This window comes from Narcine bancroftii, chromosome 7 (assembly GCF_036971445.1).
Source record: "Narcine bancroftii isolate sNarBan1 chromosome 7, sNarBan1.hap1, whole genome shotgun sequence".
Classification (NCBI taxonomy): domain Eukaryota; kingdom Metazoa; phylum Chordata; class Chondrichthyes; order Torpediniformes; family Narcinidae; genus Narcine; species Narcine bancroftii.
The window spans coordinates 214,943,056-215,231,413 of NC_091475.1; the positions used below are offsets into that span (position 1 = coordinate 214,943,056).

General features: G+C 46.3%; 4 protein-coding genes and 2 long non-coding RNA genes across 17 annotated transcripts in view; 3 read left to right on the plus strand and 3 right to left on the minus strand.

Moving 5' to 3' along the window:
- Positions 1 to 2,119: 2,119 nt before the first annotated feature.
- LOC138739705 (F-box/WD repeat-containing protein 7-like) lies at positions 2,120 to 151,538 on the minus strand. 9 transcript variants are annotated; one of them, XR_011342370.1, is made up of 16 exons: positions 151,184 to 151,538; positions 142,895 to 143,047; positions 104,159 to 104,371; positions 41,685 to 41,767; positions 38,153 to 38,288; positions 35,908 to 36,042; positions 30,987 to 31,110; positions 26,381 to 26,517; positions 24,219 to 24,332; positions 23,161 to 23,342; positions 16,110 to 16,335; positions 14,124 to 14,334; positions 13,119 to 13,175; positions 9,650 to 9,779; positions 7,594 to 7,931; positions 2,937 to 3,025 (listed from the first exon to the last, which is right to left on the minus strand). XR_011342370.1 is itself a non-coding variant. In XM_069892294.1 (14 exons), the coding sequence occupies exons 1-14, from the start codon at positions 151,292 to 151,294 to the stop codon at positions 2,757 to 2,759; spliced, it is 2,151 nt and encodes a 716-aa protein (XP_069748395.1). In that variant the 5' UTR covers positions 151,295 to 151,537; the 3' UTR covers positions 2,120 to 2,756. The 9 variants fall into 9 exon arrangements, 4 of the variants coding, with proteins under 4 accessions (XP_069748395.1, XP_069748398.1, XP_069748397.1 ...); XR_011342373.1 differs by lacking the exon at positions 13,119 to 13,175; XR_011342372.1 differs by lacking the exon at positions 9,650 to 9,779.
- Positions 25,222 to 81,472, plus strand: LOC138739710 (uncharacterized). The gene is made up of 3 exons (XR_011342375.1): positions 25,222 to 25,283; positions 31,013 to 31,129; positions 80,704 to 81,472. It is a non-coding gene; the product is annotated as an uncharacterized lncRNA (long non-coding RNA).
- Positions 151,539 to 153,923: 2,385 nt separating the features above from the next.
- Positions 153,924 to 168,190, minus strand: rrp8 (ribosomal RNA processing 8). Of its 3 annotated transcripts, none has more exons than XM_069892298.1 (8): positions 168,133 to 168,190; positions 165,674 to 165,780; positions 161,487 to 162,412; positions 160,523 to 160,652; positions 159,689 to 159,754; positions 157,472 to 157,578; positions 156,066 to 156,162; positions 153,924 to 155,258 (listed from the first exon to the last, which is right to left on the minus strand). In XM_069892298.1, the coding sequence occupies exons 1-8, from the start codon at positions 168,167 to 168,169 to the stop codon at positions 155,145 to 155,147; spliced, it is 1,584 nt and encodes a 527-aa protein (XP_069748399.1). In that variant the 5' UTR covers positions 168,170 to 168,190; the 3' UTR covers positions 153,924 to 155,144. The 3 variants fall into 3 exon arrangements, with proteins under 3 accessions (XP_069748399.1, XP_069748400.1, XP_069748401.1); XM_069892299.1 differs by lacking the exon at positions 168,133 to 168,190 and adding an exon at positions 167,153 to 167,633; XM_069892300.1 differs by lacking the exon at positions 159,689 to 159,754.
- Positions 168,191 to 191,172: 22,982 nt separating this feature from the next.
- On the plus strand, positions 191,173 to 261,177 carry ilk (integrin-linked kinase). The gene is made up of 13 exons (XM_069892306.1): positions 191,173 to 191,276; positions 198,834 to 199,023; positions 225,129 to 225,294; positions 227,959 to 228,054; positions 233,493 to 233,589; positions 243,425 to 243,508; positions 244,395 to 244,480; positions 246,020 to 246,129; positions 246,734 to 246,861; positions 249,521 to 249,642; positions 251,007 to 251,106; positions 258,655 to 258,785; positions 259,968 to 261,177. Exons 2-13 carry the CDS (start codon positions 198,935 to 198,937, stop codon positions 260,115 to 260,117), a joined length of 1,359 nt encoding a protein of 452 aa, XP_069748407.1. The 5' UTR covers positions 191,173 to 191,276; positions 198,834 to 198,934; the 3' UTR covers positions 260,118 to 261,177.
- A 1,244-nt stretch (positions 261,178 to 262,421) lies between these two features.
- On the minus strand, positions 262,422 to 269,469 carry LOC138739713 (uncharacterized). Its single transcript, XR_011342376.1, has 3 exons — positions 269,294 to 269,469; positions 263,697 to 263,833; positions 262,422 to 263,017 (listed from the first exon to the last, which is right to left on the minus strand). It is a non-coding gene; the product is annotated as an uncharacterized lncRNA (long non-coding RNA).
- A 773-nt stretch (positions 269,470 to 270,242) lies between these two features.
- Positions 270,243 to 288,358, plus strand: part of smpd1 (sphingomyelin phosphodiesterase 1) — a 40,994-nt gene continuing 22,878 nt past the window's right edge. Inside the window, exon 1 of one of the 2 annotated variants that reach the window (XM_069892308.1) lies at positions 270,243 to 270,476. In XM_069892308.1, the coding sequence (XP_069748409.1) occupies positions 270,282 to 270,476 (195 nt within the window). In that variant the 5' untranslated portion in view covers positions 270,243 to 270,281. The remainder of the gene's footprint in view (positions 270,477 to 288,358) is intronic. The other variant, XM_069892307.1, reaches the window with a different exon arrangement.

Sequence of the window (288,358 nt, forward strand, 5' to 3'; positions counted from 1 at the left end):
TGACAAACAATGGCCCCAGCACTAATCCCTGAGGCAACATCACTAGTCACAGGCCTCCAGTCAAAGGCTAACATCTTCCCGCAACTTTCCTTGACTCACCTTAAACAGACATCCTCTGGTTTTTGCTACTGTAAGGTAATAATAAGTAAGGTTCAGTCACTTGGGATTAATAGAGAAATAGTGAGATGGGTGGACAACTGCCTGTCAGGATGGAAGCCTGTGACAAACGGGGTGCCTCAGGTATCGGTGCTGGGTCCCTTGTTGTTTATCATTTATATTAATGATTTAGAGGAGGGTGTGGTTAACTGGGTAAGCAAATATGCGGATGATACGAAAATAGGGGGAGTGGTGGATAGTGAGGTAGATTTTCTTGGATTACAGAGGATTTGGTTTGTTTGGAAGAGTGGGCTGAAAGATGGCAGATGGAATTTAAAGTAGACAAGTGCGAGGTGCTGCATTTCGGAAAAATTAACCAAAATAGGACATATGCAGTTAAGGGGAGGGCATTGAGACACACAGAGAAGCAGAGGGACCTGGAGATTATGGTACAGAGTTCACTGAAGGTGGATTCACATGTAGACAGGGTGGTTTAGAAGGCATATGGTATGCTGGCCTTCATAAATCATAGCGTAGAGTATAGGAGGTGGGAAGTGATACTGCGGCTATTTAAGACATCGGTGAGGCCAGGTTTGGAGTACTGGGCTCAGTTCTGGTCTCCAAATTATAGGAAGGATATAGATAAGGTGGAGAGGGTGCAAAGAAGATTTACAAGGATGTTGCCTGGCTTACAGCATCTAGAGTACGGAGAAAGATTAAGGAGACTGGGACTTTATTCATTGGGACGTAGACGGCTGAGAGGGGATTTGATAGAGGTACTTAAAATTAGGGAATGACGTAAATAGACTCTTTCCCCTGAGGGCAGGGGCGGTTGGAACAAGAGGGCATAAGTTAAGAGTAAGGGGGCAAAACTTTAGGAGAAATGTTAGAGGAGAAATGTTAGAGGATGCTTCTTCACTCAGAGAGTGGTGGCAGAAGAGAATAGAGGAGATCATTGCGGCAGGGTCCTTTCTGTCATTTAAGAGATGGTTGGATGTGTACATGGATGTGAGGGGGTTGGAGGGTTGAGCTAGTGGAGTTGTCCAAGTGAATCAGCATGGACTCAAAGGGCCGACATGGCCTGTTTCCGCGCTGTAAATGGTTATATGGTAACTGTCTCACCAGGTGCTGGCTGTCCACCCTATCAATGTCCCTTATAATCGTATACATCTCCATTGTTCATCACTCCAAAGAGGAAAGCCCTGTGTGGTGCGTTCTCGAATGCAGCTCAGTACAAGCTTTTTGATTTGCTGACCTATGTAAACCAACTCCAATATAACCCTCCTCTATCTCACCCCATTACCCTCTATTATTCATACATCCATGTGCCAATCTGGTTTTAAATGTCCCTTATTTTACCAGCCTCCATCACCATCTCCAGCAAAGGATTCCAGATATCCAGCACTCTATGTGTAAAAGACTTCTCTGACATCTCCCCTAAACTTTCCTCCACTCAGTTTAAATAGATGTCCGCTGGAATTGTCCGTGTACACGTTATCTAGGTTTACATGGATCTGCATAACAGCCGGTACTGTACAGGGTTCGAGAACCAGACAACCAAACAGCACCAAACCTGCTGGCCCATCTAGTCCAGTCCCTCAGTTGATGGGGGGCTACAGCATGGTAACTGTCCTTTTTCAGCTCACAAGCCAATGCCACCCAAACACCCCCCATGCAACCAATTAACGAGCTAATCCCATTCATCTTTGAAATGGGGAAGTAACTGGAGCATTCGATGGAACACGCCAGCAGAGCAGTAACATACAAACTCCTTACAGACTTCAGGTTTGAACCTGGGTCAGTGGCAATGGCCACTAGGTTAACACTGTCACATAGGATATGGGTCAGAATTAGTTAAGCGGTCAGTGCAGACTGAGGGGGCCAAAGGGGCCGTTTCCTGGATGCGTCTTTTAATGACCATCTTTTAATGACCATCTTATACCAAGGCTGACCCTCCACGCCAGTGGCTGCCTGCACAGAGGAAAGGATGGGGGAGGCGGGGGAGGTTTGGAGCAGAAACCAGTCTACTTCAAATTGTTTTATTTTTTCCTTTCTTTTCAATAAAAGCGCACCATTTACAGCATAATGCTGTGGTTTTAATCCCAAAGTGTTATACAGGAGGGACAGGAGAGGAGAAGGGTGAGGGGGGGAGAGTGAAAATCCTTACACACCAGTACACACGCACACACACACATCCTTCAGCATCCAGCTCTCTGGAACACACAAGTTTCCCACACTAACAATATATAGACATAGTTAAGATGATTTACCTCATTCATCACATAGATACACTTTTATATAATATACAGATAGAACCATTTTATATACAAGTTTCTGATACTAACAATTTTGGCAAGTCTCTAAAGTGTCTCCAAGTGTCTGGTCATCGGCACAGATGGATGTCCTGTGATGGCTCAGTTCTAAGGTGCTTTAAATATTTCCCAAATTGTTCCCAGCTCAAGTGCTGTCAGCTTGCAAAGGCAGACCAGTTCCTCCTGCCCGAGGGGAACCACGACCCACTGATGGGTCTCTCCACATCCTGCTCTGGTTATCCCTCAAGGTCAAGTCTTCTTTGGCAGATTGGAATGGACAGCGTGGAGTTTGATGCATCTTGCTGCCCGCGACAGGGATGGTTCGAGGTGCACAGCAGCACACCAGCCTCATTTCATGTCCACATCAAAGTCCAGCACCAACAGCTTGGTCTCCTCCGTTCCATTCCGACTGCCCACTGCACAAATGAGTTTTGTCTTCGATGCACGGAGTCTCCATACAACCCCTCCACTGCCGCCACTCTCAAGTGCCACAAGATTGCGAATGAATTCACCAGTTTTAAGGTCCCATAATTTAACTGTCCCATCGTCCGAACTAGTGACAACAAACTTCTGGATGAACTGCAGGCAGGTAACAGCACTCTGGTGTTTGTTCGGACCTGTTTGGGGAAGAAGACTTGCATTTAGAAGGTGCCTTTCAGAGAAGGCTGAACACTACAGCACAGGACAAGCTCTTTGGCCCATGATGTTGTGCCAACCTATATATTCCTACCAAAAGAAAAATGTTAAACCCTCCTACCCTATAACCCTCTATTTTTCATTCATCGACGTGCCTCAGAGTCTCTTAAATGCCCCTAATGTTCCAGCCTCCACCACCATCCCTGGCGAGGCATTCCAGGCCCCCACAACTCTCTGCGACTTACCTCTGACGTTTCCCCTAAACTTCCCTCCCTTCACTTTGTACACGGGTCCTCTGGTGTTTGCTGATCCTGCCCTGTGAAACAAGTGCTGACCGTCCACCGTATCTATGTCTATCAGAATCTTGTAGAACTCTATTAGAACCATTGAACATTACAGCACAGAAACAAGTCCTTTGGTCCTTCTAGTTTGTGCCAAACTATCATTCTGCCTCGTCCCACTGACCTGCACCCGGTCCATAGTTCTCCATACCCTTCCACCTATATACCAAATTTTTCTAAATGTTGAAACTGAGCCCACATTCACTTCAGCTGGCAGCTCGTCCCACACCCCCACCATTCTCTATGTGAGGAAGTTCCCCCTAAACTCGTCCCCTTTCACCCTTAACCCACGTCCTCTGGTTTGTATCTCACCTGCCCTCAGTGGAAAAAGCCGACCTACATTTACTCTGTCTACCCCCTCATAATTTTAAATACCTCGATCAAATCTCCCCTCATTCTTCTTCGCTCCAGGAATAAATTCCTAACCTGTTTAATCTTTCCCTGTAACTCAGTTCCTGAAGTCTAAGCAACATCCTAGTAAATCTTCTCTGCATCTTTCAATCTTATTCATCTTTTGGCCTCACCAATAACCATATAACAACTACAGCATGGAAACATGCCATTTTGGGCCTTCTAGTCCACACCGAACCAGGTACTCTCCTCCAATCCCACCTACCTGCACCCTGCCCATGACCCTCCATTCCCCTCCCATCCAATTTTTCCTTAAATGTCTTATACAACGTTACCATAACATCCCAACTCCTGAAGGCCAATATGCCAAAAGTTCTCTTTACAACCCTGTCCACCTGAGACGCCACTTTCATTGAATTATGTATCTGTATTTCCAGATCCCTGTCCTACCGCACTCCTCAGTACCAGACCATTTACTGTGTGTGTCCTTTCTTGGTTTGTCCTTCCAAAATGCAACACCTCACACTTGTCTGCATTAAATCCCATCTGCCATTTTCTCAGCTGGTCCAGATCCCTCTGCAAGCTTTGAAAATCTTCCTCGCTGTCCACAACGTCTCCGTCTTTGTATCATCAGAAATCTTGCTGATCCAATTGACCACATTATCATCCAGATCATTGATATAAATGACAAAAAACAATGGTCCCAGCACCGATCCCTGAGGCACAGCACTAGTCAAAGGCCTCCAGTCTGAGAAGAATCATCCACCACGACTCTCTGGCTTCTCCCAGTTCACTCCTTCACCATGCATAAGTAACGTCTTAACCTTCCTGACTAAACTCCCATGAGGGACCTTGTCAAAGGCTTGACTAAAGTCCATGTAACATTTCCTTCATCAACTTTCCTGGTAACCTCCTCAAAAAACTCTTTGGTTAAATGCAGCTTACCATGCACAAAGCCATGCTGACTAACCTTAATCAGTTTCTGGCTATCCAAATAATTGTGTATCTGATTTCTTAGAACACCTTCCAATAATTTACCTTCCACTGATGTCAGGCTCACTGGCCTATCATTTCCAGGGTTACTTTTGGAGCCTTTTTTAAACAACGGAACAACGTGAGTTACCCTCCAATCCTCTGGCACCTCACCCATGGCCAAGGACATTTTAAATATTTCTGCCAGGGCCCCTGCAAGTTCTACATGAGCCTCCCTCAAGGTCTGAGGGAATATCTTGTCAGGCCCTAGGGATTTATCCACCCTTATTTGTTTTGAGACAGCAAGCACTTCCTCCTCTTTAATTCGTATCGGTTCCATGACCTCATTGCTTGTTTTCCTTACTTCCCAAGAGAATACTGATGATAAAAAATATATTTACGATCTCCCCCTTCTCTTTTGGTTCCATACAAAGCCGACTCCCTTACTATCCTTCTGCTCTTAATATACCTGTACAAATGTTTAGGATTTTCCTTCATATTGTCTGCCAAAGCAACCTCATGTCTTCTTTTTCTTTCCTGAGGGTTTTCTTGCAATTTTTATACTCCTCATACCACTTCTTTGAACCAGAACCCCATTTGACATTTAATATCATCACCTCTTCGCTCAAAGATAAAGTCCCAGCTCTGCTAACCTTGCCTCATAAGACTTCTAATCCAAGCAACATCCTGGTAAATCTCCTCTGCACTATCTCCACAGCTTCCACATCCTTCCTGTAATAAAGTGACCAGAACTGAACACAGTACTCTAAGTGTGTTCCAACCAGAGATTTGTAGTCAACTCTTGAACTCAATCCCTCCGTTAATGAAGCCCAGCATCCCATAGGTCTTTTTAACTATCCTATCAACCTGTGCGGTGACCTTGATGGATGGAATGGATTTGGACCCTCTGTTCATCCACACTCCTAAGTTACTGACCATTAACCCTTCTGGTTTGTCCTTCCCAAATGCATCACCTCACACTTGTCCGGATTGAACTCCATCTGCCACTTTTCCAGCCAACTCTGCATCCTGTCTATATCCTCTTGTCACCTTCGACAACCTTCAGCTCCATCCACAAACTTACTGACCCATCCTTCCGCCTCTTCATCCAGGTCATTTATAAACATCACAAAGAGCAGGGGTCCCAGAACAGATCCCTGCGACCACCCAACTAGTCACCGACCTCCAGGCTGAATACTTTCCTTCCACTACTACTCTCTGGCTACAAGCTATTTTTTAAAATATCCCCACAGCCAAGTCGAATGGATCCCATGCCACAAGATTTTCTGAAATCTCTCATGGGAGATCTTGTCAAATGCCTCATTAAAATTAATGTAGACCATATCTACCACCCTGACCCTCATCAATTTATTTTGTTACCTTCTGAAAAAACTTAATTGTACTGTGAGGCATGATCTTCCCTTCACAAAGCTCTGCTGACTATCCTTGAGTAGAATGGACTTCTCCAAATGCTCAGGTTCTAAACTTCATTTGCACACCACTGATGCAAGACTCACTGGTCTATAGTTCCCAGAATTCTCCCTATTTTTATACAACAGGATTACATTTGCCATTCTCTAATCCTTTGGGACCTCCCCTGCGGTCAAAGAGGATTCAAAGATCATAGCTACTATTTAGGACCTCCCCAACATCCTCCATCTTGAGGTACATGTTGCCTCCTTTATCCTTTAGTGGCCCCACCTTCATTCTTGTCATCCTTCTGTTCTCACATACATAGAACGCATTGGGGTTCTCCTTAATCCTACATGATAATGCCTTCTCATTCCCCTTTCAAACACTCCCAAGTCCTTTCTTAAGCTCCTTCCTGGCTACCATACATTTCTCACGAGCCCTTCCTGTTTCCTGCTATCTATATTTAATATATGCTTCCTTCTTCCTGTTAACTAGCTGCCTCACCTGTTTCATCCACCACGGTTCCCTATTGTACCTTCTTTTCCCTGTCCCATTGGACAAACCTATCCTGAACCCAGCACAAGTGGGTCCCTAATCTTCCTCCACATTAGTTCCATGCTTTCTTCTGTGAATATTTGTTTCCAATTTATTCTCTCTAAATCCTGCCTCATCCCATCGTAATTAGCCCTTCCCCAGTTAAACACTTTCCCAGTTTGTCTGCTTTTATCCTTTTCCAGAGCTACGCTAAAGCTCAGGGAGTTGTGGTAGATCTCCCCAAAATGCTCCCTCACTGAGAGGTCACCATGAGCAATACAATTAATGTAAGGTATCGAGTGGTGTAATATATTTTTTTTCTGCATCAGCTGTACCTTACTCCAAAAAAAAATTAAATACATTGAAATCTGAATTATCCAATTCATGTTTTTGATGCAGTCAAGATGTAGGGACCTTTATGCATTCGACCTGGTCGTGCTCCAAGGTGAGATCCTTCTGGGAAGATATGGGGAATCTCCTGGAACAAATTACTGGAATTCAATACCCTCAGGTGCCAGAATTGTTTTTATTGGGGAAATGAGCAGATAATGAGGCTGTTGAAATATCAGTTGAAATTTGTTAAACTTGCTTTAGCGGGGGCCAGGAAATGTATAGCCATGACTTGGAAATCTGTTTCCCAACTGAGTCTGTCCCACTGAAAGTCAGAAATGTATAGTTGTGTTCTGGAGAAGATCGCTAACAACCTCAGAAATTGTTTCATGTTTTGAAGAATATGTATTTGAGATGTACGGGGTTAACCTTTGATGACTTCCCCTCCGCTCTCAATACCACGATCTCCAGTATCCCTAGTGACGTCTATGTCAAGACATTTATCCCTTAATGGAGGAAGTAAGCTCTGGATGAATCATGTCATGTTTCATCTGTATGTAATGCTTTTGGAAAACTGATGATTTTGTCACATTATATGGGAGAATTACCTCTCCTTTTTCTCTTTTCCTTTGGGGAAGGGGGTCTTGCTCTTTTTCTGTTTTCCTACTTTTCTTTGAAGGATCGGCACGTTGTGTAATTTTGTATTTATAAACAATAGGGCAGAATTTGATATTATGTTGATTCTTCCTTCTTTGTATATTAACATGTAGTTCTGTTCTGGTATTTCATTCTATATATCTGTCATGTTTCTTTGATTTTGTGTTTTGTAACTCCATGTTGATTGAGAATCTTTAATTAAAAAAGGTTTGCCTCCTGACCAGGTTCATTCCCCAGAACCAGATGCATTATGGCCTCTCCTCTTCAACACTCCCCAGATCCCTGCTACCTAAAGAGGGAAAGGGAACAGGCAGTCAGTACAGAGTTCACCTGTGGCCATTTCCCTCAATAACAGGTATACTGTTTTGGATACTGCTGAGAGGGACAACCTACCAGTGACAAGCCACAGTGGTCAGGTGTCTGGAACAGAATCTGGCTCTTTGGCTCAGTAGGGAAGGGGCAGGGGGCGGGAGTGTGTACAGATAGATTATGTAGATGAGATCCAGTCTCCTGATAGGATGTGCCCTCCCCTCCTCCCCTGTGCCAACGTCGGGGACGTCTTGGATTAAGTCCATAGCATTCTCAAGTGGGAGGATGAGCAGCCAGATGTCATGGTCTATGGAGGAACATTGACATGGTGTAACATGAGGGCCACATTACTGATCAGACAGGACACGAGGTCAAAGGTCATATCCACCTCACCTGGGGAACTAATTGTGAGGCACGTCGATGGGTCGGACCTCAAGGGGAACCATCGTGGGTCGTCTGATCTAACTTGTAAACAGCTTCTTTGAGTGCCACACCTGTTTGCCAGGGGAGGGGTGGCTGGTATTATTTGCTTTAACCCTCTGTAGTTATAGTAACTGTAAAGTTAATGTACATGTCTTCTGTTGTGTATTTGTTTCCTGTAGGGGATATAGTTCATGGTTTACTGCAACCACGTTCCCAGAGTTGTCTCTCCTTGAACCCTCGATCTCATTCCCCATCCAAATATGGGTCAGAAGGGTGTCCAGGTCCTGCAAAGTGCGTTCAAGGAGTTAGGTGCTAGGTTTATGGAAAGTACTCCCAGGGTTGTGAATTCTGCATTATTCCTGAGCCACATGCTAAAAATAGAAAGATAATACATCTTATTCCGTGACCAATGTAATAGTGTGGGAGGGCTGCAGATGTTTGAATCAGTCCAGGGACAGTAGGACTGGAGAGAGACAAAGATCCTTGTGAGAAGGTTTGCTGGCACTGTGCCTCGGGATTTAAACAGGTGACGCAGGGAGATGGGAACTAGAGAGCCAGAGCAGAGAATGGAGTGGTTGTGGAAAAAGATGTTGTTAGGCCTGTGTGGTGATACGTACGTATGTATGTATGTGACTGTGTATGGAAATCTGGCCCGCCACTGATGACTCGCTCCCTTGTAACTCTTCCCCTGGTGACCTGGCCATAAAGGTCAACCTTCCTCCCCATCCTCCATTCGAGCACATGGAATCGGGCCAGCTACAATCTAAAGTGTATTAAAGCCTATCGTTTCCCACTCTAGTCTCTGGTGTTATTGATAGAGCGTATCAGCCTGTAGACAAAGACCAATATTGAAAGGCTAAGCACGGTGTGAATAATGTTCTGAGTGCGTCTATTACAATGCAAGGGGTATTGTGGAAAAGGCAGATCAGCACATGGAGCTATGACTCTGTAGCCATTAATAACACTTGGTTGCAGGAGGGGCAGGACTGGTAGCTCTATGTTCCAGGCTTTTAGGGATGAAAGGGGGGAAGGGTGGTGTTGTTAGCCAGGGCAGATCGAGGGTTCTTCTGCTGAGGTTATATGAGATTGTATTATGGATCTCCCCATATTCAGCGGGAGTTGAGGAGCAAATTTGTAAAGAGATAGCAAATAACTTTTAAACATTTTTAAAATTAAATTTAGACATTCAGCCCAGTAAACAGGCCTTTCCGACCCATGAGCCCGTGCCACCCAAATAAATAACCATCTGTTTTTGAATAGTGGGTTGAAACTCACGCAGACACGGGGAGAACGTACTAACTCCTTATAGACAGCGCCAGACTTGATCCCTGAGTCATCGGCGCTGTAATAGCATCTTGCTAACAGCGCTGCCTTTGCGAATCATGTCTCTTTCTGGGGAATGAAGCTGGTCGGGTAACAGAGGTATCAGTGAACAAGATATAGATGCACAGATCATTAAGAAAAGGAGGCATATATTAGATACAGGCAGACAGGTTCACAGGAATCCCTTGAGGAGTATCGTGAAGAAGAAAAAAAAAGGCTAAAAGTGGTTTTCACATGGCTTGAACTCCAGGACCACCAATTCATCTGTCTGCACCATTGAAACAACACTTTCTTTGCCATGACTGCCGTTCCACATATTGACTGAGAGTTTCATACTGTAAAAGGTTGGATGGGTTAGGGTTTATCAAATGTGTTTGGGAAACATCAATATGTAGAGGTCCCAACTAAAACTGAACCTCCTATTGTGGAACGAGACAGGGAATTGTGTGTAAGGGAACACGTTGGAGCTAATATTGTAATATTATTAATTTGAAGACAGTTAGGGAAAGGGTACTCATGTTGCCATTCTAAATTAGAGAAATGCCAGTTTAATCAGAAAAGATGTGACATGTGTGGATTGGGACAGATTGTTTTCTGGTGAAGTTTGGCTTGGTAAGTGGGAGGCCATTTTTGAGAGTACAGCAAGTCCCCGGGTTAAGAATGGACTATGAGCAGCTTCATCGGCTCGAGGAAGGAGAATGCCATCCGTCATTTTAAGTCGGATCACGTTGACGTTAACATTGTCTTGAGTGTGTAACTTTATATTTGGGTTAAAGTTTCTCTTATTTATCCTTCTAACCACGTCTCCAAAGCTAAATAAGAATCGTATGTACCTGTTCTGACTTACCTACAAATTAAACTTAAAGACAGACTTAGGAATAGGTCTCATTCGTAACCCAGGGACTGCTTCTACACAATGTACATGTTCCCGTCAGAATTAAAAGCAAGGCTAACAGGTACAAGGAATGTTTATTTTCCAGAGATACTTAGGCCTTGGTTAAGAAGGAGACTCAAAGCAGGTATATGAAAAATAGTGAAGTGATTAGCGAAATCAATCAGCAAAACCAAGGTTCTTCTGCTTAATCAGTCGAAGTAGAATTAAAAGCTGCTTCTATCATTTGAATCATCATGTTCATAAGCATTGGAAATGCATAGGAGCAAGTCAGCTCCACAATAACGACACAGACTTCACCCTCAAAGCTACAGTGGGCCTCTCTCTCAGTTTTGTGCCAGTGAACAACTTTGAAACTCACGTGGATGCACTTGACTTTTTGCCTGATCAACTCCCAGAACTCTTACATGGGTTGGGGGATAATTATATCGGATGATGAAATAGAAATAGGTATAGAAGGTGCCTCCGCTGTTTCCTCTATATTTATGGAATCTTTCTGAGAGGACCTCAAGTGGAGAGAATAAAACCAACATCCACGCAGAGGCAGCTCACAGACAAATTTACACAGAGTTAGGGATGCACCATCCAACCATTTGCAAGTTCACTGATGGCATGAGGAAAGTTAAAAAGGGAAGAGATGCTTATTATGAACTATAACTGGCCACTCCCCAGTGCAAGATGAATAATTATGTGCGGAACAAAGAATCCTGACAATAGTGTCTTCCTATGGAGAGAAAGAACCATGAGAGTATGTACGAGGCCTTGCCCATAATTTTGACTTAATCGATTAATTTTGTCAATAAACAATCTAACCTATATTTGTATAGGTTCCCCTGTTTTCCATGCAAATCAATATGGAGCCCTCTAGAAATGTCCAAGGAGGTTCAGTAGCGGGTAACATTTGATGCTGAAGTCATGAACATATTGACCTTAAGGTCATATGAAGTTCAAAAGTTTTTTAAAAATGGAATTTGTACCAGGGTCACCTCAATTAGTTACCAGGCTGTGCCTCAATGTACATTCTGAATAAAAACAAGTGGCCAAACCCAGTTCAATCTGGGCCTAAAAAAGCGAGGCCACATTGGCAGAAGCTCTTCACAAGCCGTAGAGTTAGTCAAAGCCGAAAGCAAGAGGAACATTTGTCTCGCCTCACTGTTGATGCTTCCAGACAGGCAAGGGGAAGGCAGCGGGGAACAACGTCAAGCCCAAGTGTTTTATTTCTCGGGCAACGCTGGGTATCCTGCTAGTTTTTAATAAAACAAATCAATTAACTAATTTGATCATTTTATATTCATTGTTTTGATTGGTGCCAAAATGTCCTAGGCCTCCAAAAGTCTTGTTTTGATTTGCTAAAATGTCCGACGGCCAAACATCCTTTGCCAAGATGTGGGCGTGAAACTGCAGACGCAAAAATGTCCAATTCCAGGAAGGCTTATCTACTCTTAGACCATTCAACTTTCCAAACACCTCTCGAGTGATTGGGACCACATTCATCTCTCTTCCCTGACACCTTTGAAATTCCGGTACATCGCTGATGTCTTCCATAGTGAAGATTGATGCAAAATACTTGTTCACTTCCTCTGCCATCTCCATATCTCCCATTAGTTTCTCCAATATCATTTTCTATCGGTCCTTTATTTATTCTTGTCTCTTCTTTTAATCATTAAAAAACCAGCTTTTCGTATCCTATTTCAAGAGCCTTATTTCAAAGTTCATCTTTTCCTTCCCAATGACTTTCGAAGTTGCTTTCTGTGGGCTTTTAAAAGCTTCCCAGTCCTCTACCTTCCCATTAACACTTGGTATTCATGTTGAGGTAGTGAACGCAGTTTGGCTTTATGGAGAAGCCAGAGAGTGTAGGTGGATGATTGCTTCTCAGACTGGAGGCCTGTGATGAGTGGTGGGCCTTACTGTCATCTGCAAACTTGCTGATCCAATTGACCACCTTATCATCCACATCATTGATATAGATGACAAACAACAAGGGTCCCAGCACCGATCCCTGAGCCCCACCACTCGTCACAGGCCTCCAGTCTGAGAAACAACTATCCACTACCAGCATCTGGCTACTCCTGTGTAGCCAATGTCAACATTTGACGACCTCCCCAGAATACCTAGCATTCTGAACTTTTGTGACTAACCTCCCATGAGGGACCTTGTCAAAGGCCTTACTGAAGTCCATGTAGACACCATCCACAACTTTCAATTCATCAACTTTCCTGATAACCTCCTTGAAAATCTCTTATTAGTTTAGAACAGAGTACACAGAACATTACGGCACAGTACAGGCCCTTCGGCCCTGATGTTGTGCCAAACTATATAAACCTACTCAATAATCTAAACCTTCCCTATCTTTACAGCCACAATCCTCCATTTGTCTTGCCTTCATGTGCCTGACCTTATTGTACCAGCCTACCAGTTTGGTTAGACATGACCTACCGGGCAGAAAGCCAGGATGACTAATCCTAATCAGTCCCTGCCTATCCGAGTACTTGTACATCCAATCTCCAAGAACACCTTCTAGTAACTTACCGACTACAGATGTCAGTTTCACCGGCCTATATTTTTCTGGATTATTCTTGCAGTATTCTAAAACAACAGAACAATAGTTGTGAACTTCCAATCCTCCAGCATGGCTGTGGGCTTTAAAAATACCTTTGCTGGAGCCCCTGCAATATCTGCACGAACCTCCCTCATGGCGTCTCGGTTTGCTGAAGCCACTTGTCAAAGTTACAATGTCCCACTCTCCCGGAGGGGCCGCTCCCCTCAATCTGAATCAGCAAACCCACGAAGGTGGTGCTGCCCCCAGACTAAAGCTACTGAACTGTGTGGAAAGCAGCTGTGGCTGTGGAAAGGCATCTTAGTGCCTGGGTTATTGACTGTCATTGTTTGAGGATGGAGTTGAGGATTTTTGCTTTTGATCAGACACAGGCCAGATTTGACAAGGATGAAGTGGTGCCTGGAGGTGATCCGTGCTGACTTGTGTTTTATAAACTCTGGCACCCTATGAAGTGATTCCTTCACGATGACACTTGGTAACACTGAGGAGAAGGCCGGGCAGTGGGGCTGAGTCCGAAAATGGATCAGCTCATGATTGAAAGGCAGGCAGACTCGATGGGCTGAATAACCTATTTATATTTAAATGATCACACTTACAACAGTAGCAGGTCCTTCCCACCCACAAGCTCATGTCACCCATTTACACCCAATTAACCTACAACTCCTGTAGGTTTTGAACGGTAGGAGGAAACCACAGCACCCGGAAGAAACACACGAGACTTGGGGGAGAAGGTACAAATTCCTTAGACGGTGCTGGATTCAAACCCCGGTTAGTGGCGCTGTAACAGCATTCCACTAACCGCAACGCTACTGTGCTGCTGTGTCTTAGGGTCTAAAAATCTTTACCTCCATGATGCTAGTGTTGTAGATTTAGGCAAGCCCCACCTTCAGCTAGAGGGGGAGAGCTAGAGAGCTCCCAGTACGTGCAGGGCCACCTGCTGACTGTTGATCAGCCTGTTACAATTCTCTGAAACTCACCTTGTAACGTCTGCAGACATTGACCTGTCTTGATGTCCCAGATTTTCACTGTGGAGTCAGCATTCCCAGACACGAGGATATTATCCTTCAGCTCCATCCCACTGGTCAATGACTGGTGGCCCATTAAAGTGTGCAAACAATTGCCATTTTCTGCATCCCACACTCGTATGGATGTGTCAAGAGACCCGCTGACTATATGTATGCCATCATACTGTGCAAAGTCAAGGAAAGGAATCATTAAAGACACAAGCAGATCATTTTGCATCACATTAACAGGTATTTAGCAGCACCTTTAACATGGTAACACATCCAATGGGATTCACAGAACTTATCAGCCACCCAGCAAATGAAGGCAGCTCGTGAGCAACATCTTGAGAGAGAACGTGGATATGATGGATGGTTCACCTGCATTTATTACACCACCTGCATTTGTGTGGTGTCACCAACACAAACTCTACTTTGGCCTGTTTACAAACAGCTGCTGAATGTATTGTTACTTGACAGGCGTTGTAGATTATTGTTGGGTTTGGTGTGTGCGAGGGGAAACATCCCCAATCCTTTGTCCCTCCGTTACACTGCCTACAAATGGTCAATGGAAGAGCACAGCAGGTTGTAGACATTAGAGAGCCTGTGTGTTCCTCTACCAGTTGCACAGCACAGACAGAGGCATTTCAACTCACCCTGTTCAAAAAACCCAGCAAGCCCTGTGACACTAATCCTGTATCAGTCCCAATTTATTCTCTCCATTGTCCCTCCAACTCCCCCCAGATTCCAGCTCTACTGGGGTAATTTACCATGGCCAACCTCCCTGCACTAACCTATCTTTGGGATGTGGGAAATCTACGAGGTAACAGAGAGAACACACAAACTCCACGGACAGCACTTGAAAACAGGCCTGAAGACCTCCATATCTGCAAGGCGGCTGCTCCATTGTGCCACATTGCAAATCAAACAGGGCTTCATTGGGCTGCGTGCAATCATGCTCAGCTTTCATTTTTCAATTCGGAGATGCAGTACAATAACAGGCCCTTCTGGCCCATGAGGCTGCGACATGTCCATTCACACGCGACCAATGAACCTGCAAGCCCCACAGGTCTTTGGAGTATGGGAGAAAACTGGAGCACCTGGAGGAAACATACCAACTCCTCACGGAGTTGAACCCAGGTCTCTGGCACCATCATGGGGTTGGGCGAAAAACACACACTGCGTTGCCCTTATTAATTAACAAAGTAGCTTAAAAATTCATGACATGGAGCTCCATCACATTTGTGGTGGTCAGAGAGGAGTTGCTGGTCCAATCCCATCTCCAGTGGATATGTGGCCCCACAGGTCACTGCTATTCAAGAATACACTGTGTGCAGTTTTGGCCACTCGGATATAGGAAAAACATCAGGTGGAAATGGTGCAGGAAAGATTCACGGGGTATGACTGGGGCTGGTGGGCGTGAGTACAAGTAGAGGCTAGATAGGCTGAGACTCTTCTCTCTGCTGTGTAGGGGTGAGGGATATCAAACCATGAGGGGCATAGATAAGTTGAATGGTCAATCTTCTTCCCAGGCTAGGGAAAAATCAGAGGGGATAGGGGATAGGTGTAAGGCGAGAGGCAACGGTCTCAGACAGAAAGTGGTGGGTATGTGACATGAGCTGCTTTATAAAAAATATTTGGACAGGTGAATGGATGGAAAACGTTGAGAGGGATGTGGTTGGAAGACAGACAAATCGCACAAACTGAGGGAAATAACTTGGTGGTTGGGGTGAAGGGCCTGTTTCGTACTGGAAAACTCTGGATTCAGTTTCCCCTTTAATCCAAGCGCCCAGTTATTTGAACATTTCTGGCCACTAGATTATGATTCCTTAGCTTTTAACTGTGTTCTTCTTGGCTCAGATTGCCAATGCTCTTTTTAGAGCATTTAAATACACTTTGCAGAACTGAATGCCAAAGCAATGTCTGCACCCCCCCCCCACCCCCCCACCCCCCCCACCTTACCTGAAGAGAGTAGACTCTGTTTGTATGGCCCTGCAGAGTGTGCACACAGGTTTCAGTCTGTGGATCCCACACCTTGACAGTGTAGTCATAAGCGCCACTCACTACCCTCTTCCCGTCATACTGCACACATCGCACTGCAGCCACATGCCCCAGTAAAGTATGCAAACAGCGGCCTGTATCGATGTCCCACACTCTGAGAGTCGCGTCTCTTGATCCACTCACTACCCTGCAAACAGGAAAAACAACATCAGGATTCCTTGGCTTTACCTTCAGCTTACCTTCTCCCCATCCGTGCTGCAACACAGACTTGTAACCCACTCTTCTCACCTGCCCTCAAGAATTAGAGAAAATAGATGCAGAAGGCCACTCGGCCCTTCAAGACTGCTCCATAATTCCAAACGATCTTGACTGACCACATAACCTCTGTACCCTATTCCTCCTTTAGCTCCATATCCCTTCATCCTGTAAACCATGATGGCCACATCCAACTCCTTTCAAATGATCGGCCTCGACAACTTTCTGTGGAGCAGAGTTCCATAATGTCACAGCTCTCTGAGTGAAGGAGTTTCACCTCACCTAAGTCCAGAATGGCTTCCCCCTGATCCTTAGACGGTGACCTCTTGTTCTGGACATTCCTAACACTTCCTGTATCTAACCTGTCTAGTCTAGTCCTGTCAGTTATGTTTCAAGCCTCCCCTTCTCAATTCCACAGAGTAAAATCCTGGTCAACACAGTCTTTCTTCATATGTTAGGATAGGTTGATCTTTTCTCCTCAGAATAACAGAGGATGAGGGATGACCTAATCGGGGTGTGCAAGATGATGGGACTGTGATCGTGTGATTGGATAAAGGCCTTTTCCCAGGGCTGAAATGGCTAACATGAAGGGGCATCGTTTTAAGGTGCTTGGGAATAAGTCCAGGGGAATGGAAGAACCAGAGTTTCCCACACAGAGCATGGTGCACTAATGGAATGTGCCACTGGCAATAGTGGTGGAGCAGGTATAATAGAATCTTTTAAGAGACTATTAGAAAGATGCGTGGAACTGAGAAAAATGGAAGGTTATGGAGTATGGAATTTCTAGGCAGTTGTTAAAATGGGTTATTATTCAAGGATGATGGAATGGGCAAAGCCAGCATGGTTTCCTTAAGGGAAAATCTTACTTGACAAGCCTATTGGAATTCATTGAGGAAGTGACAAGCAGGCTGGATAAGGGAGATGGAGAGATAGAACATAGAACACTACAGTACGTACAGGCCCTTTGGCCCTCGATGTTGTGCCGATCCATATAAAAGTACTAAAGCCTCTCTACCCTGTAACCTTCTATTTTTCTCCATCCATGTGCCTGACTAAGAATCTCAAACATTCCTAATGTTCCAGCCTCCACCACCATCCCTGGCAAGCCATTCCATGCCCCCACAACCCTCTGTGTAAAAATACTTAGCCCTGACATCTCCCCTAAACTTCCCTCCATTCACTTTGTACAGACGTCCTCTGGTGTTTGTTGATCCTGCCCTGGGGAACAGGTGCTAGCCATCCACCCTATCTTTGCCTCTCAGAATCGTGTAGACCTCTATAAAGTCTTCCCTCAACCTTCTACGCTCCAAAAAATCCCAGCTCTGCTAACCTTGCCTCATAAGATTTGTTTCCCAATCTAGGCAACATCCTGGTAAATCTCCTCTGCCCCCTCTCCACAGCTTCCACATCCTTCCTATAATGAGGTGACCAGAACTGAACACAATTCTCTAAGTGTGGTCTCATCAGAGATTTGTAGAGTTGCAACATGACCTCTCTACTCCTGAACTCAATCCCCCTGTTAATGAAGCCCAGCATCCCATAGGCCTTCTTAACTATCCTATCAACCTGTGCGGCGACCTTGAGGGATGTATTGATTTACCTCTGTTCATCCACAATCTTAAGTAACTGACCATTAACCCTGTACACAGTCTTCTAGTTTGTCCTTCCAATATACATCACCTCACACTTATCCAAATTGAACTCCTTCTATCACTTTTCTGCCCATCTCTGCATCCTATCAATATACTCTTACAACCTTTGACCACCTTCAGCTCCATCCACGACTCCTCCAATCTTCATATCATCCACAAACTTAATGACCCATCCATCTGCCTCTTCATCCAGGTCATTTATGAAAATCACAAAGAGCAGGGGTCCAAGAACAGATTCCTGTGGCCCCTCCACTAGTCACCGACCTCCAGGCTGAAAACTTCTCTTCCACTACTGCTCCCTGCTTTCTTCCTACAATGTTTTATTCACACGGCCAAGGTTCCACTGACCCCGTGACTTTCTGGATGAGTCTCTCGTGGGGAACCTTTTCAAATGTCTTGTTAAAATCCACGTCAACCCTCATCAATTTCTTTTGTTACCTCCTCAAAAAACTCAATTAAATTTGTGAGGCCCAACCATCCCTTCGCAAAGCCCTGCTGACTATCCTTGAGTAGACTAGACTTCTCCAAATGCTCACAGATCTTATCATTAAGACTCACTGGTCTATAATTCCCAGGATTCTCCCTGTTACCTTTTTTATACAAGGAGACTACATTTGCCATTCTCCAATACTCCGGAACCTCCCCTGCGGCCAAAGAGGATTCAAGGATTATAGCCACTGCCCCAGCTATCTCTTCCCTCACTTCCCACAGCCACCTGGGGTATATCGCATCCAGCCCCAGGGACTTATCAATCTTGATGTTTTTAAGAAGATCCAACATTTCCACTTCCTTAATCTCCACATTGTCCAGCACACAGGCCTGTTCAGTTTCAACATCACCAAGATCAAGGTCCTTTTCTCCAGTGAATACTGATGCAAAGTATTCATTTATGACCTGCCCAACCTCCAGGCATTTGTTGCCTCCCTTATCCTTTAGTGGCCCCACCTTCATTCTTGTCCTCCCTCTGCTCTTCACATGCATCAAACGCCTTGGGGGTTGTCATTAATTCTACATGCCAAGGCCTTCTCATGCCCCCTTCGAACTCTCGTAAGTACTTAAAGCTCCTTCCTGGCTACCATATACTTCTCATGAGACCTTCCTGTTTCTTGCTTCCTTAGAACCATAGAAAGGTACAGCACAGAAAACAGGCTATTTGGCCCTTCTAGTATGTACTGACCATTGTTCAGCAAGACCCAATAACCTGCTCCCATTCCAGGCTTCTCCCATCCATGTATCTATCCAATTTATTCTTAAAACTCAAGATCGAGTCCGCACCCACCACGTCAGATGGCAGCTCATTCCACACTCCCACCGGTCTCTGAGTGAAGAAGTTCCCCGAGTGTTCCCCTTAAATTTTTCCCCTTTCACCCGAAAGCCTCTCGTATTTATCTCTCCTAATCTAAGTGGAAAGAGCCAACTCTATCTATACCCCACATAATTTTGTAAACCTCTATCAAATTTATCCTTTTTCTTCATTCCAAGAAATAAAGTCCTAACTTGTTTAACCTTTCCCTGTAACGGAGTTCCTGAAGTCCAGGCAACATCCAGGTAAATCTTCTCTGCATTCTTTCTATCTTATTGATACATTTCCTGTAGTTAGGTGACCAAAACTGCACACAAAACTCCAAATTTGGCTTCACCAATGTCTTAAACAACCTCTTCCTTTTGACTTGTTCCCTGACCTGCTTTGTCAGCCACTGTTCCCTCTTCCCACCATCTTTTCCTTGTCCCATTGGGACAAACCTATCCTGAACCCAGCACAAGTGGCTCCTAAACTTCCTCCACGTTACCTCCGTGCTTTCTCCCAAGAACATCTGTTTCCAATTTACTCTCGCTAGTTCCTGCCTCATCCCTTCATAATTAGCCCTTCCCCAGTTAAGCACTTTCCAAGTTTGACTGTTTTTATCCTTTTCCACAGATATGCTAAAGCTCAGGGAGTTGAGGTCACTCTCCCCTATCGAGAGGTTCGTCACCTGACCAGGTTCATTCCCCAGAACCAGATCCAGTGTGGCCTCTCCTCTAGCCGGCCAGTCCACATACTGTGTCAGGAATCCTTCTTGAACACACCTGACAAATTCAGCCCCATCCATCCTTGCAGTCAGGAGGTGCCGGTCAATATGAGGGAAGTTGAAATCACCCAGTATTTCCCACCATTCCAAAATCTGCCTGCTGATCTGCTCCTCGGGGTCCCGAGAGCCATTTGCAGACCTATAGATGACTCCCAGCACTGTGATATTTCAATTTTCAGAAGGCCTTTGACAAGGTGTCGCACCACAGGCTACTTAACAAGAGCCCGTCTAACAGGAAACGTACCAGCATGGGAAGAGCATTGGCTGATTGGCAAGAAGCAGAGAGTTGGAATACAGGGATCACATTCATTCTGGTTGCCAGTTGCTGGTGGTGTTCACAGGGGTCAGGGTTGGGGGCCACTTCTTTTTATATTGAATATTGATGATTTAGATTATGGAATGAATGATTTTGTGGCCAAGTTTGCAGATGATAAAAGGGTAGGTGGAGGAGCAGGTCGTGTAGAGGAAACAGGGAGGCTGCAGAAGGTCAGACAGATTAGGAGATGGCAGAGAAGTTGCAAATGAAAAATAAACGGGCAGACTATTTTCAAAATGAGGAGAAAATTGAAAATCCCCAGGTGCAAAGGGCCCTGGGAGACCTCATGCAGGAGCCTGAAGGGAAACTTGCAGGTTGAGTTGGTGGTGAAGAAGGCACATGTGATGCTGGCGTTTGTTTTAAGAGGAGTAGAATATCGGAGCAGGGATGTAATGTTGAGGCTTGAAAAGGCACTGCACCCCTCAATGGCAAGAACGTCCTTCCTCTGATCAGGAGACCAAAACTGGTCACAATACTCGAGGTGTGTCCTCACCAAGGGCGTGTACACCTGCATCAGGACCTCTCTGCTTCTATAATCAAAGCCTCTCACAATAAGAGTCAATGTGCCACTTGCTGTACCTGTGTTCCACCCTTCACTGACAGATGCCCCTCGACCCCCAGGTCTCGTCGCCCCTCGACCCCATCCTCATTTCCCATCATTCAATTAAGAATCTGCCTCTTGTTACTGCCACCAAACTGGAGAACCTCACATTTATCTACATTTTGTCTAAATCTGCCATGCAGTTGTCCTTTTTAATTGGTCCAAATCACCCTGCAGCTTCTGGAATCTTCCACACAGCTTACTCTGCCACCCACTTTGGCGTCACCTGCAAACTTAAGAGATATTACTTTCAATTCCTTTGTTTTGCTGTTCAATAAGGCCACGGTGGATTTGAATGCAGCCACAATTCTGCATTCCTTCTGACAGAAATCTTTCACCCCTTGAGTAATTGTCACAGAGATGATATTTCTGCTGAGGAACTGTACCAAAGACACAACTGTTTGAACAAAATAAATCAGTTCTTTGACATAAACACGCGAGCCCTTATTTTGAGACATTAACCCCAATGTTCTAAATGTCCCACAAGTACAAACATCCTTCCCATTTACCTGGTCAAAACCCTTCCGGTCCTATTTGTTTCACATGAAAAGGTACTGTGTGGAAGTTTAAAAATTTTTTTAATTTAAAATGTAGCTATTCAAAATATACTTATTTCAGATTTTTGAGCTGTTGTATTTTGAGCTGGGTCTTTCTGATTAAAATTTTGAGGTTTGCAGTGTAACTAGTGTTTTTACATTGAACGGATGGAAAACACCATCCTATTATGAATCTTAGTCTAATTTTGTGACATGTTTGTGACAATAAATTCTGATTGTGAAAGAGGCAACAAAAATCAAGGAAAGCCTGTTTTGGTGAAATAATTGGGTTTCAGATTTGAAAAATCCCCAAGATCTGATTGGATTTTGAAGATGGTAATGGAGATGGTCTCGTTGCGTCCATAGGAGGTAAAGATAGACTACCTCACATACCTTGAGGGAAAGCTCAAGCCCGAAAAGTTGTAATAGATCTTTCCCTCCTACGTTTGTTGCAAGGTCTGCTGAGTTCCTCCAGCATTTCTGTGTTTTTACTACAATCGCAGCATGCGTTTCACTGCATGGAGATGGTGGCCGTCAATTTCTAAAATTCCATTGATTTTGTAATGTTCCCGCAGAACAAAAGGTAGCAAATGTAACCCACTGTCCTGGGATTGACAGAAGATTAGGAACTGTACGTTAATTGGCCTCAAAATTTTAGGGACATGCTCGAACGGTAACTTCAGCAAAATGTTATGGGTTATATTATATATAAATAGGTCTTAAAAATAAATAGATTATGGGGGGGGGGGGTTAGTGTCGGTCACTTCACAAAAAGAGTGTAACACTTCACAAAAGACACCTCATTCAAAGTACAAGAGCTTTGCTATGGCAAGTTGGCAGTTTGTTGAAAACCACATTTTGAAGACGGGTTGTGAATTCTGAGTTCTGCCTGTTGAAGACCCTGGTGGTCCTTACAAGAGGAAATGGATGGCTAGAGTGTTTCTCCCGAAATAAGGGAAACAGGAGAAACTCTGTGGTGACCTGGAAGTAGAGGTTATCATTTGGAAAACCCATGACGGGGCAGTTTCTGCGGCAAGACTCTGAAGTGACCGATCAGAGGAAATCAGTTTGTGTGTGTGTCCAACAAGCAACAAATTTCTCTCTGAAACCAACAAGAACCTTTCTGAGAACCATTTAACTTTAAGAGTCTGGTGGAAATTATAAATGTTAAATTCTGTGCACAGTGTAAGAATTGCCTGATACCGAGAGATGTGAGAATGGACTGTAAAATCAACTTGGATCGAGGGAAGGGAAAACAGAGTCTCAGTGATACATGGGGAACACGTATTCAAAATGTCTCCATCTTTCCCCTTTCTTCTTCCTTGAGCTGGTGGGTGAGATGCGTTCAGGTGGACTAAGGCTAAAGCGAGGTTGAAAAGTAAATCACAAGAATAATAACCAAAAAGAATAAAGGAGATGGGAGGAAATTCCAGGGAAAGGTTTCACATGCCCCAGAGGAGGCAGAATGCGGAACAGCAGATAAAAAGGGAATGTGAAGAAAAGGTCGCCAAAGGGTAAAAGATCTGTTACCCCTCTTGCAAATCTGAAATTTCTGCTTCTCAAACACAATGTAAGGGCCTTACTTGTTGCCATGGAGATGCATGCATCGTACAGTTGAGGCGTGTCCATAAAGCGTGTGGATACATTCGCCTGTTTCAACACTCCACACCTTCAGGGTACGGTCTGTTGAACCACTAATGACAACGCTTGCCCTCATCTGTGAAGACCAAACTCCACCTGTGTGTCCAACCAGAGTCTGCACACACTGCAAAACAAGACAGTAACAGAGGGCTGAAAAACCACATAGGCAAAACACAAGTACTGAATTCAAAATCAATCTTTCGTGAAAAGAGATGAGAAGTCACTGGTAAAATAAACCAAAGTTCTTCCCAGACAACTAATGGTTAAAGATGTCAACCATCCGTTTCACAGAGAAGAATTCGACAGATAATCTGGAGGTGCTTCAAAAATTAAAGAGTTTGGTGAGGGGAGGGATGCCAGCAAAGAATTCTGCTCTTCACATCTAGCAGAAGACAGATCAGTACAGCTTGCAGATGCCCATCTGCTAGCCCAAACATACAAGGCCAATCTTGAACACAAAAGGTGGGCTGCATTAAATGTCAAAACATCACTGTGTGTATCAGTGGAATGAGGTTGCAGTCAGAATTTCCCATACAACTGTAATTTACCAAATTAACCCCTTGGTCTTGATAACCACTGTCCATCTTAGCACCATGAATACAATATCCGTGAATACAGTTGGGTGTGAGGACAGAGAGAACCTAAGAAATAGGACCAGGAGTCGGCCAACTGCCCATCAAGTCTGCTTTGTGATTTATGAAGATCACGGCTGATCTGGCCATGGCCTCAGCTCCACCGACTCACCTGCTCTTAACTAATTTACATTCAAAAAAATCTATCTGCGCCTTCAATACATTTCACGAGGCTGCCTCGATTACTTTCTCGTGCAGAGAATGCCACAGATTCACTACTCTCTGCGTGAAGTTGGTCCTCCTCATCTTTGTCTTAAATCTACTCCCCTGAATCTTTAAGGGATGTCCCCTAGTTTTACAGCTGCAAATAAATGGCCAAATTTCAGCGAGAAAGATACCAACCGACAAAAGGGCAGTGGTACACATACTTCGCCTGTTATTGCAGACCATACTTTCAGTGTGTTGTCATCTGAGCCACTTAAAATACGATTTCCTGAGAATTGCAAGCAGGTAATCACATGATCATCATGTCCTTTCAACACCTGAAAAACAAGCAGACACTTATCATGAATTGTCTGGCCATATTCACCGACTGCACAAATCACTCAAAATGATTCGCCAGTTCTGTACACCCGATCCAAAGACGATTTATGAAGATAACCTCATCTGAATTCCAGATTCTTCTCCTTTCTGAAGAAAGCTGTAGGAACAGGAAGCTATATACCCAGCCAATATGTCTGCTTCCTGCTCTCTCTGTATCAAGGAGCATGAAATGGGCCATTCAGACAACTTCCAGGCCAACTGTCATCAAGTACCGATCTGTACTAACCCCATTTTCCACTTGGTCCGTAGCTTCATGTGAGATTCCCTGGGATCGCCCAAGTCAATGTGAATGATGCAGGGAATTCATTCTTCATGAATCCTTTACATTTCTGGCTTGTGTGTTTTGACCTCCCTGCCAAGGGAAATAGGTCCTTCCTGTTCACGGTACCCCAAACACATCACTTTATATTACAGATTAAATCGGCTTTTGGCCTCCTTGTGTTGTATAGCAAACCTTCCTCTCAAATCTTTCCTCAGTTACAGTGTTCTTGTTCCCATCACATTCTGACAAATAAAAATAGAACATTCTGGAAGCACTCGGGTCCAGCAGCAGCTGTCGAGGAAACTTTCCCTGGGCTTGCCCAGCAAAGGAAAAGACTTGGCAACTAACCAAGCACCATAATTAAAATAGAAGAGTCCCTCTGGAGACAGAGTGTCCGTGGATCTTGCCATCTCCTCCAATGTCACCGCCTCCCTGCAACCTTTGTTGCAACAGTTTGTTGTTCAATGGCAACCCAGGCTTGAGGCATCCTAATGACACCTCCATGACCCCTGGTTCCAAATGCCTATGCATTATGAAGTCATCAGCGCCCGAGGTATTTGGGGAAGCCTCCTTGCCATTGTACCTTCACAATTCTTGGTTCCAGAAGCTAGTCAGCCTGCCACCTTGGGTGAGGCATTTGGCCACCATGTCTCAATTTGGATCCTGCCATACCAGCCACATTTTGATGTTCAATGTCAGCTTATTATCATGTGACTAGCAGTTTGTTCTAGGACACCTGCTCTTTGTGAATTTTATAAATGGCGGACGAAGAAGTGGAGGGGCTTGTCAGTACGTTTTCAGGTGACATGAAGGTTCGAGGTTTTGTGCATAGTGGAGAAGGTTGCTGTAGGTTATAATGGGATATAGACAGGATGCAGAGTTGGGAGGAGAAATGGCAGATCAAGTTGAATCAAGAAAATGTGAAAAAATGTACATTGGAAGGTTGAACGTGAAGGTGCAGAACGTGGTTAATGGCAGGATTCACAATAGTGTGAAGGAAAAGAGTTACCTTGGGGATCCAGGTCCATAGATCCCTCAAGGTTGCCACTCAAATTGATAGGGTGATTAAAAAGGCATACAGTGTGCTGGACTATAATAGTCGGGGATAGAGTTCAAGAGCCACGAGGTCATGTTGCAGCTCCACAAATCTCTAGTTAGACTACATTTAGAGAATTGTGTTCAGTTCTGGTCACCTCATTACAGGAAGGATGTGGAAGCTGTGGAGAGGGGGCAGAGAAGATTTACCAGGATGTGGCCCAGAAGAGAACACTTCTTATGAAGTAAGGTTGATCAAGTGAAGACTTCTCTCTTTAGAGCAATGAAGGATGAGAGATGACTCAATGGAGATGTATACGATTTTGAGATGTACAGCACAGTGGACAACCTTTTCCTCAGGGCGACAACAGCAAATATCAAAGGACACCTATTGAACCTGATAACCTAGGGCACTTAAAAAATCTCTAAGAGAAGCACTGGGTTGGAAGCAAAATAGAGGGTTATGGGCTGAGGTTGGAGTTAGATTGGTGAGGTGTAGGTTTATATGGCTTTGTCGGTTGACACAACATCTGGGGCTGAAGTGCCTATGCAGTGATATTCTACATCCCCGAGAGTGTGATACATTGGGGAAATATTCTGACTGTCTACTCTAGCAATGCGTCTCACGGTTTTACAATGATGCCTGTGAAAACTTCCGACTGAAACATTGAGGAGTGTTCTAAAGCTCACCTTTGGAGGTCTGATCTCACCAGATCGCCAGTTCGTGTCTATTTTATGTTGTTGCATGAAGGCCGATTTCCAGGGACTGTACATGAAACCCGTGCTGAGCATCCGTCGGCGCCGCAGGCACAGGGGCTCTTCAATCACTGGGCAGGAAAGAAAGAGACCAGAGAACATTCCAGCATAGAAACAGCTCCCTTTGGCCCCTCTGGTCTGTGCCTAACCCCATTGACCTACACCTAGTCCATATCCCTCCACATCTCTCCCATTCACGTACACACGAAAATTAGTCTTAAATGTTGAAACTGAGCTCCATTCAGAACCTCAGGTGGCAGCTCGTCCCACTCCTCTCTGTGTGAGGAAGCTCCCCCTAAACTTTTCCCCATTCACCCTTAACCCATGTCCTCTGGTTTGTATCTCACCTGCCCTCAGAGGAAAAAGTCTATCTACATTTACTCTGTCCCCCTCAATTTTAAAAACCTCGATCAAATCTCCCCTCATTCTTCTACACTCCAGGAAATAAAGTCCTCACCTGTTTAACCTTTCCCTGTAACTCAGTTCCTGGAATCCTATCAACATCCTAGTAAATCTTCTCTGCACTCTTTCTATCTTATTGATATCTTTCCTATAGTTTGGTGATCAGAACTGGACACAATATTCCAAATTTGGCCTCATCAATGAATTATACAATTTTACCATAACATCCCACCTCCTGTCCCCAATAATTGGATTTAAGGTAAAGGTAACGGTTCCATACTGTCACTAATACTTCATTTAGAATGTATCATACATGAAATTATTTAATTCTGTCCACCATGCTCTAACTACTAAGCTATTGGAGTTATGAAGGCCAATATGCCAAAAGCTCTCTTTCCGACTCTATCCACCTGTGACACCACTTTCAGGGAATTATGACTCTGTATTCCCAGATCCCTCTGTTCTACCGCACTCCTCAGTGCCCGACCATTTACTGTGTACGTCCTTTCTTGGTTTGTCCTTCCAAAATGCAACACCTCACACTTGTCTGCATTAAATCCCATCTACCATTTTCCAGCCCATATTTCTGCCTGGTCCAGATCCCTCTGCAAGCTTTGAAAACCTTCCTCACTGTCCACCACACCTCCAATTTTAGTGTCATCTGCAAACTTGCTGATCTAATTTACCGCATTATCATCCAGATCATTGATATACATGACAAATAACAATAGTCTCAATACCAATCCCTGAGGCAACACCACTAATCACAGGCCTCCAGTCTGAGAAGCAATCATCCACCACTACTCTTGGTTTCTTCCGTCCAACCATTGTTGAAACCAGTTGACTACCTCCCTATGAATACTGAGCGACTGAAACTTCCTAACTAACTTTCCATGTGGGACCTTGCCAAAGGCCTTACTGAAGTCCATGTAGACAACATCCTCAACCTTTCCTTTGTCACTTTCCTGGTAAACTTCTCAAAAAACTCTATACGATTGGTTAAACACAACCTACCAAACACAAACCCATGTTGACCATCTCTAATCAGTTCCTGGGCATCCAAATAATTGTATATTTGATCTCTTGGAACAATTTTCAATAATTTAACAGGCCTACCAATGGCATTTTTGGAGCCTTTTTTTTAAACAACGCAACAACGTGACCTACCCTCCAATCCTCCGGCACCTCATCTGAGGCTAATGACATTTTAAATATTTCTCCCAAAGCCCCTACAGTTTCTACACTAGCCTCTCTCAAGGCCAAAGGGAATACCTTGTCAGACGCTAGGGATTCATCCACCATTATTTGCTTTAAGACAGCAAGCACCTCCTTTCTCCAATTTAGAATTTCAACCACTGGCCCAGACTGATCCTTCTCTGTAATTAACTTGAAACCAATGGCATTTGGAACACTGGACAAAAAATGTTCCCCTACACATACCAGCAGAATGAAGAGGGGGAGGAACCAGCTGCCCTCAGCAGAATGAACAGAGGGGGAGGAACCAGCTGCCCCCAGCAGAATGAGCAGAGGGGGAGGAACCAGCTGCCCCCAGCAGAATGAGCAGAGGGGGAGGATCCAGCTGCCCCCAGCAGAATGAGCAGAGGGGGAGGATCCAGCTGTCCCCAGAGGAATGAACATCGTCACTCATTTTACATATCCACACATGCTTGTTTAGCTGACGGACTCTCCCTTCCCTGTTTGCTGCCTTTTTAGACCAATTGCTGCTTTATTAATAATCAGTAGGAAGACGTGGACTAGAATTCATACCATCCTATTCCTCTTTCACACTAACAGAAAATATTTAGAACAAAGTACATGTTTACAATGTTGTGCCCACCTATATGAACTCCACGATCCATCTTACCTTTCCCCTGCACAGCCACAAACAACTGTCTCACAACCCATCTAAGGGTCTTCTAAATGTCTCTATGTTGAAGCTGTGGTGAAGGTGCAGAGAAGATTTACCAGGATGTTGCCTGGATTGGAAAATATGTCTCATGAGGCAAGATTAACAGAGCTGGGACTTTTCTCTTTGGTGTGAAGAAGGATGAGAGGTGACTTAATAGAGATCTATAAGATTTTGAGAGGCATAGATAAGGTAGAGACTCAACACCTTTTTTTCCCTGGGCAGGAACAGCAAACACCAGAGGACATGTGTACAAAGTGAAGGGAGGAGTTTTGAGGAGACGTCAGGAGTAAGTTTTTTTTTACACAGAGTTGTGGTTCCCTGGAATGTTTTGCCAGAGGTGGTGGTGGAGGCTTGGACAATAAGGACATTCAAGAGACTTTTAGACAGGCATGTGCATGAAAGAATAACAGTGGGTTACGGGGTAGGATGGGCTTCATTTTCTTTTTTGTCGGTATATACAAGGCGGCACAACATCGAGGGCTGAATGGCCTGTAATGTGGTGTAACATTCTGTCTTCTTCCTCATTAGTCAGGAAGGTGTAGCACCAACTACATTTCCAAAGGAGGTTGAAGAAGCACACGGCTACTGGCCTTGATCTGGACAACCTTTTATAGGAGCACAAATGAGAGTCCTGTCTGGCTGCATCATTGTGTGGGACAGTATTGACCAGAGGTCAATACAGAGGATCATCGAAATGGCTGAGTGGATCACTGGGGTCTCCCTTTCATCTATCGCTGATATTTACTGGGAACAGTTTAAATGAAATTTTGGAGGACCTTTCCCATCCAGAACACAGTATCTATGAGACACTGTCATCAAGGAAGTGGTACAAAATTAGGACTGCCAGGCTGGGAAATACCTTCTTACCGCAGGCTGGAAGATTGATGAACAGCATCCTGTAACCAAGTGAACCATCCCAATATTTATACAGGGCCTTCCATAATATTTGGGACAAAGACACTTTTTTCCTGCCTTACTTTCACCCAATTAACCTACAATCCCCTAGTACATTTCGAACAGTGGGAGGAAGCAGAAGCCCCTGGGGAAAACCCATGCAGACATTGGGAGAATGTATAAACTCCTTATAGACAGTGCAGGATTCGAACCCCTAATCGCTGGTGCTGTAAAGGTGTGCTTTACCAACTGTGCTGCCCCAAACTCTGCACTCTGTTGAAAACTAGATACGACAGACTCCAAAAGTGATCAAAAGCTAAGATGCACCTGTGAAGCTAAATGTCCCAAACAACATGTTGCCCAGAGTGAGGGGTCTATATATAAAAAGTTCTGAAATTTCTATCTGGTCAATCCAAAATGAGCACAAATACACTTTATTAAAATCCAGAAGGTGCACTTTAATTACATGTGAATTGTTTGATTACAAATTTAAAACTATGGAGCACAGGGGCAAATAAAGGGAAAAAAGTATCTGTCCCAAACATTGTGGAGGGCCCTGAATATTCATTTAAAATATCTTAGGACGCAAGTAGGAGCAGATGTCAGCCATCCAGTCTGCTCCACCATTCAATGTGATCTGATGATAGGCTTGTCTCCACCTTTTCCACATACAGGTACACAATCCTTTACCCGGACATCTAAAATCTGGAAAACTCCAAAATCCGGTAAGTGGGGAGAGGCATCCGGCGCTTGGGGGAAGCAGCCGAGGGACCGGTGCTTGGGGGACCCGGCTGGGCGACTGGAAGGGGGTGGGGGTGGATACGGCAACACAATTCGGGTGGGCTTTTCTAAATCCAGAAAAATCTGAAATTTGGAATACACTGTCCCCCAAGGGTTCCGGATAAAGGATCGCGTACCTGTATCTCTTCATTCTCTTGCTATGTAAAAATAAAATCTATCCTTTATATATCTTATGTCTATATGTGATTATTTTTTAGCGTATTGTGCATGTGTCTGCACCATAGTCCAGAGAAATACTGTTTCGTCAAGTTATATATGTACAGTCAGATGACAATAAACTTAAACTTAAAAAGCTATGTGGGACAATGTTTTTATTTTATTATACAGAGAGCTTTGGCACAAACATGCTAAGTCAAAGAGCCGGCTCCTGTGCTGTACTGTACATTATTGAGTCATCTGCTGTCCTTCAAACTGTACTGTAAGAGAGAACTGCAAATTCACAGATTAATAGAACTCTATACCAACAGACCAGCGAACACACATTCACGACAGTTAAGTGATTGGGAGGCTGGAAGCCATGTTCAGCAAACTCACCTTCTTCTCTGCACTTTTCTTTCCAGAGCAAGTTATCTTCAGCCAGGATGCGCCAGTATCGACAGGTTTGTGCTGCCTGCAGCAGATCCCTGGGCTCCAAAAATGACAGGACATATAGTGCAAGCTGGAAGCAGGAAATACAGGTATGGTTAACCCAGTCCAACCAATTGGGAAAATCACAGGACAGACATTTAATCAGAATTAATCTGAAAGTAAAAGATCAAAATCAGATTTGCCACTTCAAAATATTATTCCTGGCAGGAGACAAAATTCTCCTGAATCTCAATGGTGTTAATGTCGATGGCATCTTGGTAACAGATCCGGGAACAATTTGAGAATGACCTTGGCTATTGTGTGGGGTTTGTCTATTCCCCCTGAGACTGTGCAGATTTCCCCAGGCACTTGGGTGTCTCACACCATCTCCAAAGCAGACGGGTAGATTCATTGACTAGGATGAAATGTGATCACTGGAAGCAAGAAGAATTGATGGACATGCATCATAAGTAAGCCACAGGGCAAAATGGTGCTCACTTCTGGTCACCTCATTGTGGGAAGGATGTCGATGTTATGGAGAGGGTGCAGTGCAGATTTACTAGGATGTGGCTTGGATTGGAGAACTGACAGACCTGGGGCTTTTCTCTTTAGAGGACAAAGGTTGGGAGCTGACTTAATAATGGTATTGTGGCAGATCATGTCACTTAGTTCTTGAACTGTCATTCGGAGGTTCGGGCTCTCACGAGGGCGGGAGCCTGGGGCGTGATGGGGTCCAAGCAGCGGAAGGCTGGGTGTTTTTTTTCCCTCTCTCTGAGTTGGCTAGTTGGCTCACAATTTCAACTGTGGATAACAACATCTGCACCAAACTGTCAAATTATTAAACTTAATGTTTGGACCGAATGGATAAATAATTAAACTCAGTGTTTGCACAACTCGCAAACAACGACATTGGTGACCTGACTATCCAAAATGGCCTCTTTTGGATTGCAAAATGCTGGGAGGAGACAATTCAGATCTACAGAACTCAGGTTCATTCAAACTGCCCACCTTCTCGACATCACATCTGCAACAAGCTGAAGCCAAATAACTGCTGAGGCCACAAAGTACTACCACGTGGTCAGTGTGCTGGAACCATCGGGCACATCGTCGATTACCTTTACCAGCCACTCCGACAACGAGTATGAAGGGATCAAAATGCTCCTCAAGCATACATTCGGTCTCTCCAGCTGCTACAAGGTGGCAACACTGTTGCACATGGAAGGCCACACTCAAACAAAATCCTCGCCCTCGTGGATGGACACAGGACCTGCCTCCTCTTCAAACAGGTTTTCCTTGAGCAAATGCCTGAGGACATCCACCTGCTCCTCTCATGACAATTTCATTAACCCCTGATGGCTGGCAGCCCGAGCAGACATACTATGGCAAGTCAAACAACAGGTGGCAGCTGTGCTTCACCAGGTGATACAGACAGCCCCTGCCTCCATGAAAAGGGTGACAGCGACGTCAGCCTCGAATAGCGCCCGTAAAGACAAGTGGAGCTACTATCACCAAAGATGGGGCACCACGGCCCGCCAAAGCTAACCACCCTGCACGCATCTGGCCAATGCCTCAGCCGGCTGTTGATATAGTGGCAACACAGCCGGCCAAAATCTATATCTAGGATCATCATTCGGGATGACGCTTTCTCGTTGACAATGAGGTGGAAGTTAGTGTGTTGCCCCCCTCGAGCATCAACAATCATCCCGGAAAGACGGGGCCTCCCGTGACTGCTCCCAACAGCAGCAGCCTCAGATATACGGGATCCACACGATCCTGCTCAACTTCGACTCCTGCAATTTCAAGTGGACCTTTACCATCTTCAATGTCTCACATCCCCTGCTGGGCACCAACTTCCTCTGGGCACACTCCCTGTTGGTCTATTTGAAAGGACAATGCCTCGTCAATTCCACAACGTTTGAATCGATTGCCTTGCACCATGCCAAATTGACTGTACCCCACCTCGGCCTGGTGACCTTCTCTGACAACGAGTAAGCCAGGATCCAAGCCGATTCCCTGGACATCATAACTCCTCAGTTCACAGCGCCCAGCCTCAAGCATGGGGTGCACCCTATCCCCATGCTTGACTCCCACTCCATAAATGCACACGCAGGCTGCCCCCTGCAGGATGGAGAAAATGAGCAAAGTTCACCGCTCAGACAGCCTATGGGCATCCCCGCTTCACATGGTCCCCCAAATGTCTGGGGGCTGGAGACCCCCATGGGGAATACCACCATCTTAATGAGGTCATAACAGGTGACCAGTACCCTGCCCCTCACAGCCAGGACTTCACTGCAAACCTGGATGGTGTCAAGATATTTTCCAAGATCAACTTGGTATGCGGCTACCATCAGATTCGGGTCCACCCAGTCAACATTCCCAAGACGGCTCTCATCACCCTATTCAGGCTCTGAGTTCCTTCGCATGCCTTTCAGCCTCAAGAACACTGCCCAAGCTTTCCAAAGGCTTATGGTCACGGTAGGCCACAGCCTCGACTGCATGTTCATCTACCTCAACATCATCCTCATCGCCGGCCACTCTCACCAGGAACACTCTACACACCTCTGCCAGAGGCTCAATATGTATGGCCTGGCGATCAACCTTGCCAAGCGTCAGTTTAGCCTCACTTCCATCAACTTCCTCAACCACCACATCGACCAGCACAGAGCAGTCCCACTCCCATCCAAGGTCACGGCCATTCGCAAGTTTCCCAAACCCTCAACTGTGAAGGGACTCTAAAAGTTTGTCAGCATGGTCAACTTCTATCGCTGTTTCATGCCAGCACCAGGCAAGATAAAGCAACCGCTTTTCAAGGTCCTGGCCAACAAGCTGAAAGAGCTCATTTGGTACGATGCAGCCACAACTGTGTTCAACAATGCCAAGGAAGCACTGGCAAAGGCAACAATGTTGGTACATCCACGAGCCAACGCACCAACCACCTCGCTTCTGGGACAGCCGTGGGCGGAATGCTGGAGCAACTGATCAATGGTATCTGGCTGCCCCTCGCCTTTTCAGTCGTCACCCACGACTCCCATGCTCTTGGGTGCACTTTGTCCAGTCCCAATGTCCCGACACACTCCCACAACCACATACGTCCCACCCGACCGACCTCCAGGCCTGCCAGTACATTTTCCTTCACCGAGATTCCCACCGTACACCTCTGCAAAAGCCATACAAGGGCCCCTTCAGAATACTGCAAAACCACGTCACGTCATCTTTGACTCAGACAGCAGATACGAGACTGTCACCGTGGACCGTCTCAAGCCGCCACACTTGGATATTGACCAACCAGTACAGGTGGCACAACCCCACCACACAGGGCATCCACCATCCCAACTAATAATTCAATACTCCAATTCTCGGACTGTTGGTCATGTGACGGATCGTGCCACTTAGTTCTTGAACTATCGTTTGGAGGTTTGGGCTCTTGAGAGGGTGGGAGTCTGGGACGTGATGGGGTCCAAGCAGCAGACTGGCAGCATGAGGCTGGGCAGTTATCCCCCCATCTCTCTGAGTCAGCAGGTCGGCTCACGTTTTCAACTGTGGAAAACGGCATCTGAACTGAACTGTTGAATTATTAAACAATGTTTTGACCGAATTGTTAAACAATTAAACTTAGTGTTTGTACAACTCACAAACAACTACAGCATAAAAGATTATGAGGGGTTTAGTTAGGGTGGACAGCTTTTTTCCTTGGGTGGCAATGGCAAATACCAGAGGATATCTCTTTAAGGTGAGCGGAGGAAAGTTTAGGGGAGCTATCAGTGGTCATGTTATTTTATACACAGAGAGTGGTGGATGCCTGGAATGCATTGTGGGGAGTGGTTGTGGAATAGGGATATTCAAAAGGCTCTTAGATGTGCACGTAATGTAAGAAAAATTAGATTGTTGGGGAGTATGTTTACATAAGTCAGCACAACAATGTGGGCTGAAGGGCCTGAACTATGCTGCAATGGTAATACTCTATGCTCCATGAAAGGGGAATGGGAATGATGGGATTATTTTGCTGGGATAAAGCATGGGCTGAGTGGCCTACACCGGAACTGTAGCAAGTATAAAGAGCAGAGTCGTAAATGCAAATCTAATTCAAACATCACAATGTGGAGCTGGTATCTACTCGACTGTTAATATGTCTTAAAATGAGCCTTTCATTCAAAGTCGCTCCAACTAAAAAGTTTATTTACCATTTTTCGTTGGTCAGAGCTGCAGAATCATTCCACTTTAATGGCAATAATTCCTGAGTTGACCCAGCCTTTTGCTCATTATTCTCCAAAAAGAGCAAAAGTTTTTCCCTCTATCTTTTGAATCCCTGAATCATTTAAAACACCTCATGGAGATCACCTGTTGTGTTTGAGGGCATTCAAAGCCAGTCCTGACAACATGGCTCTGCAATTTAACTTTGGACAGCTGAAGGAATGTCTGGTAACCAATTACAAGCAATAAAAGACAGATTTCCAATTGTAAACATAATAGAGTAAAATCCCTGCCATCTGGAATTCAAGCACCAACCAAATAGATTGTGGAAAATAAATAGGTAAAAAAATACAGAAGTTTAAAATCGGGACGCCTCATCATTAATTCTTCAATGCTATCCCAAGCAACTGGAAAATTCACTTATCTGGGATCTACCAATCTCCATTGCACATGGTTTGGAAGTGCTAATGTCTGACAAACTAAATTCCAGATCAGTCTGAAAAGGTGAAACAGGTAAAGGCACAAATTTTACTGGAAGCTGGTAACCAGAAAAAGAAGGGGCAAAGGAGTGTTTCCCATTAAGAATGCCCCTCACGTTTTCTTTACATTTTTATAAGCAACAGAAATGAAGCCACACAGGTCGTGCCACTAGCTGGAGATTCGACGACACAAGGGCTGAACATCTCTAAACACATACCTCTTTAGGGAGGAGGGAGATAAAGTCCCGCTGGAACTGAGGCTCAATGACCTGCATCATGTACTTGATCTGAGAAGTCTCACAACGATCAATGAGTTCATCCAGCGCCAGAAGCTTCTCAGGGCCACTCCACTTCTAGCAGACAAAGCACAGGTATTATTATAGGAAGCGAGGGAGGAGATTGCTGGATCGCTCTGTCCTTCCTGGCTACGGGAGAGATTCGGGAGGATTGGAGAATGACAAATAGAGTTCCCTTGCTTAAGAAAGGTAAGAGGGAAAGTCCTGGGAATTATAGACCACTGAATTTTACATCAGTGGTGGGCAAACTAATGGAGAGGATTCTTAGGGACAGGATTATCGAGCATTTGGAGAAGTTCAGTCTTCTCAGGGATTGTGAGGGAAACCTAACAGTTAATGACCAGGTGGGATTGGTAGTGAAAAAAAGCAAATGCTATGTTGGCCTTCATATCAAGAGGAATAAAGAGGTGTTGATGAGACTCTATGGGGCACTGGTGCGGTCTCATTTGGAGTATGGTGTGCAGTTTTGGGTCCCCTCTCTTGGAGAGGATGTGATGTTGTTGGAGAGGGTGCAGAGGAGATTTATTAGGATGATTCCTGGAATTCAAGGGCTAACGTATGAGGAGCGTTTGGTAGCTCTTGGATTGTACTCATTGGAGTCTAGAAGAATGAGAGGGGATCTCATAGAGACATTTGGAATCTTGAAAGGTTTTGACAGAGTGGATGTAGATGTTTCCCTTGGTGGGTGAATCAAGGACAAGGGGGTCACAGTCTTAAAATTAGAAGTTATCAATTCAAAACCAAGATGAGGAAGAACTTCTTTAGTCTAATACAAACTCGACTTGTGATCAATGCAATACTGAGGTATCTTCATTGACTCGTATGTCTTGGTCATGTCCCGTGTTAGAAAAATTTTGGAAAGATATTTTTAAAACTCTCTCAATTATACTAGTTATTCAATTCCAACTGAACCCCTTCACTGCTCTTTTTGGGATTACAGTTGTAGGTTGTTGACCGACTTCTGCAGATCGAATAATAGTTTCTCTACACGATGAGTAAGACGAGCCATTTTACAAATGGAAAGATTCTGATTCTCCAACATTACTTCAATGGCTTCTCGTCGTCTGTCTTTCTCAAATCTAGAAAAATTCAGGTCGTACTTTAGATACAAGAAACATGGAAACCATTTATGGATGGTTCTTCATGGGATAGAAGTGGCGTTATTCTATGAATTAACTCTTCCTTTTCACAAGTAATATAATTCTTGCCTTTTTTTATAATCTGTAGGTGTTGAGCTCTGTTTTAAACTGTTTGACAGATCCTCGGGATAAGCCGCTCAGTTGGTTTGTTTTTTGTTTAATTACGTGGTTTTTTTTAGTAATTAGTTGGGGTTTCTTAATATATAATGATATAATTATTTCGAGATCTCTGTTTACTTTGTTTGGAGAATTATTTCTGATATGTCACATTTTCACTCTTTGGAATTTATATATGATGCTTATACGATGTGGACTTGGACATCCATTTTCATTGTGTTATTCCTATTCTCCTTATGCTGTGTATATTGTGAAATGTTAATAAAAAGATTGAAAAATAAAATCTTACCAATATTCATACATCATGCTCACGGAAAAATTAAGAGCAATTTTTTTCCACAGCCACCAAGTGAAATTGCTGATTGGATGCGAAACAAAAAGTTTTTGTGGTTTTCTTTTCTTGCCCCTCCCTCTGGCTTTTACTGATCACCTGCAAGCCTTCCCCCATCACCCCTTGCCCTCCTTCTTATTCAGACATTTAACCAATATTGGCATCCCGAAGAAGGGATCAAGCACAAAATGTCTTGAGTTGTTTGCTTTCTATGGATCTTGCAGGGTGACCTGAGTTCCTCCATCACCTTTGTGTATTGTTCCTTGTGCAGAGAGACAACGACAAATAAACCAACTTACTGGGACAAATTCTGATCCTCACCACCATTGCACGAACCCAACTCCCCTTCCATTGCACGAACCCAACTCCCCTCCCATTGAACGAACCCAACTCCCCCACCCCATTGCACGAACCCAACTCCCCCACCCCATTGCACGAACTCCCCCATTGCAGTAACCCAACTTTCACCTTTTCACTAACCTAACTCCCACCTGTTCCAGTCCAATAGTCATTCTTCCTTCCTCACACCCAATTCAAAAATAGCATTCCAACTATATGGTCTGCTGTATGATGCACTCACCTGGAACATGCCAAGCCATTCCTGAAGATCTGTTGGAGGTGTTACTGATGTAATACGTCGGCGATGCTGACCTGGGATGTTGCCATTCCTTATATCCCCAAACGTTGTGGTTGTATTTATGCAGGGTGAGAGAGAACTATAGGAAGAGATTTTTTTTTTAAATTAAATTCTGAGAATTCTGCAAATACCCAGAATTCTGCAAATATGAAGGGAAAAGTGGATAAAGGCTTTGCCACCTGAACAGAATAGTCAGATGAGATGCAGCTTAACTTGTATATGGTATCCAACTGTTTTCCACAAATTAGTCAGGACTACTCATGAAAAGTAGTACACATTCCATTATACATCAAATCGTGCTAAGGTGGAGAGCTTCAAGTTCTTAGGTGAACACATCACCAAAAAGCTATCCTGGTTCAACCATGTTGATTGTTACAACTCAGACAGCACACCAGCATCTCTATATTTTTAAGATCCATGAGGAAGTATGGTATGTCCTCAAGGTCTCTTACCAACTTTACAAATGCACCCCTCACTGAAAGTGTCCTGTCTGGAAGCATCACAGTTTGGAACAGATATTAGTCTGTCCAAGTCAGACAAAGTGGTGAATGAAACAAAAAGCACTGAAGCAACACTCTGTAAGCTACTCCCATTAGATACCTCCTTTTATGCTCTACAACCACACTTCTATCTAAGAGGGAGTTGAGAGGATGATAAATGCTATGGCAAGTCTGAAAGAAAGGTCAGGGAGAGTGATGGGCAAGGAGTAATATGGGTAAAACAGATGAATTTAACACTCCATCGGCGTGCAGAATTATGATGTTTTGGCCATTATGGAGACTTGAATGCAAGTGGGATAGGATTCGCTCCTCAATGTTCTTGATTCTTTCAGAAGGGATAAAGAAGGATGGAAAAGAAGTGGGGGTGTAGCATTGCTAATCAGTGAGAGTATCACAGCTGCACTTGGAAAGGATCTAATGTTTGGCTCAACAACTGAAACAGCAAGGGTACAGATCAAAAATCAGAAAGGTCCAATACTCTGATAGACTTATATTTTCAACATCCTAATAGGATGTGGAGGAACAAATATAGAAATAGATTATGGAAACTTCCAAAAGCAATAAGGTTCTCATAGTGGGAGCTTCAATTTCCCCAAGATCCTTCATGTCAGAGACTTAGATGGGGTAAAATTTGTGACGTGATTCCGTAAGGATTTCCTGAAGCAGTGTGTTTTGGTGGTGCAACAAGGAAGGGATCCATTCATCCGGATTCACTGAATATCTCTACAATTTACGGAGCTAGTTTCACATTTACAGCATCCATAGAATTTCTTAGATGGAATATGACTAATCTCCATGGTCAGGTCCTGATGGGTTCAGTGGGATTAGTATTTTAGGAATGCAGACAACTGCCAGCAAAGCATGTCCTACTATGACAGATATCATGGTTTATAGAATCCAAAGGAATGGCTCATGAAGAAAAGGAGTTAGAGAGAGTCAGGGAGAATGCAAAGATCATTGCCAACGCCCAACAATCTCTCCCCTTACTCCCTGCAGTAACCTGGAGTACATCTCCTCCAGTTCTGTGGACATATCATTCCAAATGTCTGGAAGAAGATCCAGCACTTCCTCTTTCCTAACTCAGCATGTACCAGCACATAAGCCTTTTCTGTACTGACTTCATATTGACCAAGGTTTCTATCTCTGGTAAACAGTGAAGCCTCTTGCCTCTTGGCATGTTACCTCCTCTATCCTTTTTTTTAAATTTTTTATTTTTCACACTATAAACCATATTGACCAAGATACATACAGACATTTTTTCTCTTGAATATACACAGTGTCATTTTCTCCCCCTTTTTCCCCCCTCCCTTCCCACCATTTGAGCTGATCTGTTTTCCCACTACCCGGCCTTCTCCCCATAATCTTTGATATCCTGGATAATCAAGAACCTATCAATCTCTGCCTTAAATACATGCAATGATCTGGCTTCTTCAATTGCCTGTGGAAACAAATTCCAGATTTATCACCCTCTGGCTGAAAAATCTTCTCCGCATCTTTGTTCTAAGCAGATATCCTTCAATAATTAAGTGGTGCCCTCTTTTCCTGGACTCTCCCACAACTTTCTATGTTTACTCTGTCCACACCTTTCAGCATTCAAAATGTTTCAAAGAGATTCCCCCATTTTCTAAATTCTAATGAGTACAGCCCAAGAGCTGTCAAACACCCCTTGTATGATATCCCTTTAATTCATCACATGAGGCCAATTATTGTTCTGTCATCTACAAACATGATGACACTGTTGGAGCTGGATCTGGCGATACCAATGGTTTAGTAGCGTGAACAGGAGGGGGCTGAGGAGGGGGCTGAGGAGGGGGCTGAGTACACAGCCCCATGGTGCACCTGTGCTCAGCGTGTAGGTGCTTGATGTTCTGCTATTGACCCGGACAGACTGTGGTCTTTCCGTTAGGATCCTCGACTTACTCAGCAGCAGGCCCCAATCAGTGCAAATTGGCAACATCACCTCCTCCTTGTTAATCATTAACATGGGCATCCAAGCTGAGTGCTCTATTCCCTGTACACTGAGTAGCCAAGTTTGGCTCCATCGCAAATGACAGATTTGTTGATGATGCCACTGCTGTTGACCATTCAACAGGAAATTATGGATCAAAATATAGCTTGGGAGATCCAAGTATCTCATTGGGTGGTGCCAGAACAACAATCTTTCTCTTAAGATCAATATGATTAGGGAATTTATCATGGATTTTAGGAAGGAGAGGCCAAGGGACCAGGCATTTTCCCACATTTTTGGGACAGAGGTGGAGAGGGTTAGTACCTTCAAGCTTTGGGAGTCCATATTTCAGAGAACGTTTCCAAGGGCCAGTACATGAAGAAGGCACACCAATGCCAATACTTTCTAAGAAGTCTAAAGAAATTTGGGATGTTGTGAAATACTCACACGAATTTCTGTGGAAAGTATATGGACTGGTTGGATTTCTCAAGTGGCAGAAAGCAGTAAACTTAGCCAAGTTCAACATGGCCTCCAAACTCCAATCCATCAAAGACAACTATGGCAGTGTGGCACTACCTTGAAAAGGCAGCCATCATCATCAAGGAACCCCATCTCCCTAGTCACAACTTCTTCAATAGATTACGACAAGAAGGTGGTACAGAAGCCTCAAGTCCAGCACTTTGAGGTTCAAGATCTTTTTTCTCCCCCACTGGCTCTGAGATTCTTAAACCTCCACTAACTGCCTTAATGAAACTAATCTGGCAGCGGAAAAGATCTGTCTGCTCTATTGAAGCATCTTTTGTTAAGCATGTGAATATTTTTCATCTCCTCTGTCCAGTAATTTGATGTGTACTTATTGAGGTTGTTTTTATTTTATAAATTACCTGTTTGGCTGCAGCAAGGAAGAATGTCGGTGCTCATGTACATTGTACTTATGTGTCCGACAATCAACTCATTGTCAACATGCAACTGCAACACGTCAGTACCTGGAATATCCGGACAATATTCATGGTCAATACGTCAGTACCTGGAATATTCGGAGCCTTTGCACAATTTCTTTCCTGGTGATAATGATCGCACATCAAGGCCATTCTCTGATTTTCGCTTCATCTGTGAAGAGAAAGAGAATGTTTTGTTGAGATATAATCAACTCTGGTTTCCCAGGTTCAGCAGGTCAGCCAGGAGTAACAGCAGGTAATGGGATAACAACTCCAGCTGGACGCAGAACTATCGTGAAAAGGAAAATAATCAAATAAACAGAGACAGGACTAAGAATCAATCCCTCCTATCAACCATAGATAGAAAACCACTCCCAATAACAATCCTTCCAAATTCAATGGTTTGAAACAACACTAATATAATGGCACAAGGCAAGAAATGACCAAGAGAGGCACCACAATGGAAGTCCCCATGTGGAAGCAGACATGAGCCCCCTCTTCCTCAAGTTTTCCAGAATGTCAAACACCACAGCACAACACAGTACAGTACAGCGCAGCAGAGTACAGTATAGCACAGCACAACACAACACAGTACAGTATAGCACAGCACAACACAACACAGTACAGCATAGCACAGACCCTTCAGCTCACGAGGCTGTGCCGACCGATATATTCTGACTAAAAAAAAAACTAAACCCTCCAACCCCATAACCCTCTAATTTTCTTCCATCCATTTGCCCAAGTGTCTCTTAAATGATCCAAATGTTTCCACCACCCCTGGCAAGGCATTTCAGGCCCCCACAACACAACTCTCTGTGTAAAAAAAAAATTCCTGATGTCTCCCCAAAAATTTCCTCCTTTCACTTTGTACATATCCTCTGAAGTCCTGTATACTCCCAAATACAAGAATGTGAGCAGATTAAGATCTGCAAAATCATGTTTTATCTAAAGATCAGTTTATGACATTACTGAAGAATCAAAATGGTCATGGGATGGAAGGAGGCCATCAGACTAAATTAAAAACAATCCAGTTACTCAGAATGAACCATCCTCTCTCGATAGCCTTGCATCTCGCAGCAACTTCAGATGCTCCCCTCAAGACAAAGCAACTTCAGAGGATCTTCAGACTGGCTCTCCAACACCAATTCACCTCCCCAAAATTATCTCACTGAAACTAGCCTTCAAATATTTCTAGAGCATTTGGAATGTTTCAATTTAAGACACAAAGAGTGATCCTGTCACTTTTGGTCAGATCACACCTCAAATTTGCCAATACTACAATGAGGCAGATTCTTAATACAGCTGACATTCATCCCATCAGATCTAATACATATATTATTTCATCTATATGCCAAAACCCATTCAACTGAAAGTTAGATTGCCTGTTATATGTAGATTGAAATTAGCAGTTCAAAGGATAGCAGCATTCTATGAAATGATTAGATATAGGAGCAGAATTAGGCCATTCAGCCCATCAGAACAAATGCACCATTCAATCATGCCTGATGTACAATTCCCTCTCAGCCCTATTTGCGTAAGCTTTGACACCCTCTCTAATTAAGAACCTAATAACCTCTGATATAAATATTCCCAATGACGGTCTCCACCGCTGTCTTTGGCAACTAATTCCACAGATTCACCATCCTCTAAAGCAGTGGTTTTCAAACTGCCCCCCTAAACTCACATTCCACCTTAAGCAATCCCTGTACCATAAGTGCTTTGTAATTAAAGGATTATTTAAGGTGGTATGTGAGTGGAAAGAAAAAGTTTGAAAACCACTGTGAATTGTACCTAATTGACTTGTTATGAGCATGGTTTCATAACTCCAAAGCAAATGGGCCAAATGTAGCAGGCTGAGCGATCGTGTGGTCAGACGGGCCGAATCGCTGACCCAATCGGTTGGCACAAGATGGCACGGACCCCCCTTCCCTTCTCAGCAGAAGCCTACATTTGGCAACATGCATTGCCTAGGTAATGTTGCCACTTCCTGGTCTGTTTACATCCGGTACCGCACGGATGGCAGTCTCTTCAATCTGAGGCGCCTGCAAGCTCACACCAAGACACAAGAGAAACTTGTCCGTGAACTACTCTTTGCAGACGATGCCGCTTTAGTTGCCCATTCAGAGCCAGCTCTTCAGCGCTTGACGTCCTGCTTTGCGGAAACTGCCAAAATGTTTGGCCTGGAAGTCAGCCTGAAGAAAACTGAGGTCCTCCATCAGCCAGCTCCCCACCATGATTACCAGCCCCCCCACATCTCCATCGGGCACACAAAACTCAAAACGGTCAACCAGTTTACCTATCTCGGCTGCACCATTTCATCAGATGCAAGGATCGACAATGAGATAGACAACAGACTCGCCAAGGCAAATAGCGCCTTTGGAAGACTACACAAAAGAGTCTGGAAAAACAACCAACTGAAAAACCTCACAAAGATAAGCATATACAGAGCCGTTGTCATACCCACACTCCTGTTCGGCTCCGAATCATGGGTCCTCTACCGGCACCACCTACGGCTCCTAGAACGCTTCCACCAGCGTTGTCTCCGCTCCATCCTCAACATCCATTGGAGTGCTTACATCCCTAACGTCGAAGTACTCGAGATGGCAGAGGTCGACAGCATCGAGTCCACGCTGCTGAAGATCCAGCTGCGCTGGATGGGTCACGTCTCCAGAATGGAGGACCATCGCCTTCCCAAGATCGTGTTATATGGCGAGCTCTCCACTGGCCACCGTGACAGAGGTGCACCAAAGAAAAGGTACAAGGACAGCCTAAAGAAATCTCTTGGTGCCTGCCACATTGACCACCGCCAGTGGGCTGATAACGCCTCAAACCGTGCATCTTGGCGCCTCACAGTTTGGCGGGCAGCAACCTCCTTTGAAGAAGACCGCAGAGCCCACCTCACTGACAAAAGGCAAAGGAGGAAAAACCCAACACCCAACCCCAACCAACCAATTTTCCCCTGCAACCGCTGCAATCGTGTCTGCCTATCCCGCATCGGACTTGTTAGCCACAAACGAGCCTGCAGCTGACGTGGACTTTTTACCCCCTCCATAAATCTTCGTCCGCGAAGCCAAGCCAAAGAGAGAAGAGCGCTGAGCAGGCAGTGACTGCAACGCGCAGACGCCACTCCCACAGACCAACGCGTTCCAGACAGGAAGTGTCTTGTACCCTTAAAGCAGCACATAAAATTCAAATAAAGTCAGGGTGTGTGCGTATGTGCATTTCATTTCAACAGTGTTGCTGTTAGCAGATGCTATAGTGGTGACCCCGAAGGTTCTTACGTCTTTGGCACCTACCTCGAATGCTACAAAATGAAGGATGCTGCCTCTGCTACAGTCACAACGGCTGTGGCCATGGATTTGCTGCCCTTCGGTGCCAGCCAGCCCAGGAACTGGTTACAACTGGCCGAGTCACAGTTCCAGGTCAGAGGCATTGTCTCGGAGGACACCAAGTTCTGGCACGTTGTCAGTACCCTGGACTCCGCTACCGCAGCCAAGGTAAACTCCTTCATGGAAGATCCTCCAATCGAGTGCAAGTACCAACAATTCCGGCGTTTCCTCCTCGATTCCCTAGAACTCAGCTGGCACGAGCGTGCCGTCCACATCCTGAATATGCAAAGCCTGGGTAATGGAAACCCCTCCGAGCTCATGCATGAGATGGTGGCTTTAGCTGATGGGCACACAAACTGTTTCTTGTTCAAGGAGCAGTTTCTCTCCAAGTTACCGGTGCATGTTTCTTCAGCAACATCAAATGTGGACTTCAATGCCCCACACCTGGTGGCCAAGGAAGCAGACAGGCTTTTCCACACCCCTGCAGCAGAGCTCAATACATGTGCAACAGATCTACGATGTTGGTGCCTCTGGCTCAGCTCCTGAGCCAGGGGCTTCCCCTCCGTCGTTTCCGCCAGCAATAGCCACGACCCAACCGCAATGCAACGAATGCTCAAATGGAGCGATTACTGTTTCTACCACCACAGAAGGGACTGCAATACCTGGCAGTGTGTCTCTCCATGCTTGTACCTCAATGCCAAGTCAAGCGCAGAGACGGGAAATGAACAGGCCGGCTGTCGATAGTGGCCTCAGAGGTTGGCACACATAAAGGCCTACTTTACCTGTGGAACCAGTGGACATGGAGGGATTTCCTAGTCGACACTGGCACTGGTGCAGAGATAAGGCCTCATCCCGCCTACATAGTTCAAGCTCAAGCACAATACTAAGAGCCTCCCCCTACAAGCAGCTAATAGCTCCTCCATTCCATGTTTTGGCACCCGTCACAATCCACACCACCAGAACTGTTTCCCGTTGGAAAGATATGATCGTGTCTGTTGGTCAAGCCCTACTCAAAGCCAATTTCCTCCGGGCACACGAGCTCCTGGATAGAAACTGCTTGGTCAATGCTACCACTTTCCAGTCATACCCCCTCACATAACGGCAACATTCCCTTTTGCGGTTGGGACATCACTCTCTAGACCAGGGGTGACAAAGTCAAATTCACAGAGGGCCAAAATTAAAAACTTGGAGTAAGTCGTGGGCCAAACTAAATATTGATTGAAAATTTTCAACAACATCTGCATGTTTTCTCTTCTTTCAACATATGTAATGTTAAACTTTTTCTTATTAAAATAAATGTTTAATAATTGTTTTGGTTAAACTCTTTCCAGAAGAAGCATTAACAAATGAGAAATAAAATATTCAATAAATAATATTTCTCGATAGCCTTTAAGCTCCTTTTAACTGTATTTTTTTGCACAAGCCAACAAGTCAAAAAAATAACAACTTGCTTCAATGACAAACAGGTTTGTCTTTTAAAATGATGAACATAGAGTTGGCCTCCCACCTGTCTTGAAAGGTCGTGTTTTCTGTCTTTCGTTTGGCCATTTTTCGTCAGGGGTTTATTACGTGTGAGTTGGGCGACAGGTCGCAGATGGAAATGAAAGTAAAGAGAGGAGGTGGGGGCTGATGGGCCGACGCCAATGCATTTGCAAAGCATTCTGGGGTTTGTAGTACTCGCTGTGCACGCGCTATACTGGCGCGGCGGCCAGAGGGCCAGCTCTAATACATATTTGATATGATCTTGCGGGCCAAATAGAATTATATCACGGGCCAAATTTGGCCCGCGGGCCTGAGTTTGACATGTGTGGTGTATACCTTCCAGGTGCCAGGGTCCGAGACATCTCAGGTCGAGTTCCCAGCATTCTCAAAAGATCGGGTGAGCAGCCAGATGACATGGTCCACGTAGGAACGAATGATGTGGGTAGGAAGGGCGCTGAGGTCCTGAAAAGAGGGTTCAGGGAATTAGCTGTGAAGTTGAAGGACAGGACGTCTAGGGTTGTGATCTCAGGATTACTCACGTCACGTGCTCGGGAAGTTAGAACCATAAGAATGGCGCAGCTCAAAACATGACTAAAATGATGGAGCTGAAGGGAGGGGCACAGATTTCTGGATCATTCGGCTCTCTTGCAGAGAAAGTGGGACCCATACAGCAGGAAGGTTTGCCACTGAACTGGAGATGGACTAATATCCTTGCGGGGAGGTTTTCTGGTGCTGCTTGGGGAGGGGTTAACCAAGATTTACAGGGGAACTGGAGCCTGAGTGACAGCAGATAGTGGAGTAGGGATGGAAAAAGATTATGTTAAGACTGCACATAAAGACAGAAATCAAAAGGTTGTTCATGGTGGGAAAAATGCTCTGAGGTGTGTCTGTTTCAATTAAAGAATTCAATTTGCAAGAAAGGCACATGAGTTTAGAGAGTGGATTGTCATGCGCAATTATGATATTGTGACTATTAGTGAAACTTGGTTGCAGGAGGGGCAGGACTGACAGCTCAAAGTTCCAGGGTTTCATTGATTCAGAGGTGAGAGAGGGAGAAGTGGCATTGCGAGTCAAAGAAAATGCTTCAGCAGTGCTCAGACAGGGCAGACGAGAGCACTCGTCCATTGACGCTAGATGAGTGGAGCTGAGGAATGGGAAAGTATGACCCCATTCATGGAGTTGTATTAGAGACTGCCCAATAGTCTGCAAGAATTGGACAGAAAATGTGCAGACGTAGCAGACAGCTACAGGAAACAAAGTTGTGATAGTAGGTGACTTTCACTTTCCATATATTGACTAGGCCTCCCATATTGTAAAAAGAATAGATGGGTTGGAATTTGTCAAATGTGCACAGGAAAATTTTCTAAGACAAAATATAGAGGTAACAAATTGGAGGAGTGCAATACTGGATCTCCAATTAGGGAATGAAACAGAACAGGTGACAGAAGTATCTGTAGGAAGCTTCTTTGGGTCCAGTGATCATAATGCCATTAGTTTCAAGGTAATTATGGATAAGGATAGGCCTGGTCCTTGGGTTAAATTGGAGAGAGGCCGATTTGGAGGAAATGAGAAAGGATCTAGAAAATGTGGATAGAGACAGGTTGTTTTCTCGTAAAAATGTGCGTGCTTGGTAAGTGGGAGGCCTTCAAAGGTGAAATCTTGAGAGTACACAGTCCTGTCAGGATTAAAGGCAAAGTGAACAAAAGAGAATCTCCGTTTTTTTTTTAAATTTTTTATTTTAACACCATAAACCAAATTGATCAAGATACATATATTTTCCTTTTCAAATATATACAGTGTCGTTTTCTCCCCCCCCCCCTTTTCCCATCCCACCCTCCCTACCTCCCATCCCATTCATTTAAAGTACAGAATCTAAGATACATTAAACCAGTCAAACAATGTTGTCACTCAATAAAAATAAACAAGAAATAACACTGAGTCAATTCTTTTCATTTCCTTCTCCTTCTGTCATTTTAGGTGGTAGATGTCCCCGGTAGGTTTTCTCTATTGTGTTTAATTTATGGCTCCCATATTTGATCAAATATTGCAATATTATTTCTTAAATTATATGATATTTTTTCTAATGGAATACATTTATTCATTTCTATATACCACTGTTGTATTCTCAAGTTATCTTCTAATTTCCAGGGTGACATAATACATTTTTGTGCTACGGCTAGAGCTATCCTAACAAATCTTTTTTGTGCACCATCCAAATCAAGTCCAAATTCTTTGTTTTTTATGTTACTTAGGAGGAAGATCTCTGGATTTTTTGGTATATTGCTTTCTGTAATTTTATTTAATATCTGGTTTAGATCTTCCCAAAATTTTTTCACTTTCTCACACGTCTAGATTGCATGAATTGTTGTTCCCATTTCTTTTTTACAACGAAAACATCTGTCAGATACTGTTGGGTCCCATTTATTTAACTTTTGAGGTGTAATGTATAGCCTGTGTATCCAGTTATATTGTATCATACGTAACCTCGTGTTTATTGTATTTCTCATAGTTCCAGAGCATAACTTCTCCCATGTTTCCTTCTTTATCTTTATGTTTAAATCTTGTTCCCATTTTTGTTTAGTTTTACCATTTGTTTCCTCATTCTCCTTTTCTTGCAGTTTAATATACATATTTGTTATAAATTTTTTGATTATCATTGTGTCTGTAATCACATATTCAAAATTACTTCCCTCTGGTAACCTCAGACTGCTTCCCAATTTGTCGTTCAAGTAGGATTTCAGTTGGTAGTATGCCAACACTGTATCTTGAGTTATATTATATTTATTCTTCATTTGTTCAAAGGATAGTAATTTATTTCCTGAAAAACAATTTTCTATTCATTTGATCCCTTTTATCTCCCATTCTCTAAAGGAAAGGTTATCTATTGTAAAAAGGATTAACTGATTTTGCGTCAGTAATAGTTTTGGTAATTGGTAATTTGTTTTATTCCTTTCTACATGAATCTTCTTCCAAATATTGAGCAGATGATGTAATACTGGAGAATTCCTACGTTGTACCAATTTTTCATCCCATTTATATAGTATATGTTCAGGTATCTTCTCCCCAATTTTATCTAGTTCTAATCTAGTCCAATCTGGCTTTTCCCTTGTTTGATAAAAATCTGATAGGTATCTTAATTGTGCGGCTCTATAATAATTTTTAAAGTTTGGCAGTTGTAAGCCTCCTTGTTTATACCATTCTGTTAATTTATCTAGTGCTATCCTCGGTTTCCCCCCTTTCCATAAAAATTTCCTTACTATTTTCTTTAACTCCTTGAAGAATTTCTCCGTCAAGTGTATTGGCAATGCCTGAAATAGGTATTGTATCCTTGGGAAAATGTTCATTTTAATACAGATTATCCTTCCTATTAGTGTTAGTGGTAAGTCTTTCCAATGCTCTAAGTTATCCTGCAATTTTTTCATTAGTGGATAATAATTGAGTTTATAGAGATGGCCGAGGTTTTTATTTATTTCTATACCTAGGTATCGTATTGCTTGCATTTGCCATCTAAATGGTGATTCTTTCTTAAATTTTGAGAAATCCGCAATATTCATTGGCATTGCTTCACTTTTATTTGCGTTAATCCTGTAACCCGACACTTCTCCATATTCCTTCAAATTCTTATGTAATTCTTTTATTGATAATTCTGGTTCTGTTAAGTATACTATAACGTCAGCTGCAAATAAACTGATTTTATATTCCTTGTCTTTTATTTTTATCCCTTTTATATTATTTTCTGTTCTTATCAATTCTGCTAGTGGTTCTATAGCTAACGCGAACAATAAGGGTGATAGTGGGCATCCCTGCCTTGTTGATCTGCTTAAGTTAAATTGCTTTGATATATATCCATTTACTGTCACTTTCGCCAATGGCCCCTTATATAATGCTTTAATCCAATTAATATATTTCTCTGGTAAACTGAATTTTTGTAATACTTTGAATAAATAATTCCATTCTACTCTGTCAAAGGCCTTCTCTGCATCTAAAGCAACTGCTACTGTTGGAGTTTTATTCCCTTCTACTGCATGAATTAAGTTAATAAATTTACAAATATTGTCTGTTGTCCGTCTTTTTAATAAATCCAGTTTGGTCTAGATTTACTATTTTAGGTACTTAGTCGGCTAATCTGTTTGCTTATAGTTTAGCTATTATCTTATAGTTAAGTATAGATATTGGTTTATATGACGCTGGTACGAGTGGATCTTTCCCTGTCTTTGGTATTACTGTAATTATTGCTGTTTTACATGAATCTGGTAAGCTTTGTGTTTTGTCAATCTGGTTGATTACTTCCAGGAGGGGAGGAATTAATAGATCTTTAAATGTTTTATAGAATTCTATTGGGAATCCATCCTCTCCTGGTGTTTTATTATTTGGTAGTTTTTTTATTATCTCTTGTATTTCTACTATTTCAAATGGTTCTGTTAATTTATTTTGTTCCTCTATTTGTAATTTTGGTAGTTCAATTTTAGTTAAAAATTCATCTATTTTGTCTTCTTTCCCTTCGTTTTCAGTTTGGTATAATTGTTCGTAGAATTCTCTGAAGTCTCCGTTGGATTATATGTGATTTGTTTGTCTTTTTTCCTTGATGCCAATACCATTCTCTTAGTTTGTTCTGTCTTAAGCTGCCATGTTAGAATTTTGTGCGTTTTTTCTCCTAGTTCATAATATTTCTGTTTTGTCTTCATTATGTTCTTCTCCACCTTATATGTTTGCAGTGTTTCATATTTTATTTTTTTATCTGCCAATTCTCTTCTTTTAGTTGTGTCTTCCTTCATTGCTAATTCTTTTTCTATATTTGCTATTTCCCTTTCCAACTGCTCTGTTTCCTGATTGTAGTCCTTCTTCATCTTGGTTACATAACTTATTATTTGCCCTATGATGAATGCTTTCATTGCGTCCCATAGTATAAACTTATCTTTCACTGATTCCGTATTTATTTCAAAGTACATTTTAATTTGTCTTTCAATGAATTCTCTAAAATCCTGCCTTTTAAGTAGCATCGAGTTTAATCTCCATCTATACATTCTTGGAGGGATGTCCTCTAACTCTATTGTCAATATCAAGGGTGAATGGTCCGATAATATTCTAGCTTTATATTCTGTTTTTCTTACTCTGTCTTGCATACGAGCTGATAACAAAAATAGGTCTATTCTTGAGTATCTTTTATGTCTACCCGAATAATATTAGTATTCCCTTTCCTTTGGGTGTTGTTTCCTCCATATATCCAAAAGTTGCATTTCTTGCATCGATTTAATTATAAATTTGGTTACTTTGTTCTTTCTGTTAATTTTTTTCCCAGTTTTATCCATGTTTGTATCCAAATTAAGGTTGAAATCCCCTCCTATTAGTATGTTCCCTTGCGTGTCTGCTATCTTCAAAAAGATATCTTGCATAAATTTTTGATCTTCTTCGTTAGGTGAATATACATTGAGTAAATTCCAAAACTCCGAACATATCTGACATTTTATCATTACATATCTCCCTGCTGGATCTATTATTTCCTCTTCTATTTTAATTGGTACATTTTTACTGATTAATCTAGGTACTCCTCTAGCTTTTGAATTATATGACGCTGCTGTTACATGTCTTACTCTTTAATTTCTTGTGCTCCATTTCAGTTAAATGTGTTTCTTGCACGAATGCTATATCAATTTTTTCTTTTTTCAGTAAATTTAGCAGTTTCTTCCTTTTGATTTGGTTATGTATTCCGTTAATATTTAAAGCCATATAGTTCAACGTAGCCATTTCATACTTTGTCTATCTTCCCTTTCCGTTTCCTCATCATCACCTTTCCTTCTTATCCATTTCAGCTTTCTTGTTTTGAACACTTTATAAGACAACATTTCTAAAACACCAAACATTTCCCTTATTCTCCTATCTAAAATTTCTTTAACCCCATTATCCCCTCCCCTTCCTGAGTTGCCCTTTATCCCTTGTCGGGCAACCACATCTCCCCTTTCCATTTGGATTTGCGAATTCACTCGCAAGCGTCAGCCGATTTTGCAGTGACCGTAACTCCTCCCCACCCAGCCCCCCCCCCCAGAAAAGATTTCAATTTTCATATATAACAAAGGTCACTCTTTTAATTCCCTCCTTACTTCCTCTGTTCCCTTTCATTCCCTTATTAATTCTTATCTATACTCTATATATTTTCCTCTAAATACAGATACACTCATGTACACACATATATACATACACACACACATATATATACCCATATACACACATACATATAGTTCGTGGTCATTTTTACTCTTATTACATGTCTTCATCTCTGCCTGTTTTGTAGTTGTTCTGCAAATTTTCGTGCTTCCTCCGGATCCGAGAATAGTCTGTTTTGCTGCCCTGGAATAACTATTTTAAGTACCGTTGGGTACTTTAACATAAATTTATATCCTTTTTTCCATAGGATCGTTTTTGCTGCATTAAACTCCTTCCTCTTCTTCAGGAGTTCAAAACTTATGTCTGGAAAGAAAAATTTTTTTTGACCTTTCTATTCCAGTGGCTTTTTGTCTTCTCTTATTTTCTTCATTGCTTTCTCCAATATATTTTCTCTTGTTGTATATCTTAAGAATTTTACTAAAATGGATCTTGGTTTTTGTTGTGGCTGTGGTTTCGGGGCTAATGTTCTATGTGCCCTTTCTATTTCCATTTCTTCCTGTAATTCTGGTCTTCCTAGGACCCTGGGGATCCAATCTTTTATAAATTCTCTCATATTCTTGCCTTCTTCATCTTCCTTAAGGCCCACTATCTTTATATTATTTCTTCTATTATAATTTTCCATTATATCTATCTTCTGAGCTAACAGCTCTTTTGTCTCTTTAACTTTTTTATTAGATTCTTCTAATTTCTCTTTTCTCTACTTCCATTTCTATGGCTGTTTCTCGTTCTTCCACCTTGTCCACTCTTTTTCCTCTATCTGACATGACCATCTCTATTTTATTCATTTTTTCTTCTGCACTTTTAATTCTTTTTATTTCATTAAATTCTTGTAATTGCCATTCTTTTACTGATTCCATATATTATTGAAAAAAAAATCCATTGTCTTGCCTTTCCCTTCTTCCATTTCTCTATGGTCTTCTTCTTCTTCCTCCTCTGGATTGGTCATCTGTTGTTTCCTTGTTTTCTTTACTCTCTTCTTTCTTGTTGTCGTTGTTTTCTGTGTTCTCTTCCTGTTGCTGTGTTGCGGCTGTCATCCTCAGCTGTGGAGATCGACTCCTCAGCTGTTCCCCCCTCCCGTCAGTGTGTTTTATTTCATGCGCGATTGCGCACTTTTACTTGGCTCCGCGAGCCATTTTAGTAGTCCTGAGCTCGGGACTTCGACTGACCTTAGGGAGCGGGCTTCTCTCTCCGCAGCAGGCCTCCTCGGACAGGTAAGGCCTTCACCTTCTTCTTCCGACGTTCTTTCTTCTTCTCTTCTTACCGTTGCTTTCGACTTTTCTCTCTTCGCTGCCATTTTCTTCCCACCTTTACTTTTACTTTGTTTTAATTTTTATTCTTGTACCTTTGTGTTTTGTGTATTTTTTTTCAACTTTTCTGGAGAGGGCTGGAATTCCCTGACCGGCCACTACTCCATCCCGTGACTCCTCTAGAATCTCCGGTTTTGAGGGATATTGGGGTCTGGTTAAGAAGAGAGAGGTGTATAACAGATTATGTGCAATTGGGAACAAAAGGTATTTGAGGAGAGTAAAACAAGTCAAAGAAGAAGAAAGGAATATGGAGGGCAAAGACATGAAGCTGAAGGAAAATCCGATGGACAACTACAGGTATATTAAGAACAAAAGAATAATAAAGAACAAAATTGACCCTCTTGAAGATCAGAGTGGTCAGTCTTGTAAAGAGCCAAAAGAGGTGAGAGAGATGGTAAATGTTTTTTGCATCTACTCAGGAAACTGGCATAGGGAGGGCAATCTGCTTAATTTCTCGCCTCAAGATAAGGCATTCAATAATTAGAGGAGCAGACAGGAGATTATCAGGACATGAAAGAGACAACTGGATAGTTGCTCGCCTCCCAGGTGCGAGGGTCAGGGAATTCACAGATCGGGTCCACAGCATTCTGAAAAGGGAGGGTGAACAGCCGGAAGTTATGGAATATACAAGTAGCAATGACGAGTTCCTGAAAAGAGGATGCAGGGAGCTAGGTAGCTTCTTCGTCCAAGTCATTTAACATAGAACATTACAGCCCATTAAAGCCCCTTCAGCTCTTGATGTTGTGCCAACCTATATACACCTACTCAAAACTAAACCTTCCCTACCTTACATCCAGAACTCTTTTTTCTGCATCTCTATTTTTTCTGCATCCATGTGCCTGTGTAAAAGTCTTAAATGCCTCTATTGTACCAGCCTTGATCACCACCCCAAGCCATGCATTCCAGGTGCCCACTACTCTCTGGGTAAGAAGTACTCACTGACATCTTCCCTAAATTTTCCTTCACTTGTCTTGTACACGTGCTCTCTGGTATTTGCTACTCTCACCCCATCAATGCCTCTCACCATCTTGTACATCTCTATTAAGTCACCTCTCATCCTTGTTCGCTCCAAAGAGAAAAGTCCTAACTCTGTTAATCTTGTCTCAAAAGACACATGTTCTCCAATCCAGGCAAATCTCGTCTGTCCCCTCTCCATGGCTTCACATCCTTTCGTACAAAGTTCTAAGTATTTTCCCCTTAATGCCCAAATTTCTGTGCTACACTGTCCTATGGAAGTTATTTGACACATATTTGAAATAAGACTGAATGGAGATCGAGTCCTGACAAAACAAAAATGCCAGGTAACACGTTAGAAGTAACTAGTCTTTGACTGCTGGCTGATAGCAGCACCCAGCTCCCATCAAAAGCCCATGCCCAGTATTAACAGCAAGAACCACAAACACTGGCATGATCTTTGCTCACCCAGTGAAGCACAAGTCTTTGGCAGGTAATGAATGCTTGTCTCATGGACACTCCATACATACAAACAAGCATTTGGGAAACAGCCGGATGAATGGGAATGGATTTGCCTCCTGGAGCAGGGCTCCATGCATCTTTTGTGAGGTAGGAGCGGGTCATTTCCATGTGCCTTCTCCACCACCCCCTGTTTGAGCCAAGGAGATCTGGAAGCAGACAACACTCAGTCATCTGGCAACTGCTCTTCCCACACCTGGTAAATCTCCTGTCACCACTGTTTCTGTGATCCTCTCCCATACATTTCCAACTTATGAACAGTTCTCAGCAAATACAATGCAGTGGAAGTCTTGTTCCAGATCGCTTCTTGATTGATTGATAAATAATTGCATGAAATACATCTCTGAATAACTAATAATACTCTTTTCCATTATTCACTTAATTTTCAATTAACATGGAGTTACAAAACAAAAATCAAAGAAGCATTACAGATATATACAATACCAGAACCAAACTACATGTACAAAGAAGGAAGAATCAACACACTACTGTTTATAAATACAAAATTACACACTGTGTCAATCCTTAAGAGATAAAGAAAAAGAAAGACCTCCTCCCTCAAAGGAAAAGGAAAAAAGAAAAAGAGGTAATTCTCCCATATAATGTGACAACATCATCTGTTTTCCATGTGATCAATCCAGATATTATTTCCTCCCTGAAGGGATAATGCCTTGACACAGACATCACTAAGGATATGGGAGATAGTGGTATTGGAGACCAGAGCTGGGGTCCACTGGTCCCAAGGCCACTCTTACGCCGCTGTGGCAGCTCACCATAAAGCAGGCGAACTGGCCCTGCTTGTAAGCCACACGGCGGGGCAGCTGGCCAAAATGGCGCCATCGGGGGTTTCCCTTCCTTCTAGCACAGGGCTCAGAAACCCACGCTGGGGTACCACGTGACACCCAGGTGACGTCAGCGCCCTCCAGCGCGATTCTCAGCCAGGTCCGGCCTGGGAGTATAAGTGCAGCCCAGCAGCCCGCAATAAACTAGTCTGCTCAATGAGCTCAACCTGCTGGTTGTGTGTGTTCTTTCAGAAGCAGTGCAGCCGCCGCTACAATTGGTGACCCCGACTGGTTCAAACGTCTTTGAACCCATCATGAGCGAGCCTGGGATCAGCGCTATAGCCGTAAATCTGCCTGAATTCTGGGTTCAGGAGCCGGAGACCCGGTTCGGCCACGCAGAGGCCCGGTTTCACCTCTGCCAGATTTCGTCCAACATGACCAAATTCTACCATGTGGTCGCTACCCTGGACCAGGCCACCACCAGACGCATGGTTGTTCAGCACTCACCCGCCGAGGATAAGTAAGAGACCATCAAGTGAGTGCTTACCTGGTCCCTCGGACTATCCAGACACCAGGGGGCCGCTCGGGTGCTGCACCTCGACGCCCTGGGGGACAGGTCCCCGATGGAACTGATGGACGAGATGTTCGCGCTCATGGGTGAGTTCACCAACTGCCCACTTTTCGAGCGCATCTTCCTCGAACATATACCCAGAGACATCCACCCGCTGCTGGTTCAGGAGAGCTTCACTGACCCGAGGAAGGTCGCTCAGAAGGCCGAAGAGCTATGGCTTGCACGATTCTCAGAAGGCTCAGTGGTCCAGCAGGTCACGAGGCACGGGGACGACCACGCCAAACCCGCCCCTAGTGCTGCAGTAGAGCACCCATCCCCTGAAGGGGCCCCCAAGAGCATAACCAAGGCCACAGGATCCACTTCAGGCCTCTGCTTCTACCACCAGTGCTGGGGAGCCAAGGGTTGGAAGTGTCGTCAGCCCAGCTCGTTCCAGGGAGATGACTAGGCTGGCCGCTGTTAATGGCTGCGGCAGCTGGCCAAAGACACAGCCTTCTCTACCTGCAGGACTCAGTCAGCGGCTGGTGGTTCCTCATTGACACTGGAGCCCGGATCAGCGTCATCCCGGCCACAGCCATCGAATCCAGGAACCGACCTAGTGGACCTCCCTTCCTTGCGGCCTATGCAACGGCAATCCAGAGGTATGGAGACAAGACAGTACACTTCCAGATTGGCCAACGGAATTTCGCGTGGAGGTTCACTGTCTCATCCCTCCCGACTGCCATCCTGGGTGCAGACTTCCTCCTCGCACACGGGCTTCTGGTGGACATTCGAGGTAGGCACCTGTTGGATGCCTGTACCTTCCAGCCTGTTCGCCTCGACACCTCCTGCTTGGAGCAACCGCAGATGGCCCTGATCAACACGCCCAGAGACGAGTTCCCAACACTCCTCAAGCCACAGTTCTCCATTTTCTCGCCGCGCCACGGGGTGTTCCACCACATCCCCACCCAGGGCCCACCAGTTCACGCCAAAGCACGCCAGCTCCCGCCTGACAAGCTCCAGATAGCAAAGGAGGAGTTTGTGCACCTGTTGGAGCTGGGGATCATTCGGCCGTCTGACAGCCCATGGGTCTAGCCGCTCCACCTGATCCCGAAAGCCTCCGGCGGCTAGCGTCCCTGCGGAGACTATCGACAGCTCAACTAGGCAACCGTTCAGATCGTTGCCCCATCCCTCACATCCAGGACTTTACGGCCAACCTGCACGGTGCAAGGGTCTTCTCCAAGGTTGACCTGGTGCGCGGATATCACCAGATCCCTGTGCACCCTGAGGACATACCCAAGACACCCATCATCACCCCCTTTGGCTTGTTCGAATTCCTGCGCACGCCATTCGGGCTCAAGAACGCCGCTCAGACCTTCCAGCGCCTTATGGACTCTGTGGGCAGGGACTTTGATTTCATCTTTATTTATTTGGACGACATCCTCATCGCCAGCAAGGCCCACCTAAATGCCCTTTTCTCCAGGCTGGCCGACTTCGGCCTTACCATCAACCCGGCCAAGTGCCAGTTCGGGAAAGAGTCCGTGCAGTTCCTGGGCCATACCATCATGGCCGAAGGAGCCACGCCCGCCGCTACTAAGGTCGCCGCTATCAGGGTGTTTCAACGCCTGGACAGCCGCAAGGGGCTGCAGGAGTTCGTGAGTATGGTTCACTTTTACAACCGCTTCATCCCGGGAGCTGCACACATCATGCAGCGGCTGTTCATCCTCATCGCAGCCAAGCACAAGATGCTCACTTGGAACCCAGAAGCCTACACCGCATTCGAGGCCACCAAGGATGCCCTCACGAAGGCCACCATGCTCGCCCACCCGCACACCGACCTGCATACAGCACTCTCTGTCGATGCCTCTGCCAAAGCCGTCGGTGCCTCCTGGAGCAGCAGGTGAATAGAAATTGGAAGCTGCTGGCATTCTTCAGCCGCCTGCTTCGCCCACCGGAACGCAAGTATAGTGCCTTCAACCACGAGTTACTGGGCATGTACCTCGTAGTGTGGCATTTCTGCTATTTTTTGGAAGGGAGGATTTTTACCAATTTCACAGATCACAAACCCCTCACCCAGGTGCTTGCGATGGCAAAGGATCCCTGGTCGGCCCGCCAGCAGCGTCGCCTCTCCTTCGTGTCGGAGTTTACCACCGACATTCGGCACAAGGTGGGGAAGGACCATGTGGTTGCTGATGCTCTCTCGCGACTGGTCATCTGCGCGCTGACGCCCAACCTCGACCGGCTTGCCTGGGACCAGGAAGCCGACGAGGAGACGAGGGACTTCAAGACTGCCATCACCAGCCTGCGGTTACGAGACCTCTTGACTCCGAGCGATATCTCCTTGGGCATCCCATGGCCAGTGGTTCCCCAGCAGGGGCGCAGGCAGGTCTTCTGTCACATCACGAACTTTCGCATCCGTCCATCAGGTCCACGGTCCGGATAGTGGCAGAACGCTTCATATGGCATGAGCTGCAGAAGCAGATCAAGGGCTGGGCCAGGACATGCACCCATTGCCAGACGTCCAAGTTGGACAGGCACACCAGGAGTTCGAGCACGTCTGGAAACAGTTCAGCCGCATTCACGTGCACATCGTCGGGCCCTTTCCCGTTTACTGGACCAACCATTACCTGTTTAAGGTGGTGGACCGCACCACTCGCTGACGCGAGGCGATCCCGATGCCAGACGCCTCCACTGACTCCTCCTCCCGAGCATTGTTGCATGGTTGGGTCGTCCGGTTCAGGATCCCGGCTCACCTCACCAGCGATCGGGGCGCCCAGTTCACATCGATGCTCTGGGCACAACTCGCCAACAAGTTGGGGATCCAGCTAAATCACCCACAGGCCAATGGACTGGTCAAACGTCTGCACCGCCACCTTAAGTCGGCGCTCATGTCCTGCCTCACCGGTCCCAACTGGACAGATGAACTGCCTTGGGTGCTCCTGGGCATCCGCTTCACTCCCAAGGAAGATCTGCAGGTGTCATCAGCTGAGCTGATCTAAGGTGCACTGCTGGCACTACCTGGTGAGTTGCCAATGCACCTCACAATCCCCAGCGATCACTGTACGAACTACTCCCTCACCTCAGGGCACACTTGAACTCCTTTGAACCCCCACCGCCGCCCAGGCATGGCACCCACCTGTCTCACGTTCCTGGCGAACCGCTTTCCGCGGAATACGTTTTCATTTGGCGGGGCCCAACCGTGGCACCTCTGCAACAACCGTACGAGGGGTTGTATAGTGTTCCACAGTGTTCCGGCTCGACGTTCACGCTGGACATGGGTGACAGGTGGGAGCTGTTTACCATGGACAGGCTGAAGCCAGCGCACTTTGATCCCACTGAGCCCATGGTCGTTGCCCAGCCCAAGAAGCGAGGCTACCCAGCAAAAAGGACATTGGTGCCAGTTCTGGGGGGGGGGGGCTGTGTGGCAGCTCACCATAAGGCAGGTGAAACGGCCCCGCTTGTACGCCACGCGGCGGGGAAGCCAGCCAAATTGGTGCCATCGGGTGTTTCCATTCCTTTCAGCACAGGGCTCAGAAACCCGCGCTGGGGGACCACGTGACACCCAGGTGACGTCAGCGCCCTCCAGCGCGGTTCTCAGCCAGGACCGGGCTGGGAGTATAAGTGCAGCCCAGCAGCCCGCAATAAACTAGTCTGCTCACTGAGCTCAACCCGTCTGGTTGTGTGTGTTATTGCAGGAGCAGAGGAGCTGCCGCTACACCGCTCCCTTTCGGGTTTTCATTTGATGGCGCTGGCTGTGTAGGAACTTTAATTTTTTTTTGTTCTCAGCTGCCTTGATTTCTTAGTAGTTGTTTTATCTATTTTTTTAGTTAAAAAATTCTTAATTTTAAGGTTTTAATCATTTTTTAATACTCTTCATGGAGAGTTCAATCAAAACACATTTGTCTAGATCCTTTGCAAGGCCACGACCCCAACTATTAGGTAATGATTGAAATTTTCATAAATTTAAACATTTACTGTTTTGTATAAAAAATCTCTTGGTGCCTGCCACATTGACCACCGCCAGTGGGCTGATATCGCCCAACCGTGCATCTTGGCGCCTCACAGTTCGGCGGGCAGCAACCTCCTTTGAAGAAGACCGCAGAGCCCACCTCACTGACAAAAGACAAAGGAGGAAAAACCCAACACCCAACCCCAACCCACCAATTTTCCCTTGCAACCGCTGCAACCGTGTCTGCCTGTCCCACATCGGACTTGTCAGCCACAAACGAGCCTGCAGCTGACGTGGACATTACCCCTCCATTAATCTTCGTCGGTGAAGCCAAGCCAAAGAAGAAAAACATGTATGGAAAATTTTAAAATAAAATATTCAAAAGAAAACCATCTCTAAAGAAGGCATTCACTCACCAACAAATATTACCACCTGACTCGGTACGAACACAACACCATCTACAAATTCGTTGACGATACCACGGAAGTGGGTTGTATAAAAAAGTGATAAATCAGCATACTGGATAGATATTGAAAACTTGGTGGAATGGTGCACCAACAAAAACCTTGCACTCGATGTCACCAAAACCAAGGTGCTGATTGGTGACCTCAGGAAGGGAAAAACAGTGATCACTGAATTCTATCTCTCTCTCTCTCTCTCTGAGAGAAAGCCTCCTTTACTCTCTCTGCTTGCAAAACCACATGACCCTCTTAGAACAGCAAGTTCCACTCCAGACGGTCTGCAGTTCTGACAAGTTCTTTCATCTATTGCCTTTTTGTAAACAACAATCCATTACTGAAGTCTCTTGGGCACTCTCCAAAGCTTTTTGCAAAGACTCTTGGCACCAATATGTGTAGCATTAACAGAGCTCCGGTATTTTAAATAAGATATGTTTTAAAGTATTTGTATGTGATCTAATTTATCTCCCAAAAACATATCTATATACAAGCACAACATAATCTGTCACACTTACAAAGCAAAACCTAACAACCATTTCCCTCCCACCCCCTTCACAGTATAAATCTATACACCATCAGGGCTTACTGTTGAGTTTAAAAAAAGAAAGTTACCTTTTGGGAGGACACATTTTTACAATAATAGCACTTTTAAAATTATATTTGGTCCCCTATATAGTCCAAATATGCTTGCCATATTTTTATAAATATGTCATATTTGTTCTTTAGATTATGTGATTTTTCTCCATTGTTATACAACTGTTCATCTCAGTCTTTCATCGTGCTGTCTGTAGAGGGTAGTCAGATTTCCAAGTAATTGCAATACATTTATTTGCCACAGCTAAAGCTATTTTAACAAATGAAATTTTGAATTTAGTTTATTACTTGTTTCAATAAAATTTCCCAAAGGATCAGGCTCCAGGTTGTCCACAAAGGCCACCCCTGTTATTTCAGTAAATATCCTGCCAAAATGGTCTCACCTTCATGCACGACCATGTAGCATGTACAAATGTTCATATTTCTATCCCACATCTAAAACACCTCTAATATTTCAGATTTTGACTTATGTAATTTCTGTGGTGTGAGGTACAATTGGTGTAGGAAATTATATTGTACTCATCCGTATCTTGCATTTATAATTGATTTCATGCTATCCAAACACCAATCAGACCAGCATCTTTCCATTATTGCAACTCCTAAATCCGACTCCCGTCTCTCTCTGTAAACCTGGTTTTGCACTCTCTTTTTAGAGAGAAAAGTACATTTTAGATATAAAGCCAAATCATTTGTTCCATCTCACCAATTTCAGGTGAGGCTAAGTTTGGTCCCCATCTTTCTCTCAAGAACAATCTTAACTAGAGAAAGCAGAATATCCCATTGCTACTCCATTCTTATTTCTTAATTGTTCAAAAGATCTATTTCTCTAATAGATCCCGCCATATAAACAATCAGCAAACATATTCCTTTTTCATTCCATGAATTCAATATTTTGTTACCCATAGGCATTAGTACATTTTTTACATAATGGTACTTGCTTTATTCCAAATACATTCATTTATTTCTTGCCACATTCTAATCATGTGCGTTAATATAGGATTATCTTTTTTTTGTTATTGACTTAACATTTCACTTATAAATAAAGTCCTTCATTGACTCCTCTTTGATTGAGTTCAGTCCCATTTGAATTCACAAGGGAGATTGTTTCTTCACAGAAAGATAATAGAAATCTTGCTCATGCTGATAGATAAGATCCGGGAGTCGAAGTCCCCCCAAATTAAAGTTCCACCATAACTTTTCCAGCATAATTCTTGGTACTTATTCCATAGTATTTATCTCATACAATTATGTAATAATTTTAAGAATTTTTTAGTTAGTACAATAGCCAATGATTGAAAGACATACTGTCGTCTTGGCATTAACTTCATTTTTATATAATTTACCCTATTAATGTGATCAGCAGATATTTCCATTTCTGTCGATCTTTTTCTATTTTTTCTAATAGAGGGCTATAATTAAGCTTATAAATTCTGTCAATTATTATGTCATTGCTCCTAAGTATTTAATTCCATCTTTCTTCCATTTAAATCTACTACCTTTTTGTATTTTTCAAATCAAAATTTTGCACTTTTATCCCTATCTATTTTATATCCTGACATTCTTCCATATTTTTCTTATCAGTGACTCATTTGGGTCAGACATGTATAATAGCACGTCGTCAGCAATTTTATGTTCTTCCTAATCAACTCTGAAGCCCTTAATATCCGGATCTCTTCTTATAATCTTCACCAGAGGTTCAATAGCTAGGATGAATAATAATGGTGAATCCCGAATCAACTCAAGGAAAAAAATAGATGACATTTGGTTATTAGTTATAATTTTAGCTTCTGGCTTATGATAGAGTTTTATAAATTTTCTACCTACACCAAATTTTTCCAACATTTTGTATAAGAAAGTCCATTCTAGTCGTTCGAATGCCTTTCTGCATCTAAAGAAATAGTTATGTTGAGATTCGATCTTGATTTTTCCATATAGCTCTCCACTGGCTACCGAGACAGAGGTGCACCAAAGAAGAGGTACAAGGACTGCTTAAAGAAATCTCTTGGTGCCTGCCACAATGACCACCGCCAGTGGGCTGATCTCGCCTCCAACCGTGCATCTTGGCGCCTCACAGTTCGGCGGGCAGCAACCTCCTTTGAAGAAGACCGCAGAGCCCACCTCACTGACAAAAGACAAAGGAGGAAAAACCCAACACCCAACCCCAACCCACCAATTTTCCCTTGCAACCGCTGCAACCGTGCCTGCCTGTTCCGCATCGGACTTGACAGTCACCAACGAGCCTGCAGCAGACGTGGACACACCCCTCCATAAATCTTCATCCGCGAAGCCAAGCCAAAGAAGAAGAAATATTGACCAATCTACCGAGACTATTTGAAGAACGTCTTCCTTCAACAGATTCCACCTGATCAGCATGGATTCATTTTGGTAAAACTCACCCAGTCTGCATTCAGAAGTGATATTGGTCTGTATGATGAGGTTTTTAGTGGGTCTCTACCTTTCTTCGGCAGCACTGTCAATAATAGCAGCTGAAAAAGTTTCCAGCAGGGTTTGGGTCTCTACTGCCTCATCTAACACATCCATTAACAGAGGTGTCAACAAATCTTTAAATTCTCTATAGAACTCAGGAGGGAACCCATCTTCCCCCAAGGACTTAGCTTGCAAAGTATCCAGAGCTTTCTCTATTTGTAAAAGGACCGTCTAAATCATCTTTTTCTCTCTCTCTTCTAGTTTAGGAAGTTCAACAATTGTTAAAAATTCTTCCATCTCATTTTCATTTCCTACTGATTTATACAGTTTAATTTAGTATTGTCTAAACATTATTTATTTCTTTTTGATTGTATGTTATAGTATCAGCTTCTGTTTCTATTGCATTTATCATTCTGGATGAATCCTCCCCTTTAACCTGCCAAGATAACATTGTGTGCCCGTTCGACTAGCTCAATATTTTTGTTTAGTTTTTACTATAATTTTTTCCATTCTATATGTTTGTGGTGTATTATATTGTAACTTTTTATTTTCTAATATTCTATATTATATTTGTGTTCCTGATATCTGGATTTTGTTATATCATTCTCTAAACCAGGGGTGTCAAACTCAAATTCACGGAGGGCCAAAATTAAAATCTTGGACTAAGTCGAGGGCCGAACTAAATATTTATTGAAAATTTTCAACAACATCTGCATGTTTTCTCTTCTTTCAACATATGTAATGTTAAACTTTAGGATATAACTTTAGGAGGATAATGTTACAGGTCAGGAGTAGGTAGCTCAAGTTCACCCTTTGCTTGACCTGAGGGAAACCTATTTGGTCCCTGTGGAGATGTAGTTCAGCATTCACAGGCTGTGTCCATTTTGGCCTGCATCAGGACTCAGCATTTCCTGCTCACTCCTCAGGCTCTAGGCCTCTATTCACCCTCGACCCACCATCCCTCTACCTGACCAGTCCTTTACCCAACTTCTACTCACCCCTCACTCCAATCGCTCTGCCTCTACCCACCCCATCCTATACACGCCCCTCTACTGCCTCTCCCCTCAACCTGTTCCTCCCTCTACCTGTCTCTCACCCTCTAATCACCCCTCCCCTACTCGCCCTGCCCCTCCCCTTTTACCTCTTCCCTATCCACCCCTCCTTTTACTCATCCCTCCCTCTAACTGCCCCTCACACCACCATAACTTCCCCTGCCCATTACTCTTCACCTACACCCTCTGCCCACCCCTGCTTACCCACCCACTCAGGCCCAGCGCGCTGCCGATCAGTCTTTGCGGAACAGCGGGGGCCATGCTCAGCCTGCCATGCCCGTCGCGCCGACAGGAAATCACAGGCGCTCGCCAATCCGCCGCTCCGCTCGACAGGTGGGAGAAGTGACTGGTAGTGCGGGGAGCCTTCCAACTGGCTTGCCGGCTGATGACATCGACAGACTTCTCGTGTTACAATTTTGTTTTCCCCGTTCTCAAAGTTTGCACGGTCAACCTGCAACTCTCTTGATCCCTCCGCGTCCCGTGGATCTGATGCCCGGGTGTTGTTAGGATTCCCAGCAGAAGGTTTGTGGAACTTTACCATTCTGGATTCCTTTTTGAGAATATTCTGTCCATCTTTTAAGGGGGGTGGTTTTAGGGGGGAGGGGATAGTTAAGGGGTGTGGAAGGATGTACAATGAAGGGGGAGGATGGTGGGGGTGACATTACCAAAAAACAGCATCGGCTCTCGCTGCAGGGCGGGCCACCTCTAATACATTTTTGAAATGATCTTGCGGGCCAAATATAATTATATCGCGGGCCAAAGTTTGACATGTGTGCTCTAAACCTTCTAAGTCTCTCACATACTCTCTCAAAATTTTTAGTGTAAGAAATAATTTGTCCCCTCAAATAAACTTTAAGCGAATCCCATATTAGAAAACTGTTGTCAGTGGAAGGAAGATTGTTTACACAAAATATTTCTGTCTCTTAATATAAAATTTATGAAAATCCTTCCTCTTTAATAATGTAGCATTAATATGACATTTATACATTATCGTAATAGTTACCATTAATGTCAGTTTGTAACTGGGCAGACATTAAAAAAGTGAATCATGTACCCTCAAGAAGAACGAATAGTCTCTTTCTAAGAGGCTGAGCTGCCTCGATACATCAATTAAATTTAAATCCTTCTTGATGTCGTTTTTACAGCTTTCGCCCTTACTATTCTCGCTAATTTGTCCAATACTTGATCTAAACAAAAATTGAAATCTCCTCCAATCAATATATTTTGTCTTCCCCCTGCAGTTTTTAAAAAAGATATCCTTCATAAAGACTTTATTGTCATAATTTGGGGCATAAATGTTCATAAACATCCATGATTTACAAATCTTCCAGCTTGATCAGTTAATGGCTCTTCTATTATTATTGGTATATTTTTATTAATTAAAATCGCTACACCTTTTCCTTTTGATCCAGAGGAAGACAATATTATTTGCCCCACCTATCCTCTTTTTAATTTTGCTGTAAGATGTGTTTCTTGTAAAAAGGCTATATCTGCCTTTAATTTTTTTTCAGGTATTGCAAGACCTTCACCATTCCGTTAATTCCATTAACATTGAAACTAATAAATTTCAACGTTCTATCCCTATTCTTCTTTAAATTTTTTTTAAAACAATAAAGTCCTTTTGACTCTAAATAATAAAGTGATCCTTTCCTTTAAATAAAACACACACAATGTCTTTGCCTCGACGGTAACGTATACATAGGTAAAAGCACAGGGAATCTCTCGAGGAAGAAGAACCCCTCCTTTTAGCGCCATCTTTTTTTTTTGTTACTCCTTTCCAGGCACCATTCTCCCCACTTAGACTGGAGTCTCCACTCTGCTACCACTTTTCCCAGATTTTTGTTTACTGAGCTCTCTGTAAGCATTTCTATAGTTTACTTTCAAACAATAAATACAAGATGGTTTTAACAAAAATAAAAAATACAACTTTTACTACTTTTGCTTCATTCCATAAATATTTTCACAATCTTCTCCCCCCGGCAACCTGAACCTTTTTAAAATATATATATATATTTATATTCTACACACACACAAACTTCACAGAAAGCCTTCCTCCTTGTTCTTAGTCTTGAAAGATTGCTGGTTCCCTTCCACTACTGCAACCCTCAAAGATGCAGGATATATCATTGCGTATTTCAAGTTTTTAACCACATAGTTGTTTTCACATCATCAAATTCTTTTCTTTGTTTAATCAAGGTCGGGCTAAAGTCTTGAAAAAATAGTACCTTTTCATGACCAACCTTGGGTGGGCCATTATTTTGCTTCGAGTAATTGCATGCTACTCCCAGAATTATCTCCCGATCTCAGTAATTTAAAAATCTCACCAGAACTGGTCTTGATCTCTGATATCAGCTCTTCTGGGTCCGAGTATTCAGTGAGCTCTCTCCAAATGCAGTTTTTCTCCACATTCATCTTCGCCCAACACTTGTGAGATACATTTTTGGATAAAGTTCACTGGGATCCTTCCCTTAATTCCTTCCTTTAGTCCAATAATTTGGACATTATTCCATCGACTGAAGTTCTTCATATGGTCAATTTTGTCAAGCAGTCCTTGTTTATAAGATTCCCATTCTTTGGCTTTTTTCCCCCAAAGCCTCAATTTTTTTCATGCGGTTTCATCAATTCTTATCTCTGCTCAACCCATCAGAACTTCAAGACCTATGAATCAGTTACTCAAGTTCTCAATTTTTTTCCAGGATGAAGATCAATTTTTGACCCTACTCCCCAGTTTTACCTGGTTCTGCCGGTCCTGTCACCATTTTTGCAACGCTCCCCTTTGGACTTTCACCCGATATTCCCGGTTCAATAGAAACTTCTTCAATCTTTGTTCTCAGCTGCCTTGCTTTCTTTGTGCTAGTTTTATCCATTTTTGATGAAGAAAATCTTGATTTTCAAGTTCTGGCTGTCTATTTAGTACTCTTCATTGAAAGCTCAACCAAAACATGTCTAAAACAAAGCCCCCTTATTTTTGGCTAGTTGGGGAATTAACGGTTTATGGGGATAAAGCGCGCAGGTAAAGAGGAGTCAGATCAGTCACGGAATGATTAAATGGAGCTGGCATGACAGGCCAAGATGACCTACTCCTGCCCCTATTTATTCTATTCCTATTAATTTAATTACAGTGTTATGCTAACTATGCAAGGAAATGAAAGAATTATAGCAAGATTACAGGCAAAATGGTTCATAATGCAGTTGGTTCAACGCTATTCCAGTGTCAGTGAAATAGGTTGGAATCTGTGGCAAGAAGCATAGATCACTACAGCACAGAAACAGGCTCCTTCAGCCCTTCTGGTCTGCGCCGAGCCATTTTTTGGTCTTGTTCCACTGACCTGCACCCAGTCCATCGCCCTCCATATGTCTCCCATCTATGCACCTGTCCAAATTCTTCTTAAATGTCAAAATTGACCCTGCATTCATCACCTTGGCTGGCAGTTCATTCCTCATTCCCACCACTCTCTTTGTGAATAAGTTCCCCCTTTCACCCTTAGCCCACGTCCTCTGGTTTGTATCTCACCTACCCACAGTTTTACTCTATCCTCCTCATAATTTTAAATGCCCCTACCAAATCTCCCCTCATTCTTCTACACTCCAGGGAAATTATGTTCTCACCTGTTTAGCCTATCCCTGTAACTCAGATCTTGAAGTCTGGGCAACATCCGATTAAATCTTCTCTGCACTCTTTCTATCAATATCTTTCCTGTAGTTACGTGACCAGAACTACACACAATACTCCAAATTTGGCCTCACTAATGTCTTATACGACTTTACCATATTTATGGTGAAGTAGTGAACTGGATTTGACAATGGCTGGATGGAAGAAGCCAGAGAGTAGTGGTGGATGGTTGCTTCTCAGATTGGAGGCCTGTAACTAGTGGTGGGCCTCAGGGATCAGTGCTGGGACCACTGTTGTTTGTCATCTATATCAACGATCTGGATGATAATGTGGGAAACTAAATTAGCAAGTTTGCTGATGGCACAAAGATAAGGAGGCATTATGGAAAGCAAGGAAGCTTTTCAAAGCTTTCAGAGGGATCTGGATCCACTGGGAGAATGGGCCAAAAAATGGCAGATGGAGTTTAATGCAGACAAGTGTGATGTGATACATTTTGGAAGGGCAAACCAAGGTAGGACATACAGAGTAAATGGAAGGGCATTGAGGAGTGTGGAGGAGCAAAGAGATCTGGGAATAGAGATACTTTGTTCCCTGAAGGTGGCGTTGCAGGTGGACAGGATTGTAAAGAAATCTTTTGGCATCTTAGCCTTTATAAATCAAAGTATTGAGTATAGCAGTTGGGATGTTATGATGAAGTTGTTTAAACATTGTTGAGGCCAAATTTGGAATATTATGTGCACCTCTGGTTGCCCAACCTAACTACTGGAAGGATATCAATAAGATCGAGAGTGCAAAGAAGATTTACTAGGATGTTGCTGGGGCTCCAGGAGTTGAGTTACAAGGAAAGATTAAATAGGTTAGGACTTTATTCCATGGAACGAAGAAGAATGAGGGGAGATTTGATAGAGCTTTACAAGATTATGAGAGGTATAGACAGAGTGGATGCAAGTATGCTTTTTCCACTTAGATTGGGAGACATAAATCCGAGCGGTCATAGTTTTAAGCTGAAATGGGAAAGGTTAGGGGGAACATTATGGGAAAGTTCTTCTTTCAGAGAGTGGTGGGAGTGTGGAATAGGCTGCCATCTGATGTGATGAATGTGGCCTCAATCTTCAGTTTTAAGAATAGATACCTGGAAGGGAGAGGTCTGGAGGGTTATGGAGTGGAAGTAGGTCAGTGGGACTAGCGGAATAGCGGTTGGCACAGACAAGAAAGGTCGAATGGCCTATTTTCTGTGCTATAGCATTCCATGGTTCTAATTCTGTAAGATCTGGATGGAGGTTACCTCCAATCGTGGGGGAGTCTGGAATCAGAAAAATAGTCTAGGAATATAACACCATCCCTTTAGAACAGAGATGAGGAGAAATTTATTCCCCCAGAAGGTGGTGAATCTATGGAATATGTTACCACAGACGGCTGTGGTAGTCAAGTCTTGAAAGTAAAGGTAGATAAGTTCTTGAATAGGAAGGTAATCAATGGTTATAGGGAGAAGGCCAGAGAATGGGTTAAAATGAAGAATAAATGGTAGGACAGACTCAATGAGCCAAATGGCCTAATTCAGCTCCTATGTCTAATGGTCTTATAATGACTTCAAATTTCCCTCCCATCGAGGAAGGGATACAGGAGAATCCAAGCCAGTACCACCAGGCTGAGGAACACCTTCTTTCCACAGGCAGAGAGAATGCTGAACAACCAAAGGAAATGTTCACACTAACCATCAAGACTTTCATTTGCACAAAACAATATTTATTTATTTTGATCAATGAAATACTTGTCCTGCATATGAATAGTCTGTATGTACGTGTGTTATGTCTGATTGTGTGTCTGCATGTTTGCACCGAGGACCGGAGAACACTGTTTTATCATGTTGTACTTGTACAATCAGATGATAATAAACTTGAATGTTTTAAAAATCATTTTAAAATGATGACCTCAAATTACTGACTGTCGTTTACAAGCAATTTCTGACTCTATCACACAAATGCAATATTTTTCAAAGGACCGTGAACCTTCTGTGACCTTGCACAGCTATCATGCCATTGTAGAAATAAACAAGACGGATTCTTTATCAAAGCCAAAGCTCTGACTGACAACCAGGCCTGAATGATCAAAAACATTGGATTTTTGGGAAGGTGCTCCAAGAACATTGAATGAGCAGATTCAAGTGTTGTAACAATCAAATTACTGGGCTTTGGATCACTTCAAATGATCTTGTGGTCCATCTGCCACCAATCTGCCTATTCCATTAGTCTACCTATTTTTGATGTCTATTAATATCTTCCTCACAGATCATAATGCTTTCATTATGCAGATATAACACTTGATAGATCGCCTCCTCCCTCTCCACCATTGCAGGAGATGCAACACTAGTTCCTTCTCTTCCTCCCTCATCACCATCCAAAAATTTTAACCAGTCCTTCCAGGCAAAGGAAAGATTTTTGGCATCTCCTTCAACTTCCAGAATGCATTCTGTGCTCCTCATGTGGTCTCCTCCACCAGACTGGTTTACAGAGCCCCTGTGTTCTATTTACAATGGCCATTCCTGGTTGTGCACCAATTCAATCCTCCCCTTGAAGTAATAAACCTCCCCACTCACATATTTCTGGTGCTCCTTGCTCTTCCTGCCAGAGAAAGAGAGAGAACAGGACTATTGTCCTGCACCATGGTGCCTCTGACTTACAATCTAACTCTTTACCTGTTATTCAGCCAACTGTGGTGTCAGATTATATTGGAGCCACTGCAGTTATGGCAAAGAGGGAACATTCTGAGCATACAGTCTTGATTATCAATGTGTGCATTTCAACAAAGAGGCAATGATTCCAAGTGGGGTCTAACCAAGGTCTTAAGTAGCTTCAACATGACCTCACAGCTACATTAATGTTAGACAATGTTTTCAAAAGGTTTGCTTCCTAAATAAAGATTGGTTCAGCATATCCCTTCTTTGGAAGTACCATCAATATACTGGCTCAAAAAACTCTCCTGGACACTTGAAAAATTCCATCCCCTCTGTCTTTCCCACCAAATCAATCTCAGTTATTATTGGGGATGATCACTGTTTTGAACGGCCTTGAGATATGCCCACCTATCTGCTTTAATGCTTTTTTCCTGCAATAATAAACCATCACTCTTGTAGTCATGCTGGAGCACCCCATCAGGTCTAATCTGGGATGCATTGTGGAATTCAACTCTGGAAGCAGCTTTAAGCTTCCTTCGCCAGCCAAGATACAGAGTGATATAGAGCAAAGGATAAATTTAAGGATATGGTGAAAAAAATTACTGAAACAAGTCGAACATTCTGTGACATGTTACTGACAAATACTCCAATGTTTTAATCCACACAACCATCAAAAACAGGTGAATTTGTATTCTTATAAAATCACAAAAATCTACCCATTTCAAAAATGTAGATTAAATTTCCATCATTTTCCAAAACTAAACATAACATCAAAAGTGGTGAATGATCAGGAAAACATTCTAGCTTTATACTCTGCATGCATAACTCTTCCTTGTAACTGTGCTGACATTAAAAACATATTTATTCTCAAATAAGAATCATGCCTATAAGAATAAAAAGAATAATCCTTTTCCTTCAGATTTAACCTTTGTCAAACATCTATCAAATTCAAAATCCTTTTCTCAATTTTAGTCCTAGTAACAGACTTATGTCAGATCCAGATTTAGGGATGGAGAGATGGCATGCTGAATTGTGCACTTGTATTCCTCTTGAGAAAATAACTTCTAATTTATGTAATATGTATCAATATTTTTCAAATATTGAGCCCACACTTACAACACATTGGCTTGACATTCTCCCAACTCTTTCTTTGATATATTGTGTGTGTGTGTGTGTGTGTGTGTGTGTGTGTGTGTGTTGTGTGTGTGTTATTGAATATGTATACATGGATGTGGTTTTAAAATTCTTAAATAGCTAGTGAGGGTTTTCTTTAGCTTTTTTCATCAAGCAGGCATCCTGTAAATTCCCTACACTCTCTTGTTCTATGGGAATAATTCCTGCAGTGTTGGCACAAAGGACACAGCCTCAGTAAAAAGGAAATCTGGATCATGAGACACAAAAGATACTGAGTAGCAGTCCGCGACTATTTTTGAAAATGAACACAGAACCAGAGGCTGTCAGGCAGTTGTGTTGCTGGGATATTTTGAGAAAGGAGTCTGAATGCTTTTTACCCATGCCTGAAAATGATTAGATGCATCTAACCCACCACAGTTCAACAAGGCGCATAATTCAAAGAGCTTTCATTCTCTCAAGTTTTAGCATCATTCTGTACCTCCCACTGGAACTTTAATGAGACAGTATTCACCAGGTATGCAGAAGCTGCAAGAACTCCATCCAACCATTTTTTTTATGCACCAGATATTTGATTCTGCAAGCCTATTTGGTAAACAGCACATCAGTGGGAAAGCAACACAAGGGGAGTTATTTGTTCTAATTAAAGTCTGCCTGTTCTAGACGTAACAAAATGATAACAGGCATAGGCATAAAGATCTATGGATGATATTACGGAAGGGTTGGCATGATGTTGGGCCCAATGACCTGTTGAAATGCTTTACGATTCTGTAATTCACCAACTTGTAATAAACACCCCCACCTACTTCCCCCAATATTTTTGAGTATACTTTTTTTGGAAAAAGCAAAGTTGCCAATCCATCTGTGGGATGAGCTGATAAGACATTCTAAATCGAGAACAAGCATTTTGCAAAGAAATGAGAACTGAACAGGACAATTGTAGCATAGCTTCTAATTTCCTTCCTGTGCAAGATCTTCATTGATTATCTGTCTTGACCTCAACCAGCATGTTTGCTGATCAGAAATCCAAATTTCATCTGTTTCTCTACCATCCTTGAAGTATAATGCTCTAAATGTCAACAAATCTTGAACAGTAATAGTGCAAACCAATTGGTAAAAGCAAAAAGACTGGAGTACCACAATAAGATTTTACATATTCAATAGCAAACACTGCAAAAGACTTTAATCTTTCAACCATCCAACTGATCTAAATACAGGGCCGAGTCTCAGCACCATTTACTGCAGGGCAGTCTTCAGAAATGTTTAATAAAATTCGCATACGAGGGCCACCTTAAACAAGTCAGTGAATCTGAAATTGCACCATGATCTACCGAATCAGATTTTCACTCCCACCTTACCAGATGCCTGTTTCGCAGGAACGTCAGAAGGAATTCCATCATTGCTCTTGGCAGGGAGCACTTAGGGAGGCGACAGCACCAATATGAAATAACTGCGGGAAGTTTCTCTGCAGCCTGCCGATCCACTGCAACTCATTTAATTCTTTATGACAACACACAGGCAATCCCTGCTTATCCTAACTCTTGTCACCATGGCAACAGGTCATCGAAACCGTGTACGCAACACAGCAAGGAAAACTGCTGACTACAGTCCCTGGTGATGCAAAATGTCTTTTCTGTAAATGCCATTCTCCAAGATCCTGAGCAGGTGAGACGATGCCCTTAGCTGACTGAAGCGCTTCCTGTCCCAGAGATCCAGCATAATAATGAAGGAAATACATTAAAGATGTACCAAGGTTTAACAAAAGAATCAAAGCAAGGTGTTTATTAAGAAATGTTCCCTTTGATCAAGAAGTATGGATGGTACGGATAAACTGAAAGGATGAGGAATTGCTTCTACAAATGGAAATTCAGGCAGGTCCGCCAAACAGAAGGCATCAACATTCCAAGGAATTGATTCTTCAGATGTTAAAAACAGAAAAATCTGCAGACATCAGGGTTGAAGTAAAAACACCAAGCTGGAGAAACTCGGTATATAGCAAAGATGAGGCCACATAACTAACGTTTCAGGCTTGAGCCCTTCGTCAAGGTAATTCTTCAGATTTTAGGTTCCCTTTGCTTAAAAAAAATTACATTTGAGACTAGATTTTGCAAGCTGGCTCAGCGTTGGTGGCAAGGCAGCCTCAACACATTGCAGCACAATTCCACACAGGCACCAAATGTCACAAGATTTCGGCATCTCACGTACAAAAATAGTTTTCTTTTTGACTTGCAGTAAAAGTAATTATAGTCAAGGGTGTTGCTTCCATCCTTCCGAATCTCAATTTCCAAATGGAGTCTCGATGCATAAAGGCCAATATTAATTACCAAGCCACTTCAAGCGACCTGGGATTGCACAGGTAACAGGCAGTGCTGGATTTTACAGCAAGAACTCAAAGAAAAAATGTCATGTTGCTCCAGAAATTTTACCAACAAATGCTGATATTGCTTACCAATTTAATCTATTTTTTAAAAAAAAGAGGAGCTGACTGAAATAAATGTTCCTGGCTCAGAGAGAGAATATGCTCAGGGCTCAATAATCAGTTAGGAGCCACACAGTCTCCAGAAGGAGAGAATATGAGAATCCACCAATATCAAATTCCACACAACAGAGGGCAATCCCACCAACTTTATGAATCAGACGTTAGGTCAGATGATGGAGCCCTTTTGGGGAAAGGTAGATGCAATGAGCAGGGAGTCTATGAGAAAGACAAGCAGTAGAGAGAGCATCAATTCAAGTAGTTGAATAGGTGGAAAAGTGAGTTAGTAGAGGATGAAACATCTTGTAGGGTCAACGGCCATCTCGCCAACATGTGCCGTGAAGTGCGGAAAGGGCATCCCTTGCATTGAAGCTTGGTCTGGCCATTCACTGCAACAGAACTTCCCCCAGCCATTTGGACCTCATGTTGCCACTAAATCCTGGAGGGGGATGTCAAGAGGGTGGGTCTGGACCTGTGCAACCCCCTACTCCCCTAAAATCCATTCATGCACACGTTGTTCCTTTCTCAGGCCTGGGGTATCCTCATTTCAAACCCCACAAACTGAAAAGAACCATCATCCTATGGGATGGATAGCCAGAATAAAAGATAATGAGGCATAGCAAGGGCGGAGAGCCAACACCTATTTCCTGGGTCGGCAATAACAAATACCAGAGGACATCTGCTTGAGGAGAGTAGAGAAATGTTTAGGGGAGGCTTGATTTTAGAGAGAGTGGTGGGTGCCTGGGATGCATTTCTGAAGTGGTGGTGGAGGCTGATACAATAGGGACATTCAAAAGACTCCTAGATAGGCGCTTGGATACAAGAAAACTAGGAATATCTTCGAGTTAATTTTATTTAAAATTTAGATGTACAGCACAGTAACAGGCCCTTCTGGCTCACATGCCTGTGCTGCTCTAATATTCCAATTAACACAACTCCAAAACATTTTGAAGTGTGGGAGAAAACTGAAGCACCCGGAAAAAAACCCATGCAGACATGGGGAGAACAGACAAACTCCTTGCAGTCAATGCCAGATTCAGAATCAGAAGCAGAATTTACTGTGGTGAACCGTCACAAAATTTGTTGTTTTGCGGCAGTATCACAGTGTGAACATTTATAAACCACCTTACAAAGATAACTAAAAATAGTCAAAGTGAGGCAGTGTCCGTGGTTCATTAATTATTCAGGAACCTGCTGGCAGAGGGGAAGAACCTGTCTTTGTGCCATTGAGAGCTCATCGTTAAGCTTCTTTCCCCCAATGATAGCAGAGTGAAGGGAAAAGAGTGGGTGGCGGGGTTCCTTGAGAGTAGAGGCTGTTTTCTTAAGACACCACCTCATGTAGAGGTCCTCGATGGAGTGAAGACTGGTGCTTGTGATTCGCGGGCCAAGTTAACAAGCCTTCTGGAGATTTTCCTTGTCCTGAGTGTTGGGATGTCCGTACCAGACAGTGATGCAACTGGACAGAATGCTCTCCACGGTCCACCTATACAAGTTTGAGAGTCTTCAGTCACATACAATTATCAAAGGTTTATTTTTGGCAGAGAGTTCTAGGGGTGGTGTCCAAGCCAATTCAATTGGGCCATTTAGGTCTATTAGATAGGCATGAGAAAAATGAAGGGTTATGATGTGTAAGGTTTGGAAGGGTTAGATTAATGCGGGACTGGTTTAACATCCTTATAGGAAAACCCCATGCTGTGCTGCACTGTTTAAGGCATGGCAGGTTCTTGTGCCCTTGGAGACTGGGGTATCAAAAGATTATACACGGTGATGTCCAATGGTGAACTTGGAACCCAATGCTGAGAGCAGCTACCACTAGAGTGAGCATTCGGGCTTGGGTTAGAATTAGTAAGATTTGATTAGCGCAAAGGATGTGAATTGTGAATTGAGAAGATAGCATCATTTCTCCATAACAATAGAAAATATGAAAGGGTGGGTTGGACGTTAGAAGATTGAAATAATGTGACGTGGTGCTTGATTGTACAATCTTTTAAATATTTAGACTTACAGCACAGTAATGGCCCATGAGCCCATGCCCCCCCAATACACCCAATGAACCAATAAACACATTTTTGCAGGGTGTGAGGAAACCGAAGCACCCGGAAGAAACCCATGCAGACAGTGCTGGATTCTAACCCTAACCAGTAACCCCAGTTACTGGTGCTGTAATAGCATTGTGCTAACTGCTATGCTAACCATGCCGCCCCAACACAAAATTGTTAGATTTGCCCTCGAACACTGTAGCAGTGAAACATGTCCACGCTCAACTATTATTCTGCGGAGACCCACTCACCTGCACCCGGACCACAGCCCTTCCATCCAAATTCTTCTCAAATGTCAAATCTGAGCTCGCATTCACCACTTCAGCTGGCAGCTCCTTCCACACTCTCTGCGTGAAAAAGTTTACTCTAATGTCCACTTTTAAAATTTCACCTTTCAACCTTAACCGACATCCTCTCGCTCTTGTATCGCCCAACCTCAGTGCATTTATTCTATATATACCCAGCATAATCTTAAAAACCTCTATTCCCTGGAGTGTTGACAAATGAGGGGAGATTTGATAAAGTCATAACCTGTTTAACCTTTCCCTGTAACTCAGTTCTTGAACTCCAGGCAACATCCTAGTAAACCTTCTCTGCACTCTTTTCATCTTATTGATATCTTTCCTGTAGTTTGGTGACCAAAACTGCATACAATACTCCATATTTGGTTTCACCTCCTTCTTATACAACTTGTATAAGTTCTTATACAACTTTACCATAATATCCCAACTCCTATACTCAATACTTTGATTATAAAGGCCATTATGCCTTTATACTCAATACTTTGATTATAAAGGCCATTATGCCTAAAGCTCTCTTTACAACCCTGTCCACCTGTGATGCCACTTTTAGGGAACTATGTATCTGTATTCCCAGGTCCCTCTGTTCTACCTCACTCCTCGGTGCCCAACCAGAAACGCCTCATATTTGTCCCCTCAGATTTTTTCCTTCAAAATCATATTGCTTTCAGAATATTTGATTTGCATTTATTATTGTAAATATGGCAGTTCGAGATCTGTTTGATCTGATTTCTAAATTTTACATTTTCATTTACATGAAGCTTGTTTGTTAGGCATCACAACTTGCCATTCCACCTTCTGAATTTGCACATGCCCCTCAATGCGTATTCTCATGGTCATCCTACATGCTTGATGCTATCAGGGCCAACTGTGCTGCAGTTGTTCATGGATAGCTACTTAATAAAAGAAACTTTGAGCAGTGTATTCTGTGGAATTTTTTCTGGAAATGTTAAGGATATATTCTGCAGTACAAGGGCTATCTATCTGCCTTGGATGTGCCAAAGAGGCCTGTTTCTGTGCTGTAAAAGTTCTATGGTTCTAATAATTGAAGATAAATGCTAAGGTATTTGTATCAAACACACCGAAACGCTGGAGGAACTTAGTTAGTCTTTTCAGCATTTATAGGAGACAAAAGGCCCTTTCAGGAAGACTCTCCGCCTTGAGGGTGGCGGCAGGAGTGGATCTTAACCTGCAGACTCACTTTTCAGGTTGCAGCCCTAAAAGGCTGCTTGCAGCATTGCCTGGACCACCTGAAAGGGGCTATTCATATCCCGAGGCACCTGGGAGCGCCTCCGGATCTGATGGAGGCAGGGCGATTGGCGCCACAGTGTCACCTGTCATAAATATGCAACAGCTGACTTCCCTACCCATAATCACCCACGCACGTAGAACCCCTCTGTGTTTCCCACACAGTTTCAGCTGCATGGGAGATTATGGGAAGGGAAGACCACCATTACTATGCCACATTTTGAGCCGCAGAGAGCGGCCCTGGTGCAGGAGCGGCTAGCCAGGCTGTGACAGCCCACTCCGGCTGCCCCTGCCCCGACGGCCCCCGCCAACCTCCCATCCCCAGGGCAGGGGGTGGCCACCAGGAAGTGGGGCGGGGGGGGGGGGGGCGGTTGTCAGGCAGCGGGGCATGTGTCTGTCAGGTTGTGTGGCAGGGGGATGTCAGGCAGCGGGGAGTTGGGTCACCAGCTGATAGAGTCATCAGTCCGCCCCCAGCCACTTACAGTGGCTGCACATTCAGGTGCCTCGGTGGAGCCCAGCACTCGGCCGATTATCACTGTTGATTGTCCCTCCCCAAGGAGGGTTGGGGTCAGCACCTCGGAGGCGCTTTTGGAGCATTCAGGTGAGTATGTCTTTAGCAGCATGGGTGGTGAATATGCAGCTTTATAATGGGGTGTTCAGGCCACCTGAAAGGGCCTAAAGATATATTGCCAACGTTTCAGGCCTGAATCATTCAAGGGAAAAAGGGAAAAGGCAGAAGCAGGATTTATCAGAAAGTCTCCAAATTCAACAATGGGGGAGGAATCCAGACCAACAAAAGGTGTTAATTGGATGTGATAAGAGGCTAGGTAGAATTTATTTATTTATTCTTTAAGAATTTTTATCAGTCAGAAGTTACACAAGTCTGAATTTTGGCACATCTTAGTTCAAAACAAGTTTTTTCTCCACCAGCTATCAGAGTTTTAAACCTCCCAATCCTACCCTAACTATAACACTGCTCCAAGACCACCAAATATCTGATTACATTCCTGTCAGTGCATTTTATATTTGCACTTCCAACCAGTACCAATAATATGTATTATTTTTATTATATTTTCCTCTTCTATTTACCTTTTTTCTCACTTGTTAGTGTGTTTTAAGTAACTGTCATACACACAAGTACAAAGTCTACACTTGGTTATTTATTGAATGAACAGTTTGAATTCACCAAATCTCTCATGATACCTGCTTTTAACTTCTGTTGATGCTATTGCATCAAATTAGCCTTGAATAAATTTTCTACAAAGGAAACTGTTTTCTCTCTCAATTGCAAATTCTTCTTACCATATACTTTGGTGTATAAGATGACCTTTGAAGCATGCCAAAAACAGGGGCCAGATACATAAACATAACCCTAAAATTCCACTTAAAATATCACTCAATTGGCTCCATAACCTACTCAGACCCCACCTATAACAAATTTTTACACTAAGGGTACATTAGAAATAAATTTTTGTTGTTAAAATAAAATAGCCTGTCTTTTGTAAAGGATTTTTCAGCACTCATTATCCAATTATTCCATGAGAAATTTTTGATTTTGTCATCGTACCTGATTTTTCCTGTTCGTGAAATGGCTGCACTGGCCTACTCTATTAAAATCTACTGTGTTCTGGGTTTGACTTTACCCATTTGGGTGCACATGCTCTAATTTTATTTCTTGTGACTATGTAGCAATCTATTTGAGCAACCCCTTCTGCAACATGATTTTCCATCTGTGGCCAACAAATGATCCCTCTTAGAAGAAGACAAAATGAACTGAGCCAGTGTGTAAAAGTAGAAGACACAAATTTCTTGTTTATTTTCATTTTGTGATGACATTGTTTAATGGGTTTAATGTATCATACATGTTGAACGTTGAGTGGGTGGGGTGGGGAGGGGGGGTGAAGGAGGGAGGGGGGGAAAAGGGGAGAAAATGACTGTGTATATTCAAGAGGGAAATGTTTGTGTGTATTTTGGTCAGTATGGTTCATAGTGTGAAAAATTTAAAACAACATTGCTCTTTTGGCATTTTTCTTAAAACATCTTCATTCTTTCTCCTCTCTTCTCAGTTATGTCCAATGTCCTCGGAGCAGCACAGTCGGTAGATTCCTTGGCCACTTCAATGACTTTCAACTTAAAATTTTCTTCATACTTTTGATGTTTTGCTGGAGGCTCCATGATAACACCCACCTTCTGGCCACACCCATCAGCTTAGTCAAGGTTTTTTTGGGAGGGGAGGGGGGATGTCTTCTATACCCAATATGGGATAAAACCACGGAAGTTCAGGCTGAACTTGGAGACCCGTCTTACCTGAAGGTTGACTTATACACTGAAATATACAGTAGCTATAGGAGCCACTGTGGACCCTGGTTTGGAGTGCATCTGGGCTGCAAATGATCTGGAGCAGCTCCATAGTCTTCAAAATCAGATCTTATTGTCTGAAGAGCACTAGTAATGGCCAAGCGCCTTCTTGCCTTGTGTGCCAGATCACAAATGTGAAAACATGCAAAATCCTCTCTGAAGCAATCGTCATCTTGCAGCTTATTTTTCCTGAAGAAAGGCCATTGCATTGTTGTTTAGGGTTGATTCCTGATCAGAGTGGAGAGTGCATGAATAGCAGTGATGCAGGGTATTGATATATTAACACAATAATTTGGGTAGACTGAGTGAGACTAAGCAGAATACAAAACTCCAGAACTGGGAAGCAGCAATTTGTAGATTAAGCACATGAGAATATCTCTGAAATTGAGGTAATTCTGATTTTTAAGCAAAGACATAGAGCTTCCTTTTGTTTCAGTGCCCAGGACCCTTTCACCAATTGGCATTGCTTTTTGATGTGTACACTTAAATTAAACTCAAATAAGAGATTACAAGGGCTGCTGGTTCAATGTGAAGATGCTTCAAAGACTTGCTGAATGTGAATCTGTTTACTGCAGTACTTTGTAGCACTCTGGATGAATTTTTAGATTACCCAAGATTCCGTCTATATTTACCAACTTGTCAGTCCAATACAGAGAGACATTCTACGGTGTCCGATGATTGTAGAACCCTCTGAACTGAATGTCAATACTCTCTTCTGCACACATCTATCATTAGATTCTTTCTTTGGCTTGGCTTCGCGGACGAAGATTTATGGAGGGGGTAAAAAGTCCACGTCAGCTGCAGGCTCGTTTGTGGCTGACCAGTCCGATGCGGGACAGGCAGACACGATTGCAGCGGTTGCAAGGGAAAATTGGTTGGTTGGGGTTGGGTGTTGGGTTTTTCCTCCTTTGCCTTTTGTCAGTGAGGTGGGCTCTGCGGTCTTCTTCAAAGGAGGCTGCTGCCCGCCAAACTGTGAGGCGCCAAGATGCACGGTTTGAGGCGTTATCAGCCCACTGGCGGTGGTCAATGTGGCAGGCACCAAGAGATTTCTTTAGGCAGTCCTTGTACCTTTTCTTTGGTGCACCTCTGTCACGGTGGCCAGTGGAGAGCTCGCCATATAATACGATCTTGGGAAGGCGATGGTCCTCCATTCTGGAGACGTGACCCATCCAGCGCAGCTGGATCTTCAGCAGCGTGGACTCGATGCTGTCGACCTCTGCCATCTCGAGTACCTCGACGTTAGGGGTGTGAGCGCTCCAATGGATGTTGAGGATGGAGCGGAGACAACGCTGGTGGAAGCGTTCTAGGAGCCGTAGGTGGTGCCGGTAGAGGACCCATGATTCGGAGCCGAACAGGAGTGTGGGTATGACAACGGCTCTGTATATGCTTATCTTTGTGAGGTTTTTCAGTTGGTTGTTTTTCCAGACTCTTTTGTGTAGTCTTCCAAAGGCGCTATTTGCCTTGGCGAGTCTGTTGTCTATCTCATTAGATTATAGAACATACAACACACAGAGCCCTCTGCTCACAGTGTGTCGATCTACATAAACCTACCCCCTTCCCCTTCCCTCCCTCAGTTCATTACACCCCATTTTTCTCATGGGCATATCTAAGAGTCTTTGAATGCCCATATTGCATCAGCCTCCATCAATGCCCCAGTAGTTCATTCCAGGTGTCCATAGTTCACCTCCTTTCCCAAAAAAAAAGAGAATTTAACATCTCCTCTAATATGTCCTATATTGGATTTAAACAGACGTTGTCTGGTCTTGGCCATTCCCACCATGGAACAAGATGATGGCCTGCTGATCTGTACATCTCATAATACACTCATACTTTGTTGCTTCAAAGAGAAAAGTCCTAGCTCTGTCAACCTACCTTCATAAGACATTTTCCAATTCAGGCAACATCCTGATAAATCACCCTTTCACCCTCTCCAGAGTATTTACATTGTTCCTAATAATGAGGCAGCCAGAACTAAAAATAATATCAAAGTGTTACAGAGCTTCATTATATCATGGCTCTTAAACTCAATCCCCTGACTAATGAAGGTCAAAACACCATTGGTCTTCTTAACCACCCTACCAACTTGCGTGACACCCTCAAGGGATCTATGATCAGGGACCCCAAGATCCCTCTGTCCCACCACATGATTAAGAATCCTGCCATTGACCAAGTGATCACTTCACACTTATACAGATCGAATTCCATCTGCCACAACAACCCATCAGTATCTCATCGTAACCGTCGACAGCCTTCTGCTCAATCAACAACACATCCTACCTTCATGTCATCTCCAACCTTACCGACCCATTTCTACACTTCCTCACCCAAGACATTTATAACAATCACAAGATAAGCATGACTGGGATGAAATGCTTCGAGAGGCTGGTCATGGCCAGAATTAACACATACATGAGCAAAGATCTGGACCCACTGCAATTTGCCTATTATCACAATTGGTCCATAGTAGATGCAATTTTGCTGGATCTCCACTCACTCTGGATCACCTCAAAAACAATAACTGATATATATGGCTACTCTTCATCGACTACAGGTCAGGCTTCAAGACCATTATCTCCTCAGTGCTAATTAACAAGCGCCAAACCATGAGTCTCTACACCCCCCCCCCCCCCACCTCTGCAACTGGAGCGTTGACTTCCCATCGGAAGACCACAGTTAGTATAAATGGGAAATAAGGTCGTCTCCTCATTGATCATCAATACAGGCGCACCCCAAGGATGCATGCTTAACCCATTGCTCTACTCTCTATACACCCACGACTGCCATCTGTAAATTTGCTGATGACACAACAGTTGTGAGCAGAATCACAAATGGCAACAATGAAGCGAACAGGAGAGAGATAGATCAGCTCATTGAGTGGTGTCACACCAACAACCTGGCACTCAACATTAGCAAAACCAAGGAGATGTTTCTGGACTTCAGGAGGAAGTCAGGGAAACACGACCCAGTCCTCATCGAGGGCTTAATAATGGGAGAGGATCAAGAACTTCAAATTCCTGGGTGTCGACATCAACGAGGATCTGTCCTGGAGCCTCTATGTCAATGCAATCACGAAAAAGGCTTGCCAGCGGTTATACTATGCGAGGTGTCTGAGGAGATTTGGTATATCACGGAATACTCTCGAAAGCATTCTGGCTGGTTGCACCACAGTCAGGTACGGAGGCGCCAACTCTCAATGCAAGAAGACTCCAGAGGGTTGTTAACTCGGCCTACAATATCACCAACACCAGACTTCACTCCATCAAGTACATCTACAAGAAGCGGTGTCTTAAAAAAGGACCCTCACCACCCAGGCCACTCTGTTACCATCAGGAAAAAGGTACAGGAGCCTAAAGACGTCCACTTAGCAGCACAAGGACAGCTTCTTCCCTGCTGCCATCAGATTCCTGACAAATCAATGAACCAAGGACACTGCCTTATTTGTCTTTTGTGCACTATTTTTCTTTATCTTTGTAAGGTGGTTTAAGCTGCAAAGCAACGAATTTTGTGGCTTGTTCATGGTAATAAATTCTGTACACTTCCTCGTTGCCATTTGTGATTCTGCCAATACTGTGACGTCATCAGCAAATTTGTTGATGGCATTGAAATTGTGCCTGACCACACAGTCACGTGTAGAGAGAGTAGAGCGGTGGGCTACGTACATATCCTTGAGGAGTGTCTGTGTAGATGATCGGTGAAGAGGAAACATTGTTGGTCTTCCAATGATGAAGTCAAGGATCCAGTTGCAGAGGCGGTGCAAGGGGCCCAAGGTTTTTTGACTAGCTCTGAGGGAATAATGGTGTTAAAGGCTGAGCAGTAGTCTTTGAAGAGCATCCATATGTATGGGTTACGGAGGTGAACCAGCGCTGAGTGGAGAGCCGACGACATTGCGTCTACTGTGGAATGATTGTGACAATAAGTGAATTTCAGTGGGTCTAGACCTTTACATGGGTATGTGTTAATTTTGGACATGACCAATCACTCAAAGCATTTGATCCCAGTAGAAGTTAGTGCTACTGGACGATAGTCATCGAGGCAGCTCACACCACTCTTCTTGGGCACCAGGATGATTGAACCCCTCCTGAAGCCTTATTGGTTTACTTCATCTTACTTACCAAGGTCTTCTTGAGCCTCTTCTCGCTCTCCTCAGACCTTTCTCCTCCCTGCCATACAATTCTTGAGGTTTTCCTGATCTTTGCTTCCGAAACCTCATGTATGCTTCCTTCTTCTGTCCCACCTCGCTCATCAACTCACCCACCATGGTTCCTTTACCCTACCATATTTTCCGTAACCCGTGCAAGTGATCCCTAAACATCCTCCAAATTTCTGCTGTGCATTTTCCTGAGAATTTGTTCCCAATTTACTCCTCCAAATGCCTGTCTAATTCAATCGTTATTATCCCTTTCCCAATTAAACTCTTTATCTTTTTGTCTACTCCTATCCTTGTCCATCATGGCAATCAAGGTCAGGGAACTGCGGTCACCATCTCCAAAATCCTCACCCACCAACAGGTCTGTCATAACTAGTACTAGATCCAGTATGGATTTTCCTCATACTATAATAGGAATTCTTCTTGAACACCTAAAGAATTCTGCCCCACCTGAACCTTTGGCCCTAGTTAATATTCAGGAAGTTGAAGTCTCCCATAACTGTAACCCAGTTATTTGTGTTCCATTCCAAAATCTGCGTACTTATCAATTCTTCAGTAGCTATGGGGGGGGGGGGGGGGGGGGAGGGAGGGCAACATTTCTTTCCTCTACCTGACTTCCATCCACCTAACTTGATTGACAATTACTCCACGATCCTCATTTTCTGCAGCTGTGATAACTATCCCTGATTAGCAATGCTTCATTCCCATGCCATTATGTCTGTCCATGGTCTCGTACACGGCCAAACTGAGACCACTTGCAAATTGGAGGAGCAACACCTCATTCGTTCTTGGTGTCCTCCAACCAGATAGCATTAACTTCTCTTTCCATTAAGCAACCCTGTCCCCTCATTTCCCCCCTTTCCTTATTCCTCTGTCTCCGATCACTTCTCAGCCTTTCTCACCTTCCCACTGTCCATATTCACCTATGGCCTCTTGGCTGTTGGCTTGTGCTCCTCCCCCTGCCCCTTCTCTCCTCACCTTGCCTTTTTATCCAAGGACCTGCCTGGTTTTTACTCATACCTTGATGAAGAGCTCAGCCCCAAAACATTGGTTATATATATATATATTTGCCTCCTATGAATGCCGTGGGACCTGCTCTATTTCTCCAGCAGTAACTACAATCACAGCATCTGCAGGCTTTGTTTCACAGCAATGCCACCCGTCCTTTTTTAACCTCTCTCCTTATTCCTTTTAGTACTTCAAAACACAGGCACAGGTCAGCCAATCCCATCCTTGCACAGCCAAGTCTCAGTAATGGCCGTAACATTATAATTCCGTGAGCTGATCCACAAATTTCTGTACTTGAAGGGCATGTTCCGATGCTGTACCGTTTTAGGTTCAATTGTGGGCAAAGTATTAGAGAGGATCAGGAAACCTAATTGAGAGGATTCATGGGGACAGGATTTACAAGCCTTTAGAGAAGCATTGCCTTCTATTGGAAAGGCAATTATTGCCTCACGAGCCTAACTGAGCTTTTTGTGGATGTGACGAAGGAAGCTGATGAAGGTACTGCAGTGAATGTGGTGTACATGTTGTTTAGTAAGGCATTTGACAAGATCCCCCCCATGGTATGCATGCAGGTACAGCAGGCGGTTAAAAAGGCAAATGGTATGTTGGCCTTCATATCAAGAGGGTTTGAGTATAGGAACAAGGATACCTTACTGCAGCTGTACAGGGCCTTGGTGAGACCCCACCTGGAGTATTGTGTGCAGTTTTGCTCACCTTATCTAAGGAAGGATGTTCTTGCAATGGAGGGAGTGCAGAGGCGATTCACCAGGCTGATACCTGGAATGGCAGGAATGACTTAGGAGGAAAGATTGCGCAAATTGGGATTGTACTCGCTGGAGTTTAGAAGATTGAGAGGGGATCTCATAGAGACCTATAAAATTCTGGCAGGACTGGACAGAATGGATGCAGATGGGATGTTTCCAAGGATGGGAAAATCCAGAACCCGGGGCCATGGTTTGAGGATAATAGGCAAACCATTTAGGACCGAGATGAGGAGGAATTTCTATACCCAGAGGGTGGTGAATCTGTGGAATTCATTGCCACAGAGGCAGTAGAGGCAGGTTCATTAAATCTATTTAAGAGGGAATTAGATCTATTTCTTCAGTATAAGGGTATTAAACGTTACAGAGAGAAGGCGGGGACGGGGTACTGAACTTTAAGATCAGCCATGATTTTGTTGAATGGCGGAGCAGGCTCGAAGGGTCCAATGACCTACTCCTGCTCCTATCTTCTATGTTTCTATGGTGGCCTCATTCTGAAAAGCATGGGATCCAACAAACCTTGGCTGCTTGAAATCAGAATTGGCTTGCCTGCAGAAAACAGAGGGCAGTAGTAGAAGGAACATATTCTGTCTGGAGTTTTGTGACTAGTCTTTACCCCGAGATTGGTTCTAGGACCCCTGCTCTTTGTGATTTTTATAAATGATTTGGATGAAGAAGTGGCAAGATTTGTCAGTCAGTAAGTTTGCAGATGATATAAAGTTGTTGCAGGTTTCAAAAAGAAAAAGACAGGATGCAGAGTTGAGGAGACAAGTAGCTGATGGAGTTCAATCCACATGAAAGTAAAGTGGTGCAGTTTGGAAGGTTGAACGAAGATGGAGTATGTGGTTAATGGCAATGTGAAGAACAGAGGGATCTTGAGATCCAAGTTCATAGATCCCTCAAGATTACCAGGCAAGTTGATAGGAATGTTATAGTGTGTTCATCTTCATTAGTCAGGGTATTGAATTCAAGAGCCATGAAGTAATGTTGCAGCTCCACAAAACTCTGATCAGACCACACTTGGATCACTGCTTTCAGTTCTCATTACCGAGAGGATAAGTTGGTACAGAAATCTACAGCACAGTAGAGGCCCTCAGTGTAGTGCTGATCTAATAACCGACTATAACTGTCCAGAATTTCCCCCCTGTACTACCTTCCATTTTTCTCTGCACCAATCTAATAACATCCTAAAAGGTCCTATTGCATCTGCCTCCACTACCATTGCCACAGTGCATTCCATACACTCACTATTCTGTGTGAAAAATGCATCTGTTACATCCCCCTACACTTGCTTCCAAGCACTTTAAAACTATGCCTCCTTGTGTTAGCCAATTCAGCCCTGGGGAAAAACCCTCTGGACATCCACACTATCAATGCCTCTCATCATCTTGTGCACCTCTAACAGATCACCCCTCATCCTCTGTTTCTCCAAGGAGAAAAGACCAAGTTCAATCAATCTATCCTCACAAGGCATGCTCTCAATCCAGGCAACATCCTTAAATTTGCTCGCCAACTTCTATCTAGCATCCACGTTCTTCCTGTAATGAACTGAACTCAATATTCCAAACAGGTTCTAAGGTCTTCTTTGGCTGCAACATGACCTCATGGCCGTTGAACTCAATCCACATTAATGAAGGCCAGCACTTGATACTCCTTTTTAACACAATCAACCTGTGCAGCAGCTTTGAGTGTCCTATAAGATCTTGAAGATCTCTCAAATCGTCCACGCTGCTCAGAGTCCTCCCATTAACAATGTATTGTTGCCTTTCAATTTGACCTATTAAGATGAACCCGTTCACAATTTTCTGGGATAAACTCCATCTGCCACTTCTCAGCTCAGCTTTGCATCCTACCAATGTACTTCTGTAACCCCTGCCAACCCTCCAGACTATCCACAACACCACCATCAACACCTTCATATCATCCACAAACATACTAACTCACCTTTCCACTTCCTCATCCAGGTCATTTTATATGTAAACAAAATCTCAAAGAGGACGAGTCCTAGAACAGATCTATGAGGAACACCATTGGTCACCATTGTCCAGGCAGAAATATGAACCATCTACAACCACCCTCCACGGTCAATCCAATTCTGTATCCACAAAGCAAGACCTCCTTAGATTCCATTCCTCCTTACTTTCTGAATGAGCCTTGCGTAGGGAATCTTATCAAATGCCTCACTGAAATCCATATACGCCACATCCATCACTCTACCTGCATCAATACACTTTGTTACATCCTCAAAGAATTCAAGAAGGCTCATAAGACATGACCTTCCCTTGATGAAGTAAATGCTTTAGAAGTGGGTGCAGCGGAGATTTACCAGGATGTTGCTTGGATCGGAGAACTTGCCTCATGAAGCAAGGTTAAAAGAGCAAGGGCTTTTCTCTTTGGAACGCCGACGATGCAAGGTGACATAATAGATTATCAGGGTCAAAGATAATGCCTTTTTCCTGGGGAGACAATAGCAAATAGGTTGAAGATAAATGGAGGACCACTTTGGGGAGATTATTTTTCCTTTACACACAAAGTAGTGGGGGCCTGAAATGCATTTGCCAGGGTTGGTGATGGAAGCTTGAACAATAGGGGCGTTCAAAAGACTCTTCGATTGGCAGATGCATGCAAGGAAAATGGAGGGTTATGGGTATGAGGTATGGGAAGGTTAGATAGGTTCACATAGGTCAGCACATCATGGACTGAAAGGCCTGTACTGTTCTACTTTTTCGGTGTGATCAACATCACTTTATCAAACACCACAGAAGCAAAACATATAATGTATGGAACAATAGAACCATTACAGCACAGAAACAGGCCCCTTCAGCCTTTCTAGTCTGTGCCAAACCATTTTTTGTTGCCTCGTCCCACTCACCTGCTCCCCAAACATAGCCCTCCATATCCTCCATCCATGTATCTAACCAAATTTTTGTTATATATTAAAATTGAGCCTGCATTCACCACTTCAGCTGGCACCTTGATCTACACTCCCACCACTCTCTGTGTAAAGAAGTTCCCCCTCATTTTCCTCTAAACTTTTCCCCTTTCATTCTTAACCCATGTCCTCTGGTTTGTATCTCACCTACCCTCAGTGGAAAAAGCCGATCTAGATTTACTCTGTTTATCTCCCTCATAATTTAATTACCTCGATCAAATCTCCCCTCCTTCTTCTACGCTCCATGGGTTAAAGTCCTAACCTGTTCAACCTTTCCCTGTAACATATTTTCTGAAGTCCAGGCAACATCCTAGTAAATCTTCTCTGCACTCTTTCTATGTTACTGATATCTTTCCTGTAGTTAGATGACCAAAACTGCACACAATGTTCCAAATTTGGCCTCACCAATGTCTTATACAACCTCACCACAACATCCCAACTCCTGTACTCAATACTTTGATTTATGAAGGCAAATACGCCAAAAACATTTTCCAACCCTATTCACATGACACCACTTTCAAGGAATTATGTATCTGTATTCCCAGATCCCCCTGTTCTATTGCACTCCTCAGTGGCCGACCATTTACTGTGTACATCCTTTCTTGGTTTGTCCTTCCAAACTGCAACACACTTGTCTGCATTAAATTCCATCTGCCATTTTTCAGCCCATTTTTCCAGCTGGTACAGATCCCTCTGCAAGCTTTGTAACCCTTCCCCAGTGTGCACAACACTTCCAATCTTAGTGTCATCTGCAAACTTGCTGATCCAATTTACCACATTATCATTCAGATCACTGATAGACACAACAAACAACAATGGTCCCAGCACCGATCCCTGAGGGACACAACTAGTCGCAGGCCTCCAGTCTGCACTCTGGTTTCTCCCGTCCAACCATTGTCGCATCCAGTTCACTACTTCACCATGAATACTTAGCGTTGGAACCTTCCTGACCAACCTCCCACGTGGGACCATTTCACGTCCTTTCACAAGTCCATATAAACAACATCCACAGCCTTTCCTTGGTCAACGTTCTGGTAACCGCCTCGAAAAATTCTAAGATTGGTTAAGCATGATCTACCGTGTACAAAGCCAAGTTAACTATCCTGAATCAATTTCTGGCTTTCCAAATACTTATATATCCAATCTCTTACAACGCCTTTGAATAATTTATCTACCACTGATGTCAGGCTCACCAACCTATCATTTCCAGGGTTATTGTTGGTTTTTTTTGGAACAATGGAACAATCCTCTAGCACCATATCCATGGCTAAGGACATTTTATATGTTTCTACCAGAGCTCCTGCAATTTCTACTCTAGTCACCCTCAAGGTCCAAGGGAATATCTTGTCAAGCCCTGGGGATTTAGCTACCTTTATTTGCTTTAAGACAGCAAGCACTTCCTGCTCTTTAATCTGTACAGGTTCCTTGACCTCACTGCTTGCTTTCCTTACTTCCCATGTCCCTGTTTCCTGAGCGAATACAGAAGAAAACATTTAAGATCTCCCCCATCTCTTTTGGCTCCATACAACGCCAACCACTCTAATGTTCATGGGGACCAATTTTGTCCCTTACTGTTCTTTGGTTCTTAATATACCTGTAGAAACCCTGAGGATGTTCCTTCAACTTGTCTGCCAAAGCAACCTCGCGTCTTCTTTTAGCCTTCCTGATTTCCTTCTTGAGGTTTTTCTTGCATTCTGGATCACCTTGAAAACAGCAATTCATACGAATGGCTGCTCTTCATCAACTACAGCTCAGCCTTCAATACCATTAAAGCTACAAACTCTTGGCCTTTGCACCCCAGTTTGCAACTGGATCCTTGACTTCCTCATTAGAAGATTACAGTCAGTACAAATTGGAAACAACATCTCCTCCTCACTGATCATCAACACAAGTGCACATCAAGGATGCGGGCTTAGCCGACTGCTCTACACGTTATACACCAACAATTGTGGGGCCAGGCACAATTCTAAACCCATCTCCAGGCATGTGAATGAGATGTTTTTAAAAAGGAAAAGAGCCAGGCGCATGCGTGTGGCAAACAGCAGGGGGGTCAAGGGACACAACACCCTTTGTAGAGGGTTTGGGGGTCAGCAACCTCCATTTGGAAAAATTTTGAACATGAAACTGATAATTTAGTGTGTACAAGCCATTAAAAAACTAGTCATTTAAAACAATTTTTTTTACAGTGAGCACAGTTTATCAGATAGACACTACCATCTGTACCCAGATTCCAACCCCCTTCCACATCACCAGGCAGTACTTGTTTGACCTTTACTCAAACCAGAGTATCTGGTTCTCCTGACCCCAAGTAGTACTGCCCATAACTAGCACCCAGCATGCCAAGCAGTGCCCCTGCCCAACCTGCACCCAATCCCTAGGCAGAGACCCTGCCCAACCTGCACCCAATCCCCAGCCAGAGCCCCAGCCCAACCTGCACCCAATCCCAAGGCAGAGCCCCTGTCCAACCTGCACCCAATCCCCAGACAGAGCCCCTGACCAACCTGCACCCAATCCCAAGGCAGAGCCCCTGTCCAACCTGCACCCAATCCCCAGACAGACCCACTGTCCAACCTACAACCAACTCCCAAGCACACCCTGCCTGATCGCCAGATTGAGCCCATGTTCAACCCGAACACAATCTCCAGGCAGCACCCATTTCCAACCTGCACCCAATCCCCAGGCAGTAACTACCACCCCTGCATTGGATCTCTAAATAGTGTCAACCCTTCCTATGCCCAGCATCCAGAGCAGTGGATTTTGTAACCCTCGCCTTCTCTTCTCAACCTTCTGGAAGGCAAGAGGCTCCTTTCGTGGGACAGCCATCACTTCCCTTGCCCACAAGCCCTCAATGCGCCATCCATTCACAGGCCAGCTCTCCAGCACCATAAAGCAAACTCAGGATTTCCTGCCCACAAACCATTGCAGCTTTAATTTCAGTTAAGGCGGACTCAAAATTCTGCAGTTACCTGAACAGAGCTGCTACTTCTACTGTCTCGGACACCAATACCGGGTGATCACCATGCGTTGACTCACTGCGTTAATTTGCCTCAGCCCCACACATGCACAGTCCACCTCCCTCACGGCTCGTCCTTCATGTGTCACCAATCTAAACAATGATGAGGAAGGGGAAAGCGAGCATGCGATTCGATGGCCAGTCAAAGCTGTAGAGGCAACAGTGCTGGCGAGCGAAGGGGTGATAAACGCAGAATATCAATAAAAACGTGGAAATCCACGGAAACTCCACATGTCCAAATCTACAAGTTTGCCGACGACACTACAGTTGTCGGCAGAATCACAAAACGGCAATGAGGAAGTGTACAGGAGGAAGAGAGATCAGCTCATTGAATGGTGTAACGGCAACAACCTTGTGCTCAACATTAGCAAAACCAAGATGATTGTGGACTTCAGGAGGAAGACAGGGAACACGACCCAATCCTCATTGAGCGATCAGTAGTGGAGGGGGTCAAAAACTTCAAATTCTTGGGTGTTAACATCTCCGAAGATCTGTCCTGGAGCCTCCATGTTGATGCAATCACAAAGGCAGCTTACCGGCGGCTATACTTTGTGAAGTATCTGAGGAGGTACATCACCGGAGTCTCAAACTTCAACAGGTGCACCACAGAGAGCATTCTGGCTGGTTTCATCACGGCCTAGTATGGAGGCGTCAAGAATAAACTCCAGTGGGTTGTTAGTTCGGCCTGCAACATTATAGGCACCAGACTGCACTCCATCGAGGACATCTACATGAGGTGGTGTCTTAAAAAAGCAGCCTCTATCCTCAAAGACCCCACCACCCAGGCCATTCCCTCTTCACTCTGCTACCATCAGGAAAAAGGTACAGGAGCTTCAAAATGAGCACTTAACTGCACAAGGACAGCTTCTACCCCGCTGCCATCAGATTCCTGAATAATCATTGAACCAAAGACACTGCCTTACTTTTTATGCTCTGTAACTGTTGTGTTATGGGTTATATTATATTTTATAATATATAATAAATGTCTTTAAAAGAGATAGATTGTGGGGGTTCAGTGTAACAAAACTGATCTCATTTAAAATGCAAGAGCTTTTCTGAATCTAGACATTCAGGCACCAGTGATTTTTGCAAAGACAATGGAACTGCTTTGGAAGTAATTTCAAAAGCAGGTGCAAATGGAAAGATCAAGGCTCAAGTGCTGATAAAGATTTTCCAAAGATTGATTTGGAGCCTTGGGAAGAGTTCTGATTTTTTACAAGCAGAGAGAGAAAAAACAGCCAGGTGATTTCTCTTTTGGGGGAGGGAGGGAGGGGGAAATAAAGCGAGGTTGTGAGTTCTGAGTTCAGCCTGTGGAAAACCCCTTGTAGTCCTTACAAGAGGAAATGGCTGGTTAGAGCGTTTCTCCTGAAACAAGGGAGTCAAGAGGAACTCTGTGGTGACCTGGAAGAAGAGGTTATCATTTGGAAAACCCATGATGGGGCAAGTTTCTGTGGCAAGACACTGAGTGACTGATTGGAGGAAATCAGTTTGAGCAACAAATCTCTCTCTGAAACAAACAAGAACCTTCCTGAGCGGTAACCATTTACCTTCAAACACCAGAGCCTGGTGAAAATTCACAAGTGTTAAATTCTGTGCACAGTATAAGAATTGCCTGATACCAGTGAACTTGAAGAAGTGAATGATTGGACTATAAAGCAAAGGAACTTTTCTGAACATGTATGCATTACATACACGTGTGCTTAGAACTAGAGGGGGGTTAAGGTAGGTTAAGTTAATAGTAATAAGTTAAAATTTGATCCTGTTTTCATGTTTAAAGATAATTAAAAGCAACTTTTGTTTAAGTAACCAATTTCTATTGTTGCTGGGTTTTGGAGTCCTCTGGGGTCATAACAAAGTGGGGGCTCTTTTTTTATATATAATGTTGCAAGATGGTTATAATATGAATGTTTGCACAGTGATGCTGCCAGAAAACACCAAATTTCATGATGTGTTTATAACAATAAATTCTGATTTTTTTTACACTCAAGTAACTAATTTGCTCCATATTGCCTCTTCCTGCTGTACACCTCTCTTTTTCCGAACCAGATCCCCTATATCCCTCAAAAATCAGGGTTCCTGTGCAGCAATGAAATTGTTTCTACATTTCTCCAATTCAAATGGGAATTTTTTTTTTGGGGTGGGAAAGGGTTCAATTAGATACTTCACATTTATTGTTAGAGTATATTCACGGCATGACATACAACCCTGAGATTCTTTCTCCTGCAGGCCAGGCAGCATTACCACTTATTGGTTGTGATAAAATTGTACACAACAGACACAAAATAAACAACTGACTGTGTAACATAGAGGAGAACAAAATAAAGTGCACAAGTCAGAGTCCTTAAATGAGTCCCTGATTGAGTTTGTCATTGAGGAGTCTGATGGTGGAGGGGCAGCAGGTGTTCCTGAACATGATGGTGCGAGTCTTGTGGCACCGATACCCCTTTCCTTTGGCAGCAGCGAGAACAGAGCGTGTGCTGGGTGGTGTGGGTCTTTAATGATTGCTGCTGTTCTCCGACGGCAGTGTTCCCTGTAGATGTTCTCAATATTAAGGAGAATTTTGCCTATGATGTCCTGGGTTGTGTCCACTACTTTTTGCAGGGTTTTACACTCGGGGATATTGGTGTCCCCATACCAGGCTATGATGCAGCTGGTCAGCACACTTTCCACCACACATCTGTAAAAGTTTTTCAGGATTTCTGGTGTCATACCAAACCTCCAAACTTCTGAGGAAGTAGAGGCGCTGACATACTTTCTTCACGTTGCCATTAACGTGTGGGGTCCAGGAAAGATCTTCCGAGATATTGACTCCCAAGAACTTGTATGGAATATCCAATAGTTGCTACATAAATAGCAAAAAAAAATGACAGAAGCGTCCAAATGAAAATACAGAATAATTGGTGTTTTGACCTCAATGCTGCAAGCTTTGTAGACACCAGTAGCATGACAATTTTACACTCTTTATTTTAATATTTTGTGCCAGGAATTAAGGGATATATGAAGACATTCAAGAACTTCAAATATTCTGACAAATCAAGTCGCTGGAATTGGGCAAACATTGCACGCAAGAATTGTGTCAATTTCAGCTTGATAGGAGTTCAGTCATATTCATTCCTGTTTCTATGGTGACAGGCAGCAGCTCCCCGTTCCATCCACACTGATGCATTTAAACTGTGGGAGTTCAGAAAATAACCTGCCAACCAGAAGGCAACATGCATATTTCTTCTGTTGCCAGAGAAAGGATAGATGATGCAGAAACAGGCAAATAACATGAACTATCCTCTTCCCTTTGGATTGCGGCTTTGGCAGAGATCTCAAGCTCATTTTTCACCACAAGGAACAGTTTAATGCAACACTCAGAAAAATCACCACCAAAACCTACTCTTGTCTAGGTTACTTGCTGTCCAGTTCCAAAACCTCTGGCTGAGTATTGGAAATGATTTTAACATGGAAAATATGTTGAATATTACCAAAACTCTCACATCTTGAGAACAAAGAAATTTAAGCAAAAACCAATTAAATCTTTAAATTGGCTCTCAAATGGTGTTGTTAAGGCTATTTATAGCCAGTGTGATCTCCCCAGAAAACAGCTTAATTCACTTACAGGGCATGCCAGTAATGCCTGCCAATTACGACTTGTATCAGAAACAGCCAGCAGTGAGTGGGTCTTGATACAACATTCAAGAATCAAACAGGTCTGTGAGGGCCTAGAACCACGAGATAGAACGCATGTGAAAAGGACATTGATAACACAAACGAGACACGACCCAACTGGAAATGCAAAGCATTCCACAACACGATTTCTGAAAGTCAGGGCTCTCCCAGGGATTTTGAGCCAATATACCTTTCAACCAAGGTATTTAAAAAAGGTTTCATGGGAAATTCTTTTTTGTAATGGGTGATAGTGTTACGAGCCCAAAGGACCCCAAAACCCAGATATTCACCAAGACAAATGGTTACTTAAACAAAATTTCCTTTTAAATATCTTTAAACATGAAAACAGAATCACACTTTAGCTTAACTAACCTAACTTAACCCCCTTCTAATTCTAAGTGCACGTGTGTGTAAGTTCAGAAAAGTTCTTTGGTTCACAGTTCAATTTCACTTCTCATTCCTCCAAGTTCACTGGTTGCAGGCAATTCTTCTACTATATAACCATTTAACCATATACAGCACAGAACAGGCCAGTTTGGCCCCACTAGTCCATGCCGGAACAAATCCCCACCCTCCTAGTCCCACTGACCAGCACCTGGTCCATACCCCTCCAATCCTCTCCCCTCCATGTAATTATCCAGTCTTTCCTTAAATGTAAATAACGTCCTTGCTTCAACCACCTCTGCCGGAAGCTTATTCCACATCCCAACCACCCTTTGCATGAAGAAATTTCCCCTCATGTTCCCCTTATAATTTTCTCCCTGCAATCTCAAACCATGGCCTCTGGTTTGAATATCCCCCACTCTTAATTGAAAAAGCCTATCCACGTTGACTCTCTCTGTCCCTTTTAAAATCTTGAACACCTCCATCAAATCCCCCCTCAATCTTCTATGCTCCAGAGAAAAAAGCCCCAGGCTGCTCAACCTTTCTCTGTAACTCAAACCCTGATATCCTGTCAACATTCTCGTCAACCTTCTCTGCACTATTTTGTTTATATCCTTCCTATAATTTGGTGACCAAAACTGTACACAGTATTCCAAATTTGGCCTCACCAATGCCTTGTACAATTTCATCATAACATCCCTACTCTTGAATTCAATACTCCGATTTATGAAGGCCAACATTCCAAATGCCTTCTTCACCACACCATCTACCTGAGTATCAGCCTTGAGGGTACTATTTACCATAACTCCTAAATCCCTTTGTTGCTCTGCACTCCTCAATCGTATCCTCAACACTTCACACTTAATCGTATTAAATTCTATCAGCCATTTCTCAGCCCACTCCTATAGCTTTCCTATATCTCTTTTTAAGCTACGGTAATCTTCCTCACTGTCCATAATACCACCAATCTTTGTATCATCTGCAAACTTACTTATCCAATTCATCACCCCTTCTTCCAGATCGTTAATATATATAACAAACAATAGTGGACCCAGGACCGATCCCCTGAGGAACTCCACTAGTCACCGGCCTCCAATTGGACAAACAATTTTCTACCACTACTCTCTGACACCTCCCATTCAACCATTGCTGAATCCATTTCACTACCTCCTTATTTATACCTAATGCCTCCACCTTTTTTCCTAACCTCCTGTGGGGAACTTTGTCAAAAGCTTTACTAAAGTCTAAATAGACAACATCCACAGCCTTCCCTTCATCAATCTTTTTTGTAACCCCCTCGAAAAACTCTATAAGGTTTGTTAAGCATGATCTACCCCTGACAAAACCATGCTGACTACTACCTATCAATTCCTGTTCTTCCAAATATTTGTAAATGCCATCACTCAGAACACTTTCCATCAACTTAACCACCACAGTCGTCAGACTCACAGGTCTATAATTTCCAGGCTTACATTTGGACCCTTTCTTAAACAGCGGAACAACATTAGCCACCCTCCAATCCTCTGGCACTACCCCCGTGGCCAGTGACATCCTAAATATCTTTGTTAATGCCCCACTATCTGTACACTAGTCTCCCTGAGTGTCCAGACCCGGAGATTTGTCCACCTTTATCTTTTTTAACACTGCCATCACTACCTCCTCGGTTATCCTTATATGATTCATGACCTCCCCACTATTTTTCTTTACTTCAACTGGTACAATATTTTTTTCCCTAGTGAATACCGAGGCAAAAAATAATTTAAAATTTCCCCCATCTCCTCTGACTTCTCACTCAGCCTACCCTCCCTATCTACAAGGGGTCCAATTTTATCCCTCACTAATCTTTTACTTTTAATGTACCTATAGAAACCCTTTGGATTTATTCTTACTCTTCCTGCCAAAGCCTCTTCATGCCGCTTTTTGGCCTTTCTACTTTCTTAAGATTTTTTCTACACTCCTTGTAGTCCTCTTTCAATTTCTCAGCACCCTGCTGTTTATACCTCTTGTACACCTCCCTCTTTCTCCTAACCAAATTTCTAATATTCCTCGAAAACCAAGGCTCCCTATGACTTCCAGCCTTTTCTTTGATCCTCACTGGGACATATCTACTCTGTACTCTCAAAATTTCTTCTTTGAATATTCTCCATTTTTCATTTACATCCTTTCCTGAAAAAAATCATGTCCCACTCAATACTCCCCAAATCCATTCTTATCACTTCGAAATTTGCTTTTCTCCAATCCAAAACCTCAACTTTAGGCCCTTCTTTGCTCTTCCCTAAAACTACCCTAAACCTAATAGAGTTGTGATCACTAGACCCAATTTTTTCTCCAACATTAACCTCAGACACCTGACCTATCTTGTTCCCTAACAGGAGATCCAGTATTACACCGTCCCAAGTCGGTTCCTCTACGTATTGATTAAGAAAACTATCTTGCACACATTTGACAAACTCTAGCCCATCCAGCTCTCGTACTGCATGGGTATCCCAATCAATGTGAGGGAAGTTAAAATCTCCCATGACATGGTCTTTGCCCTCAGACAGCTCCAAGAAAAGTGCAGAGAACAAAACAAAGGACTCTACATCACCTTTGTTGACCTCACCAAAGCCTTTGACACCGTGAGCAGGAAAGGGCTTTGGCAAATACTAGAGCGCCTCGGATGCCCCCTCAAGTTCCTCAACATGGTTATCCAACTGCACGAAAACCAACAAGGTCGGGTCAGATACAGCAATGAGCTCTCCGAACCCTTCTCCATTGACAACGGCGTGAAGCAAGGCTGCATCCTCGCACCAACCCTCTTTACTATCTTCTTCAGCATGATGCTGAAACAAGCCATGAAGGACCTCAACAATGAAGACGCTGTTTACATCCGGTACCGTACGGATGGTAGTCTCTCCAATCCGAGGCGCCTGCAAGCTCACACCAAGACACAAGAGCAACTTGTCCGTGAACTACTCACGATTACTACCTTATGTTTATTACACATATATGCCACCTCCTTACAAATTTGTTCTTCCAATTTTCTTGGCCCATTTGGTGGTCTATAATACACTCCTATTAGTGCCCTCATGCCTCCTCCACCCCTCAGTTCCACCCAAACAGCCTCACTGGACGATCCCTCCAAACCATCCTGCCACCACACGGCAGTAATGTCCTCCTTCACAAGCAGAGCAACTCCTCCCCCTTTTTTACTCCCTGTTCTATCACATCTAAAACATTTGTATTCTGAAATATTTAGTTGCCAGTCCTGTCCCTCCTGTTGCCAGGTCTCACTAATTGCCACCACATCATGATTCAATGTGCCAATCCATGCTCTAAGCTCATCTACCTTGTTCACTATGCTTCTTGCATTAAAGTACATGCATTTCAGAGAATGACCGTCACATATATTCCCTTTTCTACCTTAACCTCCATCCTTCCTTTGTTATCTTTATCATTCTTAACTAGGTGGCCATTCACCCTAGACACTGCTCGCAAACTCTGCTCCCCACCCCCCTGCCAAACTAGTTTAAACCCTCCCCCACAGCTCTAGTAAATCTGCTTGCCAGGATATTGGTCCCCCTCCAGTTCAAGTGGAGCCCATCCCTCTTGTACAGGTCCGACCTTCCCCAGAAGAGATCCCAATGATCCAGAAATCTTATCCCCTGCCCCCTGCACCATCTCTTTAGCCACGCATTCATCCTCCACATCCTCCTATTTCTACCTCTCTAGCACGTGGCACGGGCAGCAATCCAGAGATTACTACCTTGGAGGTCCTGTTTTTTAACTTCCTGCCTAATTCTATGTATTCCTGTTTCAGGACCTCATCCCCACTTCTAACTAAGTCATTGGTCCCCACATGGACCACAACTTCTGGCCGCTCACCTTCCCCTTGCAGAATTCTGTGAACTCGATCAGAAACATCCCTGACCCTAGCACCAGGGAGGCAACAGACCAACCTGGATCCCCGATCTCGTCCAACAAACCTCCTATCTGTCCCTCTGACAAGTGAGTCCCCAACCACAATTACCCTGTTCTTATCCCTCCTTCCCTTCTGAGCCTCAGGGGCAGCCCCTGTGCCAGAGACCTGACCCCCACGACTTGTCCCTGATAGGCTGTTCTGTGCACAGAATTTAACACTTATAAAGTTCACCAGGCTTTGATGCTTAAAATGAAAATGGTTACTGCTCAGGAAGGTTCTTGTCGGTTTTCAGAGAGAGATTTGTTGTACATTTACTTCCATCAGCCAATTCAGTGTCTTGCCGAAGAAACTTTCCCCCTCAAGGTTCTCCAGTTGAAAATCTCTTTCTTTCAGGTCACCACAGACTTCCTTCTTGTTTCTCTTACTCCAAGTGAAACATTAGACCGCCAGTCCTTTCTTCTTGCATGAACCACAAGGGCTTTCACCAGGCTGAACTAAAAACTAACAACCCATCTTCCACATGGGGTTTTCCACAAGCTCGCCAGCTTGTCCTGTTCCAGTCCCAGTTGTTGCTGCTGACTGTAATGCTGTAGCAGTGATGTGTGTGTGTGTGTGTGTGTGTGTGTGTGTGTGTGTGTGTGTGTGTGTGTGTGTGTGTGTGTGATTCTCTCTCTCTGAGAGAAAGTCTGTTTGACTCTCTCTGCTTGCAAAACCACATGATCTTCTCAGACAGAATGCGGCTCTGACAAGCTCATCTGTTGCCTTTTTGTAAACAACAATCCATTGGTGAAGTCTCTTGGGCACTCTCCAATGCTTTTACAAAGGCTCTGAGGCCCCGACATGTCTAGCATTAGCAAGAGCTCCAGTATTTTAAAGATCCATTTTCAAGTGTTTGTATATGACCTACACTAACAAACCCTGCCCCAATTTATCTCCCAAAAACATATCTATATCCTGTCATAATAGAATGCAAATTAGCTATCACTCCTGTGACACTGCAGTATTACTAGTCCAAGTTGTACTCCACTGATGTCATTGAGAATATCCTGAGTTCATGAAAGGCACTGCAAAAATCCTTATTTATTGAAATTCTATTTGATCATATATTGACGTCATTCTGATGGTCCTAGATCATAGTAATTACCTTGTGTTATATACCAAGTACAACGAGTGTTGCTATAATGGAACTCAAGTGGTTTACATTCATAATTCTTTTTAACAAATAATGTCAAATTAACAACTATGGATGAAATTTGTTGTAAAGTACATTTGTTAATTATATGACATGTATGCATGATATTCCTTTGTTATATTGGTAGAACATGTACATAGGATTATTATGTTAAACTCAATAAAAATATTTTAAAAAGAAAGAAATTGTATTTTTCACAAACAAACTGGAACATGAATTTGCTGGATTCCCTGTTCAGAATTTTCAGCTCTTTTTTCAAAAACATTGCAGTTACTACAGCTGTAAATAGGATCTATCCTTTGTATTTATTATTCAAGTTTTTTAGCCTCATGGCATCTTGTGGTATATAATTTACTGTACTGTCGGTACACCTTGCATACACATTTGCTGCAGCAAGAACTTTGGTGCAGCTCTACAACGTAATAACAATAAACTTAACATCCAAGCAACAGATCTGTATACTCAACACTTTATACAGATGCTACCCAAATGAATTATATTCTCTTGACAACTTTCAGTGCTTAAAATTACACTATCAATCCTTTCTATAGTTTAAGAGTGTACAAATTTGCAAATCTACCTGAAAGATTTTACTGCAGTATTAAATGGTAACATTGTGAATTGTAAGCAATAAGGAACTGCCCTTAGGACTCCACCTACCTCACTCATGACCTGACACTCAAAGACCAGGCTGGGTTCCTTACATTTTCTTTTAGACATACAGCAGGGTAACAGGCCTTTTCGGCCCACAAGCTCAAGCCGACCAATTACACCCAATTGACCTACAATTGTTTTTTTGGAGGGTGGGAGAAAACCGGAGCACTGAGAGGAAACCAACGCAGACACAGGGAGAACACAGAAACTTCTTGCAGATAGTCCTGGTCATTGGCGGTGTTAGAATGATCCGCTAACTGTGCTGCCCAGATGATAAAATTCAGAATGGTCACAGGAAATAAAGCACGAGAGTCTGAAACTTCAGGTTAATAAAAAGTAGAAAGATGCCTTTTCTTTAACTCATTAAAATTTTACAATAAGATGGAAAAAGAAAATAAATTTGCATTTTTCCAAACTGGCATTGCAAACTAACTGCACTAGAATTCAATGATTCTGCATCCAAAAAAAACTCTTTCCATCCAACTCACAAGAGGTGCATTAGAATTTCACTTAAAATTCCCAAAACCAAACACTGTTATAACCAAATAAATGCATTGCAATTCCCAATATCCTGATGCAAGCAAACTCTTCATAAACTGGTCAGCCTCCGAAACATGCACGTGGCTTATTTTTCACTTGTAAAATAAAGTGGTCCACTTGCATTGAAACACCAAAGCTTTAGTTCTCAAGCCAAAGATTGCATGGTGAACTAAAACCTGTGTGCAATGAAAAGATTTAAATCTCAGTTACGAGCATTTATCTTCGTGCTGCCAATAGTTTACCCAACATCAGTAGTGGGCAAGTAAAATTCATGTGGGATCTTGATACCACTTTCTCAGGATCACTAGTCTTCTTGAGTCAACACAATGAACACATTTCAATTTAGTACACAGTTTTATTTTTTCATTTCCATTCATCGTTAATGCATTTTCTTGTCATAAAAAAGGTCTTCTGCACATTTTTGGAGATGTGAAGCCCATGTGAGAAAAAGGTCACAGAACCAGTCAGCACAGCAACAGGCCCTTTGGCCCAACTTAACCATACTAACCAAGTTGACTACTGCATTTAATTTACCAGGAGTCTGGTAACTAGCCATCAGACTCTCCAAAGTCAAGGATGACTAACATCAAGTGAGAAATTGCAATGGGCAAGTTTACAAATAGGAGCCAGGGTAACTTTTCTCACTCAAAACCATGCAACATCAAATTAATGCTCTCATCCGCTCTTTGAACACTGCTGGCTTTGAAGAGATATGGGTCCACAATATCTCTATACACAATTCTTTCAGATTCCAGTGACCTCATACAGAGAAGCATTAGCGGTCATGCGGAAAGGACAGCTGCTTCCTGTGATAGCAGTGGTCAGTAACCTCTGGTCTCCATCCAGTTCACACCCATCTCACTTTACAAAATGAAGGTTTAAAATCTGATTGAGAAATCCGCAACAATCACTAGCTTCGAATATCATGACTGTCAGGAGCTATTCAGGTTGTTGCCATTGTGTTTACTTTCTCTTACCTTGGGTTTCACACACTGGACCAACCCTCTACCCTGTGCTTCCTGAACAAGGTCAGCAACAAAATAATAATACGACTCTCCACAATCATCTTCAATGCCATCCACAGTGTCACTTAGATCATCTTCTCTCTCATCAATTTCTTCATTCTCTCTTTCCTCCCAGCCACCGTGAACTCCATTCTCCTCATCCACTGCACCTCCATCAGAGAAGCTCTGAATGGGACAAAGAGAAAGAACAGTCAGTATTGCCTTCTGCTATTTATTCAGGTAACAAAGTACAGGTGATAAATGATCAGCCATGAAAGTTGGTCAACAATTAAATCTCCAGATAAATGTTTCTTATTCCATATTTACCACTTATGAGCTCAACAGTTTTTGTTGAAATTAAGTTCAGCCGTGGGAATCTTGTCAGGTGCAATTTTACTTTGGATATGTACAATCAATCTCAATTAACAGCCCAGTTCAGCTCCAAAAGAGAAGAATTCCAAAAGCTAAGGGAGATATAGACCTGAACATAAAATAGAGTCACAGCCTTCCAACATGGACACAGGACACTGAGTCCCAGCTTGCCCACGCCAAACAACAAACCTCCTGCTTTGGTCTCACTTGTCCACATTAGGTCTATTCCCCTCCATTTCTCTCCCACCCATGTAGTTATCCAAATATTTAGAACATACAACACTACAGCACATTACAGGCCCTGTAATGCTGTGCCAGCTTACAGTATATAAACCTACTCAACAAAGGAACCATAGAACATTACAACACAGAAACAGGTCTCTTTGGCCCTTCTAATCTGTTCCAAACCATTTTATTTTGCCTAGTCCCACTGATCTGCATCCACTCGATATCCCTCCATATCTCTCCTATCCATGTACCTGTGCAAATTCCTCTTAAATGTTAAAATTGAGCTCGCATGCACCACTTCACCTGGAAGCTTGTTCCAAACTCCCACTACTCTGTGTATGAAGTCACCCTCATGTTCCTGCTAAACTTTTCCCTTTTCACCCACGTCCTCTAGTTTGTATCTCACGTACCCTCAGTGGAAAAAGCCAATCTACATTTACTCTGTCTGTCCCCCATAATTTTAAATACCTCCATCAAATCTCCCCTCATTCTTCTACGCTCCAGGGAATAAAGTCCTCACCTGTTTAACCTTTCCCTGTAACTCAGTTCCTAATGTCTGGCAACATCCTGGTAATTATTTTCTGCACTCTTTCCATCTTATTCATATCTTTTTTGTAGTTCGGTGACCAAAACTGCACACCCTTTGAACCCTTCCTCTCTCACACCCATACCTCTATTTTTCTTGCATCCATGTGCCCATCTAAGAGCCTTTTAAATGCCCCTATTGTACCAACGTCTACCCCACACCTGGCAATGCATTCTGAGCACCCATTACTCTGTGTAAAAAAAAATTACCACTGACATCTCCCCAAAACTTTCCTGCCCTCACACGTACAGATGTCCCGTAGTGTTTGCCACTCTCGCCCAGGAAAAATGTGCTAGAAGTCAACCTTACCTTTGTCTCTCAAACTTGCTGACCTCTATTAAGTCACCTCTCATCCTTCTTTGCTCCAAAGAGAAAAGCCCTCTCTTTGTTAACCTCCTTTCATAAGACAAGTTCTTCAATCTAGGCCACATCATGTAAATCTCCTTTCTCCCTCTCCAAGCATCCCTATCCTTCCTGTACTGAACACAATATTCCAATTGTGTCCCTGTCCCTCACCATTTTATAGACCTCAACAAGATCCCCATCAACAGGGTATGGCCACGCTAAGGAGCTGAGCAAATGTGCTTTGAAAGAGCTCTCCAGAAAAAGTATTAAAAAGACACCAGCTGTCATCCCAGGTGACCTCCACTCGGTGGGAAGATGAACTCTGGCGAGAATGCTGGCCAATCAGAGGCCGGCGCTCCAATAATGTGAGGCCCTGACATCATCACCAGGGGTCCATATAAGCGTGATGACCAGAGCAATACATCAGTCTCTTTTCCAAAGCTTTGGTGTGCATGTCGCTCTTCTCCATGCTCAAGAAGTGCATACACTACAAAAATTTATTAGTCTTAGTATTAACAGGATAAATGGATTGGTAAAAGGGTAAAGAAATTAAAAGTAGATATAATCTTTTTATAGGAAACACATCTTACCAAATTGGAACATGATAAATTAAAGAGGATGGGTGAGACAAATAATAGTCTTCCTTTAGCTCAATGGCAAGAGGGATAGCGATTCTAATTAATAAAAATACACCAGTATTAATAGAAGATACTTTGATTGATCAAGCCAGAAGATACGTAATGGCACATCGTAAAATTTATGGTTAAGCATGGACATTTATGAATATTTATGCTCCAAATTACAACAATGAAGCCTTTATGAAGGACATCTTCTTAAAAACAGCAGAAGCAAGACAAAATATACTGGTTGGAGATTTTAATTTTTGCTTGGACCCAATACTAGATCAATCAGCAAGAACAATAACGAGGGTTAAAGCAGCAAAAACTACAATTTCATTAATGAAAGATCTAAATCTCATCAATGTATAGAGCCAATTAAATCCCACAGAGACTACTCTTTTTACTCAAGGGTGCACAACTCACAAACAAGGATCAACATTTTTTTTAAATGTCTGCCCAGTTAAAAAGTAGTGATAAAAACAGGATATCTAGTGAGACTTCTATCAGACTATTCTCCATTAATATTGACTATAGCAACAAAGGAAAAGCAAGAGAATGTACACAAATGGCGTCTCAATACTACGTTGCTTAAAAGAACAAACTTCTCTGAATTTATAAAGAGAGAGATAGAAATATTTTGTGAAACAAATCTGCTGTCTAGTGATAAGTTTTCTGATATGGGACTCACTCAAAGCATATTTAATGGGACAAATTATATCCTATATAAAGAACCTTAAGAGGGGACATATGGCAGAAGTAAATAGTTTGGAGAAAGATATTAAAGAATTAGAAAAAATATCAAAGAGCAGAACTACAAGAAGAATACTGATTACTGGAGAATAAAAAGCTAAGATATAATACAATAAAAACATATAGAACAGAAAAAGCGATGTTAAAAACTAAACAACAATACTCTGAGTTAGGTGAATGGGTGCACAAAATTTTAGCTTGGCAAATTAAAACAGGAGTCATCAAAAATTATTAATGCTATAAAAACAGAGACAGAAATGCAAAAAGACATTAATGACATTTTCATACAATATTGCATGAAATTATACAAATCTGAATTGCTAGATGAGAATTTTTGTTGAATAGAGAGAAAAGAGAGAGAAAAGATAGAACTAGACACTCCCTTTACAAGGCAAGAAATTGAAAAGGCCCTGGGTAATAAATCACAAGGGGAGGATTGATTTCCATCTGAATTTTATAGACAATTCAAAGAATTATTAATACCCCTATTAATGGATGTCCTGGACCAAACAGTGGAGTCATTCTCAACTGTGATTATTACAGAGTTACCAAAAAAGAATAGGGATCCACTAAAAACTTCATTATACCTGTTAAATGCTGATTATAAGATACTAGCGAAAGCATTGGCTAATAGGTTAAGAAAATACTTGCCAAAAACATATACATATAAATCGAGCAGGATTTATTAAAGGAAAGCATTCCTCATGTAGTCTTGGAAGATTATTTAATATAATACACATGGCTAAATCTGAACGAAATCCAACTATTACAATCTTCCTAGATTCGGACAAAACATTTAACTGTTTGGAATAGCCCTTTTTATTTAAAACTCTGGAAAAATTTGGTATAGGCAGACATTTATAAATTGGATAAAAACTTTACACCATGCACCACAAGCTAAAATAACAACAAATAATCAGACTGTTCCCCTTGAGTACATCAAGCAGACAGGGATGCCCCCTGTCCCCAGCGCTTTTTATTTTAGTGACTGAACCACTGGCAGAGATAATAAGAAGGGATCCAGATATAAAGGACTTCAGGCAAGAAGAACACAAAATCAGTCTATCTTTGGAAAAATTTCGAGGAACCTTAGTAAAATATGAAAGAATTTCAGGCTATAAAATAAATATGGGTAAAAGTGAGATAATCCCATTAACAAATTTTGAATATAAAAGAGACCAAAAAGGAAGTAAATTTAAATGGAAAATGGATAGAATAAAATATCTTGGAATAGCAACTGACAATAACTTGCACAATCTGTACAAACTAAATGATGTTCCTCATCTTGGGAAGATAGAAAGAGACCTACAGAAATGGAGACACTTACCGATTATTCTGGTGGGAAGGGTTAACTGCATCGCCAAGATTGCAATAACTTTTTCAATTGCTGCCTATTCCAATACCTAAAAACACTTTTAAGCTACTGAACAACCATACTGGACAGTTCCAATGGAATAATAAGGTACCAGGAATTACACTGGAAAAACTGATATGGGACTACAGGCTAGGAGGACTTCCAGATTTCAAAAAAATCTGCACAAGCTAGATTTCTCGCAACCTTCTTCACTGAAGACAACCCCCTGTCTTGGGTACAAATGGGAATGTATTCAATGGAAGAGGGGGAAGCAAAGGACTTTATATATAAATAGTGTCAAATCAATAAAGAAAGATGGATAACCCCATTTTAATACATATGATTAGAACGTGGCATGAAATTAATGAATCTTTTGGGAAAAAAGTCGGGATATCAATAAATGCACCATTGTGTCGAAATGTGTTATTTCCTATGAACATGGGCAATAGATTATTAAATTCATGGTATGACAAAAGCACAAGATATATTAAGAGTTCCTTCCGTGCAACAGTCCTTGTGCCCTTTGAACAATGGAACCACCTTCTGTTTTCTCCAGCTTAGATCATTCTTCAAAGAAAGATGGGGACCAACATTGACCCACCTGAAATTAGTGAAACTGAACAAACAGTCAAGATGGGGAATACACCCAAATTTATAACCAATATGTACTCTGCTCTCTAGAGCAAAAGTGCAAAACCAGGGTTGCAGAGGTCAAGGGAAAGATGGGAGTTGGAATTGGGGGTGGTGATTCCAGAAAGAAGCTGGTCAAATTGATGTAAGGACAGCATGACGTCAATTATAAATGTAAGATATGGATTGGCTCAGTATAATCTTTTTACACCAATTATACCAGATCTAAAGCAGAAATTTCAGAGATGTATTACAGATGAGGGATTGATTCAGGAACCTTTCTACATGTCATGTGGTCATGCGTAAAGGTGAGGCCACTTTGGCAAAAAATCACAGAAAAATTACCCGGGATAACAGGAGTGGCCTTCACTGGCGACCTGGAGCGATATCTATTCAGTAATTTTATGGGAATAAGCGACAAATTGACCAAATATCAAATCTCATTTATAAAAAAATAGCACTGGCTGTAGCAAAAAATACTATCGTGATCACTCGGACGTCCAACTCCCCTCTACTTATAGAACGATGGGCTGTGGAAACGAACAGCTGTATACATGCAACTTAAAGAATAAATATGACACACTTGTAAAGCTCTGGCAGTCATACCTGTACCACATAAGGGCCCAGATACAGTAATAAAAAGGAAAAAAATGTTATAAAAGTAACTATTGTAGCGCCCATGATATGGTGGGGCTGTGAAAAGAAAGGAACACATCTGCACTGAGCTGAGTGAACCAGTAACTGACTCTTTATTCAAACAGGCCGCTCCACAAAAGCAGTACTGTAAAACCCCCACCTTCCGTGCTAGCTCATGGGAGTGCACAGTCTCAGGGCGGCACTCGCTCCCTACTTGCTCTTTAATCCTGGTACTTCTCCTCAGTGAGGAGGCAGTGTCTGCGCCGTTGTGTGTAGGCTGTGCGCTGTGGCGATTTGGCCCCTTGTGTACGGGGCCAGGCCGGACTGCTACACAATTATACATACAAAAACATAGTTTCCCCAACTGTACTCTATATATTTAAAATATATGTAAGCTCTGACAGTGAAAGGATCTGTATGTGTTGGGGAAGGGGGTGGTGGGGAAGAGAGGGACTGTTTTGCTTGTTGTATGTTAGAAAAAGTTTAATATATTGTATATTTAAAAAGTTATAATGTATGATGACCTACTTTTGTCCAGAATCAGCATGAATGAAGATTCTGAGCCTTTATTAGAGGCCTTGCTCTCTTGGGGATATGTTATACCCAGATGAAAGATGGTGCAAGGTCAGAAGACCGTGAAGTTCTTGGGCATAATGCTCAGTGCCAAAGAAAGGCAATTGACTCCTGGAAGACTTGACCCCATCGTTAATCACCAAAAGCCTCAAACTCCGAAACAAATGTGTGTTTTTCTGGGACTGGTTAACTTTTGATGACAATGGGTTCAGAATCTTGCCCAGCATACCAAGCACTTGTCTACCCTAACCTCAGCAAAGTCTCCTCAACACTTTGCACTCAATGAACAAAAAAAAACCCAGCCTTTCAGGAACTAAAACAGACTCTTTCTTCGGCTATAGGATTTCTGCTGTATGATCGACCATTTCAACTATACAAGACTATGGTGCAAGGTTGTGGTGGCATACTTTTCTATATGCCTTGATGCAGTGGCCAGAGGATACCCACCATGTCTGCAAATCGATGCTGCCGTCTGGCTGCTAACATCACTATGCATCAACCTGTTACAATTTATATGACACATTGCGTTGCAGCTCTAATGAATGTAGGGCAAACCAAATTTCTTGCTCCTGCCAGGTTGGGAGCTATGAATTGTCCCTTTTAAGTAATCCCAATTTATCCTTCCAGCATTACTTCACCATTGACCTGGCAGACTTTCTCACCCAACCGTTGAAGGAATGCAGTATGCCTCCACATGACTGCAAGCTAGCCAATGACCTCTTGACCACCGCCAAGGAGGGACTTTCAGATATACCACTACCATCTGCTCAAGCTACTTGGTTTGTGGATAGTTCCTCCATGGTTCTGCCCAACATAGGACAACAAGCATCTGGTTACTCCATAATCAATGATTCTAACATCATATTGGAATAGGGACGTTTCTAACAACCCCTCTCTACACAACAGGCCTGAAGGTAAAGAGTAAATATCTACACTGATTCCTACTATGCATTCGGAGTTGCCCACAACTTCGGGGGACTACGGCAGCACTGTGGTTTTCTGACCTGCTGGCACCCCTATCAAAAAAGCCCTCCAATTATCGAACAATTTGGCTGTAATTAAATGTAAGGCTCACACCATGGGAAATGCATTTGCTGATCAAACAGTTAAAGCTGCTCCATACTCCTTAAACCTGGTATCCCCATGAGAAAGGATCCTACAGGTAGAACAGTCATGCCAGACATGGAGGAAATTAAATAATTACAGAGGGATGGCCTCTGCAACTGAACAACTGTGGAAATGAGAGGGCTGAATCCTGCACCACATCACTTTGGCTCACCCCTCTCGGTCAAGCTTGTGTACCTGATGCATTCTTACCAATACTTTTGACATACTTACACCCCCTTACACCTCCTTACCCATGCAGGAAAAGAGACAATGATAAGGATGACAAATGAAACAGAGGCATCCTAAAATCCATCAAGAGGCATGACAACAAGCCTCCGAGTGTAACATGTGTCTTGCTGGGACTACACCTATGCCATCACAACTGCTTGAATGCATAGAGAAAGATTTTATTGAAATGCCGCAGGCCCATTGCTATAAATATTGCTTAGTAGTATTAGATTTATTTAGTAGATAGATCGAGGCTTTACTACTAATAATAAGACAGCTGGTAACACTGTTATTAAAGAAAGTAATTCTGAGGTTTTGACTACCAATAGTGACCAGTTCAGACATTGGCTCACCTTTCACTTTGTCACTATTTTAAAATTAAACAGCAGTTGTGTTGTGTACTTCATCCTCAAGCCTCGAGCAAATGGTGCACTTAAAAATAACTGACCAAGTTGGTGGGAGAAATGGGCCAGTTTTGGATTAAGGTTTTACCACTGGCCCTGTTTGAAATGAGCGTGACTCAACTGTCCCCATCTGAAATTACTATTTTCCTCGTCAGTGCGCACACCTTAGGGGGCTAGTAAATTATGCAAGGGAACTCCAGACTGACATACCATCAAAGATGAAACTTTAACGTGTAGTCAGCATTACATTTGCAGGTGAAGGAGACACAGAAACCTGGAGGAATAGAGAAACATCCATTACAACCCGGGGATTACGTGTTGAAACAAAATTGGGATCGTAAGAAGTTGGGAAATCACTGGAATGGACCCTTCCTGGTTCTGCTCTCCATACCGACACCAGTGAAGGTGGAAGGAAATTCAAGGTGGGTCCACTATTCAGACTGTAAAAGGATTGGTCAAACAACACCACATCAACCTACATGATGAAAGAAACATTTATCCGCTGTGGTCTAGCATCCTTAATGCTATCATGAATGTATGCTCTACAACACAACTTGTGTTTTCAGGCGCATAATCTTTTGTATGGTAATCATACTGCATGCTACCCACTAGCTAGGTCAGTAGGGTCATTATTTGCAGTAACCCTTTTTGATAACCATTTCCTAGAGTTTGGATAGAAGTTGGCGAGGGCGTAAAGGAACCTTCTTGGTGGGAGGAAGGGGACATTGCTGGCCCCTAAAACCTTGGGGACGGGAACCTTATAATAATTCTCACCAACTAGGTTATTGGGTGATCTCCTTCAGAGTTGCCAACTACAGCATTTGGGAATTTGGTCTACATTAAAGAAGGATCCGAAGTGTCAGTTTCAATACGATATGGGCACTAGCTACTCCTTTTGCCACAATAGCACCAGATGGGCCTGTGTGACCGTTGACGTCACACGGAACTACTCCAGTGTTGAGCATCATTGCCGACAATGTCAGTGTAGCATTTACAAAGATTTGTTTGGCTGTTGCTACACAAACTGGACCTGTTTGTCTCTTTCCACAGGACTTCAGATTAATTGTGGCTTCAGCAATGGCACTCATTTATTCAGGGGGAATTTAACCTTCGCCTCATCTTGGCGGACTGCCTTCCATTTCCAGTATAATCAACCACTCCCCACTCCCAAGAATGCCACCTGTTACCATGCTAAGAAAGGTCATGTGTTTCTCTTTAATAGTACTTTTACCACAGCCACAACAATTACCTACTTATTTTGCTTTCGGGATAATTGGACCCCCACTAACGCTCTAGTCCAGCGACAAATTGTAGTGAAATCTGTGAGGACTGAGTTTTGTGAAGATTGGAAAAATCCCAACACCTAGGGGGTTCCAGTCGGTTACAGAATTCTGAGAACATTAATCCACGGTGAATCTGCTGGTGCCATCGCCGCCAGAAATCGTAATGACCTCGTATGTGGTTTAGCACTCATCGGCAATGAAACATCTAGCACACTAGATGACATTAATGAAGAGCTTTTCCATCTCCGCTTGTATGCCCAGCAGAACCACTATGCCCTTGATTACTTACTCTCCCAGCAAGGAGAAGGTGGCATTTGTACCATAGTAGGAAACAACTGTGAAGAACCATTTCCACAACATTACTGAGCACATAAACAATATCAGGCAATATGTTGATGACCTTGATGGCGGCCCGACAGGATGGCGGCCCGACAGGATGGCGGCCCGACAGGATGGCGGCCCGACAGGATGGCGGCCCGACAGGATGGCGGCCCGACAGGATGGCGAGGAAATGTTTGGGGAAACATTGTTTAATATGGAACTATTTTTTTGCTCAGAAGTGTAGTCCTGTTTTTGCTTCTCTGCTCGTTGCCCCTCTGTAAAATTTTCTGTGATACAAGGGATTTACAGTTACCATCAAATGATAAAAGGGGGGGAATGAAAACTAAGCATAATTTGAACAGAATTATTGACTGAATGATCATATCAACTGCAGAATGTCCTTACGTGGAAAGAACTGCTGAAGATGTGAATTATAATAACTACAGAATGTTTTTAAACAAATTGAAAACCAACCCTTGATATGTTTCAATAGGATGAAATGGCTAACATACAAAAATGCATAATCACAAGTTAGAATGAATGAAATCGAAACGGCTTTTCAGTTGAAAATAAACTGCTTAAGGACACTAGCTCACAAGCTACAACTAGACAGTGGTTTTAATGTGTTTAAGTGCTAAGAATGCTGTAAAAACCTTGGATGTAAAAACCTTGGATGTGAAAACATGCTTTGAGTGGGTGCTCAGGCACAGAGTGTAGGCAAAACCCTGTGTGATCTGCCTTGCCACTCCCTTCTGGATGCAAGTTGATTAGAAGCCCTTTTGTGACTAATTTATAGTTAATGTCTGATCAATGAAGCAAATTTTTACAGCTACAGTAATAAAAAGGTTATAATAAGTAACTACAATAGTAAATACAAAGTTGTATTTGATATATTTAAAATAGAAGTAAGCTCTGACAGTGAATGGATCTGTACGTGTGGAGGTGGGGGGAGGGAGGGACTATTTTGTTTTTGTTTGTTGTGTTTGTAAGAAAAAGTTGAATAGAGTGTATATTTAAAATGTTACTATGTATATTTTTGAAAAAAAAAATCAAATATAAAATATTTTTTAAAAAACAAAATCCTCATCAACCTCCTTCACTCCAAGAAAAATAAGCCCAATTTTTCCAGTCTCATGAGAATGTGATTATGGCCTCATCCTGGCGATAACTTTGTAAATCTCTCTTGTACCTTTTCCAACTTGCTGGGTGACCAACACTGCACACATCATTCCAAGTCTGGCCTCACAAACATCCTGCATCCTGACACTTGCATTCGGTGGGTGACCAATGAAAGCAAGTACCCTCAGTGCTCTCAATATTTATTCTGATAACCCGTGCTGCAATCTTCAAAGAGCGATATATCTGCAACCCGAGGTCTCTCTGCTCCATAACATTCATTAGGCCATTACCATTAACTGGCTACTCAGACAAACTAGGTTGACCTGTGTTTTGGACATTGGGGGGGAAGCCACAATCTTTCACTATTGACAGGCTTAAACCAGCTCATGTGGACAAATCTTCCCCACTGCAGCAGGCAACAGTCCGTCGCAGAGGTCGACAACCTAAAAGACAAGCAAACTTTTCTACTGGTTCGGGGGTGGGGGGGCTGTAGCGGCGCTATGGCAGCCCTACAACTCCCACAATGCATCAAACCAGCATGTTGAGCGTGTGATTTTCTTTTAAAAGGTTGCGTGGATGAAGAGTAAATCAGTTTGATTCACTCTAGAAACACCTTGTGTGGTTATTTCATCCTGTCCATTGCAATTCCAGTGACCCCAATATAACAATATTTCACATCAGATTATTAGATGACCCAATGCAAAACATTCGGATAAAGCATCAGCACAGAATAATCTGGAGCCGGCTATAACTAATAGAGTATATTAAGAGCAAAAGCATAGTGAGGGAGCCAAAAGAGATCTTAAATAGGTTTTTAGTATCTGCATTTACTAAGGAAGCTGGCACAGAGTTGTGGGACCTACAAAGATTAAATAGGAGGAGGTGCCTGCTGTCTTAAAGCAAATAAGGGTGGATAAATCCTCAGACCTTGAGGGAGGCAGGTGCAGAAATTGCAGGGGCTCTGACAGAAATATTGAGTGTCCTTCCCCATGGGCACGGTACCGGAGGATTGGAGGGTCGCTCATGTTGTTCTGTTGTTTAAAAAAGGCTCCAAAAGTAATCCTGGAAATTATAGGCCGGTGAGCCTGACGTCAGTAGTAGTTAAATTATTGGAAGGTGTTCTAAGAGATTGGATATGCAATTATTTGGAGAGCCAGGGAATGATTAGGGATGGTCAAAATGGCTTTGTGTGTGGTCGGTTGAGTTTAGAAAATCTCTGATGTTCTGTTTTTTCTAACACTTGTGTATCCAGCATCTAATATCAATTTTGTTCCTTGCACCAAGACAATAGTAAATTCTCCCATTATTTGAGAATTGTACATCAAACTCAAATACAAAAAAAAAGAGGGAGAAAGAACAGTCTGCCAAAATAAGTCAATGCTATTGCAAGGCATAATCTTTGATGGAGAAAAGACCTCAGTGAACAGTTGCTCTGCAATGTACAATTCTCCCATCAAGTGGTACAGTAGTTATTTAACCACAACCATGTTTCACAAACATATTGGATGGGAGATTTCACTTAAAAGGTTAACATTTCAACCAGTAAAACTAAAATCTCGTGGTGCTAACAGTAAATATCAGCATTATCATCTCCATGGCCAGCTACTTCTGAAAGCAAATGACGAAAAGGGAATATTTATACTCCCTTTAGCAGCTGCTAACCAATCAAACTTCCACTAACAAATGCAGTGAGCAGGAAGGACATACAGTCAGAACAAACAGTTGTTAAGACTACCAGATCGATCAAGCAAGACAGAAATGAGGGAAATGAAATTTAATCTGTAATTTTAAGAAGATATTCAGGATGACATGGAGCCAATCAGCCCACTAATTACCAGTATGTTGCATCCAGAGAGCATTTATTGTTTAATAAAGAATTTATCTGCCACTAAACAAACTCAATCATTTCCATTGCCTTCTGTGCACCTAGACACATATCCACAAATTTTGCTGTTGATGAGTTAATACATTAAATTAACAGATTTTCGGGATCAAGATTCAATCCTGACCTAGAACTAAATGTGGGGAGAGGAAATGCAAAGGAAAGATGGTGGCTTCACAAGGAGCCAGTGCTGTTGCACCGTTCTGTGGAATTGAGTCCAAAGGACACGTGCTAAAACCTGCACTGAGGTTCTGCACTCAGGTGGGGCAAGTGAAAGGAGGGGACACGGAACAGCTCAAGATGCTTTTAAACCTAGTGCAGATCAATAGCGTGAAAATACTTGCTGATATCAGCTCTGTAAACTGAGGCACCATCCTGGTTGCCTTTAGTAAATGCCTTTATTCTCTCCCTTCACATTCCTCTCCCTACTTTTTGTTTTAATAAGGCTGGAGTCAGTGCCAACTATCACACACCCTCACGACCACATCACCTGGAGACAAAATTCATATTTTTTTTATTACTGCTGTCAGCCATCCTCCCAATTTGGGATGGCTGAACAGTCCAGTAATTTCCTCCAGAGATCAAGCCGATTTCCATCAATGACCTTTTAACAGAAAAAGTTCAGGCCTACTCATCTCTCACTTCACTTCCAACTTGCTCATTTTTAACTTGTACCTTCCACTCCCATTTGTGACATTTGTAACAGAGAACAATTTACCTGAATCAATTTTGTCAATTCTCTCCTCACTCCTAAGGACATCCACGAGGTGGCCTTGATGCAGTTCATATTGAACTTAGTCTGAATTCATGATCATGACACAGTTTCTGATAACGGAACAAAGGCTGGTTTTAATTAATTCCACTGCAGAGTAACAAAGAGCTGGAATGCAGCAGTACCTGTGATAGGCCAGCAGGTGGTGGCATTGTGCCACCTTCAGCACTATTGTGGACCTTGAAGGCATTTGCCAAGGAAGCCGCAGAATTACCACACAATCCAGATTGGTAGTCCTTAAAAATGAACAAAGACATATGCACACATACCCCAATATTAGGCTGACTCTAGTTCACTAATGTCCTTGAGGAGGAGGGAACCAGTAAATTAAACCAAAATATAGCCACACACGCCATGTCAACTTTTGACTGTGTCCAGGGGAAATTAGAAATGGCAATAAACAGAGCATGACCAACAGTGTGGAAACTATACGAGGTGTTTACAGAAAATTATATTGCATGGGTCCTACAATGGGAGAGGAAGAAAAATAAAAAGGTACAAAATAGTCTCCAACATTGCGACTGCAACCTCCCGGCATTTAAACGTGAGCTGATCGGTTTTCCCCATTCAGCTCCACTGCCTGGACCTCCTCATTACCTTTGATGCCCTGGTCATTCAAGAACCTTTCACTCTCTGCTGGAATTTGACTCTAGGTCAAGATACAGTTAACCTACTTCAGAAGCCTGGACTTGTGAAACGTAAAAATCAGTTAATATTCTGGAATTTAGGAGAACATAGAACAGTTCAACACAGGACCCAGCCTTTTGGGGTAGAACCAGAGGGGTAGAAACAGAATAACTGGCCTTTAGGCCCTCAATGTCTGTGAAAACGCGATGCGAAATTAAACCATCTCATATCCCTTTTCTCCTTGGAAAAGTAGAGAAACACAAATTTGTGATTATAGTTAAAAACACAAATGTTGAAGGAACTCAGCAGGTCTCGCAGCGTCCATTGGAGATGAAGATATATAACCAACACTCTGGGCCAGAACATTCTTCAAGGTCTGAACAAAAAGCTCTGAATAAGAAGGCTGGGGGAGGGGGGCAAGAAAGAGCAAGGGGAGGAGCACAGGCCAATTCTTGTTTCACCCCCCTCCCCAATCCACATCCAAGACCACAAGACAAAGGAGCAGAAATAGGCCATTCAGCCCTTCGAGAATGCCCTGCCATTTAATCATGAGCAAAACTGCCCATCTTCTCCCCATAGCCTTTGATGCCCTGGCTCATCAAGAACCTATCACTTTCTCCAGGAATCCTGAACAACTAGAGGCTGGTGGGACAGCAACTCAGGCAGCATTCAAGGAGAAAACAGACAGAAAACATTTTGGTTTGCAATCTTTGTACACATCTAAAGAGAATGCCATCCAAAACACGGACTCTGATGGATGTTGCCTGACCCACCAAATCCCCCCAGTTTTTCTATATTTGCTCACCATTCCAGACAACGTTTTCTCCATCACACAAACCACATTTAGATATACTTTGCTCCTCCTTCATACAAGCTCCTTGCCAACAGCACTTTGGCAAACACTGCAGAAATCAAAGTAGCAACACTCCCATTGGTTGGCATGGTTAGTGCAACGCTGTTACAGCGCCAGCGATCAGGACCAGGGTTCGAATTCCGTGCAGTCTGTAAGGAGTTTGTACGTGGACAATAAAAATACCAGTGATGTATAGGTTCCAAAATAGACAAATTAATATTAAATTCAACATCTCTTTTATAAAGTCTAATTTGTATCAATATTTATAATGTAATTCCTTATTAATTTAAAAAGTATTGAAGAGGCAGGAATAAAAAATTGCTCAAAACTATAACCTGTCTGTTGAATGAAAATAATCTGCAAACTCCCAATACTGGCGTTCAGCAGGCCTCATGGGTCCTCTACCGGCACCACCTACGGCTCCTAGAACGCTTCCACCAGCGTTGTCTCCGCTCCATCCTCAACATCCATTGGAGCGCTCACACCCCTAACGTCGAGGTACTCGAGATGGCAGAGGTCGACAGCATCGAGTCCACGCTGCTGAAGATCCAGCTGCGCTGGATGGGTCACGTCTCCAGAATGGAGGACCATCGCCTTCCCAAGATCGTATTATATGGCGAGCTCTCCACTGGCCACCGTGACAGAGGTGCACCAAAGAAAAGGTACAAGGACTGCCTAAAGAAATCTCTTGGTGCCTGCCACATTGACCACCGCCAGTGGGCTGATAACGCCTCAAACCGTGCATCTTGGCGCCTCACAGTTTGGCGGGCAGCAGCCTCCTTTGAAGAAGACCGCAGAGCCCACCTCACTGACAAAAGGCAAAGGAGGAAAAACCCAACACCCAACCCCAACCAACCAATTTTCCCTTGCAACCGCTGCAATCGTGTCTGCCTGTCCCGCATCGGACTGGTCAGCCACAAACGAGCCTGCAGCTGACGTGGACTTTTTACCCCCTCCATAAATCTTCGTCCGCGAAGCCAAGCCAAAGAAAGAAGGCCTCATAGATGATGGATGACATCCAAAGGCCAATATAAATCACAATATATTCCTTGATAATTACTTTCTCATTCACATCTACATTGTGATACAAACTACAAAAGTAGAACAATCTAAGGCTTCCAAATGACCTTCAACATAGCTTTGAATTTCTCTGAAGCACAAGGTATTTTCCATGATGAAGGCATCACAGGATTTTTTTTAAATAAAGTACCTGTTCAGCAGCAAGTGTGCAAGACTTTTACTGCATATGTACATTGAGTGGAACAATCAAGTCACTGTCATCAAATTCTTTGACTGAGACAAAGTGACAATTGTGGCCACTGGAATCACAGTGGAGACGACGAAGTAACCACACAAGGCATTTTTAGAGTGAATCAAACAGATCTACTCTTCACCCGTGCAACCTTTTAAAACCCCGAATCACACGGTTGACTCGCGCTGATGTCATCATGTACTGACATCACATGGCCGGTTTGATGCCTCCTGGGAGTTGTGGTGCTGCCATAGCGCCACTACACGGCCCCCACCCCCACCCCCAGAACCAGCAGAAAGGTTTGTCTGTCTTTTAGGTGATCAACCTCTGTGACTGACTGTTGCCTGCTGCAGTGGGGAAGACTTGATCGATCATGAGCTGGTTTAAGCCTGTCAATAGTGAAAGATTGTGGCTTCCCTCTAATGTCCAAAATACAGGTCAACCTAGTTTGTCTGAGTATCCTATAAGGTCCTTCATAGGACATCTGCAAAGGTTGACCAAGTGTTCCTCTTTGGACGAAGACATATTCACAGCTTTTGAGGTCTTCAGGCACAAAACAAGAGTGTTCTCCATGTGACGATGGTGAATAGGGATCAATTTTCCTATGGTCCCCCTTAGCCTGCTCAACAGTTCCTTAGGATCATCGTTAGAGTTGAAATGGTAGGGGATGAACTTCCCTGGAACCACCAACAGTGTGCCGTACACGACCTCTGCAGATGAAGCTTTGAGGTCCTTCTTTGGAGTTGTTCTAATGCCCAGTAATACCCAGGGCAGCTCATCAGCCCAATCCGGGCCCTCTAACCAAGCCATCAAGGCTGACTTGAGATGTCGATGAAATCTTTCTACTATTCCATGTGCCTGGGGATGATAGGGGTTCATATGATGAATTGTTGTACCAAACAAGCGAGACAAGGCCATCCACAGCGAGGAAGTAAATTGTGGTCCTCAATCCAAAGGTAATCTCCGGTAAACCAAAACAAGACACCCAGGAACTGAGAAACACTCGAGCACAAGTGTCTGCAGTAGCATCTACCACAGGCACGGTCTCAGGCCATTGTGTAAACTTATTACTGTAAAAAGATCATGGTTTCCTCTTGAAACAGGAAGCGGACAAATGATGTCCACGTGGACATAATCAAAACACCAAGTACCTGATGGGAAGGAGTGCAGTGGTGCCTTAGTATGCCGTTGAACTTTTGCTTTATGGCAGGCAATGCAGGACTGCGCCATTTGTATAGCGTCTTTTTTAAGACCATCCCACATGAACCTGTTCAAAACCATACAAGCGGTTAATCTAATCGATGGATGTGAGAGACCATGCACAGAATACTCGATGTTTCCATGATGCAGAACTACTGGGCGAGGTTGTCCCATTGATATATCACAGAGTAGTAGTTTGCCATTAACTCCAAACTGGACTTCCTTCAATTGCAGGTTCGTGATTGCAGTCCAATAAGCATTCATCTCTTGGTCCTTTTCTTGGCCGCGGCCAAAGCTGTGTCGTCAATACCTCGATCTATAGACAAAACATCGAGTGGAGCAGAGCGGGAAAGTTAATCAGCTACTACATTGTCTTTTCCAGAAATATGTAGTATATTTGTGGAAAATTCTGAAATGAATGATAATTGCTATTGTTGTCGTGCTGACCAGGGCTCTGCGACCTTGGAAAACGCAAATGTTAAGGGCTCGTGGTCGGTGTACATAGTAAAATCTCTGCCCTCCAAAAAAATAACAGAAGTGTCAGATAGACAAGTAAATAGTAAAAAGGTCTTTATCAAAAGCTCTGTATTTCTTCTCTTGTATGTGCTTCATGAAATGGCGGCTGAAGAACACTAATGGTTTCCATTGCTCGTTCACATATTGAAGTAGTGCACCTCCTACGGCCATACTGGAAGCATCCGTAGAAAGGGCAGTGGCTGCATTTGAAACTGGGTAGCTGAGCATAGCTGAGCAAATCCTTCGTCTTCAAGAAGGCATTCTTTCCCTCTTGTCCATTGGATGGTTCTGGCATTTCCGGACAGAAAATCGAAAAGAGGCTTCATGATATGAGCTGCTCCCGGAAGAAACTGAAAATTTACTATTCCCAAGAATTTCTGCAGGCTTTTAACTGTAGCAGGTCTTGAGTATTTGGTAATGGCCTCGACTTTGGATGGCAGCAGAGTTGTGCCTTCCTGAGTAACCCTATGTCCCAAGAAATCAATAATTTCTTGTTCAAAAATGCATTTATCTGGATTGATGGACAGTCCAAAGTTTTGAAGACAAATAAAAAGTGTACGAAGATGTTCCAAATGTTCTTCCATAGTCCCAATGGTCACTAAAATGCTGTGGAGGGAAATGAAGACATTGGTCATACCACGTCCTAAAGCATCCATCTCCTGTTGAAATGATTAATCCGAATAATATGAGCCTAATATCATCTGGCATTTGCTCTAAAAAGAGCTGATCAAACAACATATTGGGCTTTTCGTCAGCGGCCAGAAACAGCATTTCTTCCATTAGGTTCTGAAGGGCCGTGATCTTCCAACCCATTGAGATGAAATAGCTTGGCTGCCCTTTCCCTAAGGGACACACCATAAACCTGTAATAAAAATGGATCTGGTACTAAGTTGCCAACCCTCTTAGTGACAGTCTGGTCCAGGGCACTGACGAGATGGTAATAACGAGTGGTGTCCAACTCGACTTTGGGAAGGTGAAATTGTACTTCAGCCTGTTGGAACCACAGTTCAGGCTCAGCTGTCCAGAAAAGTGGCAGCTTCACAGCCACGGCTGCAAAGTCCAGGTTTGTCCAAAACTACATTTTTGGACTCGTCAGGGTCACCGATTGTGGTCACTGGAATCGCAATGGACACGATGAAATAACCACACAAGGTGTTTCTAGAGTGATTCAAACAGATTCACCCACACAACCTTTTATAAGCCCGAATCACGCACTCGGCATGCCATGACGTCATCGCACACTGACATCACACTGCCAGTTCGATGCCTCCTGGGAGTTGTAGTGCTGCCATAGCGCCACTACAAGATTATATTAATTGTGGATAGGATAGGTCTGGTCCTCAAAATGAGATTCTAAACTGGAGAAAGGCCAATTTTGTGGAAATGAGAAAGGATCTAGAAGTTGATTGGAATGTTGTTTTCTGGCCAGGATGCATTCAGGAAGTAGAAGGCTTTTATAATATTACAAAGTTATTGATTGTTAATGAGCGTGCATTTGATATTTAGTTGATCCTGGCTGCCACCGCTCCTCCATATTTAGAATGCACCTTTCTTTTAAATTCTAACTGTACAATTAAGTTGAGTAAAGCAACCACCAAGTTTTCTTCATTCTCATGATTGACTCAACTTAATTGTCAAGCCTGGAGACAGCGTGAAGGCCCAAGTACTTAGACATCAACCCAGCTCACCGACAAACGCCAAGGAGAGGCAACAATGGAGTACAATTTTCATGAACTACGTCAACAACTATGGGGACAAGATATAGAACACTATTAGGCTGTGTGAGTTGCAACATTTTTGAATACACAGAAGGATGTGAACATTTTGACTGAGCTATCTAAATTGGACAGTTTATACGTGAAGACTCCCAAGGAGGTTTTGGCCAGACATTGACTGGCTACCAGGCAGAAGAAACCAGGAGAATCATTAGATGATTTCTTCAAAGAGTTGGAAAAGTTAGAGAAACTGTAATTTTTGAGATTTTTTAGAAAACAAAACAATGGACTTATAGATTGCTTAATAACCAAGCTACTGCATTAGACGCAGCTCAACGCAATAATGATGTGAACGCTTCCCCAGTGGCCCATACAGCTACAGTAGTGAACCCTGAACCATAGCAGGTATTGCAGGTAAGTGAAGGATTCTGTAGCAGGGCTGCCTGATAACAGTTGCTCTTGAGAAACCAGCTGTGGCTGCAACTTATAATACAAAAGTGAAATGTTTCTTCTGTGGTTTCTCTTACCATTCACAGAATAAATTTCCAGCACACGAGGCTATTTGTTATAAACGTGCCAAGAAGGGACATTATGCCCGGGGGTGCAAATCCAGGCCTCACCAAGCTCAGTGGCAACAGTGGTCAATTCTCAGGTACTGGTTACACTAACTAATGTACCACAAGGACTCGCTGAAGCCACAACCTTTGACTGTGACAGGTAAAAGGTTACGTGCTCTGTTGGATTCATGCAGCACTGATAGTTACATTAGGGAGAAGGTCACGCGGGAACTAAAATGAAAGGTTTACCCATCCAGTAAAGACATTACTACAGCTCAGAAAACTTTAAACACTAGTTCCTAAGGATAAGTTGTTGTGTCCTAACTCTTAGTCTTAATAGCTAGTCATACGCTTCCACATGACTTGGTGTATTGAAGGACCTATGTTCTGAGTTAATACTTGGCCAGGATGTCCAGCGCCAGGATCCGAGTGCAAAATTTGAATACGGAGGACCCTTGTCTGAGCTAACTGGGAATGGTGCTGATCATTATTATGTACCGACAGCAGCAAAAATAGAAGAACCATCCCTTTTTTTCCACAGACTTATCACCAAGCCATGCACCAACTGCTGCCAAACCAAGATTCTTTGGCAAAGATGATCATGACTTCACTGCAGAGGAAATTTTCCAATTACTTTCAGAAAGCATAACTGAGATGTGGTGAAGGATTCTACCCACTGACACAAGAAGCAAATGTGTGTGGATTATTCACAAACCATCAATCAATACACAGAATTGGATGCTTACCCCCTTGCCAAAGAATTGACAAAATTTGACTTGAAAAGTGCCTACCCCCAAGCCTTACTGAAGGAGTCCGTTAAGAAGTATGTGGCTTTTGAAGCCAATGGACATTTATACCAATTTTGTAAGATTCCATTTGGAGTCACAAATAGGTGGCCTCCTTCTAACAAGCAATGGACAAGTTAGAAGAAAAACTGCAAAATGCCTTCCCTTACCTTGATATCACTATTGCTGGACATACACGAGAGACATGATCAAAATGTAAAGAAATTACTAAAGACCATCAGTCAGGGGCACCTAACGCTTAACGATTCAAAGACTGGATTCTGTCCTTGGATACTGTGTGGGGAAGGGGATCATTAAGCCAGATCCTGAGAAACTTCACCCACTGCAAGAGCCTCCTCCACCAGAAAATGTGGGATCCTTTGAAAGGGCCCTCGGGATGTTCGCTTATGACGCGAAATGGATTCATGGGTTTTCCAACAAGATTCAATCAATGGTAACTACAGAGGGTTTCAATGGAGGAAAAGGCCCTGAACTTATTTTTTTTGTCACTTTTTATTTATTGCACTATGAACCATATCAACAATATATACAAATGTTCTTCATTAAATCTACAAAGTGACTTTTTTCTTCTTTCTTCTCTCCCCTCCCCTCCCACCCCCTTCAAAAACCAATAAATATTAAACATACAAAATACAAGAAAACAAAAAGTCGTGCTGTCCACTTTTACATCTTTAAATCTAATCATGTTTATCTTATTGTCACTAGGAGATGAAGGTCCGAATTCGGCATTTTCTGTCATATTTCATATAAGGTTCCCAAATTTGATCCAACAATGTATATTTGTCTTTTAGGTTATACGTAATTTTTCTAATGGAATACACTTAATCATTTCTATATACCACCATTGTTGTATTTTTAGGTTCTCTTCCATTTTCCAGGTTGTCATTATACATTTTTTGCTACTGCTAGGGCTATCATAATAAATCTTTTTTCGGTTCTGTCTAATTTGAGACCTAGTTCTTTACCTCTTATATTATTTAACAGAAAAATTTATGGGTTTTTTGTAGTTTTGCTTAATATCTGACTTAGTTCTTCCCAGAAAGTTTTCACTTTTGTGCATGCCCAAATTGCATGTAATGTTGTTCCAATTTCTTGTTTTTAGCGAAAGCATCTATCCGATATTGTTGGGCCCCACTCTTTTAATTTCTGAGGGATGATATATAGCCTGTGTAACCGGTTATATTGTATCATGCGTAATCTTGTATTTATTGTATTCTTCATAGTTCCTGTACATAGCTCTTCCCAGGTTTCATTTATCTTCATGTTTAAATCTTTTTCCCAGTTTATACCTTGTTTCATCCACTTCTTTGTATTGCAGTTTAATGTACATGTTTGTTATTAAAAAAAATTATTATTGTATCTGTAATTACATATTCATAGCTGCTTCCTTCTGGTAATCTCAAAATGTTTCCCAATTTGTCCATTAAATAAGCTTTCAACTGATGATATGCAAACATTGTATCATGTGTTATTCCGTATTTGTCTTTCAATTGTTCAAATGTTAATAAATTATTTCCCAAAAAGCAATTTTCTATTCTCGATTCTTTTTCTCTCCCATTTTGTAAAAAATAAATTATCCATTGTAAAAGGGATTAGTGAGTTTTGTGTCAATAGCATTTTTAGTATTGGATCATTTGTCTTTTTTCGTTCTCTTCCATATTTTAAGTATGTGATGCAGTATTGGTGAATTATTGTATTGCATCAGCTTTTCATCCCATTTATAAAGTATATGCTCTGGTACATTTTCTCCTAATTTATCTAGTTCCATCCTAGTCCAATCCGGTTTTTCTCCCGTCTGATAAAAATCTGATAAATATCTTAGCTGTGCTGCTCTGGAATAGTTTTTAAAGTTTAGTAACTGTACCCTCCTGGCTTGTTTCCCTCTGTTAATTAATCCAGCGCTACTCCCAACTTTTTCCCCTTCCATAAGAACTTCCTTATTATTCTACTTACTCCTACAAAGAATTTCTCTGTCAAGGGAATTGGAAACGTTTGAAAGAAGTATTGTACCTGTGGAAATACGTTCATTTTAATGCAGTTCACCCTCCCTATCAACGTTAACGGCAACTCTTTCCAATTTTCCAAATCTTCCTGTATTTTCCGAATTAATGGATGATGATTTAATTTGTACAAATTATTTTTTTTAAATTTTTTTTATTTTTCACACCATAAACCACATTAACCAGGATACATACATTTTCCTTTTCAAATATATAGTGTCATTTTCTCCCCCCCCCCTCCCTCCTCCCATCCCACCCTCCCTACCTCCCACCCCATTCATTTAAAGTACAAAATCTAAGATACATTAAACCAGTCAAACAATGTTGTCATTCAATAAAAATAAACAAGAAATTCCACTGAGTCAATTCTTTTCATTTCCTTCTCCTTTCGTTAATTTAGGTGGTAAATGTCCCCGGTAGGTTTTCTCTATTGTGTTTCATGTAAGGCTCCCATATTTGTTCAAATATTGTAATGTTATTTCTTAAACTATATGTTATTTTTTCTAATGGAATACACTTATTCATTTCTATACACCATTGTTGTATTTTCAAATTATCTTCCAATTTCCAGGTTGACATAATACATTTTTTTGCTACGGCTAGAGCTATCTTAACAAATCTGTTTTGTACACCATCCAAATCAAGTCCAAATTCTTTGTTTTTTATGTTACTTAGGAGGAAGATCTCTGGGTTTTTTGGTATATTGTTTTCTGTAATTTTATTTAAATCTGGTTTAGATCTTCCCAAAATTTTTCTACTTTCTCACATGTCCAGATTGCATGAATTGTTGTTCCTATTTCTTTTTTACAACGAAAACATCTGTCGGATACTGTTGGGTCCCATTTATTTAACTTTTGAGGTGTAATGTATAGTCTGTGTATCCAGTTATATTGTATCATACGTAACCTCGTATTTATTGTATTTCTCATCGTTCCAGAGCATAACTTCTCCCATGTTTCCTTCTTTATCTTTATATTTAAATCTTGTTCCCATTTTTGTTTAGTTTTACCATTTGTTTCCTCATTCTCCTTTTCTTGCAGTTTAATATACATATTTGTTATAAATCTTTTGATTATCATTGTATCTGTAATCACATATTCAAAGTTACTTCCCTCTGGTAACCTCAGACTGCTTCCTAATTTGTCCTTCAAGTAGGATCTCAGTTGGTAATATGCCAGCACTGTATCTTGAATTATATTATATTTATCCTTCATTTGTTCAAAGGATAATAATCTATTTCCTGAAAAACAATTTTCTATTCCTTTGATCCCTTTTTTCTCCCATTCTCTAAAGGAAAGGTCATCTATTGTAAAAGGGAGTAACTGATTTTGCGTCAGTATTAGTTTTGGTAATTGGTAATTTGTTTTATTCTTTTCTACATGAATTTTCTTCCAAATATTGAGCAGATGATGTAATACTGGAGAACTCCTACATTGTACCAATTTTTCATCCCATTTATATAATATGTGTTCAGGTATCTTCTCCCCTATTTTATCTAGTTCTAATCTAGTCCAATCTGGCTTTTCCCTTGTTTGATAAAAATCTGATAGGTATCTTAATTGTGCGGATCTATAATAATTTTTAAAGTTTGGCAGTTGTAAGCCTCCTTGTTTATACCATTCTGTTAATTTATCTAGTGCTATCCTCGGTTTCCCCCCTTTCCATAAAATTTCCTTACTATTTTCTTTAACTCCTTGAAGAATTTCTCTGTCAAGTGTATTGGCAATGCCTGAAATAGGTATAGTATCCTTGGGAAAATGTTCATTTTAATACAGTTTATACTTCCTATTAGATTTAGTGGTAAATCTTTCCAATGCTCTAAATGGCCCTGTAATTTTTTCATTAGTGGATAATTGAGTTTATATAGATGGCCGAGATTTTTATTTATTTGTATACCTAGGTATCTTATTGCTTGCATTTGCCATCTGAATGGTGATTCCTTCTTAAATTTTGAGAAATCCGCATTATTCATTGGCATTGCTTCACTTTTATTTACGTTAATCTTGTAACCCGACACTTCTCCATATTCCTTCAATTTCTTATATAATTCTTTTATTGATAGTTCTGGTTCTGTTAAGTATACTATAACATCATCCGCAAATAAACTTATTTTATATTCCTTGTCTTTTATTTTTATCCCTTTTATATTATTTTCTGTTCTTATCAATTCTGCTAGTGGTTCTATAGCTAACACGAACAATAAGGGTGATAGTGGGCATCCCTGCCTTGTTGATCTGCTTAAATTAAATTGCTTTGATATATATCCATTTACTGTCACTTTCGCCAATGGCCCCTTTTATAATGCTTTAATCCAATTAATATACTTCTCTGGTAAACTGAATTTTTGCAATACTTTGAATAAATAATTCCATTCTACTCTGTCAAAGGCCTTCTCTGCATCTAAAGCAACTGCTACTGTTGGCGCTTTACTCCCTTCCACTGCATGAATTAACTTAATAAATTTACAAATATTGTCTGTTGTCCATCTTTTTTTAATAAATCCAGTTTGGTCTAGATTTACCATTTTAGGTACATAATCTGCTAATCTGTTTGCTAATAGTTTAGCTATTATCTTATAATCTGTGTTAAGTAATGACATTGGTCTATATGACGCTGGTGCAAGTGGATCTTTCCCTGTCTTTGGTATTACTGTAATTATTGCTGTTTTACATGAATCTGGTAACCTTTGTGTTTTGTCAATCTGGTTGATTACTTCCAGGAGGGGAGGAATTAATAAATCTTTTAATGTTTTATAGAATTCTATTGGGAATCCATCCTCTCCTGGTGTTTTATTATTTGGTAGTTTTTTTATTATCTCTTGTATTTCTACTATTTCAAATGGTTCTGTTAATTTATTTTGTTCCTCTATTTGTAATTCTGGTAGTTCAATTTTAGTTAAAAATTCATCTATTTTGTCTTCTTTCCCTTCGGTTTCAGTTTGGTATAATTGTTCGTAGAATTCTCTGAAGTTTTCATTAATCTCCGTTGGATTATATGTGATTTGTTTGTCTTTTTTCCTTGATGCCAATACCATTCTCTTAGTTTGTTCTGTCTAAGCTGCCATGCTAGAATTTTGTGCGTTTTTTCCCCTAGTTCATAATATTTCTGTTTTGTCTTCATTATGTTCTTCTCCACCTTATATGTTTGTAGTGTTTCATATTTTGTTTTTTTTATCCGCCAATTCTCTTCTTTTAGTTGTGTCTTCCTTCATTGCTAATTCTTTTTCTATATTTACTATTTCCCTTTCCAAATGCTCTGTTTCCTGATTGTAGTCCTTCTTCATCTTGGTTACATAACTTATTATTTGCCCTCTGATGAACACTTTCATTGCATCCCACAGTATAAACTTATCTTTCACTGATTCCGTATTTATTTCAAAGTACATTTTAATTTGTCTTTCAATTAATTCTCTAAAATCCTGCCTTTTAAGTAGCATGGAGTTTAATCTCCATCTATACATTCTTAGAGGGATGTCCTCTAACTCTATTGTCAATATCAAGGGTGAATGGTCCGATAATATTCTAGCTTTATATTCTGTTTTTCTTACTCTATCTTGCATACGAGCTGATAACAGAAATAGGTCTATTCTTGAGTATCTTTTATGTCTACCCGAATAATATGAATATTCCTTTTCCTTTGGGTGTTGTTTCCTCCATATATCCAAAAGTTGCATTTCTTCCATCGATTTAATTATAAATTTGGTTACTTTGTTCTTTCTGTTAATTTTTTTTCCCAGTTTTATCCATATTTGAATCCAAATTCAGGTTGAAATCCCCTCCTATTAATATGTTCCCTTGCTTATCTGCTATCTTCAAAAAAATATCTTGCATAAACTTTTGATCTTCTTCATTAGGTGAATATACATTGAGTAAATTCCAAAACTCCGAATATATCTGACATTTTATCATTACATATCTCCCTGCTGGATCTATTATTTCCTCTTCTATTTTAATTGGTACATTTTTACTGATTAATATAGCTACTCCTCTTGCTTTTGAATTATACGACACTGCTGTTACATATCCTACCCAATCTCTCTTTAATTTCTTGTGCTCCATTTCAGTTAAATGTGTTTCTTGCACGAAAGCTATATCAATTTTTTCTTTTTTCAGTAAATTTAGCAGTTTCTTCCTTTTGATTTGGTTATGTATTCCGTTAATATTTAAAGCCATATAGTTCAACGTAGCCATTTCATACTTTGTTTATCTTCCCTTTCCGTTTCCTCATCATCACCTTTCCTTCTTATCCATTTCTGCCTTCTTGTTTTGAACACTTTATAAGACAACATTTCTAAAACATCAAACATTTTCCTTATTCTCCTATTTAAAACTTCTTTCACCCCATTCTCCCCTCCCCCTCCTGAGTTGCCCTTTATCCCTTGTCGGGCAACCACATCTCCCCTCTCCATTTGGATTTGCAAATTCACTCGCAAGCGTCAACTGATTTTGCAGTGACCGTAACTCCTCCCCACCCAGCCCCCCCAGAAAAGATTTCAATTTTCATATATAACAAAGGTCACTCTTTTAATTCCCTCCTTATTCCCTTTCATTCCCTTATTAATTCTTATCTATACTCTATATATTTTCCTCTAAATATGGATACACTCATGTATACACATATACACTTACACATATATACATACACATCTATATATATATATATATATATATATATATATATACCCATATACACACATACATATAGTTCGTGGTCATTTTTACTCTCGTTATATGTCTTCATCTCTCTGCTCGTTTTGTAGTTGTTCAGCAAATTTTCGTGCTTCCTCCGGATCCGAGAATAGTCTGTTTTGTTGCCCTGGAATAACCATTTTAAGTACCACTGGGTACTTTAACATAAATTTATATCCTTTTTTCCATAAGATCGTTTTTGCTGTATTGAACTCCTTCCTCTTCTTCAGGAGTTCAAAACTTATGTCTGGATAGAAAAAAAAATTTTGACCTTTGTATTCCAGTGGCTTTTTGTCTTCTCTTATTTTCTTCATTGCTTTCTCCAATATATTTTCTCTTGTCGTATATCTTATAGAATTTCACTAAAATGGATCTTGGTTTTTGCTGCGGTTGTTGTTTCGGGGCTAATGTTCTATGTGCCCTCTCTATTTCCATTTCTTCCTGTAATTCTGGTATTCCTATGACCATGGGGATCCAATCTTTTATAAATTCTCTCATATTCTTGCCTTCTTCATCTTCCTTAAGGCCCACTATCTTTATATTATTTCTTCTATAATAGTTTTCCATTATATCTATCTTCTGAGCTAACAACTCATGTACCTCTAACTTTTTTATTAGATTCTTCTAATTTCTCTTTTAAGTCCTCTACTTCCATTTCTACAATTATCCACTCTTTTTCCTATCTCTGATATGACCATTTCCATTTTATTCATTTTTTCTTCTGCACTCTTAATTCTTCTTTTTATCTCATTAAATTCTTGTAATTGCCATGCTTTCACTGATTCCATATATTCTTTAAAAAAAGATATATCCATTGTCTCTTCTTCCATTTCTCTATGTTCTTCTTCTTCTTCCTCTAGGTTGGCCATCTGTTGTTTCCTTGTTTTCTTTTTGCTCTCTTCTTTCTTGTTGTCATTATTTTCTATGTTCTGCTCCTGTTGCTGTGTTGCAGCTGTCACTCTCAGCTGTGGAGATCGACTCCGCAGCTGTTCCCCCCTCCCGTCAGTGAGTTTTTTTTCACACGCGGTTGCGCACTTTTACTCGGCTCTGCGAGCCATTTTTGTAGTCCCGAGCTCGGGACTTCCACTGACCTTAGGGAGCGGGCTTCTCTCTCCACGGCGGGCCTCCTCGGACAGGTAAGGCCTTCACCTTCTTAACATAACATAACAATTACAGCACGGAAACAGGCCATTAGGCCCTTCTAGTCCGCACCGAACCAAACACCCCTCTCTAGTCCCACCTCCCTGCACAATGCCCATAACCCTCCATCTTCTTCTCATCCATAGACCTGTCCAACCTTTTCTTAAATAATACAATTGACTCCGCCGCCACTATTTCTCCCGGAAGCTCATTCCACACGGCTACCACTCTCTGAGTAAAGAAGTTCCCCCTCATGTTACCTCTAAACCTCTGCCCCTTAATTCTTAACTCATGTCCTCTTGTTTTAAACTTTCCTCCTCTTAACGGAAATAGTCTATCCACATCCATTCTGTCTATCCCTTTCATAATCTTAAATACTTCTATCAAATCCCCTCTCAACCTTCTACGCTCCAAAGAATAAAGACCCAATCTGTCCAATCTCTCCCCATACTCCAGATGCTTAAACCCAGGCAACATTCTGGTAAACCTTCTCTGCACTCTCTCCACTCTGTTTATATCCTTCCTATAATTAGGCGACCAGAACTGCACACAGAACTCCAAATCTTCTTCCGACATTCTTTCATCTTCTCTTCTTCCCGTTGTTTTCGACTTTTCTCTCTTCGCTGCCATTTCCTTCTCACCTTTACTTTTACTTTGTTTTAATTTTTATTCTTATACCTTTGTGTTTTGTGCGTTTTTTTTCAACTTTTCCGGAGCGGGCTGGAATTCCCTGACCGGCCACTACTCCATCACGTGACTCCTCCATTTGTACAAATGATTTAGGCATTGTCTATCCTGATCCTGGTAACATATCACTTGTGATTGCCATTTAAATGGAGATTCTTTTTTGAGTTCTGTATAGTCCACAATACTCATTGGTATCACTTCACTTTTATTTGTGTTAACCTTGTACCCAGATACATCTCTGTACTCCTTCAATTTCTTGTATAGCTCTTTTATTGATCTCTCTGGTTCTGTTAAATATACTATAATGTCGTCCTCGAATAAGCTGATTTTTATCCCTTTTATTTTATATTCCTTTCTTATTAGCTCCGCCATGGTTCTATTGCCAAGGCCAACAATGAGGCGGACAACGGGCATCCCTGCCTAGTTGCTCTGTTCAATTTAAAATGATTCAATACCTCTCCATTTACTACTACTTTTGCCAACAGCCCGTTATATAGTGCCCTGATCCAATTAATATATTTTTCCGGGAATTTAAATTTCTGTAACACTTTAAACAAATAGTTCCACTCTACCCTATCAAAGGCTTTTTCTGCATCTAGCACAACTGTCACCATTGGCCTGTCACCATTTATTCCTTTGTGCTGCATGATTTAAATTAATAAATTTACAAACATTGTCTGCTGCCCATCTTTTCTTGACAAACCCAGTTTGGTCCTGCTTTACCAATTTTGGTGCATAGTCCGTCAACCTGTTTGCTAATAATTTTGCTCTTATCTTATAATCTGCATTTAATAAGGATATTGGTCTGTATGATGCTGGTGTTAATGGGTCCCCCGTTTTTGGAATTACTGTGATTATTGCTGTCTTACATGATTCTGGTAAATGTTGAGTCTCTTCCACCTGCTTCATTACTTCCAGGAGGAGCGGGATTAATAAATCTTTAAATGCCTTATAGAATTCTATTGGAAATCCATCCTCCCCTGGTGTTTTATTGTTTGGTAGTTCTCTTAATATGTCCTGTACTTCATCCATTTCAAAAGGCTTTGTCAGTTTGTTTTGGTCATCTACTTGCAATTGTAAATTCAATTTTAGCTAAAAACTCATCTATTTTATGGTTCTTTCTGCATTTTCGGTTTGGTACAGTTGTTTGTAAAATTCCAAAAATTTTCAATGATCTCTATTAGGTTGTATGTGATCTGTTCGTCATTTTGCCTTGTCGTCAATATAGTTTTTTTTTAAGCTTGCTCTGTTTTAAGTTGCCAGGCCAATATTTTATGAGTTTTTTCTCCCAATTTGTAATATCTTTGTTTTTTCATTATGTTCTTCTCCATCTTATACATTTGTAATATTTCGTACTTTATTTTTTACCTGCCAATTCTCTCTTTTTCTCTATATCTTCCCTTTTCACCAATTCTTTTTCTGTAATTGCTATCTCCCTTTCCAACTGCCCTACTTCCCGGTTATATTCTTTTTTAATCTTGGTTACATAGCTAATTACCTGTCCTCTAATGAAGGCCTTCATTGCATCCCATAGTATGAACTTATCTTTTACCGACTCTGTGCTTATCTCAAAATATGTTTTAATTTGGCATTCAATATATTTCCTAAAGTCCTGTCTTTTTAGCAGTATGGGGTTTAACCTCCATCTGTATGTTTTTGGTGGGATATCCTTTAACTCTATCGTTAATAGCAGGGGCGAATGATCGGAAAGTAGTCTAGCTTTGTATTCAGTTTTTCTGACTCTTCCTTGGGTCTGGGCCGACAACAAGAACATATCTATCCTTGAGTATGTCTTGTGCCTACTCGAGTAATATGAATATTCCCTCTCTTTTGGATGTTATTTCCTCCATAAATCAATTAGTCTCATTTTTTGCATTGATTTAACCGTGATTTTGGCTACTTTATTCTTTTTGTTTATTGTCTTTCCGGTTTTATCCAACACTGGGTCTAAGTTAAAGTTAAAATCCCCCCCCCCCATCAGAATGTTTCCATGTGTATCCACTATCTTCAGGAAGATGACTTGAATAAACTTTTGATCTTCTTCATTAGGTGCGTAAATATTAAGCAAATTCTGAAATTCTGAGTATATCTGGCACTTCATTATTACATACCTGCCCACTGGATCTGTTATTACTTCCTTTATCTTGATTGGTACGTTTTTATTGACTAGTATAGCTACTCCCCTAGCTTTTGAACTATATGATAATGCTACTACATGATCTACCCAGTTTACCTTCAATTTGCTATGCTCTGTCTTGGTTAGATGTGTTTCCTGAACAAATGCTATATCTATTGTCCTTTTTGAGTAGTGTCAGTAACCTTTTCCTTTTAATTTGGTTATGTATACCATTAATGTTTATGGTCATCTAATTCAACACAGCCATCTTATACCTTTGTTTTCACTTCTCTCTTGCCTCCTTGGCCCCTCCATCTCCTTTCTTTCTTTAATATTTTTTAAATTTTCCTTGCTTTCCTCAGTGCACGACAACATGATTAAAACACAAATTACCTCTAAAATCCCCACAACAAATGACACAAAATATACTTTTAACCAAAATAACATTTAAACCCCCCCCCCTTTGGATTTCCCCTAGTCCCTTGCCATGCAACCACAACTCCCCTTTCCATTTGGTTTGCAATTATAATCGCAAGCTTCAACCGATTTCGCAGTGATGGTTTTTCTCCCCTCCCCAGCCCCCCCCCCAGAGAAACACTATTCATTTTCTAATCATATAACAAAGATTTTTTCCCCCTCCCTTCCCCTTCACTTTTTCAACTTTAAACCTCTGCATTTACATTGTCTTTTTTACTACTTATTTTTATGCATTTTCTTGGCAATCTCTTTTCATAGTCCTCATCTCGTTTTCTGTCCGGTTTTGCTCTATGAATCCTTGGGCTTCCTTTGGATCCGAGAACAGTCTATTCTGTTCCCCAGGGATAAATACCTTAAGTACTGCTGGGTGTTGCAGCACAAAGTTGTAGCCTTTCTTTCACAATATCGTTTTCACCATACTAAACACCTTCCGCTTCTTTAAAAGTTCAAAACTAACGTCCGGGTAAAAAAAATATTTTTTGTCCCTTATATTCCAATGGCTGTTTATTTTCCTTTACTTTGCCGGCTCCAATATTTCTTCTCTTGTTGTGTATCTTAATAGTTTTATCAATATGGATCATGGCTTTTGGTGTGGTTGCGGGTTTGGTACCAGTGGTCTGTGTGCTCTTTCTATTTCTATTCCCTCTTGTAATTCTGTCCCTCCCAAAAGCTTCGGGATCCATCTTTTTATAAATCCCTTCAGGTCTGTTCCTTCTTCGCCTTCTCTCACGCCCACTATTTTTATATTATTGTGTCTACTGTAGTTTTCCAGCATTTCGATTTTCTGGGATAACAAATCTTGTGTCTCCTTGATTTCTCTGACTTTCTTTCATTCCTGCTCTCTTTCTTCCACATCTTCTACTCTTTTTCCTATCTCTGCATTTTATCTTCTGCTTTTTCCATTTTCTTTTTAATTATGGTAAATTCAATTGTTAACATCTCTTTTAATGATCTCATATGGTCTTCAAAAAAGTCTTTATCAATAGTCTGTTTATCTCTTTTACCTTCTTCCTCCCCGTGTAGATCTTGGTCTTCTTTCTTTTCTGTGACTTCTTCGCCTCTTCTGTGTCTCTTTTATCCTTATTGTTTCCTCTTCAACTCTTTCAAATAAGTCAATTCTGTCCCACTGCCTGGCATCCTGCTGCCGGTCGCCCCGTTTCTGATCATCCTGTCGCTGGGCGTCCCAACCACTGGGCCCCCTCCCGTCGATGTCCTCTCTTCTGTGTGCACTGTGCATGCACGACTCCTCGCGCATGTGCAGTTGCGACTCTTTATCGGAAAGAAGGTCGCCGCCCTGCCGGCCACTTACTAGCTTCGGGGGCCGGACGATCTTCTTCAGGGGAGCTCCCTGCTCCAATGTATAGGTAAGGTCATCTTCTTTCCTTTCTGGTGTTTTTCTTTCTTCTTCTTTATCTGTCATTCTGGCTTTTTCTTTTTTCGGCGCCATCTCCTAGTCCTTCTTGGTTGCTTTACCCTTCTTTTCTTCTACTTTTTATTTGGTGAACTTTGTTTTTTCCCAATTTTTATTCTTTTCTCTGGAGAGGGCTGGTTCTTGTCGACCGGGCACTACTCCATCACGTGACTCCTCCCTACGCCTTTAACTTACTGAAGAGAGTTGGAGGAAGCCACCCTGCACTCGGTGGATGGAAACTTACCCTTTGAGGTAGAGTGCGACACATCTGATGTGGCTATTTCTGCTGTCCTTAACCAAGGAAGACGGCTGTTGCATTCATGTCAAAGACACTAAAAGGAAATCAATTGCACTACCACACTGTAGAGAAAGAAGTGACTACCATCACTGAGGCAGTGCACAAATGGAGCCACAACCTGGCACAGTCCCACTTTAGCTTGGTTACTGATCAGAGGTCAGTGGCCTTTGTTTGACAGTAAAAGGCATACAAAGATAAAGAACACAAATGTTGGAGGCTGGAACTTGCAGCATTTAGTTACACAATAAAGTACCATCCTGGGAAAGAGAACGTCATCCCTGATGCATTTAGTACGGCATACACACTCATTAACATTCACAACAGACATTGTCATCCAGTAATAACTCGGCTTCTGCATTTTGTTACAGTGAAGAATCTCCCCTTTTCTACAGAAGGTGTCAAGAAGACTTGTGGTTCATGAAGGGTCTGTGCTGAACTAAAGCTTCAGTTCTACCACCCACCGGGAGAGACTCCTTATCAAAGCATCAAAACCTATGAAATGGCTTAGTATTGATTTGAAGGGACCCTTGCCTATAGCTTTGCGTATCCCATATCTACTTACAGTAGTTGATGAATAACTCACATTTCCCTTTTGCCTTTTCACATCCAACGGTGACCAGACGCCTGGATCTGCTATTTAGCCTATGCGGAATGCCAAATTACATACACTGATCGAACCACCAGCTTCACATCTGAGAATCTGAAAGATTATGTCTCCCAGAAGGGGATTGTCATGTCATACTACCCCATAGCACCCAATCAGGAATGGACAGGTAGAGAGGATCAATGGCATTATGTGAAAGGAAGTTTATTTGGCCCTAAGATCACGTAACCTACCCATTGGGAACAGGTGCTTCCAGAGGTACTGCACTCTGTTGTGTACAATAAATACTACACCCCATGAACTTTTTTTGCATTCCAACGGTGCTCATCCCATGGAAATTCACTGCCCTCCTGGCAAATGACCCCAGGACCCATACTACTAAAGTTTGTGAGGAGGAAAAAGAATGAACGACTTGTAGGTCAAGTTGAACTCCTCGACAGTAATCTAAAATATGCAAACATCAGGTATCCAGATGGACAGGAATCTACTGTGTCTGTTCGTGACTTGGCACCTTGTCCAGAAGCCCAGGCAATCTCCACATCTCCTATTGTGGAATAAGATAAAAGAAATCTGGTGGCACCATTACTGAAGGAGGAGGAAGATATGAACATGTCACAGTGTGGAGGATGATGAAACAGTAGCTCCACAAGAACTAAGGAGATCTGGTCGTGTACCAAAACCTTCCAATCGATATGGATGGGAGTAGTCCCGTAAAGTGCTGCTCGATACTGCTAGCGTTTTATTTTTTTTTTAATAAGAGTGAAGAGTGTAAAATTACAAAGTTATTCTCAATTGTTAATGAGCGTGCATTTGACATTTAGTTGATTCTGGCTGCCACCACTCCTCCTCAGTATTTAGAATGCATCTCTCTTTTAAATTCTAACTCTAACTGTAAAATTAAGTTGAGTAAAGCTTAGAAAGCAATGACTAAGTTTTTTCACTCTCTTAAAAAAAACATTCCTGACATCTCCCCTCAACCTTCCTCCCTTCACTTTGTGCAAATGTCCTCTGGTGTTTGCAACTCCCACCATAAAAAAAAGGTCCTGGCAGACCACCCTATCTATGCCTCTCAGAATCTTGAAGACCTCTATCAAGTCTCCTCTCATCCTTCTACGCTCTAAAGTCCCAGCTCTTTTAACCTCGCCTCATAAGACTTACTTTCCGATCCTTGCAACATCCTGGTAAATCTATTCTGCACCCTCTCCATAGCTTTCACATCCTTCCTATAATGAAATGACCAGAATTGAACAATGTTCGAGGTGTGGTCTCACCAGAGATACACAGAGCTGCAACATTACCTCTCAACTCATGAACTTAATCCCCTGACTAATGAAGCCCAGCACATAAGAGGCCTTCTTAACTATTCTATCAACTTGCACATCATCTCAAAGATGTATGGATTTGGATCTGTTCTTCCACACAGTTAAGTATCCTACAATTAACCCTGTACTTTGCCTTCATGTTTGACCTTCTGAAATGCATCACCTCACACTTATGCAGATTGAACTCCTCTTCTGCTTTTCCACCCAACTCAGCATTCTGATAATATTCTGTTATAACCTACAACAACATTCAACACTATCCACAACTCCTCCAACCTTTGTCATCTGCAAACTTACTGACCCATTCCTCTACCTCTTCATCCATGTCATACAAAAATCACAAGCACCAGGGGTCCCAGAACAGATCCCCGTGGAACTCCACTGGAGACTAATCTCCAGGCAGAGTACTTTCCTTCCACCTCTACTCTCGGCTTTCTACAGAAGAGCCAATTCTGAATCCACACAGCCAAGGTTCCATAGATCTTGTGCCTCATGGCTTTCTGAATGAGTCTCCCATGGGGGACCTCGTCGAATGCCTTACTAAAATCCATGTACACAGCACGAATCTTTGTCTGCCTTATGGTAGTCTAAAGGAAATTTTGTTTTATTAAAGGACAATCAAATAATCTTGAATTTATCTCCCTGCCCTCATCATTTTCTTTTGTTACCTCCCTTCATAAAGCCATTCTGACTATCCATGAGAAGACCGTACATCCCCAAATGCTCATAGATCCTATCCTTAAGAATCGTCTCCAATAGTTTGCACATCAATACCTCCCCATGGCCAAGAACGTTGCAAAGATCATGGCCAACACCCCAGCTATCTCTTCCCACAGCAACCTGGGGCATCTCATCCAGCTCTGGGGATTTACCAATCCTAATATTTTTAAGAAAATCCAGCATTCCCTCCAATCTCATATGGATTGTATCCATAGATTCACCTCCAGTACTCCCATAGGTTCACAGGCCCCTGTTCTATCCAGGCAAACTGAGCTCCAGATCCAAGCCTCCAATATAATCAGGAAGCTGCCAGGATTTAAGTCATGGGGATAGTTTGTCTAAACTCGGGTTGTTTTCTGTGAACCATTGGAAATTTATAACATCGACAGGGTGGACAGAATCTTTTCTCCAGAGAAAAATCACCAGAGACTAGAGGACATGCGTTTAAGGTTTTGTGTGTGGGGGTGGGGGGTGTTGCAGAGCAGGGAGAGAGTTCAAGGGTGATGTGCAGGGCATTTTTTTTAAAAACAGGGATGGGTACCTGGACCACACTGCCAGCAATTGTGTTTAAAAGTCTTCTACATTAACACACAGATACAAAGGGGATAAAGCTTGACAAATCATGTGCAAGCAGCAGAGTTTTTGTTTGATTTGGACTTGGACATTTTGCTTGGCCTGGACACGCGGTCTTTAGGGAACATGGAAAGCCACGTGGAAGGCAAAATTAGGGCAGCAGAGACCAGGAACAATTACGGAGAGCTTTTTAAGAAATATGTTAATAATTTTCGTCTCTAAGATTCAAGATTCTTTTAATGTCATGTAATAAAACAGAAAATCTAATATTACACAAAATTTCCTTTAGTCGGCCAGTCTGCGACAGCCTGCAGATTGTGCGAGTCCTTCAGCCCCTGAACTCCTCGCTGCTCTGCTGTTGTCATCACTGACACACAGGGCTGTTTCGTGCCTTCCTTCTCAATGGGGTGGGGGGGAGAAGAGTATCTCTCGCATTTCTGGTGCCATATGCCGTTCCACTGCTCCCCCAGAGTCTGTCACCTCTCATGGCGGCTGCAGAGCATAGGTGCTGCCATGGTTACAGGACTTGTAATAAAAACTCCATCAGCTCCTTTAACAGGATGTTTAAAGCCCGCATGGAGCCATCAGCATTAAGAACAAGTGGCTGGACCCTGCAGAGAAGCAGTCTCTCCATTAGCCCCTGTTTCACACCAACAGCAGCACTGCTTTTAGTTATCTTGACAAAGCACCCAAAATGTAATTATTATAACTGTTGCTACAATAAAGATTTCATAAATCAGAAATTTCTAACACAAGCAGCAACTGCTGCTCAGCCGGTCAAAATTAGATTCAAGGTTGTTCTCTGTTCCTTGCTAATAGTTACCATCCCTTCATTCTTCTAGATCAGCATTCTTACTCAAATTATCTTTTTTCTTGCCACACACAATTCTACATCCACCACAGAAAGCAGCAAAACCATAGTTTCTTACTTCCATTTAGAACAGTTCAACACAGGCCATTCAGCCTACAATATCAACGCCAATCTGCCTTTGTCTGGCCTTCATGCCTCCATTTCCTGCCCACATAAATACCTCAATCATCATTAATCATATTGGTGTTTCTAGCAACACATGCCCAGCAAACGCCTCACAAATTTCCTTTAAATTACCCCCCCCCCCCCACCTTAAACCAATGATCTCGTATTTGCATTCTGGGAAAAACTGATTAGCTAATCTGTCACTGCCTCTCAATTTCATATCTGCCAGGTCTCCTCACAGCCTCCAGGAGAAACAACCAAACTCATCTCATCTGCCAAACTCATCTCATCTGCTCACACTCTCTGATCCAGGCAACTTCCTGGCAAGTCTCTTCTGTACACTCTCCAAACCTCACACAATCCTCCAAATGCGGCTGACCCAAAATTTTATTCAGCTACCAAACAACTTCTTACCTGTTATATTCAACACACCAACCGATCCCACACACATTCTTTGCCATCCTTCCTCCTTGTGACTTTCAGAGAGCTATGGACTTGCGCCCTCAGATCACTGTGCATCAATGATATTCAGGGTTCTGCCATTTATTGTTAACCTTTCATTCACATTTGACCTCCTAAAGTCTAACAGCTCACACATCTGGTTTGACGTCCATCTGCCATTTCTCCAACTGATCCACATCCTGCTGGATCCTCACTATTCACATTCTCATCAACGTTTGTGACATCTGTAAACATTAACCAGCCCACGTACATTTTCATCCATATCATTTGCTTATTTGTCACACCGAACCCAGCACTGCAAGGTTTTTTGTTCCTGCAAAAAGGCTCGCATTTTACCTCTAACATTTATACAGCTGTGGAAGGAGCACAATTTACAAAGTATAGGGTTGCAATAAAAGGAAAGACCAATCACCACCAAGGGTAACATGATGGCATTTATACATTTTGACTCTACAGCACAGCATCTTGGCTACATCATCCTATTGCAGGCATTACTTACACTACTGGAGCTGCTAGACAAGCCTTCCATGCTGGTCTCTGTGCTCAATTTGTCCTTTTGGCAGATCAGCAGGTTACCATTCCTTTCCAGAAAGTGGTATGTGATGCCTTTGATGTCCAGAAGATCGTCCAGTGAAGAAAAACCTTTCAATTCCTGGTGGTTTTTTGGGTTGGGGGATGGGGGAGAAAAGAGAAGAGGGCAGGCAAGAGGGATGAGAGGGAAAAGATGAAGGAAGAAAACAAACTGTGAGTGCAGTCAATATTTTGTTCCACAATTCAACATGATCACAGTTCATCCTCTACTTCAATACTATATTCCCATTCTCTCCTCAAATGCATCAAAAATCCATGTGCAAACATAAACATCTTAGAAAAACAAAACAGGTCATGCAGAATCCATAAGTAGAGGGAAACCAACATATCAGGCCTGGCTCTTTGTTGTGTACAAGTAAAAGTAGACAGGTGAATAAAAAATGGGAGGAAAGGGCAGAAGGAGGAGCACAGGCAGATACAAGTGGGAAGGTGGAAGATTAAAAAAAAGCAGAGGCAATGGGAGAGAGAACAGCTCTGGACTTCAGCAAGGCCTATGGCAAGGTCCCACATGGGAGGATAATTCAGAACGTTCAGACACTAGGTATCCATTGAGAAGTTGTAAATTGGCTGAATGGGAGAAAACAGTGGTAGTGGATGACTGGAGGCCTGTCATTAGTGCTGTGCCTCAGGGATCGGTGCTGGGACCATTGTTGTTTGTCATTTATATCAATGATCTGGATGACAATCAGCAACTTTGCTGATGACACTAAGATTGGAGACGTTGTGGACAGCGAGGAAGGCTTTCAAAGCTTGTAGAGGGATCTGGACCAGCTGGGTGAATGGGCCAGAAAATGGTAGATGGAGTTTAATGCAGACAAGTGTGAGGTGATGCATTTTGGAATAGCAAACCAAGGTTGAACATACACAGTTAATGGTCAGGCAATAAGGAGTGCAGTAGAACAGAGGGATCTGGGAATACAGATACACAATTCCCTGAAAGTGGCGTCACAGGTGGACAGGGTTGTGAAGAGAGCTTTTGGCATTTTGGCCTTCATAAATCTAAGTATTGGGTACAAGAGATGGGATATTATGGTGAGGTGATACAAGACATTGGTGAGGTCAAATTTAATATTGTGTGTAGTTCAGATCACCTGATATAAATAAGACTGGAACAGTGAGAGAAGATTTACTAGGATGTTGCCAGGTCTTCAGGAGCTGAATTACAGGGAAAGAGGTCAGGGTTAAAGTTAGCAGCAAAGTGGATAAAATCGACGAGTTCATCATAGGAGAAAGAGGCAGCACCAATGTAGTCATCGATGAAGTGGAGGCAGAATTGAAGAACTTTGCATGGATTGCTCCGCATAATGAACAAAAAGAAAGGCAGAGCTGGGACCCATAGCTCCACCTTTGATTGGAGAAAGAAAGAGGAGCTCAAGGAGAAGTTATTGAGAGAGTGCATTAGTTCTGTCAGGCAGAGGAGGGTGGTAGTGAAGGGGCATGGTTAGGTCTATTGTTGAGAAAGATATGGAAAACTGAAGGCTTCAAGTCCTTCAGCAGGGAAAAGGAGGTGCGTTATGACTGGATGTCAAAGTGACAGAGGACATGCAAGATGTAGGTTGGGACAAAATGGAGTTGAGGCAAGATGATACCAGTTCGATGGGGCAGGTGGAAACAATGGGTCTTCTAGACAATTGGGTTTGAAGATCTTTGGCAAGAGTTAGAATTGGGCTGTGCAGGATTGGGAAACAATGATGTTGAAGGCTGTGACAGGGAGATAAACAGAAGTGATGAGGTGGGGGTGATGACTGTGTGAGTGGCCAGTATAATAATGGGACTTTGAAGCTTTGGCTCAAGAGGCTGAAGTGATGGTGCAGGAGTTGAGGCAAGGACAGGACATCTCTTTTGAGGAACCAAAGATTCAGTAAGGAGGCACAGGTTTTTCTAACCATTGGGATGGTTTGCATCTGAACTGGAGGGGTACTAATATCCTTGCATGAAGGTTTGCAGGGGGATGGGAACCAGAGCAGATAGAGGAGTAGAGAAAAATGATGTGAAGATTGCATGTAAAGACAGAATCAAAGGGTTATGCTTGGCGGAAATTGTAGGAAAGGCAGACGAGCTTAGATTGACATAGGGAATTATGACATTTTGGCCATTAGTGAAGTTTGGTTGTACGAGAAGCAGGACTACCAGCTCTATATTCCAGGGTTTTAGCTGCAATAGAGCAGGAGGGATGAAAGGGGAAGGAGAAGCATTGCTCATCAGGGAAATTATCACAGCTCTGCTCAGGCAGGACAGACCAGAGGACTCGTCTACTGAGGCTATATGGGTGGAGCTGTGGAACGGGAAATGTATGACCACTCTCACGGTTGTATTATAGACCACCCAGTAGCCAGTGAGAATTGGAGGACCAAATCTGCAGAGAGAGAGAGCAGACAGCTGCTGGAATCAATTGTGATAATCGATGATTTTAACTTTCCAAATAATGGGCTAATAGTTTGTCAAATGTGTTCAGGAAATTTTTTTAAAATCAATATTTCAAGATTCGAAGTAGAGAAAGTCCAATACTAGATCCCCTTTCAAAGAATGAGACAGGACATGTGACCGGCCATGGTGATTTTTGTAAAACAGACAAGGGCGAAAGGATCATAGTTCCTTGAAATTGGCAACTCAGGTGCATCAGGTGGTTAACAGTGAATATAATGTTTGAAAGTGTATGCACGTACTTTTGCTAAAGGAATAAAAGGGCAGTCTATTATTTGCATGGAGAAAAAAAATCAAATTTTGGAGTGCAAAGGGACGTAGGAGTCCTTGTGCAGGATACCCTAAAGGTTAACCTCCAAATTGAGTCAGTGGTGAAGAAGGTTAATGCAATGTTGGAGTTCATATCTAGAGGAATAGGGTACAAGAGCAAGAACATGATGCTGGGGCTTTATAAACCACTGGTGAGGCCTCACTTGGGGTAGGGGGTATAGTTTTGGGCTCCTCATTCAAGAAAGGATGTGCTTGTATTTCAGACGCAATGAGCCAAATGGTCTACTTCTGCTCCTATATCTTGTGGTGAAGAAAGCACTTGTCACATTGGCTACACTGCTCTGGATGGGTACAAATGTCAGGACCTCGTGATTCAGTTGTACAAGGCATGGTGAAATTACATACAAGCGTGGACCTTGAGGGATGCTAGTGAAGAAATTCAGGGGTTCTGACAGAAATATTTAAAATGTCCTTGGGTGGTACTAGAGGATTGGAGGGTCGCTCAAGTTGTTCTGTTGTTTAAAAAAGCTCCAAAAGTAATTCTGGAAATTATAGAATGGTGAGCCTGACATTAGTAGCAGATAAATCATTGGGAAGATGTTTTAAGCGATCAGATATACAATTATTTGGATAGCCAGAAACTGAATAGGGATAGTCCACATGGCTTTGTGCATGGTAGGTCATGTTAAACCTATCTTATAAGAACCTAAGAGATAGGAGCAGGAGTTGGCAAACCGGCTCGTAGAGCCTGCTCCACCATTCAATAAGATCACGGCTGATCTGATCACTGACTCAACTCCACCTACCTGCCTTTTCCCCAAATCCCTCAATTCCTTTTTTAATGTAAAAATCTATCTGAACTTTAAATAAATTTAATGAAGTAGCCTCAACTGCTTCTCTGGGCAGAGAATTCCACAGATTCACTACTCTCTGGAAAAAGGTTTTTCCTTATCTCAGTCTTAAATCTCTCCCCTGAATCTTGAGGCTGTGTCCCCTAGTTCTGGTCTCACCTACCAGTGAAAACAATTTTCCTGCTGCTATCTTATTTATCCCTTTCATAATTTTATATGTTTCTATAAGATCTCCTCTCATTTTCTGAATTCAAGTATAATCTCTTGTGATTTGGTCTCTCCTCGTAGGCTTATTGAGGAGGTTACCAGGAAAGTTGATGAAGGAAAGTTGTCTACATGGACTTCAGGAAGGCCTTTGACAAGGTACCGCATGGGAAGTTAGTCAGGAAGGTTCAGACATTAGGTATTCATGGTGAAGTAGTGAACTGGATTTGACAATGGCTGGACAGGAGAAGCCAGAGAGTAATGGTGGATGATGCTTCTCAGACTGGAGGCCTGTGACTAGTGGTGTTCCTCAGGGATTGTTGTTTGTTGTCTATATCAGTGATCAGGATGATCAGGATGATAATGTGATAAATTTAATCAGCAAGTTTGCAGATGACACTAAGATTGGAGGCATTAGGGACACCGAGGAAGGTTTTCAAAGCTTGCAGTGGGATCTAGACCAGCTAGAAAAATAGGCCGAAAAATGACAGATGGAATTTAATGAAGACAGGTGTGAGGTATTGCATTTTAGAAGGACAAACCAAGAAAGGACGTACACGGTAAATAATCGGGCACTGAGTAGAGCGATAGAACAGAGGGATCTAGGAATACAGGTACACAATTCCCTGAAAGTGGCATCACTGGTGTACAGGGTTGTAAGGAGAGCTTTTGGCATATTAGCCTTCATAAATCAAAGTTCAAGAGCTGAGATATTATGGTAAAGTTGTTTAGGATATTGGTTCAGGCAAATTTGGAATACTGTGTGCAGTTTTAGTCACCCAACTGCAGAAAAGATATCAATAAGATAGAAAGGGTGCAGAGATTTACTAGGATGTTGCCTGGATGTCATGAACTGAATTACAGGGAAAGGTTCAACAGGTTAGGATTTTATTCCCTGGAGCATGGAAGAATGAGAGGAGATTTAATCGAGGTATTTAAAATTATGAGGGGGATAGACAGAGTAAATATAGATAGGCTTTTCCACCAAAGGGTGGTGAGATACAAACCAGAGGATGTGGGTTAAGAGTGAAAGGAAAATAGTTTAGGAGGGAAATGAGGGGGATCTTCTTCACACAGTGATTGGTGGGGGTGTGGAATGTGCTTTCAGCTGAAGTGAATGTGGGTTCCATTTTAACATTTAAGAAGAATTTGGACAGGTACATGAATGGGAGAGGTTTGGAGAGCTATGGACTGAGTGCAGGTCAGTGGGACTAGGCAAAAAAAAGGTTCGGCACAGACGAGAAGAGCCGAAGAGGCCTGTTTCTTTTGATGTTCCGTGGTTCTAGGCATACTGTGTGCAGTTCTAGTTGCCATGGAAGAACATCAATAAATTGGAAGGGATACAGAAGAGATGCACCAGGATATTGCTTTGTGAGCCTGATGTCAGTCGGCTCTGAGTTATAGGGAAAGACTGGATAGGCTGGGTCTTTATTTCCAAGAACGAAAGAGGCCAAAGGTTGATCTTTTAGAGGTTTGCAAAAATCATGAGGGGCATAGACAAAGTGAATGCTCAATCTTTTTCCCGGGGAGATGATGCTTAGAACTAGAAGACACCTGTTTAAGGTAAGAGAGATTTAAGGACTTAGAGGCCACTTTTTCCATTCACAGGTTGTTCCACCTGGAATTTGTTGTAGAAGTAGCCATTTGGACATTTACAGAGAGGAATAGTCTAGAAGGATGTGAACCAATGTAGGGAAATCAGACCAACTCAGAATGCCCACTGTTACAGACAAGTCAAGGCAAGGTCCTTCTTTGCAGTGTGACAATGACCAGATGGCAGCTCACTGAGGTACATTTGCTCTGTACCAAAATCCTACAACTATGATGCCCAATGCACTTTTCTGGCTCTCCATCCCATAGGATGATGATGGTTCCTTTCAGCCAGTTTGTGGAGTTTGATGAGGATGCCCCACTCCTCAGAAAGGAGCAGCATGTGCATGAATAGATTTAGTTGAGTCGTGATTGCACAGGTCCAGACCCACCCCCTCAACATCCCGTCCCAGATCCAGTGGCATGGTGAGGTCCAAGACGGCTGGGGGAAGTTCTGTTGCAGGAATTATTCAGACCAAACTTTGATTCAACGGATGTCCTTTCTGTGCTTCATGGCACGTGTTTGATAGATGGCCACCGACCCAATATCTGCTCTTTGACAGATCTTGTTTTTCATCCTACAGGGGATCTCGCCAACAGGGGATCTCGCCACAGGGCAAGCCTGGTGGGAGAACCAGTATAGTCACCGACCACCTAACAGGTAGTACTGGGTTACATGGTACCAACAGCACTCAGACTATTTGCCTTCAAAAGCACTGACTTGATTATTTGTACAGGGGTTTCCATGCCATCACCTGCAGATAACCAATCCATTCCCCAACACTTCCACCAAATCTACTCAGAGACAGCAGCTGACCGCTGAAGATTACAGAAAGGCAGCTTCAAGCCCTTCAGCCACAAAGATCAGATTTTCACACCTCAGAAATGGGCCCTTCCAGCCCAACTGGTCTATCCCAAGTTGTCTACCTAATCTAGGACCAATTAACTGTATTTGGCCCATACCCTTCTAAACCTCTCCGACCCATGTCATTTCAAGATTGTAAAAGGTGCCTCTTGGCTCCATTAAACCTCCCCGTCCCCGTCCCCAAATTTTCTGGGGAAAACACCATTACCTTATCAACACCCCACACAATTTTAGAGACCTCTATAAAGGACCCCTTACAGACCCCTGGCCATCCAGGAGAAAGCTCCCAGCCTTTACATTCAACACTCACCCACCATTCCCCATAACATTCTCGGGAATATTTTCAGCACTTTTTTCCAGATTTTATAATTTTCCAAATGCAGCCTCATTATGTCTGTATTGACAATGATACCGATTTTTATCTAATACCTCCCGGCTGCGTACTTCTCCATTCTCTGCTGGTTTGCGTTTGTCTAAACATGTAGATATAGGTTTGGTTTTTGACATGCTTCCTCTTCACCCCACACCTCCTGCAGCAAGTTGCAGATACTTACCACTCCAATAAAATTAGATGTAAAATTATAATAACATTTCCCCTCACACATCTCTCCTTTCACCTTAAATTTATGCCCTCTTATATTTGCCATTTCCACCCTGGGGGGGCGGGGGGAGTGATCATTTACTCTATCGACGCCTCTTTTAATGTATTAAACTTTTAACAAGTCTCCGTCAGCTCCTGACTTTCCAGAGGGAAAAAATCCAACTTTGGGCAAAACTGTCAGAGCTAGGGCTTTTTATTCTGGAACAACAATGGATGAGAGGTGACTTCATGGTGAGGTAGACAGCCAGCACCTTTTTCCCATGGCAACAATAGTAGATACCAGAGGACATCTGTTTAAGATGAGTGGAAGAAAGTTAAAGAGATATGTCAAAAGCAAGTTATTATTCTTTAAAACATGGGTGCCTGGAATGAATTGGCAGGTGTGGTGGTGGAGACTGGTACAATAGGAACATTCAAAAGAATCTAAGACAGACACATGGATGCAAGTAAAATAAAGTTATAGGTGTAATGGTCTCACAGAATCTTCCATTTGCATTTGATCCGCTCAAGTCCAACACCTTGCATGTGTCTGGTTGAAACTTTACCCGACCACCCTCAACTCAAATTTCCAAAAGATCCATCTTTGACAGCCTTTCTTACTAGTTTACTCCTCCAGCAATTTTTCAGGTCATTTGCAAAGTGGTTGATAAGTCAATGTTTCCATTCAAATCATTAAAACGTATTACAAAGAGGTCCCAGCACCGTGACTTACACAGCACTGCTGGTCACAGGGATCTTGTCAAATGCCTCAGTAAAGTGTATGTAACTCCATCCAATGGCCTCCACATCACAGAAATCCAGGTTGGATCATTTCACCAATCATGAGAAGACCAGATTCCATCAGTGCCTGAACCAGGGCACTTTCTCAGCGAGAACCCTTGCTCAGCCGGGGTCGGCTGCTTCAACCCAGAGCCAGCAGATACATGACATCGCAAGCATCCCCTCCCCCACCCCACCCCCTCCCCCCCCCACCCCTCCCCCCCCCCACCCCACCCCCTCCCCCCCCCCTCCCCTCCCCACCCCCTCCCCTCCCCCACCCCCTCCCCCCCCTCCCCTCCCCTCCCCTCCCCCACCCCCTCCCCTCCCCCCCCTCCCCCACCCCCTCCCCTCCCCCCCTCCCTCCCCACCCCCTCCCCTCCCCACCCCCCCTCCACCCCCTCCCCTCCCCACCCCCTCCCCTCCCCCTCCCCAGACCTTGCACCCAAACACCCTGCCAGGCAGGTCCTGGTTCTCCACACCCTACCCCCACAGCATCCTCTCCAGTAACCCCCACAGGTGGACCCTCTACCCTCAGATCAGACCCACACACCGACCACCTCGCCCAGGCCTGCCCCACCCTCCCACGACCACCCCAACCCCCCAACCATGCCCCGTCCCCCCGCCGCCCCTCACCTCTCTCCGCCTCACGATGGCCCTCGCCCGCTTCCTGCCGACCCCGAACAGGGCCGCGGACAGCTCCTCGGCGCTCGCCTGATTCACATCCACCTTCTCGGGCGCCTCCATGGCGCAGGCCGCGTGGCCTCGGCCTTGCGCCTGTCACTCGGCCAGGTCTGGCGGGTACGAGGAGGCGGCGCCGGGGTCCTAAGCGGGGACTGGGGAGCGGGGACCGCGCCGACTTCCCCGGGGATTTAGAACCAAAAGTTTCCTCAGAAAAATCGGCGGTAGAAACCGGCAGAAAAACAAACGGACAACCCGCCACTTCCGCTCGTCACCGCCCGCCCGCTCACGATCCGCCCCCTCCCATTGACTGAAGACCCTGCCAATCATAACACACGGCTCAGTCATTGGGTGACGTAAATGGCCATCGACGTGGTGCTGATGATGATTGGCTAAATCTTCCGCCTTCACCGACACGTACAAAACCCATCAGTGCCCTACGTGCTAATGAACCTGCCGGCTATTGGCTAGGATGCAAATCAATCGGATCTCTCTCCCACATTTATTGGATGATTGAAATGTCAATCAGCAGTCGCGGCCCGCCGACCACAGAAACCAAAGTGGAGACAACTGCGGGTGGAGCAGCGTCTGGGAGGGGAAGTGGAGATTTCTTGTTCCGGGTCATGCTCCACAGACGCTGCTCGACGCGCGTTACAGCTTCTCCTTCCACGGATGACGACAGAGGTCCGCGCTCCGGATTGGCGCAGCGCTAACACGTGATTTATTGGCTTTCTTCCTCGAAGTCGCGTGAAATATGGCTCCGGGACGTCACCACAGACTGCCGCATCACAACTGTCCATTGGTGAAAACGCCTGTCAATCGAATGTCCACCCTCTTCATTGGATCACGAACGATGGGCGAGGCCAGAACGACACATCATGTGAACGACGGGGTGTGGCCGCTCGGCGCAGGCGCAGTGCGTCCTCGCTCCAACAGCGACCCCTGTCGTTAGATGCTTGTAGTCCCAAAGCCACTCGGCCCGTCGAAGTTCTCTGCTACAGCTGATAATAAAACTCTCCAACCTCATCAAACGACCTGTACTTCGAAAGCTGACCTCCACCTGGAACTTTCTGCTGATAATTGGAAGTCAAACCATTTCTTTAATTTTAAATGTGGACACACAGCACGGTATCAAGCCAATCCAGCCCACGAGCCCAATTTACACTCAATTAACCCACAACCCTGGTACATTTCAAATGGTGGGAGGAAACCAGAGCCTGGAGGAAAACACGGGGAGAACGTACACATTCCTTACAGACAGTGCGGGATCCGCTCCCCCAACCATGGCTCCCATCTGACTTTTCGTATTTACAACCAAATGAAGCAGGATTCCTCAGGACTGGGAACAAATATCCCTGCAGGCAGTCGAGGCACAATGCTGAAGAAGTTCAGCAAGTCCAACAGCCTACTTTATACAGTAAAGATACAGAACTGATGGTTCAGGCTTGAGCCCTTCATCAAGATCAGAGCAAAATGTTGGCAGGTGCCCGAACAAAATGGTGAGGGGGAGGGGCATGGTCCCACAGGCAGGAGGTAAGAGGTGGAGAACAGAGAGAGGGCACAGCAGCAAACAGGGGGGAGGGGGGGACAGCTCTGTGAATGAAGGGGGTGGAGAGCTAGAGGAGACAGAGGGATGGGGAAGGGAGAGGGATCGGGGAGTGGGCCAGCAGAAACCAGAGTTGACGTTAATGCTGTCCGGTTGAACAGGGCCCAGACAGAATATTAGGTGCTGCTCCTTCAATTTACAGTGACCTTGGTTTGGCCATGTACGAGGCCATAGGCATATATCAGTGCAGGAGTGGGGTGCAAAAATGAAAGTTTTCCATGGGAAGTCCCCTTTAATTCACCTAGTAATTACCCAGGCCAGACCCTTCAGCTTACTGTATAGTAGCTCTTCCTCTTTTGCTCTTTGGCCTTGAGATGAACCCTGCAGTGGACAATACTGGAGGAGTCATTGGTAAGGAGTGCACTGCATAGGGATCTGGGCTGTGGTGTACTGTTGTAGGTAGCATCTGAGCCCACGTTAGACAAGGAATGGCAGGCAGTGTATTTTAGTCCTTGGTTCTGATAAGTCTGTATAAAGAATTACTGGTATCGGTCGTATTAAGTCCGATGGCTGCACTGTGTGGTGTGATTGAGAATACAGACAGTCCCCAAGTTACAAATGAGTTCTGTTCCTACATCTGTCTTCAAGTCAAATTTATAGGTAATGTCAGAACAGGTTCATACGGTTCTTATTTAGTATTTTTAACGTCAGTCAAATATTTATATATTTTACCTCTATGCAAAAAAAGAGAAAAGATCTTGATTAAAAGTTAACACTTGTTCCAGTGATGTCTCGCATATCCGGACAGGGCATTCATGAGGGAACATTATGCACAAGCACGAATTGGGGGAACAGTCAGTTCGTAAGTACGAGTTGCCCATAAATCAGACAGTCGTAACCCGGGGTCTTCCTGTACTTGTGTGTTATCCCTGTTGCGATCCCTACATCTGTTTCAATTAAGAGTATTTCTCCGTTCAGCCTATTTCCAGACCCGCTATTGTTTGAACCCACAGCTCTCTTCCCTTCCCACACAACAGGTTCCTTTGCTCTATAAAGAACACTGTTTGACCTGCTGAGTTTCTCTGGCATCATTTTTACTTCAACCACAGTGTCTGTTAATGGTCCATTAGAAAAAAATTACCTACAATCTAAAAGACAAAGATACTTTAATTGAACAACTTTGGGAACCATACTAGAAACAGCTGATTTCAGACTCCATCTCTTAGTGACAGGATACAAGTACGAAAGTACTTACATATGGAATTTTGGACGACACGATTTCTTTTTTTTTAATTTTATTTCTTTTGTGTTCTTTTATTGTTTACTTAATTTTCTTCTTTCTTTTATTCTTGCTTGATGTTATTAGAGTGGGGAGGGTGGGGGGGGAAAATGTCACTGTATATTTTAATGATGAACGTTTGTATATATTGTTATTGAAATTGTTCATGGTGAGGTATTATTTTAAAAATGTGTCTGTTGTGTTTTACTCTCCTGCTTACAGGCAGGTTTGATGAAGCTGTTCGGGGGGGGGGGTTTAAACCAGATGAGTAGGGGGATGGAAACCAGAGTGTTCAGGGAGATGATCAGATGATGGAACACTTGGTGAAAGTGTAGCTGCTATGTGTGGTGAGGAAGGACAGCCAGTGGATCGAGCGGGAACCAGTAAGTTGGTTGGGGATAAATGTGTTTTCTTTAATACGAGGCGGGGTGGGGGGGGGGGGTGATGGCGTAGGTGATGGGGGGGAGGGGGGACGGCTCTGTGAATGGAGAGGGAAGGGGGTGGAGTTGGTGAAAAGGAGACTGAGGGATGGGGAAGGGAGGGAGAACGGGAAGTGGGTCAGCAAAACCGGAGAGATCAATGTTAACAGCATCTGGTGGAGAGTGCCAGACAGAATATTAGATGCTGCTCTCCATTTCCTGGGTCTGACAGTCCATGAGGCCACAGACAGACATGTCAGCACGGGAGTGGACCCAGAAATGAGGTGGTTCGCCACTTTACTACAGAGAGATTGCTGTGCGGCTTACTGAGTTTCTCCAGAATTTATGTACAAACACCAATAATTTCCACTTGTTTCTCCTGCATTTGTTTTTTTTGTTTTAACCAGTGACTGCTGAACAAGTATCCCTGAGAGAGATCACAGGTCAGAGCTCCTGCCCCATCCCACCAAGTGAAAGTTTCCTGCCCTGTCCCATGCTCTGACTGACCACGCTCTCCAATCAGACAACAAAGCCTGAACAAAGATCACAAGGCAGGTGATACTTCTTTCCCTACAGTCTGGGCTTCAGGCAGCCTTCACTGCTGGGCTCAGAACCACTTCACAAGTCTTGCTGCTCAAGGTGACAGACAGTTGCTCGGCTCAGCCACACTGGTCAACGTTTCTTGTACAGGCATGGCTTCAGCATCAGCTGAGGGAGTTTATTTCTGTCTTTGGGTGCCTGAGTCTTCTCAAAGTCAAACATGTAAAAGTAGCGATTTTCTGTGTCCTGCAGAGGAGAGGAGGTTATGTCTGAGCACATCATGTTTGCACAAACCCAGAGACTCTCCCACACACCGAGGTCTCCCTGGAGATGGTACCGCCAAGACCGGATGACTCAGATGTGTAAATGTAACCGACAACTCCAAACAATGGGAAAAAAACCGGAGCCCCCCACCCCCCCCACCCTGGGGAAAACCCATGCAGACACGGGGAGAACATACAAATCCTCAGACGGAGCAGGATTCTCATCACGGTCCCGTTCACAGGGGTTACCCTGTTATGAGAAGGATAGATAGGATGGGCTCCCAACACCTTTTCTCATGTGCCAGCGGATAATACCAGAGGACATCTGTTGAAGGAGAGTGGAGGAAAGTTTAAGGGCGACGTCAGAGCCTTTTGTCTTTTTTACGAAGAGTGGATGGTGTGTGGGATGCATTGTTGGGAGTGGTGGTGAACGCTGGTGCAATTGGACTCTGATCTTGGCACAGGGATGCAAGAAAACGAGAAGATCATGGAATGTGTTGGATTGAGCATGTGGTACAAATTGTCAGCACAAGGTTGTGAGCCAAAGATCCTGATCTATGCAATGATTTCTGGGCCTTCCTGATCCAACCGCCTCCCCATTCTCGATCACCCCACATTCCTCACACACCACCTCCCTCGGTCTGAAATCCCATGACTGCACCACTGTCTCTCCCTCCAGCCCAGGAGCCTCAACTTTGGACGCTGAATCCAAGGTTTTCCTTCAGTTCTCCCCACCTTCCCTGTCAATCGCCCACTCACCAGATGACCGTTTGACAAACTGCTGACCTACCTTGGAAAGCAGTTTGAAACCAAGGGATCCCAGCACACTGACGAAGCGGCGAACATCCCCAAACCTGCTGGCCACTTCAGCAATCTTCAGAATCCCCCTGACAAAAACCAACACACAACAGGCACTGTCATTACCAAACTCATCCCACACAGCCACATGGGAGTTCTGCCAGCTCCATTCACCAGTCTCCCCATGCCCAACCCCAGAGAACCACAGGACCCAGAAAAGGCCATTTGGCCCTCTAGTTCATGCTAGTCCCATTGACCTACAACCAGACTATAGCCCTCCATACCCCTCCCATCCACTGACCAACAAAAGAACATCGCCCTTCATATCATTGGGTAGTACAGATGGTGTACCGATTAGTGCAACACTTTTACAGAACCAGCGATCAGGACCAGGATTCGAGTCCCGCGCTGTCTGTAAGGAGTTTGTACCTTCTCCCTGTGTCTGCACAGGTTTTCCCCGGGGGCTTCGGTTTCCTTTCACCAATCAAAACGTTCTGGGGGGGGGGGAGGGGGGGGGTGTGTGTAGGTTAATTAGATGTAATTGGGCAGCATGGACCCATGGGTTGGGAGAGCCTGCTACCATGCTGTATGTCTACATTTTTAAAAAATTAAATACCCTGATGTACAGCCAGACCCTCGCCTTCCATAATCCTCCCACCCACTGACCAACCCCTGGACCCTCGCCTTCCATAACCCTCCCACCCACTGATCACCAACCCCTGGACCATCGCCCTCCATAACCCTCCCACCAACTGACCAATCCCTGGACCATTGCTCTCCATTCCCCTCCCTCCCACCCACCGTCCCAGACCAAACCCCTCCCACCTACTGATCTACACCCAGACCCTCCATACCCCTCCCACCTACTGACCAACACCCAGACCATCGCCTTCCATTCCCCTCCCACCTACTGATCTACACCCAGACCCTCACCCTCCATACCCCTCCCACCTACTGACCAACACCCGGACCAATGCCTTCCATTCCCCTCCCACCTACTAACCAACACCCAGACCATCGCCTTCCATTCCCCTCCCACCTAATGATCTACACACAGACCATCACCCTCCATACCCCTCCCATTCACTGACCAACACCCAGACCATCATCCTCCATACCCCTCTCATCCAGGCAGTTCTCCAAATTATTTTTAAATATTGAAATCGAACCCACATCCACCACCAGTGCTGGCCATTCATTCCACATTCTCACCAGTGAGTGAAAAGGTTCCCCTTAAACGTTTCATCCTCACCCTGACCCCATGTCCTCTCGTTCTTCTTTCACCCAACCTCAGTGGAAAAGCCTGCTTACATTTACCCATCATGATTTTGCATCGAATCTCCCCGCCTTCTCCGCTGCTCCAGCCCCACCCTTGAACACAGCAGCAACACCTCTCACCCAACACGGAGTACACGGTTGGCTTCCAGCAGAATATCCAGCAGGTTGGTGCCCATCAGAGAAAGGCAGAACACCACGATGTCCACTGACTCAGATGAGAGGGGAACCTGGAGAGCAGCAACAATGCTAAACCTCAGCAAGCAAATCCCATTCCCCAGCACGAGTTCATAGCTGCAAGGCTCAGCGAGCCAATGAAAGGAGTGTGGGGGCCAGGCAAGCTGGTTGATGTCCTGAATGAACACTTTGTACAGTATTCACCAGCTGGAGGGAGGGGATGGACAGAAGTGCACAGTGAAAGCCTGGAACATCTGCACATATTGAAAATGCTGACCAGCAATAAGATAGACCCCTTTGGCCCTTCTAGTCTGTGCTGATCCTTTTTTTTGCCCAGTCCCACTGACCTACACCCAGTCCATAGCCCTCCATACCCCTCCCATCCATGGACCTGTCCAAATTCTTCTCAAATGTTAAAGTTGAGCCTACATTCACCACTTCAGATGGCAGCTCATTCCACACTCCCACCACTCTCTGTGTGAAGAAGTTCCCTCTAAACTTTTCCCCTTTCACCTATAACCCATGTCCCCTGATTTGTATCTCACCTACCTTCAGTAGAAAAACCCTATCTATATTTAATATCCCCCTTGGAATCTATATCCCCCCTCGGAATTTTAAATACCTCCATCAAATCTCCCCTCATTCTTCTATGTTCCAGGGAATAAAATCCTATCCTGTTTAACCTTTCCCTGTAACTCAGTTCCTGAAGTCCAGGCAACATCCAAGTAAATCTTCTCTGCACTTTTTCTATCTTGATATCTTTCCTATAATTCGGTGACCAGAACTGTACACAATACTCCAAATTTGGCCTCACCAATGTCTTCTACAACTTTCCCATAACATCCCAACACCAATAGTCAATATTTTCAAGACCAATGTGCCAAAAGCTCTCTTTCTGACCCTATCAACCTGTGATGCCACTTTCAGGGAATTATGTATCTGAATTCCCAGATCCCTCTGTACTACCGCACTCCTCCATGCCCAAGCATTTACCGTGTACATCCTTTCTTCCAAAATGCAACACCTCACACTTGTCTGCATTAAATTCCATCGGCCATTTTTCAGCCCATTTTTCCAGCTGGTCCTGATCCCTCTGCAAGCTTTGAAAACCTTATTCACTGTCCACAACACCTACAATCTTAGTGTCATCTGCAAACTTGCTGATCCAATTTGCCACGTTATCATTGATAATGATGACAAACAATAATGGTCCCAGCACCAATTCCTGAGGCATACCACTAATCACAGGCCTCCAGTCTGAGAAGCAATCATCCACCACTACTTTCTGGCTTCTCCCGTCCAACCATTGTCGAATCCAATTAACTACTTCATCATAAATACTGAGCATCTGGACCTCCCTGACTAACCTCCCATGTGGGACCTTGTCAAAGGCCTTACTAAAGTCCATGTAGGCAATGTCCTCAGCCTTTCCTTTGTCAATTTTCCTGGTAACCTCCTCAAAAACCTTTATAAGATTGGTTAAACACGACCTACCATCCCAATCAGTCCATGGCTATCCAAATAATTGTATATCCAACGTCTTAGAACACCTTTCAATTATTTACCTACTTCTGATGTCAAGATCACTAGCCTATAATTTCCAGGGTTACTTTTGGAGCATTTTTTAAAATAAGTGAGCTACCCTCCAATCCTCCAACACCTCATCTATGGCAAAGGGTGGGCATAGTCAGGGTGGTGGTTAGCACAACACCTTTACATCACCTGTGATCAGAACTGGGGTTTGCATCCCAAGCTATAAGGAATTTGTACATTCTCCCTGTGTCTGCATGGGTTTGACCCGGGGGCTCCAGTTACCTCCCACCGTTCGAAATGTACTGGGACTGCAAGTTAATTGGGTGGCACTGACCTTTGGGCCAAAATGGCCTGTTACTGTTCTGTACGTCTAAAACCTTTTAGATATTTCTGCCAGAGCCCCTGCAATTTCTTCATGAGCCTCCGTCAAGGTCTGAGGGAATATCTCGACAGGCCCTGGGGATTTATCCACCCTTATTTGCTTTAAGACAGCAAACACTTCTTCCTCTTTAATCTATACAGATTCCATGACCTCACTGCTTGTTTTCGTAACTTCGTACCCTTTTCCATAATTAACTTGAAACTAAGGGTATTATGATCACTGGACCCAAAATATTCCCTTACACATACCTCTGTCACCTGTTCTGTCTTGTTCCCTAATAGGAGATCCAGTATTGCATTCTCTCGAGTTGGAACCTTTATAAAGATTTAGAAAACTTTCCTGAACAAATTTGAAAAACTCCAAGTCATCCAGCTCTTTCACAGTGTGGGAGTCCCAGCCAATACGTGGAAAGTTAAAATCCCCTACTAATACAAACTTATGTTCCTGCGGGTGTCTGCCATCTCTCTACAGATTTTCTCCTCCAATTCTCACTGACATTTGGGCGGTCTATAATACAGCCTCATAAGTGTGGTCATACCTTTCCCATTCCACAGCTCCACCCATCCTGGTCGACTGACCAGGGCTCAGTAGACGAGCCCTCTGGTTTGTCCTGCCTGAGCACAGCTGTGATATTTTCCCTGACGAGCAATGCTTCTCCTTCCCCTTTCATCTCCCCCCCAACTATCTTGTCTAAAGAAACAGAAGCCTGGAACATTGAGCTGCCAGTCCTCCCATCCCCAGGTTTCATTCAATGAGATCTGCCCCAGGGTATTAAGGCTCAGACAGAGATTTCAGAAACATCTTCAACCACAGATCTGTTGGTCCCATCAAGAGAGAGGAGGTGGTCATACCCGTTCGATGGGGAGTGAGGGGGGCTGGGGTATACACATGATGGCGAGTGGGTGGTCAGGTCTGACTTAGACACCAGGGGCCTGTGGCATGTGGGGGGAGGGATTCAGGAAACAGGAGAAGGGAGGGGGGGGGTCAGGCCTCAGGCGGGGGGTACAAATGTCGGGTGGGGGAGGCAAGCTAGGCAGTGAGGACTGTCGAGGCTGGTATGGCGTTACAACACGGACACTAACCTTTGCCATGTCACACACAGTCACATGGTCATTCAGAGCCACCAAGTCAAATGAGTGAACCATATTGGCCACACTCCGGGCAACTTTACAGTCTCCGCAACCAAAGTCAGCCACAATAGCCGAACGGGGCCTGTAGGAACAAAGGTGGAACCGTTAGAGACAATGGGACCTCCTCACCACCAGTGGAGGCTCGTCACCTATCCACAAGTAATCCCCAGACGCCCCGGTCACGGCCAGACAGATGCTCCCCTCCCCTGCCCCGGTCATAGCTGGATAATTGCCCCCCCCTGCACCCGGTCATGGCCGGAAAGACAACCCCCCACCCGCCCAGGACACAGTAGGACGCCAACTCTTGCTTTTATCCCTATCCCACTCTCCAGGTCCTGCTGCCACTCTTGCCAGCCACATTGACACCTGCCCCCACCCTCCATGATGCAGGGGGTGCGGCCCCATCTTCTCCGCACAGCCTTCTGTCCTTGTCCACTCTTTCCCACTCCCTAGCTATGAGGTTGAACATATTTGGGGTATTTTCTGTAGGAGCCTGAGAGAGGTTGATGAAACATTGGGAAGCTAAGATTGGGTTGTGGGTCAGAGTCCTTTCCCAAGGTAAGGGCGTCACACACTACACTGTCTTGGTAAACCCAGTCTTTCCGTTTGATGGTACCTCACTGAACTGTCAATACCTTCAACTCCTGGCCCTACCTACATACAAAAGGACTGCAGGAGATGCTCCACTTGCACCCACACCTCCTCGCTCACCACCTGTTGGGGTCCCAAACAGTCCTTCCAAGTGATGCAACACTTCACTTGTGAATCTCCAATGTTCCTGTTGCAGTCTCCTCTATATCAGAGAGACTGGTTGCAGACTGGGAGGTCGCTTCATTTAGCACTTTTGGTCTATCCATTGGAATACTGTGGATCTCCCTCTCCCCCCCCCCCCCCCCCCTTCTCCCTACCCCCGCACCTGTTTCTGATGTAGGCGATGATGCGGTCCACAGGGTTCTCCGGCCACTGGCTGAGCTGTGCAGTGAAGCCCTGGTGATACAGCTGGAAAGCAGTGACGTCCTGTGTGAACAGCATCCTGGCCGCTGCACTGTCTGACGTGTACAGCTGCTCGTTGATGTACCGAAAACGAGCTGACGTCAGCCGCTGCTGCATCCGTGCTCTCAGAGCAGCCGAGCGGTCTGGCAGTGACTCGTCCAGCCCCACTGCAGTGGCACCTGCCCCCATGGTACAAGGCACTGGCTGATTGTGGGTTACGCAGCCTCTCTGCCCCGTCCCTTCACCCCCAGGCACCGACACTTTCCTCTTCAGCCGCCTGTTCACCTTGGCAGTTGGGGTGCCGAGTGCTGCCGTCTCTGCTGAGTCACCCTTCTCTCCATTGCCAGCCTGCTCTTGGGCAGTGTATCCCCCTGTAGCACTGCCCCCTTCCCCAACCAAAAGCTCTGCCCCTCTCCCCCTGGCTGGCCTTGTCTCCGCCAACCGGAACTTGTTCCTGTTCCGCCGCTGATTTTTCCTTCTGTTCCTCCACTGTTTCCGGGTGAGTCTTCCTGCTGCCTGCACCTGCTGGGGATGAATTAACCTTCCTTCAGCCGTCTGCCCATGGGCCAGCCCATTTCCTTCAGCCGCCTGCCTCTGCCCCTTCTCTGACCGGGACTTGATCATGTGCCCAAACTCAGTCTCCAGTTCCAAGTCATGAGCTGACTGTGACTCCACACCCTCCTCCTGGCCCTGCTCCCTGTGTCTCCTCTTCCTTCCCTGGCTTCTCCTCACAGTGCTGTGCTCCAGGTCAGGCTGTGTTTGCCGGAGGGTCTTGTCAGATGTCCCCGCTGCTGTGAGGGCCCGCAGCGTTTGCAGGAGCTTCTGCTTCCTCCGCTTGCTGAGGGTGCCCTGGGAAGGACAGAACGCTGTTAGTATGGCAGCCAGCCGCTTCCCCCCAACACAGATCTACAGGCTCTCTGTCACACAGGGACAGAGGAACAGCTTATTCACCTCCTCCTGCCAGACACTGATATCGGGGAAGCAGGTAGTGCCTCACAACCCGACAGCCGGGTTTGATTACAACACGGCACCGCCTGAGTGGATTGGCACAATCTCCCCTGGGTACATCCCGAGGATGTACAGGTTAGTTACTCCCAACCACCCCTCGTGTGTGGGTGAGGCCAGGAGCCCACTTAACACACATGGGAATGAACCAAAACTGACGACTTCCAATCACCTTGGGAACCTGCTCCAGAAGGTGGATGATAGAATGGATCAACAAGGGCTTGACAATAAGTGGTGGAGGGGTGCTATTCCAATTGGATATCAGTGCTGTTCTCCACGGTCAAAGTTGTGACCTCTGTTGTTAGCAATATGTACAAATGATTTGGTCACAAACCTAGGTGGTCTGTCTTGCAAGTTTGCAGATGAAAGAAAGTTGTTTGGAGCTGTGGATGAGCAAGAAGACTGTCAGAGGGTTAATGAGGATACAAGTCATTTGGAGATATTCGGGAGAAATGACAGATGGAATCACATCCAAACAAGTGTGAGGTGACACAGCGAGGGATCAAATGTTGGAAGAAATGCAGCAGATGGCAGGCCCCTGAGGGGCATTGATGCAGAGGGATCTCAGGTGCAAGTCATCGGTCAGGTCAATGATGAGGACAGACACATTGCAGCTGAATGTTACGACATCCATTTGTAAGTCCAAGAGCAAGATGACCTGCCTGAACAACCAGCAGCCAGGGGCACTGACGTCGACCATGATGAAGTGCTTGGTTATGGAGTGAATCAACTCCTGTCTCAGGAAGGACTTGGACACCTTTCAATTCGTCACAATAGGTCAATAGCAAATGCCATCTCACTCACACTCCACCCTGTTATAGATCACCTGGAGCACAGGGACACCTGGATCCAACTGCTGTTCACTGACTACAGCTTGACATTCAACACTAGCCATAGTGGTCACACTTTAGGATACTGTGGGGGGTTTCATCTACTGAGGACTACCTGTGGTAGTCATGTCTCTGACACAGAGTTTGGACCTTCAGCTCAGAAGGGAAGGGGGAGGGGGGCTGCAGTGATCAGAGATTCAATAGTTAGGGGAAAACTGCATTCACTAATGTAATAGTTGATTTTTTTCGGGCCAAATTTAGGGGTGGGGGGAGGTAGTACTTTTGACCACAGTAAATAACTAGGTAGTGAGTCCGCAGTCAGGGCATCGGGAGATCAGACGGATGGGGACCCAGGCTTTCAGAGCCCCAGACATGGGGTAGGTGGGGTCACCTATTACTCCAGTACATAGAGAGGATCAGAAGTTCTGTGAACAAGATCAAGAATCCTGGATGGTTTGTTGACTCCCACACCGTTCTCAAGTGGGAGGAAAAGAAGCTAGATGTTGTGGTCCACATTGTACCAATGACATAAATAGGAAAAGACATGAGGTCCTGAAGAGGCAGATAGGAAGCTGAAAAGCAGGACTTATGGGGTGGTGATCTCAGGATCGCTGCCTGTGCCACGTGCCAGAGGGTAGGAACAGGAAGTTGTGGCTGTTGACTATGTGGTTGAAGAGTTGGTTCAGGGGGCAGGGGTTCAGATTTGTGGATCATTGGGATCTCTTCTGGGGAAGATCTGACCTGTACAAACCGGGGCAGATTTGCTAGAGCTGATGGGGAGGGTTTAAACTAGTTTGGTGGGGGGGGGAAGGGGGCAGCAGAAAGGGAATTTTTGATCTGTTAGCCTAACATCCGTATTTGGGAATTGTTGGAGCCAATTGTCAAGGATGAGATTACCTGGAGGTGCATGACAGGGTAGGGCCAGTGGTTCTCAACCTTTTTCTTTCAACTCACATCCCACTTTAAGTATTCCCTCTGCCATCGGTGCCCTGTGATGAGTAAGGGATTGCTTAAGGTGGGATGTGAGTGGGAAGGGAAGGTTGAGAATCATTGCTCTAAACCCAATTGTTACTGAAATATTTTGCTTGAGAAAAATTGTCTTTGGCCCATTTCCTTTGGAGTTCTGAAACCGTGCACATAACAAACAGAGGGACGATTAAAACAATGACTTTCAACTTTTTTCTTCCCAGTCACATCCCACCTTAAGCAATCATCACAGAGCCCCGATGGCATGGGGATACTTAAAGTGGGATGTGACCGGGAAGAAAAAGGTTGAGAACCTCTGGGGTAGGTCAAAACCCACATACTTTCCTTTAGGGAAAATCCTACCTGACAAACTTTCTGCAGTTGTTGGGAAATCCACAAGCAGGCTGGACAATGGAGATGCAGCGATCGTTGTATCTTTGGATTTGGATGAGGTGCCCAGAAAAGGTTACGGAGAGAAGGCGGGGACGGGGTACTGAACTTTAAGATCAGCCATGATCTCGTTGAATGGCGGAGCAGGCTCGAAGGGTCGAATGACCTATTCCTGCTCCTATCTTCTATGTTTCTATGTGCTGCACATGCGGCTGCTTCACAAGATGATAGCCCGTGGATTTACTGGAAGGATACTAGCGTGGGTAGAGCATTGGCTGGTCGGCCGGACGCAGAGCGTGGGAATAAAGGGATCTTATTCTGGTTTGTTACTGGTTACCAGTGGTGTTCTGCAAAGATCGGAATTGGGGCCACTTCTTTTTACCTCGTATATGAATGATTTGGATTGTGGAATAAATGGCTTTGTGGCCAAGTTTGCAGATGATACAGAGAGAGGTGATGAGGAAACAGGGAGACCGAGATAGATTAGGAAACTGGGCAAAGACGAGGAAAATGAATCAATGTTGGAAAGTGTACGCTCATAATCACTGGTAGAAGGAACAAAAGGGGAGAAAACGAAAAATCCGGAGGTGCAAAAGGACTTGGGAGTCCACAATGGAAAGTCCTCCTCACCTCCCAAACCAACCACTGACTTTTGCTAGCTCCTCCTGCTCAGCACGGGTCCCACACTGGTTTATCATTCATCTCCGAGGCCAGCACATCATCTGCATCCGAGTCTTCAGCTGTGGTCAATCCCTTCTTGAACACAACTTAAGTATATCCCCTCTTCCAATTTGTGCCTTGGCTACCGAGGGAAAGCCTCCTGCTGTCCCTTCAACCGTGATATTGACTTTCCCTCATCAACAGACCAACAGTCCAACGTTCTCACTGCCCCAGACCTCCCAGTTTCTCCTCCACTCACCGGCTTCGTGCTGCAGTGCGAGGAGCCAGGCTTGTGGAAGATCACATCAGATAGAGCCTTAGCCTCAATGTCATCATTCCAATCCTCCTCTTCAAACATCCCTCCACCTGGAACAGGAAAAGAAAACACACAATTGGCAGGGATCAGCCAATCAGCCCTTCACGGCCAATACTGTACCCAGCATCAACACTGCATCCTTCCACTGCCTTCATGACCAGACATTGGCCCTTCTCTGCAAAGTGTGCAAATAATGTCTGAGTCTCCACAATCTTCCCAGGCAGAATTTATCCTTTCAGTGAAGAAATCTCTCCACATCTCAGTCCTAGGTGATTGACCCCGTGTCCTCTGGTTCGGAAACCTTTCCTATGTCTCTTCTGGGTGCCACCGTTGGCTGTGGAGTCCAAGTAATTGCGTGAATTTGAAGTGAAGGGTGATAGGCTTTTGATCAATAGGGGTATAAAGGTTACGAGAAGGAAGGAGAATGGAGTTGGCAGCAAAATTACATCAGCCTGATTTGTAGGTCAGAGGAGACTCGATCGCTGAATGGTCTAATTTGGTCCTGGATCCTATGGTGAGGCAAGACAATGCACTCTTTCCTCATACATAGCAAACGCAGAGCACAGAAGCAATCAATTGGGCCCATTAGGCACCGATTCCATTTCCCTTAATCGTTCCTTTCTCTCCTCCACCTTGGTGATACAAGACTGATCACATTGTAGTGATTCCAGGTTCTATCCACCCTTGGGGCAGAATGATTCCTTCTCGTGCCTTACCCTGAACGCGTGTCTTCTCGTCTTATGCCCTGGAGTAAAGTTTCCTCCAATCCACACCCTCCCTGGAGGGTGCATAAAGAAGGAAAAATCTGTCGAGTCTAAGCAAAAGTATCCTTAGACCAGTGCTTCTCAATAATCCCCCCACTCAAATACCAACTTAAGTAATCTTTTACTGACCACAGAGCCCCTCTGGCAACCTATGTTAACACTCATCACTAGTACATTACTGGAGAGAATTCTCAGAGACAGCCCTATCTGTATTTGGAAAGGCACAGACTGATTAGGGAGAGTCAAGGTGTGTGGGAAATCAGGTCTCAGGAATTTTATTATTTTTTTTAGAGATGACAAAAATATTGAAGAGGGAAGTGTGGAAGACACCGACATTAGCAAAGTCCCACACGGTAGGCTGGTGTGGAAAGAGAAATCACATAGCATCTGGTATGAGTTTGATGGTAGAAGAAGGTGCCAGTAGAGGCTGCACGCCAATGGGGTGATGCAGAGATCAGTGCTGGGTCCACTGTTGTTCACATGAACATATTGAATGGTGGAGCAGACTCGATGGGCCAGATAGCTGAACTGGTCGTGACTCACCTCCTGCCTTCTCCCTAGAACACTCAATTTCCCTCCAATGCAAAAACCCCCAGTTTTAAATATGTTTAATGAGACAGCCCCTACGGTTTCCTTGGGCAGAGAATTCCAGACTCACCACTCTCGAGGAAAAGCAGTTCCTCCTCATCTCTGCCCCAAATCTACTCCCAGGATTCCCCTTGTCCTTATCAGCCTCCCCATTTTCCTCCGTAATTTCTAACGCCTGCAACATAATGCCCCCACCAGACATATCTTCCCTTCCACCTTTTGTAAGGACCGGTGTCTCTGTGACTCCCTCGTTCACTCATCCCTCCCCATTCATGGCCAGAACTGCACGCAGTAATCCAGATGCAGCCTGTGTCATTGCAGGAAAACCAGTGTTTGATCCATTCCATCCGTTCTGTACTGAAGGCCACCATCACATTTGCTTGAATTGACCAGCTGCTCCTTCAGACCCAAAAACACTACCAACGCGCATCCTTCACTACTGGCCACGTAGACCGATGGACCTCGGCAGTGTGTAGTCTCACCCTTCCCAACCTGGTCATCCACCTGCCACGGCCATGAAGCCTGGATACCAGGGCCATCCTGGGGCTGTTCACAGAGGCCTCAGGCCCCTCCGTCCTGTCCCGGTCCCCACTCCCCTCCCTGGCATCTCCCCGAGGGAATCTAGGAAATGGGGCAGGGAACCCAGACTGAGGTTCATTCAGCACTGGGGGGGGTGGGGAGTCTGACACACTCTCTCATCCAGGCCCCATCTCGCACCCCCCCAGTCTTCACTCCCTCCCCCTCAGTCTTCACCCCCATCCCCCTCCCTCCGTCTTCACCCCCCTCCCCGTCTCCTCCACCCTCCCCCGTCTCCTCCAGTCTTCACCCCCTCCCCCTCACTCTTCACCCCCATCCCCCTCCCTCCGTCTTCACCCCCCTCCCCGTCTCCTCCACCCTCCCCCGTCTCCTCCAGTCTTCACCCCCTCCCCCTCAGTCTTCACCCCCCTCCCCGTCTCCTCCACCCCCTCCCGTCTCCTCCAGTCTTCACCCCCGTCTTCATCCCACTCCCCCTCAGTTCTTCCCCCTTCCCGCCGCCGATCCTTCCCTCACCCGCCATCGTTCGCCGTGCGCGGACCGGAAGCAGCATAGACCGGAAGCCACAGAGCAACAACAGCGCCCCTCTCCGCACCGGAGGCCTCACCGTGCTACAACAGCATCACATCCGGCAGCAGAGACCCACAGCGCCACCAATAGCATTGGTTGTCGCACAAAGCCGGAGAACTGACTGTGCGTCTACAGCGCCTCCACAGCACTGGAGGTGCAACAGCGCCACAAAGGGGCGCCTGGAATTGTCTGTTTGCGATCAGCCACTCGATGGGCCCAATGGCCTCTTCCTGTCTCATAAGGATGTTCGGGAGTTTCTTGTCCTTGGGATCAAGAATGATGTGTTTCCTGTGATATTTGTCGCTGCTGCCCTGGGAAACAGAATCTGTCCCTCGGAACCTCATCGCCTCAATCGTCTCCTCTTATCCATCTACAGCCCAGAGAGAAAACTCCCAACTCTGCCAACCTTGCCCCATGAGACTGGTTTTCCAAACCATGCAACATCCTGGTCAATCTCCACTCCACAGCTTCCTCAACGTCTCTTCCCCCCCCCCCCCCACCCCCATCACACTGTGTTTTGAGGGGCTTTCCCTCAGTCTCAGCCCCTCGCTGCCCAGTGAGGGAACTACTATAGAGTGTGGTCCTTCCCCTTGGCTGCACCAAGCCTCAGTGCGTCCCTCAGCACATCCTCCTGCAGCCTGGAATGTGCCAGCTGGCAGCGCTCAGATTCAAATTTCAGATTTATTGTCAGAGGACGTAACGACATCATATACTACCCTGAGATTCCTCTTCCTGCATGTGTGGCAGAATTACCACTTACTGGTAGTGCAAAATAAACTGTGCACAACATACATGTAAACAGACAAACAAATGTAAACAGACTGCAATACAGAGAGAATAAAAAAGTCAATAGATGCACTCGATAACGGCATTGAGTTCCTTCACTGACAGAGTCTTTTCCCAAGTTGATGGTCTTCCAACAGCTCTGAATGTCTGACTCTGTGTGCATCCCCAAGAACAGCCGATAGATCAGTGCTGACCACTGCCTGATGGCTTTGTGGTCAAAGGTGATGGTCTAGAAAAACCTTTCCACGAACATAGATGGTGTGGCAAAGTCCAGCCGACTGGGACATTGTGCGACAATGGGGCCAGCCCCATCCTGGGACAGAGAGAACCTCAGCACATAGCAGCACCTGATACCCTTGGACTTTGGTTCCATCTACAGCCTGATGCAGCCACTCACACAGCCACACAGGAAAGTGGTCATCAGGATGAGGACAATGTTGGGGACGTCCTTGGGCCTGTTTTCTGGTGACTTGTACATAGCGACCCTTTGAACCCTTTCCTTCTTGGATTCCCATATGAGCTAGAAGACTGGTCTGGTAACTGGCAGGGCAGAGGTGCAGGGGATGCACCCGACCAGCCAAGTACAGTATGTGGTGCACTGTTAGCCAGAATCAGACACACTCAAGGTAAAGACTGAACAACAGGCTGGCTGTGGCTGCAGCAACTCAGTGTGAGGCCGACACAGGCTTATATCCCGGAGGGTGATTGACACCCGACCGATGGGGCTTGATCCATTCAGGCCGACTGATTGACAGCCGGCCAGGTGTTGTTACACTCCTGCAGGTACAGAGGTTGCCCCCTGCAGTAGGCCGGTGGTGTACCACCACACAGTAATACTGAGTTCACCTCCCACTAGGTTCATCCCTGGGAGGGGAGAAGAGAAAAAAGTTCATGTCCAGCACAGAACTATGGGCCAAAGAGCTTGTTCCTGTGTTGTACTCATTAATGGTCTAGTAGTAAAAACACACAGAAGTCCTGGAGGAACTCAGCTGTTCGTGCAGCCCTCAGAGGTGAAGATATAACACCAACTTTCAGGCCTGATCCCTTCCCAAAGGTGTAAGCAAAAAACAGAAGGGTGTCTGAATAAAGACTGAAGAATGGGGGGTGGGGGGTGGAATCTAGATCAACAAAAGGTGTTAATGGATATGATTTGAGAGGAAAGGTGAGAATTGATTTTGGCTCCGTGAAAGGAAACAGAGGGAAAAGGGGGAGGTAGACGGGGGGAGAGAGAGAGAGAGAGAGAGAGAGAGAGAGCTCTGGGGGAAGGTGAAAAGGGGAAGAAGTGAGGGGGGGGGAGTTTAACAGATACTGGAGAAGTTAATGTTAATGCCATCTGGTTGGTGGGTGCCCCAGATGGAAGATGAAGTGTTCTTTCTTTTTCAATCTTTTTATTCATCCTATTATAGGTAAACAATACATGAGGAGAATCAGAGAATATCATCAAAAAGGGAATAAATATCACTGGATATTATCATCTGATATAACATGTTGCATTACACCACAATTAAAAAATATGTTCTCATCTCCCCAAACTGAAATCTTCAAAAAAAAAGAAACTATTTATTATATAAAACCCCATCTAATCTAAACAAAAAGAGAAAAACACTGTGCAGCTGTTCCTGAGAATTTATTAATAAAAATTAATCATCAGATCTTCACCAACAAAGAGAAAAGAAATAAAATATCTGAATGGGAAAGTAATTCTGACTAAGTCGTGTGGAAGTCATTTATAAAAGGTCGCCAAGTCTCTTTAATTTTAACAGAAGTATCAAATATATGACTCCCGAATTTCTCTCAACTTAAACATGACATAATTTGAGAGAGCCACTGAGTCAAAGTAGGTGGATTAGAATCTTTCCATTTAAAATAAGAGAGTTCTAGCCAACAATGTAGAAAAGGCTACTATCCGACATGTGGAAAGCAGAACTCATCCTACTTCTGGAAATATAATTCCAAAAAGAGCACTCAGTGGGTTAGGTTGCAAACTGTTATCCAATAGAGCTGACAAAGGGCATGACCAAAATATTCGAGTTAGAGAAGTCACTTCTGATATACATCTATCACTAAAAGGACCAACATTAGAAAAAATCCAGGCCATTGTGTCTTCTGATAGAGGAGTCCAATGTTTCACTTTAAACTGAATGAATAAATGACAAATGAAGAGGTATTAACCCATCCAATGATCTTCTCCCATGATTCCTCTGGAAGGTGTAACTGAAGTTCCTCTTCCCAGGCCCTTTTAATTTTGTCATTAGAATTGGATTACAATCTCAATAACCTGTTATAAATGTCACCTATTAAACCCTTATGAGAAATGTTCAAAAGAAAAAAAATCAACTGAATCCAGTTAGTACAAAATTGGAAAGTTAGGCAGTGGAATAGTCAGAAAATGTCTAATTTGGAAGTATCTCAAAAATGGGTATATAAAAGATGAGGTGTTGTTCCTCCTATTTGTGGGTTGTCTCAGTCTGGCCGTACGAGACCATGTCAACAAAGGAATGGGTGGGGAATTGAAAAGGGCAGCCACAGGGAGATCCAGGCTATTGCGACGGACTGAGCTGAGGTGTTCAACAAAGCGATCTCCCAGACTTTGTCCAGTCTCTCCGATGTAGAGGAGACCACAATGGGAGCATTGGATGCAGTAGACGACCCCTGCAAAAGTGTAGTGGTGAGGGAGGAGGTGTAAGGGAAAATGGAGCATCTCCTGCAAATGATGGGTGGGGAGGGGGGTGTGGACGAGGGAGTCCTGCAGACAGCAATCCCTGTGGAAGGCAGGGAGGAGAAGGGAATATGTGTCTGGTGGTGGGATCACGTAGCTCTATTTATCTTCCTCTCTCTTTTGATGAAACTAACAACCTCTATCACCCAGAACTACTAAACTTTCCCATCCTCACCCTTCATTCCTAGCACAACACCCTGCCCCTCATCTGTGATCAACTGGCCTATCAAAGACTCTGACATCACAGCAGAGAAATCAGGCCCTTCAACCCAGCCAGTCCATGCAGTCCCATGTCCTGTGTGGCCCTTTTTAAAATAAAAAATTAGCTACACAGCAGCACAGTAACTCCTCCTTCTGGCCCACGAGCCCGTGCCACCCAATTACACCCCACCCAGCCAGTCTTCCACCCACTCAACCTTGCCCCCGCCCACTCAACCTTGCCCCGCCCACTCAACCTTGCCCCGCCCACTCAACCTTGCCCCGCCCACTCAACCTTGCCCCCGCCCACTCAACCTTGCCCCCGCCCACTCAACCTTGCCCCCGCCCACTCAACCTTGCCCCCGCCCACTCAACCTTGTCCCCGCCCACTCAACCTTGCCCCCGCCCACTCAACTTTGTCCCCGCCCACTCAACTTTGTCCCAGCCCACTCAACCTTGCCCCCACCCACTCAACCTTACCCCGCCCACTCAACCTTGTCCCCGCCCACTCAACCTTGCCCCGCCCACTCAACCTTGCCCCCGCCCACTCAACCTTGCCCCCGCCCACTCAACCTTGCCCCGCCCACTCAACGTTGCCCCGCCCACTCAACCTTGCCCCGCCCACTCAACCTTGCCCCCGCCCACTCAACCTTGCCCCCGCCCACTCAACCTTGCCCCCGCCCACTCAACCTTGTCCCCGCCCACTCAACCTTGCCCCGCCCACTCAACCTTGCCCCGCCCACTCAACCTTGCCCCGCCCACTCAACCTTGCCCCGCCCACTCAACCTTGCCCCCGCCCACTCAACCTTGCCCCCGCCCACTCAACCTTGCCCCCGCCCACTCAACCTTGTCCCCGCCCACTCAACCTTGCCCCCGCCCACTCAACTTTGTCCCCGCCCACTCAACTTTGTCCCCGCCCACTCAACCTTGCCCCCACCCACTCAACCTTACCCCGCCCACTCAACCTTGTCCCCGCCCACTCAACCTTGCCCCGCCCACTCAACCCTGCCCCCGCCCACTCAACCTTGCCCCCGCCCACTCAACCTTGCCCCGCCCACTCAACCTTGCCCCGCCCACTCAACCTTGCCCCGCCCACTCAACCTTGCCCCCGCCCACTCAACCTTGCCCCCGCCCACTCATCCTTGCCCCCGCCCACTCAACCTTGCCCTCGCCCACTCAACCTTGTCCCCGCCCACTCAACCTTGCCCCCGCCCACTCAACCTTGCCCCCCGCCCACTCAACCTTGTTGCCGCCCACTCAACCTTGCCCCGCCCACTCAACCTTGCCCCGTCCACTCAACCTTGCCCCGCCCACTCAACCTTGCCCCCGCCCACTCAACCTTGCCCCCGCCCACTCAACCTTGCCCCCGCCCACTCAACCTTGCCCCCGCCCACTCAACCTTGTCCCCGCCCACTCAACCTTGCCCCCGCCCACTCAACTTTGTCCCCGCCCACTCAACTTTGTCCCCGCCCACTCAACCTTGCCCCCACCCACTCAACCTTACCCCGCCCACTCAACCTTGTCCCCGCCCACTCAACCTTGCACCGCCCACTCAACCTTGCCCCCGCCCACTCAACCTTGCCCCCGCCCACTCAACCTTGCCCCCGCCCACTCAACCTTGCCCCCACCCACTCAACCTTACCCCGCCCACTCAACCTTGCCCCCGGCCACTCAACCTTGCCCCCGCCCACTCAACCTTGCCCCGCCCACTCAACCTTGACCCGCCCACTCAACCTTGCCCCCGGCCACTCAACCTTGCCCCCGCCCACTCAACCTTGCCCCCGCCCACTCAACCTTGCCCCCGCCCACTCAACCTTGTCCCCGCCCACTCATCCTTGCCCCCGCCCACTCAACCTTGCCCTCGCCCACTCAACCTTGTCCCCGCCCACTCAACCTTGCCCCCGCCCACTCAACCTTGCCCCCGCCCACTCAACCTTGCCCCCGCCCACTCAACCTTGCCCCCGCCCACTCAACCTTGTTCCCGCCCACTCAACCTTGTTCCCGCCCACTCAACCTTGTTCCCGCCCACTCAACCTTGTTCCCGCCCACTCAACCTTACCCCCCGCCCACTCAACCTTGACCCCGCCCACTCAACCTTGCCCCCCGCCCACTCAACCTTGCCCCCCGCCCACTCAACCTTGTTCCCGCCCACTCAACCTTGTTCCCGCCCACTCAACCTTGACCCCGCCCACTCAACCTTGCCCCCCGCCCACTCAACCTTGTTCCCGCCCACTCAACCTTGTTCCCGCCCACTCAACCTTGCCCCCCGCCCACTCAACCTTGTTCCCGCCCACTCAACCTTGTTCCCGCCCACTCAACCTTACCCCCCGCCCACTCAACCTTGACCCCGCCCACTCAACCTTGACCCCGCCCACTCAACCTTGACCCCGCCCACTCAACCTTGCCCCCCGCCCACTCAACCTTGCCCCCCGCCCACTCAACCTTGTTCCCGCCCACTCAACCTTGTTCCCGCCCACTCAACCTTGTTCCCGCCCACTCAACCTTACCCCCCGCCCACTCAACCTTGACCCCGCCCACTCAACCTTACCCCCCGCCCACTCAACCTTGACCCCGCCCACTCAACCTTGCCCCCCGCCCACTCAACCTTGTTCCCGCCCACTCAACCTTGTTCCCGCCCACTCAACCTTGCCCCCCGCCCACTCAACCTTGCCCCCCGCCCACTCAACCTTGTTCCCGCCCACTCAACCTTGCCCCTCGCCCACTCAACCTTGTTCCCGCCCACTCAACCTTGTTCCCGCCCACTCAACCTTGCCCCCACCCACTCAACCTTGTTCCCGCCCACTCAACCTTACCCCCCGCCCACTCAACCTTGCCCCCGCCCACTCAACCTTGCCCCCCGCCCACTCAACCTTGTTCCCGCCCACTCAACCTTGTTCCCGCCCACTCAACCTTGTTCCCGCCCACTCAACCTTACCCCCCGCCCACTCAACCTTGACCCCGCCCACTCAAACTTGACCCCGCCCACTCAACCTTGACCCCGCCCACTCAACCTTGACCCCGCCCACTCAACCTTGCCCCCCGCCCACTCAACCTTGTTCCCGCCCACTCAACCTTGTTCCCGCCCACTCAACCTTGACCCCGCCCACTCAACCTTGACCCCGCCCACTCAACCTTGCCCCCCGCCCACTCAACCTTAACCCCCGCCCACTCAACCGTCCCCCGCCCACTCAACCTTACCCCCCGCCCACTCAACCTTGACCCCGCCCACTCAACCTTGCCCCCACCCACTCAACCTTGTTCCCGCCCACTCAACCTTGTTCCCGCCCACTCAACCTTGCCCCCCGCCCACTCAACCTTGCCCCCCGCCCACTCAACCTTGTTCCCGCCCACTCAACCTTGCCCCTCGCCCACTCAACCTTGTTCCCGCCCACTCAACCTTGTTCCCGCCCACTCAACCTTGCCCCCACCCACTCAACCTTGTTCCCGCCCACTCAACCTTACCCCCCGCCCACTCAACCTTGACCCCGCCCACTCAAACTTGCCCCCCGCCCACTCAACCTTGCCCCCCGCCCACTCAACCTTGTTCCCGCCCACTCAACCTTGTTCCCGCCCACTCAACCTTGCCCCCCGCCCACTCAACCTTGACCCCGCCCACTCAACCTTACCCCCGCCCACTCAACCTTGACCCCGCCCACTCAACCTTGACCCCGCCCACTCAACCTTGCCCCCCGCCCACTCAACCTTGTTCCCGCCCACTCAACCTTTTTCCCGCCCACTCAACCTTGTTCCCGCCCACTCAACCTTACCCCCCGCCCACTCAACCTTGACCCCGCCCACTCAACCTTGACCCCGCCCACTCAACCTTGACCCCGCCCACTCAACCTTGCCCCCCGCCCACTCAACCTTGCCCCCCGCCCACTCAACCTTGTTCCCGCCCACTCAACCTTGTTCCCGCCCACTCAACCTTGTTCCCGCCCACTCAACCTTGACCCCGCCCACTCAACCTTGCCCCCCGCCCACTCAACCTTGTTCCCGCCCACTCAACCTTGTTCCCGCCCACACAACCTTGTTCCCGCCCACTCAACCTTGACCCCGCCCACTCAACCTTGACCCCCGCCCACTCAACCTTGTTCCCGCCCACTCAACCTTGCCCCCGCCCACTCAACCTTGTTCCCGCCCACTCAACCTTGTTCCCGCCCACTCAACCTTGACCCCGCCCACTCAACCTTGACCCCCGCCCACTCAACCTTGTTCCCGCCCACTCAACCTTGTTCCCGCCCACTCAACCTTGTTCCCGCCCACTCAACCTTGACCCCGCCCACTCAACCTTGACCCCCGCCCACTCAACCTTGTTCCCGCCCACTCAACCTTGCCCCCGCCCACTCAACCTTGTTCCCGCCCACTCAACCTTGACCCCGCCCACTCAACCTTGCCCCCCCGCCCACTCAACCTTGTTCCCGCCCACTCAACCTTGTTCCCGCCCACTCAACCTTGTTCCCGCCCACTCAACCTTGACCCCGCCCACTCAACCTTGACCCCCGCCCACTCAACCTTGTTCCCGCCCACTCAACCTTGTTCCCGCCCACTCAAACTTGTTCCCGCCCACTCAACCTTGACCCCGCCCACTCAACCTTGACCCCCGCCCACTCAACCTTGTTCCCGCCCACTCAACCTTGCCCCCGCCCACTCAACCTTGTTCCCGCCCACTCAACCTTGTTCCCGCCCACTCAACCTTGTTCCCGCCCACTCAACCTTGTTCCCGCCCACTCAACCTTGTTCCCGCCCACTCAACCTTGACCCCGCCCACTCAACCTTGACCCCCGCCCACTCAACCTTGTTCCCGCCCACTCAACCTTGCCCCCGCCCACTCAACCTTGTTCCCGCCCACTCAACCTTGTTCCCGCCCACTCAACCTTGACCCCGCCCACTCAACCTTGACCCCCGCCCACTCAACCTTGTTCCCGCCCACTCAACCTTGTTCCCGCCCACTCAACCTTGCCCCCGCCCACTCAACCTTGTTCCCGCCCACTCAACCTTGTTCCCGCACACTGAACCTTGTTCCCGCCCACTCAACCTTGACCCCGCCCACTCAACCTTGACCCCCGCCCACTCAACCTTGTTCCCGCTCACTCAACCTTGCCCCCGCCCACTCAACCTTGTTCCCGCCCACTCAACCTTGTTCCCGCCCACTCAACCTTGACCCCGCCCACTCAACCTTGACCCCCGCCCACTCAACCTTGTTCCCGCCCGCTCAACCTTGCACTCGCCCACTCAACCTTGTTCCCGCCCACTCAACCTTGTTCCCGCCCACTCAACCTTGACCCCGCCCACTCAACCTTGACCCCCGCCCACTCAACCTTGTTCCCGCCCACTCAACCTTGTTCCCGCCCACTCAACCTTGCTCCCGCCCACTCAACCTTGCCCCCGCCCACTCAACCTTGTTCCCGCCCACTCAACCTTACCCCCCGCCCACTCAACCTTGTTCCCGCCCACTCAAACTTGTTCCCGCCCACTCAACCTTGTTCCCGCCCACTCAACCTTGTTCCCGCCCACTCAACCTTGTTCCCGCCCACTCAACCTTGTTCCCGCCCACTCAACCTTGACCCCGCCCACTCAACCTTAACCCCCGCCCACTCAACCTTGTCCCCCACTCAACCTTGCCCCGCCCACTCAACCTTACCCCCCGCCCACTCAACCTTGACCCCGCCCACTCAACCTTGCCCCCCGCCCACTCAACCTTGTTCCCGCCCACTCAACCTTGTTCCCGCGCACTCAACCTTGCCCCCTGCCCACTCAACCTTGCCCCCCGCCCACTCAACCTTGTTCCCGCCCACTCAACCTTGCCCCTCGCCCACTCAACCTTGTTCCCGCCCACTCAACCTTGCCCCTCGCCCACTCAACCTTGTTCCCGCCCACTCAACCTTGTTCCCGCCCACTCAACCTTGCCCCCACCCACTCAACCTTGTTCCCGCCCACTCAACCTTACCCCCCGCCCACTCAACCTTGACCCCGCCCACTCAACCTTGCCCCCGCCCACTCAACCTTGTTCCCGCCCACTCAACCTTGTTCCCGCCCACTCAACCTTGCCCCTCGCCCACTCAACCTTGTTCCCGCCCACTCAACCTTGTTCCCGCCCACTCAACCTTGCCCCCACCCACTCAACCTTGTTCCCGCCCACTCAACCTTACCCCCCGCCCACTCAACCTTGACCCCGCCCACTCAACCTTGCCCCCGCCCACTCAACCTTGTTCCCGCCCACTCAACCTTGTTCCCGCCCACTCAACCTTGTTCCCGCCCACTCAACCTTGTTCCCGCCCACTCAACCTTGTTCCCGCCCACTCAACCTTGACCCCGCCCACTCAACCTTGACCCCCGCCCACTCAACCTTGTTCCCGCCCACTCAACCTTGCCCCCGCCCACTCAACCTTGTTCCCGCCCACTCAACCTTGACCCCGCCCACTCAACCTTGACCCCGCCCACTCAACCTTGTTCCCGCCCACTCAACCTTGTTCCCGCCCACTCAACCTTGTTCCCGCCCACTCAACCTTGCCCCCGCCCACTCAACCTTGTTCCCGCCCACTCAACCTTACCCCCCGCCCACTCAACCTTGTTCCCGCCCACTCAACCTTGTTCCCGCCCACTCAACCTTGACCCCGCCCACTCAACCTTGACCCCCGCCCACTCAACCTTGTTCCCGCCCACTCAACCTTACCCCCCGCCCACTCAACCTTGTTCCCGCCCACTCAAACTTGTTCCCGCCCACTCAACCTTGCCCCCGCCCACTCAACCTTGTTCCCGCCCACTCAACCTTGTTCCCGCCCACTCAACCTTGTTCCCGCCCACTCAACCTTACCCCCCGCCCACTCAACCTTGCCCCCCGCCCACTCAACCTTGACCCCGCCCACTCAACCTTGTTCCCGCCCACTCAACCTTGTTCCCGCCCACTCAACCTTGTTCCCGCCCACTCAACCTTGCCCCCGCCCACTCAACCTTGTTCCCGCCCACTCAACCTTACCCCCCGCCCACTCAACCTTGTTCCCGCCCACTCAACCTTGTTCCCGCCCACTCAACCTTGACCCCGCCCACTCAACCTTGACCCCCGCCCACTCAACCTTGTTCCCGCCCACTCAACCTTACCCCCCGCCCACTCAACCTTGTTCCCGCCCACTCAAACTTGTTCCCGCCCACTCAACCTTGCCCCCGCCCACTCAACCTTGTTCCCGCCCACTCAACCTTGTTCCCGCCCACTCAACCTTGTTCCCGCCCACTCAACCTTACCCCCCGCCCACTCAACCTTGCCCCCCGCCCACTCAACCTTGTTCCCGCCCACTCAACCTTGCCCCCCGCCCACTCAACCTTGACCCCCGCCCACTCAACCTTGTTCCCGCCCTCTCAACCTTGTTCCCGCCCACTCAACCTTACCCCCCGCCCACTCAACCTTGTTCCCGCCCACTCAACCTTGCCCCCGCCCACTCAACCTTGTTCCCGCCCACTCAACCTTACCCCCCGCCCACTCAACCTTGTTCCCGCCCACTCAACCTTGTTCCCGCCCACTCAACCTTGACCCCGCCCACTCAACCTTGACCCCCGCCCACTCAACCTTGTTCCCGCCCACTCAACCTTGCCCCCGCCCACTCAACCTTGCCCCCGCCCACTCAACCTTGTTCCCGCCCACTCAACCTTGTTCCCGCCCACTCAACCTTGTTCCCGCCCACTCAACCTTGCCCCCGCCCACTCAACCTTGTTCCCGCCCACTCAACCTTGTTCCCGCCCACTCAACCTTGACCCCGCCCACTCAACCTTAACCCCCGCCCACTCAACCTTGTCCCCCACTCAACCTTGCCCCGCCCACTCAACCTTACCCCCCGCCCACTCAACCTTGACCCCGCCCACTCAACCTTGCCCCCCGCCCACTCAACCTTGTTCCCGCCCACTCAACCTTGTTCCCGCCCACTCAACCTTGCCCCCCGCCCACTCAACCTTGCCCCCCGCCCACTCAACCTTGTTCCCGCCCACTCAACCTTGCCCCTCGCCCACTCAACCTTGTTCCCGCCCACTCAACCTTGTTCCCGCCCACTCAACCTTGCCCCCACCCACTCAACCTTGTTCCCGCCCACTCAACCTTACCCCCCGCCCACTCAACCTTGACCCCGCCCACTCAACCTTGCCCCCCGCCCACTCAACCTTGCCCCCCGCCCACTCAACCTTGTTCCCGCTCACTCAACCTTGTTCCCGCCCACTCAACCTTGTTCCCGCCCACTCAACCTTGCCCCCCGCCCACTCAACCTTGACCCCGCCCACTCAACCTTACCCCCGCCCACTCAACCTTGACCCCGCCCACTCAACCTTGACCCCGCCCACTCAACCTTGACCCCGCCCACTCAACCTTGCCCCCCCGCCCACTCAACCTTGTTCCCGCCCACTCAACCTTTTTCCCGCCCACTCAACCTTGTTCCCGCCCACTCAACCTTACCCCCCGCCCACTCAACCTTGACCCCGCCCACTCAACCTTGACCCCGCCCACTCAACCTTGTTCCCGCCCACTCAACCTTGTTCCCGCCCACTCAACCTTGTTCCCGCCCACTCAACCTTGACCCCGCCCACTCAACCTTGACCCCCGCCCACTCAACCTTGTTCCCGCCCACTCAACCTTGCCCCCGCCCACTCAACCTTGTTCCCGCCCACTCAACCTTGTTCCCGCCCACTCAACCTTGACCCCGCCCACTCAACCTTGACCCCCGCCCACTCAACCTTGTTCCCGCCCACTCAACCTTGTTCCCGCCCACTCAACCTTGTTCCCGCCCACTCAACCTTGACCCCGCCCACTCAACCTTGACCCCCGCCCACTCAACCTTGTTCCCGCCCACTCAACCTTGCCCCCGCCCACTCAACCTTGTTCCCGCCCACTCAACCTTGTTCCCGCCCACTCAACCTTGTTCCCGCCCACTCAAACTTGTTCCCGCCCACTCAACCTTGACCCCGCCCACTCAACCTTGACCCCCGCCCACTCAACCTTGTTCCCGCCCACTCAACCTTGCCCCCGCCCACTCAACCTTGTTCCCGCCCACTCAACCTTGTTCCCGCCCACTCAACCTTGTTCCCGCCCACTCAACCTTGTTCCCGCCCACTCAACCTTGCCCCCCGCCCACTCAACCTTGACCCCGCCCACTCAACCTTGTTCCCGCCCACTCAACCTTGCCCCGCCCACTCAACCTTGTTCCCGCCCACTCAACCTTGTTCCCGCCCACTCAACCTTGTTCCCGCCCACTCAACCTTGTTCCCGCCCACTCAACCTTGTTCCCGCCCACTCAACCTTGACCCCGCCCACTCAACCTTGACCCCCGCCCACTCAACCTTGTTCCCGCCCACTCAACCTTGCCCCCGCCCACTCAACCTTGTTCCCGCCCACTCAACCTTGTTCCCGCCCACTCAACCTTGACCCCGCCCACTCAACCTTGACCCCCGCCCACTCAACCTTGTTCCCGCCCACTCAACCTTGCCCCCGCCCACTCAACCTTGTTCCCGCCCACTAAACCTTGTTCCCGCCCACTCAACCTTGACCCCGCCCACTCAACCTTGACCCCCGCCCACTCAACCTTGTTCCCGCCCGCTCAACCTTGCCCTCGCCCACTCAACCTTGTTCCCGCCCACTCAACCTTGTTCCCGCCCACTCAACCTTGACCCCGCCCACTCAACCTTGACCCCCGCCCACTCAACCTTGTTCCCGCCCACTCAACCTTGTTCCCGCCCACTCAACCTTGCTCCCGCCCACTCAACCTTGCCCCCGCCCACTCAACCTTGTTCCCGCCCACTCAACCTTACCCCCCGCCCACTCAACCTTGTTCCCGCCCACTCAAACTTGTTCCCGCCCACTCAACCTTGTTCCCGCCCACTCAACCTTGTTCCCGCCCACTCAACCTTGTTCCCGCCCACTCAACCTTGTTCCCGCCCACTCAACCTTGACCCCGCCCACTCAACCTTAACCCCCGCCCACTCAACCTTGTCCCCCACTCAACCTTGCCCCGCCCACTCAACCTTACCCCCCGCCCACTCAACCTTGTTCCCGCCCACTCAACCTTGTTCCCGCCCACTCAACCTTGCCCCCACCCACTCAACCTTGTTCCCGCCCACTCAACCTTACCCCCCGCCCACTCAACCTTGACCCCGCCCACTCAACCTTAACCCCCGCCCACTCAACCTTGTCCCCCACTCAACCTTGCCCCGCCCACTCAACCTTACCCCCCGCCCACTCAACCTTGTTCCCGCCCACTCAACCTTGCCCCCACCCACTCAACCTTGTTCCCGCCCACTCAACCTTACCCCCCGCCCACTCAACCTTGACCCCGCCCACTCAACCTTGCCCCCGCCCACTCAACCTTGTTCCCGCCCACTCAACCTTGTTCCCGCCCACTCAACCTTGTTCCCGCCCACTCAACCTTGTTCCCGCCCACTCAACCTTGTTCGCGCCCACTCAACCTTGACCCCGCCCACTCAACCTTGACCCCCGCCCACTCAACCTTGTTCCCGCCCACTCAACCTTGCCCCCGCCCACTCAACCTTGTTCCCGCCCACTCAACCTTGACCCCGCCCACTCAACCTTGACCCCGCCCACTCAACCTTGTTCCCGCCCACTCAACCTTGTTCCCGCCCACTCAACCTTGTTCCCGCCCACTCAACCTTGCCCCCGCCCACTCAACCTTGTTCCCGCCCACTCAACCTTACCCCCCGCCCACTCAACCTTGTTCCCGCCCACTCAACCTTGTTCCCGCCCACTCAACCTTGACCCCGCCCACTCAACCTTGACCCCCGCCCACTCAACCTTGTTCCCGCCCACTCAACCTTGTTCCCGCCCACTCAACCTTACCCCCCGCCCACTCAACCTTGTTCCCGCCCACTCAAACTTGTTCCCGCCCACTCAACCTTGCCCCCGCCCACTCAACCTTGCCCCCCGCCCACTCAACCTTGACCCCCGCCCACTCAACCTTGTTCCCGCCCTCTCAACCTTGTTCCCGCCCACTCAACCTTGTTCCCGCCCACTCAACCTTACCCCCCGCCCACTCAACCTTGTTCCCGCCCACTCAACCTTGCGCCCGCCCACTCAACCTTGTTCCCGCCCACTCAACCTTACCCCCCGCCCACTCAACCTTGTTCCCGCCCACTCAACCTTGTTCCCGCCCACTCAACCTTGACCCCGCCCACTCAACCTTGACCCCCGCCCACTCAACCTTGTTCCCGCCCACTCAACCTTGTTCCCGCCCACTCAACCTTACCCCCCGCCCACTCAACCTTGTTCCTGCCCACTCAACCTTGTTCCCGCCCACTCAACCTTGCCCCCGCCCACTCAACCTTGTTCCCGCCCACTCAACCTTGTTCCCGCCCACTCAACCTTGGTCCCGCCCACTCAACCTTACCCCCCGCCCACTCAACCTTGCCCCCCGCCCACTCAACCTTGTTCCCGCCCACTCTACCTTGCCCCCCGCCCACTCAACCTTGTTCCCGCCCACTCAACCTTGCCCCCGCCCACTCAACCTTGTTCCCGCCCACTCAACCTTGTTCCCGCCCACTCAACCTTGACCCCGCCCACTCAACCTTGACCCCCGCCCACTCAACCTTGTTCCCGCCCACTCAACCTTGTTCCCGCCCACTCAACCTTGCCCCCGCCCACTCAACCTTGCCCCCGCCCACTCAACCTTGTTCCCGCCCACTCAACCTTGTTCCCGCCCACTCAACCTTGTTCCCGCCCACTCAACCTTGCCCCCGCCCACTCAACCTTGTTCCCGCCCACTCAACCTTGTTCCCGCCCACTCAACCTTGACCCCGCCCACTCAACCTTAACCCCCGCCCACTCAACCTTGCCCCGCCCACTCAACCTTACCCCCCGCCCACTCAACCTTGACCCCGCCCACTCAACCTTGCCCCCCGCCCACTCAACCTTGTTCCCGCCCACTCAACCTTGTTCCCGCCCACTCAACCTTGCCCCCCGCCCACTCAACCTTGCCCCCCGCCCACTCAACCTTGTTCCCGCCCACTCAACCTTGCCCCTCGCCCACTCAACCTTGTTCCCGCCCACTCAACCTTGTTCCCGCCCACTCAACCTTGCCCCCACCCACTCAACCTTGTTCCCGCCCACTCAACCTTACCCCCCGCCCACTCAACCTTGACCCCGCCCACTCAACCTTGCCCCCCGCCCACTCAACCTTGCCCCCCGCCCACTCAACCTTGTTCCCGCTCACTCAACCTTGTTCCCGCCCACTCAACCTTGTTCCCGCCCACTCAACCTTGCCCCCCGCCCACTCAACCTTGACCCCGCCCACTCAACCTTACCCCCGCCCACTCAACCTTGACCCCGCCCACTCAACCTTGACCCCGCCCACTCAACCTTGACCCCGCCCACTCAACCTTGCCCCCCCGCCCACTCAACCTTGTTCCCGCCCACTCAAACTTTTTCCCGCCCACTCAACCTTGTTCCCGCCCACTCAACCTTACCCCCTGCCCACTCAACCTTGACCCCGCCCACTCAACCTTGCCCCCCGCCCACTCAACCTTGCCCCCCGCCCACTCAACCTTGTTCCCGCTCACTCAACCTTGTTCCCGCCCACTCAACCTTGTTCCCGCCCACTCAACCTTGCCCCCCGCCCACTCAACCTTGACCCCGCCCACTCAACCTTACCCCCGCCCACTCAACCTTGACCCCGCCCACTCAACCTTGACCCCGCCCACTCAACCTTGACCCCGCCCACTCAACCTTGCCCCCCCGCCCACTCAACCTTGTTCCCGCCCACTCAACCTTTTTCCCGCCCACTCAACCTTGTTCCCGCCCACTCAACCTTACCCCCCGCCCACTCAACCTTGACCCCGCCCACTCAACCTTGACCCCGCCCACTCAACCTTGTTCCCGCCCACTCAACCTTGTTCCCGCCCACTCAACCTTGTTCCCGCCCACTCAACCTTGACCCCGCCCACTCAACCTTGACCCCCGCCCACTCAACCTTGTTCCCGCCCACTCAACCTTGCCCCCGCCCACTCAACCTTGTTCCCGCCCACTCAACCTTGTTCCCGCCCACTCAACCTTGACCCCGCCCACTCAACCTTGACCCCCGCCCACTCAACCTTGTTCCCGCCCACTCAACCTTGTTCCCGCCCACTCAACCTTGCCCCCGCCCACTCAACCTTGTTCCCGCCCACTCAACCTTGTTCCCGCACACTGAACCTTGTTCCCGCCCACTCAACCTTGACCCTGCCCACTCAACCTTGACCCCCGCCCACTCAACCTTGTTCCCGCCCACTCAACCTTGCCCCCGCCCACTCAACCTTGTTCCCGCCCACTCAACCTTGTTCCCGCCCACTCAACCTTGACCCCGCCCACTCAACCTTGACCCCCGCCCACTCAACCTTGTTCCCGCCCGCTCAACCTTGCCCTCGCCCACTCAACCTTGTTCCCGCCCACTCAACCTTGTTCCCGCCCACTCAACCTTGACCCAGCCCACTCAACCTTGACCCCCGCCCACTCAACCTTGTTCCCGCCCACTCAACCTTGTTCCCGCCCACTCAACCTTGCTCCCGCCCACTCAACCTTGCCCCCGCCCACTCAACCTTGTTCCCGCCCACTCAACCTTACCCCCCGCCCACTCAACCTTGTTCCCGCCCACTCAAACTTGTTCCCGCCCACTCAACCTTGTTCCCGCCCACTCAACCTTGTTCCCGCCCACTCAACCTTGTTCCCGCCCACTCAACCTTGTTCCCGCCCACTCAACCTTGACCCCGCCCACTCAACCTTAACCCCCGCCCACTCAACCTTGCCCCCACTCAACCTTGCCCCGCCCACTCAACCTTACCCCCCGCCCACTCAACCTTGTTCCCGCCCACTCAACCTTGTTCCCGCCCACTCAACCTTGCCCCCACCCACTCAACCTTGTTCCCGCCCACTCAACCTTACCCCCCGCCCACTCAACCTTGACCCCGCCCACTCAACCTTAACCCCCGCCCACTCAACCTTGTCCCCCACTCAACCTTGCCCCGCCCACTCAACCTTACCCCCCGCCCACTCAACCTTGTTCCCGCCCACTCAACCTTGTTCCCGCCCACTCAACCTTGCCCCCACCCACTCAACCTTGTTCCCGCCCACTCAACCTTACCCCCCGCCCACTCAACCTTGACCCCGCCCACTCAACCTTGCCCCCGCCCACTCAACCTTGTTCCCGCCCACTCAACCTTGTTCCCGCCCACTCAACCTTGTTCCCGCCCACTCAACCTTGTTCCCGCCCACTCAACCTTGTTCCCGCCCACTCAACCTTGACCCCGCCCACTCAACCTTGACCCCCGCCCACTCAACCTTGTTCCCGCCCACTCAACCTTGCCCCCGCCCACTCAACCTTGTTCCCGCCCACTCAACCTTGACCCCGCCCACTCAACCTTGACCCCGCCCACTCAACCTTGTTCCCGCCCACTCAACCTTGTTCCCGCCCACTCAACCTTGTTCCCGCCCACTCAACCTTGCCCCCGCCCACTCAACCTTGTTCCCGCCCACTCAACCTTACCCCCCGCCCACTCAACCTTGTTCCCGCCCACTCAACCTTGTTCCCGCCCACTCAACCTTGACCCCGCCCACTCAACCTTGACCCCCGCCCACTCAACCTTGTTCCCGCCCACTCAACCTTGTTCCCGCCCACTCAACCTTACCCCCCGCCCACTCAACCTTGTTCCCGCCCACTCAAACTTGTTCCCGCCCACTCAACCTTGCCCCCGCCCACTCAACCTTGCCCCCCGCCCACTCAACCTTGACCCCCGCCCACTCAACCTTGTTCCCGCCCTCTCAACCTTGTTCCCGCCCACTCAACCTTGTTCCCGCCCACTCAACCTTGCACCCCGCCCACTCAACCTTGTTCCCGCCCACTCAACCTTGACCCCGCCCACTCAACCTTGACCCCCGCCCACTCAACCTTGTTCCCGCCCACTCAACCTTGTTCCCGCCCACTCAACCTTGTTCCCGCCCACTCAACCTTGTTCCCGCCCACTCAACCTTGTTCCCGCCCACTCAACCTTGACCCCGCCCACTCAACCTTGACCCCCGCCCACTCAACCTTGTTCCCGCCCACTCAACCTTGCCCCCGCCCACTCAACCTTGTTCCCGCCCACTCAACCTTGTTCCCGCCCACTCAACCTTGACCCCGCCCACTCAACCTTGACCCCCGCCCACTCAACCTTGTTCCCGCCCACTCAACCTTGTTCCCGCCCACTCAACCTTGTTCCCGCCCACTCAACCTTGACCCCGCCCACTCAACCTTGACCCCCGCCCACTCAACCTTGTTCCCGCCCACTCAACCTTGCCCCCGCCCACTCAACCTTGTTCCCGCCCACTCAACCTTGTTCCCGCCCACTCAACCTTGTTCCCGCCCACTCAAACTTGTTCCCGCCCACTCAACCTTGACCCCGCCCACTCAACCTTGACCCCCGCCCACTCAACCTTGTTCCCGCCCACTCAACCTTGCCCCCGCCCACTCAACCTTGTTCCCGCCCACTCAACCTTGTTCCCGCCCACTCAACCTTGTTCCCGCCCACTCAACCTTGTTCCCGCCCACTCAACCTTGACCCCGCCCACTCAACCTTGACCCCGCCCACTCAACCTTGTTCCCGCCCACTCAACCTTGCCCCCGCCCACTCAACCTTGTTCCCGCCCACTCAACCTTGTTCCCGCCCACTCAACCTTGACCCCGCCCACTCAACCTTGACCCCCGCCCACTCAACCTTGTTCCCGCCCACTCAACCTTGTTCCCGCCCACTCAACCTTGCCCCCGCCCACTCAACCTTGACCCCGCCCACTCAACCTTGACCCCCGCCCACTCAACCTTGTTCCCGCCCACTCAACCTTGCCCCCGCCCACTCAACCTTGTTCCCGCCCACTCAACCTTGTTCCCGCCCACTCAACCTTGACCCCGCCCACTCAACCTTGACCCCCGCCCACTCAACCTTGTTCCCGCCCACTCAACCTTGTTCCCGCCCACTCAACCTTGTTCCCGCCCACTCAACCTTGCCCCCGCCCACTCAACCTTGTTCCCGCCCACTCAACCTTACCCCCCGCCCACTCAACCTTGTTCCCGCCCACTCAACCTTGTTCCCGCCCACTCAACCTTGTTCCCGCCCACTCAACCTTGCCCCCGCCCACTCAACCTTGTTCCCGCCCACTCAACCTTACCCCCCGCCCACTCAACCTTGTTCCCGCCCACTCAAACTTGTTCCCGCCCACTCAACCTTGCCCCCGCCCACTCAACCTTGTTCCCGCCCACTCAACCTTGTTCCCGCCCACTCAACCTTGTTCCCGCCCACTCAACCTTACCCCCCGCCCACTCAACCTTGCCCCCCGCCCACTCAACCTTGTTCCCGCCCACTCAACCTTGCCCCCCGCCCACTCAACCTTGACCCCCGCCCACTCAACCTTGTTCCCGCCCACTCAACCTTGTTCCCGCCCACTCAACCTTGCCCCCGCCCACTCAACCTTGTTCCCGCCCACTCAACCTTGTTCCCGCCCACTGAACCTTGTTCCCGCCCACTCAACCTTGACCCCGCCCACTCAACCTTGTTCCCGCCCACTCAACCTTGTTCCCGCCCACTCAACCTTGACCCCGCCCACTCAACCTTGTTCCCGCCCACTCAACCTTGCCCTCGTCCACTCAACCTTGCCCCCGCCCACTCAACCTTGTTCCCGCCCACTCAACCTTGTTCCCGCCCACTCAACCTTGTTCCCGCCCACTCAACCTTGTTCCCGCCCACTCAACCTTGTTCCCGCCCACTCAACCTTGACCCCGCCCACTCAACCTTGACCCCCGCCCACTCAACCTTGTTCCCGCCCACTCAACCTTGCCCCCGCCCACTCAACCTTGTTTCCGCCCACTCAACCTTGTTCCCGCCCACTCAACCTTGACCCCGCCCACTCAACCTTGACCCCGCCCACTCAACCTTGTTCCCGCCCACTCAACCTTGTTCCCGCCCACTCAACCTTGTTCCCGCCCACTCAACCTTGCCCCCGCCCACTCAACCTTGTTCCCGCCCACTCAACCTTACCCCCCGCCCACTCAACCTTGTTCCCGCCCACTCAACCTTGTTCCCGCCCACTCAACCTTGACCCCGCCCACTCAACCTTGACCCCCGCCCACTCAACCTTGTTCCCGCCCACTCAACCTTGTTCCCGCCCACTCAACCTTACCCCCCGCCCACTCAACCTTGTTCCCGCCCACTCAACCTTGTTCCCGCCCACTCAACCTTGCCCCCGCCCACTCAACCTTGTTCCCGCCCACTCAACCTTGTTCCCGCCCACTCAACCTTGTTCCCGCCCACTCAACCTTACCCCCCGCCCACTCAACCTTGCCCCCCGCCCACTCAACCTTGACCCCCGCCCACTCAACCTTGTTCCCGCCCACTCAACCTTGTTCCCGCCCACTCAACATTGCCCCCCGCCCACTCAACCTTGTTCCCGCCCACTCAACCTTGTTCCCGCCCACTCAACCTTGCCCCCCGCCCACTCAACCTTGACCCCGCCCACTCAACCTTACCCCCCGCCCACTCAACCTTGTTCCCGCCCACTCAACCTTGCCCCCCGCCCACTCAACCTTGACCCCGCCCACTCAACCTTACCCCCCGCCCACTCAACCTTGTTCCCGCCCACTCAACCTTGCCCCCGCCCACTCAACCTTGTTCCCGCCCACTCAACCTTGTTCCCGCCCACTCAACCTTGTTCCCGCCCACTCAACCTTACCCCCCGCCCACTCAACCTTGCCCCCCGCCCACTCAACCTTGACCCCCGCCTACTCAACCTTGTTCCCGCCCACTCAACCTTGTTCCCGCCCACTCAACATTGCCCCCCGCCCACTCAACCTTGTTCCCGCCCACTCAACCTTGTTCCCGCCCACTCAACCTTGCCCCCCGCCCACTCAACCTTGACCCCGCCCACTCAACCTTACCCCCCGCCCACTCAACCTTGTTCCCGCCCACTCAACCTTGCCCCCCGCCCACTCAACCTTGACCCCGCCCACTCAACCTTGCCCCCGCCCACTCAACCTTGTTCCCGCCCACTCAACCTTGTTCCCGCCCACTCAACCTTGACCCCGCCCACTCAACCTTACCCCCCGCCCACTCAACCTTGTTCCCGCCCACTCAACCTTACCCCCCGCCCACTCAACCTTGCCCCCCGCCCACTCAACCTTGCCCCCCGCCCACTCAACCTTGTTCCCGCCCACTCAACCTTGTTCCCGCCCACTCAACCTTGTTCCCGCCCACTCAACCTTGCCCCCCGCCCACTCAACCTTGACCCCGCCCACTCAACCTTACCCCCCGCCCACTCAACCTTGTTCCCGCCCACTCAACCTTACCCCCCGCCCACTCAACCTTGCCCCCCGCCCACTCAACCTTGACCCCCGCCCACTCAACCTTGTTCCCGCCCACTCAACCTTGTTCCCGCCCACTCAACCTTGACCCCGCCCACTCAACCTTGCCCCCCGCCCACTCAACATTGCCCCCCGCCCACTCAACCTTGTTCCCGCCCACTCAACCTTGTTCCCGCCCACTCAACCTTGCCCCCCGCCCACTCAACCTTGTTCCCGCCCACTCAACCTTGCCCCCCGCCCACTCAACCTTGACCCCGCCCACTCAACCTTGACCCCCGCCCACTCAACCTTGTTCCCGCCCACTCAACCTTGCCCCCCGCCCACTCAACCTTGTTCCCGCCCACTCAACCTTGCCCCCCGCCCACTCAACCTTGACCCCGCCCACTCAACCTTGTTCCCGCCCACTCAACCTTGCCCCCCGCCCACTCAACCTTGACCCCGCCCACTCAACCTTGACCCCCGCCCACTCAACCTTGTTCCCGCCCACTCAACCTTACCCCCCGCCCACTCAACCTTGCCCCCCGCCCACTCAACCTTGACCCCCGCCCACTCAACCTTGTTCCCGCCCACTCAACCTTGTTCCCGCCCACTCAACCTTGACCCCGCCCACTCAACCTTGCCCCCCGCCCACTCAACATTGCCCCCCGCCCACTCAACCTTGTTCCCGCCCACTCAACCTTGTTCCCGCCCACTCAACCTTGCCCCCCGCCCACTCAACCTTGTTCCCGCCCACTCAACCTTGCCCCCCGCCCACTCAACCTTGACCCCGCCCACTCAACCTTGACCCCCGCCCACTCAACCTTGTTCCCGCCCACTCAACCTTGCCCCCCGCCCACTCAACCTTGTTCCCGCCCACTCAACCTTGCCCCCCGCCCACTCAACCTTGACCCCGCCCACTCAACCTTCTTCCCGCCCACTCACCCAGCCTTTTTGTGGGCTCAGAAGCGTCATGACCACGCATCTGCCAGCAGCACCGCCCCTCTGATGGGCGCATGCGCGGTGGAAGCGGCGGCTGCGGGGTGTGGACGCGGAGCGGGAACGGGCCGGAGGTGAGGCCGGAGCCGTGGTCTGTGTCTGGGTCTGGGTCTGTGTGAAGGGTCCGGAGGGAAGTCGGGAGTCCGAAAGCTGGGACCGGGGAGCGGGGGTTGTGGGAGAGACCGGGACGAGGGACCAGGGACCTGGGGCTGGGGTTGCGTCCGGTCCTCGGTCTGGGTCCTGGTACTCGGTCCGGGGTCTTGGGGAAGGGTCTGGAGGAAAGTCGGGAGTCCGAGGGCTGGGACCGGGGGGGGGAGTTGTGGAAGAGACCGGGACCAGGGACCAGGGTCTGGGTCTGGGTCTGGGTCTGGGTCCTAGTCTTAGGGCTGGTGCTGGGGTTGGGTCCGGTCCTCGGTCCGGCGTCCGGGTCCTGGACCTGGGTCCGGCGTCCGGGTCCTGGACCTGGGTCCGGCGTCCGGGTCCTGGACCTGGGTCCGGCGTCCGGGTCCTGGACCTGGGTCCGGCGTCCGGGTCCTGGACCTGGGTCCGGCGTCCGGGTCCTGGACCTGGGTCCGGCGTCCGGGTCCTGGACCTGGGTCCGGCGTCCGGGTCCTGGACCTGGGTCCGGCGTCCGGGTCCTGGACCTGGGTCCGGCGTCCGGGTCCTGGACCTGGGTCCGGCGTCCGGGTCCTGGACCTGGGTCCGGCGTCCGGGTCCTGGACCTGGGTCCGGCGTCCGGGTCCTGGACCTGGGTCCGGCGTCCGGGTCCTGGACCTGGGTCCGGCGTCCGGGTCCTGGACCTGGGTCCGGCGTCCGGGTCCTGGACCTGGGTCCGGCGTCCGGGTCCTGGACCTGGGTCCGGCGTCCGGGTCCTGGACCTGGGTCCGGCGTCCGGGTCCTGGACCTGGGTCCGGCGTCCGGGTCCTGGACCTGGGTCCGGCGTCCGGGTCCTGGACCTGGGTCCGGCGTCCGGGTCCTGGACCTGGGTCCGGCGTCCGGGTCCTGGACCTGGGTCCGGCGTCCGGGTCCTGGACCTGGGTCCGGCGTCCGGGTCCTGGACCTGGGTCCGGCGTCCGGGTCCTGGACCTGGGTCCGGCGTCCGGGTCCTGGACCTGGGTCCGGCGTCCGGGTCCTGGACCTGGGTCCGGCGTCCGGGTCCTGGACCTGGGTCCGGCGTCCGGGTCCTGGACCTGGGTCCGGCGTCCGGGTCCTGGACCTGGGTCCGGCGTCCGGGTCCTGGACCTGGGTCCGGCGTCCGGGTCCTGGACCTGGGTCCGGCGTCCGGGTCCTGGACCTGGGTCCGGCGTCCGGGTCCTGGACCTGGGTCCGGCGTCCGGGTCCTGGACCTGGGTCCGGCGTCCGGGTCCTGGACCTGGGTCCGGCGTCCGGGTCCTGGACCTGGGTCCGGCGTCCGGGTCCTGGACCTGGGTCCGGCGTCCGGGTCCTGGACCTGGGTCCGGCGTCCGGGTCCTGGACCTGGGTCCGGCGTCCGGGTCCTGGACCTGGGTCCGGCGTCCGGGTCCTGGACCTGGGTCCGGCGTCCGGGTCCTGGTCCTCGGTCCGGCGTCCGGGTCCTGGTCGGTCCGGCGTCCGGGTCCTGGTCCTCGGTCCGGCGTCCGGGTCCTGGTCCTCGGTCCGGCGTCCGGGTCCGGGTCCTCGGTCCGGCGTCCGGGTCCGGGTCCTCGGTCCGGCGTCCGGGTCCGGGTCCTCGGTCCGGCGTCCGGGTCCGGGTCCTCGGGCCGGCGTCCGGGTCCGGGTCCTCGGGCCGGCGTCCGGGTCCTCGGGCCGGCGTCCGGGTCCTCGGGCCGGCGTCCGGGTCCTCGGGCCGGCGTCCGGGTCCTCGGGCCGGCGTCCGGGTCCTCGGGCCGGCGTCCGGGTCCTCGGGCCGGCGTCCGGGTCCTCGGGCCGGCGTCCGGGTCCTCGGGCCGGCGTCCGGGTCCTCGGGCCGGCGTCCGGGTCCTCGGGCCGGCGTCTGGGTCCTCGGGCCGGCGTCTGGGTCCTCGGGCCGGCGTCTGGGTCCTCGGGCCGGCGTCTGGGTCCTCGGGCCGGCGTCTGGGTCCTCGGGCCGGCGTCTGGGTCCTCGGGCCGGCGTCTGGGTCCTCGGGCCGGCGTCTGGGTCCTCGGGCCGGCGTCTGGGTCCTCGGGCCGGCGTCTGGGTCCTCGGGCCGGCGTCTGGGTCCTCGGGCCGGCGTCTGGGTCCTCGGGCCGGCGTCTGGGTCCTCGGGCCGGCGTCTGGGTCCTCGGGCCGGCGTCTGGGTCCTCGGGCCGGCGTCTGGGTCCTCGGGCCGGCGTCTGGGTCCTCGGGCCGGCGTCTGGGTCCTCGGGCCGGCGTCTGGGTCCTCGGGCCGGCGTCTGGGTCCTCGGGCCGGCGTCTGGGTCCTCGGGCCGGCGTCTGGGTCCTCGGGCCGGCGTCTGGGTCCTCGGGCCGGCGTCTGGGTCCTCGGGCCGGCGTCTGGGTCCTCGGGCCGGCGTCTGGGTCCTCGGGCCGGCGTCTGGGTCCGGGTCCCGGGCCCGGCGTCTGGGGCCGGGTCCCGGGCCCGGCGTCTGGGGCCGGGTCCCGGGCCCGGCGTCTGGGGCCGGGTCCCGGGCCCGGCGTCTGGGGCCGGGTCCCGGGCCCGGCGTCTGGGTCCCGGGCCCGGCGTCTGGGGCCGGGTCTGTGTCCAGGTCGAGTTGTGGATTAACACTTCGTCCCCACCAGCTGCAGTGTGTGGGTTTGCAGAGTCTTTTTGACGAGGTTTGTCTGAGACCATCAGGCCCACAGAGAGTGGGGTGGCAGAAATAAGCCATTCAGTCCATCAAGTCTGTCTTACCATTTAATCATGAGCCAATCCATTTCCCCACTGCCCGGCCTTCTTCCCATAACCTTTGAAGCCCTGGTTAATCAAGAACCTATCAATCTCTCCCTTAAATACACCCAATGACGTGGGCTCCACAACTTGTGTCAACAAATTCCACAGATTTACCACCTTCTGGCAGAAGAAATTCCTCCCCATCTCTGTTCTGAGCAGTCGCCCTTCAATCCTGAAGTTGTTCCCCCTTGTCCTGTACTCTCCCACCGTGGGGAACAGCCTTTCAACATTTACTCTGTCTACACCTTTCAACTTTCAAAATGTTTCAAAGAGGGACCCCCCCCCCATTCTCCCAAATTCTAGTGGGTACAGGCCAAGATCTGTCAAACGCTCCTCATATAACCCTTTCATTCTTGGAATCATCCTTGTGAACCTCCTCTGAACCCTCTCCAACTTCAGCACATCCTTTCTTAAACAAGGAGCCGAAAACTGCTCACAATCTCCACATGAGTTCTCACCAGGGTCTTATAAAGTGTGGGATCTTGTGTGCACGCTGGGTACAATTTGTGAGATTTTGTTCTATTATTTGCTAGCTGTGAGGTTGCTGGGCTCTTGTGTTGATCTGACCAAGAGGTAAGTGGGGCCTTGATGCGTAATTGTCCGTAGCAGGGGCACATGGGATGTTGCTGTGTTGTTGGCCACGGTATTTTGGATCCTACAGAACTTGCTGTGCAGTTTGTGGGTTATACTTTGGTCATACTGATGGTGCCACCCTTCTTGCTAACAAGTGGCAGACAGTGCCCTGCTATTGCAGCTGATGCAGGGAGTGGCAATCTGTCACAGAATGGGCCCAGGGGCTGATGGACAGTCTTCGTTTTGCAGTCCCAGTTGTGAGTCCCATCCACTGGGTCGCAGACTGGCCAACACCCCCCAGCATCACATATGCCAAATATCCCATCGCATCTAGCACATTAAAGCTCTGTGAAAAGGTCTTTCACCAGTGAATAAGGACCCAGCTCTCTCTGCAACTTGAGCTGTCTCGTCCCAGCAGTATCCACCCCTTCCAACTGATTGAGATCTTTGTTGGTGTCCATTTTCTGATGAGTTCTTCACTAAGGATCATCTTGGGTGGGTGCAAAATATTCCACTGCATTATTTGGAGGAGCTGTTCTCCTCTTGCCCTGTATCAGCATTAATACCTCCCCCACCCCTTGGCATTCCTTCAAAAGTGTTTGCTCAGCTGTAAATCTCTTTAGAATGTCCTGAAAGACAAACCAAAAACACCACAGAAGAACAGGAAGTTTGTGTTTGCAGCTCCTGTACCTGTGAAATAAGCAAAGTTTACCAACCTTCAGCAAATGCACAGGATCTTGGTCTCTCGGTGTCGCATTATGTTCCTGTGATGCGTAGATTTTGGGGTATTAAAGGAATCCGGGGATGTAGGGTCAGTGCAGGTGAGTGGGACTGAGGTTAAAACTCAGACCTGATCTAAGTGAATGGTGGGGATAGACAGGGTCATTTTCTGTGTTCCTTGCACACTGCCATTGATTATTGAATCTTGATACCACGCATTCTAAGCAGGGGAGTGCAGGGCGTAGAATCAGATTTCAGAGGGGCTGCAGAGCTGGTGGTTTGCAGTTTGGGAACAGATACACACATCAGGCCCTGGCTGAAGAATCTGAAGGGTAATGCCATAAATCAATTTTAGTCTTGTTTTTATACACCACCTTCAGGATTTGGGAGCTCCCAAAGTACTTTCTGCCAGTTCCCTGTTGGAAACAGGGTGATGACAACCGGCTCTTCACCCCACCAACGAGTGGTAACCTGACTTGGACTGGGCAAAATTCCCAGGAAGGCAGGACCTCCTGGGGCCTTTCACACCACAGTACAAATTCCTTGGAATTTGCCCTCCACGGCAATTTAGTGGGGGGGGGGGGTCTTGCCCCCAGCGATGATGTCATTACGCACTCACAGGAAGTCCTGTCGGAAGACTAAGACTGTATGTATGTTTGTGTATGTGTGTGTGTGTGTGTGTGTGTGTGTGTATATTGTGTGTATATATATATGTGTGTGTGTGCATGTGTGTATATATATATGTGTGTGTATGTATATATATGTGTGTGTGCGCATGTGATACATACATGTAGAGCAATTATCATTTTGTTAAGACCAAGAGAAGGGCACACAGCTATTTAAATAGTATTTAAATGCAAGAGGAAAATAGCAGAATGAACTGATTTGTTGAAGGCTGATTGAGGTTGACAGGGTTAAACGCTGAAGTGACGACACGGTGACGCTCCACGCAAGCGCTGACATCCTGATGCTTCTCCTGCTTGGCCATTTGCCGATTCAGTCTGCAGGGAGAGGGTGGCCCAGTGAAAATTAGGTAGTGCCGTGGACCTGGGTAATGTTCCTGAGCTGACTTTTTCACATTGGCAGTTCACGAGAGGGTTCCAGGAAAATCTCCCAGAAATCCCCATTTTACACGGTGGTGTGAAAAGCCCTATTGTGTTGGAACATGGAGGATTTGAGCTTTGGGTGAGACGTTAGGGTTAAAAGATTCAAGTGGAGGTGAGGAAATGAGGAAGAGCCTGTGCTGGGAAGATGTTAGTGTCTGTCATGCAGGTAGGAATGGGTGGCCTTGACGATCATGAAGAGACCAGTTGGCCCAGTGTGAGGGGCTGAGAAGGGGTGAGGGGCTGGGAAGGGGTGAGGGGCTGGGAAGGGGTGAGGGGCTGGGAAGGGGTGAGGGGCTGGGAAGGGGTGAGGGGCTGGGAAGGGGTGAGGGGCTGGGAAGGGGTGAGGGGCTGGGAAGGGGTGAGGGGCTGGGAAGGGGTGAGGGGCTGGGAAGGGGTGAGGGGCTGGGAAGGGGTGAGGGGCTGGGAAGGGGTGAGGGGCTGGGAAGGGGTGAGGGGCTGGGAAGGGGTGAGGGGCTGGGAAGGGGTGAGGGGCTGGGAAGGGGTGAGGGGCTGGGAAGGGGTGAGGGGCTGGGAAGGGGTGAGGGGCTGGGAAGGGGTGAGGGGCTGGGAAGGGGTGAGGGGCTGGGAAGGGGTGAGGGGCTGGGAAGGGGTGAGGGGCTGGGAAGGGGTGAGGGGCTGGGAAGGGGTGAGGGGCTGGGAAGGGGTGAGGGGCTGGGAAGGGGTGAGGGGCTGGGAAGGGGTGAGGGGCTGGGAAGGGGTGAGGGGCTGGGAAGGGGTGAGGGGCTGGGAAGGGGTGAGGGGCTGGGAAGGGGTGAGGGGCTGGGAAGGGGTGAGGGGCTGGGAAGGGGTGAGGGGCTGGGAAGGGGTGAGGGGCTGGGAAGGGGTGAGGGGCTGGGAAGGGGTGAGGGGCTGGGAAGGGGTGAGGGGCTGGGAAGGGGTGAGGGGCTGGGAAGGGGTGAGGGGCTGGGAAGGGGTGAGGGGCTGGGAAGGGGTGAGGGGCTGGGAAGGGGTGAGGGGCTGGGAAGGGGTGAGGGGCTGGGAAGGGGTGAGGGGCTGGGAAGGGGTGAGGGGCTGGGAAGGGGTGAGGGGCTGGGAAGGGGTGAGGGGCTGGGAAGGGGTGAGGGGCTGGGAAGGGGTGAGGGGCTGGGAAGGGGTGAGGGGCTGGGAAGGGGTGAGGGGCTGGGAAGGGGTGAGGGGCTGGGAAGGGGTGAGGGGCTGGGAAGGGGTGAGGGGCTGGGAAGGGGTGAGGGGCTGGGAAGGGGTGAGGGGCTGGGAAGGGGTGAGGGGCTGGGAAGGGGTGAGGGGCTGGGAAGGGGTGAGGGGCTGGGAAGGGGTGAGGGGCTGGGAAGGGGTGAGGGGCTGGGAAGGGGTGAGGGGCTGGGAAGGGGTGAGGGGCTGGGAAGGGGTGAGGGGCTGGGAAGGGGTGAGGGGCTGGGAAGGGGTGAGGGGCTGGGAAGGGGTGAGGGGCTGGGAAGGGGTGAGGGGCTGGGAAGGGGTGAGGGGCTGGGAAGGGGTGAGGGGCTGGGAAGGGGTGAGGGGCTGGGAAGGGGTGAGGGGCTGGGAAGGGGTGAGGGGCTGGGAAGGGGTGAGGGGCTGGGAAGGGGTGAGGGGCTGGGAAGGGGTGAGGGGCTGGGAAGGGGTGAGGGGCTGGGAAGGGGTGAGGGGCTGGGAAGGGGTGAGGGGCTGGGAAGGGGTGAGGGGCTGGGAAGGGGTGAGGGGCTGGGAAGGGGTGAGGGGCTGGGAAGGGGTGAGGGGCTGGGAAGGGGTGAGGGGCTGGGAAGGGGTGAGGGGCTGGGAAGGGGTGAGGGGCTGGGAAGGGGTGAGGGGCTGGGAAGGGGTGAGGGGCTGGGAAGGGGTGAGGGGCTGGGAAGGGGTGAGGGGCTGGGAAGGGGTGAGGGGCTGGGAAGGGGTGAGGGGCTGGGAAGGGGTGAGGGGCTGGGAAGGGGTGAGGGGCTGGGAAGGGGTGAGGGGCTGGGAAGGGGTGAGGGGCTGGGAAGGGGTGAGGGGCTGGGAAGGGGTGAGGGGCTGGGAAGGGGTGAGGGGCTGGGAAGGGGTGAGGGGCTGGGAAGGGGTGAGGGGCTGGGAAGGGGTGAGGGGCTGGGAAGGGGTGAGGGGCTGGGAAGGGGTGAGGGGCTGGGAAGGGGTGAGGGGCTGGGAAGGGGTGAGGGGCTGGGAAGGGGTGAGGGGCTGGGAAGGGGTGAGGGGCTGGGAAGGGGTGAGGGGCTGGGAAGGGGTGAGGGGCTGGGAAGGGGTGAGGGGCTGGGAAGGGGTGAGGGGCTGGGAAGGGTTTTTTGTGGATGCTGGGTGATGCACTTCTGTTTCCCAGTACAGTGGGGTGAAGGGGGAGAGGAGCAGGTTAACTATGGCTGTGGGTACACAGGTTGTGTCAGAATGTGTCTCAGAATCTCTTGCTCCCTTTCAGCTTATTCTCCGGGATTGGATCTTGTGGGTGTCTCAGACCCACTCTGGATTGACACACCTTATTTCTCTGGTCTGAGTGGGAGTAGTTTGGACAAGAACAGGATGGACGACATCTTCACCCAGTGCCGGGAAGGCAATGCAGTCGCTGTCCGGCTGTGGCTGGACAACACAGAGAATGACCTGAACCAGGGGTGAGTGCCTTGAGCTGGTGACCAGCTCCCACCGTGCCCACTATAAGCCTCGAGGGTACGGGAAGGTTATGATGGTCTCGATCAAGGCTGAGTTATGTGATGCTCTCGGGAAAATGCTCAGCAGAAATGTGGAGGATATGTAGGGACCACTTGTGCAGAGCTCTGGATGAGTTTCTCCCACTGAGACAGAGAACGTGGTTAACAAAAGAGGTGGGAAAGCTTGTCAAGAGGAAGAGGAAGGTTGAGGAAACAAAGTGAGGAAGGGCTCATGAGAATTTTATCGTAGCCAGGTAGGAACTTGAGAAAGGACGGGACAGCTGGAAGGGAGCACGAGAAGATCTTGGCATGTGTAGAGGACCAAGGAACACACTAAGACTTCGACATGTATGTGAAGAACAGAAGGATGAACAGATTGGGGATAAAGGGGGAACATGCCTGGAGACAGAAGCTCACAAATTAATGCCTTTCTTTAGTGTTCACCAGGGAGAAAGTACTTGGTGAACGTGAGGTCAGTGGAGAACAGGTTAATGTGCTGGAGCATGTGGAGATTAAGAAAGAGGGAGTGCAGGATCTTCGTAAAACCATTTGGGTAGCTCTGGGACCGGACATGACAGGAAGTCAGGGAAAAAGATAGTTGGGGTGTTGGCAATGATCTTTGTGACATCCCTGGCTTCCAGAGGATTGGCAAATAAAAGGTAAAGAGGGAATTGTAGGCCAGAGTATCTTGCATCAATGATGGATGAAACTATTGGAGGGGATTCTTATGGACAGGATTAATGAGCGTCACCTCAGGGGTAGTCAGTCTGGTCTTCTGAGGAGAAGGTTGTGCCCCAGGAACCTAATTGAGTTTTTTGGTGAGGAGCAAAAGAAGTTGATGGAAGTGGGCAGGGATTACTCGGCATGTGGGTTTTAGAAAAGCGTCCAACAAGGTCCCCATGGTGGGTCCGATCAGAAAGTCCTGTGGAATCTTGGCTGTGTAGATTTGGAATCGGCTTGCCTGCAGAAGGCAGGGGGTGGTAGTAGATGGAACAATATTCTGCCTGGAGTTCAGAGACTAGTGATGTACCACAGGGATCTCTTCCTGGACCCTTCTTCTTTGTGATGGTTGCAAATGATGGATGAAGAAGTGAAGGGGTAGGTTTCATAGTTGTTGTGAATAGTGTAGAAGGTTGTCATAGGCTACAACAGGATATAGACAGGATGCATGGAGAGGCAGAGAAATTTCACATGGAGTTTGACCTGGAAAAGTGATCAGTGATGCACTTTGAAATGTCTAAATTGAAGGTGTGTACTTGGTTAATTGCAAGGTTCTTAACAGTGTAGAGCAGGGGTGTCAAACTCAAATTCACGGAGGGCCAAAATTAAAAACTTGGACTAAGTCGAGGGCCGAACTAAATATTTATTGAAAATTTTCAACAACATCTGGATGTTTTCTCTTCTTTCAACATATGTAATGTTAAACTTTAGGATATAACTTTAGGAGGATAATGTTACAGGTCAGGAGTAGGTAGCTCAAGTTCACCCTTTGCTTGACCTGAGGGAAACCTATTTGGTCCCTGTGGAGATGTAGTTCAGCATTCACAGGCTGTGTCCATTTTGGCCTGCATCAGGACTCAGCATTTCCTGCTCACTCCTCAGGCTCTAGGCCTCTATTCACCCTCGACCCACCATCCCTCTACCTGACCAGTCCTTTACCCAACCTCTACTCACCCCTCACTCCACTCACTCTGCCTCTACCCACCCCATCCTATACACGCCCCTCTACTGCCTCTCCCCTCAACCTGTTCCTCCCTCTACCCGTCTCTCACCCTCTAATCACCCCTCCCCTACTCGCCCTGCCCCTCCCCTTTTACCTCTTCCCTATCCACCCCTCCTTTTACTCATCCCTCCCTCTAACTGCCCCTCACACCACCATAACTTCCCCTGCCCATTACTCCTCACCTACACCCTCTGCCCACCCCTGCTTACCCACCCACTCAGGCCCAGCGCCCTGCCGATCAGCCTTTGCGGACAGCCACCATCTCTCTCTCCACGTGCAGGGCCGAACCAGCCGTCCCTGGGGTCCGCGCGGGTGCAAGCGCTGAAGGCTGTGGTGACCGGGAGAAGTGCGCTCGCGCTGTGGAAGGGCCGTCCGGTGCCAGTCGCGCAGGGCTCGCGCTGCCCGGGGGCCGTGCGCAGCCTGCCATGTCCGTCGCGCCGACAGGAAATCACAGGCGCTCGCCCATCCGCCGCACTGCTCGACAGGTGGGAGAAGTGACTGGTTGTGCGGGGAGCCTTCCACTGGCTTGCCGGCTGATGACATCGACAGACTTCTCATGTTACAATTTCTCGTGTTACAATGGGGAAGGATGGTGGGGGTGACATTACCAAAAAACAGCATCGGCTCTCGCTGCAGGGCGGGCCACCTCTAATACATTTTTGAAATGATCTTGCGGGCCAAATATAATTATATCGCGGGCCAAATATAATTATATCGCGGGCCAAATTTGGCCCGCGGGCCAGAGTTTGACATGTGTGGTGTAGAGGAACAAAGGGATCTTCAGATCAGATACTGTTTACTGTCGTGTAATTTCGGAAGGTCAACCCAGAGGCTGAGCACAGGGTTAATGGTTGGTTACTAACAGTGTGGATGAACAGAGGGTCCAAATCCATACATCCCTCAAGGTCGCTGCACAGGTTGATAGGATAGTTAAGAAGGCCTATGGGTTGCTGGGATTCATTAACAGCGGGATTGAGTTCAGGAGTCGAGAGGTCATGTTGCAGCTCTACAAATCTCTGGTGAGACCACACTTAGGTTGTGTTCAGTTCTGGTCACCTCATTATAGGAAGGATGTGAGGTTGGAGAAATGCCAGGGATAGTGTTGAACGCTGAAACATTAGAGGCATGTGAGAGAATCTTAGACAGGTGGATGGGAAAAAAAATAGAGGGTTATGTTTTAGTCTGTCACTTGGGATCCGTGCATGGATCCCACAAGGTCGCTGTATGTTAATAGGGGAGTGTGTCAGCCTTCATTAGTTGGGTGATTAAGTTCAAGAGCCATGCAGTGGTCAAACCATAGACATTGGAGCAGGATTGGCCATTCGGTCCATCGCATTCACCCAACCATTTCATCATGGCGGATTTACTATCCTCTTTACCCCATTCACCTGCATTCTCCCCATAACCCTTCATTACCTTCCTAATCAAGAACTTAACTACCTCTGTTTTAAATATATCTCCATGGCAACAAATTCCAAAGATTCACCTTCCTCTGGGTTAAAAAAAAATTCTCCTCAGCTCTATTCTGAATGTTTTTACATTCTGAGGCTGGGCACATTGGCCCCGAGGAAGCTGCAGGTGGGTCCGTGTGTGTCTTGGTTGGCCACTGGTCGTGGTGTAATGAAAAGGTGTTTGGTAGCGTGGGGAGATCATCCACACCACCCTGTGGTTCCAGTAATGGGCTGGACACTCCTCCTTGCTGCCTTTATTCACCCTCAGAATGTCCTGACATCCATTTTACTTTGGTAGCAGCGTGAAGTGTATGATCACTCCAGTTTCTGATCCCACTCTGTTGCATTGGAGGAAATGCGAGTGCAGTGTCAGGATTCCGCCCAGGATGGGTTAGAGGCCTGCATCATGGAAACAGGCCATTCAGCCCATAGTCTGCTTGCTACCCTTTTGGTACCTATCTATACCAATCCCATTTCCAGCACTCTGTTTTGCCAATTGTTTTTTCGTTGTGACTGTCTCTGTCTGCACCACCCCTCAAATTGTGAGTCCAGCTTCTAACTTCCAGGTGAGTGAAAGACGTTTTCCCACTAAATCTTCTACCCCAATCTTAACACCTGCCGAGGAGTTTCTCACTTTCCCTTCATCATTTTAAATATGCCATTCAGATGCCCCACCACCTCCTCAATCCAAGGAACTGAAGCCTAATCTCTCACCTCCCCCAGGTAACATCCTGCTGACTCCCCTCTGCACCTTCTCCCTATTATGTGGATACCAGAGGTGGTGACATTGCTCCACCTGGAGCTCTCCTCGCTGTGCTGCAATAAACAAAGGCTCATCCTTTATGCCTTCTTGGCCATTTATCCACCTGTGGTGTTGAGTTGTGAGATCCTTGGATTTGTGCACCAAGGTCTCTCTTCCTCAGTACACCCCTGGGTAACTGTGTATGTGCTATTTACTTGTTCGTCTTCTGTTCGTTTTCTGGATGAAACTCCATCTGCTGGTTCTCTGTCCAGCTTGCCAAATGATCAGTCTCTTTCTGTGGCTCAAGACTGCCCTGCACACCAATAAGTGTGTCCTTGATATCATACAGCAAGGGTCCCAACACTGATCCTTGCTGCACACCATTGGACCGAAGCTTTCAACACATGATGTCCCTATCACTGGGCTAGTGTAGATCAATGTATGCCAACTTGCAACTTTTTGGACTGGGCACCCATGTGGGATCTTCTCAAGTGAAAACACAATGCTGGAGAAACTCAGCAGGTCAAACTGAGTACTTTATAGAGCAGAGATAACGTTATGCAATCAATGTTTTGGGCTGGAGCCCTTCATCAAGAGATGAGTGCCTGAAACGTTGGTATGTACCTTTATCTTTGCTCTCTAAAGGACACTGACCTGCTGAGTCTCTTCAACATTGTGTTTTGACTTCAACCATGGTGTCTGCAGACTTTCGTGTTTTACTCCTGTGATCTTTTCAAGGGTCCTATTGAAGTCCATGTGGACGATATCAATTGCACTGAATCTTCAACACAATTATAGGTTATGATGGGGAATTTTCTGGGGATCTTTAACAATGATCCAAGGGGTAAACAGACTGTCAGCCTGAAACCTCAGTGAACAGGAAACACCTTTAGCCTTGAAGCATCCCCTCGTGTCTCTGGATTGCATTCTCTGTTTTGTCCCATTGATGCTCCCACAGCCTGTATTTTGGTACTTGGTTACGTTTGATCTCATGCTCTCCTGAGTCAGAAGTGTGTCAGCTCTGAGGTGAAGCCAACGCCTTCTGAAGCAAAGAACTCGAGCCTTGAGGGGAGAATAGGGCTGCCAAAAGCTGTAGTCGTGGCTTCCAGCAGTGAGCTTTGGCTTCAATAACAAAAGCATTTAATGTTAATGCAATGTTGGTTTTAATTTGCTGACTGCAGTACTCCTGAACCAGCTCATTAACTCTTGACTGAAATGTCTGCCCTTCAGGTTACGAGCCCCCAAGGAAATAGCTGACAACCCAGGGAATTTATTCTGCTTTCCCTCAAGCTCCCATTTCTGCATTCTTCAGCCATCCTGTCACACTACTTCTTGTTGAGTTTGGACTTCTGCCCAGAGCTATAAAGTTCCTGCTGCATTTCTGCTACCAACTTCCTGTGGTGTACATGGAATCTGTAGGATTAGTTCAGCAGCCTGTTCAAATGATCTTGAGGGAATAGGACTCCATCTATATTGGGTCTGGAGGCACGTGCTCAATTCATTGGGCAGTTACCTGTAATTTTCTTTCACGGACACTTTCTCCCTTCCTGTTGTTCAAAATTATGTTAATTACTTTGAAATGTGGGATGTGTTTGAGCCACTCCCAGTGTTGGCTCTGAGACAGGACTGAGAGTGAATCCAGCCCCTGCTGTATTTTCCATTGGAGAACATGGTTATGACAGATAGACGGCCATTTGACCTCTCGTTCCTCTTCTCCCAATGGCTGATCTTCGTTCATGCTAATTTTCTGAACAAAAAAAATCTAGCAATCTCTGCAACTGAGGTGCCATTGCCGTGCACGGAGAGTTCCAAAGATTCCCAAGCACGAAGAAACAGTTTCTCATCTCAGTCCCAAATGGCCAATTACTCACTTGGAGATAATAACTCCCTGCATCGATCTCCAGCTCGTGGAGATATAATCTCCACGAGCCCCTTGCAAGGTTCAGAAGAAAACTGCACACTTGGCTGAGATCATTTTGGATTTTTCTAATCTCCAGTGAGTATAATCTTTCCCAGAACTCAATGTTCTAAACCTTTGCCATAGTAGAGGCTCTGGGTGACCCAGGACAATCTCACCAGAACCCTGCATCATTTTAGTCAGATGGCTTTTGTCTTGAGTTACGAGGAAGCAAAGCCACCCCAACTCGCTGAGCTATAGATGAGGACAGGAGGAGACCAAATGGGAAAGGTGTTGAATTGGGGAAGGGCTCATTATGAAGAGATTAGCCAGGAAATTAGGAACAGACGTGCTCAGGGATAAGCACAGAAGCAAATGTGGGGTATGTTTAGTGACCAGACACGAGGCTCTGGATAGGTTTGACCTACTGACACAAGGTAGGATGGTGGGATAAGTAAACTGTGGTTGACAAACTAGGTTATGACAGATAGACGGCCATTTGACCTCTCGTTCCTCTTCTCCCAATGGCTGATCTTAACTAGTTAAGAGGAAGGAGGAAGCAGAGAGGACGGTTGCCAGGAAGGAACTTAATAAAGGGCTTTGAGACAACTAGAAGGGGGCAGAAAGGGCCTTGGCAAGAAGGATTAAGGGAAGCCCCAAGGTGAAGATCAGAAGGATGGCGAGTGAAGGCAGGGCTGTGTATGGATAAATGAGGGAGCATGTGTCTGGAGGTGGAGGAGGTTCTAAATGAATACTTAGCTTCAGTGTTCACCAGAGAGAGGGACCTTGGTAAAGTGAGGTCGGTATAGAACAGGCTTCTGTGCTGGAGCTTCTTGAACATCAGGATTGATAAGTCCCCGGGGCCGGACGCGATATACCCCAGGCTGCTGTGGAAAGTGAGGGAAGAGGTAGCTGGGGCAGTAGCTATGATCCTTGTGTCCTCCCTTTCCACAGGAGAGGTGCTGGAGGATTGGAGAATGGCAAATGTCGTCCCCTTGTTTAAAAAAGGTGATAGGGAGAATCCTGGGATTATAGACCAGTGGGAATGATTGTTAGGGACAGGATTTATGAGCATTTGGAGACCTACCATCTTCTTGGGGACAGCAGGGCTTTGTGAAGGGAAGGTCGTGCCTCACGATCCTTATTGAATTTTTGAGGAGGTAACAAAAGAAATTGATGAGGGTCAGGCGGTAGATGTGGTCGACATGGATTTTAACAAGGCATTTGACAAGGTCACCCATATAGACTCGTTCAGAAAGTCATGAGGCTCGGGATCAGTGGAACCTTGTCCATGTGTATTCAAAATTGGTTTGCCTGCAGAAAGCATCCTATCTTTATCCTGTTGTAACCTATGACAACCGTCCACACTGTCCACAGCACCTCCAATGTTTCTGGCACCTGCAAACCTACTGACCCCTCCCTCTAATTCTTATGAAGTGTGACTTGCCCCTCGTGTGCTGGCATTCCCTAATTATTCTCCTCCAAAAGCTTGTAAATGTAGTCCCCATGAATCCTCTCCAATAATTTAGCCACCCCATTGACAGCAGGTTCGCTGGAGAAAGTCACCTTTCTTGAACAACGGGATTATATTCGCCATTCCCCAATCCTCTGCTACCACTACTGTGCCTTTGGAGAATGCAAAGATGACCGTTAACGTTAACCTGGGATGTATCGTGTCTGGTCCTTGGACAGAATATCCTCATTTTGGCAAAAGAAATTCCTCCATCTCTGTTCTAAGTGGACACCCTCCAATTCTGAACTTAGGCCTCCTTCTTCTAGACTCTCCCACCACATGAAACAACCTTTCGACATCTCCTCCGACCACGCCTTTCAGCATTCAAAATGTTTCACTGAGACCCCCCTCATTCTAAATTCCAACGAGTTCAGGCCAAGAACTGTCCTCATATGATAACCCTTTCATTCCCAGAATCATCCTTGTGTTCCTCCTCTGAACCCTCTCCAACGTCAGCACATCCTTTCTATAACGAGGAGCCCAAAACTGCTCACAATCCTCCATGTGATGTCTCCTGAGGGCCTTCTAAAGCCTCAACATCACATCCCTGCTCTTAGATTCTATTCCCCTTGAAATGAATGAATGAATGAGCATAACAGTTGGACGAAGAAGTGAAAGAATGACACGAAGATTGGAGGTGGTGTGGGTAGTGTGGAAGGTTGTTGGAGGTTTTAATAGGAAGTTGGATGGAGAAGTTGCAGATGACAAACCAGAGGACATGGGTTAGAGGAAACATTGGAGGACATTTCTTCACACAGAGAGTGGTGGGGGTGTGGAACGAGCTGCTCGTCGAAGTGGTGAATGTGGGCTTAATTTTAACATTGAAGACAAACTTGGACAGGTACCTGGATGGGGTGCAGGTCAGTGGGACTAGGTAGAATATGAGGGCCTGTTTTCTGAGCTGTAATATTTCATGGTACTGTGGAGTTCAATCTGGAAAAGTGAGATGTATTGCACTTTAGAACATCGACCTTGCAGATAGAGTACAGGATTCTAGTTTTGTGGAGGAACTGCGGGATCTTGGGGTCCAAGTTCAAGAATTCCTCAAGTTTGCTGCAGAAGTTGATTGGGTAGTTAAGAAGTACACAGAACATTACAGCGCAGTACAGGCACTTCAGCCCTCGATGTTGTGCCGACCCATATATTCCTTATAAAAGCACTAAACCCTTCCTACCCTGTAACCCTCTATTTTTCTTCCAACCATGTGTCTGTCTAAGAGTCTCTTAAATGCCCCTAATGTTCCAGCCTCCACTACCATCCCCCGACAAGGCATTCCAGGCCCCCACAACTCTGTGTGTAAAAACACTTATCCCTGACGTCTCCCCTAAACTTCCCTCCCTTCACTTTGCACACACATCCTCTGGTGTTTGCTGATCCTGCCCTGGGAAACAGGCACTGGCTGTCCACCCTATCTATGCCTCTCAGAATCTTGTCGATCTCTATAAAGTCTTCTTTCATCCTTCTACACTCCAGATAGAAAAGTCCTAGCTTATGCCTCATCAGACTTGTTTCCCAATCCAGATAACATCCTGGTAAATCTCCTCTGCCCCCTCTCCATAGCTTCCACATCCTTTCTGTAATGAGGTGACCAGAACTGAACACAATACTGTACTCCAAACATCTCACCAATATAGAGAGTGGTGACATCGGGAGCACCGAATACAGCAGGTGAGGTTCAAGGAGGTGCATGTGAATCTTTTTGCCCACCTGGAAGGATTGCTTGCATCCAGATTCTATCACATTCATGAGACACGATTTCCCACATACAAACTCCTTAATTTTCCCCTTGCCATCTGAATTTTAATAGATTCTGTCTTTCCCAATCCGATGCAGTTGGTTCCCTGCCACTGACATCAGACTAACAGCTGTGTAGTTATCCAGATCATCTTTCCAGCTCTTTCATTAATGGCACCACATCTGCCATACTCCACTTCTCTGCAACTTCCGTTCTGGTCCTCGAGTAGGTTATGGTTCAGGTAATATACAGGGAGGCTAAAGACCTCAAAGCTATTGGGAAAGAATCTTTTCTTGAACTTGGAACTGCTGGTCTTCCAACTTCTGTATGTTCTGGCTGAAGGTGGCAGTGAGAAGAGGTTGTGATCGGGGATCTTTTATGATGGTTGTCTTGGTGAGGGGGAGTGCCTCGCAGATGTCTTCAGTCAACAGGAGGTCGATTCGGAGCTTTATGTTCAGTTCCACAATCAGCACCTTTGGCCACGTACACTTGGTCTCTCCATCTGTCATTACTGTAGATTACAAATGGTTCAGGCCCTGGCTCTGATCTTTGGGGTTCCCCACGAGGTACTTGGGTGGTGAATTCCCTCCCTGGATGTCTGTGGAGGCTCAGTCATTGAATTCATTCAAAAGGGGGATCGGGAGGTTTCTGAGTCCAAGGACTTGGCTCATAATACCGGGTTGGTCAGTGTGGATGATATGGCCAGCTCCGTCCTGCATGTCGATGATGCTGTACGGGATATTGCAGGGAAAGGGTGTTGCAGAAGAAGAGCTTCAATTCTGAATGCTGGGTTGATGGGCGTAATGGCCTGAAGTTTGTCACTGATGGGCTCAGCACTGCTCTGGGAGTAAATTCTGTGCATTCTGTTTGGACACAATAATTGGAAGCTGAGAAGCTGCAATTTCATCAGTGAAATCTATGGATTGAAGTATTTGTGAGTTTCTACTGTTTACTCTGGGAGAAAGCCTCTGGCTGGCTTCCTGGTGATTCTCTGTCGGCCCGGCTTCCTTCCACCATCATGTCCATTTAAGGATGTTTGGAAAGCTCACTGCTTGGGTTAACCAAGAGAGAGGCGCAGGAAACAGTGCTGTACACACTGCCGTGTCTGTCCTCCAGGAATGCAACCTAATTCCTTAAAACAAGCAACCCGATTGTTCCACCTTCACCCGTGCTCGATTTCCCTCTTTCTGTTCAGGTTAATTATCATCTGACTGTACACGTCCAACCAGACGAAACAGCGTTTCTCTGGACTCTGGTGTGTGCACGCACGCACGCCCCCCCCCCCCCCCCCCCCAACCACATGATAATCACATATATACAACGGGATAATTTAAATTTAAAATATTTTGGAATAATTTATTCAGATACTGTTCATCGATCTCACAGTCTGTAGAAAGAAGCTATTTCCCAGCCTGGCCATCCTGAATTTGACGCTCCTTTTTCCTGATGGTAGTAGGTGTAAAAGATCCTTCACAATTCTTCGGCCCTATTTAAGCAATGCTGTTGGTGACTGTCATCAGTCGAGGAGAGAGACACCAGTGACCTTCTCGGCTGCTTTGATGATCCTCGGTATCAGTTTTGATACCGGTGAGCAGTTTTGGGCTCCTCGTTATAGAAAGGATGTGCTGACGTTGGAGAGGGTTCAGAGGAGGAACACAAGGATGATTCTGGGAATGAAAGGGTTATCATATGAGGACAGTTCTCGGTAACCTTGGCAGCTACTTGACAGCCAGACAGGACTCTCAATTATGCCAGGGTAGGGGCCAGTGGCCTTGCCCTTCTCAAACTCCTGAGGAAGTGTAGGCACTGTTGACAATGAGGTAGGCCTGTGGAGCCAGGGTGATGATAGGAGAATTGCAGTGGGTCCAGATCATGTTAATTCTGGCCATGACCAGGGTCTCAAACTGTTTCACCACAGTAGAAGTTGGTGCTACTGGGGTTAATTCTGGTCGTGACCTGCCTCTCAAACTGTTTCACCACAGTAGAAGTTGGTGCTACTGGGGTTAATTCTGGTCGTGACCTGCGTCTCAAACTGTTTCACCACAGTAGAAGTTGGTGCTACTGGGGTTAATTCTGGTCGTGACCTGCCTCTCAAACTGTTTCACCACAGTAGAAGTTGGTGCTACTGGGGTTAATTCTGGTCGTGACCTGCCTCTCAAACTGTTTCACCACAGTAGAAGTTGGTGCTACTGGGCGGTCGTCGTTGAGGCAGCTCACATTTACTCCTCTCGGGTACTGGAGTGAATGATGCCCTTTTGAAGCTGGTGGGAATCTCTGACTGCAGTGATGAGAGAATAAAAATGTCTGTGAAGACTCCAGGTGGTTGGTTTGTGCAGATTTTCAGTACCTGCATGGTACACCGTCAGGGCCCGATGCCTTGCAAGGGTTCACCCTCTTGAATGATGTTCTGACGTCACCCTCAGTCTTGGTCTTTTGGTCAGGAAGTCCAGAATCCTGTTGCAGGGAAGGGCGCTGAATGAAAACTCTTTCCCCACCAGCCTCTGAGGTACGATTGTGTTGAACGCTGAGCTGAAGTCCATGAACAACAGAGATAAGGCATCATAGAGGCCCGTGCAGTAGTCATTTCGTCCCGTTACCGTCACCGTCGCTTTCTTGGGCACTGGGAGGATGGTGGGTGTCATGAATCATTCTCCCCCATCCCATACAGCAACCTGCACCTCCCTGCCATGACTCAGATGGTTGGATTGAAAGTTGAGCACAGCCCAGCTCCAGGCGAGGTAAATTCCAAGTGACCCCAAAACTGCATTTACAATGTCGTTAGAGCAATGCCGGAGGAGGCTGGCTCTCGTCATAGATGGTTCCTTTATTTTCATTACACAAGCACAGAAAATGTGCCTACTTTGGCCTGCCCTGTAATGGTGCACAAAGAGGTGTCACCGGCCTAGTAACCCAGCCAAGAGAAAGAAGCAAAGGCGAGTCCCTTCAGAGACATCAAGGGTCTGAGAGTCTCACTATTTCCTCCTGTGCCCCATCTAATCCTGCTTGGGTGTGTATGTACCTCTCGGGGAGAGGGCTTTGTGGAACGAGATCTGGATTCCACACTGGGAACTGCAAGTTGTGGCATGAATTGCACATGTTGTGGGGTTTCTCAGCCCAAGCCAGTCAGAGAAGCTTTATTACTGAGCGGTGTCGCGGAGGCCTGTCAAAGGAAGGAAGTGTGAGTTGTGCAAGGCGGTAGAACATTTGTTATCAGAGGGTCATCAACCAATGAGTTTCCAGTCAGACAGCTCAGAACAACCTTCAGCCCAATGCATCCATGCTGACCAAGATGGCATGCTGGGCTATGGGTCCATGTCCTTCTAAACTCTTATCCAATCGTGTGTGCAAATGTTCCTTGTCCACTTCTACTTTACTCTGGCAGCTCATCAAGGTGCAGAATTCCCTCGGAGTGAACCGGTTGCCCATCAAGCCCCTCTTAAATCTTCCCCTGTCACGTTATGGTCCCTCACTGAGGAAAAAGCCTGTGAGCATTCACTTTCTCCTGGCGACTTTGTGAACCCCCGAAGCCTCCTTCATTTGATGGAATAAGGGCCCATTTTATCCCGTCTAGATACTGCCGACAACTCAGGCTGTCCAGTCCCAACGATGTTCCTGTGAATCCCCCCAGCACCCCATTCATTTTAATCTTGCCCATGGCTGGATGAGCAGATCGTGCCTAGAGCTCTGTGGTCTCACCAGTGCCCTGTATTATGAGGTCCCAGATCTTCTACACCCCGTCAATGAAGGGAACTGATGCCAAAGGAGGTGTTGGAATAGGGTGATGGGAACTGCCTGATCACCTGCACCAGCGGATGGTTGGTGTGTGAGCGGAGAGGAAGAGGGTGGCTGGAACTGCAGGAGGCGAGGTGAGGGCAGAGTCCTCGTGAACTCCCTTTGCGCAGATGAGGGGAGGTGGATTGTGCAGGTAAGTTCTGGTCACCTGGGCTGCAGCAGGTGGAGGTGGCGGTGTTGGTGTTGTGGGGAGGGAGCAGCATGCTCTGCCCCCAGCAGTAAGTTGGTACAATGCAGCACTTCCTGCTTCTCCATTAACTGCATCATCGGAACAGATTTGCATACACACGAGGTGAGAGTGTTGAACCAGGCCCTCGCATTGTTTTCCAGCTCACAGTGCACGGTTGTTGGAGCCCAACCCCTTGTCACCCCTTCACTGTCGAGATCCGACCACCACCTCGACAGCGATCCAGAGCCTGCTCTGGTACCTCATGAAATTGTCTTCTCCCGCCTCCAACATCCCAGCCCCCATCCCCAACTCCCTGGCCCCCAACACTCCGGCTCCGGTCGCTGCCACCCCAGCCTCCGGACCCCGCCACCCCGGCCATTCAGAAGCACCCCCACCGAAACCCAACCCAGACTCTGCTATTCCCATTGTAGATCCTTCAAATATAAACTCAAATGTAACTGACAAAAATATCAGCATCTATTCTAGTTGTGAAGCCAAAGAAGTGCGAGGAACATTTGTCACTGATATTGGTGGAGGAGGGGAAGGGGAATCTGCTGTCCTTGATTAACAAGCATCCATTCCCTGACAGTTGATTACCCTGTAACCTGGTGTGTGATGGGCCTCGCAACCGGTGCCCAATGCATTGATGGCTGAAGCCCTTGACTCTGCTGTGTGTATGCATGAGTGAATGTTCCCCCACCCCACCCCCTCCCCTACTTCCCCTTCCCCACCCCTCCCCCCTGCTCCCTCCCCCCACCCCCTCCCTCCCCCTCTCTCTCTTGTCCTCACTCTCCCACAGAACCTTGTGCAATTTTTTAGCCTTAAATGGAAATCTGCACTGGGCAGTTGGAGGAGAAAATTTCTGTGCAATTCCCTGCCCTACGTTGGTTCTGATCTGTTCGATGTGCATGAGACTGTGTTGCTCTGCTCTGTAAGGGCAGTCCTTCATTTCTTTGACAGGAGTTTTTCTGAGAAGTTAAATTTTCTTTAGGTGAAGTAATGGACGTGAGGAGAGGGGACAGTGTTGAGAGTGACAAATTACAAGTTGTAAACAGAAAGTCTGTGTCCTGTTCACCCATGATTTACTGCATTTGTTTTGGAGTCATTGTCTCTCTGAGCCCCTGCCCCACCTCCAAATCTTTCAACCTCCTTTCCCCCCCCCCCACAGTGACAGACTGCCCCTCTCCCCATCCCTGTTTACACACCTCCGGCAAGTCCCTCCAGCCCTCCATACATTCTTCACGAGGAGTCCTTTAAGCGCTTCACCTTCACGGTGTTGGCTGCTTTACCAACGTTATTCGGAGTCCCAGAGTGAACGTGTGTCCAGGAAGCAGCCAGACTGTCTACTACCACACAACCTCAGTGCAGTCCAGCCTCAACCCCCGAATGGTGCCTGCCTCGGCAACAACGCAGCTGTCCTGTCACTGAAACGTTTCAGCCCCTCTCAGTACTGACCCTCCACAGCAATCCTCAGTGCAGTTCCTACAACAATGCAGGACCCCACCACGTCCCCTGTGACAATGCCCTGCCGTGATGCAGCATCCTGCAGCGTTACCCAATCAACAGCCCAGCTTTTCGTACAACAATGCAGCAACTCAGTGTTGTCCCTGCAGCAGGCAGAGCCCAACGCAGCTGTCCCTACAATATAGCACCCTCATTCCTGTCCACACAACAGCACCGCGTCCTCAAGATCAGTTCTCCAACAATGCTGTACACCTCTGTGCTGTCCCAACATCAGTGTGGACCCCACTACGTAACCTGCCGCAGCGTCACCACCACTCCCTACAGCGGCTAAAGCAATGCAACCCCCCGACCGCAGTCCCTGCAACTATGCAGCCCCTGACCGGAATCCCCACAGCTATGCAGCCCCGACCGCAGTCCCGCAACTATGCAGCCCCCGATCACAGTCCCCGCAACTATGCAGCCCCGACCGCAGTCCCCGCAACTATGCAGCCCCGACCGCAGTCCCCGCAACTATGCAGCCCCCGACCACAGTCCCCGCAACTATGCAGCCCCCCGACCGCAGTCCCCGCATCTATGCAGCCCCCTGACCGCAGTCCCCGCAACTATGCAGCTCCCCGACCGCAGTCCCCGCAACTATGCAGCCCCCCGACCGCAGTCCCCGCAACTATGCAACCCCCCCTGACCGCAGTCCCCACAGCCACACAGTGCCCTCCAGGCACGGTTCTGCCATCAGCGAATCCAGGTTCACTTCCACCCTCGCTTGTTGTTGGTGTGACGTTTACATGTTCTTCCTGTAATCAACTTCCTTCTACACCCAGGGCGTTGCTGTGTTAACTGGCTGTTGCAAATTGTGTACTGGTGAACAGAATCTCAGGGGCTAAACATGGAAGAGGAACACGTGTCTGTGCAGAACTAAATCTAACTAAATCCCTGCTGCATCTAATGGATGCCCCTCCATCCCATTCAAGTCATGTGTCTGTGCAGAAGCCTCTAAAACACCACTATTATAGCTGCTTCCACCACTCTGGACAGACCCTTTGAAGCACCCATCACTCTGTAAAATATTTGCCCAACATATCTTCCTAATTCCCCAAAATCGACGTGATCTACGAGGATCGTTGTCTGAAGAGGGTGCGCAAAATCACTGAGGACCCCTTCCACCCCGCATACAGCATCTTTCAGCTGTTCCTGTCGGGGAAGAGATCCAGGAGGATCAGAGCCAGCCCCACCAGGCTGAGGAGCAGCTTCTTCCCACAGGCAGTGAGAACGCTGAACGACCAAAGGAACTGCTCTCACTAACCCTCCGAGACCCTCCCATTCACGGAACAACATTTATTTATTTGTATAGATAAAATACTTATACTGCTTATGTATTTTTCTGGTTGTACATTACAACTCCAATTATCTAAAATTGGATTCTCTGAAATCCTCAATTATCCAAAACAAATTAGAAATCCTCATTTATCCAAAATCTTTTTGGAGCTGAGCTGACCAGGTACCTCAGCTTCCCGGGCAGGGGTGGGGGCCTTGGCCTCCCGGGCAGGGTGAGGGGCTCCTGGTGGCGGCCAGCATTTCTTTGGTGAGAATTAAACATTATTTTAATGCTTAAAAAGCCTTATATTTTGCTGTTCGTTATTGTTTAAACATTGAAATAAGTGATTTGCTGTTGCGACTGGACTTTTTTAAAAAAAAAAGACTGGTTCTTTGAAAAAAACAGCTTATCTGGCATCGGCCCAGTCCCGACAACTCTGAATATTCAGAGTTGTTCTGTGTGTCTGCGTTTTGCACCGAGTATCGGAGAACAGTTTCGTCAGATTGTGCTTGTACAATCAGATTGCAGTAATCGTGACTCGACTTATCCCCCCTTAACCTGAAAGACATCCCCAAGTGAGTGAAGCAGGAAAGTCTGGAGATTGTAGCAAAAACACACAAATGCTGGAGGAACTCCCAGCAGGTCACACCGTGTACGCACGAGGTAAAGGTAGATAACCAACACTTTGGGCCTGGGCCCCTTCTTGCTTTTATCCTGATGAAGAAAATCTGACTGTTCACCCAATCAACATCTCTCATGTTTTTATTAACTGTAGAGCCATAGAGCACTGCAACACAGAAACAGTCCTTTCGGCCCTTCTTGTCTGTGCAGTACTATTATTCTGCGAGTTCCACTGACATGTACCCAGACTGTAGCCCTCCATACTCCTCCCATCCATATATTTGCCAAATTTTTCTTAAAACCTCTAACATTTTTCTCCCGCACCCTCCGAGGCCCAAGATCCGTGTCTCCTCCGTCGAGAAGGGGGCCCAGGCCAAGAATGAGGAGGTTCGGCACCAGAGGCATTATCTTGCCAGCCAACTATTTACCCTGTTGACTGACCAACATGCAGTCGCCTTCATGTTCAACAACAAACAGTGGGGTAAAATCAAGAACAACGAGATTCTGAGGTGGAGAATTGAACTCTCCACCTACAACTATGGTATCTTGTACCAGCCCAGAAAGCTCAACGAGCCTCGGATGCTCTGTTCTGAGGGATGTGTCAGCGCGCACGTAGACTATTTACATGGCCCTCCACAATGACCTGTGTCACCCTGGGGTCAGCAGGTTCTTCCATTTTGTCAAGGCCCACAGCCTCCCCTCTTCCACTGAGGACATCAGGACAATGACCAAGAACTGCCAGGTCTGTCCGGAGTCCAAACCACACGTCAGCCAGCCGGATTAATACTGGCCCCTTTGAGTGCCTGAGCGTGGATTTCAAGGGACCCCTGACCTCTTCGAACTTCCTCAACATCATGGTTCCCGTTTGCCAGTTCCTGCCCGGACACGACCACTGCCACCGTAATTAAAGCCTTACACAACCTCTTCACCCTGTTTGGATACCCTCGCTATATCCATAGCGACCAGGGTCCTCCTTCATGAGTGACAAGCTGTGCCAATTTCGACTGGCCAGAGGTATCACCATGAACAGGACCACCAACTACACCCTCCGAGGGAACGGACAGGTGGAAAGGGAGAATGCCACCATCTGGAAGGCCATCCTCTTTACCTGTAGATCGAAAGGCCTGCCCATCTCCCACTGGCAAGGTCCTCCCCGAAACGCTCGACGTGATCACATCCCTCCTGTGCACCAGTACCAATGCCACCCCACACAAAAGGTTGTTTCCCTTCCCCAGGAAGTCCGTGTCGGGGACCACACTGCCATCCTGGTTGATGTCCCAGGGCCAATCTGTTCCAGAAGCATGTGAGAAGCCACAAGTCTGACCCTACTGGTCGAGAGGGTCCACTCCTCCACGCCAACCCCCAATACGCTTATGTGGCGTACCCAGATGGGCACGAGGACACCGTGTCTGTCTAGGACAGCTGAAAGATGCTGTGTATGGGGTGGATTGATTTTGAGCATCCTCTTCAGACATTGATCCTGGTAGATCTTGTCAGTGGTGTGGGGGAGTGGGGTGGGGGGGGGGGGAGGGAGATCCCAGTGATCCTCTCTCCCTCTCTTATGATCCTGTGGATTGACCTGCAATCCATTTCTCTGCAGCAACTGAACCGCACGGTGATGCAGCCGGACAGGATGCTCTCGATGGAGCTCCTGGAGAAGGTTGACATGATGGCAGTCTTCTCAGGAAGTGCAGTCACTGTTGTGTCTTCCTGACAAGCAAGCTCTTTTAGCAAATGATAGGGAGAATAAAAATGGTACCCTTGTGGGACTAGTCTCAATGAGTGTGGAAGATTGGCATGAGACTAAAGGGCCTTTTTTCTATGTTGTATCTCTATCTTAATGTAGTTTCTTGTCCCTGTCTCGAAGAAACCTTGGGCTTGAGTTCTTGAATAATGCATCCTGGCAAGGGGCCCATGTTGAATTTTACTCAGCCTTTCCACATTATCTGAGTGCTCCCCAGTGGCCAGTACTCCACTGTTTAAATGATCACAGCAACCTCCACCTCCCTCACAAAGCTGACTGAAGCACTTCCCTCCCTTCGTTCTCTCTGCCACTGTCGCTTGCTTGCTTCCCCCTCGCACTCCCCCCCCCCCCCCCCCCCATATTGTATATTTGGATTTCCAGAAGGAGTTTGATAAGGTGCCACACAAGGCCCACAGCCACACAAGATCCAGATGAATGGAGTCGGGGGAAGTATATTGGTAGGGAGTGAGGATTGGTTCACTGACAGAAGGCAGAGAGTGAATATATATGGGTGTTTTTCTGATTGGCAGATAGTGTTAAGAGGGGGGCCGCAGCTGTTCACCATTTACACTGATGATTTGGAAGAGGGGACAGAGGGTCGTGTAGTTTGCGGATGATACTAAATTAAGTGGAAAAGCAAATTGTAGAGGATGTGGAGAGGCTGCAGAAGGTTCTAGTTAAGTTAGGTGAGTGGGCAAAAGTCTGGCAGATGGAGAACAACATTAGTTAATGTAAGGTCATCCACTTTGGTAGGAAAAATAGAAGAGCAGATTATTTAAGTGGTGAAAGACTGCAGCATGGTGTCGTGCAGAAGGACTTGGGAGGGCTCGTGCATGAATCGCAAAACGTTGGGTTGCAGGTACCACAGGTTATTAAGAAGGCAAATGGAATGTTGGCTTTCTTCACTAGAGGAATTGAATTCAAGAGCAGGGAGATCATGCTACATCTGTACAAGGTCCTGGTGAGGCCGCACCTGGAGAACTGTGTGCAGTTCTGGTCTCCATACTTGAGGAAAGATAGACTGGCCTTGGAGGCAGTCCAGAAGAGGTTCACCCAGTTGATCCCGGAGATAAGGGGTTGACCTGTGAGGAGAGACTAAATTGCCTGGGATTATACTCACTCGAATTCAGAAAAATGAGGAGATCATATAAAAACATAAATTTATGAAAGGGATCGATAAGATAGAGGCAGGAAAATTGTTTTCACTGGTAGGTGAGACCAGAACTAGGGGACACAGCCTCAAGATTCAGGGCAGTAGATTTAAGATGGAGATGAGGAAAAATTGTTTTTCCAAGAGAGTCGTGAATCTGTGGAATTCTCTGCCTAGGGAAGCAGTTGAGGCAACTTCATTAAACATATTTAAGGTTCAGTTAGATAGATTTTTACATATAAAAGGAATGGAGGGATATGGGGAAAAGACAGGTGGGTGAAGTTGAGTCATGATCAGATCAGCTATGATCTTATTGAATGGTAGACCAGGCTTGATGGGCTGGGTGGCAGACTCCTGCTCCATGTGTTATTATTTTTCCCCTCTCTGGCCCCCTTTCCCCACCTCTCTCCCCCTTCTTTCCTCCCTCTCTCTTTCCTTTTCTATGTAAACCAACAATATAATCTTGTCCAACCTTGCTCATAATGCTCTGTTTTTTACATTTTTTAATGTGCCTTTCGATGTCCCCATTGTACCACCCTCGGGGGTGTTAGGTCTGCTTTGTTCGAGAATGAGTGAGTCAGACACCAGACTGAGTCGAAATCAAGGTTCTTTATTACCGGATTGTAACACTTACAACTAACAGTGTTAGTTGGAGAAGGCGCATTCTCCCGATATCAGCAAGTGGTGTTTTTTTTATACCTCAGGACACGCACTTAGTAAATGATCATACCATTACGTTGTCCAATGAATAAGCTGTTGCTACCCTTCTCTGTTAGTCTGCTGCACATCATCTTGTTATTGCCACACTTATCTTGAGCGTACAAGGTCACACCTGCATCCTGTTACTCCTTAGTACTGGGTGACTCCTTCTCTGGTCCCAACTCATGATGTTTTTACCTTACAATCCCTCCTTTGTCCTCTTTAGAGGACAATCTTGCCCTGACTATGCTACCACTACGTTACATTAGTTCGCCTATCATTGCCAAGCTCTATACGGGTTCTGTTCACGGGGTTTTTCGGCTGGTGGGCGAGGGCTCCCCCCAACCCTCTTTAGCGTATACACCCCATCCGTTTCCCCGATCCCATTGCCTGTTTACAAGTTTCCTCCCCGTTTTCCCCCAAGCAAATAACTGGTTATCCCTTCTAAGCATTTGTAATTAGTTAAGATAAAAGTTAACATTTGTGCTACAATCTATTTTATAATATTTGTTCTACAATCTATTTTATAATCCCTCCTCCCTGTCGCATTCTCCATCAGACTCCGGATCGATCTCAGCATTTTTTGACGCCTCCTGTGACGTGAGATAGTTCCGCTCCGTAGCTTGTAGAGCTTGATATTTTGGAGGCAGCTCATCGCGGTTGGCAAAGGCTCTCTCAATGGTCCTCGTGACCAGTGTTCGAATGCATGGAATACAACAACAGCCACAAGTGATAAAAATGGATACAGAAGTGAACAATCCTAGGAAAAGTTGTCCCAACATTGTGCCCCATTTCCCAAACACTCCATGTAACCAGGACAAAACAGGGTTAGAGACTCCAGATTGGGCTTTTAATTTCTTCGCCAATGCCTTAAGTTTTGTCAGCCCCTTAGTGAGTGACCCATCTGGCCCTGTGTTATCAGAGATAGAAGTGCAGCATAGATCTCCAAACATGGCACACACTCCGCCTTTTTCCGCCAGGACCATATCAATCGCTATCCTATTCTGAAGCGTCATGAGGGAAGTTTCTGACAGTTGTTGGTGTACTGTCTCAACAACGTCCCTGGTCAAATTTACAAGGCGCTGGACATTATAGTGAATTAGGTTGATCCTATTTACGTTTTTATTTACTGTGATGGGAAAGATTGCACTAAATATAGGAAAACTTTCAAACCCAGCTGCAATCTCATCGGCTAGTTTAAATTCGTCCGGTATATTCCGGGCTTGGCCAATTGCATCAATCCATGCCCCGACAGGGTTCCTTTCTTCTGGCCCCAGGAGTCCAACACTCCTTCTTCTCCACATCCAACCCCCTGTGTGGTGTAGATCTAGGGCATCCTCGTCCCCCTCCTGCCTTTCCACAATCAGGACTGGCGCATTAAGCGTTACTAAAGCACACCGACCATTCCAGTTAGAGGGAAGCCAGTTATACAGCACTCTACTTCCGCAAAACCACCAAATATCTGCCCTACCCTGGGTCAATTGGGTGCCATTTCTGCTGCCCGTGAGATCAACATGAGTCCTGCACGAGTCACTGGGTAGCCGCTGTGTTGTTATTGGCGAAGCAAGTAACATTACATGCCCGTGGATCTAAAGATGGGGGGGGTCACATTGGCTGGAGCTCTGGGAAACGCCTGTTCCCATGTCAGACACCTATTCAGTGGGTTAGACTCTGACATTAGGTTCAAGGCGCAGTCCATAGCATCTGTCTCCTCAAAAATCGATCTGCTCATCATCTATACCTGTCTCAATTGCTATCTTCTCTCCCATGGTGGGCCGTATCTCGTTTCCTCATCTGTACTACACTTTTCGTCCTTTGCTCCTATTACTGTTCCTCCAGCTTGGAGTCCTGCTGACAGTGTTGTAGTTATCTTTTCCATTTCTCTCAATACATCTACCATTAATTCTTTTTGTTCCTTACTGGTCTGCCCCAGCACAATCACATCTTTGTTTAAGTTTTCAACGTTATCCTGAACCTTTTTCATGTTCCTTTTCTGTGTCTCTAAGTCTTCTTCTATTTTCTTGGATCCTGCGGGGGTCTCGATGTCTATTAATCCCCCTTTTATTTTAAGTAAAGGGGCCTGTATCTTGACTGACGTGTCCCCATTCCCGATGTTCCCGTCATGTCCCAGTGTTTCAATATCTGGATATAAGGGACGTGACTCCTGGGTCCCATCTGGGGTGTCAGGGGTACCTTGTGACTCAATGTATGCATAGGGCGGGGGTCTACAAGCTATTTCTACAGGGGCCATAATAGGTGGGTTATCAGGGAGACTAAATTCCTCGAATAGAGCTAGGACATCGCGGTAACGCATCTCCTTGTCTCTCATCTTTTTTTGTGCAGACTCTCGATTAAAGATTTTCCTTTCTATGTCTCGTTTTGTTTCTTCCAGCTTATCTAAGACCCTACGCTTTAGAATTTTGTTTCCCTCACCTGTCAGGAACATCTCGGCGCTCCCGGGTAACCACCCCATCTTCCTCCAGCGATCTACACATTTTCGGAGAATTCTTTGTTTCTCCAATGCCTCTTTACTGGTATTTCGCTTCTCTAATTCCTGATTAATTTCCCTAATAACTTGGTCAAAGGTCTTAGCAGGCAACTGTGCAGCCATTGCTGCGGGGTCGCTTCCTAATGCCTCTCTTAATTTAGGTTCTTGTCCGTTTAGAGGATCTATGTTAACAAAAATCGCCTTTAAAAATGTCTCCTTGCAGGCCGGATGACAAAAGTTTTTTAGTGAAACAGTCTCCAAGTCTGGTCCTCCGGTGGACCTCAGACTGTCCTGTGTACACTGAATGCTCGTCTTCCACTCTCTGTTTTCCCAAAGAGGTCTGAAAGTTAGGTTACAACTAGGAAACCAAGTTTTTGGGCTATATTTTTGTCCAGTTTCCCTGTACCAATCTATGAATTTATGTAACTTTATCTCCTTGGTGATGCTGGGAATACCTTCATTTAACTTGTCAAAAATATTTCGAATAAACCGTGTGTCTCTTAAGATTCTGTCAACTTTTTCATTGATATCTCCTACCTGATCCGGACACAGCTTTTGCAGTCTTTGGTCGTCACCCTTGTTCACAAGGCAGGCATCTCTGAGTACTCTTTTTGTCGTCTCAAGGTCTCTAATGTCCACTGTGGTATTCCACCACGGCGAATTTGGAAAATAAATTCTTAAGTTTTCAAGTGTACAGACATTATCAAACCTACCGGACATTTATAAGCGAGTCTTATACAATGGAGACCAATAAGCCTGAACCTTCGTTTTCTTTCAAAGCCCAACCTTCACGTGGGAGATTTCTCCTCTTAATAACCGGTTTAGGTCAGAAAACTCAGGTCCCCAATTGTTCTTAGACCACCTTCTCACTCTATTGGACTTTGCAACATCACAATAAAGACTTTTTAAACTCTAGTAGTTTGTCGGCGAAGCACTTATCAAATGTCACTAAAACACCTTAAGGACTTTTATAGTTTTGTCTGTAAACACTTACGTGTTACAATCCTGGCAGGTGACGACCTTCAATTATGATCATCTAATTTGTCGATCTCCAGTTCTTACTGACAATCATAAAGATTTTAAGAGAGAGAGAATTTTGTTAAAACAGGCTTCTCTGGACCTTTTTGTCAGCCGGCTGAGATGATTGTCAAGAAAAACAGAAACCGTCGACTAGTGTCCACTCACCCATCACGTCGGGGTCACCAAATTGTTAGGTCTGCTTTGTTTGAGAATGAGTGAGTCAGACACCAGACTGAGTCGAAATCAAGGTTCTTTATTACCGGATTGTAACACTTGCAACTAACAGTGTTAGTTGGAGAAGGCGCATTCTCCCGATATCAGCAAGTGGTGTTTTTTTTATACCTCAGGACACGCACTTAGTAAATGATCATACCATTACGTTGTCCAATGAATAAGCTGTTGCACATCATCTTGTTATTGCCACACTTATCTTGAGCATACAAGGTCACACCTGCATCCTGTTACTCCTTAGTACTGGGTGACTCCTTCTCTGGTCCCAACTCATGATGGTTTTACCTTACAGGGGGGGGATCTGACCTCTGACATCTCCCCTCAATGTTCCTCCACTTGCATGAAACACGTTTTCTGGTATTTGCTGTTGTCGCCGTAAGAAATTTAAAATTTTGGAATACCGCATGGTAACGAACTCTTCCGGCCCACATATCCATACCGCCCAAATACACCCGTGTGACCAATTAACCTGCTAACTCTGTATTGTCTTTACAATGTGGGAGGGAACTGTAGCACCTGGAGGATACGAAGGTGCTCTCCATCCCATCTCTGCCTCCTGTCACCTCACAACCTTCATCACTCAAAAAAGTCCTCTGTCAACATTGCTGCATAAGACATGTCCTCCAATCCCAGCAATCTCCTCTTCACCCTCTCGAAAAGGTCCACATCCTTCCTATAATGTGGTGAGCAGACCTGTACCCAATGCTCTGTGTGGTCTATCCTGAGTTTCACGGTGCTGCAGCTCTTAAATCACCCAACTAATGAAGGCCAGCACACCATACACCTTTCTTTACCACTCGTCATCCTGCACAGCAACCTTGAGGGGCCCAAGGTCCCTCAGTGCCTCCACACTGTTAGGAATCCTGCCATTCGCCATGAACTCTGCCTTCAAGTTTGACCTTCAAAAGTGCATCACTAGACCACATTGAACTCCATCTGCAACTTCTCCACCGACCTCTGTATCCTGTATATTTCTCATTATGACCTACGACAACCTTCCCACAACACCTCCGACCTTTGTGCCTTCTGCAAACTTCCTTATCCAAGAAATTTATAAAAATGACAAAAGAGCAGGGGTCCTGGGACAGAGCCCTGTGGAACGGCACAAGTCACCAACCTGCAGGCAGAATACGCTCCATCTACCAAGATGGTTGGGTAAAGGAGCCATGGTTGACACAAGAGGCTTGTCAAGAGGAAGTTATCCAACTAGGTTACTTGGATAAAGAATTGAAGGGGTGCAGATGATACCAGGTTGGATCATGTTGAAGGCTGTCTTGGGTCACAGGATGCAGAGTTGGGCGGCAAAGGGGCAGATGGAGTTCAATCCGGATGAGTGTAAGGTGATGCGATTTGGAAGGACAAACTTGAAGGTGGAACGTGGCTAATGGCAGGTTTCTCTAACGGTGCTGTAATGTTCTATGTTCTTTTCTCTTGTTCCCACTTCCCTTTTGAGCATCAGAGGTGGACTCTGTGCCTAAGACCTGGCTGATTTGCTCTTCCCCTGGTAGATTGTCCACCCCACAGTGCACAGAGCAACACACGTGTCATTGAAGGGAATGGCCATAGGGGTACTTTGTTCTTACCGCCTATCCCCAATCCCACTCCTGGCTGTCACCTGCCCCTCAGGGTGACTGCCTCCCTGTAACTCCTCCATATCACCCCCTCAGCCTCCCCCAGGATCCAGAGTTCGTCCAACTCCAGTTCCACACCCTGGCATTAATCTTTAGACCCCCTTCTCTGCACCCACTCTACCAGAGCTGTGTGCCACAGCATATGTGAGACACAGTACCTTGCCCACTGCACTCCATAAGCCCTATGTGGCAAGGCGTACGTTAAACACAGTACCCTACACAATCCACTCCACAAGCCCTGGATAGCGCAGCGTACATTAAACACTAGTCTGCAATACTCTATCAGAAATGTCTGACTGGACACACCACAAAAACCATGGGATTTCCTGCCGCACGTTAGCGTAGCGGTTAGCGCAACTCTGTTATAGCGCCAGTGTTCGGGTCTGGGGTTCGAATCCTGTGCTGTCTGTAAGGAATTCTCCCCATGTCTGCATGTCCCACTGGGGGCTCTGGTTTCCTCCCACTGTTCGAAACGTTTCAGGGGTGTAGGGTGTAAATTGGATGCCACAGGCTTATGGGCTGAAATGGCCTGTAAGCCGTGTTATATGTCTAAATTTTTTTTAAAATTAAGTGTCTGTCTGCTTGTGTGCATGTGCGCACGGGTGACCGTGCATGCGTGCGTGCGTGCGTGTTTGTTCCCTGCTTCTCCAGGGGAGCTGTCTGACTGGGGTCTTTCTGATCCTGCAGTGATGACCATGGATTCAGTCCCCTGCACTGGGCATGCCGAGAAGGACGATCCAACGTTGTGGACATGTTGATTATGCGAGGAGCGAGGATCAATGTGATGAACAGAGGGGATGACACACCACTGCATCTTGCTGCCAGTCACGGGCACAGGGACATTGTGCAGAAGGTAAGGATGGGGCATCAGACTGAAGATATGGGCTAGCCTCTGGATGTTGGATTGTAGAGCCTTGGGGAGACTACATTTGGAGTGTTGCACAGTTTGGTTCCCTGCCTGCAGCACAGAGGGAATATAGTGAAGTTTCACCTGACTTATCATCCAGATCGTTGATATAGACCACAAATGATATGGTCCCAGCACCGATCTCTGAGGAACCGTTTACTACAGGCCTCCAATCAGAGACAATCATCCACGACCACTCTCTGGCTTCTCCCACACAGGCAGTGTCAAATCCAATTTACTGAATGTCAAGCAACTAATGCTCATGTACACAATATCCACAGCTCTTCCTTCATCAAATTTCGAGGTAACCTCTTCAAAAAAACCTGTAGGAGAAGCCCAGACCCACTGAGCAGGTACTCCTGTCCCTCATACAGTCACTTTTCTGCAATGGCCACCACATCATAATTCCATGTGCTGAACCAGGCTCCAGGTTTACTCATTATGTTTCTTGTATTAAAATAAACGCACTTCAGCCATCAGTCTCACTGTGTTTATTCATCTGCCCTTCCTTACAGGCTCGTCGTTCAGCTCCCACCCCTTCTCTTGCGGCTCTACTCCTTGAGTTCACACCTTCCTTCCCTCACTGTAGTTTAAATCTTCCCAAGTAAGAAAGCGAACCTGCCTGCAAGCTTATCGGTCCACTTCAGGTGTAACCCATCCCTCTTGTACAGGTCCCAGCTTTCTTGGAAGAGAGTCCAATCACCCAAATATCTGGATCCCTCCCTCCTGCACCACTCCTTCGCTATCTATTGAACTGCATGGTCTTCCTAGTTCTGTTCTTGTCTCATGAGCACAGGGCACTGTTGGCAATCCTGAGATTACTACCCTGGAAGTCCTGGCTCTCTGGAATTATTCGCCCTTCCAATCTCTGTCATTGTCACCAACATGGCTAATGTCGTCATGCAGCCACTCTGAGACATCCTGGACCCTGGCATCAGGGAGGCAACGTGCCATCCTGGACTCTTGCTGCAGAAACACCTGTCTTTGCCCTTCGCTACAGAGTCTCCTGCTTTGCCTGTCTTCCCGATTGGTGATCCTTGGACAGGGGTCAAGTGTCAGGGAGGGGATTGGCTGCTATGGTCCAAGATGGAGAAGTGGTGAACCTGTTAAATTATATATTTTTTAAAAATGTTTTATATTTTACACTATGAACCATATCAATCAAAATACACACAAACATTTCCCTCTTAAATATACACAGTGGCATTTTATCCCCTTTTATCCCCCCTCCCTTCCCTCCCTCCTTTCAATCCCCCCTCCAAAATCCACTAAACGTTCAACATATACGATACATTAAACCCATTAAACAATGTCATCACACAATGAAAATAAACAAGAAAATTGTGTCATCTACTTTTACACACTGGGTCAGTTCATTTCGTCGTCTTCTCATTCTATCATTTTAGGGGGTGGAGGTCCGCGGTAGGCCCTCTCTGTTGTGTCCCATTTACGGTTCCCAAATTTGTTCAAATAATGTGATGTTATTTCTTAAATTATATGTTATTTTTTCCAGTGGAATACATTTATTCATTTCTATGTACCATTGCTGTATTCTCAGGCTCTCTTCTGATTTCCAGGTTCATATTATTGATTTTTTTGCTACAGCTAAGGCTATCATAATAAATCTTTTTTTCACTTCATCCAGTTTGAAGCCTAATTCTTTACTTCTTATATTACTTAGAAGATTTTTTGGGATGTTGCTTTTTGTGATTTTATTTAATAACTGGTTTAAATCTTCCCAAAACTTTTCCACTTTCTCACATGCCCAAATTGCATGTCCTGTTGTTCCCGTTTCCTTCTTACAGCGAAAACATCTGTCTGATACTGTTGGTCCCATTTATTTAACTTTTGGGGCGTGGTGTATAGCCTGTGTAACCAATTATATTGTATCATGCATAACCTCGTGTTTATTGTATTTCTCCTAGTTCCGGAGCATAGCTTTTCCCATGTTTCATTCTTTATCTTTATGTTTAGATCTTGTTCCCACTTTTGTTTGGGTTTACAGCTTGTATCCTCGTTCTCTTTCTCTTGCAGCTTGATGTACATGTTTGTTATAAATCTTTTAATTATCATTGTGTCTGTAATCACATATTCAAAGCTGCTTCCTTCTGGTAACCTCAGTCTGCTTCCCAATTTGTCCTTCAAGTATGTTTTCAGTTGGTGGTATGCAAACATTGTACCGTGAGTTGTACCATATTTGTCCTTTATTTGTTCAAAAGATAATAAATTATTTTCCAAAAAACAATTTTCTATTCTTTTGATCCCTGTTAAATTATATTGAAGAGTGGTGGGACTCCATCGCTGAGTTCCTTCAGCTCAGAGATGGATAGTTTGCTTGGGATTGAGGGGACAGAGGAATATGGGAAGAGTGCAGGTGGAGGACCGGTGGGTCAGACTCAAGGTACACAAGTCCCACACCTTTTTTTTGCTGTGTTCTGATGTAGGCATCAGATAATGAGGCAGAGGCTGCAGATGCAGGTCTGAGGGTGAGCGCCTGCATGGGGCGCGCGGATGTCAAGGGGGTCCGGTCCTGTCCCTGGGGTCACTGCCTCATGTCTGGAGTAGGAGGCACCACTCAGAATTTCTCACTCTGTCCACTTCTGTCCACAGCTGATCCAGTGTAAGGCGGATGTCTGCGCTGTCAACGAGCACGGAAACACACCTCTGCACTATGCCTGTTTCTGGGGTCATGATGAAGTCGCTGAGGTGAGAGTTGGTCAAAGTTGTACTGTCTGTTTGATGCCTCTGCACGAGTCAACGTGCCAGCAGTACCTTGGGATGTTTTCCTTCAATGAATTTGCTCTCTTAACCTTCCTGACCTATCACAGTGAGGGCAGTAGATCGTTGACAGGCTACGATGGCTCGTATCATCCCTTCTGTGCTTAGTCTGTCTTGGTCACCAATGCATCTATGTGACCTCTTGCCCCTGCCACCAGCTCGTCATCCAGTCCAGAGTGACCACACTGCCAGGAGACTGCAGGCCATGTCGACCAGCAGCTAACCCCAGACACACCCACATCTAGTTTGATGTTAAGGGAATTGGTGGGGGGGGGGGGGGGATGGGGAAAATGAGTGGTTAGTGCAGGAAAATGGTGCTCAGCTTGAAGATCAGCTGGGATCTGATAGGACACATGTTCAGGGGTGAGGCCTTCTCCTGTTTCTGACCCCACTGCTGGCTGCTGTCCTGTGCCTGATCCATCAGCACCAGCTCCATGTGAGGTGGAAATCCCTCTCCAGTGACCATTGGCTCTGTCAGAGGTGCTGCCTCTTGGCCGAGAGGTCCAGCCAAAGTCTTCTTTGGTGTGGACTGATCCCTCAGACCATGGTGCTGACCTGGCCTATTTCTGACATGCATCATGTTTGGACCATGGGAAATCACTGCCCTGAAGCTGCATTCTCTCCAACAGTTATTACACTCAAAGGATGTAGTGTTTGACAGTGTCTTGGAAGAGGCGAGGGAGTCTTCTCCTTCTGTTCAGTTACTGGAGTATCTCAGAATTGGATGTTTTGGCGACGGACATGTCATTTAACTTATTATATTTTTAATTAAATATAGCGAATATAAAATTATTAATTTATCAGGATTCGAATTAAATATAATGGAATAACATCTCCACAACCCCACCCCATGGTGATATCCCTGCACTCCCATCCCCTTATGGTGACAACGCCCCGCTCCTCTCCCTACAGTGACATCTCCCCACTCCCCTCTCCCCTCGGTGACATCTCCCCACTCCCCTCCCTGCTTTATTTATATATTTATATACACACACACACACACACACACACACACACACACACACACACACACACACACACACACACACACACACACACATATATATAAAATCATATAACAGTTTATGGCATGGAAACAGGCCATCTCGGCCCTTCAAGTCCATGCCGGTTCACTCAAACAACACTAGATCTCCCCAGCCTATTCTCCACCCATAACCCTCCAACCCCCTCCTATCCATGTATATATCCAGCCTCCTCTTAAATGAAATTGGCTCTGCCTCAACTATTTCCTCCGGAAGATTATTCCATTCATCACCACTCTCTGAGTGAAGAAGCATCCACTAATGTTTCTCCTAAAATTTTGCCCCCTTTCCCTCAACTTGTGTCTTCTTGTTTCAACCTCCCCTGCTCTCAGGAGGAAGAGTCTACTTTGCATCTAGTCTATCTATTCCCTTCAATATTTTAAACACCTCTATCAAATCCCCTCTCAACCGTCTACGTTCCAATGAATAAAGTCCTAACCTCTTCAATCTTTCTCTATATTCTAGGTATTTTAAGCCAGGCAACATCCTGGTAAATCTTCTCTGAACCCTCTCCATCTTATCTATATCCTTCCTACTGAACACAATACTCCAAACCTGCCCTCACCAATGTCTTAAACAGTCGCAGTATCACTTCCCAGCTCCTAAACTCTATGCTATGATTTATGAAGGCTAACATACCAAATTCCTTCTTAACCACCCTGTCAACATGGGAATCCACCTTCAAGGAATATTGCAACAAACTCCAAGATCTCTTTGTTCTTGTGCATTCCCCAATGTCCTCCCCTTCACTACACATGTCCTATTTTGATTATTTTTTCCCCAAAATGAAGCACCTCACACTTCTCTACATTAAATTCCATTTGCCATCTTTTAGCCCAACTCTCCAGACAAACCAAATCCCTCTGTAATCCCTGAAAACCTTCCTCACTATCCACCACTCCCCCTTCTTTCATGTTGTCTGCGTATTTACTTACCCAGTTAACCTCCCCATCATCCAAATCATAAATATAAATTATGATCAACAGGGACCTAGCACCGATCCTTGAGGCACTCCGCTTGTCACAGGCTTCCATCCTGACAGACAGTTGTCCACCATGACCCTCTGTGGTCTCTCCTCCAGCCACCTTTGAACCCATCTTATTATTTCTCTATTAATCCCGAGTGACTGAACCTTCCTTACTAATCTTTCATGTGAAACCTTATCAAAAGCTTTGCTAAAATCCGGATAGACTACGTCAACTGCCCTACCTTCATCCACCTTTCTTGTCACTTCTTCGAAAAACTTAACAAGGTTCATCAAACATGAACTCCCCTTCCCAAACCCATGCTGGGTGCTCCTGATCAATCCCTGTGAATCTAGATATTTATACACACCATCTCTAAGAATACCCTCCATAACTTTCCCTACAACCGAAGTAAATCTTACAGTCCTATAATTACTTGGCCGACACCTCATGCCTTTTTTAAATGACAGAACTACATTAGCAACTCTCCAATCCCGTGGCACCACACCCTCCTCCAGTGATTGTTGAAAAATCACTGACAGTGTCTCCGCTATTTGCTCCCTGAACTCCCTTAACGTCCTGGGGAAAATTCCATCAGGACCAGAGACTTATCCGTTTTTACTGACCCTAGAAGCTCCAAAGCTCTCTCTTTACTAATCTCTATCTTTTCCATAACTAAGCCATTTTCCTCTCTTATCTCACATAGTCCAATGTCCTTTTCCTTCGTGAACAGAGATGTGAAAAAATTGTTTAATATCTCCCATTTGATATGGTTCCTTGCACATTTTACCGCTCTCATTTACCAGTGGTCCTATTCTATCCTTAACCCTCCTTTTACTATTCACTTATCTGTAAAAACCCTTAGGATTCACTTTTACCTTATCAGCTATTGACACCTCATACCTTCTTTTTGCCTTGCTAATTTTCTTCTTCAGGTTTTTTCTGCAATCTATGTAATAATCATACATCTTTTCCATTATTTGCTTCTTATATTTAGTATATGCCCCCCTCTTATCCCGAAGCAACTTCCTAATTTTTCCAGAACACCACAGTTCCCTTAAGCTTTTGGCCTTGCCTTTCTATCTGACTGGCACGTAAAGATCCTGTACTCTCAATATCTCTTCTTTAAATACCCTCCAAATCTCCTCTACATCTTTTCCAGAAAAAAAGATCAGCCCATATAATTTTCTGCAAATCCCTTCTCATTTCTTCAAATCTAGTCTTCCTCCACTCGAAGACTTTCAACCTCGAACCTGACCTATCCCTTTCCATATTTAAGTTGAAGCTAATGGACCCATGATCACTGGATCCGAAGTTCTCACCAATTCACACTTCTGTCACCTGCCCTATTCCGTTCCCTAACAATAGATCTAACATTGCCTCTCCTCTAGTAAACACCTCAACATACTGCTGTAAAAAGCAATCCTGAACACAGTGTACAATGTCTAAGCCATCCTGCCCTCTCACTGATTGTGTTTCCCAATCAATGTTAGGAAAATTGAAATCCCCAACTGTCACAACCCTATTTCTACTGCACATCTCAGCTATTTCCCTGCACATTTGCTCTTCCAGTTCCCTATCCTCTTTTGGCGGCCTATCATGTACTCCTATATTTGTAGCCTCACCTTTCTTAGTTTTTAGTTCAACACACAGAGCCTCGCGCGATGAGTTCTCCAGTCTATCTTGCCTCAGCACCGCTCATGACAAGCAAAGCCACACCTCCCCATTCGTACCCCGTCAATTCTGTCACGTCTAAAGCAGCGAAATCCCTGAATATTTAACTGCCAGTCACAACCTTCCTTCAACCATGTCTCACTAATTGCTATCACATGTATCAATCCACACCATTAGTTCATCCACTTTGTTTATCACACTCCTTGCATTGAAATAAATGCATCTCAGAGATCTTCCACCTTTAATTTTCTGCCTCTCTACAATTGTTACTATGGCCTCTATTTATTACCTGCTGCTGTTCCGCCTCCAGATTGTGTGAAAAAGCTTTTTTTCTTTGCCAAAAGACTCTGTTCTTGCTCTCCTCCCCGACATGAACCCTTGTCCCCAACCTTACTAGTTTAAAGCCCCAGCAAATGGCCCTGCCAGGAGACTGGTACCTCTGGGATTTAGATGTAACCCACCCTTACAGTATAGGTCCCATCTCCCCTAGAAACAGTCCCAGTGGTCCAAGAATTTAAAACCCTGTCTTTTACTCCACCCCTTCAGCCACACATTCAGTCTCCATCTGACTCTATTTTTACTCTCACTATCATGTGGCACAGGAAGTAATCTGGAGATGACACCCTTAGTGGTCCTTCTGAGCTCCCTGCCTAACTCCTTATATTCATTTTGCAGGACCACTTCTTCCTTCCTACCAATGTCGTTAGTACTGACATGAACCACAACCTCAGGCTCTTTCCCTTCCCCTTTTAGGATGTTCTGGACTCGTGAAGCACCAGGAAGGCAAACCACCATCCAGTTTTCTTTATCTCATCCACAAAATCTTCTGTCCACTTCACCAGCGAGTCCCTTATAACTATTGCCCCATTCTTCCTACTACTTCCCTTCCGGGCTAAAGAGGCTGACCCTACCCCTCTGCCTACCTTAGCCTGACTATCCCCTTCCTCAGTACTCAAGGAGGAGTACTGATTTCTGGGAAGAGGAGAGGTTCACCTGAGAGAATGTAACCACATCTCAGCGTTAGCAAACAGAACCAAGACGTGGGATCTGAGAGACCAGCATCCTCACCCTATCAGGATCCATGCACCACTTCTCCATGTAAGGTCAGAGCCAAATCTGGAATCAATTCCCAAATCAGTTCCATGGTAACATTTTCCACAAGGCACTGAGCTCCCATCTCTGATGGAATTAAGGCCCAGCCTCGCTGGGATGGGGTCTGGCCGTTTGGAGAAGCTGCAGGATTCCTCGTGGTGATAATATGAAAGACTACTTTGCCCTCTAAATGACTGCGTGGATGGTGTCTCCACATCAACTGCTGCTTGGGAAAGGCAGCTTCATCCTGAATGATCCTAGCCTACTCTCTTCTCCTTCCTCCCCTCGGTGAGAAGGCTCGAGTGTAAAAGCGACACCCAGAAGCTTGAAGACAGCTTCTTCCCCACAGCTGTCCTTCCCCTGAATGAGCTCCATACCAGTGCCACGCTGCTCTTGCTGTTAATTGGTGATCCAGTACTTTGTTCTGTAGGCAGATTTCCTCAGCACCTGTTTGCAGAAAGACCCTTCTCACCGTATGAGTTATTCTGGGAGAAATAAACTCGAAAACTGGAAGGGGTTGCGACCAGGGTAAAAAGTCAAATGTGTTGTCTGTGATGATAGATCCATTCCTGAGAAATGTCCTCTCCACTAGGATCTGGTGGCCAATGGAGCTCTCGTCAGCATTTGCAGTAAGTATGGAGAGACCCCTCTCGACAAGGGAAAAGTGCACCTGCGAGAACTACTGAAAGGTACATGCATGCTTGGTGCTGCAGGTCAGAGCAGACTTGCAAATTCCTGTCCTCTTTTAATGTGTGTGTATCCACTCTCTCTCGCACAAACAGCCACTCTCACACAAACACACACAACACACTCACGCACACTCTCACACAAACACACACAACACTCACACTCACACAAACACACTCACACACACATGTGTTTACACACATACTCACACACATGCACACACCCTCTCTCACAACTCATACACTCACACACACGTGCACAGACACACACACTCTCTCACACACACTCACATGCGCGCACCCACACATGCTTTTATATAAATACAAGCTTACACATCTATATTTGAACTTAGCTGCTTACATGTTATACATAGTAACACACCTGTACACATCTATCTGCCTGAACACATCGTATATACCCAATCCATACACAAATGTAACCTACACTATATAGAGGTATAAAATGCCTTTGCACATATGCCTGTGTCTATATGTACATGTATAGCCCTCTCTCCCCCCTTTCCCGCTCTGCTCAATCAGTGAATGGTGGAATCGATTGGCAGAGAAACATGGTTGAGTGAAGGGATTGGTCAGGGAGTTGGTGTCGACTCAATGGGCCAGATTTTAATTTGATTTAGACATACAGCTAACAGGCCCTTCCGGCCCACGAGTCCGTGCCGCCCAATGTACATGCAATAACCTATGACCCCTGGTACATTTTGAACGGAGGGAGGAAACTGGAGCCCCCAGGGAAAACTCATGCAGACACGGGGAGAACGTGCAAACTCCTTACAGACAGTGCTGGTTTGAACCCAGGTCATGATCACTGATGCTGTGACAGGGTTGTACTAATCACTACACTGTCCCAAATGAAATGTGTAAAATCTCTTCTGAGTCTAAATGCCTCTGAGGCAGTGGTAAACGGTGCCTTGATTGTTTGCTCACGTCCAGGAGAAAAGCAAACCTTCACTGGGGGAAAGATGCAAGTGGAAAATGTAATAAATACAAGGGGAGAGAAGATCTTGTGCTGCAGAGCTGGTTGATTATTGGAAGAGCAGGGGCAAAGTTAGACACCATCCACGCAGAGTGCGAGGAATTCTGCAGCTTCTCCAAACGGCCAGACCCCATCCCAGCAAGGCTGGGCCTTAATTCCATCAGAGATGAGAGCTCAGTGCCTGTGGCCTTGTGTAAAATGTTACCATGGAACTGATTTGGGAATTGATTCCAGATTTGGCTCTGACCTTACATGGAGAAGTGGTGCATGGATCCTGATAGGGTGAGTGACGAGGATGCTAGTCTCTCAGACCCCACGTCTTGGTTCTGTTTGCTAACGCTGAGGAGATGTGGTGAGTGATACAGGGGGAACAGGAAGACTCGAGGGGCTGTTGCTGGACGGAGGGAACATAAAAAAGGACAGATCTATAGTCAGAGATAGGGGAAGGTGGAGAGGTGCAAGAGCCTGATCGCTTTTGGGGAAGAAACTGTTCTTTAACCTTGAGGGGCTAGACATCAGCCTTCTGTACCTTCTGCCTGAAAGGAACAGCGCGAAGAAGTTGTCTTGAGGATGATACAGTTTATATTTAGACATACAGCACAATAACAGGCCATTCCGGCCCAGGAACCCATTCTGCCAAATGCACCCAATTAACAGAGGGAGGAAACCAGAGCCCCTGGAGGAAACCCAAGTAGACACAGGGAAAATGTACCAAGTCCTTACAGACAGCGCAGGGTTTGAACCCTGTTCCCAATTGCTGGCACTGTAGTAGCCCTAATGACACCCACCCTAGCCAGACATGCTGCTCCCGCAGTCGGCAGGTTCCTTTATCATGTCAATCCTTTGTGAGACAGCGCCTCGCATAGATATACTCAACCTGTGGGTGGAGGAGCCAGATTTGGGTGTTGGGTTGGGCAAAGGGTAATGTTGCTGTGTGACCATTCACACCTGATGCCACCTTGTGGTGGAAGTCCATCTCTGCACAGGGTTGATGGAATGAACCTTTCACCAGAGGTGTGAAAGGTCGGAGAATTTTGGATCTCTGACTCAATCTGATTGTTGCCCACCACCCCGAGAATCCATTTGGATAATCAAAAGGCCTTTGAGAAGGTGCCATACATGAGGCCTGCTTCACAAAATGAATGACAGGAAGGATACTTGTGTGTGGTGAGTGAGGAAACTGGTCCGGTCGGTCGGTCTCAGAGGGCAAAGACTCTGAACACATTTTTAATGGGAAAGGATTTTATTGACAGAAAGCAAGTGTGGGAAATGGTACCTGATGCACCACACACAGACACACGCGCACACACAGACACACACGTGCAGACATGCACACTCACACACACACACACACACACACGCGCGCGCGCACACAGACACACGTGCGCACACAGGCACACACGTACACACATGCACACAGACACACGCGCACACACAGACACACGTGCACACATGCACACTCACACACACACACAACCTCCGACCGAGGTTGTTAGCAGGGTACAATGGCTTGGTGCCATGGGGGTTAATCCAGTTACAACAGCCAATGGCCCAAGGCCAGTACAGTTAGGCTGGAAAGTCCAGTCCTGGTCATTTACATTGGACCAACACCAAGGTGTGCACTAATGGGTGGGACAGAACCAAACCACAATTGGCAGCTGGTGTGTAGTCCGACTAGGTAGGGGGCAGTGCTGTCACATGACAACCACAACCCTTCCCAATACACATGGGCAGAGCATTCGCTGGTTGGCCAGAAACAGAGTGGAAATAAAGGGACCCTCTTCTGATTGACTATCGGTTACAGTGGTGTCCACAGGGGTTGGTGTAGGGGCCACTTCTTTTTACCTTGCATATGAATGATTTGGATTGCAGAATAAATATCTTTGTGACTAAGTTTGCAGATGATACAAAGGTAGGTGGAGGGGGAAGTAGAGATGAGGAAACATGGAGACTTCAGAGAGACTGAGATGGATTAGGGGAATGGGCAAAGACGTGGAAAATGAATCAATGTTGGAAAGTGTACGCTCTTGATCACTGGTAGAAGGAACAAAAGGGCAGACAATTATTTGGATGGGGGAAAAAATGCAAAGTTGGGAGGTGTAAAGGGACTGGGGATCCTCATGCAGGATACCAGAAAGGTTCATCTCCAGGTTGAGTCGGTGGTGAAGAAGGTGAATCCAATGTTGGGGTTCATATCAAGAGGGATAGGGTTCATATCAAGAGGGATGCTCTTGCAAGGATGTGATGTTGAGGGTTTAAAAGGCACTGGTGAGTCCTCACTTGGAGAACAGGGACACTTTGGGGATCATTATTTAAGAAAGGATGTGCTGGGATTGGAGAGGGTTCAGAGAAGATTCACAAGAATGATTCCTGGAATGAAGGGATCAGCAGATGGGATCCCTCATCTGAAATTTCTGCTTTAGATATGTGTAACTTTTGTTGGGTAAGGTATAATTGGTATAAAAAGATTATACTGAGCCAATCCATATCTTGCATTTATAATTGACGTCATGCTGTCCTTACATCAATCCGACCAGCTTCTTTCTGGAATCACCACCCCCAATTCCAACTCCCATCTTTCCCTTGACCTCTGCAACCCTGGTTTTGCACTTTTGCTCTGGAGAGCAGAGTATATATTGGTTATAAATTTGGGTGTATTCCCCATCTTGACTGTTTGTTCAGTTTCACTAATTTCAGGTGGGTCAACGTTGGTCCCCATCTTTCTCTGAAGAATGATCTAAGCTGGAGAAAACAGAAGGTGGTTCCATTGTTCAAAGGGCACAAGGACTGTTACATGGAAGGAACTCTTAATATATCTTGTGCTTTTGTCATACCATGAATTTAATAATCTGTTGCCCATGTTCATAGGAAATAATACATTTTGATAAGTTGTTTAATAATTCAAAGAAAATTTTAGTAAATGAATAGGCAGTGATGGAGAAAGATACTTCACTCTTGGCATTACCTTCATTTTGATGCAATTAATCCTTCCCGCTAGAGTATTCAGTAGGTCTCTCCATTTCTACAGGTCTACTTCTATCTTCCCCAAAAGAACAGAATTTAGTTTATACAAATTTTGTGAATTGTAGCCAGTTGCTATTCCAAGATATCTTATTCCATCTGTCTTCCATTTAAATTGACTTCTTTTGGTATCTTTCATATTCACAATGTGTCAATGGCATTATCTCACTTTTGTCCATATTTATTTTATAACCAGATATCCTTCCATATTTTTCTGTGTTCCTTGTAAATTTTCCCAAGATTTAGCCGGGTCTGATAGGTACAATAGCACATTATCAGCGCATAGACTGATTTTGTGTTCTTCTTATTCTTTATATCTGGATCCCTTCTTATTATCTCTGCCAGTGGTTCAATCACTAAAATAAAAAGCCTTGGAGAGAAGGGGGATCCCTGTCAGCTTGATCTACTCAAGGGGAACACTGCCAACATTTGATTATTGGCTTGTGGTTTAAGTTTTTACCCAGTTTATAAATGTTCTGCCTCTGCCAAAATTTTTGCAGTGTTTTAAATAGAAAGGGCCATTCCAAACGGTCAAATGCTTTTTATGCATCCAGGGAGACTGTAATACTTGGATTCCGTTCGAATTTTGCCATGTGTAATAATCTTCCTAAACTATTTGAGGAATGTCTTCATTTAACAAATCCTACCTGGTCTGTATGTATCAGTCTTGGTAGATATTGTCCTCATCTATTAGCTAATGCTTTTGCTATAATCGGCATTTAACAGACAGATTGGTCTATTTTTTTTTATTTTTATTTTTCACACTATAAACCATATTGATCAAGATACATACATTTTCCTTCTTGAATATATACAGGGTCGTTTTCTTCCCCCCCCCCTTCCCTACTCCCCTCCCTTCCTCCCTACCTCCCCTCCCTTCCTCCCTACCTCCCCTCCCATTTATTTAAAGTTCAGAAAATAAGATACATTAAACCCGTCAAACAATGTTGTCACTCAATAAAAATAAACAAGAAATTCCACTGAGTCAGTTCTTTTCATTCTCTTCTCCTTCTGTCATTTTAGGTGGTAGATGTCCCAGTAGGTTTTCTCTATTATGTTTCATGTATGGCTCCCATATTTGTTCAAATATTGTAATGTTATTTCTTAAATTATATGTTATTTTTTTCTAATGGAATACATTTATTCATTTCTATATACCATTGTTGTTTTCTCAAGTTATCTTCTAATTTCCAGGCTGACATAATACATTTTTTTGCTACAGCTAGGGCTATCCTAACAAATCTTTTTTGTGCACCATCCAAATCAAGTCCAAATTCTTTGTTTTTTATGTTACTTAGGAGGAAGATCTCTGGGTTTTTTGGTATATTGCTTTTTGTGATTTTATTTAATATCTGGTTTAGATCTTCCCAAAATTTTTCCACTTTCTCACATGTCCAAATTGCATGAATTGTTGTTCCCATTTCCTTTTTACAGCGAAAACATCTGTCGGATACTGTTGGGTCCCATTTATTTAACTTTTAAGGTGTAATATATAGCCTGTGTATCCAGTTATATTGTATCATACGTAACCTCATATTTATTGTATTTCTCATAGTTCCTGAGCATAACTTCTCCCATGTTTCCTTCTTTATCTTTATGTTTAGATCTTGTTCCCATTTTTGTTTAGTTTTACCATTTGTTTCCTCATTCTCCTTTTCTTGTAGTTTAATATACATGTTTGTTACAAATTTTTTGATAATCATTGTGTCTATAATCACATATTCAAAATTACTTCCCTCTGGTAACTTCAGACTTCTTCCCAATTTGTCCTTCAAGTAGGATTTCAGTTGGTAGTATGCCAACACTGTATCATGAGTTATATTATATTTATCCTTCATTTGTTCAAAGGATAATAATTTATTTCCCGAAAAGCAATTTTCTATTCTTTTGATCCCTTTTTTCTCCCATTCTCTAAAGCAAAGGTTATCTATTGTAAAAGGGATTAGCTGATTTTGCGTCAGTATTAGTTTTGGTAGTTGGTAATTTGTTTTATTCCTTTCTACATGAATCTTCTTCCAAATATTGAGCAGATGATGTAATACTGGAGAATTCCTATGTTGTACCAATTTTTCATCCCATTTATGTATGTTCAGGTATCTTCTCCCCTATTTGATCTAGTTCTAATCTAGTCCAATCTGGCTTTTCCCTTGTTTGATCAAAATCTGATAGGTATCTTAATTGTGCGGCTCTATAATAATTTTTAAAGTTTGGCAGTTGTAAGCCTCCTTGTTTATACCATTGTGTTAATTTATCTCGTGCTATCCTCGGTTTCCCCCCATTTCATAAAAATTTCCTGATTATTTTCTTTAACTCCTTGAAGAATTTCTCTGTCAAGTGTATTGGGAAAATGTTCATTTTAATACAGTTTATCCTTCCTATTAGTGTTAGTGGTAAGTGTTTCCAATGCTCTAAGTCGTCTTGTAATTTTTTCATTAGTGGATAATAATTGAGTTTATATAGATGGCTGAGGTTTTTATTTATTTGTATACCTAGGTATCGCATTGCTTGTGTTTGCCAACAGATTGGTCTATATGATGAAGTTTTTAATGGGTCCCCTTTTTTTGGGTAACACTAATAATTGCAGTTGAGAATGATTCTGGGAGGGTCTGTGTTTCCACTGCTTGGTCCAGGACCAGCATTAACAGGGGCATTAGTAATCTTTGAATTGTCTGTAAAACTCAGATGGGAATCCATCCTCCCCTAGTGATTTATTAACCTGTAGGGTACCCAGGGCTTTTTCAATTTTTTTTTCTTGTAAAGGGAGTATCTAGTTCTATCTTTCTCTCTCTTCTAGCTTTGGAAAATTTGACAGAAATTCTTCCATTTTATTCTCATCTTATAGCAATTCTGATTTATAGAGTTTTGTGTGATATTGTCTAAAAGTGACATTGATTCCCTTTGTATGCAAGGGTGTTTGTCTCTGTTTTTTATAGTGTGTATCATTCTTTAATTATCCTTGCTTTAATTTGGCAAGATAAAACTTTGTCCCTGTTCACCTGACTCATAATATTGCTTAGTTTTTGATATAGCTTTTTCTGACCTATATGTTTGCAATATATTATGTCTTAGCTTTTTATTCTCCAGTAATCTCTATTCTTCTTGTATTCCTGTTCTTTGATTTTTTTTTTTCTAATTCTATAATATCTTTCTCCCAACTGTTTACTTCTGCCATGTGTTCCTTTTTAAGGTTCTTGTATAGGATACAAGAATATGCTTTGAGCGAGTCCCATATCAAAAAACTATTATTAGTAGATGGCTGATTTGCTTCACAAAATATTTTTATCTCTCTTTATGAACTTGTAGAGGGTCTGTTCCTTTAAGTAGCGTGGTATAGCGTCACCATCTGTGTACTTGCTCTTGCTTTTCCATTATTGCTATAGTTAATGTTAGTGGGGAGTGACCTGATAGAAGCCTTGCTAGGTATTCTGTTTTTAATCACTCTACTTTTTAACTGGGCACACACTAAAAATAAATCAATCCTTATATGTGAATCGTGCACCATCGAGTAAAAGGAGTAGTCTCCCTATGTGGGATTTAATTGCTTACAAGATTTAGATTCTTCATATATGAAGTTATGGTTTTTGCTGCTTTTGCCTTCATTAATATTCTTGCCGATTGATCTAGTATTGAGTCTAAACAAAAAAATTGAAATCACCAACCAATATATTTTGTCTTCGCTCTGCTGTTTTTAAGAAGATGCCTTTCATAAAGGCTTTGTCATCATAATTTGGAGATTAAATATTCATAAATGTCCATGCTTCTCCATAAATTTTACAATGTGCCATTATGTATCTTCTGGCTTGATCAATCAAAGTATCCTCTATTAACACTGGTGTTTTTTGATTAATTAGAACCGCTATCCCTCTTGCCTTTGAACCAAAGGAAGACTATTATTTGTCTCACCCATCCTCTTTAATTTATCATGTTCCAATTTGGTAAGATGCGTTTTCTGCAGAAAGTTTATATCTACTTTTAATTCCTTTAAGTATGCCAAGACCCTCTTCCTCTTCACTTATCTGTTTATCCTGTTAATATTGAGACTAATAAACTTAACTGTTTTATCCATATCATTTTTCAAACAAATATTGTATAACAATAATATCTTCCTAATTTTTTAAATAATACTGTAATGTTTCCCTTTTTGGAAACATTTCCCATTGAAGAAACACACACACATCTTTAGCTCTGACAGTGACGTAAACAGTAGAGCCCAGAAGCCCACAAAAAAAGCCTGTGGAATCTTCTGAAGAAGAAGAACCCCTCCCTTCAGCGCCATCTTTTAAAACTGCTCCTCTCCCAGCGCCATTTCCCCCTTAAATCAGGGTCCCTACCCCGGCATTTTCCTCACCACCTTCCTTTCATTCCAGAGCTCTCCATGTATATTATATAATTTTTCTTTTAACAGCAAAAACAAAACGGCTTCAGTGCTTCAAAATAGAAAAAAGGTCCATCCTTCAGTTCGCCCCACCCACTTCTTATCTGGTGGCTCAAATCTCTTCACAACTTGCGTAAAAATTCTTCCACTTCTTTATTCTTGAAAGTTCATCAATTGCCTTCTGAGACATCCACTTTCAGCGTGGCTGGGTATTGAGTATTTAAAGTTTTTAGATTGCAGTTGTCTCTTTACCTCATCAAATTCCTTTCTTTGTTTGACCAAGGCTGGGCTAAAGTCCAGGAAAAACATTACTTTTGCATTGTCCACCACTAATGGGCCATTATTATTTTTTGAATACTTATAAGCTGCTCCCAAGATCATATCTCTCTCTTAGTAACTTAAGTCTTACCAGGACTGGTCATGGTCACTGTTTGCTGGTTCTTCTGGGTCCGAGGGTCTGGTGAGGCCTTTCAATTTTCTGCTTTGCATTTAACTTGTTTGGTCCCAACGTTTGAGGGATCCGTGTTTCAGAGAAACTCACCGGGTCTTTTCCCTCGATTCCTTCTCTCAGTTCAGTAATTCATACATTGTTACATCTGCTGAAATTTTCCATATGATCAATCTTGTCTATCAATCCTTTTCTGTCTGTCTCATGTTTTTGCTTTTTCTTCTAGTCTTTAGCTTGTCTTTTGTTTTGTTCAGCTCATTATCCTCTTATGTCATTTATTCTGTTAAATCTTCCATGATTTATTTTGTTTCCGATATCATTTCCGATATGTCTCATCACTGATCCAGTGCTCGTAAAGCAAGTGCACAAAGCTTCCATCTTATTCAAGATGTTGATTATATCTGGAGACAAACCCCCCCCCCCACAAAACTCTGCTGGGTTCAGCCTGTCCCAAGGTCCCTCCTGAGCCACTCCTCATTGGGCTTCCACTCGACGTTCCCGGCTGAACTGTTGCTTCTTCAGTTTTTATTTTTGGTTGCCTCAGTCGTTTAGCACTAGATTTATACATTTTTGATGATAAAATTCTGATTATTGAGCTTTATAATCATCTTTTTAATACTTTTTATGGAGAGCTCTTTCAAAACATGTCTGCTCAGATCCTCTGTATGATCACGCCCCCACACTGGATGTATTTAAGGCCGAGATTGATGAGATTTCTGAATAGTCTGGATATCAAAGGTTACAGGGAGAAGGTTGGGGAGTGGGGCTATGGATGAAATTATAGAGTGGACTTGATGGGCCAAATGGTCTACTTCTGCTCCTAATAAGGTGGAAAATTTCAGAAACAGTAAGTTCAAACTCACAGGTTTATAAATATCCTGCTGAGTTCAATATTTTCCAGTTTGTAGAAATATCAGTACATGAGGCCATTCCATTGAAATAATGAGAGGACTTTGCTATTCTGCTCTGACTGCCTCTCTCTCTCTCTCTTCCCCCACAGAACGTGCAGAGAAGCTGGGCCAGAGTCTAACTAAAGTTCCCTACAAGGACACCTTCTGGAAAGGGACGACTCGCACTCGACCAAGTGAGTGCCCAGTGATCTCTGTTCACAGATAATCTGAGTGTCTCTCACCATGAGCCAGGTCTGAAATGAACGAGAGGCATTTCGTGTTCATGGGGTAGAGTAAAAATTAGTTCCACACCATTTGCCTCTTCACCGTACAGTGGATGGAAGTGGGGATTCTTAATGAATTGCAGAGATTGATCTCTTTCACACAAAAACAGACTAGAACTTCCACCAGAGCCAATCAAGAGAAACTAACACAGAACTCATTTGCAACACACCCAGACACTGAGGAGTTTTAGAAGCTGTAATTTCAAAATTAAATGGATTGCAAATGTTGTCCCATGATTGAAATAGGGGCGTAGGGATTGAAGGTGATCAGCAATGAGGAGAGGTTGGACAAACTTGTTGTTTTCTCTGAACCGTCAAAGAGGGTGAGGGGAGAGCTGGGAGATCTATAAAATTATGAGAGGCAGTGATAGGGAGTCACAGGTTTAAGGTGAGAGGGGAAAGTTTAATAGAGATTTATAAGGAGTGGTGGGTGCCTGGAACAAGCTGTGGGAGAAGAGGTTCTGGGCCCAGTCTCTGTTGGTTAAACTGGGTCAGGAGTGATTTTCAATTGGTTACAGTCTGGGTTGAAAGTGACTTCATATTGGTCAAGTGGTTTCCTATTGGTTACACTGGGCCAGGAGGGATTTCCTATTGGTTACACTGGGCCAGGAGGGATTTCCTATTGGTTACACTGGGCCAGGAGGGATTTCCTATTGGTTACACTGGGCCAGGAGTGATTTCCTATTGGTTACACTGGGCCAGGAGTGATTTCCTATTGGTTACACTGGGCCAGGAGGGATTTGTTACACCGGGTCTGTGGGCGAGGTGTGATTTCTTAGTTATGTACATTTTGCAGGAAATGGAACATTGAACAAACATGCTGGCATTGACTTCAAGCAGCTGAGCCTGAATCATAAACTCAATGAGAACCACTCTGGAGAGGTGAGCTCCGTTCCCCCATCCCCACCGAGCAACAGCTGAAGTGGGGTTCCAGTGAGGGAGAGGGGGGGTCCAGTGAGAGAGTGGGAGATCCAGTGAGAGAGAGGGAGATCCAATGAGAGAGTGGGGGATCCAGTGAGAGAGTGGGGGGTCCAGTGAGAGGGGGGGGTCCAGTAAGAGAGGGGGGGGTCCAGTGAGAGAGGGGGGGTCCAGTGAGAGAGGGGGGGTCCAGTGAGAGAGGGGGGGTCCAGTGAGAGAGGGGGTCCAGTGAGAGAGGGGGTCCAGTGAGAGAGGGGGGTCCCAGTGAGATTGTGGGGGGGGGTTCCAGTGAGATTGCAGGGGTGTCCAATGAGAGAGTGGGGGATCCTGTGAGAGAGGGATGGTCCAGTGAGAGAGGGGAGATCCAATGAGACTGCGCGGGGGGTTTCCAGTGAGAGTGTGTGGGGGGTCCAGTGAGAGTGTGTGGGGGGTCCAGTGAGAGTGTGTGTGTGGGGCCCAGTGAGAGTGTGTGGGGGGTCCAGTGAGAGTGTGTGGGGGGTCCAGTGAGAGTGTGGGGGGTCCAGTGAGAGAGGGGGGTCCAGTGAGAGAGGGGGATCCAGTGAGAGAGGGGGGTCCAGTGAGAGAGGGGGGGTCCAGTGAGAGAGGGGGGTTTCAGTGAGAGATGGGGGGTTTCAGTGAGAGAGGGGGGTGTCCAGTGAGAGAGCGAGGGATCCAGTGAGAGAGGGGGCTTCAGTAAGGCGGGGGGGTCCAGTTACATCATCTGCCGCAGGGTCAGCCACTAATGCTCAGTCAAAACTCCAAAGGCTGGAGAAACTCAACAGGTCCAACAGGGCCCTTTATATAGTGAAGTTACAGATACAGAACCAACGTTTCAGCCTTCATTGAGGTATGGAAAAATGTCGGCAGGTGTCCAAATAAAAGAATGGGGGGAGGCGTGGTCGCAAAGATGGAGGTGATATGTGGAGAAGGGAGGCAGGGATTGCTGGGTGAGTAGAGGGGAAAGGGGGTGGAGAGCTAACAGGGGGAAGGAAAGGGAGGGGAAACCGGAAAAGTCTATGTTGATGCCATCCGGCTGGAGAGGGCCCAGACAGAAAAATCAGGTGTGGTTCCTCCTATTTACGAATGGTCTGGGTGGGACAGTACATCCATTTAAGGTGTTGAAATTGTGCTGGGACTTTAACCAACCAACCGGGGAATGTGGGATGCGGGTGAATACTAGAGAAGCTGGGGGGAAGCTTACAGGGTGACGTGGAAATTCCACACAATCACCAGGTGAGGTCAGGATTGAACTGTTGACTCAAAATGGTTCTGCTTGATTTTTATATTGGTAGGTGGTGGGTGAGGTGAAGTTTCCCATCCTCTGGACCCTGTGTATTACTGCAGGGCCACTGGGTTCTCTGGAGATGCTGTTGCCCTGATGCCATCAGTACTCCATGTAATGCGGCTGGTCCAGCTTTGTGTTCAGATTCCCTGGGGCCACAGTGAGTGGGAGCTTGCAGTGAGCGGGTCTGGTGATGGAGGGCATCTTCTCTTTGCTTCCAGCTGTGGAAAGGCAGGTGGCAGGGAAATGATATTGTCATCAAAGTCCTGAAGGTGCGTGACTGGACCACACGGAAGAGCAGGGACTTCAACGAGGAATATCCCAAGCTCAGGTGGGTGGGCCAAGAGCTGCAGATGCTGGTGCAGGTGTGGAGCTTGAGGGGGGGGGGAAACATGTCTACCATGGGTCTTGGGGTAGGAGCGTGGGGAGGGGGCAAGCATGTCTACCATGGGTCTTGGGGTAGGACCGTGGGGGGTGAATTCATGTCTACTATGTCTTGAGGTAGGAGCGTTGGGGGGCAAGCACATCTACCATGAGTCTTGAGGTAGGAGCGTAGAGGGGCAAGCATGTCTACTATGGGTCTTGGGGTAGGTGTGGGAGGGGCAAGCATGTCTACCATGGGTCTTGGGGTAGGATCGTAGAGGGGGAGAGGGGGCAAGCATATCTACCATGGGTCTTGGGGTAGGAGCATGGGGGGGCAAGCATGTCTGCCATGGGTCTTGGGGTAGGAGCGTAGGAGGGCAAACATGTCTACCATGGGTCTTGGGATAGGAGTGTGGGGGGGGCAAGCATGTTTACCATGGGTCTTGGGGTAGGAGCGTGGGGTGGGGGGTTGAGCTGACAGAAATGGTGTCTAGTCACTGTCTGGGGTCATAGACCAGTTCTGCTCCCAGCCTGCACGTTCTTGCTCTAACAACTGCTCTCTGATTTTACAGAATATTTTCACACCCCAACGTGCTGCCGGTACTTGGAGCCTGTCAGTCACCTCCTGCCCCTCATCCCATCATTATCACACACTGGATGCCTTATGGATCGCTCTACAACGTCCTGCACGAAGGAACAAGTGAGTGGGGGAGGTCACGTGTCAAACCACAGCAGGTCCCAGTGGGTTGCTCCCTTCTGGTAACAGGCCATAAGACCATTGGAGCAGAAGCAGGCCATTTGGCCTGTCGGACCCTCCGCTGTTCTAGAATGAGCTGATCCATTTTTTCACTCAGCCCCACTCCCCACAACCTTGATGCCTGGGCTATTCAGACACCTATCAATCTCTGCCTTAAATACACCCAACAACCTGGCCTCCACAGCCACCGTGGAAACAAATTCCAGAGGTTCGCTGCGCTCTGGCTAAAGAAAGTTCTCTGCTTCCCTGTTTTAAATGGACACGCTTCAATCATTTGACGGTTCCTGGCCTGGACTCGTTGGCATTTAGGAGAATGAGGGGGATCTCATTGAAACACTTTGAATATTGAAAGGTGTGGTCAGAGTAGATGAAGAAAGGTTGTTTCCCACAGTGGGAGAGTCTAGGACAAGAGGGAACAACTTCAGGATTGAAGGGTGTCTGCTTAGAACAGAGATGGGGAGGAATTTCTTCAGCCAGAGGTGATGAATCCGTGGAATTTGTTACCAAGGAAGGTTGTGGAGGCCAGGTCATTTTGTGTATTTAAGGCAGAGATTGATCGGTTCTTGATTAGCCAGGACATCAAGGGTTATGGGGAGAAGGGCGGGCAATGGGGGCTAGTAGGAAGATAGATTAGTCCATGATTGGATGGTGGAGCAGACTCAATGAGCTGAATGGCCTATCTCTGCTCCTGTCTTATGGCCTGATTTCTTGCAGTTCATGCATCTGTCTAAATGCTTCTTAAATGCAATTGTGTATGTTTCAACCACGCCCCCTGGCATTTTCCTTACACACACCCGTCCGCCTAATCTCATTACAGAAAGGATATGGAAGCTATGGAGAGGAAGCAGAAGCTATTTACAGAATGGATTGAAAATGGGTCTTTTCAGGCAAGGTTGGCAGGTCCATGGATGAAAGTAAAATGGAGGGATATGAGGTAGGGAGGGTTTTGTTTTTTTGGCAGCTCTATATGGGTGAGACATAGCATCGAGTGCTGAAGGGCTTGTACTGTGCTGTAATGTTCCGTATCCTGCTGTTTCCTTTTGGTAACTTCCTTCCACATCCACAACTTCATCAACTGTCCTTGCCTCTGGAACCTTGTCCAAATCACTATTGTATGTCACAAACAACTGGGGTCCCAGTACTGATCTCTGCAGACCTCCAGGTGGATCAGGAAGGGAGGGCACACCAGCAAACAGGGGGAGGGGGGGCTGGCTCTATGATACGAGAGGGAAGGGGGTGGAACTGGAGGAAAGGAGAATGGGGAAGAGAGGGAGAATGGGGAGTGGGCTAGCAGAAATGGAGAATGTGGCTGTGGAAGCGAGTCTGGGTGAGGATATGGTTGTAGAGTTTGAGAGCGGCAGGGATTACAGACAAACTGAGGAACTCCCTTCAGAAGCAAAGGAGAACCTCTTCAGGATAGCCATTGGTCAGAGAGATTTCGCAGTTTTGCGGTAAACAGAAGTAAAACATGAAAGTTTGCAGACTCCATACTCCATACCCCTCTCATCCATGCAACTGTCCAAATTCCTCTTAAATGTTAACATTGAGCCCACATTCACCACTTCAGCTGGCAGCTCGTTCCACACTCCACCATCTGTGTGAAGAAATTCCCCCTAAACTTCCCCTTTCACCCTTAACCCACGTCCTCTGGTTTGTATCTCACCTGCCCTCAGTGGAAAAAGCCGACCTACATTTACTCTGTCAACCCCCCCTTATAATTTGAAATACCTCGATCAAATCTCCCCTCATTCTTCTACGCTCCAGGGAATAAACTCCTCACCTGTTAACCTTTCCCTGTAACTCACTTTCTGAAGACCCAGCAACATCCTAGTAAATCTCTGCATTTTTCAATTGTATTGATAACTTTCCTGTAGTTCGGTGACCAAAACAGCGCCAATGTCTTCTACAACTTTACCCTAACATTCCCAACTTCTGTTCTCAATACTTTGATTTATGAAGGCTAATATTTACAACTCTGTCCACCTGTGACATCACTTTCAGGGAATGATGTACCTGTGTTCCCAGGTCCATCTGTTCTGCTACCGTCCTCAGTGCCCGACCATTTACTGTGTGTGTAAAAGTCTCAAGCAGCACCCTATTGACCACCTGGATCTCCAAGGATACAACATCCACTGTACTTGTTGGAGCCTCAAAGAGCTCCTGTAAATTTGTCCCAAGTTATTTTCCTGTCCTGAATCCATGGTACATCTGCTGATAAAACCATTTCTTCATTAATGATGGTTTCAAACATTTACTCCCATCTGCATTTGCCGACTCTGATGCCAAACCTAGACGATAAATTATCCCAAATGCCTGTGGTGTAACTTCCACTGTTTCTTTCACTACTCTGGGGCCCATTCCATCCATGTGCCCTAATCTTCTGGATCAGCCTCCCATGACAGACAGTTTCAAGTCACTGAGTCCTTGCGGACAACCTCCCTTACCCTCTGCCTCACACTGATCAATCATTTCCGTTGCCTCCTCAAAACTCGCATCCGATTGTGAGACGTGATGTTCCTCCCACAAAGCTGTGCTGTCTCTGCTTGGTATCCCGGAATCCCTCTCCTCACGTCTCCTACACTCTCTGCTCTATCCCACACAGACTTTGTCGTGGACCAGAGCCAGGCGGTGAAGTTTGCCTTGGACATCGCTCGTGGCCTTGCCTTCCTGCACACCCTGGAGCCCCTCATCCCCAGGCATTACGTCAACAGCAAGAGCATCATGGTGAGACATCTGCATCCTGCTCGACTCCACTCCCTGCTCTGTTGGGAGCTGAGCCTGCCCAGTTACTGCAGGCACCGGAGCACCCCGTAGCAACGCAGCCAATTCCTTCACCCTCAACTCTGTTTGTTTAGGGAGGTGGAGTGGCTGCTATGAAGTCTCTACCTGCCTGGTGCACTTGGATAAGACTGGAGGGAACGTTTAAAGAGGGCTTTCCCGTTGTCGAGAGGTGGAAAGTAGGGGGACAGGAAGGAAGAAAAGGAAAGTTTTCTGCCTGGAGGTCGGTGACTAGAGGTAGGGCCGCAGGGATCTGTTCCGGGACCCCCGCTCTTTGTGATTTTTATAAATGACCTGGATGAAGAGACGGAAGGATGGGTCAGGAAGTTTGTGGATGACATGAAGGTTGAAGGAGTTGTGGATGGAGCTGAAGGTTGTTGAAGATTACAACAAGATATAGACAGGATGCAGAGTTGGGCAGAAAAGTGGCAGATGGAGTTCAATCCAGATAAGTGTGAGGTGATGAATTTTGGAAGGACAAACCAGAAGGCTGAGTACAGGATTAATAGTCGGTAATTTAACCGTGTGCAGAATCAGAGGGACCTTCGGATCCAGATCCATACATCCCTAAAAGGTCACTGCACGGGTTGATTGGATAGTTAAGAAGGCTTATGGGATGCTGGGCTTCATTAACAGGGGGATAGAGTTCAGGGGTCGAGAGGTCATGTTGCAGCTCTACAAATCTCTGGCGAGACCCCACTTAGAGAATTGTGTTCAGTTCTGGTCACTTCATTACAGGAAGGATGTGGAAGCTGTTGAGTGGGTGCAGAGGAGATTTACCAGGATGTTTCCTGGATTGGGAAACAAGTCTTACGAGGCAAGGTTACTAGAGCTGGGATTTTTCTCTTTCGAGTGTAGAAGGATGAGAGGAAAATTAATAAAGGTCTACAAGATTCTGAGAGGGATAGATAGGGTGGACGGCCAGTGCCTGTTACTCAAGGCAGGATCAACAAACACCAGAGGATGTGTGTACAAAGAGAAGGGAGGGAAGTTTAGGGGGGGACGTCAGGGGTAAGGTTTTTACACAGAGAGTTGTGGGGGAGATTTAAATGACCTCTAGACACACACATGGATGGAAGGAAAATAGAGGGTTACAGGTTAGGGAGGGTTTAGTTCCTTTTTTTTTAGGAATATATGGGTTGGCACAACATCGAGGGCTGAAGGGCCTGTACTGTAGTGTTCTGTATTTCCACCCCTTTGTGGTGGAGTGACCTCCCCAGTTCATCAGTTTGTTTGGCTCCTCTTACACGTGTGGTGCTTGCCTTCCAACAGGAACTAAGCTGTGTGGTCACTCTTTGTTTTGTGGTTAGATTGACGAAGATATGACTGCTCGCATCAGCATGGCGGATGTCAAATTCTCTTTCCAGTGCCCTGGCAGAATGTACGCACCAGCCTGGGTGGCCCCAGAAGGTGAGGTGTTCTCCCACATCGACTCTCACTCACTGTGGAGGTCAGATAGAAAGGGACAAGGAACAGCAAGTTATACAGTTAGATTTTGGAGAAAGTGAAAAATTTATGTTTGTTAAGGGCTGCACTGATCTACAAATGAACCAGGTCACGGAGATGCAACTCGCACTGGGCTGACGTCACAGTGGTCCCAGTGGAGAGGGGATGGCCACAAAGGATCATGGGAGAGGTGCTGATAAGCTCTCAGAGAGTGGTTCAGCTCACTCACAGCTTCTGTGTGGTTTTTCTTTCGTTCACTGCTCAGCGCGATCACACTGGTGGCACCGACAGACCATTCACTAATCTGCATACCCTCCACAGTGGTGACCCCAACGGTCCATTCACTGATCAGCCCACCCTCCACAGTGGTGACCCCAACAGACCATTCACTGATCAGCCCACCCTCCACAGTGGTGATCCCGACAGACCATTCACTGATCAGCCCACCTTCCACAGTGGAGACCCCGACAGACCATTCACTGATCAGCCCACCCTCCACAGTGGTGACCCCGACGGTCCATTCACTGATCAGCCGACCCTCCACAGTGGTGACCCCGACGGTCCATTCACTGATCAGCCCACCCTCCACGGTGGTGACCCCGACAGACCATTCACTAATCAGCCCACCCTCCATAGTGGTGACCCCGACAGACCATTCACTGATCAGCCCACCCTCCACAGTGGTGACCCCGACGGTCCATTCATTGATCAGCCGACCCTCCACAGTGGAGACCCCGACAGACCATTCACTAATCACCCCACCCTCCATAGTGGTGACCCCGACAGACCATTCACTGATCAGCCCACCCTCCACATTGGTGACCCCGACAGACCATTCACTGATCAGCCCACCCTCCACAGTGGTGACCCCGACAGACCATTCACTGATCAACCCACCCTCCACAGTGGTGACCCCGACAGACCATTCACTGATCAGCCCACCCTCCACAGTGGTCACTCCGACAGACCATTCACTGATCAGCCCACCCTCCATAGTGGTGGCCCTGACAGACCATTCACTGATCAGCCCACCCTCCACAGTGGTGACCCCGACAGACCATTCACTGATCAGCCCACCCTCCACAGTGGAGACCCCGACAGACCATTCACTGATCAGCCCACCCTCCATAGCGGTGACCCCGACAGACCATTCACTGATCAGCCCACCCTCCACAGTGGTGACCCCAACAGACCATTCACTGATCAGCCCACCCTCCACAGTGGAGACCCCGACAGACCATTCACTAATCAGCCCACCTTCCAGAGTGGTGACCCCGACAGACCATTCACTGATCAGCCCACCCTCCATGGTGGTGACCCCGACAGACCATTCACTGATCAGCCCACCCTCCACAGTGGTGACCCCGACGGTCCATTCACTGAGCAGCCCATCCTCCACAGTGGTGACCCTGACGGTCCATTCACTGATCAGCCCACCCTCCACTGTGGTGACCCCTACAGACCATTCACTGATCGGCCCACCCTCCACAGTGGTGATCCCGACAGACCATTCACTGATCAGCCCACCTTCCACAGTGGAGACCTCGACAGACCATTCACTGATCAGCCCACCCTTCACAGTGGAGACCCCGACAGACCATTCACTAATCAGCCCACCCTCCATAGTGGTAACCCCGACAGACCATTCACTGATCAGCCCACCCTCCACAGTGGTGACCCCGACAGACCATTCACTGATCAGCCCACCCTCCACAGTGGTGACCCCGACAGACCATTCACTGATCAACCCACCCTCCACAGTGGTGACCCGGACAGACCATTCACTGATCAGCCCACCCTCCACAGTGGTGACCCCGACAAACGATTCACTGATCAGCCCACCCTCCACAGTGGTAACCATGACGATCCATTCACTGATCAGCCCACCTTCCACAGTGGAGACCCCGACAGACCATTCACTGATCAGCCCACCCTCCATAGTGGTGGCCCCGAAAGACAATTCACTGATCAGCCCACCCTCCACAGTGGTGACCCCGACAGACCATTCACTGATCAGCCCACCCTCCACAGTGGTGACCCCGACAGACCATTCACTGATCAGCCCACCCTCCACAGTGGTGACCCCGACAGACCATTCACTGATCAGCCCATCCTCCACAGTGGTGACCCTGACGATCCATTCACTGATCAGCCCACCTTCCACAGTGGAGACCCTGACAGACCATTCACTGATCAGCCCACCCTCCACAGTGGTGACCCCGACAGACCATTCACTGATCAGCCCACCCTCCACAGTGGTGACCCCGACAAACGATTCACTGATCAGCCCACCCTCCACAGTGGTGGCCCTGACAGACCATTCACTGAGCAGCCCACCTTCCACAGTGGTGACCCTGACGATCCATTCACTGATCAGCCCACCTTCCACCGTGGAGACCCCGACAGACCATTCACTGATCAGCCCACCCTCCATAGCGGTGACCCCGACAGACCATTCACTGATCAGCCCACCCTCCACAGTGGTGATCCCGACAGACCATTCACTGATCAGCCCACCCTCCACAGTGGTGACCCCGACAGACCATTCACTAATCAGCCCACCCTCCATAGTGGTGACCCCGACAGACCATTCACTGATCAGCGCACCCTCCACAGTGGTGACCCCGACAGACCATTCACTGATCAGCCCACCCTCCACAGTGGTGACCCCGACAGACCATTCACTGATCAACCCACCCTCCACAGTGGTGACCCCGACAGACCATTCACTGATCAGCCCACCTTCCACAGTGGAGACCCCGACAGACCATTCACTGATCAGCCCACCCTCCACAGTGGTGGCCCTGACAGACCATTCACTGTTCAGCCCACCCTCCATAGTGGTGACCCCGACGGACCATTCACTGATCAGCCCACCCTCCACAGTGGTGACCCCAACAGACCATTCACTGATCAGCCCACCTTCCACAGTGGTGACCCTGACGGTCCATTAACTGATCAGCCCACCTTCCACAGTGGTGACACCGACAGACCATTCACTGATCAGCCCACCCTCCACAGTGGAGGCCCCGACAGACCATTCACTGATCAGCCCACCCTCCACAGTGGAGACCCCGACAGACCATTCACTAATCAGCCCACCTTCCAGAGTGGTGACCCCGACAGACCATTTACTGATCAGCCCACCTTCCACAGTGGTGACCCTGACAGTCCATTCATTGATCAGCCCACCCTCCACAGTGGTGACCCCGATGGTCCATTCACTGATCAGCCCAACCTCCACAGTGGTGACCCCGATGGTCCATTTACTGATCAGCCCACCCTCCACAGTGGTGACCCCGACGGTCCATTCACTGATCAGCCCACCCTCCACGGTGGTGACCCCGACAGACCATTCACTGATCAGCCCACCCTCCACAGTGGTGACCCCGACGGTCCATTCATTGAGCAGCCCATCCTCCACAGTGGTGACCATGACGGTCCATTCACTGATCAGCCCACCCTCCACTGTGGTGACCCCGACAGACCATTCACTGATCAGCCCACATTCCACAGTGGTGACCCCGACAAACGATTCACTGATCAGCCCACCCTCTACAGTGGTGACCCCGACAGACCATTCACTGATCAGCTCACCTTCCACAGTGGTGACCCCGACAGTCCATTCACTGATCAGCCCACCCTCCACAGTGGTGGCCCTGACAGACCATTCACTCATCAGCCCACCCTCCACAGTGATGAATCCAACGGTCCTTTCACTGATCAGCCCGCCCTCCACAGTGGTGACCCCGACGGACCATTCACTGATCAGCCCACCCTCCACATTGGTGACCCCGACAGACCATTCACTGATCAGCCCACCCTCCACAGTGGTGACCCCGACAGACCATTCACTGATTAACCCACCCTCCACAGTGGTGACCCCGACAGACCATTCACTGATCAGCCCACCCTCCACAGTGGTGACCCCGACAGACCATTCACTGATTAGCCCACCCTCCACAGTGGAGACCCCGACAGACCATTCACTGATCAGCCCACCTTCCAGAGTGGTGACCCCGACAGACCATTCACTGATCAGCCCACCCTCCACGGTGGTGACCCCGACTGTCCATTCACTGATCAGCCCACCCTCCACAGTGGTGAGCCCGACGGTCCATTTACTGATCAGCCCACCCTCTACAGTGGTGACCCCGACGGTCCATTCACTGATCAGCCCACCCTCCACGGTGGTGACCCCAACAGACCATTCACTGATCAGCCCACCTTCCACAGTGGTGACCCTGACAGTCCATTCATTGATCAGCCCACCCTCCACAGTGGTGACCCCGATGGTCCATTCACTGATCAGCCCAACCTCCACAGTGGTGACCCCGATGGTCCATTTACTGATCAGCCCACCCTCCACAGTGGTGACCCCGACGGTCCATTCACTGATCAGCCCACCCTCCACGGTGGTGACCCCGACAGACCATTCACTGATCAGCCCACCCTCCACAGTGGTGACCCCGACGGTCCATTCATTGAGCAGCCCATCCTCCACAGTGGTGACCATGACGGTCCATTCACTGATCAGCCCACCCTCCACTGTGGTGACCCCGACAGACCATTCACTGATCAGCCCACCTTCCACAGTGGTGACCCCGACAAACGATTCACTGATCAGCCCACCCTCTACAGTGGTGACCCCGACAGACCATTCACTGATCAGCTCACCTTCCACAGTGGTGACCCCGACAGTCCATTCACTGATCAGCCCACCCTCCACAGTGGTGGCCCTGACAGACCATTCACTCATCAGCCCACCCTCCACAGTGATGAATCCAACGGTCCTTTCACTGATCAGCCCGCCCTCCACAGTGGTGACCCCGACGGACCATTCACTGATCAGCCCACCCTCCACATTGGTGACCCCGACAGACCATTCACTGATCAGCCCACCCTCCACGGTGGTGACCCCAACAGACCATTCACTGATCAGCCCACCCTCCACAGTGGTGACCCCGACGGTCCATTTACTGATCAGCCCACCCTCCACTGTGATGACCCCGACGGTCCATTCACTGATCAGCCCACCCTCCACGTTGGTGACCCCGACAGACCATTCACTGATCAGCCCACCCTCCACAGTGGTGACCCCGAAGGTCCATTCACTGAGCAGCCCATCCTCCACAGTGGTGACCCTGACGGTCCATTCACTGATCAGCCCACCCTCCACAGTGATGAATCCGATGGTTCATTCACTGATCAGCCCACCTTCCACAGTGGTGTCCCCGACAGACCATTCACTGATCAACCCACCCTCCACAGTGGATACCCCGACAGACCATTCACTAATCAGCCCACCTTCCACAATGGTGACCCGACGGTCCATTCACTGATTTTTTCCTTATCGCATTTATTGTCCTAGACCAGGGGTGTCAAACTCAAATTCACGGAAGGCCAAAATTAAAAACTTGGACTAAGTCGAGGGCCGAACTAAATATCTATTGAAAATTTTCAACAACATCTGCATGTTTTCTCTTCTTTCAACATATGTAATGTTAAACTTTTTCATATTAAAATAAATGTTTAATAATAGTTTTGGATAAACTCCTTCCAGAAGCATTAACAAATGAGAAATAAAATATTCAATAAATAATATTTCTCTATAGAGGATTTGTCAAATGTTGCTAGTGTGCTGTCGAATAGTAAAATCTGAGGGCTATTGAGAATGTGGGAGAATAACATGATTCCTGAAACAATCAAATGGGTGACTGATTGTGGGCATGAACTCTAGCAGGGTTATTTGCCATGCCCTTTTTCCACTGGTACAGATATCCTTTGATTTACACACTTTTCAAGTTTTATGCCTAATGAGCTTGTATCCAGGTGCAGGACCATTTTTAACCAGGAATATATTTATCACTGTGACATGAAACTATTGGAAGATCATTTTATCCTGAGATTAAAGTTCATAATCCTTACTCAGGCCTGTGTGCGGGAGGGCGGGGTTTGCAGGCGATCGGGTTGGACAACGACAGTGCGGGGGCATCAGCTCTCGCTGCAGGGCGGGCGGCATCTCGGCAGATCAGTGGCCCCGTCACCGTGAGTCGCGGGTCGGCCTGCGGCAGGGAGGGGGAGTGGGCAAAGGTCCTGGCGAGGTCAGGCCCGAGGCCTCCGGTTCTGTGCGCTGGGAAGTGGCCTTGGCTTCCCCTGACACCGGCCAGGCCGCGCTGCGATGGGGGGGCGGGGCGGGGGGACACGACAGTGCGGGGGCATCGGCTCTCGCTGCAGGGCGGCATCTCAGCGGATCAGCGGCCCCGTCACCGTGAGTCGCGGGTCAGCCTGCGGCAGGGAGGGGGAGTGGGCAACGGTCCTGGCGAGGTCAGGCCCGAGGCCTCTGGTTTCGGGCGCTGGGAAGCGGCCTTGGCTTTCCCTGTCACCGGCCAGGCCCTAAAACCAGAGTCCACGGTGAGACCCTGCAACGTAAACAGAGGAGGTGGGGGCGATTAGCGGGTTGACGCCAATGCATTCTGGGATTTATAGTATTAGCTGTGCATGCGCTATACTGGCATGGCGGCCAGCGGGCCACCTCTAATACATTTTTGAAATGATCTTGCAGGCCAAATATAATTATATCCGCGGGCCAGAGTTTGACATGTGTGTCCTAGACACTTGCTCTGTCTTCAATTGCCAAACTAATACCTTATGTGCACGTTCCCCAAGTTCATAACAGCATCGCTTAGACTTCTGTATTAACTTCTCGTACTTGTATATTAGTAAAGTATTATATCGCAATTTCAATTTCATTAAATGAGCTTTTTTATCTTCAGTCAAGTTTCGTTGTAGCCTCTTTTCTAATGTTTCGATCTCCTTTTCCAAATTAAGAGTTTCTATAGTATATTTTTTAACTTTAGTAGAGTAACTGATAATCTGCCCTCTTAAATAAGCCAATGTCTGTACTAATAATTCCGAGTTTCTTTTACCCTTAGCAAATACTGAGTCGAGTACCTTTATTCTGTTACCAGAACTTTATTTTATTCCGCAGAGACTTACCCTACCAAGTTGTCTCCGTCTCCCCCAGAGCAGAGTTAGGCTTAACAGAGTAATTAATAATGTCGATACATTACAGGCTTTTATAGACTGTGATAAACAATTTAACAGTTTCACATTCATAGATTTTGCTTCAGACTTGAGACCACATGACATCCAAATTTCTTCCAGAATTGCTTCGCCAAATAGAACCACACGTGCCTCAGAACTGCATTCTGTGGCATAACAGCTGGGATGATACTGGAATCATTTACCCTCCCTTCATTAACAGGGTTATTGGTTACCAGAAGGCCTGAGCATATGTTGTTTATTTAACCCATTCTTGATACTCTCCATACAACTTGACCATAACATCCCATCTCCTGTACTTGTATCGTGGACCTTTGGCCTCCTCTATCGTTCCCCCAACCCCCCCCCCGTTCATGTCACTGTTACCCTCAGACATGCCCCAGCACTACAGAGCTGAGTGTTGCGGCCCGGTTTCCTCCTGGGTAACTCCACCTTTTGTGTTCACAGCCCTTCAGAAGAAGGCGGAGGAGATTAACCGGAGGTCAGCAGACATGTGGAGCTTTGCCATCCTCTTATGGGAGCTGGTGACGCGTGAGGTCCCCTTTGCAGATCTGTCCAACATGGAGATCGGCATGAAGGTGAGCTGCTGTGGATGCTACTGTCACTTTGGGCAGAGTTGATACTTGGTGTCCATCCCTTCCAATGGGCAGCATTGCCCCACTACTGGCTGAGGGTGGGATAGAGGCATGGGCTGCTGGAAGGTGGTGATTGCCCGTGGCAAGGTGGAGCAGTGACCTTGACTGCCCACAGCGAGGTGACACAGGGTCGTGACTGCCCACGGCGAGGTGACACAGGGTCGTGACTGCCCACGGCGAGGTGACGCAGTGACCATGTCTGCCCGCGCCGAGGTGGCGCAGGCTCCATGATTGCCCGTGGAGAGGTGATGGGTCCGTGCCTGCCCGTGGCGAGGTGACGCAGGGTCCGTGCATGCGCGCGGCGAGGTGACGCAGGGTCCGTGTCTGTTCCTCTGACAGAGTCAGGAGGGAGAAATGCACATTCATGGAAGGAACATCACTCTGTGGGAGGGGCAGTACAGAGGGGGGGGTCACACTATGGGAGAGGCAGGACCAGGGAGGGGGGTTGTCACTGTGGGAGGGGCAGTACTGAGGGAGGGCCAATATAAAGGGGGTCACACTGGGAGGGGCAGTACTGGGGGTCACACTGTGGGAGTGGCAGAACAGAGGGGATCACAGTGTGGGAGGGGCAGTACAAGGGGTCACATTATGGGAGGGGCAGTACAGGGGGGTCACCCTGTGGGAGGGGCAGAACTGGGGGGTCACCCTGTGGGAGGGGCAATACTGGGGGGGTCACCCTGTGGGAGGGGCAGTACTGAGGGAGGGGCAGTACTGAGGGAAGGGCAGTACTGAGGGGGATCACCCTATGGGAGGGGCAGTACAGTGGGGGTCACACTGTTGGAGAGGCGGTGGGGAGGGGGGTCACTGTGGGAGGGGCAGTATAGAGGGGGGTCACACTGAGGGAGGGGCAATACAGAGGGATCACTGTGGAAGGGGCAGTACTGGGGGTCACAATGTGGGAGGGGCAGTACAGAGGGGGGTCATAGTATGGGAGGGGCAATACAGAGGGATCACTGTGGAAGGGGCAGTACTGGGGGTCACAATGTGGGAGGGGCAGTACAGAGGGGGGTCATAGTATGGGAGAGGCAGTACTGGGGGGGTCACACTGTTTGAGGTGACACCTCCTGTGGGCCTTGCGGGTGAGTTGTTGCCACTGGAACCAACTGGGGATTTGACCTTTAATAGGTGTCTCTGGAGGGCCTGAGGCCGACCATCCCACCCGGAATCTCTCCGCATGTCTGCAAGCTGATGAAGATCTGCATGAACGAGGATCCTGCCAAAAGACCAAAGTTTGACATGATTGTGCCAATTATGGAGAAAATGCAAGATAAGTAGAGGTGGTGGGCAGTGGGCTTCTCCCTTCCCCAATCCCACCAGCTTCCAGGACCCTCACATAATCGGTACCAGACTGGCCCGTGCTGAAGCTTCTCCGAACACACTCCCTGCCTGCGTGTTTACAGAGGGTCCATCAGATTGGCCAGTCCCCATAGCCTGAGGTCTGTTATCACCACTCTGTTGATTCCAGTGACATCTAATCTCACAGATCATTGCCTTCCCAGATGGGAAGGTTCGAACAGAACATTGCCCTGTTAGTGGCTGATGTGCAATCACTCTGCCACTAGATGTTCACTCAGTCTACTGATGGTTTGAGAGGAGGGTGGGGGAATCAGCTTGAGTTCCTGTGCCCCATCACTGCCCAGTGTTCCTTCTTGTTATGGTCAAGGACACCTAGTTCTATGGCCTTTGGGTGGGTGGGAGCAGGTAGGATCTCTCCCCTCTCCTTCAGGGTGAATGCCTTGGCAGGAAGGGCAAAGCCTTGCCCTTATGGGGCTTGTGATCATCACTGGCCCTGTGTCCGGCATCTGTCACTGTGACAGGGGCAGTGTTGAGGCAATTGCTCACATGGATTAGGCACCCATTTCCCTCCCTGACGTCTCCTGGTGCCTCCATCAGCCCTGGTGCCTCCATCAACCCCGGGTCTCTCCTGCATGCCTCTGAAGTCCCCCTGGGTGGGTGGAGGTCACTGTCTGTTTAGGAGGAGGTGCCCTTGGGGCCAGATGCCCTTGATCAGGCCACACTGATCAATCACTGTGGTGCTATTCGATGCAGCCCTGTGCCTAGAGACACAGCTCAGGTCAAGTACTCACTGATTATGTGTGGGATCTCGAGACCTTGTGTCTGTTCCCCTGACCGGTGGTCTCCAGTGGTCTACTAACCCTTCATTCTGAACAAGCTGCTGTTGATCCTTGCAAGGAAGCAGTTCTCAAACGGAGCTTGCTGACCATTTATCTTATTTATACACCACCTGTATTCCCACTTTCTACTTGCATCACTGCTGTTTTACTGAAAATATAACTTTATGGATTTTGCATTAAAAAGATAGATTTCAAATTCATATTGTGTCTGTGTATGATAAACATCTTCAACACTTCACATCCACTGTGAAGGTAGTCCGCATCACACTACATTGTGCCATGTGTGTGTGACAGGACATCTCTGGCAGTGTTGGGTTGATTTCTTAAACTTGTTCAAAACCAAAGCCCTGATTCTTCCAGTCAGTTGCTTTCAGAACATGTCAGTAGGTTTTCATTCCACACAAGTGATCCTGAAGACAGTGGGGAGGGGTGTGATCACATAACCTGCTTTTGTTTTGCGAAGGGATTGACCCTGGACATGAGGAAGAACTCCCTCCTATGACAGAGTACTAGCTAACGAGGGCTATCTTTAATCCACCGAGAGCCAGTTTGGTTTAACACCAGATCTGGGGTATTGTCAGCTGCCTTTTTACTGCTTGTGTTTGGACTCAGGAGCAGGAAGACGAGTGGAATTTGTTCACATGGCTCCTTGGGCTCCTCTGTTACTCACTTCCACTTCCCTAAAATGTTCGCACAAGAGAACCTGAGCAAGAACCTCAGTTCACAACAAGCTCTAAATCAAATCGGGAAGTGAGTAAACAAATACGAGATGAAACATAACTCTGATGTCAGAATCCCCTTTCACACGTGCATCCCAGTAAATTGGCCGTTCAAGGTCACGGGATAGGAATAGGGGGTTTGGCCTTTCACACTGGACCACTCCTAACCAGAACACTGACATTTTCACACTTGCAAGGTTTATCCCGGTGTTTGGTCTGTTCTACCTTTAGCAGGAAGTGCCTGCAATGTAATTACCCCTTTCACACTTGCCTGATGTCAACGCCGGCATCTACAGGCACCAGGGATTGTACTAGGGGTCGAGGCCGGCAATCCTGGTGTGAGATGATGTTGTCTGACACCAGAGTTGAGCAGATTTTGCTTTCACACTTCCCACTTTAAAGGCTGATTGGCCTTCAATTCCTGGGATCACTGGCAAGTGTGAAAGGGGCTTGAGACATTGCAATTTGGAAAGTCAAACTAGTGAGGGCCTGCAGAGTGAATGGTGGGACCCTGGAGAGTTCAGTTGCTAGGAAGCCCTGAACAGAGCTGTCGCCAGGACGGCTGCAACATGAAGGAGTAATTGAACAGGTCGACAACTCACCATGGGCTGCATGTAATTTTGTCTTCCCCCAGTTGGACAACAAATACCCGAATTAAAGAATTTTAAAAAGTCTTGAAAATTTGTTCTGAAGTTGTCTGAATGTTAAAAGATTACAATGGCTTCTAATACAAAGAAATCGAAAGCACAGATTCAGAAGAGACTTCCTTTTAAAAGTACAGAATAATTGAGGCCTACTTACCAAGTGGAATCCACGGAATTGATTGGACAGTTACCCAAGCAGCCACATACTCCAGCTCGCTTAAAAGTAACTGAATTATCTTTCCTCACCGCATTAATAGTTCTCGATGCTTGTTCTGTTTCCAATTGCCACGCTAGAACTTTGAGCTCTAGCACCTAACTCTTATTATGAGTTAACATTGCTCAGATCTTTGAATCAAATGTTGATATTGATATGTTTGTAATATGTTATATCATAGCTTCAATTTAGTTAAAACTGCCTTATTATCCTCCGTACAATTCCTCTGCAGAGTTGCCAGAGTCTGCAGTTTCGGGCTCGGTGCGCGACACTACTGCGGGTCCTGGTGGTGCGGAGGCTTGAGGCAGCGCGGAGGCTTGAGGCAGCGCGTCGCAAGATGCACGTGCGCGGTCCTCAGCACTGCCGGCAATGCGCGGTGTGTCCCGGGTCTGTGATCTTCTTGACAGGGTCTGGGCTGTCAGTGAAGTTGGTCAGCAACGGGCTGATCACGTCGGGACTGGGTCTGTAGGCCAGAAGTAAAGTGACTAAATCGTTGGTGGAATTAAAAGAACAGCAAGGGAAAGCCTCTCTGGAAACTGAAGCTATGGAAGAAAATTTATTGACTACTCCTGAAATGATAGAAATTAGGCCTCAAGCAGAGACTAGTGAAACTACTTTTAATGCTGTTTTTACAATTTTGGAATCTATAGCTCATCAAATGGGTAATAATTCAACACAAATATCCACTCAGATTGACCATGGATTTATGAACATGACTGAAAAAATGAATAATATTTGTGAAGAAGTTTCTTCTGTTAATAAAGATATTTCTGTCATTAAAACTGATGTCAATAGATGCTTGAATATGGTGGATACAGTTCAAGACAATTTTAAGAAGATGGAAGGTGCCTTTCAAGTTTGTAAAGAACAAGTGGAAACGTAATAAAGAAAAAAAATAGAAAAGTGGAAGATTCTTTTGTTGGATGGGAAATTCAGAAGAAGGTCTTATCGAAGAAGATAGATTCGTTGGAAATCAAAGCCGCCGGAATAATGTTAAAATAGTGGGAATTCCTGAAGGAATTGAGGGTTCGGATCCAATAAAATTTCTCAAAATGTGGATCCTTGAAGCATTGGGATTGGAATTTTTTCCAGAAGGTTTGGAATTAGAAAGGGCACATAGAGCTTTGAGAAGTAAACCATACCTGGGCCAACCTCCACGAGCAGTTTTGATTCGTTGTCTACAGTATCAAGACAGGGAAACCATTTTGCGAGTTGCAGTCCAAATGCATGTAGATATCGGTCTCCGTTGATGGTACAAGGAAATAAGGTTTTCTTTTATCTGCATTTAAGTCAAGAAATTATTAAAAGATGTAAAGAATTTAATTCTGCTAAAGAGGTGCTTTGGAGGAAGGGTTACAAATTTTCTTTTTGATACTTTGCAGTTTTGAAGATTTTTTATGGTAATTTCCAATCACAGTTTTTTGAGAGGGGTCATGCTTTAATTTTTGCCAATTCTTTGCCAGACAGGGCTACCGAAAGGCATTCTTCACCTAAGAGGAAGACACCTGATAAGGAGAATGGAAATGGGAACAGGAAGAGTTTGATTGATATTGATGATCCGGAACAAGCCTTGGGATTGAATTCATTGGGGCTGTGAACTGATTTAGACATAATTTTATGTCCAGTTGGGGGGGGGGGGGAATTGATGTCATTGAAGCCTTTGGAAGTCGTCCACCTCCTGTGGGGGGGGATTTTATTTCTTTCCACACCCAGTTAAGTGGAGAGTTACTACCTTTGTAGTTTCTACTTATTTCTAAAAAAAAATTTTCTTATATTTGTGTAATCTTTATTTTGTTTGGGGGGAGTTCTAGTGGTTGATTAATTTCAGGGCTATTTGGCAAGGGAAGCTTCATTTTAATTTATTGAGGAGAGGGTTTTTTGTGGATTAAAGGAATAGAGGGTTTTTTTATTGTAAAAACAATGTATAGTTTGAATTTTGCAACATTTAAATTTCAGGGCTTAAACAACCCAATTCAGCATAAACGTGTTTATGCTTAAAAGATGAAAGTAGGTGTTGCTTTTTTTGCAGGAAACTCATTTAACTGAAAAATAACATTTAAAATTGAAGAGGGATTGGGTTGGTCATCTAATCTCATCTTCTTTTAATTCGAAAGCACGAGGAGTGGCGATTTTGATTCACAAGAAATTACAATTTGAACTCGAATCTTTGGTGGAAACAGCTAGTCGAATTTTAATGATTAATTGTAAATTGTTTGCCGAGTCACGGTCTTTGTTGAATGGGTATGTGTTGACGATGAACAATTTGTGTCTGAAGCTTTTTTAACTCTGAGTCAAGCAAAAGAAAGTATTTTGATTGGGGGAGATTTCAATTGTGTATTAGATCTATTACTGGATAAATCTCCGAAAACTTTGAAAAAAATCAAAAGCACCGGCCCAATTGGTTTCTTTGATGAAAGATTTAAATTTGATAGAGGTTTGGAGAAGGTTAAATCCTACTGAGAAAGATTTTTCATTTTATTCTTTGCATCACGATTCATTTTCAAGGATTGATTTATTTTTGGCATCAGCACATTTGCAACCTTGATTTACTCAAGCTGAATACAAGAGTAGAATAATTTCAGACCATTCATTGTTATTAATTTCTTGTGTTGGGCTGGAAGTTACTCAATCAACTTTTCGGTGGATGTTTAATGCAATGCTATTGAGAAAACTGGAATTTGTAAAATTTATTAAGGATCAAATTGCTTCTTTTCTGGATTTGAATAGGAATACAGTTCAGAGTAATTTTACTTTATGGGATGCCTTGAAGGCATTTTTACGTGGTCAAATTATTAGCTATGCATGAAAAGAAAATAAGAAATTTTTGGCAGAGAGTCGGTTATTGGAAAAACAGTTAGTTGATTTGGAAAAAGAATTTCAGAGGAATTGTACAGAGGATAAAGAGGGTAAATTTTTATTGTTTAATCAACTTAGAGAGAAATTTTGAATTCCAGTGAATTCTTTATTTGTTTATTATCAAATTAGAGCATTAGTGAAAGATAATTTTGGAAGAGAAATTAAAATTCCTAAGTTAACAAAATTTGAGTTTATGATTTCTCATTCGTTAAATATGGGTTTTATTTCTGAGATATATGCATTGTTGCAAGACACTATGGATAAAATAAATTTAGATAAATCTAGGATTAAATGGGAAAATGATTTAATTTGTGATATTAATCAGGCTGATTGGGAGATTATGTGTTTTGATGGAGTGACTAAATTGCTTAATGTAAGATATAGTATAGTTAATTATAATTTTTTGCATCAGTTGTGTCTAACCCCTGAGAACTTGGAAAAAAAATATGGATTTGGTATTTCAGAATTGTGTTTTAGATGTGGATTATATGTAGGAACATTTTTACATTCAGTTTGGATTTGTGATAAGGTTCAATCATTTTGGCATAAAATTAGGGAATTTCTTCAAAAATTGTTTAAGATCCAATTTTTGTTTGACCCAAAAAAAATTTTGTTGGGTTGTATTACCCTATTTATTGAGTTGGGGTTAGATAAGTTTCAGACAGCATTTCTTTGTTTAGCATTGGCTGTAGCACGTAAATGTGTTGCGACTTCCTGAAAAGACGAAGTTGAGATAAATGTAAATCGTTGGCATAATGAGTTGAGGTCCTGTATTTGTATGGAGAAAATAACATATAATTTGCATGACAATTATGACTTTTTTTGTTAAGATGTGGTCGCCTTATTTGAAATGTATGAGTTTAGTAATATCCTAAATTCTTGTGTTTCTTTTATTTTTTTAATACTTCCCTTGGGGAGTTTGCTGAGGGTGGGTGGAGGGGGGGAGTTGGTTGTAACCTTCATTTTTATATTATGAACTTTGTAAAAGTTTTTCTTTTGAAAATATTAAATAAAGTTTTTTAAAAAAAGATGATGCTAAACTTGAACCTTCTTCTGACGCCCTACAATCCCAACTTGGAGATTGTCGTAGCTTCAGATGCATCAGAGTCTGGGTGGGTGCAGTCATTTCTCACACGTTCTCAGATGGGAATCAGAAGGCCAGAGCGCACACAGTGCATTCTCTAACCGCCGCAGAGCGTAACTACGGACACATTGAAAAGGAGGCTCCAGTAATTGTTTTTGCAGTGAAGAAATTCCATAAAATGCTCTTTGGATGGCAATTCACTCTTCTGACAGATCATAAGCTGCTATTAGCAGTATTTGGTTCAAAGAAAGGAATTCCAATTTACACGGCAATCTGTCGGCAAAGATGGGCAACCATGCTGCTTTGGTACGATTTCAACATTAAATACCTGCGACCACAAGTATCGGACAAGCTGACGCATTGTCATGGCTCATCAGCGAACAGGAAACAGAGCCAGTAGATATTCTAGTCGCGGAACTCTCGGTAGAGGCAGAGGTCAACCAGGTATTTATTCAAAGATGTTATTAACTCACTGCTGGTTACAGCAGAAAGAGTCAGACAAGCCAAGAGCAGCGACAAGAGATAATGCGTTACCATTGTTCAGGGTGGGCAAGAACTTGTCCACGAATGGAAATCCAGCCACCTTTATCTTTTTTAACACAGCCATCACTACCTCCTCAGTTATCCTTATATGCTTCATGACCTCCCCACTATCTTTCTTTACTTCAACTGGTTCAACATTTTTTTTACCTAGTGAATACCGAGGCAAATAAATCATTCAAAATTTCCCCCATTTCCTCAGACTTCCCACTCAGCCTACCCTCGCTATCTACAAGGGGTCCAATTTTATCTCTCACTAATCTTTTAATTTTAATGTACTTATAGAAACCCTTTGGATTTATTTCTACTCTGTCAGCCAAAGCCTCTTCATGCCTTTTTTTGGCCTTTCTAATTTCTTTCTTAAGATTCCTTCTACACTCCTTGTAGTCCTCCTTCAACTTCTCAGCTCCCTGCTCTTTATACCTCTTGTACACCTCCCTTTTTCTCCTAACCAAATTTCCAATATTCCTCTAAAACCAAGCCTCCCTATGACTTCCAGCCTTTCCTTTGACCCAGACTGGGACATAACTACTCTGTACCCACAAAATTTCTTTTTTGTATATCCTCCATTTTTCATTAACATCCTTACCTGAAAATATCCTGTCCCACTCAATACTCCCCAATTCCCTTTTTATTCCTACAAAATTTGCTCTTTTCCAATCCAGAACCTCAACTTTAGGCCTCTCCTTGCTCTTCCTTAAAGCTACCCCAAAACTAACAGAATTATGGTCACTCGACCCAATTGGTTCTCCAACATTAATGTCCGCTACCTGATCTAGCTCGTTCCCTAACAGGAGATCCAGTATTACACCATCCCGAGTCGGTTCTTCTACTAACTGATTTAGAAAACAATCCTGAACACATTTAACTAACTCCAGCCCATCCAGCCCTCTAACCGTATGGGTATCCCAATCAATGTGTGGGAAGTTAAAATCTCCCATGATCACTACCCTATGATTTTTACACAAATACGTTATCTCCCTACAAATTTGTTCCTCTAATTCCCTTGGCCCATTTGGTGGTCTGTAATGCACCCCTATTAGCACCCACTTGCCTCCTCCACCCCTCAATTCCACCCAAACAGCCTCACTGGTCGATCCCTCCATACCACCCTGCCACCTCACGGCAGTAATGTCCTCCCTAACAAGCAGAGCAACTCCTCCTCCTTTTTTACCCCCTGATCTATCACATCTAAAACAAATGTATCCCGGAACATTAAGTTGCCAGTCCTGCCCCTCCTGTAGCCAGGTCTCACTAATTGCCACAATATCGTGACCCCAAGTATCTATCCATGCTCTCAGCTCATCTACCTTGTTCACTATGCTTCTTGCATTAAAATATATGCATCTCAGAGAATGACCCTCACATATATTCTCTTTTTTACCTTCTACCCTAATCTCCATCCTACCTTTGTTATCTTTTTTATTCCTAGCTAGGTGGCCATACTCCCTGGACACTGCTCTAACCCTCTGTTCCCCACCCTCATGCCAAACTAGTTTAAACCTACCCCCACAGCTCTAGCAAATCTACTTGCCAGCACATTGGTCCCCCTCCAGTTCAAGAGGAGTCCGTCCCTCTTGTACAGGTCCGACCTTCCCCAGAAGAGATCCCAATGATCCAAAAATCTTATCCCTTGCCCCCTGCACCATCTCTTTAGCCACACATTCATCCTCCACATCCTCCTATTTCTACCTCACTAGCGCGTGGCACGGGCAGCAATCCAGAGATTACTACCTTGGAGGTCCTGTTTTTTAACTTCCTACCTAATTCTACATAATCCTGTTTCAGGACCTCATCCCCACTTCTAACTAAGTCATTGGTCCCCACATGGACCATGACTTCTGGCTGTTCTCCTTCCCCTTGCAGAATGCTATGTACTCGATCAGAGATATCCCTGACCCTGGCACCAGGGAGGCAACAGACCAACCCATGCTGCCCACAACCTCCGGCTGCTCACCCTTCCCATTAAGAATATTCTGCATCTGCTCAGAGACATCCTGGACCTGAGCACCCGAGAGGCAACACACTCTCCTGGAGTCTCTGTGACGATCGCTCTGCCTGACTCCACCCTCCCCTTCTGAGGCTCAGAGCCAACCACAGTGTCGTTGGTCTGGCAGCTGTCTGGCCCAGATTGGTCATCCCCCCCCACAGCAGAATCCAAAGGGGTTACTGAGGGCAACGGCCACAGAATTACCCTGCACTGACTCCCCTCGGTGTCACCCCTCCTCTGACTGAATCCTGCACTTTGCGTGTAACCACCTGCTCAAAACTCTTATCAACGACTTGCTCAGGCTCCCGGATGATCCTCAGTTCATCCAACTCCAATTCCTCCAGTTCCTTAATAAGGTTTTTTAAAGGAGCTGGATTCGCTGCTCTTCCCACAGGTGGAGACTTCAGGATCCATGAATGACCACATGAGGAGCATTTCTCAGTCTCAGTGATCTACATTGACATCGACTTCTCCTCCCCTCCACCACCCCTCCCTCCCCTCGCCTCCACCACCTCTATCCCTTCCCTCCCCTACCCCTTCCCTCCACAACCCCTCCCCTATCACATCCCTCCACCACCCCCTTCCTCCCCTATCCTCTCCCTCCCCTCCACTACTCCCTCCCTCCGTCCCTACCCCTTCCCTCCACCACCCCCTCCCCTATCCTCTCCCTCCTCCCTTCCCCTCCCTCCACCTCCCCTCCCTTCCCCTCCCTCCACCTCCCCTCCCTTCCCCTCCCCTCCCCTCCACCACCCCTCCCTCCCCTCGCCTCCACCACCTCTATCCCTTCCCTCCCCTACCCCTTCCCTCCACAACCCCTCCCCTATCACATCCCTCCACCACCCCCTTCCTCCCCTATCCTCTCCCTCCCCTCCACTACTCCCTCCCTCCGTCCCTACCCCTTCCCTCCACCACCCCCCTCCCCTATCCTCTCCCTCCTCCCTTCCCCTCCCTCCACCTCCCCTCCCTTCCCCTCCCTCCACCTCCCCTCCCTTCCCCTCCCCTCCCCTCCACCACCCCTCCCTCCCCTCGCCTCCACCACCTCTATCCCTTCCCTCCCCTACCCCTTCCCTCCACAACCCCTCCCCTATCACATCCCTCCACCACCCCCTCCCTCCCCCCTCCCCCTCCCTCCACCCTCCCTCCTGTCACTCAACCACCAACCTCTCCCTCCCGTCCGCCCGCCCATCGCCTGTCAATCACGCGGATCCCCGCCCCTCACTGGCCCCCCGGCCCGCGTCACGTGAGCAGGAGCGGGTGATGATGGCGATGGCGGTGCGAGTCCTTGTCCTATGTCTGGGTCTCGGGCTCCTCAGTCCCGGCGCCGAGACCAGGCCCCAGCGGCCTCCTGCCGTCCCTTCGCCGCTCCTGGCGCTCGCTCCTCGACTCAGCCGGGCCAACGTCACCTGCTGGGCTTGTAAAGCGCTCTTCACCTTGCTGGACATGGCGCTGAAGGTGAGGGGGTCCCATGGCTGGGTGGGGGTGGGGTGGTGGCCCCATGGGTGGGGTGGTGGCCCCATGGGTGGGGTGGTGGCCCCATGGGTGGGGTGGTGGCCCCATGGGTGGGAGTGTGGCCCCATGGGTGGGGGTGGTGGCCCCATGGGTGGGAGTGGGGGTCCCACAGGTGCAGTGCGGGGGTCCCACGGGTCCGGGTGCCCCACGGGTCCGGGTGCCCCACGGGTCCGGGTGCCCCACGGGTCCGGGTGCCCCACGGGTCCGGGTGCCCCACGGGTCCGGGTGCCCCACGGGTCCGGGTGCCCCACGGGTCCGGGTGCCCCACGGGTCCGGGTGCCCCACGGGTCCGGGTGCCCCACGGGTCCGGGTGCCCCACGGGTCCGGGTGCCCCACGGGTCCGGGTGCCCCACGGGTCCGGGTGCCCCACGGGTCCGGGTGCCCCACGGGTCCGGTTGCAGGTATCCCACGGGTGGGGGTGGTCCCTAGGGTGGGGTGGGAGATATGGGAGTATCAGTGGATGAAAATGTTAGTTTGCAGGTGATGGAGATGATCAAGAAGGTAAATGGGTTGGAGACCTTCACTGCTGAAGGATTTATTTAACAGCAGTGAACTTCTGTTCCAACTGTACGTGGATGTCCCCAGAGAACATAGAATTCTACAGCACAGTACAGGCCCTTTGGCCCACAGTTTTGTGCTGACCCAATCATCTACTCTAACAACTGCCCAGAATTTCCCCACTGCAGAACCCTCCATTTTACAGTTTCATAAAAATAAATCCTCTTGTACTAGCTTCCACCACCTTTGCCTGCAGCACATTCCATGCACCCACCACTCTGTGGTCAGAAAACACTACCTCTTGCATCAACAGACCAAACCAGTCCCCGTCCACACCACCCTCCTCTGGCTGGCAGAATTGTCCTCTCTCAATAATTTCTCCTTTGACTTATCTCACTTTCTCCAAGTCATAGGGGTAGCCATGGGTACCCGCCTGAGCCCCAGCTATGCCTTCCTTTTGGCCATGTGGAGCAATCCATGCTACAAGCCGTCACAGACAAGGCCCCTCAACTCTTCCTTCGTTACATTGACAACTACTTTGATGCTGCTTTATATGCCCATGATGAGCTCGTCAACTTTATCCACTTTGCTGCCAACTTCCACCCCAAACTCAAATTGACTTGGTCTTCAGAGACAAACTCTCAATGGACATTTTCTACCAACTGCCACAATTACCTTGACTACACCTCTTCACCCTGATCCCTGTAAAGATTCTATTCCAAGTTGGCAATTCCTCCCGTCTCTGTCGCATCTGCTCTCAGGATGAGGATTTCCATGGGAGAAAATCCAAGATATCCTCCTCCTTCAAAATAAAAAGTGGCTTCCCCTCTACTACCATTAGCTCCTCCATTTCTGTGCATCTGCCCTGGCCCCTCCACCCCCAGACACGACAAGGACAGGATTCCTCTTGTCTTCACCTACCACCCCACCAACCTCTGCATCCAACATATTATCATATATATGCTCCCATCACCAGACACTCTCCTCCACTCTTCTCCTTCTGCAGGGAACACTCCCTCATCCACTCATCCCTTCCCACCAATTGACTCCTTGGCACCAACCCCCCTGACAGCAGGAGATGCTCCACTTGTGCCCACATCTCCCCCCTCACCACCACTCAGGGTCCCAAACACTCCTTTCAAGTGAAGCAATGCTCGTGAATCTGCAGGGGTCGTCTACTGTATCCGGTGCTCCCGCTGTAGTTCTCCTCTACATCGGAGAGACTAGACGCAGACTGGGAGATTGCTTTGTTGGGCACCTCGGCTCCATCCGCCGCAATAGTGCGGATCTCCCAGTGTCCAACCATTTCACTTCCCCGTCCCTTTCCCTCACTGACATGTCTGTCCATGGTCTCGCACTGCCTGAATGAGACCACCTGCAAATTGGAGGAACAACACCTCATCTTCCAAATGGACACCCTCCAACCAGATGGGATTAACGTTGACTCCTCCGCTTTCCTTGAGACTTCTACCTCCTTCCATGTCTTTTTTCCTCCATGTCTTTATTGGTTTTTTTTTAATTCTCTCTGTATTGCACAATCTGTTTACATTCATTATCTATTTACAGTTCTATATTTGTTACTTGTGTACACTGTACAGTTTGTCTTGCAGTACACGTGCTTAATCTTTATCCGGGATCGTTGAGAGTGGACACCTGCCGTTGTTTGGAATCATTTTAAAATGGCAGTCCCTTTAAGCAAATGTGATGTTTCAAAATCGCACAAAACAGGGGGTGCAGGGTGTTGAATTAATATAGTGTGGCGACCCACCACCGCAGAGATCAAGCCGGCACGTCGCATGGTGCGTGCTGTAGTAAATAGCAACATAACACACTTTAACATGTCCCTTAACACAGTAAACGGGTGTGGTTGAAAGATGGAGCAGTACAAGACCAAGCTGCCCAGCTAAAAGATCAATAACAGGCTGGGGAAGAAGGGTATTCACGTGCAAGAATGTCCCCACCTGCTATTGTTATTTATGTGGCTGATGTCAGCCAATCAAACAAATGGAGGGAACTCCAACTCTATAAAAGGACCCTTTCCAGCCCCAATAAATCTGAGCTTCACCTCCCTCACTGTGAGTGTGTGTGTTTCTTTACAGCAATCGGCTACAGTAGATAAATAAAGATGATAATATCACTAGGATGTTTTTTTAATAAAACAAAGTAAATCTGGCTCAGGACCTTCCCCCACCCCCATCTCTGTCCAGGTCGAGTTCCCACCTCCCATCTTGGTTCTTTCCCCCCCCTATTCTGATTTGGTCCCTGCCCCCATCCCAGTTCTTCCTCCACCCACCGTTGTCATCCCTGTCCCTGCCCTCTTACTTTCGTGGGAAAGCTGACTCAACCTCAAGCACCCTGTGGGAGGGCCGTCTTCCTTACCCATAATCCCTCACATAGCTGGGACTTCTCTGGTGCTGGAAACATGTGCTGGCTGTCCACCTGTAAAAGTCAGTTCTCTTGTTAGGGAATAACAACACCAAACAATTAAAACAAGTCAAGTTGCCTTTAATCAAAATCATGATTGGAGTGGCCAGATTACAACGCCCAGCATAAGCACATATGCTCTGTGCTCTGGAGCACCCACTCAAAGTAAGAACGGCATTGTCTGCTTTTATCAGCCTGCACAGACTTTCTTGTTAGAACTTTGCTTCCATATAAGGAGTGAGTTTTCTGGTTCAGTGTCAGCCTTGTTTCGCAGTAGCATCAATTTCTGCTACATCCTGTTAAGTACCATTAGTATCTTACTTTCCTTGGAGCAATCTTATACCAAGGGTCCCATAAATCAATCTGGCAGTTCAATCTACAAGTCATTTATAAACCTTCATGCCCATGTGTACTTTACCTCTAAATAACCTTTTTGAAGACAATGTGTGCATCTTTTTACAATATCTCAATGATACACTACTATAAAGTTAATTTCATTCTTAAAATGCAAGAACCTTCTGTATAAACAGAACACCATGTTCCAGATCTTAAACTATAATTTCTTCTAATAAGCAGCTTCAACTGTTTAGCCAGTCACATTTCTATTTAAACAATCAAGTATCCATTATACACAAAATACAGAATTCAAGCACACAGAGTTTAAACATACAATACCATACAATTTATCACAACCTATCTATGCCTCTCATAATCTTGTAGACCTCTATTAAGTTACCTCTTATCCAAATGAAATACAGTGTCGGAAAGTGTACAGCCATGCACTTTGGTAGAAAAAATAAATGGGTAGAATATTTTTAAAAATGGGGAGAAAATCGAAAATCCCCAGATGCAAAGTGACCTGGGAGTCCTCGTGCAGGAGCCTGAAGGGAAACTTGCAGTTTGAGCCAATAGTGAAGAAGGCAAATGCGACACTGGCATTCATTCCAAAAGGAATAGAATATCGAAGTTGTTGAGTAAACTGGTCTTGACCCTGCTTATTTACAGGCAAAGAATTAGCAAAAGTAAGAGCTTCATTATCATTATCAAAAAATTGAGCCTGATAATCCCAATAAAAAACTTTTAACACAGCAGGGTAACGAAAAGCAAACTTGTTCCACAAAACAACTTTAGCTGAATTAAATTCTTTATGACACTTGAGAACAGCTTGGCTCAAATCAGCAAAAAAAATACTCTATCATTCTTAAGATCAAAGGATCTGATTACACCTGGCATTCTGTACTGCAAATCTCAAAATCATCTCTCGATCCTGATAACGCAAACCGTCTGGAAAAGAAGCTGCTCCCAGAACCTCAGGAATCCATTTACGAAAAAATTGAATCAGTTTCGAACCTTCAAAATCTTCCAGAAGACCCAGAATCTTAACATTATTTCTCCGACTCTGATTCTCCAAGTCATCAATCTTCTTCTTCAACACATCACTCTTCTGAATCTCCCAACCTGTAAACGAATCTTTCATCTGCTCCATTTTTTCTTTACATTGCTTCACATCTTCTTTACATTCAAGAAATGGCTCTTCAATCTTTTTAAAGTTATCTTGGACCTTCTCCACAGCTCTCAAACACTTATTAATGTCCATTTTAATAGTAGATATTCCACCCCTCAAATTAGACTTGCACCTTTCATCTCATTAAATTGCTCCTTGATCACTGAAAATCCCTGGCTCATCTGTACAGCCAGATTCTCCATTTGTTTGGATATATCAGATAAAACAGGATTAAAATATACTGGATCTTATTTAAGCTTAAAAGTTTTTCTTAGTTCAGGCCTACCCTCAGCCAAGCTTCTTCCAAAAGTTCCTCCTCCTCTTCTTCTAATCCAACGATGTCTTCCTCTTCTTTCTCTGTCAGGGCCGCCTGTCTGTGGGTACGAACTATCATCCTCCCCCACCCCCCACTGCAGCCTGTGCCAGTTCAAGTGTATCTTGCTCTGGAGAGGATCGTTGTCAGTTGCCAACGCCATCTTGAGTAGCAGTACCCAAGGTTGACGCTGGTGTAGTATAAACCCTACCCGTGGACGATTGTTCTTCATGACTGTATCCACCTGCGATGCCACTTTCAGGGAATTCTGTATCTATATTTCCAGATCCCTCTGCTCTACCGCACTCTACCGTGCCTGACCATTTACCCTGTACGTCCTTTCTTGGTTTGTCCTTTCAAAATGCAACACCTCACAGTTGTCTGTATTAAATTCCATCGGCCATTTTTCAGCCCATTTTTCCAGCTGGTCCCGATTCCTCTACAAGCTTTCTTTTTGTTGAAAATTTTATTTATTAATCATGATAAGTCATATTTTTATAAATGATACCACTTGCAATCCCTCACCCCCCCCATCCTAACCCATCCAGCCACCCCCACCCTCTCTAAACTACCCCAAAAGAAGAAAGAAGAAAAAGAGATTACATAACATAAAACTCTTCAATTATTTGCCATGGTTTGGAGCAGCACCATTGATGTGTGGGGAAAAATAATAATTCAACCCCATAAATTCCAAATTCGGCTCCAAGTTTAAACAAAAAAGAATATTTATAATTTCAATTATATGTTATCTTTTCCAATGGAATACAAGATCTCATTTCTAAATGTCATCACTGAATACTCAAATTAGTCTAATTTTTCCAAGTAATTGCCAAACATATTCTAGCCATGGCTAAAGCCAATCTCAAAAAAAGCAATTTGAAATTTATTTAGTTTTAATTCCAAACTTAATTTCTTAAAATAACCCAATAAAAATACTAAAGGATCAAATGGAATTTTCAATTTAAAAATAGCTTTTAAAAGTTCTGTAAATCTAGACCAAAAAGGTTTCATTGCTCACATAACCAAGTAGAGTGTAAAAAAGAACCAATTTCCTTATGACATCTAAAGCTTAAATCAGAGGAAATAAACTTATATTTCCTTAATTTTTCTGGGGTTGAATATAATTGATGAAGAAAATTATAGTGAACCAATCTGTACCTTGCATTTACAATTTTAGTCATATTATCTTCACCTCTACAAGCTTTGAAAACCTTCCTCACTGTCCACAATGCCTCCAATCTTAGTGTCATCTGCAAACTTGCTGATCCAATTCTCCACATTATCATCCAGATCACTGATATAGATAATAACAATGAACCCAGCACCAATTCCTGAAACACACCACTTGTCAGAGGCCTCTAGTTAGGCAATCATCTATGACCACTCTCTGGCTTCTCCCAGAAAGCCAGTGTTTAATCCATTTTACTCCTTCATCCTGAGTACCAATCAACTGAACCTTCTAGACCAACATCCTATGTGAGACCTTGTCAAACACGTTACTTAAGTCCATGTAGACCACAGCATTTTCTTCATCAACTTTCCTGGTAACCTCAAAAAACTCAAGATTGGTTGAACACAGCCTACTATCCTCCAAGTCTGTCCCTAATCAGCCCCTGTCTATCCAAATACTTGAATATCAGATCTGTTGGGACAGCTTCCAATAATTTCACCACTGCTGATGTCAGGCTCACTGCCCTATAATTTTATGGATTATTAAATTGGACCCCTCTTAAAACAACAACAACATTAACTATCCTGCCACCTTACCCGTGGTCAAGGATGTTTTAAATATCTCTTCAATTTCTACGCTAGCCTTCCTCAAGGACTGAGGGAAAATCTTGTCAGGCTCTGGGGATTTATCCACCCTTATTTGCCTCAAGACAACATGCACCTCCTCTTCAATCTGTATGGATCCTCAAATTACTGACCTGACTGGTCCAATTAGCTGTGCGGCAAAAGAGGGCCAGGAGAATGAAGGAGCAACTTAATTTTGTTTTATCTACCTCACGTGTCAATGAGCTCTGTGTATAGAACCAGTTTTAAATAATAGAATAGAAAACAGGACAGGGTTGTTGAGTAAGTGTTGTGTAGATCACAGTGGGGTTTGTCCCAATGAGCATGGGATATTTAAAAGCAGTTCATACTTTGAGAATTTGGTCAGGTACAGCTGGTGTGGCTAAATAAATGTAGAAAGACGAGGTGTGAAATACTGAGGATTTCAGGGTGATGAAATCAGAAGAACTGCAGATGCTGGAAATCTGCAATAAAAATAAAAGAATTGAGGAGGCACCTGCATCAGGCAGCGTGTGGTTAAAAGTTCAGGTCAGAGCTGTTGCTGAGAGAAGATGGAAAGGGAACTGAGTACAGACTCTTCTTGACTGTCAGTCATGCAGCTGATGCCGAAGAGTAATCCTTGGATGGGCTTCAGCAATAACCAGCTGTGCTGAAGAGTAATCCTTGGATGGGCTTCAGCAATAACCAGCTGATGTTGCATAGTGAAACTAACTGGCTTACTGAAGGTCAGATGGAATTGTTCCTTCCTTCTGGTCCGACCAGTATAGGACTTCTTGCTTGGCCTTTGGTTCCCTGAGTCAGAGACTTGCAGCATCTTCTGCCCAGTTGATCTATGTCAATCAAATCATTCACCTGAGCATTTCCTGTTTGGCCCAATCACTGTACCTGTCTACATATCAGAAAGGTTGCCATTATTTCTGCTGCCTCCAAGTGAAATAAGGTCCATGCACCTACACCTAGCATCCTCTGTGGAAAAGATCATTCAAAGTCCATTTTCACACAAGAATACTACTTGGCCTGACTTTGATCTGTTCTTATTTTAACTACCGGTATTTGTTTGGTTTTGTGTTTGCACAGACCTCTCTCTACATTTTCACACATACTTCTGCACAAAGTACTCTTTTGTAATTGTACATTGTTCACCACAAATATCCTGCTGCAGAGACATTTGTGAACTGCAGATAGAGGTGGCTGGTTCATGTTGTTTTGGACGTGATGATCTGTGTCAGTAACCAAGACCTGAATGTTGTTTGACACTGGTTTACATGATGTTTGGTATCAGATAATGTCATGCACTGACTCACTTGGTGGATAATTCTGCATTTCGAGAGAGATCACCAACCTGTGTGTGATACTCTTTCCCATCAACAGGCTTCTGTTCTGGTGCTTTAAAGCCTGGTCACTTTTGCAGTGGTTGATTGGATCTCCCAATGGGCAAAGATGAACAGCTTCTCTGTCCCCTTGGCCAATGCTGGACTCACCCCATAGCTTAAACACAAGAGAAATGCAGTTTCTCCCAAGACCAGCTAAATGTAGAAAGGCAGAACTAACACTTTGCACTTTCATTTTATTTCTGAAACTAAAATTAATAAGGAAGCAGATTGTGAAATTTTAAAATGTATACATTCTCATCTCTGAGATTGGGTGGGTCGATTTGATGAGCACGAGGTGACTGATTTCCGCAGAACAAGGTCTTGGCCTGGTGGTGAGGAGGCCAGTGCAATTGGAGATTGGGATCTGCTACACAGACTCGTGCACCCTCCACATGTAAATCCACACATCTCGTCCAGGATAAGCGCAAATCTGCACCAGTGGATTTATTCACAAAAACATAGTTGCATCTGTAAAGATTTCTGCAGTGCCCTCTGTGTCCAACACCAGCTTATTGTAGACTGTACATGGCGAGTATCCGTTGCATGTTGGAAATGTGGTTACGTGACAACAGAGCCTTGGAGATAGTGTGATGAATTGTTTATGTAATCAGGACCATGAATTGTGGCTGTGCAAGGTAGATAGGATGGGAAAGGCGTGTGCTCATTGGCTTCATTGGCTGGGGCATTGAATATAAAGTAAGGAGGTCATGATTGAACAATATAAAACTGGTTAGGCTGCACATGGAAAACTGTTTGCAATTTTGGTCACCCCATTACAGCCAGAGAGTAGTGGTGGATGATTGCTTCTTAGACTGGTGGCCTTTGACTGGTGGTGTGCTTCAGGGATCACTGCTGGGACCAATGTTGTTTGTCATCTAATCAGTGATCTGTATGATAATGTGGGAATTTGAATCAGCAAGTTGCAGATAACACAAAGATTGGAGGCATTGTGGACAATGAGGAAGGTTTTTGAAGCTTGCAGAGAGATCTGAACTAGCTGGGAAAATGGCAGATGGTATTTCATGCAGACAAGTGTGAGGTGTTACATTTTGGAAGGGCAAACCAAGAAAGGACATACATGGTCAATGGTCGGGCACTGAGGAGTGCGGTAGAACAGAGGGATCTGGGAATACAGATGATAATTCCCTGAAAGTGGCGTCGCAGGTGGACAGGGTTGTAAAGAAAGCTTTTGGCATCTTGGCTTTCATTAATCAAGGTATGGAGTTGGGATGTTATGGTAATGTTGTATAAGACATTGGTGAGATCATATTTGGAATATTGTGTGCAGTTTTGGTCACTGAACTACAGGAAAGATCATTAAGATGGAAAGAGGGCAGAGAAGAAATACTAGGATGTGACCGGACTTCAGGAACTGAGTTACAGGGGAAGGTTAAACAGGTTAGGACTTTATTCCCTGGACCGTAGAAGAATGAGGGGAGGTTTGAGAGAAGTTTTTAAAATTATGAAGGGGATAGATTGAGTAAATGTAGGTCGGCTTTTTCCACTGAGGGGAGGTGAAATACAAACCAGAGGACATGGGTTAAGGGTGGAAGGGGAAAAGTTTAGAGGAAACTTCTTCACATAGAAGAAGTTAACATTTAACTTGACATTTAATTTTACTCTTAACATTTAAAAATGTTAAAAATCCAGAGCACATTGGTAATCATATATTAAAGCATAAAATCCTAACCCAGAGGAGAAAAAAAGGAAAGAAAGAAAAGATGAAATTATCAATTATTTTCTAGAAAGTTGTATTGTTTTATTAAAAAGGTTTATAATTCTCTTTCCTTCTTTAATAATTTTATCATACTTATATTATTTGCAGTTGAACAAAGCAGCTCTATTATAAAAATCAAGAAAAAGAAAGAAAATCATAAACAGAAAAGGAATTTTAAAAAACTTATTAATCGAAACCCCAACCACTGAGGTTTAAAAAAGATACATGGGAATCTGGTGGCACCAACCTGGAACCAGAGCATCGAAACACCCCAATTCTCTAGGTTATGATAATCGTCCATAAATGGGCTCCGCGTCTTTTGAAAGTTAGTAGTTGACTCTTTAGTGGCATATCTCATTTTTTCAAAACTTAAACAAAACATAATATCCCTTAACCTTTGTGTATGTTTAGGAGGAGAATTGTCTTTCCATTTCATCAAAATAACATCAATGAGGTAAAAGAAAATTTGGTTTTGAGTTGGAGTCAGTAAAACATCATCATTTTGAATTGATCTGAATAGAGCAATTAAAGAGCAAGGTTCTAATTTGAACTTGAGAATCATTGATAGTGTTTAACAGATATTTTTCCAAAATTTTTCTAAACTAGAGCAAGTTCAGAATTTGTGAACCAAAGAAGCTTCACCAATTTTGCATATATCTCAGTAAAAATGAGACAATTTAACTTTAGACGTATATACTCTATGGACCACTTTAAATTGCAACAAACGGTATTGTGCACAAAAGGAGGGTACAGTACAACTCCGATTATCTGGAATGGTTGAGACCAGGCCTATGTAGGATAAACAGTTTTATCGGCGAACCAGTGATTTTTCTTATAAACACCCCAGTTGCAACAGAAAATCACTTGTAATAGTATTCAAACAACAAAAAACATCAAAGGAAGGCTTTATAAACATTAAAATAATGTTTAATTTTCACTCAAAGTATGCCGACTGCTGCCATTCACCAACACCTCCTCACTGAGGCCGTGCGGATGCCAGGAGTTGGAGGTCCCTGCTCCTGCCCGGAGCCTGATGTCCTCAGTCAGTTTGGCTCTGAAAGAATTTCTTATAAATAAGGATTTTTGATTTTTTTTTTGGATATTGAGTATTTCAGAGAATCCGATTTAGGTAATTGGAGTTGTACTGTCTTAATCAGACTACAAATGGAATCCCAAACCTCATCTGAAAATGAAATTCAAATTCTTTTCCCAATTGTTCTTCATCTTAACTAGTGAGGCCATTCTTAAGTCCAGCAACTTGTTAAAAATAATTGATATTGAACCTTAATGAGAAAGCTGTAAATCAAAAAGTAAATCAAGAATATTTGCCTCAGGAATTTATGCAGTCTTTGATTGAACAAAATGCCTAACTTATAAATGTCTTCAAAACAAGTAGAGTTTGTAAGTTAAATTTTGCCACCAATCGTTCAAAGGAAGCAAAATTGTTTCAAATAAAAAGGTCTTTAAAACATTTAATACCTAATCTATGTCAGTCCTTAAAAACAGTATCTAGCAAAGAAATTTGAAAAAGGTGGTTACATGTAATAGAAAAACCCTGAAATCCAAAAAACTTTCCAAATTGTGCCCATATTCTCAAATCGTGTCTCATTATTGTATTTTCCTCTCTATCCCATTCTCCTGTCTTCTCACCATAACCTTTGACGTCCTTACTAATCAAGAACCTATCAACTCTGCTTTAAATATACCCAATGATATATTCTCCAGGGAGTGTGGCGACATATTCCACAGATTCAACACCTGTGACTGAAGAAATTGCTCCTCATCTCTGTTCCAAAGAAATGATTTTTTAATTCTGAGGCCTATGCTATCCAGTCCTAGACACTACACCTCTGGAAACATCTTCTCCAAGTCCATTCCTTCCAGCCCTTTTAATGTTTGGTAGGTTTCAGTAAGATACCCCCTCATCCTTCCAAACTCTCGCAAGTACATGCCTGAGCCACGAAACACTCCTCGTATGTTAACCCTCTATCCTTGGGATCATTCTTGTAAATATCTGAACCCTCTCCAATGTCAACACATACTGAGATAAGGGGTGCAGTTTTGCTCGCAATACTCCAAATGCAATCTGACCAATGCCCTACAAAGTCTCCACATTACATCTCTGCTTTTCTACTCTGTCCCTCTCAAAATTAACATGAGCCTTGCACTGACTCTACCTCCCCGTTAACCTTGAGAGAATCTGGCACAAAGACTCCCAGGCCCTTTGAACCTTCAGTTTCTGAATGATATCCACATTTAGAAAAAAGTGCACGACCATACACTTCCCTACTCTGTATTCCATCTGCCACTTCTCTGCCCATTCTCTTCATCCATTTGAGTCCCTGTGCAGACGCCCTGCTTCCTCAACACTACCCGCCCCTCCACCTAACCTTGTGTCCATCAGCAAACTTGACACAAAGCCATAATTTGTGTTATCCAAATAACGTATAGAGTGGTTTCACCCCACTTATTTGCAGTTTCGCTTTCCACAGTTAGTTACCCGTGGTCTGAAACTGATCCAACTACCCTGCTCTCCTCCCACACCCCCGTGTCAGTCCCCACTCTGATCCCGCGGCCCCGTGTCTGTCCCCACTCTGATCCCTACTTACAAATAAAAAGTTTACAGGTATGCTACAGTTTCCAATATAGCTTTGCTAAGTATATAATATGGTGTTCGCACAACGTTCCCGTTGCATAACGCCCAATATTCCAGAACGTATTGTGGATATTAGGGCAGCACGTAACCTTTATAGGGTTCAGTACTATCTGCGGTATTAGCCTTCTGCTGGGGGTCTTGAAACATATGCCCTTTAGGTAAGGGGGGACCACTGTAACGTGAAAACAGCAGACCCAGGGTCTGGGAGGGTTGCGGAGGGTTTAAACTAGCTTTGCAGAGAGAGGGAAATCATAATGGGAGCAAAGAAAATAGGATAGCAGCGAGACGGAGTTACAACAGAGGAAGGAATTAATAGTAAAGAGGGGGTCAAAAACGACATAAAGGGAAGGCAGGTGAGCAGACGGGAGAAAGAGCTGTTCAACAGGAATACAGCACAAACTACATCGATGATGGGCTTACGGGCACTTTACTTATAAATGCACAGAGCATCAGATGACCTGGTCGCTCAGATTCAACTAAAAAGGTATGACATTGTGGCTATTACTGAAACATGGCTCAATGAGGCGAGTGATTAGGAGCTCAATATCCAAGGATACACAGTCTATAGGAAAGATAGGAGGGTGGAGGTGGAGGGGGGGGGCCCTGATGATAAGGAATGACATTAAATCATTAGAAAGAAGGGACATAGGGTTTAAAGTGGTAGAATCAGTATGGGTTGAATTAAGAAATGCAGGCCCCCAAACAGCAGCCGGGAAGTGGACTATGAGACACAGATAGAAATACAAAGGGCATGTCACAAAGATATCAAAATAATTGTGGGAGATTTTAACATGGCAGCGAATTGGGAAGGACAGGAATTTACGGGATCACAGGAGAATGAGGTTGTAGGAAACCTAAGAGATGGATTTTTTGAAGAGCTTGTTGAGAAGCCCATCGGGGGATCCTCAGTTCTTGATTGGGTCATGTGCAATGAACCTGAGGTCGTTAGGGAGTTCAAGGTCTTAGAACCTCTAGGAACCAGTGACCATAACAGGGTCGAATTCAATTTAAAAAGGAAAAAAATGTTTTCAGATGTATCAATTTTTCAGTGGAATAAAGGAAATTACGATGGTATGAGGAAGGAACTGGCTCAAGTTGACTGGAAAAGCAAACTAATCGGAGGAACAGAGCAGGATTGGAAGATGTTTTTTGCAAGTAATAAAAGGCCTGGAGGAGAGATATATTCCAAGGAAAAGGAAATTAGTCCAAGAAAAGATGGAACCATTGTGGCTGACAAAAGAGGTGAAGGCCAAGATAAAAGCAAAGGGGAGGGCATAGAAGGAAGCTCAAATTAGTGGGAAATCAGAGGACTGAGATTCCTATAAAAAATTACAGAAAGAGACAAAGAAAGTCATAAGGAAAGGAAAGATGAGTTATGAAAGATCGGCAAACAATATAGAAAAAGTTTTTTAAATATATAAAGAATAAAAGAGAAACACGTGTTGACATAGGACCGATAGAAAATGATGCTGTGGAAATTATAATGGGTTACAAAGATATGTCGGAAGAATTAAATCAATATTTTATGTCTGTATTCGCCATGGAGAACATTAGTAATATCCCTGACAGACAGAGGCTTTTGGGATTAGAGTTGGATACAGTTAAGATTACTAGAGAAATTGTGGTAGGTAAATTGAATGGATTAAAGATAGATCAGTCTCCCGGACCAGTCGAGGTACACCCGGTGGTTTTGAAAGAGGTGGCTTTGGAGATTGTAGATCCATTGGTGACCATCTTCTACTCTGTCCCTCTCAAAATTAACATGAGCCTTGCACTGACTCTACCTCCCCGTTAACCTTGAGAGAAATCAATAGTCTCTGGTGTGGTTCTGGGGGATTTGAAGGTTGCGAATGTGGTTCTGTTGTTCAAGAAAGGTGGGAAACAGAATAAAGGGAACTCTAGACGTACAAGTCTGACGTCGGTGGTTGGGAACCTATTAGTCGATTCTCAAGGATGAGGTGATGAAGTACCTGGAGATGCATGAAGGATAGGTCCAAGTCAGCATGGTGTTTAAAGGGTAGATCCTGCCTGACCAACCTATTAGAGTATTTTGAAGAAATCTCAGGTAGGATAGACAAAGGGGAGGCTGTGGATATATATTTGGATTTTCAAAAGGCTTTTAATAAGGTGCCGCATGTTAGGCTGATAAATAAGGCGAAGGCCCATGGAATTACAGGGATACTATTAGACTGGATAGAGAAATGGCTGATAGGCAGAAAGTAAAGGGTTGAAATTGAGGGATCCCGTTCAGGATGGCTGCCTGTAACAAGGAGTGTTCCGCAGGGGTCGGTATTGGTGCCACTGTTGTTTACAATTAACAATTTGGATTGTGGTATAAATTGTTTCGTGGCCAAATTTGCAGATGACACTAAGATAGATGGCAGAGCAGGAAGTGTTGAAGAAACTGTAAAGTTGCAGAAGAATATAGACAAATTGGGAGACTGGGCAAAAATATGGCAGATGAAGTACAATGTTGTGAAGTGTTCGGTTCTGCAGTTTGGCTGTGGAAATAAACAGGCAGAGAACTATCTGGATGGGGAGAAAATTCAATCCTTGGAGGTGCAAAGAGACCTGGGCCTCCTTGTGCAGAGAAATCTAAAAGTTAATGCCTAGGTGGGATTGGTAGTGAAGAAGGCGAATACTATGCCAGCATTCATTTCAAGAGGTATAGTGTTTAATAGTAGAGGTGTTAATAAGACTCTTTGGAAAACTGTGTACAGTTTTGGGCCCCCTATCTTACAAAAGATGCGATGTTGTTGGAAAGGGTTCAGAGGAAATTTACTAGGATGATTCCCGGAATGCAACAGCTGGCGTATGGGGAGCGTTTGGCAGCTCTTGGGTTGTATTCATTGGAGTCTAGGAGAATGAGAGGGGATCCTTGATGGGTGGTGAATCGAGGACAAGGGGTTATAGTCTTAAAATTAGAAGTTATCCATTTAAAACAGGAGGACGAAGAACTTCTTTAGTCAGAGGGTCATGAATCTGGAACTCACTGCCACACAAAGCAGTGAGGCCAGATCACTGGGAGTATTTAAACAGGAGATGGATATCTCATTAGTGAGGGTATCAAGGGATATGGGGAAAAGGCTGCAAATTGGAACTAGGTGTGAGCATAGTTCAGCTTAGTGTAGAGTCACAGAACAGACTCGATGGGCCTAGTGGCCTGCTTCTGCTCCTTTAACGTGATCACTGGATACAGAATTGACTTGCCCAGAGAAGTCAGAGGATGGTTGTGGATGGTTCGTATTCTGCATGGAGGTCAGTGACTGGTTGTGTTCTGTTCCGATCTGTTCTGGTACTCGTTCTCTTTGTGATTTTTATAAATGCCCTGGATGAGGAAGTGAAAGGGTGGGTTAGTAAGTTTGCAGATGACACAATAGTGGGTGTTGTTGTGGATAGTCTGGATGGTTACAAAGGGACATTGGTAGGATGCAAAGCTGGTCTGAGAAGTGGCAGGTGGAATTTAGCCCAGAAAAATGTGAGGTGGTTCATACTGTGTTAATAGGAGGTCTCTGAACAGTGTGGGTGAACTGAGAGATCTTGGGGTCCACATCCATAGGACACTCAAAGCTACTGTACAGGTTCGTAGGTTGTGTGGTTCAAAAGAGGTATGGTGTGTTGGCCTTCATTAATCATGCGATCGAGTTCAAGAACCATGAGGAAATGTTACAACAATATAAGACCTTGGTAAAACCCCACTTGGAATGACAGGAAAGATGTAGATGGTGTAGAGAAGATTTACAACAGTGGTTCTCAACCTTTATCTTTCCACTCACATACCACTTTAAGTATTCCCTATGCCATCGGGTCTCTGTGATTAGTAAGAGATTACTTACAATCATATGTGAGTGGAAAGAAAAGGTTTGAAAACCACTGTTTAATCATAGATAGTTGACTCGTTCTGTGCACGGTTTCAGAACTCCAAAGGAAATGGGCCAATGACCATTTTTCTCAAGCCAAATCTTTCAGTAACAATTGGGTCTAGAGCAGTGATCCTCAACCTTCCCTTCCCACTCACATCCCACCTTAAGCAATCCCTGACCAATCACAGAGCCCCGATGACATAGAGAATACATAAAGTGAGGGGTAAGAAAAAGGTTGAGAACCACTGATTTACAAGGATGTTGCCTGGATTAGAGAGCGTTTCTTCTGAGGAAAGGTTGAGTGATCTTGTTCTTTTTCTCCTTGGAGTGACAGAGGATGAGGGGTGACTGATAGAGGTATACAAGATGATGAGAGGCATCAATCGTGTGGATGGCCAGAGGCCTTGACCTAGGGCTATAATGGTTATCATGAGAGGGCATAGTTTTAAGGTGTTTGGGAGTAAGTACAGGGGGATGTTCTTCGTAATGAGTGGTGGGTGCATGGAATGGGCTGCCATCCGCAGTGGTGGAGGCAGTGACAGCAGGATATGTGGACAGTATGTGGACACTGATAGTTATGCAGCTGGAAAAATCTAGGCCTTGATCAGGTTATCATGTCAGCTCAACACTGTGGGCTGAATCACCTGGAACTATGCTATAGATTTCTAGAGTCGAACACTACTAGTCACCGGCAGCCAGCCAGAAAAAATCCCTCTTTGTTCCCAGTCTTTGCCTCTGGGAGTCAGCCATCCATGCTGGTACCTTTCACGTAATACCACGGGCTCCAGTCTTGTTCAGCAGCCTCAAATGCATCGGCTTGTCAAAGGCCTTTGGAATATCCAAGTTAACAACGTCTATTGGGTCTCCTTTGTCCTCAAAGAATTCCAACAGATTTCTCAGGCAAAATCTTCCTTGGAAACCATGCTGATTCAGCCTGTTTTATCGTCTACCCTGCCTCCAGAATCTTGGCAACCACAAATTGTTGAAGATATTGGTGAAATTTGTGTGCAATTTGGTCACCTTTCAGGAAAGATGTCAATGAGATTGTAAGAGTGCAGCAAAGATTTACCAGGATATTGCCAAGAATTGAAGCATGAATTACAGGGAAAGGTTAAATAGGTTAGGTCTTTATTCCCCGACGCGTCACTCGGAGAGCAGTGAGACTGGATCGAGCTGGCACGCAGCTGGTGGGTACAGGTTTGATTGCAACATTTAAACAAAATTTGGACAGGTACATGGATGACAGGGCTATGGTCCGGGTGCAGGGAAATGGGGCAACTTGGCATGGACTAGAGGGGCTGAAGGGCCTGTTTCTGTGCTGTAGTGTTCTATGGCTCACTGAAGTTGGTCTAACTGGCCGAAGAAGTCCTGTCATTTGACCACCTCCCTTTTTAGAGGAGAATGACGTTTGCAATTTTCCAGCCCTCTGGAACCATTTCTGACTTTAGCTATACTTGAAATTTTGATTCCAACTTATTTGTTCAGAATCTCTTCCTCATTCAGAAGCCTTGGGTATAGTCCACATCATCCAGATGACATCCACCTCCAGCCTCTTCAGCTTCCCAAACACCTTCGCCTCAATAATAGTGACCCATACTCACTTCTGTCTCTTGACTCTCTCAAATTTCTGACCCATTACGGGTATCTTCCACAGTGAAGACTAACAGAAACACCTATTTAGTT

Bases quoted from the DNA above. Each gene is read 5' to 3' on its own strand.
- LOC138739705 (XM_069892294.1), bottom strand. From the start codon at position 151,294: ATGGAGGCGCCCGAGAAGGTGGATGTGAATCAGGCGAGCGCCGAGGAG. The intron at 24,333-26,380 runs GTGAGCTTTAGA...CTTGTTTTTCAG, and splicing joins GTGAGATCAGACCTCCAAAG to GTGTTGAAAGGACATGATGA. The intron at 3,026-13,118 runs GTAAGTTACTAG...TTCCCCAAACAG, and splicing joins GAAACTGACATCTGTAGTCG to GTCCGAACAAACACCAGAGT.
- rrp8 (XM_069892298.1), bottom strand. From the start codon at position 168,169: ATGCTGCTTCCGGTCCGCGCACGGCGAACGATGGCGG. The intron at 159,755-160,522 runs GTTAGTGTCCGT...ATCTTTATAAAG, and splicing joins CTGTGTGTGACATGGCAAAG to GTTCCAACTCGAGAGAATGC. The intron at 155,259-156,065 runs GTAGGTCAGCAG...TCTCCTCTGCAG, and splicing joins GTTTCAAACTGCTTTCCAAG to GACACAGAAAATCGCTACTT.
- ilk (XM_069892306.1), top strand. From the start codon at position 198,935: ATGGACGACATCTTCACCCAGTGCCGGGAAGGCAATGCAGTCGCTGTC. The intron at 199,024-225,128 runs GTGAGTGCCTTG...CTGATCCTGCAG, and splicing joins GAGAATGACCTGAACCAGGG to TGATGACCATGGATTCAGTC. The intron at 251,107-258,654 runs GTGAGGTGTTCT...TTGTGTTCACAG, and splicing joins AGCCTGGGTGGCCCCAGAAG to CCCTTCAGAAGAAGGCGGAG.